Genomic DNA, 257,625 nt, shown 5'->3' on the forward strand with positions numbered 1-257,625 from the left:
CAGAGTATAATAAGGGAGGATAGACCCCCTCACTATGCCATTATAATCATCTCCAGTGCGCACTGCATACCTGAACTAGCAAGGTCCCAAGCTTTGTCAGCACAAGCCTCTGCCCATGCACCACGTCCACCCCCACCTGTGCAAAAACTGCACAAGCATGGGGGCGGGCCTCACGTTATGCTGTTGTGCAAAAACTGTATACATTGGAGCGGGACTCCCTCAAGCATTCTTATTGCACAAAAAGCCAGCATTGTGCAGGGAGGGGAGGGAGATGGTACTGCACAGCATGCGAGAAAGACTTCTGCCAGCCAGACTTGGGGGAACCTGTCAGCCAAGTGCCTCAGTTTTGGGGAGACCTGGGGGACCCATCCCCCTCTTCCAACACAGGCACCCAGGGTGCTCCCCCTTCCTTTACTATACCACTAATTGAGAGATTTGCATACACCACATTAATTGTACACATCTTCACATATGAAACCCATTTTGCTGATGGAAGGCCAGACAGACTTGCTTAAGCATTGGTAACTAGGTGGTCACCCAGGGCAGCAGCAAAGAGCAACTGACAGCAACACTATAGATCCTATCAGCAACACAAACTCAAGAGCCATTAATGTGCTTTTTACCAGCAAGGAAAAGAGTAATTTTCAATCAGCCTGTTACTTGAGTAAAAGGTTTTTGAAACTACTCATATATGTACACACAGTTTAATATTTAAAAAGTGTGATGTGCATCTATGTATTTTTAAGTGATTGTTCTGGGATGGGTGATGTTGAGAAAATCACAACCTTTTGAATCTAAGTTACAAGGAGGCTTAGGGCATGAAAAATAATGGGGGGGGGGGGGGGAGACAAGATTTAAAGTTTGCTTTAGGCACTTAAAGAACTCAGCCTGTGCAAGGGTCTTGTTTCTGCAGGAACCACTGGGTTCCTATAGAAAGTTCCATCTTCAATGTGGGTTTTTTTTTATCATCAGCTCTATAACCTAGCAGTGTTAAATATCCCTAACATGAATCGGTCACCATTCAACAGTTGCAGATTTGAGAAACTTTGTAAAGAGAGGGGAGGATAACAGTATAATAATGATGAACACGTTTGAGCCATACAAAGCGGAGGATGGTCAGCTGACTTCAGTTCATCAGGACGATCCAGTCCTGCTTTTGCCCTACTGCAGTCCTAGCCTAAGTCTATAAAGCAGGATAGCATGGGCATGCCAAGGGACAAAACCAGGAATGGAACAACTTCTACCTAAAACAATGAAACCAGCTAGCAGTGAGCCAGAATTCTATTTTAATACCAGAGCATAATTGTCTCTGAAAGTTCATGCGACAGTTGATAATTCTGGTGGAAGTCTTACATAAAACTTTTTTCATACCTCTGAACCCCTGAAATTTCTGAAAGAAATCACGGGGGGTTGCTTCAGTGTGCAAACTGGCCACTCATCGTATACATTGCAGCAAACATCTTTCTAAATAAGCTCCTTTCAAGTTGCTATATTATAAAAAACAGTCTCTTACCTACAGTACTACTACGATATTACAGTGCCAAAAGTAATTCAAAGCTGAGCTTCGTGCTGGTTCTTGAGCAAAATACCAGCAAACCAAGCCCTTCACGTTCAGAAATTTATTAGAAGGCTTAACACAAAGAGGAAACTAATACAAGAATGTTATCCTGTTAATTAACAGACACCTTTACTCCCTGTCCATAAGAGGCAAATAGCTTAAAATAAATTCTTACCTAGGGCTCTCCAGTATAACAGATACAAAGCCTAAAACAACCTTCAAATATTAGAACATCAACTTATCCCTTACTGCGGGGGGGGGGGGGGGGGGGGGAAGGGGAGGGGAAAGGACTCTACTACTATTACTATTATCATTTCTATAGCGCTACAAGACGTTCGCAGCTCTACCAAAAAGAACATATTCCAGTTTTCAAATATCAACCAAAGAACCCCCCCCATCAAGAAAAAAAAAAAAAAAAAGCACTTACCAGACATGCTGGCATGCGGTGCCTCGGACCTTCTTACTTAAATGAAAGGCGCTGGAGGAAGGGTAGACCGAGGTCCCAGCAGGCCCGGGAGGGAGGCAACGACCGAACGACTCTCTCCCTCCGCCACCTCCTGAAATGCAGGTTAATAATTACGACAGCGGCGCTTACACTGACTGACTCTCCCCCTCCCCCCTTACGTACGGTGATACTAGCGGCACGAGCCAGCGTCTCGTCGATTCTAGGGGCCAGGGCTCATTTGAACTGACCTTCACCACCTGCTGCTGCCCCTGCACTGTTATGACCCACCCCCCCCCCCCCCCCCCCGAGCAATGGAGCGCGCGTGCTGCGGCTTTCTCCACACTCCACAGCTGTGGACTGGCAAGGAGGGGGGGGGCACACACCGAGACTCCTCCCCTCGAACACACAGCCCCCGAACCCCCTGCTCCCTCCCTCCCTCCCAGACAGCCGCCTAGGATCCTGCTGCTTGGCACAGGTAGTAGCCCTCCTCCCTCTCCTTTTCCCACCTTCTCTTCCTCCTTCTTGGCGCGTGCGGCTATTTTACGCGTACGCACAGTTAAGCTGCCGAGCCCTACCTAACAAATGATGTCTGCTCTCTCTCCCTCCGGAAAAATCCGGAGGATACATTAAGAAGCGGGCCACCTTCTTCTTTTTATTTTTTTAACATTCAGCGCTGCTAATAGATAAGTTCAATTAGCAGAAGCCTGAAAGGTGTTAGCAGTTGCTGCATGAGTAAGGCCTCGGCTCTTGTCTGTGGTCTCCCTCTCTAGCTGGCCCCTGGACTGATAGTGTAGCCCTGTGGTTTGGACCATTGGAGATATCCTCGTGTGTACTGAACACCCCCAACGTTGTGCCTAGGAAAGGATAATGTATCGTGTGTTTGATTTCCCTTATTATGAAATGGTGTTGCCTGTGGCTTGTACTGGCATAATTCCACTAGGCACTAATGTGTTGCTGTATCATTTTACATACCTAAACAAAGGTCAACAAATGGGTTGTTTGTAGTTAGTATTAGTTTTTTTTGTGACCAGCGATTGTATGGCACTGACCAAGCCAGTCACAAATGTTTCGGGGGCAGAAGAGCAGCATTTTTTCAGAAAACTTGGGTGCTCTCTTCCTCCTTTAGGAGTCATGAGGGAAATAGTCGTCCTAAATTTTGAAGCCTGCTTTCTGAAAGAAGGGAGGCTTGTGCAATCATTCTTCCCCTCTGGGGCAATGTCTCTAAATTGGTTAGTTACATAGTAACATACATAGTAGATGACGGCAGATAAAGACCTGTATAGTCCATCCAGTCTGCCCAACAAAATAAACTCATTACATATGGTATGTGATACTATATATAATATATACATACACATACACACACACAAGCATAGACAGTACAAGTCTGCCCAGCACTGTCCTTGTTCTCCAACTTCTGAAACGGAAGCTGAATCACCACAATCAGAGCAGAAATGGTAAAGGTTTGCCCAGTACTAGCTTTGCTTCCCAATTACCAGTGTTGCTTCCTAATCTCCGCTAAGCATCTTTGGATCCATTCCTTATAAACAGGATTCCTTTGTGTTTATCCCACGCATTTTTTAATTCCGTTTTGCACATAGCATGATAGTAATGAACCTCACTCCTAAACTTGGGTATGTGTTGTGTAATCTCAGTCTTGCACGTTTACTGCTAACCCTTGCCATAGTATGTGCAGGTGTGAAAGAGAGATTCCTTCTGGAATTCATAAGATGTAACTTGTATAGGCAGCCTATCCAGGTGAAAAAGATTCTTTTAACCAATCATGTGGCAGACGATAGATGGGAAATATTTCTGTTTCTTTCCGACACATTTTCTTAGTCTCTGAAGAGTCCTTTTACTAACTTGTGCTGAAAATGGCTTGCGGTAGTGTAGACGTGTTTGGGCGTGCGCAGAATTATTTTTTAGCACACCTACAAAAAATGCCTTTTTTTGCCAAAAATGGACGTTCGGCAAAATGAAAATTGCCATGCATCCATTGGGTCTGAGACCTTATTGGAAGCCATTGACCAAGCAGTAAGGTCTCATGCACTAACCAGGAAGTAATGGTCTACGCGTGTCAAATTCCACTTGATACGCATAGCTGCTGCATGTCAGAAAATAAAAAATATTTTTCATACACGCGTAGCAGATGTGCGCCAAAATCAAAATTACAGCAACAGCTACATGGTAACTGGGCAGTAACTCCAATTTGGCTCACATTGGGCACGCGTAGGTGCCTGTGCTGCTTAGTAAAAGGGCCCCTGACTGCGTTGCTTCATAGTTTGAATGTTCTTTCTCTCCACCTGGGACTCGATTCTGTAAATAGTGTCCAAATTTGGGCACTGAAAAAAATGCAAGCCGAGCGCTATTCTATAACCAACATTCTGAATTGGGCACCATTCATAGAATAGCACTGGAATCCATGCCCAACTTGTTTGCATGAGGATTTACGTCAACTGAAACCTGGTTTAAATTAGGCACAGATCCTCCAAATTCTGTAATATTGCTTGCTTTTTTCACACCTTTTTGCCTACACCAGCTAGGAGTTTAGTGGTTTCTTTTGTCGCGGTGGAGTGACATTGTGGTTTCTCATGGCCTGCATTTATAGCAGACCTTTCTTCCATAGCACCACATACAGGAGCTTTGTCAATTAAAGACCCCTGACCTATGATGTGTTTTGTCGGGTCAAGTTTGGTGCTTTGAATAAAGATTATCTGTTCTTCTTACCCATGTGAAGCAATGTTCCCACTAAGGAGCGACCTGCTGTGTGCAAAATGTTTTTTCAAGTGAGCGCTGAAAATAACCTGACAGCCAAAAAAGAGTGGGGGGTTGGCCCCCCATCCCCAAGCTATGCATGGTCCATCTGTAAAAACTCAAAAGCTGTTCCAGTTGGATAGACAGTACCTTAAAAGTGGAGGACATTTTTTTTTTTACTTATTCGACAGCTTTTTAATTTATTTGAAAGCTTCCCGTATATAGATATAAATATCATGAAATAAAAACTGAATATCACTAAAACAGCTTCAAACAGTAATACATGGCCACATTTCAGTGAGGATATCTTGTTTACTGATGGGTTCATCTTAACTGTTGTTGTAATCTACCTTGGGAAGACTGGTGTTATAAAGGTTGGAAGTAAAATTAAACTCTCCTTTCATTGGGGCACATGAAATCACTTCTTCACCTCATCTCTTTTGTATTAATGGACTATGCTATTTTGAGTATATTTCAGGGACAAGTGGTTTTCATAAGTCAAAATAATAAAAAATAAATATTTTCTTTCATGCAGATCTCTCATTTGTTTAAACATAACTAAATGGACTATAAACCCCTAATACAGTCCACTGATTTTCTTATATTTTGTCCCTGTGAAGATGTATACTGTTAAAGCAGTGGAGGTGGAATCTAAATAACTCAAAAACTATTCTCCCAAATATCAAATGATCCACAACAAAAAAACAACAACAAATGAGTGGTCTATCGTTTGAAAGAAGGAAAAGCCTCAAGGCGCTCCAGACCCGAAGATCTAATGAGCTGCTGACGATCAAAATGACCTAGATGTTGGTCAATATGATCTGTTTCTCATCAATGGCAAAAAACCTTCTAAATTTTAGACAAATTTCAACCAAGTGTCAAAAAATGTGTTCAAGTCAAACAGATACACGTTTGTATGCCCCTCTTATGTTTACTAATGCACTCGCTTAAAGTCAAACACTTTTGTACTTAGCTCTGCATAGTCATCACATGGAAATAGGCGTTCGCGTTCGATTATGCCCCTCCACGGAACTTTGCAAGTCTAAGTGCTTTGAAAATATGCCTTCATCTCTTTAGGTTGCTGTCACTTAAATCTGAGGCTTTTTTTCTCTACCTTTGACATTGGAGGGTGGAATCACATCGAGGCTCTATTGGACAATACCATAGAACATAAGCTTTGTGAGTTGCTATTATTGTTCCCCTGAAATTAATACATAAAAATAGCCCATTTGGAGACATTGCCCCCAGAGAGAAGTGTGGAGCTGAATTACTGTCGACCCCTGTGAGGACCCTGAAGCAGCTATGCTGAAGTCATCGTGAGCGAAACGCTGGCCACCATTGGCCTGGTTCGGGGTGGTTCAGAGGCAACTCTGACATCCGCAGCAACGCGGTTCCAGCTTAAAGATTCAGCAACATGGTAAAAACGCCTTTTTTTTCGATTATCAGCTAAAGATGCCCATCTCTCCTCGGCCGATAACCACGCCCCAGTTCCGCCTTCACCACGCCTCTGACACGCCCCCGTCAACTTTACCCGTTTCCACGACAGATTGCAGTTGGAAACGCCCAAAATCGGCTTTTGATTATACCGATTTGGGCGCCCACGGGAGAAAGACACCCATCTCCCGATTTGGGTCGCAATATAGGCGTTTTTCTCTTTCGATTATAAGCAGGATAGTAACCTATGGAACTTTAAGTGCTTTGAAAATGAGCCCCTTAAAGTCCCCAGCACATCATAGGCATAAAATAACTCCAACCTTGTACTTATATTCCTAGTGTGAATAAAGATACAGTCAACCACCTTGATTCTGCACATTAAGGGGCCCTTTTATCAAAAGGCTACTGCCGGCTTGGCACGCAGCAAATCGGCTCTACCGCCGTGTTTGCCCAGGAGCCTAGTGGTAGTTCTGGTTTTCCTGCGTCATTTCTGTCGCTAGAACATACCTTTGTATTTTCTAGCACTGGGGAGTGTGCCTGACAATAATCGAGCAGCGCTGCACACTGCCTCAATTGCCGCTTGGTTACTTTTTTTTTTTTAAGTCCTTTTTACCAGTGGCGGTAAAAGGTGACCTTGGCGTGTGGCAGTCCCATGCACCAATGCCACCACAGGTCACCTTTTACTGCTGTTTGGTAAAGGGGCCCCTAAAGGTTGAAATGATCACAACGCTTATCTGCAACAGCTCAGCTACAGCAACTTCCTTCTCCAATATTCTGTATTTTTGCACATACAGTGATAATAATGAACCTCACTCCTAAACCTGGGTATGTGATCTCGGTCTCTGATTTACTACTACCACTCGCCTTAATATTTGTATTGTCTTGAGACAATAGGGCTCATTTTAGACTTACAAAGTTCCATAGGTTACTATCAGGCTCATTTTCAAAAGAGAAAAACATCCAAAAAGTGAACTAAGTCTGCATTTGGATGTTTTTCTCACAAAAACGTCCAAATCAGTGTTTTCTACACCTCTTTTAAGACGGTTTTCTCTGAAGTACATCAGAAGTACATCCAAATCTCAAGGGGGCGTGTCAGGGGCGTGTTCCAGGCGGGACTTGGGTGTTCCTAAAACTTAAGATGTTTTTCAGCCATAATGGAACAAAACAAAAACGTCCAGACATAAAACTTAGACGTTCTGAGCTAGACCTGTTTTTATAACAAACAGCTGCAGTGGGAATTGAAATAGCCCCAGGATCAAAGTCTGCTGCACTAACCACTAGGCTACTCTACTCAACACAAGAGGTACCTCAAATGACCAGGAGGCATATTTTCAAAGCACTTTGGGAGGCTAAGTTCCATAGGTTTCTATGGAACTTTGGGAGGCTAAGTGCTTTGAAAATATGCCTCCAGATGATCACTGGAGGGAATCGGGGATCACCTCCTCTTACTCCCCCAGTGATCACTATCCCTCTCCCACCACAAAAAAATGTGATTAAAAATATTACTTGCCAGCCTCAGAAGTTATACTCAGGTCCAGTAGAATAGCATGCAGGTCCCTGGAGTAGTCTAGTAGTGGTGCAGTGCACTGCAGACAGGTGGACCCAGGCTGCTACCTCCCCCTACTTGTTACACTTGTGGAGGAAACTGAGCCCTACAAAACCCACTGCACCCACATATTGGTGCTCCCTTCACCTGTAAGGGCTATGGTAGTGGTGTACAGTTCGGGGTAGTGGGTTTTGGGGGGCTCATCAGACAAGGTAATGGAGCAATGGTGAGATGTGTACCTGGGAGCATTTTATAAAGTCCACTGAAGTGCCCCAAGGATGCCCTATTGCTTTCCTGGGATGTCACTTTTCCACTATTCTACCTGATGCCAAGCTTTCTATTTTTTTTAATTTATATTTATTAAGTTTCCATTTTACAAAGAAACAATCTTTGATAGGATACACCAATATCTGAATACAATACAAAAGGAAAGGAACCATTTAAATAAGAGAGAAATTTTCCCACTTATATTACTACATAATCGGATATAATAGTCCACAAATAGAGGTGGATGAATACCAAGCAATTAACTATAATACCATTGGAAGTTGGCATAACTGTGGAACTAGTCCAAAGAAAATAAGCAGGAGGTAACCCCTATTAAATAACATCTGAGCCTTGTGACTATTGTTTATCATTAGATTTGGGCTTTGAATTCAGATCTATAGATGAAAAGGAGGTCTCACTACAAATATCTAAATACCAGAGTGCTATTTTTCCATACTTCATAGCAAGAGTGCACATTCCTTAATTACCTGTCCCAATGCAACTGGGAATCGGTGTGGATTCTCTGATGCAATGTGAGGTTTCTTTCCAACCAAAGCTTTTATCACAATCAGGACATGTAAATGGTTTCACGCATGTGTGTATTCTCTGGTGCATTGTGAGGTTTACCTTCTGCCCAAAGCTTTACCACACTATACATGCAAATGGTTTCTCTCCCACGTGGCCTTTCTGATGCACTTTGAGATTTACATTACAACCAAAGCTTTTACCACACTTAGAACATGTGAATGGTTTCACTCTATCGTGGATTTTCTTGTGTATTTTGTACATTTTGCATTTGGATATTTTTGTTTGAAAACGGGCCAAAAAAAATAAAAGATCCAAATCCAAAACGTTTTTCCAAACAGCATTTTCAAAAGGAAAATATAGACTTTTTTTTGTAGAAAATGACCTTTCCTGTTCTGATTTTGAACGTTTTACAAAAAACATCCAAATTCAGACTTAGATGTCATATTCAAAAATGGCCTTTGTGCATTTGACTTGCACAAAGTTACAAGGAGCAGCAATGGGAATTGAACCCATGTTGCCAGGTTCAAAGCCTGCTGCACTAACCATTAAGCCATGCCTCCTCTGTTTTGGATATTTTTGTTCGAAAATGGACCACAAAAAACGTCCAAATCACAAGATGTCCATAGCATTTTCGGACACAAAAGATAGATGTCTATCTTTTTTGAAAATGACCTTCTTTTCTGTTCAGAATTTGGGTTTTACAAAAACGTCCAAATTCTGATTTAGACGTCCTATCGAAAATGCCCCTCCAGGTAACCTACAGAGATGTGTTTCTTCCAAGAGTGTGAAACAGCATCAAAACTCTGCAACAGAATCATAGGTCTCTCTTCTGTGTCTGAATAAAGTGTTTTTATTAAAACTGTACAAATACATTTTTAACCACTGTTGTCTGTTCAATGCAAATTGTTTCTTGCATTCTTTATTATAGGGGAGGCTAACGTATTTCACAGGCTTCATTTTTTTTAAGAGGAGGAGTTTCGTTGGTTTTCACAGGGGTGGTGAATTTCAGAGAGACCTCCATGTGCTTTTCTTTAAGAAGTTCAAGCAGATGCCTGTTGCTCGCATTGCTGACTACTGTTGAGGGTACATTGAGTTTGGCCAAGGATGTATAAACTCCTCCCAACCTCTGGGTATCCTTAGTTGGGAAAGAGCGTGTGTGTTTGCATAGCCCCATGAACCAGGTCAAGCAGAACAGACCTGCTGATGGGGTACCCTTTGTACACAAAAGTCCCATCAGCACTCTAGGTTGTCACATCCTTGTGACTGGATAGCTTATTGAACAAACGTAGGCATTTTTTCCTATAATTCGCACCAATTCCTTTTAACACTTCCTGAAGAACAGGGTCAAGCGGGCCTTTTTATCTAGCCATGCCTTCATCTGCTTATGACTTTGTTCGGGAGATACCGGTTTATTTTTCTGTTTCCTTTTCACCCTGTCTGGCAAAAGTCAGGTAGTGCTTTAACATGACTGAATAACGTTTTGCCTTTTCATAGTTGGGTAGTCCAGAATTTTGAAGAATACCGCTAATTTCTTCATCGAGTCTTTGAATGGCATCCATTGTAATATTTTCATGGAGTTCTGGAGGACCTTTTAAACGACTGATCTGTCAGCTTGGGACCAAGTACATCTTTTCAGCGTACTGCATTGTCAATAAGCTTGTGATTAGCAGCAAGGCAAAGCTTAGCAAGGGTCCAATAAAACCACCAGACTGCATCACCAGCTGCTTCTTTGTTTTCAGAGATATCCTTTTGTCCATGACACACTTAATTGCATGCCTTTGTCTTTTCAGGATGCTAATTTGATGTTGTGACAATGGTATGTTACATTTCAGAGTGTTTAGGGCTATCTCTGCTATAGCCGCTATTAAGTCATCCATAGTGATGCTGAGGATGGCCTTTCTCTGCCAGGTGAAGCATGAATTAAAAGTTTTAATGTTCCTCTTCAGACGGCTAGACGTGTTGTTGCCTGTGAGAGTGCAATTATCGCTTGTGGAAAAAGCAGCAGTTCTTCTTTTATAGGCAACCACTGTTTTCTCACCGCCTATGACTATTAAAGCTGGGGGAAAGATGCTTATCCTCCGTCTATAAGCATCAGGCATCAACATGTTGAAATCCATGATGAGATAGCCATACATTCTTTTGGTAGCATCTTCAAAAGCCTTGAGAATGAAATGTGTCTTGCCTGGAAACATTTGGTTGGAGAGAACTGCTATCTGCTGCTTATCTTAAACACATATTTGTATTCAAGGTGATAGGGTGGCTTGTTCTGCCTTGAGAAAAAATGTTCTGGGCAATATACACTTACATTTCTGTAGTGTGTGTATTTGGTAAAGGGTTTTTTTAATCTCATCATTTTTACAAGCAGACTCCATAAAATCATCGACGATGACCAGATTTACTTTATGAGGCGGAATCAACAGGTCATTTAAACATCAATGGCAGAGAATTCATAAAACGTATAAACAGGTACTGGTTTCACAATTCTTCATACATAGGTTGCCAGCAGGTGTAACACCATACGATTTGATAGGGTTTCACGCTGAAAGTAAGATTTGCGTATTCTAACAATTTTTTAACAAAGAAACTTTTACCGCTGTTGGAGGGCCCTGCTATGATGCACGAGAAGGGATGGCGCAAGCATGTGTCAAACTCATCAGTAGTCACCGTGAAAATTTAAACTCCCAACTGTCTCCAGATCGAAGTAAATTCTGCTTAGGATTTTTTTGTACGTGACTTCATAGGCGCTGTAAAAAAGTGTTTTAATTTTAAAAGTCCTCAGCACTGTAGTGTAGGGAGGAACAATATAAGGGGAGTGGGGGAAGAGATGTATGGTTAGCTGCACATTTCATCTCTATGTACAGTGGCCTAACGCTCCGGGGAGGAAAAAGTTACCTGTGTATAATATGTAAATTACTTGTAACCATAGCAAGATAGCCTATCAAATCCCATCCCCTTTCCCAGTCCCTTGTTCATTTTGCACAGGACAGAGGCAATCAAACCAAGCAGCCAGCCTAGCAAATAGAAGTACATGGATAAAGCAGTTAAGAATTGTGTTGAGGAGCAGCTCTTGAGAGCAAGTTCAGTGCAGTGAGCTGGCTCAGTACTTGACTTTAAAGGTAAGAGAGAGAAATAGATGTTATTTATTTTTGAAAGCTGGACCCTTCCAGCTCTGCTCTGAGCCCTTCACTTCAGTATCTTTACAGGTGCTGCCTACTTCTATCTGACTGTAGTCAGGCTGATGGAGGGGGCAGCAAGTTATTACATTTGTTCCTTTAAGTTTCCATTCATGTGACCTTGCCTACTAGGCAGTGGTGAGGGAGGGGCTGTGAGCTTCTCTCTGTTTCTTCTGAAAAGGAGGTTTAGAGAGGGGTAGATGTGCACAGTGGGAGGCTCTGCTCTCTACAAACAGCTGTTTGTAGGAAAAAAGGGAGATGTGTGGGAGAGGGGTTGCGGATTCTTTCACACAAGACAGCACATTGCTCTGCCTTAAGAAGTGAGTTTATCAAGCCTTTTTTTTTTTGCAGCACTATTCAGAAAACTCCCCTCTGGTTCTATGAAAGTTATCTTAAAACAGGCTTGTGTTTGCTGATTTTTCTGAAAAAGAAAGGTGAACAGACTTCTGCCTGTTGCCACATGATGTTATACAAAGGGTGTTTGGGCAGGGCTATGACATATCTGGTGATGTCAGCAAAGAAAGTGGGGTGGGTTCGGGCATGTCCTCACTTCTAATTGGCTGACAGGACCAGAAGTGGGCATAGCCATGTCAAAATCAATTAAAGATAATTAACAGTTGATGAAAGCAGGTGAGATACATTGCTCGTAACTGTTCACACAGGAACAATCTTACGTGCAGGAGGTATATATGCATATGGAGAGAAGTGCTGCCATTGCCTTGATGTTTTCTTGATGCAGGAGCCAGTACTGCCATTGTACTTTTTTTATAATGTATTTTCATTTGGCAGAGACATCTCTCTCTCAGAATGTCTATGGTGTTTGCAGTAAGTCCTCTTTCTAAACTTTTTTTGTGTGTTTTTGATTATCAGAACTTTATTTCTTCCATTATAGACATTTCTTATCATTTTATGGTACACATTTTGCCGTTTGAACATCATATCAAAAATGCCCCTCCATGTCTTTTAGATTTTAAAAGTTTTGCTGAAGGATAGTGAAGAATCAAAAAGTGTTTGAGTGCAAAGATTTTTAAGTGAAGGAAATTTTAAAATGAAATGAAATATTCTGGTGCTTGACCCTATAAAATCTTAAAAACAAAAATATATTGTGTCTGTATAGGAAGCCAGTGCAGACTAGTAAAAAAAAAAAGAATGACTCTTTCAAATTTATCTACAAAGATATGTGGCAGGTTGGGTAGATATTTGGATTAAGTTCATACTTTTTCAGTATAGTTCAAGGTAAGACAATATTAAAGCACAGTTGGTATTCCCTGTCCCTGAGAAATTATAGTATAAATTTTCATCTGAGTCAGTGGAGAGAGAAAGAATAGATTGAAGGTCATAAAGAACATTGGTAGCATTTTTATCCTGCCTTTCCGATTGTCAGCCCATTGTCCAACCAGTAGCTCCACTCTTAGGTACAATGCTATCAGATAGAGATAGCTTCTTAGTATAACATAGAAGGTTGGCCATTACTAGTAACCAGCCTTTTCTGTGTGCACTTCCAGCTTTTTGGAATAAGATGTCACGTGGAAGCTTGATAACGTTCCTATGCTCTTTGGAATCATGGCTCTTTGGTCTATCATAATAAGTGGAGACATTCATACTCTTGTACATGTAGGTAATGGGGTAATTGTTTGGGTTGCAGGAATTTTATTTAAAATAATTTTGAGCCTTGTTTACTGTCAAACCTTTAGGTTAAATACTAGATTTAGGATTTAAATCTTTGTAATCTATTCATTTGTGGAGTTCAGAGCTGGATTAGCTCATTAACTTTGTGTCAGTTCTGATGTAGTCAAATTATTGTTTATCGTTTATTCATTTTACTATACCGTTTCAAATTGTGTTTACAAAACAGAACTGTTTACATATTAATATAAAAAAATCATAATAAAAGCAAACATAAAAGAACTCCATCAATTTGATAGGAAAGCAACCTAAGACAACCATTCTAAAAGATTGCAAACACCAATGCTTATTGGACCACCATTCATAACAAGTACATGACTAACATATAATTTTATTTATTGTAGTTACATTTGTACCCCGCACTTTCCCACTCATGGCAGGCTCAATGCAGCTTACTTATTGTATACAGGTACTTATTTGTACCTGGGGCAATGGAGGGTTAAGTGACTTGCCCAGAGTCACAAGGAGCTGCCTGTGCCTGAAGTGGGAATTGAACTCAGTTCCTCAGGACCAAAGTCCACCACCCTAACCACTAGGCCACTCCAACTGATTTACACCAACTGAAACCTGGTGTAAATCCTGGTGCATAAGTTAAGGCACAGATTCCCCAAATTCTACAATTCTGTGCAGATCTTTAGTGTATATCCCTGACCCGCCCATGTCTCTCTCATGGCCACACCCTTTTCAGTTGAAAGCTATTTATATGCAGATCTTTAGAGAAACGCTTAGCAAGATGTATATGCGAATCCTAATTGGTGCCAATTAACTACAATTGGTTGTTAGCGCCCAATTATTGCTATTAACGGCTCATTGCTCAATTAAAATGCATGCACAACTTGGGTGTACACCCAAGAAAAGGGGTTAGTGCTCACCCATTTTCCCCTTAGGCCTACCCAAAATCCGCTCTCTTAATACACTACTAGTCAGAGCTAAAATGGTGCACCCTTCTGAGCATATCTATGGAAGGATGGGAAAGGAAAAGAGTTTACGAGACTAAAAGTAAACTTGATCAGTTCTGCATAAGATTTTTTGTTGTGTTTTATTTTTCTTTCAGTTTTGTCTTTCTTCTGCTTCCAAACTCTCCCCCACCTCTACCGCCTCCCTCTGTGCCTCATTTTTCTCCAGCTTCATTGCAGCTTTCAGTTGCCCTAGATGAGCGGAACCTGTAGCAACAGCCTCTTTCCTTCCAGAATTCAGCTACTGATGGAAATTCCTTTCGGGGTAACAGCAGCATCAGGCCCCAACTTTCAAGCACCCAAACTGATGCTGAGAGTACTGCAGCTTTGACAAATGTATTATGCTATTTTAATAAGATATGACTTGCAGCTTGGCTGGCTGACCTTTCTTTACAGGTGAAACAAGGAATATTTCATTATTTTTCTACTCATTCCTTCCTCTTTTTGCTTGGTCATCAAAAGCCAGAACAGTATGTGTTACTTATACATATTCTAAAGTTTCACAAAACAGCACAAAGCCCTATGAGCTTTGCATCCCTGTTTTATCTGATAGTTTGAAAGACGTCTTCTAATGTAATCTTTTATATTTTTCAAGTCTAATTGTCTGCCAAGTCTTCTTCTGTCTCCTGCTATTTTTGGTTTTGTCTTGATTTGTCCTTGCAGTTAGCTTAGTGGGGTTTAAAAATGGTTTGGAAGTCCAAAAGCCATTATTAAGATGGACTTGGGAAAATCCACTGCTTTTTCTAGGATAAGCACCATAAAATGTATTGTACTGTTTTGGGATCTTGCCAGGTACTTGTGACCTGCATTGTCCACTGCTGGAAACAGGATACTGGGCTTAATGGACCTTCAGTCTGTCTCAGTATGGCAGTTCTTATGTTCTTGGACTGTAGAAGTCTGCCCAGCACTGTCCTTGTTCTAAAATTTCTGAAGTTGTTAAGCCAGATGCTTAAGACAAGATTCAATTTACATAGAATCACATGAACAATACAGCCAGTAGGGCCCCACCACGGTGGGACAGCACTTCACAGAACCAGGACACTGTACCAGTGATTTCACAGTGAGAATACTGAAAGGTAACTTTAAAACCATACAAGAACGTAAGACCTTTGAAGTCAGAATGATTGAATATTTTAACACCCAACAGAAAGGATTAACAAGGACCTGGGGTTCCTAGCCCATTATAAACCATAAAGCTGTATGTCTCTGTGATCACCCATCCCTCACCTATCCACACCCATCCTGTTAGAATATCAATGATATGGTTTGATGTCCCCATGCATACCTCCAACCCACCCCCATCCTCCACCCTGTCAGACTGTCATAGTAATGCTTGAATGTTTTCACTTATATACACTGTCAGCTAGCACATTTGCTTATTTCCGATCTGACGAAGAAGGGCAACCTTCGAAAGCTATCAAGAAATGTATTTAGTTATGTCCAACAAAAAAGGTATCATCTTATTTTCTTTTCCATTTTATTTGTTTGATTTCTATTAATAACCTGAAGTTGTTATCGAAGCCCTTGAAAAGCTCCACTCCAGCCCATCCAAATCTATTCAGCCACAATCAGGGCACAGGCTGTAGAAGTCCCAGTACTGGCCTTGTTCTCCAACTTCTGAAGCTGAATTTGTTCAGCCACGATCAGAGCACAGACTGTACTTGACATGGCTGGTCAAGTTTTCCAAATAGAAAAAAGATCAACAGTGGACTGCCCCAAGTATCTTTACTATGACCTGTGGTGTTTAACGTATTCATACAAGTTCTGAAAAAGGAGTACTAAATGAAGTAATGAGATCGGCTGATGACAAATTATTTGAACTTGTTAAAATTGCTGGATGTGAAAAATCTTAAAACAGAGGAAAATGAAGGCATATCAAGTATAACAGAAAAATAGAACTAGCAGCTGCCAGATCCAAGAATCACAAGCATAAGATACATTTTAAAGCTCACATCTGGTTTATTGGGTGCAAGATATAAAATACATATAACAGGAAAATGGCCTGAAGAACATTTTGCCTGATGAAAAGAAAATGGTGGGAATTGCTGAATAAAATGTAAAACATTTTCTGTTCTATGCTTACACATCCTATAGAGAACCAGACTTGTACAAATAATGTTTGTTTGCAAAAATATGTTTACTTACAATTGTCATAATTTTATTTTAAACACTGCATGAAAATAAAGCTGCTTTATTAAAATTAATAACCAATTAAACCAGAATTAAACAGCTAAAGGGCAAAAGAAAGAGCTTCAGCCCAGCTACAGATGTGGTGGCATAATCCAACTGTTTCTCTTGCCCCATGCATTTTAGATTTTGTGTCAGATCTGTAACATTTCATGGTGGTTAAAAAAAGTTATAGTTGATCATGAAATCCTAAAATGAAATGTCCATCCACTGAAATATTTCAGATTTCTGGCTGTCATTCTTCATGTAAACATTTTTTCTTGTGCATGTCTTTCTTTGGCTAAGCCCAAATTGTAGGCTGGTCTAGGGCCTGGTTAGGCATGAACCATCTTTTCTGAAGTACTATGGATTCTGCAGCTTAGGCCTAGTTATAACTTGAACCATCTTTTCACCAAGAAAAACCAATATGGATACTTAATTTCTTCCTGACAGCATTGTGCTTGGCTGGCATCTTTCAAGGACATGATGTTTACTGGTTCAGCCTGCCAGTTACCTGCTGGGAAGCTGTGGGAATGGAGAAAGATTCACAGAGACAGAGTCTCCCGTAACACCCGTAACCGTGGAGAGGAGTTTGGCAATGCAAGACTACTACGTGATAAGATGTTCTTACTGGAAGCCACCAGGCACCTCACTGTGATGATCATATGTTAACCTACTGGAAAGAGGTACATGTTTCGTGATTGGTCCCTGATTGTCACCTGGGACCCAAGGGCACAGCCAATTCTGGACTTGAGAGACAGAAAGGAGAATAGAATAACAGCTGATGTGTGTATGCATCTTTCTCTCTCTGAGGAGGGAAGCTGATTTTCTCAAACACATCTAAGTCTTTGTGCCAAGTGCAACTCAAGGTCAAGTTCAGAAGTGGCTTTGTGGCCTTTCACTGGACTGAGCAGCCAGCTGTGCAGAACAAGGACATCGGATTAAAACCTGATCAGGAGGGGCTCGCAGGGAATTCTGCTAGAGCCTTGAAGAGGAGCCAATTCATTACCCCATCTGGACCTCCAAGGCTATGGACTGTGAAGGTTAGTAGAAGGGATTTCCTCTTATGTTCAGGGTTTTGCTAGTTTGTTGGCTTTACCCTGTGAAGGACAGGTTTTGCTCAGACACCGGTGGTCTAACCTAATTTAGCTGCTAAGTTGGTATTTTCTTCTCGGGATATATTGTAGTGGTATATTACATATATGTATATATATTTATTCTTTCACATATCTCTTGGTGTAATCATCCGTATTTTGTCTGAGAATAGTTTTTTTAGATTGCTATGCCATTTGCTTATTATTTTCATATAGAATCAATTATATACATATTTCCACTTTTGGTATTATTCCTTATTGTGGACAGCCTAACGTGGACCCCAGGGGACTTTAGGCACTGTCATATCCTTAGCCAATGAGTCTAGAGTAATTGCTATGAGTGATTACCTGTCTCTAGTAGTGTCTACAAAATGCAGGGTCGACTTGACCTAGTTGCTGAGGATGGGTTGGGCGCTGGCTGAAATTGAGGCCCTGGAAAATATGGTGGGTAATTGCCCTGCTATCCAACCCCATTCGGAGAGCACATTAATATGACCGCTGATAAGCAGGAGGGTTAAGTCTTTAAAATCCACACTGGTTAGATGCCTATCAATGTGTTTCTTTCTTTTATTGCATCCTCTTATATTCTTTTTATCCTCATAAATTTTTCAAGTGCTATTATACATTTTTGGAAGGAGGCAAAACTTTTTTTTTTCACAAGGTCATGTTGCTGTTATTTTTATTTAAAAAACAAAACCCCAAACTTTGCCCTGGGATTGTGCAGCAGCTGCTGCTGTATCTACACTTTACATGTAACAGTATGAAGTACATAAGTACATAAGTAGTGCCATACTGGGAAAGACCAAAGGTCCATCTAGCCCAGCATCCTGTCACGACAGTGGCCAATCCAGGTCAAGGGCACCTGGCCGCCCCAAACGTAAAAACATTCCAGACAAGTTATACCTAAAAATGCGGAATTTTTCCAAGTCCATTTAATAGCGGTCTATGGACTTGTCCTGTAGGAATCTATCTAACCCCTTTTTAAACTCCGTCAAGCTAACCGCCCGTACCACGTTCTCCGGCAACGAATTCCAGAGTCTAATTACACGTTGGGTGAAGAAAAATTTTCTCCGATTCGTTTTAAATTTACCACACTGTAGCTTCAACATGCATCTAGTCCTAGTTTTGGATAGCGTGAACAGTCGCTTCACATCCACCCGATCCATTCCACTCATTATTTTATACACTTCTATCATATCTCCCCTCAGCCGTCTCTTCTCCAAGCTAAAAAGCCCTAGCCTTCTCAGCTCTTTCATAGGAAAGTCGTCCCATCCCCACTATCATTTTCGTCGCCTTCGCTGTACCTTTTCCAATTCTACTATATCTTTTTGAGATACGGAGATCAGTACTGAACACAATACTCCAGGTGCGGTCGCACCATGGAGCGATACAACGGCATTATAACATCCGCACACCTGGACTCCATGAAACCTCAATGATACTCAGAAGAGCGTCAGTACAGTCTCTCTTTCCCTTCTAATTTAGAGTCCATCATGTTGAAAATACTCAAGTAAATGCTTGGAAAAACTTAAAAAACAAAACTATACAGAATGGGTCAGCCTTTTGGCTCAACCCCAATGAGTCTGTACATGAGCTGCTGGGAATACAGAGGTCCCTTTTTTCAAAATGTGTCATGTTTCCTCCAGGACCAAGATGGTCAACTAGGACTCTCTGCCTCTGAAATGAAATCTAAACTGAATGGACTTGAAATAGGACAACTTTAATGGCATGCCATATTCTATACAAAGGACACAATTCATATTTATTGGTGGCTTCACTGTACAAACTTATTTCTAGGATTTTAAGGTTCACATTGGGTGGCCCCAGTAGCTCCAGTGGGTAATGTTTTGCACTGCCATGCAGAAGGCCCCTGGTCAGAGATTATCTGGAGGCAGCACTCAAGCCCTTGGGGGAGGGAGGCAGGTGAGTTGTGTTTTTTTTGTTAAGCATGATACTTACTGGCTAAACTGATTATAGGGCTCCACAAGGAAACTGGCATGTGGTCCCCTAGCTGAGGATGCCACAATGAACAGATTTGATATGTTGAGGAGACAGGAAAGGACAAAGCAGGGGTGGGGGGGGGGGGGGACCTTCAGGAAGTTACATATCAAGGCTCATGGTACCAGATCCCAGCCCTGGCTCCAACTGTGCATGAAGTACAAAGGTGGAAGAGGAAACTGCTGGGTCCCCAGCAAAAAAAAAAAAAAAAAATCCAAAAAACCCCAACAGCTCCTGCTTCAAACATTATACAACTATGCTTTAGCATAAGCAAGTTGAGAGTTACCTAAGATCCCACAAGTCATGGAGAGTAGGAAGAAGAAATGGGGATCTCCATGTTGAGAGCTCTGTGCTCCATGTGTGACAGTACTGGGCCAAGCTATGTGAAGGCCACCTAACCATAGCAAAATATACATCAACAAGACTGCACTTGGGGCATGCTTGCTAGGGGTGATTCATTCAGTATACATGTTTGTTTGTTTGTTTGTTTTTTAAACCACCACCAATGTTTTGAGTTTGTAACAGTACGGTATTTTTATTTATTTATTTGTAACATTTGTATCCCACATTTTCCCACATATTAGCAGGCTCAATGTGGCTTACCCAAAATACCATAATGGTGGACGCCAAGTACGGTAGGTTTTAAACAAATACAATTAGAAAAAGGGTCAGGTAAGGTAGGGGTAAATGGGTACAATAAGGGACAAGGAAATAAGAAATAAAATATTCATTTCAATGTATATATAGATGCATTGTAGAGTTGAGGCAAAAAATTTGTAAAATGTAAAGCTTTCCTTCCTACCCCTTCCTCCTATTGATCCAAAATGGGGAAAATGCTTTAGAATGTCTAGATTTTGAAAATTTTAAAAAGTGGAGAGTATTTGAATGTTGTACCCCATCCAAATGTCTGCTCGTGTGATTACTTTTCAGCTATTGTGGAATATTTTTTGTTGTTTGCTCCTTCTAAAGTTAAGAGAAAAGATGGAAATTTTATTTACTTATTCTCTGTACTTGCTATACTGGAATTTTTCTATGAAAGCGACTATGTGGTTTACAACTCTAAATACAAATGTGGTGGGGTCTGAGAGACAAAAGGGGAGGGGAAACACAATCAGGATGTAGTACTAAAAGTAAGAGAAGATTACCAGATAAACAGTGAAGAGAACAAGAGGGTGTGTAATGGGTGAGGAGAGATATTGGGGAGCAGAAGGAAGAGGGGACTTGAAAACAAGACAGAGCCCACTTAAAGCTGATCCGAGAGGATGGAAATGTTGCAACAAGCGTAGACTGTGTCCATTTCACTTCATCATGCTTAAAAGCTGCAGTGGTTATTCATATTTAGAGCAATTAATGGAATATGAAGAGGAGATTTAATTAAAATTTCACGTCTAGTGTGCTTTGAGATTTGAAAGCCCCATTAGTGTGCAAAATTGATGCTATACAGAGAAAAAAAAAAACCCTTAAGAACATTTAAATCACACTGTCTTAAAACCATCCGGATTCTTCCCCTCCCACCCCCCCTGAACGTTTGAAAAAACTCTCTTGCTCTGATATGGTTGGTTCAGGCAGATTTGCAAGTCCTCTTCATTGAGCTTCTTCACCTTCCTTGGCTTAGATTAGTAGTCTGCACCGCTCGTGACTGCAACGGAAAGGAAATAAAATTAACAAAACATAGAGGGGCCCGTTTACATACGTCTAGTAGTGCTACAGAAATGATTAGTAATAGTAGTTTACAAAGGTCAGGTAGAGCTACCGCGGCAATGGCGCGTGGCAAATTGGCCCTACCGCTGCGCCACCACAGGAGCCCGGCGGTAGTTCCGGTGTGTGTTGTATGCCATCCCCAATTTTTTTTAAGCTGGAGGCTTACCCAGCAGTAATCAGGCACTGCCGCATGTTGCCTGGTAACCGCTAGCTGAGCATGGAACCCCCCCCCCCCCCCCAGGAAATGGTCACATGGCGATTTCCTTCTTTAACAAATATCCCCTTTAACCCACTGCAACAGAAGGTGGCCTCGGCGTGCAGCAAAGCCAGGCCCCACCGCTGCAGGGGTCCTTTTACCGCTGCTTGGTAAAAGGACTCCAAAGACACCAAATAAAAGATTTTCTTTAAATTGGGAAAATTTTCTACTGCGCAGGTAGTGTGCACCAAAACAGCACTGCTGTGGGGTGCCCAGATACCCTGCGGTGGTTTCCCACACCAGAAAATATTTTTCTATTTTGTAGCGCGGGGGGGGGGGGGGGGGGGCGCAGTGTAGGCGTGCCCGGTAGTAAGCATTGCTGTGCAATGTCCGATTACCGCCAGGTTAGTGCGTGAGCCCTTAACTTTCTTCTAAAAAGGTGGTGGTAAAGGCTCAGTCAGTAAATTGCCGACAGACAAAATTTTCATTAGTGTGCAGAAATGTATGACTTCCATTTAAAATAATGAAAAATTCCGGTTGCGGTAAGAAGTGGCCGCTTTGTAACGCAGCTTTGTAAAAGGACCCCTTAATTTGCCAATGACATAAAGGGGCCCTTTTACTAAGCTGCGGTAAGCACTAACCCCTGCTTATTGCAGGTTTAAAAGGACCACTGTGGAGCACGCTCAGGTGTCCTGTGGTAGTTTTTGGGATTGGTGTGCGCTAAAAAACAGAATGCATATTTTAGCAGTGGGGGGGGGGGGGACAGAGAGTAGGCGAGTCCTGCGCTAATCGGTTAGCACAGCTATATCGCTGCTCGCCACCAATTAGCGCGTGGTTAGCACGTGAGCCCTTACTGCGGTAGGGCCTAGAAAATAAGTATCAGTAAATGCTCACTTGGTAATGGGGAAATTAGCGTGTGGCCATTAATAGGGAAAATAGGGCCATTTTACTGCCATGTTAAAAGTGGCCTCAGTGGATGAGAAAGACCTGCACTGGCAATAGCACTGCCACTTTTTAGCGCAGCTTAATAAAAGGGCCCCAAAGTGATATGACATCATGACTAATTCCTTGGCATGCCCCTAACCTGCTCATGTTCCTCCCAGGTCCATGCTACCACCCCCCCCCCCCCCCCCCCCCCTTTGGAATTGAATGCTATTAAAATTAGTCACCCAAGGGCCATTTTAGTAAGCCGCAGTAAAAAAAAAAAAAAGGGCTTGCATTAGCGTCAGCGTGTGTTTTTGATGCGCGGTGAGGTCCCCTTTTACCACACAACCATTTTGGGGGGGTGGGGGGGCAGCCCTTATGGCCACCCATTGAGATGGTGGTAGGTGCTCCAGAGCTAACCCAGTGATAACAGGGAAGTGCGTGGCACTGCCCGAGTTGGTACGCGGTGGAGGTGGAACTACCGCTGGGCTCCTGCAGTACCCCAGCGGTAGTTCTGGGTTGCCACACGCCAACCCCTTAGTAAAGGGCTCCTCAGTTTACAGAACAGGGGTGTAAGTTAGTCAGGTATGTAACTACAAATTATTGTCAATTAGTTCTTGTTATGGGTACTTATCGCCAACTAAGTGCCTATTTAGCTCTAATTATCAAATGAAGTTACACATGTAACTGAATCAATTCTGTAACTGCATGCCCAATTGCACACCTAACTTTGGGTGCCATTTACAGAGTTCGGGGGACGGTGTTTCACATCCTATATAATAATTCTCACCTGGAACATTCTGAAGCTCACTCTGTGGGAGGGAAACACTGAAGGCTAGGCTGTCAGCAACACTCACCCTCACTCATGCACCATTCACTCTCACTCACAGACCCGCCCTCAGCCACGCCCCTTCCGGACATAATTCGCAACCCCAACTTTCTAAATGAAGCCTCAACCGGAAGTGTGAGGTGCCAGAGATATCCATTTTGGCCCATTACTGTGTGCCCCGCCCTCGCGTCACAACATGATGACGAACGAGGGCAGAGATCTCCCCGAGGTGCATCAAATGCGGCCACACCATCACCAACGAGGCGGACATCAAGGTGGAGCTAAGCGGTGGGGCCGGGGAACACGACTCCGATATCGTCCAACGCACAAAAAATGCCCAATGACTCGCTGCGAGTGGCCATCAAGGTCGAGCTAGGCGCTGGGGCCGGCCAGCATGGCTCCGATACCGTTGAACGCGCAAAAATCGCTCCGACTCCCCATCAAGATGCAGGTAGGTGCTGGGGGCGGGGACCAGGCCTCCCATACCGGCGACCACGCGAAAATGGCCAAGGACTCACTGCGAATGCCCATCAACGTGTAGGTAGGCGCTGGGGCCAGAAAATGGCCGACGACTCGCTGCGAGTGCCCATCAACGTGCAGGTAGGCGCTGGGGGCGGGGACCAGGCCTCCCATACCGGCGAACGACACTTCAAACAAACACTACAGGAAACCCTTGCTAGCGCCCGTTTCATTGCTTTCTTAAACGGGCATTTTTTTACTAGTTATTTATATAATAAATTGTGCGACTGTTTCTGTTGGGAGAATATGTACCTTTAGCTTCAAGAACTAAGGATAGCAGTTTTCAACCTGGTCCTCGGGATAGCTGTTAAGTAATGTGCAGTAGATAGTTTCATATAGTGGAGGCAGCACATGCAAATTCTTTCATGTGTATTTAGTGTGAATATCCTGAAAATCAAACCTGAGAATCACCTGGCCTAGTGATTAAGCCAGTGGCGTAGCCACAGGTGGGCCTGGGTGGGCTGGGGCCCACCCACTTAGGGTTCAGGCCCACCCAACAGTAGCACATGTTTAGTGGTAGCTGGTAGGGATCCCAAGCTCTGCCAGCTGAAGACTTCTCCCTAATGGGAACGAAGACGCTACTCTCCAAGATACCGGCACCTGCGCATGCTCAGTTTTCAGTGCATGCCTGCTGCAGACTTCCAGGGTGGAGAGAAGCATTTTCCCACCAGCTGAGATATTTTTTTGGCGTTGGGGGGGGGGGGGGGGGAGGGAGAACATTTGGTGCCCACCCACTTCTCGCCTAGGCCCACCCAAAATCTGCTGTCTGGCTACGCCCTTGGATTAAGCGTTCTGATTCTCAGAAAAGTCCTGGACATGAGTTCACCAAACCCCCCTGTCCCCCTGTGTAAAAAAAAAAAAAAAATCTCTTTGTGAATAAAAATTAGCCCAACACCAAGGAAAAGGGACAGAAAAAAACAAAACACAAATGAGCCAAAAACATTGCAAATAGACCAAAAGAATGTATGTCCAAAGACCCCCCCCCCCCCCCCCCCCCGAATAAAGAAACTAGAGATCTGGTCAAAATAGCAAAGAGAAAAAAAGCAACAAACAGCCCAAAAAACTTAGGGCCCTGTTTACTAAGCTGCACTGTAGGTGCGCTAGCATTTTTAGCACACACTAGAAACGCTAGCACATCTTAGTAAACAGTCTTTTTCTGCCGTCATCTACTATGTTACTATGCTATGTTACTAGTTAAAAAGGCCCGTTTCTGACACAAATGAAACGGGCGCTAACAAGGTTTTCCTCGGAGTGTGTATGTTTGAGAGGGAGTGTGTATGTTTGAGAGTATGTGTGAGAGATGAGTGTGTGTGTCAGAGAGAGAATGAGAGAGAGACAGTGTTTGTGTTTGTGTGAGAGGGAGTGTGTGAGAGACAGAGTGTCTGTGTGTGTGAGACTGTGTGTGTGACAGAGAGATAGAGTGTGATAGACAAGGAGTGTGTCAGAGAGAGTGTATTTGAGAGACAGTGAGTGTGTGCCCCTCCCCACCTCTCTGGTCTCAGGACCCCCTCCCCACCTCCCTCTCCCCTGCCCCCCCCTCCAGCCACCCATGTCCAGCGACCCTCCCTCTCCCCCCCCCTCCGGCGCATCAAACCCCCTCGCCACCCGCAGCTGCTGCTGCTTCTCCTGTTGAGCAGCAGCGGCCACTACAAAAAGAAAAAAAGCCATGAATGTTTTAAAACCTGAAACGCAGCACCGTACACAGCCATCAGGCATTGGCTGTCGGCTCTGCAGCTGCTCCTCCTCTCGTCTCTCAAGTCGCTGCGTTCCTCTGGGGTCTTACTCCAGGGGCAGTGACGTGGAAGCGAGAGGAGAAGCGGCTGCAGAGCCGAAAGCCAATGCCTGATGGCTGTGTACGGTGCTGCGTTTCAGGTTTTAAAACATTCATGGCTTTTTTTCTTTTTGTTGCGGCTGCTGCTGCTCAACAGGAGAAGCAGCAGCAGCCGGACAGCGTTACCAGTGGCAGCTTCGGGCGGCGAGGGGGTTGATGTGCTTCGGGAGGGGGGGAGGGGGTGTTTGATGTGCCGGGGGGGGGCTTGGGTGATGTGCGGAGGGGGTGTTTGAGCGGCGCACTCACAGCTGATTCCCAGGCAGGGGGAGGAGTAGGGAAACATGCAGCGCAAGTTGCTCCGCGTGTTTCCCTACTCCTCCCCCTGCCTGGGAATCAGCTGTGAGTGACGTCAGCCTGGCTACGGAGCCTAGCTCAGCAACTCCAGGAGCCACGGACACAGGCAGCTACTTTAGAACATTGGAGGTGAGAATTATTATATAGGATGAATCAGTGCTTTTTTTGTAGAAAAAAAGGTGCCGGTACTCATTATGGGCGGGGTCACCACATATGGCTCCACCCCTATGATAGCCACACCCACATTAACCACACCCCCTATACCAGCCATGGCGCATATAAACAGACATCATTGAAAATATTATAGTACTATAGGAGAAAAAAATAACGTGATTTTTTTTCATTATAAATAATCTCTGTAAGCTCTTACAGCTCCAGTATACCCAGTGCAAAATAAGACAGCCAATGTAAATTCTCAAATTGGACATAATTACAAACACTAAAATGAAAATAAAATGATTTTTTTCTACCTTTGTTGTCTGGTGACTGTTTTTCTTTCCATATTGGTCCCAGTCTGTGATTCTGCTTTCTTTTCTTTTCGCTTAACTCTTCTGTGCCATTTGTCATTTTTGTCTCCTTTTTCTTTGCTTTCTTCAATATTTTTCAGGCTCTCTCTCTGTCCAGATTTAATTCATTCTTACTATCCATTCTTTAATGTCCTTCATCTACCTGTGGCTTTTCATCTTTTCCTCACCCTTGTTCTCCCCATGCCCCTTCCTCTTATTCTCCAGTCTTTCTCTATTCCCCTTTTCCATCCAGCAGCTCTGCTTTCTCTCCCCATCCTTCCAGTGTCTCCCCTATTTCTTTCTGCATTCTTCCATCCAGCATCTTCCCTCTCTCTCTCCCCATCCTTCCATCTGTTTTCCCCCTCTCTCTCCCCATCCTTCCATCTGTTTTCCCTCTCTCTTTCCCCAATCCTTCCATCTGTTTTTCCCTCTCTCCCCAATCCTTCCATCTGTTTTTCCCTCTCTCTCCCCAATCCTTCCCTGTTGTTTTCCCTTTCTCTCTCTCCCCAATCCTTCCCTCTGTTGTTTTCCCTCTCTCTCCCCAATCCTTCCCTCTGTTGTTTTCCCTCTTTCTCTCTCTCCCCAATCCTTCCCTCTATTGTTTTCCCTCTCTCTCCCCAATCCTTCCCTCTATTGTTTTCCCTCTCTCTCCCCAATCCTTCCCTCTGTTGTTTTCCCTCTTTCTCTCTCTCCCCAATCCTTCCCTCTGTTGTTTTCCCTCTTTCTCTCTCTCCCCAATCCTTCCCTCTGTTGGTTTCCCTCTTTCTCTCTCTCCCCCCAATCCTTCCCTCTGTTGGTTTCCCTCTTTCACCAATCCTTCCCTCTGTTGTTTTCCCTCTTTCTCTCTCTCCCCAATCCTTCCCTCTGTTGTTTTCCCTCTCTCTCCCAAATCCTTCCCTCTGTTGTTTTCCCTCTTTCTCTCTCTCCCCAATCCTTCCCTCTGTTGTTTTCCCTCTCTCTCCCCAATCCTTCCCTCTGTTGTTTTCCCTCTCTCCCCAATCCTTCCCTCTGTTGGTTTCCTTCTTTCTCTCTCTCCCCCAATCCTTCCCTCTGTTGGTTTCCCTCTTTCTCTCTCTCCCCCAATCCTTCCCTCTGTTGTTTTCCCTCTCTCTCCCAAATCCTTCCCTCTGTTGGTTTCCCTCTTTCTCTCTCTCCCCAATCCTTCCCTCTGTTGTTTTCCCTCTTTCTCTCTCTCCCCAATCCTTCCCTCTGTTGTTTTCCCTCTCTCTCCCAAATCCTTCCCTCTGTTGTTTTCCCTCTTTCTCTCTCTCCCCAATCCTTCCCTCTGTTGTTTTCCCTCTCTCTCCCCAATCCTTCCCTCTGTTGTTTTCCCTCTCTCCCCAATCCTTCCCTCTGTTGGTTTCCTTCTTTCTCTCTCTCCCCCAATCCTTCCCTCTGTTGGTTTCCCTCTTTCTCTCTCTCCCCCAATCCTTCCCTCTGTTGTTTTCCCTCTCTCTCCCAAATCCTTCCCTCTGTTGGTTTCCCTCTTTCTCTCTCTCCCCAATCCTTCCCTCTGTTGTTTTCCCTCTTTCTCTCTCTCCCCAATCCTTCCCTCTGTTGGTTTCCCTCTTTCTCTCTCTCCCCCCAATCCTTCCCTCTGTTGTTTTCCCTCTTTCTCTCTCTCCCCAATCCTTCCCTCTGTTGTTTTCCCTCTCTCTCCCAAATCCTTCCCTCTGTTGGTTTCCCTCTTTCTCTCTCTCCCCAATCCTTCCCTCTGTTGTTTTCCCTCTCTCTCCCCAATCCTTCCCTCTGTTGTTTTCCCTCTCTCTCCCAAATCCTTCCCTCTGTTGGATTCCCTCTCCCTGCCAAGTTTGACGCGAACGGCGCGAAGACGCGACACACGCGGCACCAGCCCCTATTTCCGGCCGCTGCTGCTTCTCCTGTTGTTGAGCAGCAGCGGCCGCTACACAAAGAAAAAGAAGATTGAAAAAAAATTGAAACCTGGCTGAAACGCGGCACCCCGGCACTGTAGACAGCCATTAGGCATTGGCTGTTGCCCCGCAACCGCTCCTCCTCTTGCCTCTACGTCACTGCCCCTGGAGGAAGACCCCGGAGGAGCGCAGTGACGTAGAGGCAAGAGGAGGAGCGGTTGCGGGGCAACAGCCAATGCCTAATGGCTGTCTACAGTGCCGGGGTGCCGCGTTTCAGCCAGGTTTCAATTTTTAAAAAAATCTTTTTCTTTGTGTAGCGGCCGCTGCTGCTCAACAGGAGAAGCAGCAGCGGCCGGAAATGGGGGCCGGCACTGCGTGCGGGACATGGACTCACGGGGCGGGGGGGAGCAAAAAAAAAAAGGTGCCGGTACGCCGTACCGTTGCGTACCGGCACAAAAAAAGCACTGGGATGAATATTAATGAAAGCTACAAGAGAAAAAAAAAAATCAACGTATGTCTGCCCTGGCTCTTACAAAATGTCTACCACCTTATTCTTTTAAATGTTTTCCACCCTTGTCCTTGCTGCCCATGGAATCTTAAACAATCTCCTTCAAGAGCACTTTAGACTATTTTTCAGTTAGGGCACTGAAGGTTTTAAAGGGAAGGCACTAGAAGAACAACCACATTTCTACTTCAAAAATTCTATAGCATACCTATGCTCCAAAAACATAGGGCAAAAGCCCACCCAAGCAGTTTTGTATTTCTGAAGTCTGAGAAGTATAAAGTGTTTATGGAATCTATTTAATGTGTGGAGATGTGTTTTCCTACTCAAATAAATTTTCATGTGGTAAAGAAAACATTCATTTAACAGATTATTCTTGAAATAGGTCATTATATCTTTGCATTTTAGCCTTAGATGCTTGGAAGGTTGTTGTTTTTTTTTACATCACTGAGAAATTGTTAATATGGTTTCATAAATATAAGAAATTTGTAAAAGCACCATTCAGTCAATTAGGATTCCAATTCCCACCCACTTAATGGGAGAATTTCAGTAATGCATACAGCCACTTCAGTACTTAAAAATCAGCTCAGCCTTTGTGGTGGGAGGTGGAAAATCACAATAACAAAATGCCAGCATAACTGCAAAGGCACTATCGTTTTAGTTTTATAAATACAACTTGACTTCTCTACTTCCAATTAATTCCATAGACCGAATATTCCAATCAACATCTGCCGTAATTAAAATCTTGTACCAGCAACACAAGCTTCGTTAAATAAAATTCCTATCAATGGGAGGTTGTTGCCACTAAGAATCTGAATTGCTTACGACCAGTGACCTTCATCTGATAGAGAATTAATTAGTCCATTTTCCTTGTCTGTCTACAGGTTACCTGTCAACACCAGTAGTTTTTGCACTGTGCATCTGGAAGGCACTAAAGTAGGTCTAATGAAGTCACCCCAGTTTGAGCAAGAAAGTAAAAAGGATCCAGAAAACCATAGGCTAGATTTAGTAATTGGCATCCAAAGATAGGCGCCATTCTGATCTGCTCTAAGCTAGTATTCTGTAAAGGCCGCATTGTGCTGAGTGACATCTACATAATATTTGCTTAGCATGCATTTTCCCCCAAATTCTATATGGTGCAAGCTAAGTTGCGCACACAAAACTGTTCGTATTCCATTTTGTGTGTGCAACTTAATTGGCTTAACAAGCCAATCAGCGCCGAAAACTGGCATTTAACAAGCAATTATTGCCACTAAAGGCTTTAATTAGAATTTACGCGCACAATTTTCTAAGTGTGTTCTATAAAATGATGCACGTACATTCTAAGATGCAGATCTGGTAAAGGGGCGTAGTCATGGGAGGGGCATGGGCAAGTCATGGGAATTCCTAGAATTTACGCGCATTGTTACAGAATATTCCCGCTCTATGCGTAACTCATGTGTCAGCATTTATACCAGGTTTTAGCTGGCGTAAATAGCCATAACTAAATATAGTCGCAGGTATGGGCATTGGACAAATTCTATATACACCTAAGTTTAGACGTATTCTATAAACTGCGCCTAACTTTAGGCGTAGTTTATAAAATATGCCTAGGCTTATTATTTCGGCGTCATAAATATAATCTATCCCTTTGCATCTAACTTTGGACGCAACCACTTATGTCTGTCTAAAGCTGGTGTAAACGCTTGCGCCCAACTGATGGCAGTTAGGCACGCAAATGTAGGTATTCTATACATGGTGTCCAATTTCTGAGAATGTCCTGACTCGCTCATGCCCCTCCCATGGCCACATCCCCTTTTGAGTTGTACGCTATGAAATTAAGGTGCACGCTATAGAATAAGGAGTAGGACAGTTTCATGCCTAGGTCCTAATTACTGCCAATTAAGTGCTTAACACCAATTATTGATTATTAATGCTTAGTAGGCTAGTTTATGTATGGACCTGGGTTCTGTGTCCAACTATGGGCGACCTATACAGAATCTGGGGCATATGTTTAGCATTAAACTCATGAAGTATTTTGATTTGCATTTTGAAGGTTATTCTGTTTGGGCTGTATACTATGATTTTACTGTAGTGCCAAGAGTTGTTCAAAATGTTCTTTACCTCCACCTGCTGATTGATGGGCACAACTACCCACAAGTTCTGGAATAGGGTAAAGCAGCACTATTGCAGGGGTACACTGGCCATTCGGGCCCAGTACTTCCTCCTATGTGCCCGACATCCCTTTCACCCCAGGACCAGGATGCCCTCCCCCCCCCCCCCCCAAACCTGGAGCGAGAAAAGAGCTTCCAATCCAAATGGTAAGAAGGGGAAGGAGAAGGCTAGTCCACACTTACTATCCTGAGGCCTGGTTCGCTGATGTCAGAACTTCTCTCTGCCACGGCCCATCCCTCTCTCTTCTGACGTAACTTCCTTCTTCTGCAAGGACATGCCATGGCAGAAGGAATTTCTGGTACCAGCGGACCAGGCCACAGGATAGTAAGTGCGAATTCGGCTTCTGCTTCCCCTTCTTATTACCGCTTGGATTGGAAGCTCTTTTCTCGCTCCAGGTGGGGATCACCTGCGTTAAATAATGATTTGTAAGTGGATGGCAGTAAATATGTTTGCTCTTTTCTTCTGTGTTGCGGGGTTGCAGTTTTCTCAGTGAAATAATTGACCTTCTCATCATTTCACACAACTTTTCCCAATGGAACTGAGATGGGGGTGGGGACGAATCACTAAGAGCACCAAAAATCTATACAGTGCAATTGTGATGACCTCCTAAAGGGAGGGGGAAAGGGGGTGCTGGAATCAGATGTGGGGCACTGATTATTAACCAGTGCTTGGATCTGAAATTGCAGAAAGGGGCTGAAAGAGTACTGCAAGCAGTAAAAGCTTGGCAGCAAGTACAGCAGAGGCAACAAAGCCTTATATTGTCCAGTAATTGGGGAAAAAATGCCCTGGGTTCCTCTCTGCCCCTTAGCTCCTCTCTCATCCTTGGCACATATGCTTTGTCTCTGGATCACCAGCAAAGCAGCATCTGGCTGCAGGGGCTGTGAGTGCCAGGAGCAGCCCTGGCTCAGAAAGGGATGGGAGCAAGAGGGCCCCAACGATCCTTATTGACCGGGGGGCCCAGATCACTGTCAGTCTGCATCTGCTATTTGGCCTTTGATTTCATATAGACACCCTGTAATAAAATTACCCACCTCAGCCAAAAATGATTTAAGAGGGACTAGGGGAGTTGTGATGGAGCATTCAGATAGCTTTATCAATTCAGATGGACCACACAAATAACAGTTCTAAATTCAAAAGGACAGCATATTCATTTAAGTTCAGGGCTGCAGGTATAGCCAGGTAAACTGGCTGAAGTGGAATATTAACTCCCGTGGTTTCTAACCTTGGCAGGGGTGTAAGTCAGACCTCTCGGTGGGAAGGGGGGGGGCAGATTTTGGTCTACTGCCCCCCCCCCCCCCGCTGCAGCAAATACCTTGGCTGGCGGGGGTCCCCCGCCAGCAAACCTAGGGGCCCAGAGGAAATTTGGAGGGGCCCAGGCCCCCGTGGCCCCATGTACCTATGCCACTCTACCTTGGTCCTCAGAATCTACAGTCCTGCCAGTGTGTGTGTGTTTTAGGGGGTGGGGTGCTGTTTTATCACATTTTCAGTAGTGAAGAACCTGCCTATCCCTAGCAATTGATAACACAGCATTGAGCACTACCCCCCACTGGCAACAATGACTCCTGCTCAGCTTAGAGGGACCAGTGCTTAGGATCTTCCATCAGGTCTGGTTTCAAGGACGTCTATAATAAATACTCGAGTTATATGCATACACCTGGTATAATTACCAGGTTCTTCATCTTATTTTGTTTTCCCTGACAACTAATTTTGGTTGAGAATGTGGAAGACAGAGTTTGGGAACCAAGACAAATAACCAACGAAAGTGCACTTATAGTACATCACTACTGGGATAAGGGGTGGGGTGGAAATCATGTTAGAGCCTCTGTTAACCTCGTCTCCATCGTTCATCGAGAACTTCCCTCTTTGGGTCTACTTGCTGACCTAAAAAAACAAAAACAGAATTAAATAAAAAAATGATTAAATATCAGTTTGTGTTTTTCACCAGACAGTTAAATCACTTTGCTCAAATTAAAATAAGTATTTCTCAGATAGCCTACAGGTTTCTACAGCACATTTAGCAAACTTCATCCTTTATTTTAAGAGCTTTGGTTCACAAACTTTTGAAATCTATTAATTTTTTTTTTGAGATTTCAAAATACAAGTCTGTAATTAAAATGAAGAACATATTTATTTGGATTTATTTACCGCCTTTTTGAAAGAATTCACTCAATGCGGTGCACAGTAAGAATAAATCAAACATAAACAACAGATAATAGCAGTAAAAATATTCAAATAATACAAAGTGTGGCATAGTATACTACTTACAATGTCAACACGATATGCAATAGACCATTTTAATAGATAGTGTAGGGTGTAAGCAAAGATGGAACATATCAATACGTAAGAGAGTAAGAGGAGTTAGAAAATAAGGTGACTAGTTTAAGAAAGTTGCACATGAGGTCAGAGAGATGATTAAATGTTATCTCTGCTAGGGTAGGAGCGGATAAACATGTCCTGCTGCAGTTATGTGCAGCCTGTGTCACTCTTTGTGTGTGCGAGAGAGACCGAGAAGTTAGTTACTTCTTCCATTAAAGGCCTGGTTGAAGAGCCAAGCTTTCACCTGCTTTTAACAAGGACACCTGCCTTTTCTATAGCAGGCTCAATAGTCTGCCAATTAAGATAACAGCAGGCACTGATTATATGAAATTTTGTAAACTAGCAAAAAAAAAAGTCTTATATGCCTTAGACATCCCCATAAGTTTGGGTAAAGTTCAAGACTTGCGTTTGTCTTACTTTTTATTGTAACCCGCTTAGAAAATCTAATTCTTACTGTACACCGCCTTGAGTGAACTTCTTCAAAAAGGCGGTAAATAAATCCTAATAAATAAATAAATTGATGTTTGAGTTACCTATATTTACAACGGTGTTTACAATTTTTTAAAAGATTTTTTACTCTCAGATTTTCTGGAAAAATGATTTTCAGATTTAAGTTTGGCAGGGACAGCTGAGCAACCGTGACTTTGCACAATTAAAAAGGTTGGAACAATTTTACAGCTACTGACACAAAACAAGGGACTGTCCACCCCAGAAGACAACAAAAAGCTTTTACTACCATCTGTTCAACCAAATAATACCATAATTCAAATACACATTAAAAAAAAAAACCTTCAGATTTCCACATTACTGTACTCCTTGGTGAGAGATATTTAGAGCTACCTTTCCTCTCTCCCTTATTGAAAGGAGATGTTTCTACAGAGGAAAGGATAAGTTGTGTTCACATAATACAAACCAAAGATAGTTGAGTTTCTCAGTCGTAGGTTCTTCTAAGGTCATGGTATCTTATACCAACAGAAAATCGATCCCAAAATAACACTACACAAGAACTTTCCAAAGAACAAATTTCCTTCCCCCTCTCATCTTTGCTGTTCTCACAAAAACAGGGTAATTGTTCAAAAGATCACCTAGGCTGGAAGTCCAAGTGGGCACCTATTTTGATGCTATTTTATATAAAAACACATTGCCTCTCCAAACCTACACAATAATGGTTAAAATGTACCTCTGTGCATTTATCTGCTCAACACCAGGTATAAATGCATGCGGGTGAAGCACTTTGTGACGCCACCATATCCACCCAGACTATGGTCCCATCCATGCACATGCACATTTATTTTTATTTATTTATTTCTGCATTTATACCCCAAATTTTCCAACCTAATGGTAGGTTAAATGTTGCTTACAGTGAACTTAAAGTATGCTGGTTACAGGGTATGAAACCGTTTGATGCGACGTATGCTTAGTTCTGTAATGATCATGATCTTGATTGAAGAGTTTTGGTCGGTGGTCTGCTTGACTAAATGGAGTTCTCGGGAAGGAATATTCTAAGAAAGTGGGCTTTCAGGTGTTTACGAAATGTTAGGTAATTGTTGAAGAATTTTAGATCTTTTGGTAGTGAGTTCCAGAGTTTGGTGCAGATGTATGCGAAACTAGACGAGTATGTAGATTTCTATTTCAGGCCTTGATATCTAGGAAAGTGGAGGGTGAGATAGGATCTCGTACTTTTGGTGGCGTTGCATATTGGTAGATCTATTAATCCTGTCATATATTCCAGCGTGAGGCCGAAGATTACTCTGTGGCCAATGAACAGATCTTGAAGGATATGCGTGCTTTAATGGGTAGCCAATGAAGGCTTTACACGTCAGTTGGGCAAAAGTACGTGTCAGCTGTGAGGTAATTTTATAAGAGGCCTTTTATGTGTGAAAAATATAAAAATTATCTCCTGGCTGTACTGGGATGGGCACTGGAGAAGAAGAAGAAAAAAACGCCCCAAAACAAGCTAATAACAGTGCCCATCTTCCTGACACCTGCTGGTAGCTAGAAACATCTTCCTATTGCTGTTAACCCATAATGGCCTGTCATTACTGGTATGTTCTGTTCTAACCACAAAACTGTCAGTCATCTGGTCTGTCATAGGCGTCCACATTAAGCCTGAAACCATTCCATTACTTCACACTGGCCTGGCCAATTCAGCTATTTATGGACATACATCCCTTATGAGAAAGGCAGGTTCTAACTACAACTGTTTCAAACAGGTCCTTTTCAATTGCTTTTTCCATTTCTCACAAAGCTATAAAAAGTTCACATATTTCTCCAGTAATTTTCTGTCCTATGGTTTTCCCCATTAGTTCCATTTTGACAGAACGTGTGTGAGCTAAATGCAAATAAATAATAAACCTAAGACAAAGAAAATCTCTTAGCAAAACCTTTGATCCCATCAGTGCATAATAATGGCTCCATAAAATCTGCTATCCACCACCATTGAATATCCTAGTTCATTCCTTAATTATTAGCCAATTAGATTACTGTAATGCATTACAATGGACTAAGAGTAAATTATCTCTGAAGACTACAATCAGTGGTGTGCTGGTAAATTTTTAACAACAGGCTCTCTCTCCGGTCCACCTCTGCGCCCCCCCCCCCCCCCACGTCCACCCTTGCGCCCTCCCCCTGTCCACCTCTGCGCCCCCCCCCCCCTGTCCACCTCTGCGCCGCCCCAAAATTGCAGAGCTGGCTATAGCCGGGGGGGGGGGGGGGGGCAGCAATGCATTACTCTCTCCAGGAAAAAAAAATTAAATGATCCCAGGTTCCAATCTAATTCATGTTTAATGTGGGATAAAATGCCATAAATAAGTAAATAAATATAAACTTTTAATGTTGAGCACCCGATTCTCAAAGTGAACATATTCCAAACACTATAATGAAAATAAAATGATTTTTTTTCTATCTTTGTTGTCTGGTGACTGTTTTTCTGATCATGCTGGCCCAGTATCCGATTCTGCTGCTATCTGTCCTCTGAACTCCGTTTCCAGGACTTCCTTTCCATTTATTTCTTTCCTTTCTTCTTCATTTCTGGTCCTCAACTTCTGCCTATTTTCTTCATCCATATGCAGTTTTTCTCCTCTCTTCCTTTTCCCTCATCTCATCTCCTTCCTCACTCTTCCCTCCCCTCCATCCATGTCCAGCATTTCTTCTCTCTCCCCTCCTCTCCCCTGCCCTCCATCCACCCATGTCCAGCGACCCTCCTCTCCCCTGCCCTCCATCCACCCATGTCCGGTGACCCTCCTCTCCCTTGCCCTGCATGCACCTCTATATACCTAGCGACCCTTCTCTCTCCTGCCCTGCATGCACCCATACCCAGTAACCCTCCTTTCCCCTGTCCTCCATCCACCCAATCCAGCAGTGACCCTCCTCTCCCCTGCCCTCCATCCACCTATACACAGCGACGACCCTTCTCTCCCCTCCATGATCCACCCATGCCCAGCAACGACCCTTCTCTCCCCTCCATGATCCACCCATGCCCAGCGACTCCCTAGTTCTCTCCCCTGCCACCCCCTCCCGAGTTGTTAATAGAATTCTCCTCCCTCCCTCCCTCCCTCCCGTCACCGATCTGACTCCTTTAATTCTTCGGGGCAGGCAGTCTTGCCTGCCCACTGTAAGCACTGACTCAGTCCCCCGCTGGCGCTGCCGGTTCGTGCTTTAAAATGGCTGCCGAGACTTACAAGGGCGAAGTCTCGCAAGGCCGCCTCTGGAAGTCTCGGCGGCCAGTTTTAAAGCGCGAACCTGCAGCGCCAGCGGGGGAAAGTCAGCACTTGCAGCGGGCAGGCAAGACTGCCTGCCCCGAAGAATTCGTCAGGTCGGTGATGTGAGGGAAGAGGGAGGGAGGAGAGCCGGCTCGTGGGTCTCAACAACCAGCTCGCAAGAGCCGAGCAAAGTTAACAAGCGGCTTTTGCGAGCCGGCTCCAGCACACCACTGACTACAACTGATACAGAACACTCCTATCAAATTAATCATAGGAGCCAGAAAATATGATCACATAATCCCTCTCCTAAAAGCAGTACATTGGCTACTATTATCTCATCGTTTCACTTACAAAACTCTACTCCTGGTATGCAAAATTTTACAATCTGGCAATCCTTTACATTGTTCACATTTTAACCCCCTACTGCCCACCTAGAGTGCTTAGATCATCACAGCAAAAGTGCTTGCTTGTACCTTCTTTCAGAGAAATTGTTCACAATTGTACTCAACGCTCAATTTTCTTGGTCCAAGGTTCATGGTCCAGAGCACTGGAATATGCTACAGCAGTACCTTAGATTACAATCCTCTCTCCAAAGCTGACCTCAAATCATTTTTATTCATTAATGCATACACTTGATAAAGACTCCTTCATTTCTTCAGACTGCTTGACGAGGGCCTGGACGGCACAACTTTCCCCTTGTGTGCTGCCTCCTCGCTATCCTATCAAATTTTATAGTTCGAACCCCCTTACCCTCTCCATTCTGTTTTCTACCCCCAGTTAGATCATAAGCTGCTCAGATAACCCTGTTTGATGGGTGGGATAGTAAATCATAATGAACTTAGAAACTTCGATACATTTTTTCCACATGTAAAGCCTGTTTTGCAGAAGAAAAGGGATTTTAATAAAATTGCACAACTGACCATTTAACCCTACTCTCTGTTTTCTATCCTTTAACCAGTTTTTAATCCACAATAGGACACTACCTCCTATCCCATGACTCTCCAGTTTCTTCTGGAGCCTTTCATAAGGTACTTTGTCAAACGCCTTTTGCAAATCCAGATACAAAATATCAACCGGCTTCCCTTTATCCATGTTTGTTCACCCCTTCAAAGAAATGTAATAGATTGATGAGGCAAGATTTCCCCTCACTAAATTCATGTTGGCTTTGTCTAATTAATCCATGCTTTTGAATATGCTCTGTAATTTTGTTCTTTATAATAGTCTACCATTTTGCCCGGCACCGACGTCAGGCTCACTGGTCTATAATTTCCCGGATCCCCTCTGGAACCTTTTTAAAATATCGGCGTTACATGAGTTACCCTCCAATCTTCTGGTACCACGCTCAATTTTAGATAAATTACATATCACTAACAATAGTTCTGCCATTTCATATTTCAATTCTATCAGTACTCTGGGATGAATACCATTCGGCCCAGGAGATTTGCTACTCTTCAATTTGTCAAATTTCCCCACTACATCCTCTAGGTTTACAGAGATTTCAGTCAGTTTCTCCAACTCCTCAGCTTCGAATACCATTTCTGGCACTGGTATCTCTCCCAAATCTTCCTCGGTGAAGACTCATTTAATCCCTCCACTATGGCTTTGTCTTCCCTGATCACCCCTTTTACCCCTCGGTTATCTAACGGTCCAACTGATTCTTTTGCCGGCTTCTTGCTTTTAATATACCTAAAAAAAATTTCTACTTTGTCTTTTTGATTCCAACTCAATCTTTTTTCAAAGTCCCTCTTTGCCTTCCTTATCAGCACTTTGCACTTGACTTGAAATTCCTTATGCTGTTTCTTATTATTTTCAGTCGGTTCCTTCTTCCATTTTCTGAAGGTAAGTGACAGGAGGACGTGACATACTAGCATTGTGAAGCTCAAAGCTGACGGGGAGGAATATGTAGAAGCCGATAAGAATAAAACTGAACTGCTCAACAATTATTTCTGTTCTGTGTTCATGGATAAAAGGCCAGGGGTAGGAACTCAGAAAACAAATGCTAATGGGGATTGATGTGTGGCAGGCCAGAACCGATTCACAAAAGACTGTGTTCATGAGGAGCTAGCTAAAGTAGACAAAGCGATGGGGCCTGATACATCTGAGGGTATGTAAGGAACTCAGAGATGTTCTTGTGGCTCCACTGTCTGGCCTCTTCAATGCTTTCTTAGAGTCTGAAGTGGTCCCAGAGGACTAGAGAAGGGTGGATTTGGCCTCTCTGCACAAGAGAGGAAGTAGGAGGTTGGGAATTACAGACCTGTCAGTCTGACCTCGATGGAGACTAAACTAAACACTTCTAAAGCGGAAGACTGTGAGGTTTCTCAAATCGAATGGACTGCAGGACCCGAGGCTGCATGGCTTCACTAGAGCCAGGTCACATCAGACAAATCTGATTGATTTCTTTGAGTAAGCAAACAGTTGGATATGGCAGGGGTGCAAGATGTGTTGTACTTGGATTTTAGCAAACCTTTGACATGGTTCCGCACAGATGACTGATAAATAAACTGAGTGCCCTTGGTATGGGACCTAAATTGCCTGACTGGGTTAAAAACTGGTTAAATGGAAGGAGACAGAGGGTAGTGGTAAATAGAGCTTGCTCTGAGGAAAGGGATGTTATCAGTGGTGTACCGCTAGGATCGGTTCTCAGGCCCGCTCTTTTTAACATCTTTATGACTGATATTGTGGAAGGTCTGTCTGGTAAGGTTTATCTCTGTGAATGATACCAAACTCTGTAATAGGGTGGGCACCCCAGAGGGTGTGGTTAGCATGAGGAAGGATCTAGCAAAGCTTGAACAATGGTCCAATAATTGGCATCTAAGATTTAATGCTAAGAAATGCAGTATAATATAGGGGGTGAAATGCTTCTGTGTACAGAAGAGCGGGGCTTGGGGATAATTGTGTCTGATGACCTTATGGTGGCCAAACAGGTAGAGAAGGTGACAGTCAAAGCCAGAAGGATACTTGGGTACATAAGGAGAGGGATTACAAGCAGGAAAAAAAGAGGTGGTAGTGCATTTGTACAAGTCTCTGGTGAGGCACCTTTTAGAGTACTGCGTGTAACTTTGGAGACCACACCTACAGAAAGATATAACCAGGATGGAGTCGGTCCAGAGGGCAGCTACAAAATTGGTAAGTGGTCTCCGTCATAAAGCATATAGGGACAGGCTTATGAACCTCAACACATATACACTGGAAGAGAGGGAATATGATAGAGATATTTAATTACCTCAGTAGCATTAATGTACAGGAGGTGAGCGATTTTCCAATGAAGGAAAACTCTGGGAATGAGGGGGCATAGGGTGAAGTTAAGAGGAAATAGGCTTAGGAGGAATCTAAGAAAATACTCCTTCACGGAATGGGTGGTGGATATGTGGAATGGCCTCCCAATGGAGGTCATGGAGACAAGGACTGTGTTAGAATTTAAGAAAGTGTGGGGCAGGAATGAGGTATTACTTAGGAAAAGGAGGAGTTAGTGGCTACTGAGGATAGGCCATTTGGCCTTTATCTGCTGTCATGTGTCTGTTTCTAACAGAAGAAAGACAGACTCTGAAAAGGAGACACTTTCAAAAATAGATGGGGGAGGGGGGTGAAAGCAATAAAAGAGGATGGAATTTTATTTTTTTTTTACTTCAAAATAGTAATAAAACCTGAACGAATTTATTAAATTAATTATTACACTAACCCAAAACTAAAAAGTAGCTCTGAAATGGGCAAGTTGAGGTTTGCGATTATTGAGCTGCTTTGCTGCTGTAATAGTTCAGAGCTGTCCAGGCAGCAAAATAAACAATGCACCATATAATTACCAGAAAGCCTGACACCTCTTGGAGATTACTTACATGTAAGTAAAAGAGGTTTTCTTGTTCTTTCAGTTAATCGACTGATCGTGCTTAAAACTGGCATGCAAACTGAAACACTATATTGAGCTTTCAAAAGCCGTGTTTGTTTCTGGCAAATTGCAAAGCCTACTGATGTGACCACTCATTCATGAGACTACAGAACTTTTTCTCCTCAGATTACTTGCTTCAGTAACTATAGCACATTACATAAGAAAACATATCCCCATCCCTACTTATATTAAGTGAAAATTTTATTTAATAGTTCTGCTGCAAATCTGCTTTTTCTTCTTAGGATCCCAAAATTCGCACAGCCTACCTACAGGATTATTTGCCTTGGAATTTGTGGGGGGGGGGAGGGGGGAAGAGCAGGAGGCAGCGGTCCAACCTCCTACAATCAGGGTAAGACAAAAATGGTAAAATAGAATGGGGGGAGGGAGGAAAACAGGTGACTTGCCCATACCTTATGAAGAAAGAACAGGCATTCCGAGAACAGAAATGATTTATTAGGATTTATTTACCGCCTTTTTGAAGGAATTCACTCAAGGCAGTGTACAGTAAGAATAGATCAAGCATGAGCAATAGGCAATTACAGCAGTAAAAATATTCAAATAACAATACAAAGTATGGCATGGTATAGTACTTGCAATGTCAACACAATACGTAATAGAACATTATAATTGATAGTGAAGGGTAAGGCAAAGTTGTAACATATAGATGGGTAAGAAAGTAGGAAGAGTTAGAAAGTAAGGTGACCGATTTGAAGAAAGTTGCACGTGAGGTCAAAGAGATGGTTAAATATTATCTCAGCTAGGGTAGGAGTGGATAAACATGTCCCGCTGCAGTATGTGAAGCCCGAGTCACTCTTTGTGTGTGTAAGTGAGACTAACAAGTTAGTTACTTCTTCCATTAAAGGCCTGGTTGAAGAGCCAAGCTTTCACCTGCTTTGTGAAGTACAGATAGTCTTGTGTTAAGCGGAGCCTTTCAGGCAGTGCATTCCAGAGTGTGGGGGCTACTCCAGAGAAAAACATAAGGGCCCTGTTTACCAAGGTGCACTAGCGCTTTTAGCGTCTGCTAAACATTAGCATGCGCAAAATGCTAGAAACACCCATATATTCCTATGAGTGTCTCTAGCGTTAGAACGTGTTAATTTTTAGTGTGCGCTAAAAATGCTAGTGTGCCTATAGCACAGCTTAGTAAACAGGGTCCTAAGAGACAAGGGGAGTAAATAACGATAAATGACAACAGACAAATAAAAGGGTTAGAAAATATTTTATTTTGATCTGAAATACAATTGCACATTACTTATGTCTTTGGTCTATGTCACTTTCTAATATAGGGGTCCTTTTACTAAGGTGCGCTGAAAAATGGCTTGCGGTAGTGTAGGTGCGGGTTTTGGGGCTGCGCCGATCCATTTTTTCAGCGTGTCTGTAAAAAAAGCCCTTTAATATTTTTGCCAGTAGAGGAGTGTGGTAGCCGTGTTAGTCCACTCTTAAGGTTATCAATAGAAATCAAACAAAATAAAACATGGAAAAGAAAATAAGATGATACCTTTTTTATTGGACATAACTTAATACATTTCTTGATTAGCTTTCGAAGGTTGCCCTTCTTCCTCAGATCGGAAATAAGCAAATGTGCTAGCTGACAGTGTATATAAGTGAAAACATTCAAGCATTACTATGACAGTCTGACGGGGTGGGAGGAGGGGGGTGGGTAACACCCAACAGAAAGGACTTAACAAGGATCTGGGGTTCCTAGCCCATTATAAACCATAAAGCTGTATGTCTCTGTTGATCACCCTCCCCTCACCTATCCACACCCATCCTGTTAGAATATCAATGATATGTTTTGATGTCCCCATGCATACTTCCTACCCACCCCCCTCCTCCCACCCTGTCAGACTGTCATAGTAATGCTTGAATGTTTTCACTTATATACACTGTCAGCTAGCACATTTGCTTATTTCCGATCTGAGGAAGAAGGGCAACCTTCGAAAGCTAATCAAGAAATGTATTAAGTTATGTCCAATAAAAAAGGTATCATCTTATTTTCTTTTCCATGTTTTATTTTGTTTGATTTCTATTGATATTTTTGCCAAAAATGGACATGCAGCAAAATCAAAATTGCCACGCGTCCATTTTGGGTCTGCGACCTTACCTCCAGCCACTGACCTAGCAATAAAGTCTCACATGGTAACCAGGCAGTAATGACCTATGCGTACCAAAAATGAAGTTACCGCAAGAGCCACGTGGTAGCCGAGCGGTAACTCCATTTTGGCGTGCGTTGGGTGCACGTAGAGCCTTACGCCGCTTAGTAAAAGGGTCCCATAGATCCTAGCTTTTTCCAATTAATCTCCACCTTTATCTCACTGTACTAGTCCATTTTTGTTAGCAGGGTTTCTAGCTGGTTCAGTTGCAAGCACTGCACACTGCCATGTCAAGAACCCCGGATTCAAATCCTGGACCTGGAAGGCGAGAGACCCACCACAGAGGTAGTTGTAAATGAACATTGATGATGCCAAAGCCCAGTGGAGCCGGTAACAATTAACCTGGGAGCTCAAAAGATGCAGTAGATGCTAGCCTAAAAACTGCTTTACAAAAAAAAAATTGCCAAGTCCATTTTAGAAATAGATGCATCGATTGATGCCATTAATACTGGTGCATATGCTCTATTTCTTTAGACACAACTCAAATGTACACTTTGTTTGCATAATACTGCGGTGTATAAAAAAATGAGCATGTCTTGAAAGCAACAGCTATACAAATGCAATTCCTGGGTTTTTTTTAAAAATCTTATATCTGCATACACAGAACACAGTGCAAGAAAGCTGCTCAGAGCGTACGAGTTGTCAGATACGATGAGATCAGCAGCAGTCAGAAAGGATTCCCGCTGAGATTCACATACGAAGCTGAACAGAGTTCAGGGTGTTGGCTGTGTTATGCAGTTCCTGGATGACTGGTCAGGTCGGCATTTTTCAGTACGTCAAACCCTACCCTGTGTCCCTCCAGGGCTTGCATGTTGTTGGCCTCTAAAGTTTATGAGCTGCGAAAGGAGGTTGCTTGCTGAACCTAGATGTGAGAAAGGAGGCTGAGGGAGTTTGTTCCACACAATGTATTTCTCTCTCTCTGCTATAATAGGTATTGACATGCAGCAGTGTTGCAGCCCAGCAGCTATTATCCGGAAACGCAAAGGAATGAAAGTGAAGATGGATCCATGCCAGGCTCTTTGTGTTCACAGCACTTTGTTTTACCCACACAGAGCAGTTATGGGCAGAATGGAAGATCATAGCATCTTAGTAGCATCCATTTGTTAAAAAAAACTAAATGGATTATCGAGCAAAGCAGGATGCCAGGCAACATTCACCAGCCATGGAGATTATAAATATTGCCTACAGAGACTTTGATAACGTTAAAAGCAGAAAACACCACATTCAAGAAGTCTTAAATAAGACCACATCGTTAAAGGAAAAGTCAATCATATTAGTTGCCTTTTTATCAAAGTGTTGCAAACGGCCTTAATTTTTGGTGCGTCCTATAAACTGTGAAGCCTGAGACATAGTTGAAGTAGTCTTGCACTGTGTGCTCTTGGCTAAGTGGGGGAAGAAGCCCGTTTTCTAGCCATGCATGTCACAGGCATCACTCCTTAAGAGCCAAAATCTGATTCAGCGGGTTGATTTGCACACTGCTGTTAACGTCCAACTGAGAAAAGCAACTCATTCCAACCATTCTGATAGCCTTGAACTTCCAGAAATGGTGCACTGTCTACGTGCAAGACTAACATTCATAACTGTTCAAATCTACCCTTCATTTTGGCAAATGGATTCCTCTTGACATGAGAAAGGACAGAAAAAAAAATCACCCTTGAAGTTAGAGGGCCGTAAAGAGCAACTGTATAAACCAGCGTCTACACATAGGAGTCAACTGTATGCGTAATTATAGAACCATAGCCCTTCAGCATGTAATTGGCGCCACTAATTGGCAATTACATGCGCATGCCTAAGACACTATTCTACAACATACGTGCCAAGATCACTTAGCTTGTAAATGCGAGGGGGCACAAGCATGGCGATATGTGAGTAACTTATTGAATACTATCCAGCCAATATTTAGCCCGGCTAAGTACTGCGATCGGCACTGAGCCCGGATATTCAATGCCGCGCCATTTTGGGTGACTGCCATTGAATATACGTTTGTTTTTTTTTGGGGGGGGGGGGGGGTAGCAGCTTAAACCTAACAGGTCAAGTTAATATTCAGCCCTGGCCAGTTAAGTTTATAGTGGACAATGATAGGACTGCTATTTAGGCGGTCTGCTTTGGCCACTTAGCCGGTGAAACATTGAATATTCACGGCTAGCCAGTTAAATCACGTGATATAGCTGGTTAGCCACTAAGCGCTACTATTCAATGGAGTTAGTGCTCAGCTGGTTAAGTGGTATTTAACTGGTCAGGAGCCACTCCTGGCCGGTTAAGTCGAGCTGGATATCGGCTGGTGTAAGATCAATGCATTTTAGGGTACAATTAGGTGCAACATTTACAAATGCCATTGACTTGACGTTAACTGATGGTTGCTAACTTTAGGTGTGCGAATGCCCACTTATGCTAGTATTCTATAACGCAATCTTGGTGCCGAGATTCATTCTAGTATAGGCGCAAAGGGCTCCTTTTTACTAAGCGGCAGTAAGTCCAATGTTGGCTTACCGCTCACTATACAGGAAGTACCACCGGGCTACCACAGCAGCCCAGCGGTACTTCCCATCCCTAGCGCACCATCATTTCCGGCGCTACAAAAATATATTTATTTGGTAAAGGGGGTCTTAAGTGCAGGGCATTGGGAGAACTGTCACCACATGTTCTATGTGAGTGTAAAGAAATCATACAATACTGATATAAAAAAATTCAGGGGTCCTTTTACTAAGCTGCGGTAAAAGGGGGCCTGCACTAGCATCAGAGCGTGTTTTTTTTTTATGAACACAGAGGTCCCCTTACTGCACAGCAGATAAAAGGCTGCCTTTTTTCCTGAAAGGAAACGGTTGTGAGGTAAATGAACTACTTGCCGTGCAGCCATTTCGGGGGGGGGGGGGGGGGGGGAGCACTTACAATTACCCATTGAGGTGGCGGTAAGGGCTCCTGCGCTAACCTGGCAGTAACTGGGCAGCATACGGCACTGTCCAATTACCGCTCGGTAAGCATCGATGCTACAAAAATAGAAAATATTTTTGTAGTGCCGGAAATGGCGCTTGTTGGGGGAGGGAACTACTCCAGCTTCCTGCGGTAGCTGTGGCTTGGTGTGTGGCAAGTCTGTTGCCATGCGCCAACCCTTTAGTAAAAGAGCCCCTTAGGGAATCCTGGGACTCATCTGTCTGTCCTTTGAAAAGTACCTAATGGGAACTCCACTCACAGATGAGAAATGATTTACAAATGGCCACTTCAAATAGCAAATTAACATGTTATAACTGCAATCTGAGCTGACATGTTAAAATGCTTCCCACACAGTACCAGTGACCTTTTAAAGGAAAAGAGCACGCAATTTTTAAAAGTCTTTTTCCTTCTCTTATCTCTGAACTTGGCCTCTGCCAGATATGCTACATTCCCACCCCAGTAAATGTTTAACTCTAGAGGTCAGCTCCAGGTTGGTTTGTTGGAAAGGAAACAAATTGTAGCAGGGCCTGGAAATTACAGAATAGATGTTTTTTTGTTAATCCTTTTCATGCCTATAAGGCACTAAGGGACCCTTTCACTAAGCTGCGCTAGTAAATCAGTTTAGCTCGCTTTTACGTGGCTCTCTCCTGTGTGCTAAGCCCATTTCTATCATGGCTGTAAAATATCCTTTTTTGTTCTATTTGTTTTATGTCTAGCTGTGTGCTAATGTTCCATTAGCACGTGGCAATTAAAAAAAAAAAAGTTATGGGAGCCCTTACCGCCTCCTATTTAGGTAAGGGCTCCCGCATGAAGTTCATGTTAGCCACTTAGTAAGTGGTAAAATCTCAGGATATTAACTGCTTAATGCTTCCACTCTCTGCCCTATCACACCCCTCCCCCCCCCCCCAATAAAAAGTAAATAAATACCGCACACTTAGCACATGCAGATAGCAAAACTAATATGGTCTAATACTTCTCAGAAAGTCTGTATTGGTTGGAGACTCGACACAATACTGTGTTTTGGACACATGCCTGCTTCAGGAATCTTCTGAACCTTACTGGATATACAAAATTTCTACAGTAGACTGTGCTGGAGTGACAATAGAAATGCCTGGTCTTTAAAAAAGACCTGGATGCATGTATGAGCGATACCACTGGAAGTCGTACTGGTACCTTCTCCAAGGCCTGTGGCCGAAACATAGTACGGTGTCGAGTCTCCAACCAATAAAGACTTTCTGAGAAGTATTAGACCGTAGTCCTTGTTTCTTGAGTCCATGATCTACTTCCCACTGTTCTTTCTTCGCTGTAACAAAAACACGCATAAATGCTAGTAATCTATATCTTATGCAACCGGTGCCTAACTTTATGTGGCCTGTAATAGAATGAAGGGCATAGCGTATTTAAAAGTATGCAGGAAATTAACAGTACCCACCCCATGTAAAATGGAAGATGAAGCAGCCAATAACCACTAGCACACCTACTAAATTGCATAAGATTATTAGTAAAAGAAAAAAAAAAAGCGCAGAGGATGCCTAGCAGGGCAGAAGTTAGTGGAAATCCAGAAATAAATGGGATCTGTTGCACCACCCCCAAGAATAAAATCAAACAGCCTGGACAAGCCTTATGGAACTGACAATTATATATAACTGCAGATTTTCCCTATTTAGGAGGCAGGTCACCTTTTATTTGTCTAAGCAATGAACATTTTAAAAAATTCTTCTTCCTCAAAGTTCCCTTAGCTGCAATGAGTTCTCAGACGGGACAGGGACTGACAATATTTTTTTTTCCTCATCTCTTCCCCTTTAACAACTTCCAAGTGTGCTGTGGCCACCGATGATAACATCATCATCATCCCGTAGGAGCCAATCAGAAAGCAGTGTGCCTGCTCCTGGGATAGGCAGCACTTGCTGAGAATCTTTACATTTTTCTGCCCACCCTCAGTACGTTTTCTTAGCTTTAATAACTGGGAATGAAGGTACCAAATCTGACCAGTTTGCAACATTTGGATGAAAAGTTAAAATTGTAGTTGAGATCCTCTTTTGCTCCCCGATCTACCACAAGAAGCAAAAAATGCAAAGGCAAGTTTTCTGAAAAAAAAGAAAAGAAAACTTACTGTCTCCTTCCTTGAAACAAAATTTCTTTTTCTGATAAGCAATGAAACTTCCAATTGCAGCAACCAGTATTGCACCAATACCTCCGACAATTCCTCCTATTTGGTTAGGCTTCATATCTGTAACAGGTAAAATTAGTGCCTTTAGACATCCACTAGTATGTCACACGGTTACTACGGTTTAATCATTTATATTCTGCCTACAATCAATAGGATTACAATGAACATATATAATTTAAATTAACACACAAAACAAAGAATACAACAATCATCATAATAAAATACAAAACAGTTAAAAACATAATCCAGTTTTAACATGTATTCCTATAATCTCCCAGGTACATCAGCATAAGATTCTATTACAAAACAACTCCCAATTAGAGATGGATATAAGGATTCCATAGTAACCTCTCGACCTTATTACAGATAGGCATCAAAGAATAAAAACTGCTCCAGTGCCTCTGACTCATGTTTTTGCTGAACCTTCAATTTGCTACAACATGAGGCCCATTTTAGAAAAGTTTATCCATGTATCTAGCTTCTTTTACACATGGAACAGCCCTTTTATAAAATTGTATGGCATGTAAGTGCACCAACAACAATGCACATAGGTGTTCCTTGAGGTGTAGGATCGAGGAAAGAAACAAACCAAAAAATAACTTTTAGGAGGCAGGACTAGGGTTACCATATTTTGTCCTCTTAAAAAGAGGACACGTCCCGCCCACGCCCTGCCCCTTTCGCATCCTCGGCCCACCCCTGTCACATATTCCCCTGCCCGGAGCGCTGCCTTGCCCTGCCATCCTTCTCGGTCTCGGCTCGAGATTCAAAATGGCCACCAAGAGTTGAAGTCTCACGAGGCCGCTTCCGCTCTCTGCGGCCATTTTAAATCCCGAGCCGAGTCTGAGAAGGATGCAGGGCAAGGGCAGGCAGCGCTCCGTGCAGGAAAGAGGGGGCTCTTTCCTGCCCCAAAGAGGTCACTAGACCACCAGGGCAGATACTAAGTAAGGGGAGGGGAGGCCCACGGCGCTGCTCACCTGCCCGCCCACTCGTTTGTCCTGAAATCCGGACAAATGGGCGGGCGGGCAAAACCCGCCCGGATGCCCCGGCATGGCCTCAAAAAGAGGACATGTCAGGGGAAATCTGGACATATGGTAACCCTAGGCAGGACCAGCCCAACCATTACGCAAGACTGGGTAAAAGTTTAAATAGGATTTCTAGTTATGTGTTTTTATAGAAATCTGTGGAATGTTCAAGATTATAGAGTTTATCATTCTTGGAGGGAGAGCAGACTGGGTAGAGATGTAAAAATTAACTGGGGGGAGGGGGGAAAGGACATAAGGCTGAAGGCTTGCCTTGGATGCTCAATACTTGTAATGGCTCCGTTACAAGCAAATGGGAATAGAAAGTTCATTCTATATCTGCAGTGGTACTATTATGTGGGTGAAGATGGGAGTGAGGAACGAGAAAGAAAAAAAATTAGTTTCCCTCCTATTTTTCTTTGCACCCGGCTTCTCCCGTTCCACCTAGCACCATTTGGAGACCAGCTTAGACTGGGTAGGAGCGACTTCAGGGATTGAGTAAGCTGAAAGGTTGAACCAAGTGGGTGAGACAGATGGAGAGGAAGCCCAGGCAGGGGCAGGGGGGAATTTTTGATTTTGTTTTTTCAATTGGCAGGATGGGGGCAGCTGCCAGTTTCCAATATGTGCTATTAAAAAATAGCACAAAAACGTACGTGAGAGGTATTGTTTTTTTTTTGCCTGTGTGTATCAACATAACAATTTTTGCTGACACACATTTATTTTCTAGTACCTCCGCAGCTGATTCATGCAGTTCTTGGTCATTAAATATTTGGTGCCTTTGTAAACCACTTTGGGTGATCATTTTGTGGACAAGAAAGATTGGATATAAAAAAAACCCCACAGATTAGTTTAGCTATCCAAACACCGAGGGTAGCAGTAAAACAATGAATAGCGATGACCAGAGCCAGGGCAGCTGAGGGGTGGGGGAGGGGGGGGAATTCCCTGGGCCTGGTCTCCAAGTGGGGGTCTGGGCTTGGGCTCAGCACCAGCAAGCTTCTTCCTGCCTGCATCCGAGTCTGTCCTCTCCTGGTCCTGCGTGCTGACCAAGACCCGAATTATTACAATTAACGTGATAACAGTATGTGATTACAATTAAGGCGATAACAGTATATAGTTTCTTGAAATAAGTATGCTTTACCTTCACTGGATTTACCGGGGTCATCTGCAGAGAAACAAAAAAAAAGACAAAACATTAGAAAACTATTATAATATGGAGGAACCTTAAGTCATCAAGTGCCCTTTAAATTCAAACTTGTTTTCCCCTAGCATGCAGAAAGCCAAGTTTCCAGCTAGCTCATGCAGCCTTAAATCTCAAGAGTTCCTTTTTGTAAAAATATATATTGAATAAACACAGCTGATATTTTTTTATATACTAAAGTGGAAGGGTTAACATTACCAGGTGCCTAACTAAATTGTAATCATCTTTTTTTTTGTCTGGGGAGGCCTGAACATTTCCTCCTGTTTTAACGTCTAGCTAAATCAAAACTGACCTCCACTATACTGTGGTCTGTGTGTGAGGAGGTTAATTTAGAATTACCCATGTTTTTACCTGATATTACAGCTCTTTTCCAGTCCAGCAATCATAACAGTCTTTGGCTATAAGACCACAAACCACAGCGCCCTCCAGAACCCGGCTAACAGACCCTAAAGTCTTCCCATTTAGAATATAGTAAGGCTTTATCATGAATGTTAAAACTTGTCTAAATTATGAGCAGGCTTAGATTATTATTTATTACATTTATATCCCACATTTTCCTACCTATTTACAGGCTCAATGTGGCTTACATAGTACAATAGAGGCGTTCACTAATTCCGGTATGAACAAATACAGTAATGTTGTGGTAGAATAAGGTTCATGTGTAACAGACACATTAGGGAATCGTAGAGAGGAAGAGAGTCATAGAGAAGAACAGTTATTATATGTCCATTACGAGCTTTGGTTTCGTTGTGTTGCAGGGTACAGGCATTTAAGTTGGGTCGGTGGGGTATGCCTTTCTGAACAGGTTAGTTCTTAATGACTTCCAGAAGTTTAGGTGATCAAAGGTTGTTTTCATGGCTTTTGGTCCATAGATTAGCGTTTCTATGAATGCAAATTAAAAAATAGTATATCCAAACGAGGCTTTATCACGTATACCAAAAACAGTATAGAGGAAAGGAGGGCTAGGGAGATATGATACAGACATTTAAACATTTAAATGGTATTAAAATACAAACAAATCTTTTCCAGAGATGGGGAAGCAGTAAAGCTAGAGGATATGAATTGATGTCGCAGAGTGGTAGACTTAGGAGTAACACCTGGATATACTTTTTTACGGAGACTATGTTGGATGCCCAGAATGCCCTCCCAGTGGTGGGACGGACACAAAAACAGTGATGAAATTCAAAAATGTGTGGGATAAGGTGAAATTAGGCCTTACCTGCTAATTTTTTTTCCTCTAGACCCTCCAGACCGGTCAAGACGCTTGGGTTATGCACGCCTACCAGCAGAGGGAGACTGAGAACACTAACTTTAAACTGTGTACATCTGTGGAGTGGAGGAGTGGCCTAGTGGTTAGGGTGGTGGACGCTGGTCCTGAGGAGCTGAGTTCAATTCCCACTTCAGGCACAGGCAGCTCCCTGTGACTCTGGGCAAGTCACTTAACCCTCCATTGCCCCATGTAAGCCACATTGAGCCTGCCATGAGTGGGGAAAGCGCAGGGTACAAATGTAACAAAAAAAAAATACCAAAGCTTTGATAAACTTTAAATCATTAACGGTTATTCTCCCTGCAACAAACAAGGAAAAAACAAGTTCTCTCTGAAATTCTTTATTCTTCTGTGACATTTTTTTTTTAGAGCGAGATCCAGCTTTCAAGCCTCTTACCAGGCTTCCTGTCTTACCAGGCTTATAATGGCTCCCAACGAATCAATTCACTAATAAATATAGGGGTGTGCACTAACAGATTTAGGGCCTCTTACCAAACTGCACTAGGAGTTCCCCATGGCAATGCCGATGAAGCCCATTCAAATGGGCTTTGTTGGCATTGCCGCGTGGGAATCGCTAGCATGGTTTGGTAAAAGAGGCCCTTAGTGCATGCGAAATGCCGCACAGCCCACTGTATACCTATGGGCTGTATGACACTTAATACACCAATTCGTTAGCGCACCTTAGTAAAAGAACCCCATAGACATCTGAGCAGAAATATTCAAAGACTGAATTTATCTTGTTCAGGTTTTATTTTGGAAACATGAGTCAATCTTAACTGACTGACTGCTTTTCAATTGTAAGAACTGAGGTGACGATAAGGGCTCTGGCACTAACCCGGCGGTAACCGAGCAATGCGAGACGATGCCCGATTACCACCACGCTAGCCATTTCTGGGGGGGTTTTCTTTTTCTCCCCCGGAAATGGTGTGCACTCGTGCGGGACAACCGCCGGCAGCCGTGTTGGGCCGGCAGTAGTCCCAAAAGAGCATGCGGAAAGCCTGCGTTGGGAGGAGAGTTTTGTGAAACCTGTTAGGAGTGCAGGTCACAGGTAACCGAGTGGAAAAGCCTCAAAAATCACAGAAATGCTTAGAAGTTTCCTGGGGAAAAGGGAGGGAAACCTTACTTACCAAAATCCTTTTACTTTAGATGGAGGCTCCAGACAACATATATATAAGGGACTGACAGAGGTGGTCTAGGGGCTCCTGACAGATCAGGCCCTGAACCCACGGTTTCTTCTGAGGGCTCATTACATACACACCGGGTCCCTATGTTTAACGTCACGGGCCCTACATAATGGAACAAGCATCCTCAATCCCTGCGGCTTGAAGCCTCACATCGGAAATGTAAAACCTCCCTTAAAACTATCTTTCGAAAATCTCTGAAAACATTCTTCTTCAACAAGGCCTACAACGAGAACCTATAACCTCTCTAAGTCACCTCACCAGCCCACTCAACTATGAACGCCCACCTTCTATAACTACCCTAACAACTCTCTCCCTTCTTCCCTTCCTTAATCGCTTCACATTACTAACTATATCCGATATCCTGTATTGACAATGTTAACAAATCTATGTAAGCCACATTGAGCCTGCAAATAGGTGGGGGAATGTGGGATACAAATGCAATAAATAAATAAATAAATAAAATAAAACACATCTTTCTCAAAAGGTGTTTTAAAGCTGACTTTTTCTCTTATCCCTACGGCTGAAGCTGAGGGATGCAGAATCAGAGTTTCTAAGTTCTGCGAGTGCAGCAACAGAGCAATTTTCCTCTCTCTTCTCTTTCCTGCTTATAAGCAGCATAAAATGAATTGAACTTTTTCGGGATCTTGCCAGGTATTTGTCACCTGGATTGGCCACTGTTGGAAACAGGATGCTGGGCTTGATGGACCTTTGGTCTGTCCCAGTGTGGCAATACTTATGTACTTATGAATTGTATTTCTCTCTTCTCTGTTTCCTAAATATGGTTCTTAAAATTTATTTACATTGTAAACCACCTGGATAGCTCACCTATAGGACAGTACACTAAATAAAGAGAAATGTGAAACTTGCCCTTGCTCGACCCGTGACAACTCATTTCCATTAAAATGTTGGGTTTTATTTTTTTAGTACAGCTCTACCATTTTGCCCAGCACAAATACTGGACTCACTAATCTGTAGTTCCTTGGATCACCCTTGGAGCCCTTCTTAAAAACTGCCATAATATTGACCTCCCTACAGTCCTTATTAGTTGCACTCCCTCCTTGGTATGCACAAATTTCCCAGCATAATTTACACATGTATACATATATTTTATAAATTATGCACGTGCACTCCTCTGGGAGGAATACTACACACTATGTAGTGTTGAAGGACACCCCCAAGGTACTCCAGCTGCTGAGAGGGAAACAGTTGACTCGGGATAATTCACAACCCAGTCCAGACTTTTGAGGAGACAAATTGCCTTCGCTGTCGATGCCCAAAGAACAGGCATATCTTTTCTTTGCATAGATGGGCCATAAACACCACCATTGCCATTCCCCATAAGGGGTAACCCCGTCTCCATGGAAATTCCTCTGAAAAGGGAAAATTAGGTTCTTACCTTGGTAATTTTCTTTCCTTTAGTCATAGCAGATGAAGCCATTACGTATGGGTTATGTCCATCAACCAGCAGGGGAGATAGAGAGCACTCAAACTTTCACAGTGCCCTCTTGGCCAGCTAGCTCCACTGCCTCTTCAGTATTCTCTATCTCCCTTAGCAGGGTGGCTGCAGCTTGTTCAAGCTCCAGAAAAATCTGCCGGGAGGTGGTTCCTGGCTTGCCAGTTGTTAACCGGGGTGTTGGAGGCTATAGCAGCTTCACTTTAAAGGCACATAGGTTAGCCCTTTCCCTGCCTTACCCATACCTCTGTGGATGTGGACATATTGCCTTGCTTTCCCTGTCCTTACCCACCAACAGTGGATGCAGGCATATAGGTTCGCCCTTTCCCTGCCTTTCCCACTCATCTGAGCCTCCGGAGTCTTCAATACCTCTGCTTTCCTCACAGCTTAAAAAAAAAAAAAAAAAAAGTCGCGTCGCGTTTTTAAACGCAGAGACGCTGGAACAGAGGTTTTTTTGACCTGATTTTCAGCAGGATCGTAGTTGTACACTAGATCCTTTGAGGTAAGAGTGTTTTCCAACTCCTCCGGGGTGGGCCCGCGATCGGGGCGATTTTGGCGCGAACTGCCATTTTGGATTTTACCGCCGTTTTTTCGGCGATGGCTGCGGACAATGTAAAGCGCTGTTCCACTTGTGGCAAGCGCAAATCAGCAGCAGGGCTCTGTAAATCGTGCTGTATTGGCGTAGGAGCCGGCCCGAGCATGGCGAGCGATGTTTCTTCCCGCTCTGAGCTGGCAGCGGGCGCCATTTTGCTTACACCGCATGGCGCGGCCTCCGTGGACATGGAGAGACCTGAGCCGGGTGGGGCACCTCGAGATGAGGTTATTTCAGGAGTGGCTAGCACCGGACAGGATTTGGGTGCCCAGGGTGAGATTTTCTCCCCGGATTTTGTGCTTTTGCTGCATAAAGCATACATGATGAAAAGAGCCCTTCCTCAAGGGTCGCCTGAGGCTCCTCTGCTTGCCCCCCCGATGGATTACCCTTTTAGCTGGCACCAGATCCCTATAATCCCTAACCAGGAAAAAAAAAAGGGATGGCCAATTAACATGTTCAGTGCAGGCCCACTGTTTACAATAGGGTACTATCACAGGCTGCAGAAATATAGTAGTAGAAAAGCGTATCAGATAGAAAAGCCTTGGGATTCTTTAGCTTCTAATGTGATGCTTTGAATAATGAAGGTTGAAATTGTATATTAGGGGAGGCCAAAGCTAAAAAAATGTAATTGCATGATCGGACCATTTTAATCGCGCGATTAATTGCGACATGCATTTTGGGCGCATGCCTTTACAATTTTTTTTTTTTAATGTTGACCCAAACATCCTTTTGAACAGATGCTCAGCATGACTGATTATCCTTCACAACATGCTATTCAATTAGGGGTTGGCAATGGTTAAAAATATTAATCAATATTAACTGTGGTATTCAAAATTTTAATCATATGATTAGTTGTACCTCTGGGCTGGATGGCTTTGGTACTAGTAAATTCCCACTGCATGGAACTTTTTTAAACCTGCTGAATATAATGAAAAGTTGCACACACATACTTCCTTCCCACAACACATTGCCCCCCCCTCCCCTCTATACAGATACTGTGCCTACCTTTCTCCTCTCCTGCTGCATCCTTCCCCTGTACGTACACCCAAGTGTCTCCCCCTTCTGCTATTAAACCTGTTACCCCTGACACACAGACACCCATTTCTCTCCTCTCCTACTGCTGACCCCCCAGCACATAGGTCCAGCATCCCCCCCACCCCCCATTTATCTGGCTCTTTATAGGGTCTCTAGCAGCGATTCCCACATGCTACTTGCAACTGACGCCAATGTCTTCCCTTTGCTATGTTATGGCAAGGTGAAATAGGATAGGCAGGGGAGAGAAAGCAATGCTAGAGAATAGACAGGAGTAAAACATTTTGATCGCAATTAAAAATGTAATCATAGTTAAATTATACAAAAAATGAATTGCATTAATAGTGTACTACATGCCCACCCCTAATATGTATATATTTTAGGGATGGGCATTTAGTGTACTAAATTACTGTCTTTTAAAATAAAATAATAATAATAATTATATATATATATATATATATATATATATATATTATATATATATATATATATATATATATATATAAAGACAGTAATACATTTATACAGTATAGCAAAGGAAAAAAAAAACATACCAGAAGCAACACCTCCACGCCCTTTAAAGAGAAGAGAATTTATTTATAGCAGTTTGTGCAAAGCTAAAATGTACATTATATTTATAGCATTTTGTGCAAAGATAAATGTACATTATGCATTTCCGCCATCAGCTACGGTAGGCTAGAAAGAATTTTGAACAGGCTCACTTGGGATTCTTCATTACCCTCCAAAAATCCCAAGTGATCAGAAATTTCACTGCAATGCCAAAGTAAAAGGTAGTGCAATGCAGATCCAATCATTTCCTTTTAAGGATAAGAATTGTCAAAAGCTACCAGCCACCCATCAGAAAGCAATCAATGCAAGCTGCCTTCAAAAGTAATTAATCTATAGAATAATTACTTCGTATATATATGCCTTAAGCCTTAGATAGCAGGAAATTGATATTACATAAAATATGGATTTTAATACAATTAAACAAAATTTAGTGAATGCACAGTGCCTTCATAATGGTCATGAAAAGGACCTGTTCAAGAGCTACTAGACCATCTAATAGGATGTATGTCATCAAACATTCATATACTTTGATATTTATATTTTATAGACACACGTACACATATTCCATCAATATAATTCAAACTGGTTTCTAATGGATAACACACTTTAAGCATTAGCGTTTCAATTTTTTTTTCATTCAGACTATAGCACTGTTAAATTGCATTTTACTGACAAAATGTTGAACTTTTTTTTTTTTTTTTTTTTTTTACTGGATCCTTTGCACCTGAGAAATGTGTTTTATTGGCTCGATACACGAACCAGTCAAAGACCATGCCAGAGGTTTTCAACCCAGTCCTCACAGCTCACCCAACCAGTCGGGGTTTTCAGGCTATCCCCATGGACTTTAATGGGGATATCCTGAAACCCCAACTAGCTGGGTGTGCCCTGAGGACTGGGTTGAAAATCCCTGGACTCTGCACATGAACTTTATTGAGCACAGAATTTCTTCCTTCAGATTTGGTCTGTGTGGTCTTAAAAGCTTAGGCATAGCTATGAATAAATTCTGAAGTGGAGTCTCAATAAAATTTATCACAGCTTGCAAAGAGTCTAGTGTGTTTTCCTCCAGGGACAAAAACAAATACAGGTGCTAGAATTCTGCACAATAGCTTTTAGTGTTAACACAAACCACATGATTAGATATGCTGACAAGTGGAAAAAAAACGGTAAAATATTTGTTTCAATCAGACTGCTATGCAGCATCTCAAAGATTTTAATCATCGATGGAACTGGTACTGGAAGTGTTTCTGGAATATCTTTTGCATACTTTAGAAAAAGTTAAATTAGAAATATGGAAAGACTGATACAGTCTAATTAGCAGGAGTATGCATAGGGCTCTCAGTTTTCAGAATTTGTTTTATTTCACAAATTCAGTTGAATGCATAAACGGTTCCTATTATTAAGGTGGCCAGCAATTAGTGCATGCTAAATGCTAGGACACCCATTTTATTCCTATTGGCTTCCTAGCATTTAGCACACGCTAATTGTTAGCGCACTTTAGTAAAAGGAGACCCAACTGACTTAACGCGTATGTTAACATGTGTTAAACCAATTGAGTGCATATTAAATTTCCAAGGCACATTAGCAAACCAAATGCACACACTAATCAGCCTTGATTTTTAGCTGGCACTAGAAACCCACTATAGAGCTGAAAACAGCCTTCCAGGACTAGATATCTTCTGCTTAGCTTGTAGGCCCTATGGAATTTCCCTTTCATAATTCGCTGGCTTTTCCATGAATACACACTGCAGGCGCAAAGTATGTGGGGAAAAAACAAAAAGCTGCAAATAAGGGGAATTTCAACAAAAGTCCCCACGTACTTGCACTGGCCTGCTCCAGGGCCACACCAGTTCCCCATAGAGAGCATATGGCAATTTTCAAAGGAAAATGTACCATGGGTAAACACTTGTTTACACAGGAAAACTAATTGGAAAATTGTCCCTTGCAAGGAATGAAAAATGCTGGTCTTTTTTCTTCAAGGAATCACATCTTCAAACAGGGCTCATTTTCAAAGCACTTAGCCTTCCAAAGTTCCATTGAAACCTATGGAACTTTGGAAGGCTACGTTCTTTGAAAATATGCCTCATGTTTAAAAAAGTGTGATAAAAATAAGGCTGGTTCAGTCAGTTCCTTTCAACATGGAACTATGGGACTACATGGTTAAATGGTAGTGGCCAAGAAGATGATGATCCCGGTAGAAGGGGATGCCACCTTCAAGGATGTCCACAAGAGAAAGGTGAAGTAGTTGCTAAAACAGGCCTTCAACCTCCTTGGTACTGGGGAGTTCATGTAGCAGTATGTGGGGGCTATGTAGCTTGAGCCTTGCTGCAATGGGTGCAGAAGCTCCTGGACTCCTCCAAAGTGGCATATCTGGAATCCAGGGGGCCATCCTTGTGGGCATTCTCTACGACTTGGTCCAAATCTACCTACTGTCAGTGGTCTCTGTGATGGTACCCTGGAAGTGCTGTGGCTGCACCACTACACGGTGGATGCAACTAAAATCTAGATAAACTCCTCTTTAGGGGGTTGCTTAGTCTGGGAAAGACCAGAGACCTCACTGAAGGACCTCAGCAAAGACAGGTCTCGGTGTCTCCCAGAAGACCATTTTTACTCAGCATTATGCCTCCCCAGACAAATCTAGGGCTAAGGAGAGGGGCCAATTTTAGTGGTGGAGTCATTCTGGGGGAGGACCTTATGGGGGTTCAATCTCAGAAGCTGGGGCCATTTTGGGGTGTGATGTGGTTGCAGGACCCAGGTCCTTCTGCCTCTTCTGTCCCCTCTAAGGGACACCCAATGAGACTCAGCTGGACCCCTCATTGGTATAGGTTAGGGGCAGGCTTTCTGTTTCACTACTAGTGGGCCCACATCATCTCCAACAAGTGGTTTCTGAAAATGGTATGTCCTGGCATTCAAAGAACCCGTTTCTGACATCTTTATTGTCCATCTCCAAGGAAGTGTTTCTTCTGTTATCAAGTCCACCTTCAATCAAGTGTTGTCTTTGAGATTTCAGTACTTTCAATAAAAGGATCTGCTTTTTTTAGCCTGGTTCATCTATTCTTGTCATTCCCACTGGCTCATCTTCTCTTTGTAGTTCCATGGGTCACCTCACTATCGTTTTCCTAAGCCCACTCATCCTATGTTCCATGCTATTGGTAATTACACATTAAGTTTATCAGAATTCCTCGGTGAACGCCATCTGGTTCTTGTGAGCTGCTATTACTTTCATCAATTTGTTCTTAAACAACTTCTGTCACTTCAGTTTTACCTGGTGTTTTAGATTTATCTCCTAAATAAATAAAAATCCTCTCCATTCTTCTTTATAGTAAAGATAATAGTAAATAGCAGTATGAGATAGTGCGAGTGGAGAAGTTTAAAGACATCTTTTAGATGGGTATCAGAAACCACAAGAGAAGACGCTAACTTCTTTGGAGTCAATTACATCACAGTAGCGCCTTCTGTATAATCTAAGAAATTAGTGTTTAAAATGGTAAAAAGATCAAGAGACGTATTTTTGGATAGAAACATATGAAGGCACTTTTGAAGTGGATAAAATATGGAGAGTTAATATTGTAGGGATGTGGAAGAAGAGTAGATGTAATAGGAATAGAATAGCAGAATCTTCCTGTAAAGCTTTGGATAAAGAAAACAAAATAGGGGAAGCTGGACTGACCTAGGGATATCCAATGCCCTAGGACATAATGATCAGTTTCCCCGTGCTGTTCCGACCAACGCTGTAAAATTAGTGCCAGATCAGCACAGGCAAACAATGCCCCAATGATCAAACCCAATAGCATACAAATTTATAAATGCTATTAGTTTTGATCACTGGGGTACTTCTGCAGGATCATCCTACAGAAGTTGTTTGACAGGTCTGAGCCGATCCATTTTTTTTTTTAGTGTACTCGTAAAAAAGGTCTTTTTTTTTTTTTGCCAAAAATAGACGTGCAGCAAAATGAAAATTGCCGAGCATCCATTTTGGGTCTGAGACCTTACCGCCAGCCATTGACTTGGCGGTAAAGACTCACGCGGTAACCGGGCGGTAATGACCTAAGCGTGCCAAATGAAACTTGGCACACGTCCATTACGCGCCCCCCCCCCCCCCAAAAATATATTTTTCAGATGTGCGTATCGGATACATGCCAAAAATGAAATTACCGCAAGAGCCACAGGGTAGTCTGGCAGTAACTCCATTTTGGCGTGCATTGGGCGAGCGTAGACACTTAAGTGGCTTAGCAAAAGGGCCCCCTCAGAGAGCGAGGAATGTTTGCTCACTGTGGTAATCTCTTTAGCATGTGCTACGTTAACACGTGCCATTAGTCTACAGACCCCATTGCATACTATGGGACCTGCAGTAAATAATATGCGCTAATGCAGTGAATTATCTGCCCCACCAATTTTTGAAGAAGAGGGAGGGCTGTGCAACAAAGGACTTGTGGTGTGTTTTAAATTCTCATCCTACCTGAGCCACCAGGGTTATTTGGTTTATGCCCTCCTGCAATATTATACAGATCATCGTCTCCAATGTTACCACCTGGAAAAAGACAAAAAAAAAAAAAGATATTTACACATAGGGTGCTAGGTTTTCTTGCTACTTAGCGGTTTACAATTTCACTTTGACACATTTGAACCTACAGACTTGTAAATGCCAATGCAACCTAAAAGGATTAAAAAAACATTTTTTTTGCACTCTTTGCTGGTTTATACAGTCTTAACATGTCAACTTGTTAATTTTGTGTCATAATTGATTGTCATTTTGATAAAAATCAATAAAAATTATTGAACAAAAGAAAAAAGGATTTTAAAAAAGGATCCACATTTGAAATGAATTCTCAATAAGATTTCAGACAAGAGTGATCAGAAGGCTCAGAATCAACACGATATTAAGTTTTGCAGTGGAGTGCTTTCAAAGTATAAGCACATTGTAAACGTTTATAAAAAAAACTAAAATTCTGCTTAACGTGACATCAGAAAAGAGCACAAATACAAAAAAAAAAAAAAAGCCCTAAAAGTAAAAACAAAAATACTATTTTGAGAAAAGCACTGCATTGGGATCTAATAAATATCTCCAGGCCAGCATCAGCTTATCTAGCCTCTTTCAATTTATTGCGACAGATCTGAGGAAGCTCATTCAGGGGCCCTTTTAGAGAGCGGCGGTAAAGCCATTCCAATATTGAACTTTGAACCCCTTCTCTGATATATAACGCATTGTCCTCACTTAGAGGTTTTTCCCAGCGATATCACAGTGCATGAGGGCACGCGGCCATTTTATCTGGAGAACTGTAAATGACCTTCTCATCTTATATTATCCAGTACTTTGTACTGCTCGCTTTGTTCACGCCTACTCAGTAGATTGACTGCAGCGTTTGTTTATTGTTGATCATTTTTAGGTCTGGCTCATGTTCAGTCATTTTGAGGCATATTTTCAAAGCACTTTGGGAGGCTAAGTTCCATAGGTTTCTATGGAACTTTGGGAGGCTAAGTGCTTTGAAAATATGCCTCTATGTCTTTTTAGCTTTATTTGTGATGTCCACGTTGAGACATGTGGGTAAGAGGAACCCGAATTACAGCTATGTCATGCAAGGTTCTGCGTTAGGAGTCACAGACCTAGAAAGGGATCTGGGAGTCATCGTTGACAAGACGTTGAAAACCTCTGCTCAGTGTGCTGCGGCGGCTAAGAAAGCGCACAGAATGTTAAGTATAATTAGGAAAGGGATGGAAAACAAACACGAGGATGTTATAATGCCGTTGTATCACTCCATGGTGCGACCACACCTCGAATATTGTGTCCAAGTCTGGTCAAAGCTTCTCAAAAAAGATATAAAGGAATTGGAGAAGGTGCAGAGAAGGGTGACGAAAATGATAAAAGGGATGGAACGACTTCCCTATGAGGAAAGGCTGAGAAGGTAAGGGCTCTTCAGCTTGGAGAAAAGGCGGCTGAGGGGTGATATGATAGAAGTCTACAAAATTATGAGCGGAGTAGAGCAGACAGATGTGAAGCGTTTGTTTACACTTTCAAACAATAATAGAACCAGGGGACACAAGATGAAGCTAGAATATGGTAGATTTAAAACAAATAGGAGAAAGTTTTTCTTTACTCAGCATGTAGTCAAACTCTGGAACTCGTTGCCGGAAAATGTGGTGCCAGCGGCTGGCCTTACGGAGTTTAAGGGGGGTTTGGACAGATTCCTGAAGGAAAAGTCCATTGAACATTATGGTGACCGCGGGGGGAGGAAAACCTCTATACCAGCCCGTTTTTACGGGCTCAACGGCTAGTATTACATATAATTATGTCATCGGTCACCCACTGTGTATTTTGATTTTTTAGTCTAACCCTTCATTTATACTCTGTTTTTCCCATCTACTGTTTTACTTTGGCGTCAGTTTCAAAGGTGCACTTTGAACTCCTACACTAATATTCAACACACTGGCTCCGTTCAGTTGCTTCCAGCGTTATTATTGGATGCGAACATGTTACAAGCCTATCTCTCCGTATCTTCACGCTAGTCACTCACATATTAGCAGTGCTTTGCATTTAAAAGTAATGGCTCATTTATCTGATCCTAGTCACAGTTTTTATTTGGCATGTATAATGTTAAACTTGGTTCCATTATCAGACACGCCTAGTAGAGCTTTTTTTGCCGCTGCGGTTCTAGTACTGTTTCTTCTTACAGCCCCTCACTATTATCCCATAAGAGACATTATTTATTATTTTTATTTACAACCATATCGTTGTTATTATTTTTTTATTCACAACTAATTTGCATGGTCTTTTGTCATTGGGTGCCGTTTAGTTTTTACAAATATTATAACTAATTTGCACTGTTTTATTATCCACAGCCTCCATTTGGAAGTAGAGATTGTGCTGGTTTTTTATGTTCTTGATACCATTGTCTTTTGACTACCAATTGAGTGTCTTTTTATTATTGGTTTGACTAGTCTTTATTATTCATTATTCAACTTTTATTATTTTCTTCACATTTTTTGTACATATGACTACAGTTTTATTTTTATTTTTTCCTTTTTAGCCATATATGATTATCATTATTACACACCATAATCTTCAGCAAATGACTGCATCTCTAGGCAACCAAGGGCAGAAAAGAGTGATCAGGAAGAATAAGCTAACAGCAAGGATGTTGGGGGTCAGACCCATACCAGAAGCTTTCTTTAAAGGTGGTGATTTGGAATAAATGAAGCAAATCACTGTTGATCTAGAAGATGCAATAGATCAAACTGACAAACTAAAAAGTAACATGTCACCGGGACCAACTGGTATTCACCTCAGAGTTGTATTTTTGACTTCCCCATTGCATTGAATGGAGTAAACGCAGGACTGAATCAACCCTGTTTGGAAAATCTGGATCCAGTTGGCAACCTTAGATCTGACAGGGACATTTAAATATCTTTATAGCATAAATTCACAGGAGAAAAGTCTCTTTCAACTGAAAGGAAACTCTGGAACGAGGGGCATAGGATGAAGTTGAAAGAAGAAAGGAGTAATATAGGAAAAGACTTCTTTATGAAAAGGCTGGTGGATATGTAGAACACTCTCCTGGTGGAGGTGGTAGAGATGGCCTATATCTGAATTCAAGAAAGCAAGGAACAAGTGACGAAAGGATAACAGATGGCATAGATGGGCAGACTGGAAGGTCATGGTCACTATCTCATTATTTTCTAGGAGTCTTTTTTTTTTTGCTTTTTTTGCAGTGTTCTCTAAAAAAAAAAAAAGACAGATGGTGCCATGACAGAGCTGGGACTTCACTGAATCCCTTGAAGGCCCTGACCACACACCACTGCTAGCCACTAACAGAGACAGGATGCTGGGCTCAATGCAACTTGGTCTGACCTAACATGGCTTTTTTCTTATGTTCTTACATTAATATGTAAAAAAGCGGTTGACTGGTTATAAGGCCACACACAAACCCTGAAGTCAGCCAGCGAGTTGCTGTCATATATTTCCTTCTTCTGAATATTTTAGATTAACAACAGTAGGCCTTGTGCACCTTTTCACATGTAGCCGTAACAATATGAAATGCAGTCACTAGAAAAGTAAGCTTAAAAGAAAAAAAAAATGATCTTAAATTCTGCCATTTGGTAGGATGTGTTTTTTTCTGAAACTTCTGAAATAGTTTATCAGGCTGTTTCTGGTTCAGAATTGATTGCTTTAGCTTTACTTATGTTTTTGTACAATGTTTTGTTTCTTTTGTGCTGTTTTATTTTGTTAGCAATTATATTTGTGGTATTTGTTGTCAAAGATGTTTGGAAATATTATTATACAGTTCTGTGCTATAATGGAAATACATTTTCAAATTTAATAAAATAAACAACTTTCACAAAGTGTTATGGAGTAAAATTCACCTTTTTATGCCCCAACTTTGGGACCATGGCACTCACCACTAAGTACTTGAAGATGATATGTGTTGGTCTTTATCTGCGGTCATTTACTGTGTTACCGTGTACCAATAGAAATAAAAACACAATCCCGAAAGAATTAAAGTAAATGACATACCACTGGGCTGATTGGGGTGACCACCCGCTGCTACAGCAAGATCATCATCTCCAAAACTACCACCTGTGGGACAAAAAATTTAAAAATGATCTTAGACCCTAACTTGCTCAGGTATGTTCTTCCTGTACCTTTTAGGAGTAGCCTAGTGGTTAGAGCACCAGTCTTGACATGTAGAGGTGGCTGGTTCAAATCCCACTGCTGCTCCTTGTGATCTTGGGCAAGTCACTTAACCCTCCATTGCCTCAGGTACAAAATCAGATTGTGAGCTTGACAGGGAAATACCTTGAGCTACTACTGAAAAAAGTGTGAGCAAAATCCAAATAAATAAATCTTAGAAATCATCATTCTGAGGTACATTTTAAAAAGTATGTCTAGCCCCCCAAAATACACGTGGAAGTGACCAGATTAATAATTTGGTCATCATTTTGGAAATGCTGGGGTGCATGTGTAGGTCCCATCTAAAACTGACATATCCTCACCCAGGTTCACTTGTCTATTAGATTGTAAGCTCTTTGAGCAGGGACTGTCTCTCTTTGTTAAATTGTACAGCGCTGCGTAACCCTAGTAGCGCTTTAGAAATGTTAAGTAGTAGTAGTAGTAGGGACTACATGTGTAGATGCTGGCAAGGGGTACTACATGTGTAGGTTAGGTGCTAGCTACATGTGGGCAGAAAATCAATATTACATGTACAAAAGTACATGAGGAAGGCACAGGGTTTACATGTGTGTGTCGCCATATACACGTATGAATTGCAAAAGAGCAACCTACACCTGTACATGGCAGCACATACACATGTAAAGCAGGCATCTTGCAAAATTACACATGTAGCAGCCTGAATGATAGAGCTGTTAAATCTCTTTTTTTTTTTTTTATTATTTGTATTGATTTTTCAACAATAGTGCAAAATAATATAACGTAACAATATGTAGAAGGCTGTAACTTAGAATGCATACTAGAATGATTCATAAGATTGAGGGAATTTGGGCTAAATAATCATCCAGTAATTGCCATTTACAGATTCTAGATGGCACACCTGAGGAATGAAAAGATATAGATATTATCAGTTTTTTTTAAGAAATATGAACAATCTTGTTGGAAAGATATTGTTAAAGTGTCACTGTGATGAAGAAGTCTAACAATGATTTAAGCATCATCAGAAAGAGTGGAAGAAAAGGCCAGGGATTTCCAGAGTATGTGTTTAGGGAGTAATGGAGTGGTAAATTGGACAATATCCTGACTCTTAGACCATACATCAGATCATACAATGTGTAGGTTAGGGCATTTATAAATGAGATGCATTAGTGTACCCACAGTATTGTTACAGGACCAGCATAAATCTGATGTGCTAGATCCCGATAAGTTGCATATCCTAGGAGTCCACAGAACTGTATGATATAGAAAAAACAGACTGTGTCAGTGAGGCCGATAAAGAGGTTCTGGGACCATGTGTCCAGAAAATGGACCATTGGGAATCTGATATGTTATCGCTTACAGCTTTTTTCCCCACACCTGCTGGGTGCTATGGCAAGTATGAGTAAGAAAGGTCTGGAAACATTTGTAAAAATAAATTGAGGCGCGGTGAGAAATAGAATAGGGACCAGTAAATGAATGCATTTAACCCTTTAGTGTCCAATGTTCCCGTAATAAGCCATATGGGAACAGATTGATGGGAACATTGGACACTAAAGGGTTTTTAAACTGTTTGTGAAAACAATATCATTAAAGTTGAGCCTCATAGATTTGACAGCGTGTTATAATTGTAGCCAATGTAAGAACTGTGAACCAGGGAGATTGTAATCCGTTTGTAATTGGGCAAATGTTTTCAAGCTTTTCATTATGGAATAATTGACTAATAAACCATATATTACATTTCTGCCAAATGGCCCAGTGTACAATTTTTTTGTAAAACAGTAATATGTTTATTATTCCAGATGACTGCATCTTCTACAGCGTCAGTTTTCCTGGGTAAAGAGTTGAGTAAGCAATGAAAAGCTCTCCTAGTCGCCAACGTGACAGGTTGAGAGGAATTCTTTACAGCAAAGGTAGTAGGAGCAGAGGTGGCTAAAACCGATAGTGGAAAAGGTATATTCAAAGAAGTTTCAACAGTGAGAGGATTAAGATTATTATTATTAGCCTTTGGAGAGAATGTAGGAGTTATGATACAAGGTAAAATCAGGGAAATTGTTTTTGGGCAATTTAAGTGTTTTACGTGATCCTAGGTGGCTTAGAGTTCCATAAAAACTGTGACAGCAATCTATCAATGGTTTTAAAGAAGGAATGAGGAAGTGGAATAGGGAGCATATTGAGCATATAATTTATTCAGGGAGCCAATGTCATTTTTACAGACTCTAGTCTGCCCCATCAGTTGAGATGGAGGGGCGACCATTTCGCTATGGCCGTTTTACAATTTTGTATGAGAAGGTCAATATTTTTTGTAATGGTGTCAGATAGAGTTTTGCATTGATAAATGCCTATATGCGATAGTTAAGTCTTAAATTGAAAGTGTGACAAATCCTGGATGTTACACATATCGTGAAGTGGTAGACATTCGGTCTTGTCTCAATTTACTTTACAGCCAGAGAGTGTGGAGAAATGTTCTATTAAAGAAAAAAACACGGGGGATAGAGGAGACTGTAGTGTATATAAGCATACCAACGCAAACAGGAAAAAAAATTCTTCCACAAACAGTAACAGCCCTGCCTTGTGCCCCTGGAATTGAGAAATAGCGAGATGATTTATTATTTACTAGCTTTAGGGCATTGGTTTAATAAACGAATCATTTGAATAATTTTTTGACCAAAATTGAAATGATGTAAAGCAACGAATATATATCTTAATCGAATGTTTTTTCTGCCCCCAGAAATAGTGCAACTAGTTTGTCAGGAGAGGTATTGGCTAAGGGAAAGCGATTGCAAAATAGGCGTGCGTTATCACTGGTGGCTCTATTTGACATGAAGTCGCATTGGTCTGGATGTATGATAGTGGACATAATAGGAGCGAGTCTACTAGCAATTATTTTAGCATTTAGTTTAACGTCGAGATTAATTAAGGATCTTTTCCAGATCTTGGGTAAAACTACAATCTGTGCTTATGTGAAAGTATCAACTACATTGGTATCAACAATGTGAGTGAAAAATTGCAACAGTAAAGGAGACAGGGGTTCTGAAAATGTTTTACAAAAAATTCTGCAGAGAAGACAACAGGTCCTGGAGCTTTGTTCAATGGGAGATTTTTAATAGCAGATAGAATTTTATCTAATTTAATAGGAGCTTCCAACTTCTTAAGCTGTGATTGGTTGAGCTTTGGAAGGGGAAGATTGCCCAGAAAACCCAATATGGTGTCATCATTAGATTGTAATTCAGATCTGTACAGGGATCAGTAATTCCTAAAACTTCTGTAAAATTTCTTCTGTTTTTGCTAGCTATAATTTGGGTTTGGGGATTTTTGATCAAAGTTATCTTTGATTTCTGAGTTTTGCCTTTCAAATATGCAGCCAATAGTTTTCCAATTTTATAATTCTCTGAGTAATACTGGGCACCTACAGATATGGCCTGATATGAAGCTAATTTGTTAAATATATTAATGTACTCTGATCTGAGTGTACAGAGGACCTGAAATACCCTATAATTATGGTTAGCAGCATATTGTAGTTCCAAATTCCTGATCTCTGTTTCTAAACGGATTAGGTGAGATCTATTATCTTCGTACCAATGGGAGGTGAATCCCATGGTGACACCATGGATATAGGATTTTAAAGCAGCCCACCAGTTCAGAATGAACGTGTTCGATAGCTTATTAAAAAGGCAATCAACAGACAGTCCATTCTTGATCGCATCCTGAATCCCAATTCACCTATCAGTTTTGAGTTAAATTCCCAACTGGGTTTTTGAGTTTCCAATCCAGATGGAGAAAAAAGGGGGGGGGGGGGAATGATCCAAAATAGTTGTAGAGAACATATCTGATGTATCTGTAAAGGAGACAGTAGAGGAGACCAGGAAGTACTCTATTCTCAAATGAGAGTGACTGGCTGAGCAAGGACTTGCTTTTCCTGTAAGTTAATATGTGTCCCCGCTTGGGATCCATCCACTGGAATAGTGGTGGGTCAATTTACATACCTTAAACAGCCTAAACTGCTAAAAAGTACTGAAGTGATTTAATATTTGAGAATCTGCAAAAAGCAGGTCTGAACAATGAGTCCTGATACAAAATTGGTACAATTTTTAATTCAAATATAGCACCTGTAATGAAAGATCAGATGAATAAAATGGAGCTTATTAGTTTTGGTATACAATGATACAGAGGTAATACAGAGTTCATGAGAAAGGTATGAAAAGTATTGCAGCCGGAAGATGTGAAACTGTTATCTCAACGCTTCCCAAAACATGTTGATAATTAGCAGTAGCTGAGAACGGAAGGAGTTGGGTACATCAGATAGCAGATCGCATGGGAAAGTATGATCTCAGAAAGTGAGAAAGATTAGGAGCAAGGTTTCTCACCATTCACTTCTATGGAGAGGTTTGTGTATAAAAGAGGGGAGATTTTGCCTTAGTTTGGAACTCCTCCACAACGCTTCTCTCAGACGGCGAAGCCCTGTGCGGCTGAAACCAGAATCTGATGTCTGTATTTGTATCAACTTGAAGACTTGTGTTTGGGTAAGAAATAAAATGTACTTATCTATCTAAACCTATCTCTGCCTCTATTTTTATTGAGTCTATCTTCTCTTCTCTTCACCTAACATTTAGCCTACAAGGTAGATCACATACAAGTGACACTCAGTTTTGGACAGAAAGCAGTAGTTATGGGAATTAGTTTTCAATTACGGCTCCTAAGGCCACCCCCTTGTGATTGGGTGACAATGGAGGTTAGAGAAACTATACAGAACCTGATATATGAACTAAGTACCTTTAGTCCCCCGTGTGACGGAGTCAGAAAGAGGTCTATAAGAAGAGGTAAATAAAAACAGGAGTTAAACGTGTAATGTTTTGTGCTTGGGTGTAGTAATCTCCAAATATCAAACACCTAGGGAATGTATTAAGTCTTGCAATACTGTCCTGCTTTTGGAAGATGGAGCGGTGCAAGTAGAAGGTCTATCAACAATAGGATTTAGAACCGATATTGAAATCTCCACCAATTATAAGGGAAGATGCTGTAAAAGGAGTTAGGGTTTTGGCCAAGTTGTTGAAAAATGCTGGATTGTCACAATTAGGGGCATACATGCAACACAGAAGTAGGGGAGTGGGGCCAAGCTTGGTCTCTACATAGGACCATCTACCCTCTGCATTGGAGGCAGATGACATTATAGGTAACGAAAGGGTGAATCTAAAAAAAAAAAAAAATAGCTGTCCCACTTTTTCCCAGAGCAGGGGAAGAGATAGCAAGAGAGTATAAAGGATGTTTTAATAACTGTGAATATTTAGAATTGAGATGAATTTCTTGTAAAAATATGATGATCAGGGGATAACTTAGAAATGTATGCCCAAAATGTATGTCTTTTAATAGGATCGATAAGACCTTTGATGTTTAAAGAAATAATTTTCAGTGAGTTAGCCATGAGAAAATGAAAACGACAAAAGTCTGTTAAAACCCATTAACTGGAGGAAAACAAAAGTTACACTGAATATGCGTATCATTGAATTATTACCAGTTACATCAAAGATACATAAGGCATCTTTACCACGACCTAACTGTAGAACATCATGAACATATAACCATGAATGTGCCAATATGATGCTAAGCTAGGAATAGAGAAAGCAAAATCCCTGTCACGTTTTCAAATCTGGAACTGGGTTGTGAGCCCTTGGGCCACTGCCAAGGAGCGGCAGTGGCAGGCAAAACCACCACACACCAGGGGCAAGGCAGAACTCTGACAACAGTTAGGCTTCACCTGGACCTGGCCACTTTCCACCAGGAGTTAAGCTCCCAGCTTCAGGTGGCTGACAGGACTTTGCAGGGTAGGGCAGGAGCTGGATAACAGCTAGGCAGCACAGGGATTGAGTGTCAGAGGGGAAAGGAAGGAACATGGGCAGCAAGGCAGAAAACTGGGCTAGACAATACAACACAAGGCAGGGACAGGACAAGCTAGGGGACAGAAACTGGAAGCTGCAAGCAGTCACTGAAACAGGGAACAAAACACTGACTAACAAGACACAGAACTAAAAGCTGCAGAGCAGCCAGCAGGATACAAACAGACAAGGACTAAACACCAAACTACCACTCAGAGACAAGCAAACAAACAACAATCTAATCTAGCAAGAACAGACAAGAATCAAGGCAGGCAAAAACTAGAACTGGAAACAGCAGAAGTGCACCAGCACCCCAACATACCAGGGCCTTAGACGCAATGCAAAGGCCAAGCAGAAATGTTCCAAGATGGCTGATAAGCCCAGAAGCAGTTGGAACTCAGGTGCTGCAATCACCAGGCAGCTACAGGTGCTGTGCAGGCTCAAACAGCACAAGCAACCCTGGCAGCCTGGAAGACCCGGACCGGACTGAGCTGAAATCTGGAATGGGTGACGGTCCACAGCAGCCACCAGTTCTGGCCACCAAAGGGCGAGGTGAGCACAGACATAACAATCCCACAGGTTAGTGTTGTCCCAAATGAGTGTGGAAGTTTATCAAAAGCAAAGCATCAGCTAAATTTAATATTTATCATATTAGCAATGCTAAGTTAGTAAACTTAGCACTAGAGTATAAGAATATGAATATGGTCAGAAAATAGCTTCATGTAGGGGCATTATACCAGAAATTCTTACAAAAGAAATCAAAGTCTATGTGCAGAGGATGAAGCGATAAGAGTCGGAAATTAAATCCTCATATCAAGCTCTATAGAGCAGTAGTACATATAAAGATAATAGTAACATCTCTTAAAGAGGGTCAGTAGAGAAACCAAATGCCTACAAGGCTGTATACTTTAAATACTGGCACAACAGAAGCAGAGTCTATTTCAAGTAGTGTCAAAGTGAGTAATGCAACTCACGTCACGGTACTGAATTACAGTCCTCCATGAAAGAGAAGCCACGTTACTCTACAAAATCTTTCAGCAGATCTGGGTATTCATTTACTGGGTTTGGTTATGGATTGTGACTTTCATAGTCACGGGGAAGAAAAGGCCATAGAGTGCTCCAATGCTCTGAAGAATCTGAATTGCGTGTTAGCAATGTAGAAGTCTTGCTGTGATAGGTCGAGGCCTTGCTGCTCCCTGGATCAGTAAAGATTTCGATCGATGAGCTCACTCAAATTCCAATGGTGGTGAAAAGGAAAGATGCAATGTCTTGGTAAGCCAGTCTGATAGGAAGTGGATTAAGTCAGATCCCTCACATTTTTCAGGGAAGCCAAGTATTTTAATATTATTACGCCTTGGACGGTTGTTAAGATCCTTGAGGTCTCTTTCTTGGTTCTGCATTTATTTTGTCATTTTCAGAAGATCCTGTAATTGAGAGTCATGTGAACTGAGTCGGTTTTCAACTGTATCAAGGCATGAAGAGTAAGTGGCCAGCTGGTGTTTAATGTTGAGCACCTCCATTTTCGGTTCTGAGAGGATATCGGTGTGGTCTTTTATAAGATACTTGATTATTAGCAGTTCTTGCATAAGAGAATTTAATGAGTGGTAGTTTCCGGAGTTAGGCCTAGAGTCACATAGAAATGGCAACTCATTTTTTGAGCGCTCCACACCCTGAGAAGAAGACTGTGAATCCTGCTTACTGTGACTGGAAGAAGACATAAAGCCTTGAGGATGCCAGCAAGGATAAGAAAAAGTTGAACTATGGGGGTTCTGTGTGTATGATAAAGGTAAAATTAGCGCAGGATACAGAGCTCAATCCCTACATGTCCATCACGCTCAGAGCTCACATTCACATTAACAGCCCCCTGAGCTGTTAAATCCCTTCCCATCAGCCCCCCCCCCCCCCCACCGGCATCATATCTTCCCCAACCAGGACCTCCCTAGAATGACACCCCACTACCACTTACAGAGCCCCTCTCATTTGTCCCAGCCCTGGAACCCCTCCCCCAAACTTCCAGGGTCTACCCAGAGAGGATCCTGGTGGTCTAGAGGTTGAGGTGGGAGTGGACCCTCTTTGTTCCTACCCTGTCTGGTTCCAGAAACAAAATGGCACCCATAAACCCTTGTGGTAGTAACGCGAAATTATAGAAAGCTGCTGTTTACATATGTAGAGAATTGGGATGCAGACATTTCAAGGGGACATGGTTTAGGTAAACTTCTCATTTGTTCACACAGTTTAAAAATAGTCCTCAGTATTCAGAGATGCAAACTAATTCTTAATTTGTTTAAAGGGAACATTCTAATCTGCAAAAGAATGAATCTGACAATGCACAAACAGTAACTGGGCACTGGAAGGGTTTACGTAGGTCCTCTGGTAAAGGAACAGAACATAATATAAAGCTATTGGGAGTAATATTCAGCTCTGGTGGTCAGTGTTTTTTAAGCAACTTACAGCCATGGACTCAACTAAAGATATTCAGTGCTAGGCCATGGCCTGGCACCAGCACTGTATATCCTGGATACTGCAGGAAAGGTTAGTACAACTCTTTTGCTGTCCTAGCTTTATCCACTTACCTAACGAGTTAACGGACTGAATATCATGAAAGGAATTGTAATTTTTTGTGACTGGGATTCAGTGACCACTGGGAGAGTAAGGGAGGGGTCATTCCTTTATTGTTCCAGTGGTCATCAGGTCACTAAAGGTCACTTTTTTGTGGCTTATTTATTTTAATTCTGGACGTTTTCATTGTGTTCCATTATGGCTGAAAAACATCCAAGTCTTAGGAATGCCCAAATCCCGCTCTTAATACGCCCCCAACATGTCCCCTTCAGATCTGGATGCACTGCAGATGAATAGCATAGAAAAACGTTTATAAAATGGGTTTTGAAAAGACCGATTTGGAAGTTTTGGCGAGAAAAACGTCCATCTGCTGGTTTATGCCACTTCTTAAATGTTTTTCTCTTTTGAAAACGACCTCCTTAATTTTATCCTGCTCTTCCACAGTATATAATGGCTGTTTTCTCTTTACCAAATCTAGATAATGGTATATGGCAGTATAGGCAACAACTATTGTGGGGAATAAAAAGCAGGGGTGCATCCACGGAAATATATCATTTATTTGGATTACCATTCAAACCTTTCATATCCTATATATATATATTCCTACTCGCTCTTTACGTTCTGAAACTGCAAGAAGGAAACAGCTTTCTAATATTAAACAATGGTTTTGTTCAGACATGTAGATGATCATGCTCAATGGCAAGTATTTATGAGCTGAATAAATTACCTGCCAATCTTAGACAAGACAGGCAGATGTTCAGAATGATTTGGCTGCTTAAACGGCACTTAGCTGGCTATCCAGTGATACGTGTGTGCATGGGGGGGGGGGGGGGGGGGGGGGAACGACACATCCGGCTTTCCCACGCTGAATATCGCTGGTTAGTGGCTAAAAGATAGGCGTTTGTATCCGCCAATGTAACCAGCTATCCACCGATTTTTTAAGTCAGACCCGCCATATTTGGCCACCTCAAACCCTGGAATATCTTTGGCTGGTCTCACTTTAACCGTTCACCGGTTAAAGTCAGACCGGCCAAAATTAAACCGGACATTCAATGCTGGTCATCGGAAATGGCCCAGCACTGAGTATCAGCCTTCAGCAGATTGAGAACTACTACACTTTTATTAAACAATGGAAAGCAGCTTTGTTTCCACAGAAGCATTTACTGTCCAGAGTTAATTTGTTGTTAAGATTGACCTATGGATTTGAGGCAGACAGTATACAGAACGTTAATGGATGACTAATGAAGTTGGCAGTGTACCTTTTTAATGTTTATCAATTAGTTTGTCTGTACTTGTTATTGATTTTGTGTTGCTATTATATATGTGATATTGCACTCCATCTAGAGACTGGTGACAGAGTAGACTATAAATCTTTTAAACAAATGAACATATATATACATTTAATGAAATATTTTTTATACATCATTGTTATTATGAAATGTTTAGATTATTTAGGCACAGTGAAGAGAGGAATCTTCTAGAACTATATGACTAAATGCACATAGTTGCCTTGTGTGCCAAAAAACTCTCTGTGGACTAGGATATACCCAATATCCACATTACCAGGGCTTATTTTCAGTGGCGTAAAGAGGGAGAGGCGGTCCTATCACTATCCTTTTCCCCTTTACATATGGAATTTCAATCCATAGGGATTCCAAGATGTGTTTTGTTTCCTGCAGAATTTTCAATCTATTTGATTCAAGGCCCTCTTTAACATACAGTGCTACCCCTCCACCAATTCGATCCACCCTATCACTACGATATAATTTGTACCCTGGTATGACAGTGTCCCACTGGTTATGATCCTTCCACCAGGTCTCAGAGATGTCTATTATATCTACATTTTCATTTAATGCAATATATTCTAACTCTCTCATCTTATTTCTTAGGCTTCTGAAATTTGCATATAGACATTTCAAACTATGTTTGCTGTTCCTATTTACATCTTGCTCAGCAGTTGGAAGTTTTAATTTGCAATCTTTTGTCTGCTTTTTCTTTAAAGATACCTGGTCTACTATGGTCTCTATTGCAACCTCGCAACCTTGCTATCTGGATAAGCTACCTTCCCTGTTTTATGATATCTTTGAAATATACCTTGTTCTGAACCATGTGTTTTTGAACACTGTTGGCCTTCCCCCAGGTTCTAGTTTGAAAGCTGCTCTATCTCCTTTTTAAATGTCAATGCCATGAGCCTGGTCCTACCTTGGTTAAGATGGAGCCCATCATTCCAGAATAGGCTCCCCCTTCCCTAGAATGTTGCCCAGTTCCTTACAAATCTAAAACCCGACCCTGCACCATCGCCTCATCAATGCATTGAGACTCCGGAGCTCTGCCTGTCTCTTGGGCCCTGCGCATGGAATAGGGAGCATTTCAGAAAATGCTACTCTAGAGGTTCTGGATTTGAGCTTTCTACCTAAGAGCCTAACTTTGGCTTCCAGAACCTCTCTCCCACATTTTCCTATGTCATTGGTACCCACATGTACCAAGGCAGCTGGCTCCTCCCCAGCCTGTTCCTATCTAGGTGACACGTGAGGTCCGCCACCTTCGCACCAGGCAAGCAAGTGACCAGGCGATCCTCACGTCCACCAGCCACCCAGCTATCTACATGCCTAATAATCGAATCACCAACTACAACAGCCATCACAACCCTTCCCTCCCAGGCAGAAGCTCCTGGAGACATGTCATCGGTGCAACAGGATATTGCATCTCCCGGTGGGCTGGTCCTAGCTACAGGATTACTTCCAGCTGCAATAGGGTAATGCTTTCTTTTTAGAAGACCTCCCTCCTCCAAGGCAGCACAACCAGTAGAGAACCATACATTTAAATGAAGGCTGACACTGACTTACCAACATGGTTTGATAACACGTCATCCCTTCTTTAATGGTGACAAACCCCCAATCCACTCCTGCCACCACCACAGTGATTTTCTAGGTAATGCACATCAACTTCATTTGGTAATATGCATTAAGTGAAAAACTGTAACATGGTTTATTAAATAAGGGCAATAGTAATGATGGCCACAACAGTGCAAGGTAGACAGATTTAGTACTAACAACAAAGACGTGTCAGAATAGCTTTACAAATAAAGACACAACAAATAATATTTACATTTCTTTACTGCTCCTTAAAGGATATAGACAGTGCTCCTGGTCTGTGGGGAGAACTAGAGCCCTTTTACTTTTCTTCCTTTGTTTTTGTGGAAGCTGCTTTGTTTGCTCAACCAGGAAGTCTGTGAGAGCATGGAGTCTGTGCTGGAGACACAGGGGGCAGGCAGCCATGAGGTGGTCTGTGCCAAAGCAACGGACACATACCTGGTGTGCATCTGCTGTGCTCATTTTCTTATTGCAGCCCGTGCATTTTTTAAAAGCTGGTTTCTTTTGTGCAGGGTGTAGAGAGAGAGCAAGAAAATCCGACCGTTTGCAGGGCGGATAAGATAAACTGAGGCAACACGCCCAAGCAGGGACATATATAGTGCACACTGCACATGCTCAGAGGGACCTCCTCAAAAGGTTCCTTTGAGCTCTGGGAGAGCAAATCCGTTTCCGGCTCGTCGGATGACATCACCAGTGTGTGGCTGACTCATCCTGCTTGTCCATGGAGAACAGTGGTTCCCAGACCTGTCCTGGAAGACCCTCAGCCAGCCAACTGTTTTACATACTACACCCTATAGCACATGGCTACTCAATTCCGGTTCTCGAGGTCCACAAGGAGGCCAGGTTTTCAGGATATCCGCAATGAATATGTATGAGAGATTTGCATGCACTGCCTCCTTGGTATGCAAATCTCTTTTATGCATATTCATTGTGAATATCCTGAAAACCTGACCTGCCTGTGGACCTCAAGGACTGGAACTGAGTAGCTCTGCTATAGCAAATACCATCAGCTTGGCTGCTCTAATCAGATTATCTCACAGTGACTTGTAAATTATTAACTATTCATATCATTAAGTCACCTCTTCCTACTACAATTAAAATAAAAGGATTTACCAGCTCCAGCTCCTCCTCCTCCTCCTGGTTTAGGCTTTGGTGCAGGTGTTTTCATCTCTGTTTAGAAGAAAAACGCAAAAAGATAGTGAGTACTTAAACCAGAGGTGGGCAAACTTTTTATACAGGGTCATTGTAGACACTCTAGCAACAAAGACTGGGGGATACCCCTTGGAGTTCTGGTTTGTGAGTGGAGGATCTTAATAGAGCTCAAGCCACTGATAAACACTATACTTTCTATGAATGTGTGCATGTATCTTATTTGCACATTGCAAAGCCTCAGTTTCAAGAGGATTTTTTTTAATTATTCTTCCAGGCTACATTTAAAAATTTTTTATATTCCATTAATCCAAGATCATCTTCAGCAGAAAACAAAACATCAAACAAGACAATTTTCAGGTGAAATTCTACTCAAAATCTCTGATATATGGACTGATGGCTACATAATAAGTAAAACGTACATATTTTCCCCAACAAAGGCAAATCAAATTAAAGGGGCAAGGAAAGAGAAGAAAATACAAATCCTATATAATAATTTGCACCTCCAACATTCTACATCTGGATGCCTGGGTTCGTTACATCCATAACCACTCACTGCCCCGCCCTCGTGTCAAAACGTACTGACGTCAGAGGGCGGAACACTGAGAGGGAAGGGAAGCCAGCGCCAGCCAGCCAGAGAACGTTCAGGTACAAATCGAGGGGAGGAGAGAATCAAGGGAGAATCGCCCCTCTCCCTCCCCCCTCTCCTCCGAGTTCCAGGCCCCCTTCCCTCCCTCCCTGTCCTCCGAGTTCCAGGCCTCCCTCCCTCCCTCTCCGCCGAGTGCTAGCCCGGCCTGCGCTGCCAACCCTCTTCTCCCAGTCCTTTGCTTGCTCCTCGCCTTCCTGCATGCCGCCCAGAATTTAAAAGTTCTTACCTCGGGGTCCAGCAGCAGCAGTGAAAGGCGAGCAGGCACGGCACTTCAGCCTGCCTTCCCTTCTCTCTCAGCTCTACCTCTGGTCCCGCTCTCATTTCCTGATTCTGCAAGGGCAGGACCAGAGGCAGAGCTGAGAGAGAAGGAAAGGCAAGCTGAAGCACTGAGCCTGCTCTCCCCTTTCACTGCTGCCGCTGGACCCTGAGATAAGAACTTTTAAATTCTGGGCGGCACACAGGAAGGCGACAGGCAGACAGAGGACTGGGAGAAGGGGACGGCCAGCGCAGGTTGGGCTAGCACTCGGAGGAGAGGGAGGGAGGGGGCCTGGAACTCGGAAGAGAGGGGGCCTGGAACGCGGAGGGAGGGGGCCTGAAACACTGGAACGCGCAGGGAGGGGGAGAGGGGGACCAAGAACTCGGAGGGAGGAGGAGGGAGGGAGGCCTGGAACTTGGAGGAGAGAGAGGGGAGCCTGGAACTCGGAGGAGCGAGAGGGAGGGAGGGGGCTTGGAACTCGGAGGAGAGAGAGGGAGGGAGGGGGGCCAGGCTGGAACTCAGATGAGGGAGGGACGGGGCCAGGAACTCGGGGGAGGGGGGCCTGGGAGGAGAGAGAGAGAGGGAGAGAGAGAGGGAGGGAGGGGGCCTGGAACTTGGAGGAGAGGGAGGGAGGGCGGGGGGCCTGGAACTCACAGGGGAGGAGGGCGGGGGCCTGGAACTCGGAGGAAAGGGAGGGAGGGAGGGGGGCATGGAACTCGGCGGAAAGGGAGGGAGGGAGGGGGCCTGGAACTCACTATACTATAAACCATGCTAAGAGTTGGGCACCATTTATAGAATAGCGTTTGGCAACGGGATCCATGGCCAATTTTGGGCATGAGGATTTATAACCAGGTAAAACCTGGTGCAAATTCTCTCACCTAAATTACATGGTCTTCCTTATTTCTATAAAACTGCGGATAAATTCCAGGAATGTCCCCAATGCACCCATCCACCTTCCATGGCTGCACCCTCTTTTTTTGATCCGCACATAAAATTTAAGCATGGGTCCTGGCGCCTAACCAAGCGTGTGCAAATTTCAATTAATACCAATAATTATTAGCGCCCAGCTATCAGCAGTAATTGCCTCATTAATTTGCGCATGCAAATTGGATACAATTTTGAGCACCATATATAGAATTATAGCTTAATGCTAATTTTTTTTATCAGCGCTCAAATTTACTACTACTACTACTATTTAGCATTTCTATAGCGCTACAAGGCGTACGCAGCGCTGCACAAACATAGAAAAAAGACAGTCCTTGCTCAAAGAGCTTACAATATAATAGACAAAAAATAAAGTAAGCAAATCAAATCAATTAATGTGTACAGGAAGGAGGAGAGCAGAGTAGGTGGAGGCGAGTGGTTACGAGTCAAAAGCAATGTTAAAGAGGTGGGCTTTCAGTCTAGATTTAAAGGTGGTCAAGGATGGGGCAAGACGTAGGGGCTCAGGAAGTTTATTCCAGGTGTAGGGTGTCATTTATAGAATTGAGCCCTAAATGACAGAGTAATACAGCACATGCACCCTCCTAGACCCCATCCCCAACTCAAACAACAGAAGAAGTAGAAATTATGTCTTACATGACAATTTTCTTTCCTTTAGTCAGCAACAGTGTTCTGAACCCATGGGTATTATCCCTCCTATCAGCAAGTGGAAGTAGAGAAAACTGAATTTTGCCAGTGACATCACCAGCATAAGCAGAGGTGCTCCCTGGAACAATCCAGTATGCATCTGCCCAAGTAGCAGAAGGTCCCTATTGTAATGCACCCATGCCCCGTTAACAACTGCAGCTGCAATACTAATCAAGCAAGCAAAACACCATACAGTGGCACTTGCTACCTTGAATATACCAGGATATAGCCATACCATGGGAACTTGTATAGCGGCCAATCAAACAATGAATTTTGCTTTCTTTTTTGGTTGAAGCACTGAAAAAGAAGCACAGATCACACCCAGAATCCTGGGCCAAGGTCTTCCAAGGGTGGAACTTCAGAACAGTGTCGCTGACTAAAGAAATGAAAATCATCAAGACAGATATAATTTCTCCTTTCTTAGCATCATTGCCACTGTTCTGAACCAATGGGATGTTGTTCTAAACCAATGGGATGTACCAAAGCAGATCTATTGGGCAGGGGAAGACAAGACCCCCCTGAATGATGGCTCTGCCAAAGTCCGAGAGGGTCTAGCCAGCATGTCTAATCTGTAGTGCTTAGCAAATGAATGATGCAACAACCATGTCACCGCCCTGCAGATCTCCTCAGGGGTACCATCTGGGTCTCCGCCCAGGAAGTGGCCTGAGCCCTAGCAGAGTGGGCTTTGAACCCCTGAGGCACTGGATGTTTCTTGCCAATGTAAGTAGATTCAATAGTCACCTTAATCCATCTCACAGTGGAGGCCTTTGAGGCCGTCTGGCCCTTTTGACGACCATGGAAAAGTACAAAGAGGTGGTCCGAGAGATGAAACTCATTCATCTCCTGAAGTACTTGAGCAGCATCCTCTGGGCATCCAGTTTATGAAACTCAGACCCTCCGGCGATGATCCCTACGCCACTATGGAGGGCAAACAAACCACCTGATTCACATGGAAAGGAGACACTACCTTCAGAAGAAAAGATGGTACTGTGCACAAGAACACGGAGAAGGAGAGACAGGGAACCCAACACGACAGGGCTTGCAATTCAGAAACCCTCCTAGCTGAGGTGATGGCCTCCAAAAGCACCATCTTGAGAGTCAGATCCTTGCTGGAAGCCAAGCGTAGGAGCTAATATGGAGTCTCGGACAGTGCCCAGAGGACCAGATTTAGGTCCCAAGAAGGAAAGGAAAGACAAAGAGGGGGCACAGATGCACCACCGCCTGCAGAAACCAAGCTACTTCTTTAAGCAAAGCCAGAGAGATGCCCTTCCCCTTCTCCCAAAAGCTGAGCAATGCAGCCATCTGGACTGTGAGGGATCTCAAGGCCAGCCCCTGTTTTAGGCTCTGCTGCAGAAAACCCAAAATATGGGGAACCTGAGCCCTCCAGGGAGACAGGGACTCGCACCAGGGTTCAAACATACACCAGACCTTGGCATAAGCCAGGGATATAGAGGACTTCCTGGGGCAAAGCAGGGTAGAAAGCACTGTTGGGGGGGGGGGGGGGACCAGCACTTCTCTAATCATTGCTTCTCAATGGCCATACCATAAGTCAAAAGGGGTCTGGATGCTCCATCTCTACCAGCCCTTGCTGGAGCAGACCTTGACCCCTAGATAGTGGAAGTGGATCCTCCACTAGCAGAAACTGGAGATCCTTATACCAAGGTCTGCGAGGCCAGTATGACACCACCACCAAGACCAAATGAGGATAATGCACAACCCTCACAACAAGCAACCAATGACAGGCCATGGAGGAAGACTTGGGGGGATCCACTACAGGCCAAGGCTGTACCATGGCATCTGTCCTGTGAGAGGCTGGGTCCCTCTGGCAAATATAAAGCACTCTGCCTTTGCACTGGCTCTGGACACCATAAGTTGAACTGAGGAAGTCCCTAGCAGTCCACAAGGAGCTGGAAGGCTTGAAGCCCCGTTTTCCATTCTCCCAGTTCCATGAGAGAACGACTGAGAAAGTCTGCCTGCACATTGTCTTTGCCTGAAAACCACTGAGAAAACCTGCAGATGCCTCTCTGGCAACAGACAGACTCTCCGCCTCCAGGGCCACTGTCATGTCCCACCCTGCTTGCTGATGTATGCTACCGCCATGGCATTGTTCAACAGCACTCTAACGCTTTCCCTTCCAAAAGCGGAATGAAGCTCCTGCAGAGCCAGAAGGACAGCCTGGATAGCCAGGCGATTTATGAACCAGGACACCTCTTGACATGACCAGGTGCCCTGTGTGACACGCCCAAGACAGTGGGCTCCCCAACCAAGAAATCTTGCATCATGGTGACCAGCTGAAGAGGATCCAGAGGGACCCCTCTTGAAGGTTCACTGTACTGTCCCACCAGGCCAGATTGATCCTCACCCAGAGCGTGAGCAGGAAAGAATGATGGAAGTCCTGAGAGACCAGTGCCAACTGGGACAACAGGGCTTGCTGTAGTGGACGCATGTGAGCCCTCTCCAATGGCACCACCTCCAGAGTCACAGCCATGTATCTCAAGAGCTGCAACTAATCCCAAACCCGTGGGCTCTGGGAGATCACACAACTGGTGCAACTATGCCCAGAGCATCTCTGCCTGCTTCTCCGGAAGAAAACACCATCCCTCTGGATGTGCTGAAATGGACCCCCAAGATACTCCAGTGACCGAGACAGGGCCACATGGCTCTTGGGTCGGTTCTCTACACAACCCAGGGATTGCAGGAGGGAAATGATCTGAGAGGAAGCCAATCTGGCCTCTAAAGCTGGGTTGGTCCGAAACAGCCAGTCGTCCAGACGGAGATGAAGCAGAATATACCAATGCCAGAGGTGCGCAGCCACACCCCCATTACCTTACAAAACATGCAGGGTGCATTAGCCTGGCCAAAGGGCAAGGCCCAAAACTGAAAGTGCTGCTCCAACACAAAAGAGCTCAGATATCTCTTAGGATGATCTGCAATGGGAAATGTAGGTAGGACTCTGGGATGTCCAGGGAAATCAAGAACTCCTCCAGCCACACTGAGGCAATAACAGAGAAGTGTTTCCATCCAGAATCACTGTAGTCGCAGACAAGCATCCACCCCCTTGAGGTCCAGGAGAGTAGGAAAGAAACCACCCTTCTTCGGGACCATGAAATAGATGGAATACCTATCCAGGCCACACTCCACTGGTGGGACTGGTTCCAACACTCCCATATCGCAGAACTGCTAAAGGATAACAAGAGCCTGGCACTTCAGAGCTGAGTCGCAGGGAAAGGTCATGAAGAATTCCAGAACCGGACATGTGAACTTCATGGAGTTATATTAGTCTATGCGGAACCATGTTAAAGGCTTTGCTAAAATCTATATCGCAGAACTGCTAAAGGATAACAAGAGCCTGGCACTTCAGAGCTGAGTCGCAGGGAAAGGTCATGAAGAATTCCAGAACCGGACATGTGAACTTCATGGAGTTATATTAGTCTATGCGGAACCATGTTAAAGGCTTTGCTAAAATCTAATACACCACATCGAGCACTCTTCCTCAATCCAACTCTCTGGTCACCCAGTCACAGAAGTTAATCAGATTTGTCTGACAAGATCTGCCTCTAGTGAAGTCATTTTGCCTCGAGTCCTGTAATCCACTGAATTCCAAAAACTTCACTATTCTCTGTTTGAAAAGCATTTCCATTAATTTACTTACCGACCTATAGTTCCCAACCTCTTCCTTACTTTAGCTTTTGTGGGGAAGGACCATATCCCTCCCTTCTCCAGTCCTCTGGAGATATGCCCTGCGAAAGGCTGCACAGAACCAGCCACCATGACATGCTCCTCCTCACTGTACATGTCCAAGGCACGGGAATCAAAAGATCCTGATGGAGCAGAGACTAACAGAACAGCAGGGAGGTCTGAAGGGGCATCAAATGTGCCCACATCCAGCATCGCCGCCATAGAGCTCAGGACCTGCAAGTAGTCCCATGCCCAAGGGGAAGGAGGGCATAAAAGATGATGAACCTGGGACTGGAGTTTCAGAATCTTTGAAGAGGGTAGGAGCACCTTCCTCGCCAGGTGTTGAAATGGGCTCCCAAGTACTCAAGAGACTGTGAGGGAACCAGGTGACTCTTGGACAGGTTGATCACCCAGCCCAAGGACTAAAGAAGTTGCCGCCAAGCTGTCCTGATACAAAGAAGCTCTAATCAGCCAGCTGTCTAGGCATGGATGCATGCTGATGCCCTGGTGGCAGAGGAAGGCCACCACCACCAAAATCACCTTGGAAAAGGTCCTGGGGGCCATTGAAAGGCCAAAAGGTAGGGCCCAGAACTGAAAATGCCTGACCAAAACCACAAAGTGAAAAAAACGCTGGTGAGGAGACCAAATTAGGATGTGAAAATATGCCTTCTTGAGATCCAGGGAGATAAGAAACTCACCCTGTTGGACCGAAGTAATCACGGACTGAAGGGTCTCCATTCTGAAATGCCCGACTGAGTACCTTGTTGACCCCCTTGAGATTGAGAAGCGGCCGAGAAGCGGCACCCTTCTTGGGAACCACAAAATAAATGGGAGTACCTCCCCAGGCCCACTTTGTCCTGTGGCACCAGAATCACGGCACCCAAACGAAGGAGCTCCTCTAAGGAGATCCTAACCATTGCCCTTTTGGGAGTTCTGATTCCAATATCTATCAGACACATTGTCAAAAATTCCTGTTATTTGATAATGATGCTTAGTTCATTCTGCCTGGATGAATTTGTTTTGCTTGTACTCCCCTTCCTTTCTCTCCTGCTTGATCTACCTTCAGTTGTTATGTATATGTGGTTCTCTATTTTTCTTCTCCTTTATTGATCTGCATAGGTTTATGTATTCTATTTTATACTGTACCGATTTTTCTTGCTTGTGAGCCACATTGAACTCAAATTTGTATGGTAAAGTGTGGGCTATAAAAGTCATAAACAAATAAATATAAATCTTTAATGGAGCATATTATATTGTAAAATGTTAAACAGCTGTTTCTTTAGCAGATTTCTGGGCGCAGTTCCTGATCTTCCAGTCTAGACATCTGTGCTCTTTCTTTGCTCTACTGGCTCTTTGCTCAATTCTTGCATGGCTGTCCTTTTATTTCTTTTGTAGTGGGCATGTATTATCCTTGCTGTGTACTTTTAGCCATGATTCATTGTATTGTTAGCCACATTGAACTCAGGTTTTCGAGAAAATGTGTGATATAAATGTCATAAATAAACAAAACACTTACCTTCACCGAAAGCATCTTCTAAGTGCAAGTCACCATCTGAAAGATTTTAAAATAAAAGCTGTAAATATCACTCTGAACTTGTACAATAAAATCAGATTTCTTTGTTTAGTGAAGCTACTAGAATTATACGATTGTTTTTATCTTTTCAAAGACATCTAAAAAATTAAGCTGCTACCAATATAGATTACAGTGCTTATTTGCAAGCTTCCCTCCAATTAGTTCCTTACTAAACATCCCTTCAGTTAAGAGGTTGCATTACGAATGACTACATTTGGAATAATCTACCTTTGCATTTTTCCTTCCATAAAACAATTAAAAACTTAAGAGAGAAACATTTCTAACTGTGGAGAAGTGATGATGTCTGACACCGTAGCTCTAAATTGTAACTTTCCGATGCTACTTTGGATCCTTTTCAGGATCAAGTAGGTAACAAATGTTCCAGATTAGATTCGATAAATGCACTGCCATCTCTGGGGCCCTTTTACAAAGGTGTGTAGGTGCCTACGTTCATCCAAAACACGTCAAAATAGCACTACCAATCGGTCAGTGCATGCCCCGGACGGTAATTCCATTTTTGACGCGGGTCCAAACATGTGGTAGAAAATATTTTCTATTTTCTACCGTGTGGCACTTATCCAGCGGTAATCAGCAGTTTACACGAACTGGCCGCTTACTGCCCAGTTAGCGCGTGAGACCTTACCGCTAAGTCAATGGGTGGCAGTAAGGTCTCAGCCCGAAAACGGACACACGCTGGTTTTAATTTTGCTGCACGTCTATTTTCCAGCACAAAACAAAATGCCTTTTTTTTTACCAGGTGTGCTGAGCAAATTGACCTGCACCTACACCAGCGCAGGCCATTTTTAGAAGCACCTTAGCTAAAGGGCTCCTCTATTTCCAAGAAGTGTTTGAGAAGAACCATGCAAGAAAAACACTTTTTGGTTTCTTGTATGGCTCTTAATTATATTTTGAATATTTCTATCGTTGTTTCTTTTATACAGAAAGTGAGGTGTACGTTGGGTAGATCAGTGAAACAAGCTCTGACTTTAATGCATTTTGAACTGTATTTTAGACAGCAAAGTATGAAAAAAAGTTGCACTCTCCTGTATTTTAGAAGCCTTCAGGTTTTTAAGAGAGTACATTTTGCAGCTAAGTCCACAGGCATTTTTACCTGCAGGATTTGCACCAGTTCTCAAAAGGGAAACTCAGTATAGCTTAGGAGCCGATTTAGATGCTGGGCTTTCTTTCGATACCAACCAAAAGCCTCAAGAGACTCCAATGGTTGCAAAATGCTGCTGCCCGACTTTTATCTAATTCCACTAATTCTGTCACATTACTCCTGTTCCTTAGACCTTGCATTGGCTTCCTGTTGAGAAGCGCTGTTCCTTCAAGTTGCTGGTTTTGGCATTTAAGGTTTTCCATGGGACTTCACCTAAATAGTTTCTAGTTTATTGAGAACTTACTATACCGCTCAAGTGGCAAGCAGAGTAGAGCGGTGTACAGGCTAAACACAGAGTAAGAAGGGAATGCCAATGTTTAATAGGACAGTAAAAAGACACAAATCAGCAAAGAAAGGAGAAAGAAGAAGTCATCAAAACTTAAAAGAAAAAGGGTGAAAAAAAAAAGAGATTCCAGTGGACCGGTGTTAAACATCTCAAAAGAACATCAGGAAGGGACATGATAAGCTTGATTAAATAATTAAATATCTTTTGAAGAAATTGAAAGTTTGCATAACTATTCATCCCTTACATTTGCAAAATGAGAGATGTTTTTCCCTACCTTCTACCAATTCTTTCCGGCTTGAATGTGCCCGAAAATGGGCATCTTCTTGGTTCTTCTTTTTTTCCCCCTATGGAATAGCATTCCTTCATCTTTTAGATATATTTATTTATTGCATTTGTATCCCACATTTTCCCACCTATTTGCAGGCTCAACGTGGCTTACAAAGACCTGTTATGGCAGCGCCATTTCAGGGTACAAAATACAATTGTTGTTGCTAAGATGTCAAGGATGTCAGAACTTTCTAATCAATCAGTTATAGTGGAGGAGTGGCCTAGTGGTTAGGGTGGTGGACTTTGGTCCTGGGGAACTGAGTTCGATGCCCACTTCAGGCACAGGCAGCTCCTTGTGACTCTGGACAAGTCACTTAACTCTCCATTGCCCCATGTAAGCCGCATTGAGCCTGCCATGAGTGGGAAAGCGCAGGGTACAAATGTAACAAAACTAATATAGATACTATTGGAGATTCTACATGGAATGTTGCTACTATTGGAGATTCTAAATGGAATGTTGCTATTCCACTAGCAACATTCCATGTAGAAGCCTGCGCAGCTGCAAGGGCAGGCTTCTACATGGAATGGAGCTAGTGGAGGAGTGGCCTACTGGTTAAGGTGGTGGACTTTGGTCCTGGGGAACTGGGTTCAATTCCCACTGCAGGCACAGGCAGCTCCTTGTGACTCTGGGCAAGTCACTTAACCCACCATTGCCCCAGGTACAAATAAGTACCTGTATATAATATGTAAGCCACATTGAGCCTGCCATGAGTGGGAAAGTGAGGGGTACAAATGTAACAAAAATTAAAAAAAATAGTAGAAGAGAGCAGAATAAGGTAGGAGTAGTGGTGTGTAGTGTATGGTTAAGGGGTCTTATGGTAGGCTTTGTTGAAGAGATTATTAAAAATATTATATGAGTATCAAAACTTTTCTGTTTACTTCTTAGATTATTAGAATTGTGTAAGGGTACTGTAACTTTTCTGTTTATTGGGTGTGCTTTCATGGGTTAGGATTGACGAGATAACTATGTTTTATATTTTTTCGGTTTATTTTGTGTACATTGCTTATTTTATTGCATATTTATATTATTTATGTAACTTTTGTAACCCTTTCTGAGCATAATTGGTAGATTTGGTTAAATGTTAAATAGTAGTAAATACACATACATACAGTGGGGGAAATAAGTATTTGATCCCTTGCTGATTTTGTAAGTTTGCCCACTGACAAAGACATGAGCAGCCCATAATTGAAGGGTAGGTTATTGGTAACAGTGAGAGATAGCACATCACAAATTAAATCCGGAAAATCACATTGTGGAAAGTATATGAATTTATTTGCATTCTGCAGAGGGAAATAAGTATTTGATCCCTCTGGCAAACAAGACCTAATACTTGGTGGCAAAACCCTTGTTGGCAAGCACAGCGGTCATACGTCTTCTGTAGTTGATGATGAGGTTTGCACACATGTCAGGAGGAATTTTGGTCCACTCCTCTTTGCAGATCATCTCTAAATCATTAAGAGTTCTGGGCTGTCGCTTGGCAACTCGCAGCTTCAGCTCCCTCCATAAGTTTTCAATGGGATTAAGGTCTGGTGACTGGCTAGGCCACTCCATGACCCTAATGTGCTTCTTCCTGAGCCACTCCTTTGTTGCCTTGGCTGTATGTTTTGGGTCATTGTCGTGCTGGAAGACCCAGCCACGACCCATTTTTAAGGCCCTGGCGGAGGGAAGGAGGTTGTCACTCAGAATTGTACGGTACATGGCCCCATCCATTCTCCCATTGATGCGGTGAAGTAGTCCTGTGCCCTTAGCAGAGAAACACCCCCAAAACATAACATTTCCGCCTCCATGCTTGACAGTGGGGACGGTGTTCTTTGGGTCATAGGCAGCATTTCTCTTCCTCCAAACACGGCGAGTTGAGTTCATGCCAAAGAGCTCAATTTTTGTCTCATCTGACCACAGCACCTTCTCCCAATCACTCTCGGCATCATCCAGGTGTTCACTGGCAAACTTCAGACGGGCCGTCACATGTGCCTTCCGGAGCAGGGGGACCTTGCGGGCACTGCAGGATTGCAATCCGTTATGTCGTAATGTGTTACCAATGGTTTTCGTGGTGACAGTGGTCCCAGCTGCCTTGAGATCATTGACAAGTTCCCCCCTTGTAGTTGTAGGCTGATTTCTAACCTTCCTCATGATCAAGGATACCCCACGAGGTGAGATTTTGCATGGAGCCCCAGATCTTTGTCGATTGACAGTCATTTTGTACTTCTTCCATTTTCTTACTATGGCACCAACAGTTGTCTCCTTCTTGCCCAGCGTCTTACTGATGGTTTTGTAGCCCATTCCAGCCTTGTGCAGGTGTATGATCTTGTCCCTGACATCCTTAGACAGCTCCTTGCTCTTGGCCATTTTGTAGAGGTTAGAGTCTGACTGATTCACTGAGTCTGTGGACAGGTGTCTTTCATACAGGTGACCATTGCCGACAGCTGTCTGTCATGCAGGTAACGAGTTGATTTGGAGCATCTACCTGGTCTGTAGGGGCCAGATCTCTTACTGGTTGGTGGGGGATCAAATACTTATTTCCCTCTGCAGAATGCAAATAAATTCATATACTTTCCACAATGTGATTTTCCGGATTTAATTTGTGATGTGCTATCTCTCACTGTTACCAATAACCTACCCTTCAATTATGGGCTGCTCATGTCTTTGTCAGTGGGCAAACTTACAAAATCAGCAAGGGATCAAATACTTATTTCCCCCACTGTACATAAATAAATATGAATATACTCTGTTTGAACGATACCTGCTTCTAGAATAGATAATTTCAACAAAATCTTTTACCCAGTTACAATATTTACCACAGTACCTTATTGAGGGCTATTTTGCAACGAAGCCCACAGGAATTGTAAAATGAGCCCTAAATGTTTTGGGCAGGATTGTTCTGCTGGGAGGGGGAATCGTGAGGTCTCCATGATCATGATCAGTTTGATTATTAAAAGCTGGGAGAAGGAGGACTTATGGGTCTGAAAGTTCATTGCGGGGGGGGGGGGGGGGGGGAAGAGTAGTACAGAAGGAGGGGGGAGGAATCATTCAGGCCCACTTCAGAACTCTGGTTGCTCTAACGATTAGACTAGGTATTTTGGAGAAAAGGAAGGAATAATCCACAGACAGTTGTAATTGAAGGATCACAGTACAAGGATCCCAGTCATGGTTCCAACTGACCCAGTGGCATATAGGAGCAGGCAGACTAGTTGTTGGCTTCAGAAACAAAGGGCACCATATTTTAAATGATTTAAGCAGGCAGGAGAGACTGCTGATAGTACTGTAGGAAATGCAGGGAGACTGCCATGGCACTATCCAGTTTGTGCTGGGGCAGAGTCTGGTCGGAAGCAGAATTACGCTATAATAACGCCAATTTTTAAAAAGGGTTCCAGGGGTGATCCAGGAAACTGATATAAAGAATAACATTGCGCAACACATAGACAAACATCAAACATATAAACAGCGAGTGACCGACTCACTCGCAAATGCGCAGTAGAGACTTCCCTCTCTGTCCCGCCCCCGCGTCAATACGTGATGACGAGGGCGGGACAGAGAGGGAAACTGCGCCGCCGAGGTTGATACCGCTCCCCCCCCGCCCGAGGTCGCCGCTACCGTTCCCCCCCCCCCCCCACACACACACACCCGGCCCGGGCCCTCTCTCCGCTACTAAACTTACACATCCATTCGCCGGAACGCAGCACGCACATCAGCTGAGCTGCCGTCGGCCTTCCTTCCCTGCCTGTGTCCCGCCCTCGCTGACGTTACGTCACAGGAGGGCGGGACACAGGCAGAGAAGGAAGGGCCGACGGCAGCTCAGCTGATGTGCGTGCTGCGTTCCGGCAAATGGATGTGTGTAAGTTTAGTAGCAGAGAGAAGGCCCGGGCCGGGTGGAGGGATGGCAGCGACTCCGGGGGTGGGGAACGGTAGCGGTGGCGACCTCGCGGGGAGGGGGAAGGAAAACCCCAAAACCAGCCCGTTTTTACGGGCTCAACAGCTAGTAATTTAATAGGACGAGTCCATATGGGTTCAGCCAAGAAAAGTCTTGGTTCGCCAATTTGCTTCATTTCTTTGAAGGCGTGAATAAACATGTGGCTAAAGGTGAGGCGGTTGATGTAGTGTATCTAGATTTTCAGAAAGCTTTTGACAAAAACTCTTCATGAAAGACTCCTGAGAAAATTAAAAAGTCATGGGATAGGAGAAAATGTTCTTTTGTGGATTAGGAATTAGTTATTGGACAGAAAACAGGGTTAGATGGCCATTTTTCTCAGTGGAGGAAGGTGAAAAGTGGAGTGCCCCAGGGATCTGTACTCAGACTGGGGCTATTTAATATATTTAAAAATTATCTGGAAATTGGAACAAGTCAGATGATTAAATTTGCAGATAACAGAAAACTATTCAAGGTTGTTAAAACATACGCAGACTGTGAAAAATTGCAGGAAGACCTTAGGAATTCAGAAGACTGGGCATCCAAATGCCAAATGAAATTAAGTGATGCACATTGGAAGAATAATCCGAATCATAGGTACCTGATGCTAGGGACCACCTTGGGCATCAGCACTCAAGAAAAAGATCTAGGTGTCATTGTAGACAATACGCTGAAATCTTCTGCCCAGTGTGCGGCGGCAGCCAAAAAAAAGCAAACAGGATGCTAGGAACTATTAGGAGAGGAATGCAAAATAACAACAAAAATATTATAATGCCTCTGTATTGCTCAATGGTGTAACCCTCACCTTGAGTATTGTGTTCAATTTTGGTAGCCATATTAAAAAAATATATATAGCAGAATTAGAAAATGCTCAAAATAGAATGTCCAAACTGATAGAAGGGATGGAACTGCTCCCATATGAGGAAAGTCTAGAGGCTAGGCCTCTTCAGCTTAGAAAAGAGACGGCTGAGGGGGGATATGACTGAAGTCTACAAAATCCTGAGTGGTGTAGATCGGGTAGAAGTGAATTGATTTTTTACACTTTCAAAAAGTACAAAGACCAAGGGGGACAAGATGAAATTACATGGAAAATACTTTGAAAACAAATAGGAGAAAATATTGTTTTCACTCAATGAATAGTTAAGCTCTGGAACTTGATGCCAGAGGATGTTGCAACAGCAGTTAGCATATCTGGGTTTAAAAAAAGGTTTGGACAAGCTCCTGGAAGAAAAGTAAATCGTCTGCTATTGAGACAGACCTGGAGAAGTCACTGCTTGCCCTGGGATTGGTACCAAGGAATGTTGCTACTCTTTGGTTTCTGCCAGGTACTTGTGACCTGGATTGGCCACTGTTGGAAACAGGATACTGCGCTAGATGGAACATTGGTCTGACCCAGTATGGCTATTCTTATGTTCTTATTCAGTCCACTAATTGGGCACATGCCCGAAGAAAGCTAGGGTAGCAAAAAAGATTCTCCTGACTTCTGGACAATTATCCGAGTGGCAGGTCGAATATCGTCCGGCACCTGGATAACATGTGGCAGCCACACATGGTCCAAATATTCAATGCCGGTTCCTACATTAAGGCCCAGCATTGAATATCCGGGTCTGATTGTCTGCTGTAGTCAGCACTGTAAAAACTGCAGAACGTCACAAACTGAATATTGAGCCCAAAATCTGTTTTTATTGTTTAACCAAAGCCTGTATATATTTTAAATGTGTCCCACCATACACTGTAAAGGATATGGGAAGAACAGCCTTCTTTACCCCCCAAATCTTTTTTTTTTCTTTTGCACAGTAAGAAAAGAACAGGTGGGCATAGGAGTAGATTATTCATATCACCAGGTTTTGTGTTTTGGATGTTTATGAATTCAAGTTAAATGCTTCCAGAAGCCCTTTTAAGCTGTGTAGGCACGTACGCACGTCCTACGTGCGTCAATTTTGAATTACGTCCGGCTACCGCAAGGCCCAGGCGGTAATTTCATTTTCTACGTGCGCCCACTACGTGTCCCGGAAAATTTCTGGTGCGTGGCGCTAAGCAGGCGATAATCATCATTGCACGCGCACTGATCATTACTGCCCGGTTAACACGCGAAACTTTACAGCTAGGTCAATGGGAGGTGATAAGGTCTCAGGCCCAAAATGGACGCGCGCCAATTTTTATTTTGCTGTATGCTTATTTTCGGCTTAAAAAAATAAGGCCTGCGCCCAATACATACGTCTACACCAGCGCAGGCCATTTTTCAGCACACCATAGTAAAAGGACCCCCCCTCCCAGTATTCATCTAGCAAGTTGTGTATTTCTGAGCTAATGACACATCCACAGTGGATCGCAGGCTCCGAGCTTAGTCCCATACAGTGCAAAACTGGTTTGGGCTGGAACGTTGGCTTTCCCAAGGAATCATCTTATTCATGATACAACAGTCATGCTTTTATTACAAAGCAATAAGAATATATTCTTAATGTTTTATTTTATTTACAGATTTTAAAATAAACATTGTACATTGTAAAGTAACTGTATCTAACTTTCAATATTGACAACTGAATACAAAAGAACCAATCTCACGTAGAATCATAAAACTTACAAACTTGATGTGAAGTCATTCTTAGTTTTGTAAACATACTCAGGGCCCTGTTTACTAAGACGTGCTAGCGTTTTTAACATGCGCTAAACGCTAGAGACACCCATATATTCCTATGGGTGTCTTTAGCGTTTAGAGTGCACTAAAAATGCTAGCGTGCCCTTAGCGCTGCTTAGTAAATGCAGCCTAAGTGTTAATACTTTAAAACTCTAGGAAACTGATTAAGATGTTTACAATTCTTACAGAAAGAAAGTATTGATGCAAAATGTTGACCTTTAAAATTGTCTTGATATTGGGGGTAGGAAGTTAACTTTTACTGACTAATCCAACCCCTACACTATAATTTCTATCCTATTCAAAGGAATGAATGCTACAAGTCATGTGGCCTCGCCATAAAAAAAATCTTTTCAGAATAAATGAATTCTCACAGTGCTTTTGAGATAATTAGGGACCATTTTATTAAAGTGTGGTAAGTTTTTGCAAGTACCACGCTTTAAACAGCAAAACGTAAGTGAAAAGGCTATACAGTAATTATTAGGGGGTGCGCCCAGCCTGACCTCTGCAGTTATTGCATTGAAATGTTTGGGGAGGGCGGACGGAGGGAGGGGCTCACTATAAAGAGGTTTCAGTCCACTTGTACGTACAAAAAAACTGAACATTTATCCTTAGCACATCAGTAAAATCCACAGGAAGTTGCTTGATTCCATGATCTGTTTGAACTATGGGGGTTTCTGGTGCAACTGAGGAATTGTCTGTTGGAAGCAGGGAGCTGAGAGAGAACCAAAGAACAGACTGGAGATGGTGGAGCTGCAGCAATCCACAGATTTAGCCCCTGATTTCCAGGGACGCCAGCCAGCAGGAGAATTCCCAAGCCAGAAAACAGAGCTGAATTACCACAGAGCTTAAACCAAAATAGTGCAAAAAGGCTCCACTGGATACAGAGACAAGTCACTTTCCCTGTCTAAAGCCGGTGCAGACACACAGGGACTTCCACAGAAAAATCTCTACCATTAACCAGAGGTACACAGCATAAATTTCACTCAGAACAGGGAATAGGAAAGAACTGAACTTGGAGCCATTTGGCCCAGAAGGACTACGGCTCTAAAAGGTTTTATTTCATCAAATGTTACACCGCTACCACCTGGTCCAGAAGTTTCTCAAGTAAAGAAGTATCCACCATGGCCACCGAGAGGAGGGGCCGGGGGGGGGGGGGGGGGGGAATTCTCCGGGCCTGGGCCTCCTGGGAGGGCCCGGCGCAGGGGTCTCTCTCTCTCTCTCCTGCTCCTGACAGGACTCGGGTGATCGTGTCCCGACAGGAGCAGGAGAGAGAAAACTCCAGCGCAGGGCTCCCCCTTGCATTGTCTGCCTAGCAGCTGCTGGGCCCTCAGGCCACACATGCTCAGTTTTGAGACTGAGAATGTGTAACCTTGAGGAAAGCAGCTGCAGGGGCAGGCAATGCTGGGCAGAGGAAGGAGTCACGCTGCCTGCAGCTGGCGGAGCCAGCCAAGGTACTTCGGGCAGGTGGGAGGGGTGGGGGCGGCGGTGGTGATGACGATTGGGGGGGGGGGGCGGCAGCGATGACGATTCTGCCCCGGGCCCGGCTCAGTCTCTCGACGGCCCTGGTATCCACTATTACAGCTCTCGAGGAACTGCCTAGGAAATTAACATCTCACAGTGGATCCCGTCTGAACTGTGTGAACACCCAGCAGAGTGTTTTGCTTGTTTTCTACCTTTTTAAAAAAAATTTCAGCTCCTTTTAATTGCCAGCTCCAGGGCCGCAAAGAGAGGAGGGGGGGGGGGGGGGGAAGTGGGGCAAATTTCCCGGGCCCGGGGTCTCTCTCTCTCTCTCTCCTGCCGGAACCTGAGTGATCGCGTCCAGACAGGAGCAGGAGAGAGAAAACTCTGGTGCCGCAGCCGGGCCCCCCCCCTCCCCCCCTTAGAGGCTGGGAAGGACCCGGAGGAGCAACTCTAGTGCAGCTCTTCTGCTCTTCCTCTCAGGCGCGCATGCTCGGTTTTGAGAGGAAAAGCAGCCTAAGGGCCAGGCAATCGGCAGAAGAGCAGGGTCACATGTTCTTTATTGTGTATTTTGACTGTTTGCAATTAGTGCAGATGCGCACTGGCTCCTCTTGAGTAGGCGTTAACTACATCCATGCTAACTACACAAGTGACACATGGTGCAGTCCATACTATTTTCCACTTACAGTCCCTCACCTAACACAGTGAATTAGCACAAACTGTCATGCCAGATTAGTAAAAGGGCCCCTTTCTATTTACTACTACTACTATTTAACATTTCTAAAGCGCTACTAGGGTTACGCAGCGCTGTACAATTTAACATAGAAGGACAGTCCCTGCTCAAAGAGCTTACAATCTAAAGGACAAATGTACAGTCAGTCAAGTAGGGGCAGTCTAGATTTCCTGAAAGGTATAAAGGTTAGGTGCCGAAAGCAACATTGAAGAGGTGGGCTTTGAGCAAGGATTTGAAGATGGGTAGGGAGGGGCTTGGCGTAAGGGCTCAGGAAGTTGATTCCAAGCATAGGGTGAGGCAAGGCAGAATGGGCGGAGCCTGGAGTTGGCGGTGGTGGAGAAGGGTACTGAGAGGAGGGATTTGTCCTGTGAGCGGAGGTTTAGGACGGGAACGAAAGGGGAGATGAGGGGTAGTGAGGGGCAGCAGACTGAGTGCATTTGTAGGTAATAAGGAGAAGCTTGAACTGTATGCGGTATTTGATCGGAAGAATAAAATTTAATCCAAGGATACAGACATTCCCCTGTGCTCAGTATTATTTAAAATTTTACCACTTGTTCAAGATCAGTTCAGATTTCATTTTAAAAACATTTTCCCCCCAGATTCTGTAAAGGTCACCAAAATTTGCACATGCAATTCATGATCTGCACGACTAATTGAACAAGCCAATGCCAATAATTGGCTTTTTTTAACAAGCAATTATTGGTACTAATTAGTTTAATTGGGACCAATGCACCAAAAAAGGGGAATAGAAATGGGTCATGGGTGTTTTGGGGCAGCGCAGGGGCGTGGCTTCAAGTTACACGCATAATTACAGAATACTGGTGCTCCGCATGAGAATTTAGCTGCGGGCATTTGCACGTTTTCGTTGGTGCACATGGCCGTGCCTAAATTTACACACGACTTTCCGATAAGCGTATATTCTATAAGCTGGTCTGAGCTTTAATCGTGGCTTATAGAATATCGCTTAAGCATTTTTTTTCGGCACCAAGTTTTTTAGGCATCATTTACAGAATTTACCACTATATACAAGGAAGACTCAGCACATTTATAGCAAGAAAATCTTACCAGCATTTGGCTTCCTAGTCGGAACTGGCTTCTTAGTAGGTACTGTTATGGGAAAGAGAAACAAGAATTACAGATGCACAAGACTATTTTAAAAAGTATCCATCAGCTTCCAAAGAACTGGCACCTTATAGACTCAGATTTTAATAGAATATTCTCGGTGTCCGTTTAATCCTTTTCCATTTGCTGCATACTCATTTATTATTTGGATTGGTAACCCCTGTGAAACTGCCAGCTGCTGGAATACAGATTCTGTCAAGTTGTATGTGAGAATTGTAAAATGTTTTATTTTTGTGATCTGATATGGAGAACTGTTAAATGTAATTTCATACATGTATTTCTAGAATTTGAATAAATAGTTTGTATATTTTAGAATTTGTAATTTTGAGTGTGAAACTTGTTTATACGTTTTCTATTTCTGCTTAATTCCCCAGTGATAACTTAAGTATTGGCCTGATTTACCAAGTCTTTTTCCCATTCAGAGGGTACTGTTATAAGGGGGCACCCAGTTTAAGAGGGCAAGTAAGCACTGACTTAAGTGCTATTTTATGAAGACACATAGAGGGGCATAATCGAACGCGAACGCCTATCTCCATGGGCGTCTATGTCCGAAAACGGATACGTGAAGAGGCGGGACAGACTGTATTTTCGAAAAAATGGACGTTTTTTGAGCTGGGCGTTTGTTTTTTTTAGCGATAATGGAAACTAAAAACGCCCAGCTCAAAAACGTCCTAATCCAAGCCATTTGGTCATGGGAGGGGCCACGATTCTTAGTACACTCGTCCCCCTGACATGCCAGGACACCAACTGGGCACCCTAGAGGTCAGTGCGGTGGACTTCAGACAACGCTCCCACATGCATAGCTCCGTTACCACGGGTGTTGAGCACCCAACCTCCCTCCCCCCAAACCCACTACCCACAAATGTACAACACTACCATAGCTCTTAGGGGTGAAGGGGCACCTACATGTGGGTACAGTGGGTTTTGGAGGCCTCCCATTTACCAGCACAAGTGTTACAGGTAGGGGGATGGGTCTGGGTCCACCTGGCTGAAGTGCACTGCGGTACCCACTAAAAGTGCTCCAGGGACCTGCAGACAGGCAGGCCTCTAGGACTTGTTGCTGCTATATAACATTGGCACACCAGTTGACACCTGAAGACTAATGTCTCCGAAAATGTCCTTTATTGGAATAAGCACGCTTACTCACAGTTAACTGCAGATCAGAGGTTGTGCCCCTCTGGCAACGAGTCTCCCTGGTACTGAGATTAGCAGTAGGTCAGAGCTGACAGAATGCTGTACAATGCCCTCTTTCAGCCACATTCAAGGTAAGAACTAAGTTCTCTAACGTGGCTAACACGTGAAAGGGATCTAAAACTGGCTTACAAAAATGGCCACTACCTCATGGACTACCGGAAACAAAACAGGGCACACTCTGACCCAGCAGAGGGAAAAGCACATGGGAGTTGAGCCTACCAACTACCAACATCGTGAGCATGTAGCACAAGCTAGTGGAATCACGGAGCCCAATACCCTACACCCACCACAATACATTGCTGATGTGACTCTGCAGTGCCCTTAACAGAAAAGGTGTCACACTCACCCGAGAGCCACATCAGAACCAAGGAAAGGCTGTCAGAGGATAGAACACATTCTGCTGTCATGGAGGTGGGTACGGCATTTGAGGCTGGCATACAGGCTGGAAAAAAGTTTGTAAAGTGGGGTTTTTGTGGTGGGAGGGGGTTAGTGACCACTGGGGGAGTCCGGGGAGGTCATCCCCGATTCCCTCCAGTGGTCATCTGGTCAGTTGGGGCACTTTTTTGGGACTTGTTCCTGAAAAAAAAGGGTCCAAAAAAAGTGACCCAAAATCGCGGTAAAAACGCCTTTTTTTTCAATTATCAGCTAAAGACACCCATCTCTCCTCGGCCGATAACCACGCCCCAGTTCCGCCTCCGACACGCCCCTGTCAACTTTACCCGTTTCTGCGATAGATTGCAGTTGGAAACGCCCAAAATCGGCTTTCGATTATACCGATTTGGGCCCCCACGGGAGAAAGACGCCCATCTCCCAATTTGGGTCGCAATATAGGCGTTTTTCTCTTTCGATTATAAGCAGGATAGATGCCCAAGTATGTTTATAAAATGCTAACATAAATGGCAGAAATTGCGCCTACTTGCAACAGTCGACATTTACACCTGCTTTTAAGTGGATCTAAATGTCTGTGCCTGAATTATTCATGTACACATATAGATTAGCATATGTTATAATCTATATGTGTACTTCTGAACTCCGCCTGCACCCTGGTCCTGTTCATACCTCCTGGAGAGCTACATGTCATCATGTCATGGTGCATATTTTCACACTGGTCAGTACTTTATGTTTAAATCTGTTTATTGACGTATTATGTAAAATATACATTCATAATATTTCAACAAATAACATTACTAATACAACAGACAACTGTCGATCCCTCTTTCAACGTCAAATCGTTTTCTTCTTTTATCCCCGAACAACCCACCCCTCCCCCCTACCCACCCTTCCTTTTAATTAAAGTCAGTTTTATTGAAAATAGTGCTTTACAACCGATACCCAAACCATACAACACGGTATAAGGAAACAAAACTAATGTACAATAACTACCCACACAGCCCACACCTTATTTAGACCAAAACCCCCACCCCACCCTCCCCCTTACCAAAGATAGCCGGATTGTCTCTTAGCTGCATCTCGAAACAGCCCTCCTTACCCCAAACTCCTGAAAAACCCAGAACACTATGCAACACATATAACCCCCCCCCCCCCCCTTTAAATCATCTTTGCCCGACTCTGGTCAGTATTTTATAACAGGACATTTGTGGGTGTACAAAGCCACATACAAGCTAAAGAGACTTTATACAATTATCTCCCTGTGTTTATGTTATGTCTGTGCTTTCCTTGCCCTCTGGTGGCCAGAACAGGTGGCTGCTATGGACCATCACCCGTTCCAGATTTCTGCTGAGTCCGGTCCGGATCTTCCAGGCTGCCAGGTTTGCTTGTGTTGTTTGAGCCTGCACAGCACCCGTAGCTGCCTGGTGATTGCAGCAGCTGAGCCTCAACTGCTTCTGGGTTTATTAGCCATCTTGAAACATTTCTGCTTTGCCTTTGCATCGTGTAAGGCCCTGGTATGTTGGGGTGCTGATGCACTTCTGCTGTTTCCAGTTTCTAGTTTATTCTTGCCTTGATTCTTGTCTGTTCTTGCTAGTCTGTGGATAGTTAGATTAGATTGTTGTTTGTTTGTTTGTTTGTTTGTTTGCTTGTCTTGTCTCTGAGTTGTAGTTCTGTGTTTAGGCCTTGTCTGTTTGTATTTTTACTGGCTGCTCTGCAGCTTTTAGTTTTGTGTCTTGTTAGTCAGTATTTTGCTCCCTGTTTTAGTGGCTGTTTTCAGCTTTCAGTCCTGTCCTTTTTTGTACCCATTCCTTGCCCTGCTGTCCCTGTATGTTCCTTTCCCCTCTGACCCTCTGTCCCTGTGCTGCCTAGCTGTTGTCCAGTCCTGCCTTGTCCAGTAAGTCCTGCCGGCCACCTGAAGCCAGAGGCTCATTCTGGTGAAAAATGGCCAGGTGCAGGTGAAGCCGAACTGGTCATTAAAGCTCTGCCTTGTCATTGGTGTGGGGTGGTTTTGCCTGCCGCTGCCGCTTCTCGGCAGTGGCCCAAGGGCTCACAAACGTGGTTCCAGTTTTGAAAACGCGACAGTTTATGAATACATCCCAGCTCTTACATAATCAAAAACAGAGAACTGAATTTTTAGTTGCTAAACCACCATGGGTGTGTGGTTCTTTCAAACGTCACAAGTGCCCAAGTCTCACTTTAGTCATGACAGTGCTAAGAGGGAGTGTGTGTTGGATAGTGCTGGGCAGACTTATATGGTCTGTGCCGGGGCTGGTGGTTGGGAGGCGGGGATAATGCTGGGCAGACTTATATGGTCTGTGCCAGAGCCGATGGTTGGAGGCGGGGCTGGTGGTTGGGAGGCGGGGATAGTGGTGGGCAGACTTATACGGTCTGTGCCCTGAAGAGGACAGGTACAAATCAAGGTAGGGTATACACAACAAGTAGCACATATGAGTTTATCTTGTTGGGCAGACTGGATGGGCCGTGCAGGTCTTTTTCTGCCGTCATCTACTATGTTACTATGTTATATTACACTTTTCATTTATAAGCTCTTTATTATGAAGAAATTTGGAGGGAATATTTTTGTTATGTGATGCGCTACATCTCTTCCTCGGTGAGAGTGAGGGACTGGCAGAGCTCCGTTAGGAATTGTTTACATTTTGTATGGTTCTACTGTGATCTACTGATATATTTTATAACTAGTAAAAAAGGCCCGTTTCCGAAACAAATGAAACGGGCGCTAGCAAGGTGATGACTTTCTGCCATTAATGTTTCAAATGGAAGTATTATCATAAATGTTTTTTCATGTTTAATAATAGCTTTTTTTGTTGTACTATGTGTAATATAATGTATGAAAATGAGCTGTGTGAGCTGTGATAGGTCCGTGATGCGTCTGACGTCACGTTTCATCGCGTAGCAATGGGTGAGCGATGCGATTCGGTGAGTGTCAGTGCTCCGCCCTCGACGTCATCACGTTCTGACGCGAGGGTGGGGCAGACACTCATGGGCAAACAGCGATCTACACAACTACAAACTTAGAACTTTTGGAGACTTCCGGCTTCATTAGAACGTTGGAGGTGCGTTTTATATAGAGAGATTAAGGTTTCTATTCTTAGGTGTTATAAATTGTAATTTTTGTACCCTCAAAGAACCTTTAATTAGCTGGGAAACGCAGTCAGCTCACTGATCAAAAGCACTTCTCTGGATAACAGCACTGCAGTCCGGATAATCTTGCTGACGAGGACACTCGCCACTACCCAAGAAGTGCCCGGCAGTATCCTTACAGACCACCTTCACACTATGCTAACAGTGCCAGGGTGGGCCTGAACATATTTGCATAGCATAGAACAGAAAGAAAGCAGTCCCAAGTTATCAGGACAGCAGCCTAAATATTGACACTATCCGGATAAATACTAGCACTAACCACTTATTTGGATATTTTTTGCTCAATCTTTCAGGTTTACAGAGATTTGTTTCAGTTTCTCTCTTACTGGAGGAAAGGAGGAACAGGGGTGATATGATGCAGACGTTCAAATATTTGAAAGGTATTAATCCGCAAACAAATCTTTTCCGGAGATGGGAAGGCGGTAGAACGAGAGGACAGGAAATGAGGTTGAAGGGGGGCAGCCTCAGGAAAGATGTCAGGAAGTATTTTTTCACGGAGAGGGTGGTGCGGAATGCCCTCCCGCGGGAGGTGGTGGAGATGAAAACGGTAACGGAATTCAAACATGCGTGGGATATGCATAAAGGAATCCTGTGCAGAAGGAATGGATCCTCAGAAGCTTAGCCAAAATTGGGTGGCGGAGCATGTGGGGGGAAGAGGGGTTGGTGGTTGGGAGCCGAGGATAGTGGAGGGCAGACTTATACGGTCTGTGCCAAAGCTGGTGATGTGAGGCGGGACTGGTGGTTGGGAGGCGGGAAGTACTGCTGCGCAGACTTGTGTACGGTCTGTGCCCTGAATAAGGCAGGTACAAATCAAGGTAAGGTTTACACATATGTTTGTCTTGTTGGGCAGACTGGATGGACCGTGCAGGTCTTTTTCTGCCGTCATCTACTATGTTACTATGTTACTCATCAGCACTGAATACCATTTCTGGCACTGGTATCTCCCCACATGTTCCTCTGTGAAGACTGAAGCAAAGGGCTCATTTAGTCTGTCTGCTATGACCTAGTTCTTCATGATTTCCCCTTTTACCCATCAATCATCTAACAGTCCAAACAATTCTCTTACTGGTGTCTTGCTTCTAATGTACCTTATAAAGTTTTATAGTATATTTTTGACTTTAAGACAAGCTTCTTTTCAAATTCTCATTTTGTCCTCCTTACCAGTGCTTTGCATTTAGGGGTCCTTTTACAAAGGCACGCTGAAAAATGGCTTGAGGTAGTATAGACGCGGGTTTTGGGCACGCGCCGATCCATTTTTTAGCACGCCTGTAAAAAGGCCTTTTTTTTTATTCTTGCCGAAAATGGACGTGCGGCTAAATGAAAATTGCCATGTGTCCATTTTGGGTCTGAGACCTTACCGCCAGCCATTGACCTAGCGGTAAAGAATCCGAGCAGTAACGACCGACGTGCATCAAATGCCACTTGGCGCGCGTCCAAAAATAAAAAATATTTTTCAGACGAACGTATTGGACATGCTCCAAAAATGAAATTACCGCAAGGGCCATGCGGTAGTCAGGCGGTAGGCGGCTTAGTGAAAGAGCCCCTTAATTTGCCATTCCTTATGCTGATTCCTATTATCTTCATTTGGATCCTTCCTCCATTTTCTAACAGATGTTCTTTTGCGTTTAATAGCCTCCTTCACCTCACTTTTTAACCTTCCTGGCTATTTGGTCTTCCTTACATCTTCTTTACTATGTGGAATATATCTGATCTGGGCTTCCTGAATGGTACTTTTGAACAAAGTCCACGCTTGATGTAAACTTTAATCTTTGCAGCTGTTCCTCATTTTCCTCATTCTATCATAGTCATTTGTATCCCACATTTTCCCACCTTTTGGTAGGTTCAGTGTGGCTTATATGGAAGAATACATGGTCTGTTTTTGATTTGCTGGCTGTTAAAGAGGTTGAAGGATTAATAAGGTCGATTACACCTACATGGTCTTTACGTGACCCCTGTTCTTCTGGGCTGTTACGGAAAAGAGCCCAACAGATAGCTCCCTCCATAACACTGATTGTAAATACATCCCTAAGAGAGGGTGTTTTTCCGGATTTTTGTAAACAGGTTAACGTGAAACCACTGTTGAAAAAAACTACATTAGATTCTGCAGTTTTTTGAGTAATTATCGACCAATATCAACAGTGCCTTTTTTAGGTAAAAGTTTAGAGTTAAGGCAGCTTGATGGTTTTGTGGAGTGAGTGGGTGGCCTGTGCTTGTATAAATGCATGGTCTATTAGACAAAAAAACAGTTTTAAATTTATGATTCACTGAATGTGGATAAGTTTGATGTGTTATGTGGATTTAGACCAGCGTACAATGTTGAAACTTTGATTATTTCTAATATAGATTACCTTAAGAGAAATATAGAGGATAATACCTGCTTCTGTTTGGTATCTCTCGATGTATCGGGAGCGTTTGATTCAGTAGATTTGAATTTATTACTTGATATATTGCAAAAATTAGGAGTGGACGGACAGGTTATTTGTTGTTTCGCTTCGTATTTGAGGGGGAGGTCAATGATTGTTCAAAGCACAGATCTCAAGAGTACCACAGGGGTCAGCACTGTCAGCCTTATTGTTTAACGTACTCTTTGCACCACTAGGTAATGTACTTCATACCGATTTTATGCGGATGATGTTCAATTTTGTTTTTTCACAATAGCATCTAGAGGTGTAGGATTTGGTAGTCAACTAAGTGATTGTATGGAGGCAGTGAAGAAATGGATCTCTATACATGTATTGGTTCCGAATGCGGCAAAAACAAAAGTTATGATTGTGGATAAGGAGGAATTGTTTGATTGGCCATCTACTGTATGTTTGGGAAATATATGTGTACCAGCATGGAAATGAAATTACTGGGGATAATCTTGGATAGTAAATTGACAATGACATTAGGTGGCATTTAAACATTTGCATATGTTGTATCGATTGAAACCTATGCTTTCTAGTTATGATTTCCGATGTGTTGTTCAAAGTTGGGTTCTGCTGCGTTTAGACTACTGCAATGCCATATATATCGGTATACTTAGTACGCACCAGAGTATTTATTTATGTTGAAGGGAGCTCACATTCTATAAGTAAACACTGCTCAACTTCAATCTTATTTTTCGATATATATATACTACTAGCTTACTGAGTTCAAAATCACAAAAGTATATATATGTCTATATATAAGGATCTCTCAGACCGGCGTACCTTCCCTTAATAAGGCTAAAATGAGCCTAGCATATATTTCAAAAGGGGGTAACGCATTCGTCATTGATCCTCAGACATTTTTCATATCTTTTTTTATATAAATATACATAAAGTATTTTTAAATTTTTCTATTATTTCCCCATTTTTTAATCTCAATATATTCTTTAGTACATAGCTTATCTCATTTCTTTAGTACTTAGCTTATCTCGTTTCTTAATCGATATTCAGTAACTTTTCAATATTCATCGATATTCAATATCTTTTCAATATTCATAGGCTGGAGACCAGATGTCACACCGACATAGATCCATGTTTCGCGTATTACAACGCTGTTTCAAGGTAGTCTCCTATATAGAAAAACAAGTTTTAATCACTATTTTCCATATTGTGTTTTAACCTACAAGTAAGCTTAACTCACCCCGCTCTCGTCAAATAGTCTCCATCAAAGATGGCCGACCAGCGTCTATTTCGGATTATATATCCGGTAACGTAACTTAACGTAAACTAACGTATAGCGTCATTCTCCACTCTCGGGTTACCAGTTGAAAAAATCTCAAATCAAATAAGCGTCTGCCAATCTATTTCCCGGTTTAATCCCATAGGTTCAATTGCATGTAGAGTAAATATCCAATATTGTTCTTTATAATTTAATATACCTTCAAGATCTCCTCCCTCCCATCCTTCTGTAATTTGATCAATAATACGCCACTTTAGATCGAAAATAGAGTGGCCATAATCAATCCAATGTTGCACTAATGGTGCTTCCACTTTTTTATTTAAAATTCTGGATTTATGCTCTGTCAGTCTAACTTTTATTGATCGCATACTTCGTCCTACATAGATCTTCTTACAAGGACATTCTATAACATATACTACCATTTTTGTATTACAATTTGAATTGAATCTTAATGGCAATTGTCTGCCCATAGTAGGATCATTCCATACAGGTCCTATTATAGCTGTAGTGCACTACAATGGTGCACTACAATGGTGCACTACAGCTATAATAGGACCTGTATGGAATGATCCTACTATGGGCAGACAATTGCCATTAAGATTCAATTCAAATTGTAATACAAAAATGGTAGTATATGTTATAGAATGTCCTTGAAAGAAGATCTATGTAGGACGAAGTATGCGATCAATAAAAGTTAGACTGACAGAGCATAAATCCAGAATTTTAAATAAAAAAGTGGAAGCACCATTAGTGCAACATTGGATTGATTATGGCCACTCTATTTTCGATCTAAAGTGGCGTATTATTGATCAAATTACAGAAGGATGGGAGGGAGGAGATCTTGAAGGTATATTAAATTATAAAGAACAATATTGGATATTTACTCTACATGCAATTGAACCTATGGGATTAAACCGGGAAATAGATTGGCAGACGCTTATTTGATTTGAGATTTTTTCAACTGGTAACCCGAGAGTGGAGAATGACGCTATACGTTAGTTTACGTTAAGTTACGTTACCGGATATATAATCCGAAATAGACGCTGGTCGGCCATCTTTGATGGAGACTATTTGACGAGAGCGGGGTGAGTTAAGCTTACTTGTAGGTTAAAACACAATATGGAAAATAGTGATTAAAACTTGTTTTTCTATATAGGAGACTACCTTGAAACAGCGTTGTAATACGCGAAACATGGATCTATGTCGGTGTGACATCTGGTCTCCAGCCTATGAATATTGAAAAGATATTGAATATCGATGAATATTGAAAAGTTACTGAATATCGATTAAGAAACGAGATAAGCTAAGTACTAAAGAAATGAGATAAGCTATGTACTAAAGAATATATTGAGATTAAAAAATGGGGAAATAATAGAAAAATTTAAAAATACTTTATGTATATTTATATAAAAAAAGATATGAAAAATGTCTGAGGATCAATGACGAATGCGTTACCCCCTTTTGAAATATATGCTAGGCTCATTTTAGCCTTATTAAGGGAAGGTACGCCGGTCTGAGAGATCCTTATATATAGACATATATATACTTTTGTGATTTTGAACTCAGTAAGCTAGTAGTATATATATATCGAAAAATAAGATTGAAGTTGAGCAGTGTTTACTTATATATATCGGTATGTCATCTTTGAGTGTCAGGGCATTGCAAGTGGTCCAAAATGCAGCAGTGAGAATAATGGGGGTGGCAAAGTTTTCTCATGTGACATCAATGCTTAAAAAACTACACTGGCTGCCTGTAACTCAGAGGATCCAATTCAAGGTACTGTCAATTATACACCAGACTCTGTTTGCTGTTGCCCCATTCTATTTGAAACTGTTCACCATCCAAGACGTGAATTGCAGTCAGAGGCTACTATGAGACTTTCAACTGATATAGTCACTAAACTTTGGTATGCAGAAACACAAGCTACAGCCTTTGTTCGTGCAGGGATAACATTGCGGAATGCATTGCCAGGTCATCTTCGGAACTGTGATAGTGCGACACAGTTTAGGAAATTGTTGAAAACAAAATTGTTTTTCTCAGTATTTTTTTAACCCTGAAGATTGTATTTTTATTATGGTTTGTTTTGTTCTATGTGTTGTATTATGAATACTGTGTACGGTTATTGTAAACCACCTAGTTATAGGTGGTATAGAAATTTTTTATATAAATACATACATAAGTAAATAAATAAATAAATAACTCTTCCTTCTTGGACACATGCCTTAGGAGACTCATCCTTAGTACAAGAGTATATTACATCACTCCAAGGGCAGGTCCTGGCTAATGGATCCCTTCTTGCCACACCAAGGTGAAGATCTCCTTTCAGGTGGAATTTCTCCTCCATGGCAGCACAGAGACTGCCAGACTGGAGGTGAGACTGCTGTAATATGCACCTGAAGGTCTCATCTATGTACTTTTCTGTCTGCCTCGGTTCCTCCAAGTCTACTACTCTATCAGGAATAAGATTTGTTCCCCGAGTACTAGGAGCTCTCTGCAATGAGTGCACATATATTACCTCAGACAATCGAACATGTGACAGCCAATGCAAAAGACTGGATGGCCCCCAACTCACTGCTGGAATGCTGCCTGTATATTATGAGTTGTCACTAATGGAGTAGGGGGTATATAAACTAAATTAAAGTCCCTTAAGATTACTAGTTAAATGTTATGCTATTTTATTTCTTTAAGTTTTCCTCAAGGACCACTGTTTTGCTAATAGTTAATTACTGGCTGATGAAGTTGTACTAATTAAACTTTCTATCCTCTTAACTGGCTTAAAAGCCTGTAAATCAAAGATGGGATGGGGGAATCAAACTCAGTACAGACTTATTTAAACTGCTGGGCATGCTCTAAACTGCTTTTATATGTAACTCTAAACAGAGACTTTAAATGTTAAACTACATTCTAAACTGCCTTTATTACATAAGCAGACAACCATATTTCTCATGCATATGCAAATAACACACTCAACCCTACTGTAAGCCACATTGAGACAATATTTATTGGAAAACTAGTAACGAAGGCCCGTTTCAAATCGCAATGAAACGGGCGCTAGCAAGGCTCCCCTCCGTCCCTTTGTCGCCAGCCCCCCTGCAGCCTCCGTGCGAGAGCTACAGTGCAGTACAACGTTGGAGCTGAGAATGTGCTCCGCCCTCAACGTCATAACGTTTGACGCGAGGGCGGGGCCCACAGACTGTGATTTTGTGTGGCTTCAGAGCTTCGAACTTACTAACCTAGCTTCAGTGACGTCAGTGCAAATAGAACGTTGAGGGTGAGTTTTATATATAGAGATGTGGGGATATAAATGCCAAAAAATAAAATTTAAAAAAAAAAAAAAGACACTGAAATTACCTATTTAACCCTAAGTTTAGCTTTTCCCAAATTTGAATACATTCTCCCTGCAGGTAAATACTTATCAGTGCAGCTTTCCTCCCCATGGCAGCAAGTCCTGACATTGTACACTTTTGCCTCTGTGTTTTGGTGTGATATGCACGTTTGTGTCACTCAGGAATCCAACAGTGCAGAAAAGGTACAAAAAACTAAGCAGAGGATACACAACAGGCTGGGGGAGAGGTACCAGAAGTGTTTTTATGGCATTCATCCAATGAACACCTTTTTTTTTTTTTTTTTGAACCGGTGCTGAATTATCAGTGTTTACCATTAATGCATAAATTCAGACGCCTTAGATATAAACTACTTGCCCTCTTAAACCAGGTGCCCCTTTATAAATCTGGCTGTGAAATCAGCCGTTTCACGTGCCTTGCTATTCTGAATCTCCTATTTAACGCATGTTGAATTTCTACAAGCAGAAGGCACTGTTTTGTTATGTACCAATGTATTGTGACAGAGTTCTGGTGGTATCACACTCAACTATTAAGAGTATTACTCTAGGACAGGTGTTCTCAACCCAGTCCTCAGGACACACCTAGGCAGTCAGGTTTTCAGGATACCCACGATGAATATGCACGAGATAGTTGAATAGAAGTAGTGCATGCAACTCTCTCATACATAGTCACCATGGGTATCTTGAAAACCTGACTGGCTGGATATGTCCCAAGGACTGGGTTAAGAACTGCTGCTCTAGGAAATTACCTTAAAAGTCTTACAGAATGTAAAACAAATTGCTTACCTGGATCATCCAGCGCATCACCTAAATCAAAATAGTCCTGACCTAATGGAAAAAAAAGAACAAAAGTTTGAGGGTCAGAATTGTCAACAATACCCATACATAAAAGAGATTAAACAATTTCTAACATAAGACTACGATGGAAATCAAACTACTTACAATATTGTTCAATTTTTCCATTTCAGTCTCAAACACTTTTGTAAAACAAGGGAAAAAAATGACTTCAAACTCACTGGCGTAAAATCTGAATGGATCTGTGTTACATTAGGGCACATGTAAATGCAGAGCTGGCCGAGACCCCTAATTATACAGGCTGTATAAGTCTGCCCAGCCAGCCCTTCCACCAGTAGTTGGGAAGTAGGACAGGTGTCTGGCAGACATCCACAGTCTGTACTCCAAACTGGCAGGAAGAAATAGAGATTTTTCTATGATGGCATTTAATCAGGACTAAGAGGAACTCTGGCCACCTTGCTGAGCAGGCTGGATGGACCATGCAGGTCTTTATCTGTTGACCTTTACTACGTTACAATGTTGGATTTACCTGCAGAACATTAACTAACAAGACAGACCAGGTAGGGTGGCTTTTTTTTTCCCTGTATAATAATTACCTTCTAACCTAGTTTTAACGTTGGAACTTTTGAAATAACTATTTTGGAAATATCGATTTCATTAAACAAGTCAATTTTTTGGACATCACGGTCTCAATCAGTGATGGCTGTATACAAGCATCTATATACAAGAAACCCACAGACAGATGCAGCTACCTCCACAACTCCAGCTTCCATCCTTCACATACAAAAAGATCCATTATTTACAGCCAAGCCACAAGATACCACCGTATCTGCTCTGACCCAGGGGACAGAGACAGACACCTTAAAAGCCTGACTGCATCCTTCAAACAGAAAGGCTACAACCCCAAAATAATCTCCAAGAATATTGCCTCCTCCCTCAAAACACCTAGGGAGAATTTGCTACAGTACAAGGAGAAAAAATCCACAGACAGAATCCCCCTTGTAGTGACATACAATCCAGAGCTGGAAAAACTGAGGAAAATCATAAGAGATCTACAACCTATACTCCAGGAGGATGAATTACTGAAAGAGATATTTCCATCCCCACCAGTACTGGCCTTCCGACAGCCACCCAACTTAAAACACAAGCTAATCAGAAGTAAACTTCCATCACAGACTAAAAAGGAACAGAAGGGCACACTTCCCTGTAATTTATCCAGTTGCAAACTATGCCAAAATATTTCACAGGACCCCAAAGTCATCCACAAAGGAAAGATATTCAACATAAAGGGATCTTTCACTTGCTCATCTTCCAATGTGGTATATATCATTCAGTGTAAAAGTAACGAAGGATGCTATATTGGAGAAACAGGCCAGATGCTTAAGACAAGATTCAATTTACATAGACATCACATGAACAATACTGGTGCCAGTAGGGTTCCCACACCTGTTGGTCAGCATTTTACAGGACCAGGACACTGTACCAGTGACTTCACAGTGAGAATCCTGAAAGGTAACTTTAAAACCATACAAGAACGTAAGACCTTTGAAGTCAGAATGATTGAATATTTTAACACCCAACAGAAAGGACTTAACAAGGATCTGGGGTTCCTAGCCCATTATAAACCATAAAGCTGTATGTCTCTGTTGATCACCCCACCCCTCACCTATCCACACCCATCCTGTTAGAATATCAATGATATGCTTTGATGTCCCCATGCATACCTCCTACCCACCCCCATCCTCCCATCCTGTCAGACTGTCATAGTAATGCTTGAATGTTTTCACTTATATACACTGGCAGCTAGCACATTTGCTTATTTCCGATCTGACGAAGAAGGGCAACCTTCGAAAGCTAATCAAGAAATGTATTAAGTTATGTCCAACAAAAAAGGTATCATCTTATTTTCTTTTCCATGTTTTATTTTGTTTGATTTCTATTGATAACCTTAAGAGTGGACTAACACGGCTACCACACTCCTCTAATTAAACAAGACAGTATTCAGTGTATTTTGATAGCAGTATACTGTAAAAGAAAATAAAAGACACCAGTTTCCTTGGCTAGTGCCATTGCTACAGATGGGCAGGATGAGGCAGGGTGCTAAGTCAAGAGGGTGCCAGAAAGTGGAGAAAAGCAGAATGAGCCAGACCATCAATGGCTGCCTTCCAAATACTCCTTCTATCCCAGCATGTGGGCACATATACTTTTCACCCGCCCCTTCCTGGGGGTGGGAACTAGCAGGGGTGAGGGGGAGCATTATGCACTCTGAGGATAGCCCTGAGGCTGAGTACTGTATGTAGCGTACTTGCATTTCAGAAGGGATTTGGACACTGGTCCACTGAACTGCCTAGGGGTGTGTCCTAATAAGCTGAACTGGGTTATACACACACCTTAATGCTAGGCAACAGAGTAGTGTGACAGATGGAGTTTATTCCAAGAGCCCATCAGTGATAATCAGGGATATTAGTCCTGGGTCCCATTTTGTTCACTATTTGAAACAGTATTTAAGGAAGTGGTGGAAAAAGTTTCTGTTTTTATATTCACACAAAGGTTTGCAGCAGGCTAGACACCAGACAAGAGTATGAAAATAGATGTGTAGGGCCTGCTTGACTATTATGTGAGGCTAGGCAGCAGCTTCGAGTGGCAGGGGGTGGGTGCACAGAGGAGCTGAAATCAAACCTACTCTGGCTAGCGCAGCTCCTGCGTTTCTGTCCCCGACAGCCCTGGAACTTCTCGAAACCCAAAATGGGTCCCACAGTGGCCCACCAATGAACCAGAGGACACACCCACAGTCCTGACCCAGGTAATTTTTCAAATAATTTAAGCATGGAATTCATTGGGAAGTAATTCAATAAATGGCGCCAGAACTCAGGTGCTGAAAAACATTCAGCGCTAAGCACTGTTCTATAAAGGCCTGCACACCTAACTTTTGGCCACTGGACTTACGCTGCTAAAACCTGGTATAAATGCCAGTGCCCAAATTAAGCGTGGTTAGGCAGTATTCTGTTATTCTGGAACACCCCCGACACGCCTCCTTTTGAGTTAGGGAAGCTGAAGTCTTGTAAGGCTGCCACTGGAAGTCTCAGCAGTCACTTTAAGGAAGATGCGGCAGCTAAGGAAACACTGGGAATCTTTTCTGCCCTGCAGACGCCACTAGACCACCAGGGTGGCCTCGGGTATGTGCCGGGAAGGCACCCTGTGGCTCGGGGGAGCAAGGAGGAGGTCTGGAATAGGTAGGGGGTGGGGTGAGATGGGGAGTGGAGGGAAGCATACTGTAAAAAAAAAAATCAAGGTAATATCTGTGTCATTTGGAGGGGCTGGTTATAGGGACACCCTAGTACTAATATTTGTGTAGAGATTTTTTTTTTCTTCTGGTAAAGGGCCACTAAACAGACATCATATTATGAGAATTAGGTGCTCAACATTCACAGTTTCTATTTATTTATGGCATTTTACCCCACATTAAACATGAATCAGATTGAAACCTGAGAACATTTAAAATCTTTTTTTTCCTGTGCCTACATCAAAAGAAAAAAAAAAGAAAGCATGTGGGAACTTGTTCCTTTTGCTTTGTGGAATGCAGTGGTATATTATAAAAATGCACTTGCCTTTTTTATATTATTATTATTACTACTTCACAGAGAAGGTATTGATTAATGAGGGAAGGGTTTCCCTCATGCAGAACTGTCCAGAGCCATTCTAAATGTGCCAACATTGTCCAGTTCAGCACACTATTAGCAGCCAAGTTCATACAAAGTTAATTATGTTCAGTGGAAAATAAATCTGTTGGCTCAGGCTGCTTACTATGTGAATATTCCATCACTTTTTCATTATTGCTACCAAGTATTACATATTAAGGGGATTTGTTTTAATTAATTTATCCAGTCCTTACATGCACATGGTTTTGCTTTTTAAACTCAAAGGTTTCCTACGATAGCATTGTGCATATTTGAATTAGTTTTTCTGTATAAGTTTTGCTTGATTTGTCTATTTGAAGTAAAAATAAATGTTCAAAACACGTCTTATCAACAAGAGGCGGGGCTAGGTGGGATGGGGAGGGGCCCACCAAACTGGTCTACATAGGACTCCGCAATTGCTAAGACCGGCCCTACTCTGTGCATCAACGCATTTTTATTCTTTGTGGAAAATATAGATGAATCCCGGACCTGGGATGACCCAGAGTCTACAGAGTATGATCTAACAAGCTGAAATGCTCAGCTACTGTGCCATTATCTGTCCTAGGACTGCAGACGTGGCAAGTCACATGGATTTGGCACGTGACACATGCAATTACCACAATAAAACACCTTTTTCTCCAGCATTGGCTCCTCTCACCACCCCCCCCCCCCCCCCCCCCGATCGGCATCTCTTTCATTTCCCACTGCCAGTCCCACCTCCTCTGATTCCACTGCATGTTTCTGGAGAAGGCAGATCTGGCAGACGGAAGGCAGAGGGAAGGCCCAGGTGAACCATCCACAGGCAGCCTGCTTTCAGTGCTGCGGCTGCCGGTGCAGGCCAGGATGGAAGGCAAGGACCCTGGGTTGGGGGAGGGAGCGAGTGACAGATGCTGACCCAAGATGGGGGATAGGAGGGAAGGGAGTGAGAGATACCATATTGTGAGGGACGGAGGCAGCTAAAAGATGCGGGACCTGCAGGAGAAGAGGGAGATATACAGGTACGGGGGAGGAGGGAGAGGAAGAAAATGGAATGATGCCGGGATCTGTGAGGGAAGCAGGAAGAGGCTGAACCTGCATGGAATAGGGGTGAGGATGAGTGCAGGAGAGAGAGGGACCTTTACTGAATTCCTGGGTAGAAAGCTATGATGAAGGGGGAGACAGGGATAGATGATGAACATGGGGAGGGATAGGGACACAGAAGGATGATGCCGAACTGTTGGGGGAGGTGGGTATAAAGACACAAATGGATGATGACACATGAGGGGGATGAGGACAGAAGGGTGATACTGGATAGGGCAAGAATACAGACATAGAGAAAAGGGATACGTAACATAGTGAAAGGATAGCAGAAGGAACACAGGGGAAATACTAGACAGGGTGATAGCAACATAGGAGGGAAGCGACAGTGTGATAGTGATACAGGAGGGAAGATGCATGGTGGACATGGAGAGAGAAGAAATACCAAATGGAGAAAGAGACCCTGGCAAGAGTTAAGAGAAGATAGAGGAAAGCAGAAACCATAGATTGGGACCAACATGATGAAGAAAATTAAAATGGCCAGATGATGAGGGTAGAAAAAGGAATTTCTATTTATTAATTAGAATATTTAAGTTTTTGGAATATACATCTGCCAGAGCTAGTTTTAGACAGAGCTGTGGCCCCACAAAAAAGACTCACTCATTTGCCTTCAATCTCCAGCACAGCAGTGAAATCTCCAGCTTTGGGCTAAGCCAACCTTGGCACCTCTGGGCCTGGCTTAAAAAGATGTCAGCCTCAAAATGCTACCACAAAGGAAGATGAAGAAAAAGTTATGTACAAAAGGTACTTTTTAAAAAGGACTAGGATTGTATACCATGCTGCTCCCTGATGGGTCACAGATGATGAATGGAAACGAATCCAGATTTTACATATAAATAGAATTTCCTGCTTGTGTGCTTCATATGCAATAAAATGTGAGTTATTTTTAGCTTTTTGCTGTTTTATACTGACTGCGTCATTAAATACTGCTGGTTTTCCAATTTTTAGCAAAACCAGGTGTTCTAGGACAAGCTGTCAGCGGCAGGTCTTGTGACTGCAGCACTTCCCCCAACTTTGTGCAACATCTGATAAGTAAAGTCTGGTGCGAGATGTTGATAAATCTCTAGCCAAAACCCCCCCCAAAACATTCTAATATGCAGTCTATCCAAATCATACAAATGGAGTAGTGGATAACCAGGAAATATCAAAAACAAAGGGGTCCAAACCACAACTTAAAGGTTCTGAAATTCAATCCAGAGGCTGAAGGAGTGGGAGTTAACTGGATAGGAGCAGCTCTGGATAAATGGTCCAAAAACTATCCAATCTTTTAGCTCCGCTGACTCCTCAACTTCCCCATAGAGTATGAGATCTCTCCCTGCTTCCCTTCTGTCACATGTACAATTCCTTGGCCTTCCCTCCTTCCCTCTTCTACTAGCCACCACCACTCCATATCCTCCTCCCTTTCTGCTGCTGTTCCTCCTGTCCTCTTACACCACCTCATTCATCACCTGCAGTTCTTCAGGCTTTCCATCTCTCCCTAGCCCTGCTGCTCCTTGAGTCCTTCTTTGCCTGCTGTAGTTCTCTGACCTCTCATCCAAACCTACTCAGAAGCATAACAACAGGTGGGCCTGGGTCCCTTCATTTTTGCCTCAGGCCCACCCAGCCACACCATTCATATAGCTGGCAGGATACACTGAGTGAGCATATGAGCAGACCTGCCAAGTCTCCTGCATTCAGCGGGAGACTCCCTGCTTTCTCAGGTCATCTCCCACACTCCCGCTGGACAGCTTCTTCCTCCATCAGCAGCAGGAGATGTATTAATAAGCTGTCATCTTCCTACTGCTGCAGGACTGGTCTCACGATAAGAGCTACAAAATCTCAGATCTTATCGTGAGACTGGTCCCACGGCAGCAGGAGATGATGTTTTATTAAGCCAACTTCTGCTGTCCAATGGGGAAGCGGCTTCTTGGTGCTGTCTGAGGTCTGTTGGGGGTGGAGCCAAGATGTAGAGTGAGAGGGAACTGGGGCATGTTTAAAATCTCCCTCTCAGCGATCCAGCCCCCTTAGCAGCTCTGTATGAGTAGCAGCCCAACAGCAAAAGTGTGGGTGAATGTGTCTTTTTATGTGCGAGTGTAGAGACCTTGGGAATCCTGCAGTAGGAGTACCTGTAGAGGATTCCCCAAGGCCTTTCCAAGACCAGTTTGACTTTACAGTGACATTACTAGTTGCTGAGGAATGGCATTATTCCTTGGACCTGTCCAGTACTGAATAGATCTAGAAGGCAGCAGTGTTACTGGTGTCCAGTATTCTAATCATGGGAAAAGATTAGCATTGGAAGGAGCTGCTCAGATGTATAGTATAACCCTGTGCAGAATTCAAATCTATGTCTTTGGTTTTGCTTCCCGGTCGCTAACCAGACATGTGAAAAGGCCTAGTCGATTAAATCCACACAATTTTGGTGATAAAGACACATGATTACTCAAATCAGGACAGTCTATAAGGAGAAGTCTAGGAAAATATATACCCCCCCTCCCCTCCGGTTTACTAAGCTGTGCTAGAGGCTGCCGTGCACAAATGCCGACACAGACCATTTTATTTATTGGAGGCGAGCTGACGTCAGGAGGGATGTTACGAACGGACAGGAAGCCAGTGCCAGCCAGTCAGAGAACATTCAGGTATAAATCGAGGGGAGGAGAGAATCGCGAGACATCGAGGGGAGGGAGGGAGGAAGGAAAGGGGAGGGCAGAGCAGGGCAGAGGAGAATTGATGGACAAGGATGGGATGGGAGGACAGTACAGGAGAGAATCGCGGGGCACGAATGGGAGGGCAAGGAAGAGGAGAATCGCTGGACATGGAGGGGAGGGGAGGAAAGAATTGCTGGACATGGAGGGGAGGGCAGGGGAGAGAGAAAAAAAGCTTACAGGACAGCCTACCTAGGGCCCGTTTCATTGTTGAGGAAACGGGCATGGTTCCACTAGTGATTTAGTAAGATTTTTTTTAAAAAGGTATGCTAACACGTAGCAAAGTTAAATCAGAGTTGATGTTATAGGAGTATAACCAGGATAACCCATGCCATAAGGAGAGGAGACATAAATCTCTAGCCAAAAACAAACATTCTACAGACTAATATGCAAAGTCTATCCAAATCATAAAAAAAGACTGGGTAACAAATAACAAAAACAAGGGGGTGGAGTTGGCCCCGGTAGGGTTTCTTTTTAGATAGCCAGCTAGCTAAAAAGAGACCCTACCTGGGACATAAGAATCTGAATACATAAAGCCTGAGTAAACAGACAGCCAGGCAGGAAAGACACTGAGTTAGAAAGCAAGAACAGATGGAGATCCTTGAATACAGCTGGGGGGGGGGGGGGGGGGTACCAGATTATGGATCCCTTTGTGGTCTTCTAAAGCCTATAGTTAAGGGGTTCTTCATAAAGTAAAATGGGGGATCAGGACCACTCTGGTACCAATGTGCTGACAAAAGCATTTAACAGAACAGTAATGAAGTGCAGAGAACAGCTTACCCATTTCAAAAACTTCTGTATACAAGTTTATCAGTAGCCCAAAGTCAACAGTAAAGCATGTGTGAAAGAAGATTAAAAAGCTGAAACCAAATAGCTGTATCCAGGACACTTACTTCACAACTAGCAGATGATTTAAAAAAAAAAAAAAAAAAAGTCTACTGTTGGTTAATGTTTATAATTCTGACTAGTCCAACACATGACTATGCAGAAGGCATGGATTCAGTTCCTGAATCTGGCTCCTGCTCCATAGGCATGGCCTGACTATGCCTCAGATGTGGCATATATAGTGCCCCCTGTCTGAGAACGAAGAGATCAGCCACTGCAAGAAAACACTGCATGCTGGACAGCTTAGGGGCTCTTGTAGTAATAATGGGCTGCTTAGCAGTTAGCGTGCATGAAACTTTAGTAAAAAGGGTCCCTTAGAATTTTCACAGAAATCCACTAGTAGACAGCCATATGGCTAATTTTGGGTAGGCTTGTACTCTTACCGCGTGGCCATGTGGCAGGGAACACTTACCACCACCCACTGAGGTGGCGGTAAGGGCTCCCGCGGAAACCAGGCAGCGCACAGCGATGTCCAATTACCGGGTTAGCACCGCGCTATATAAAAACAATTTTCCCACCACATCGGAACTACTGCTAATGGCCGCATTTGGCCAGCTGGTAGTTTCAGGATAGTGTGCAGTAAGCCCACGTTGGGCTTACCGCCACTTTGTAAAAGGGCCCCTCAGGTTTGATGGACTGGGGGGAGGGGGCTGAGGGAAGGTGCTGGATCCACAGCAGGAGGGGAGATATGAAAGGGAAGGGAAGGAAAAAGACATGCTACAAACAAAGAAACAAAATAATGCTGCTGTTTGTGTGTTGACCCCATGACACCTCCCAGGTGCTCACAACACAAGGAGATTAGAATGTGTCAGTTTTTGGTGTTAGACATCACTGAAGCATGTGAGAAAAAAAAACTCACTGACTGGTCTTCAATCTGACTCCCGGTGGTGTTAAATATCACTCTTTGGGATGGGCCACACTTTGCATTTTTGCAAGAACAGAGATTAGATAGCGACTTCAAACTTTTGCAAGGGAGCCAACTAGCCTAAATCTAGACCTTTATAACCAGGGGCGTAGCCAGACTTCGGCGGGAGGGGGGGCCACAGGCCAAGGTGAGGGGGCACATGTTATCCCCCCCCCCCCCGGAGTCGCCAACCCTCCCCCATTGCCATCGCCGTCAAGTACCTGTGCTGGCGGGGGGTCCCCAATCCCCGCCAGCCGAAGTTCTTTGTCTTCAGCCCGTCTCTGGGCTGGTGCGTTGCTGCTGACTGCTGCAGCAGCTGATCTGATTCTGGAAGCGGGAAGCCGATTCTCTTTGCGTGGACGTCAAGACGATTTGCAGGACGTCAAGACGATTCATACCACACAAAGAGAATCGGCTTCCCGCTTCCAGAATCCGATCAGCTGCTGCAGGCTGCAGCAACACGCCGGGCCCAGAAACGGGCTGAAGACACAGAACTTCTGCTGGCGGGGATTGAGGACTCCCGCCAGCACAGGTACTCGACGGCGATGGGGGAGGGTTGGCGACGCTGGGGAGGGGTCAAAGATGGAGCGGGGGGGGGTTGAAGAGGTCAGGAGCCAGGGCCAAATCTGAGGGGGCCCAGGCCCCCCCAGGCCCCACGTAGCTACGCCACTGTTTATAACACGATAATGTTCTTTCCCTAACATAATTCTGGAGACGGAAAAATATAAACAGGATAGAGTTGGTCCAGAGGGTGGCTACAAAATTAGTAAGCGGTCTATGTCATAACACATATAGGGACAGGCTTGGGAACCTCAACATGTATACACTGGAAGAGAAGCGAGAGACAAGGGATATGATACAGACGTTTAAATACCTCAGTGGCGTCAACATACAGGAGGTGAGCCTTTTTCAAATGAAGAAAAACTCTGGAATGAGGGGGCATATGATGAAGTTATGAGGAAATAGACTTAGGAGGAATCTAAGAAATTACTCTTTCACCGAAAGGGTGGTGGATGCGTGGAATGGCCTCCCGATGGAGATTGTGGAGATGAGGACTGTGTCAGAATTTAAGAAAGCATGGGACAGGCGTGTGGGATCCCTTAGGAAAGGAAGAGTTAGTGGTTACTGAGGATGAACAGACTGGATGGGCCATTTGGCCCTTATTATTTGTTACATTTGTACCCCACATTTTCCCACCTATTTGCAGGCTCAATGTGGCTTACATAATACCGTAAGGCGTTCGCCAATCGGCTGATAACAGATACAAGGTTGTGTTGTGGTCGAATGAGGTAGGTGTGTGTCAGACACCGTGAAGGTCGAAGGGAAAGATGGTTGAAACAAAATAATACAGGGTGTGCCAGGCCTCATCAGGTTGACAAGAACTTGTCTGTCCTGAGCTATAAATAATATCTTACTGCTTCTTTCCTCTATCTGGAAATCAAATCTTGGCATTCCTTACCTCTGTTCATATAAGAGTTTTCTTATTTAAGGTTTCAGGAGCTATTAAAGTCTTATTTATTTAGGAAATTCTTAAATGTTTAGATTGACATATTATGGCTCTCTTCTTTTTATGTATATTTAGTTATATCTGAGATGAATGTTCTCTTTGTTGATGCTTACTGTAATTCGCACTAAACCGTTTAATTGCAGAATACAAGCTCAGAATATTGTATGGTCTCATCTCTTAATGAAGCACAGGGGGAGGGGGTAAAACTCACAAGGACAGCCTGTACAAAGTAAGATTATCTACCGTATTGCTCTCTCTTTCTAAAGTCCTTAAGACTAGCGAAACACATCTGAACACTGTAACCAACAATTTCATTACAGATAAGGTATAGAAGCATTTGGGAAAAAATGTTAATACCCTTGCTCAAGTAACACAGAGTGGATCATGGCATTCTCTAAATTCCATGAGTGAATGCACAACTGGCATTTAGGAACTACATTTTAAAAAATTATTTATAAGCTAGGAAATATGAATCCAGAGGCAAAAGAAAAGATATAACCAAAAACGAAATAAAATCATTACCCTGAAACATATAATGAAGTCCACAATGTATAAGGAGGAACCAAACCACACACACACACACACACACACACACACACACACACACACACACACACACAAAAAAGCACAGTTGTCACTTAAAAGTTCAATAATTGTAAAAGTGGTCAGGAAGTCATCTGCAAATGCTGGAATGTTCCTTCCTCAGAGGCTGAATACAACTATCATAACAGAAACAGCCACAATCGGTTGCCAAGAACACAGATCAACAGGAGAATGACGGGTGTGTTTTGTTAGCTTTTTGAGCTGTGCAAAGAGACAAGACTGATAGAACCATGTACAACAATTCACTGGTGAGCCAGTAAGGGGCACTTTTCCCTCTCAACTGAGATGGAATGCTACACTACTGAGATTCTCTCTTGCTGATTTAATCTCCCATGACAATTTTTACAGGTGTGGAGAGGTTTATCTCAGGGTCCTAGCTAAATCTATGATTATCCTAGGTACAGGGGCTGTCAGCATGGCACATGCACTTCTTATAAATTCAGGAACCAGGGCTAAAAGAACGAAAAATACATCAACAGGATGATACCACTAAATCACCCCCTCATCTCATCCTGCAGAGACTGCATAATACCTACACACTGGGCTGCATTTCCAAATCTTCAACCTTACAGCAGCAAAACAAAACAAGCTTAGATACTTCAAAATAGTATTTAAAGAAGTAAAAATAAAATAATTTTTTCTTTTCAGTATAATGTTTCTTTTTAAGAAGTCCTTAATACTTTAAGAATCTAAAAGCTGTCTTTACAGAGCCACTCCCTTCATTATTCATCCAATTTAGAAGTTGATATGTCAATAGGGAGAGTAAGCAAGTGTCTCTGGGCAGCCCCACTGCTGTGGGACTCTTCTCTGACTTCACCAGCTGTGGGGAAGGGAGAAGCCAGCTGTCCACTGCTGTGATCATCCCAGGCAGGCTCACATGTAACAACCAGAACTGAAGTGTGGTCTTGGGAAAAGAAGTTTTTAAAGACAGGGATGAGGGGAGAAAAAAAGAACAATATTTCATATTCCCTGTTTCAGACCAAAGTGGTTGTATTCCCAGGCCTTTTGGGTACAATTATGCAAATAAGGGTGTGAATTTGTTTTGAAGTCATTTTTAACCCAAAACGACAGGAAAACCTGAAATTGTTTCTTGTGTCGTCATTAATGAGCAGTATTGCTCAAATGAAGGGCAGTTGTATAACGAGGATGCTTACTTTTATGGATGCGTCGAGCTCAGTAATGTACAGAATACGGACACTCACATGAATGTAAAGCACTGTTCTGTAATGGCATACCTAAGTGGCACAGCATAGAGTTTAATTTAATTTTCAATATACCGCCTTTCCAAACAATCAAGGCAGTTTACAATAAAATCCATGAAAAGAAAAGAGCGCCATTAAAAATGACGACTGTTTTTTGAACCTGCACAGCTCACCACTTTTCTTGCGACTAAACAGATTGCTGCTTTACCTTTAGCTGCTAGAGAGGGGACATAAGTTGTCTAGTTAGATATTTAGGTCTCTGATAGTCGGGTCTATTCTCCTTCTTAGAAAGTTTCATTGTAAGCCTCTGAAATTTAAATTTTGAATTCCACATTTGTGGACTCGAGTAATTTACTTGCTAAATATAGTTTTGAATCATTTTCTTCGTGTAGAAATGCTTATATTTACTTTGCTGTACAAGTATCATTGCTTGGTTAATGATGTAAAATAATAAAACAAGAGAAATAGAGAAAAGTCCCTAGCAATCAGAGCGCATACTGCTGCTAGACCCCCCCCTTCTAAATTTATCCCTTTAGAAAGCCACAGAAAATAAATGGGCCTTAAAAGGGGCTTTGAATCTGTGAAACAACTGTTCAGAACAGAACGGGACGGATTATCTTCCATACTTTCTGTTCATCTAGGATTTTTACCAGTGTGTCTGAAATAGGTGAAGAGATTAAAGAATAGAGCAGGTTCCAGACTATCGACAGCTGTACAGGTCCTGTGGTAGGCAAAAGTTTCTCCAGTAGCATACTACCAGTGGAATTTACAATGAAAATCTACATGAGTGGAAAAGAAATCATCTTTGTCCAGGAAGAAAACAAATTTTCAGTTCAGTCGCCATGTTAGTCTGGATTACCAAAAATGAACTTTCGAGGGCCAGAGAGACCACTCAAGAGCTCATGCCTCAAACTGGCTAGTCAACAAGGTGACACCTGCTTCTGTCATCCTGTTCATCCACAGGATGTAGGAGGAGGACAGTCACCTTGAGAAATCTGGTACCCAGGAATTTTAAACTGAGTTGACATTAGTGGAAAACCCTTACAATGTGTGTGAACCATTCAAAAGAAAATGCATATTCTGGCAACTCATTGCTATTCAGCAATTTTCTCAGCAAATAATTTTTGGAACACCATAGTCAGTTCTTGAAGGCCAAGAGAGTGATCCAAGTCTTATGGACCTTGAAATAAAACACATTTGGTCTCCTCCCAGAGAAAATCTTGAGAGCCCCCATGGGTGGTATGATGGCCCAACAGCTCGCAGATGTACCTCCCTTGGCTTGTAAGACATTGGAAGAGGGGTTACAAGGCATAAAGGGTGATATTTTCCATAGAAAGCTGAGATTTAAGGCTAAAGAATGATATGGAAGCTGGAAGGAGACAGGGTCAAGAAAAAACATTTATTTACTGAGAAGGGGTAGATACCTGGGATAGCCTACCAGCAGAGCTCCCAGCAGTCAATATTCTAAGCAGAACAATCAGAGGGCCATGGTGGGGACAGACAGAAGTAGCTAAAAGCCCACCTTTTTGATGCTGCTTTTAATTCCTAACCCTTATTCACTTATTCAGAGCCTTTATTTTATCATCCTCACTTTAATATTCCTTTATCTCTTGTTTGTCTGTCCTAATTAGATTGTAAGCTCTGTCGAGCGGGGACTGTCTCTTCATGTTCAAGTGTACAGCGCTGCGTACATCTAGTAGCGCTATAGAAATGATGAGTAGTAGGATAAAAGACTGTGGGGATGGGTTAATTAAAATAGTGATAGAATATTACATGCTCAAATGCAGGAAACAAGAAACGCAAGTTGAACAAAGAGGCAACACCGCATTGAGCATCCATGAAGATTTGGCAAAAGTCAATCAACATGAAACAGCAGCAAGGACTTTGGTATGTTGTCAGATAATCAAAAGAAGTTGACAAGTTTCCTAATCTGGGCCACATTTCCTAGCTAAGGTAGAGGACAAATGTCCTATTGGGCAGTTGGTGAATGCCAGGAAATATCCTTAGGGCTATGGATGTAGAACAGTACACGCTTGTATGGGTCACAGCTGGGAGAGGTTCCTTTCCTCTACTTATCATTTCTATAGCGCTACTAGACGTATGCAGTGCTGTACACTGGAGGTAGTGTAGACAGGGGCAGGCCAAATGATTTTTATCCACTAATATTTGCTATATCACTGTGGAAGGATAGTCGTACTATTAAAAAAAACTATATACTTTTTCTTCTAAAAAGAGGACAAAAGTAAAGAAAATATTAGGACAAAAAAATGTAAATAAGGCAACCTAGTAATAAAAACCAGAAAATACAGTGAAGCAAAGGAGGTGGCAAGATGCACTTCTTAAGACTGGCTGCTACTGCTTCTGTAAGGTACAGGGGCCCCGAGCAGTTTACAGAAGAGAAAAGAGACAACAGGATGTAGGCCGGGACCTGACAGTGGTGCCAACTGAATTTCAAATGTATTTATCAATTACGAGCCACAACCAAATATCACTTTAAACAAGAATCCAAGAAATCTAATGCAGGCATTTTATGCCCCTTAAAAAAAATCTGACACAAATTCTGCCCAGGTAATGTCCACAGTACAGAAGCCCAGAAACCCTCACCCCACAGGGGTGTAGGTAGTGTGCAGAAACACTGTACCTATCTTTGAACGGTGTTGCCATGCTGCCTCCCGATATCCTTCTTTAAATTATTACTTGTTCCCATTTGTTAGCCAGAGAAACAATTAGAGCCTCTTTTACCAAACTGCGCTGGCGATTCCTGTGCAACAATGCCAACTAAACCCATTCACAGTGAATGGGCTTTGTCGGCATTATCGCACCAGGAATCGCTAGTGTAGTTCAGTAAAAGGGACCCTTAACACCACATCTCCCACTGCTGGGTGGCTCTCATCATGAGACTCGGAAATGTGGCATCTAAGTGCTTATAAGAGTGTATAGGAAGTTGCTAATCTCCTTTAATAACACTCCCTCACAGGATCACCTTAAGAAGCTAGACAGACTTTAATGCATTGTTGAAAGGGAGTAGTTCAAGTAGGCCCAGCTAGCATGACAGGAAGGCATTCCTACAGAAGCAACAGAACAGGGAGATCCAGAGCAGGGAGGAAAAGTCCTTCAGGGGATTCCCAGGAAGAGTTGCAGTGTCTGAAGACAGGTCTGGGAGAAGACCTCTCCACATAGGCCTCCACTATATATATGTATCTCTCCAGGCAGAGAATAGAAGATTGCCAAGTTCTGGAATATTCTTCCTTGAGAGTTAAGTTGTGTGACCAGGCTAGGGATAGGCCTGGATTAGAATAATGCTGCATTTAACATGCTGCATCCTGTGTTTGAGAGTGGGCAAGAAACTAACCCTGGGAGGACTTTTCATTGACTTTACAAGCAACTCTGACTTAGGAGCAACATCAGGAAATACCTATTCACAGAAACGGTAGTGGGTGCCTGGAACACCCTTCCAAAATAAAAAAATGGTCAGGGAATTCAAAAAATGTGTGGGATAAGAACAGGAGATGCTTAAATAGCGAGAGGATAGAAACACAACGTGGTTGTTGATGTTTTATGTTGGGCAAGAGTAGTAGGCACTAAGGTCAATGCCAGACAGATTTCTATGATCTGTATCCTGCAAACGGCAAAAGACAGATGAAGATTCAGCAACTCCAGTATTGTACAGCACCCACATTTGCATCATAAACAACTCAAAGGGGAGAAGATATTTTAAATAGCAAGTTAAATATTGTTGGCAATACTTTGGTTATAGCATATATTGTCCCAAAACTCCATCATGTGGTTGGCATGATGGCAAATTGCCAACTAGTGTTTAAGCATGAATGACTGTAACCTGCACAGAGTGGTGGATGCAGCTCTGGCTGCTTTGTTGGGCAGACTGGATGGACCATGCAGGTCTTTATCTGCCATCATTTACTGTGTTACTGTGTAATTATGTGCAAGATAGCCTGCCTGTGCAGTAAACAGGCTTCAGTATATTTTGGTTTAAGAAATAAAGAATTATTGGTTTAAATTCCATACCTGGCCTGGCTGTTCTATGAAGGCTCAGAGATTAACCCTCATTCACACTATCACAGCTCTCCTCCGGCAACCAACTGGGAAGAAGTAATAATTAAGGAAGGATGTTGGAAGGCAGTGTCGCAACAGTGTTAAAAGGTAAGTGCAGCATTTTTGCACTGGGCCAGAGAATGTAGTAAAAGCGGTTAGCTTAGCGGGGTTTAAAAATGGTTTGGATGGCATCCTAAAGGAAAAGTCCATAGACCATCATTAAAATGGACTTGGGGAAAATCCACTGCTTATTTCTAAGATAAGAAGCGTAAAATATATTGTACTTTTTGGGGATCTTGCCAGGTACTTGTTACCTGGATTGGCCACTGTTGGAAACAGGATACTGGGCTTGATGGACCTTCGATCTGTCCCAGTAAGGCAATACTTATGTACTGATGACAAGGGGAAGATCCATCCCCCACCTTCACCAGAGGGGGCCTTCAGTTCTGTAATTGAACGTATGCCACTGACGATTTAGAGTACAGTCAGCATTCATGCAACCATACATATATTTTGCCATTTAGAGTCAGCTGTAGTCATTTATTTTGATTTTCCACGCATCTTAGATCTTTCATCCTTTCTGTCCTGCATTCAGACTTTGGAATAGATTTTCAGTACAGAAGATCCCTTTCAATGTTTGTTCTCTCACCTGTTGCAGTACCTCCCATACTAGCTCTTTACTTTCGGATATACTGCAGAGCATTCAGAAGAAACTAATCAGCTCTAGACAATTTCTCCAGAACGCTGAAGTTTGAGGAATTTAAAATAGCACAATCCAGCACACAGACATTTTCTCCTAGTCATGCAAGCACATGGGGGAAAACAGAAATCAGTCATATGACTTGTTCATAGTTGTAGAACCGCACTTTATGTTTTGGGCAGTGGAACAGAAATGTAATGAGTAACATCAGGAGGAACAGGCTCAGCACGGTCTTACTCATCTCCTGATGGCTGCTTTAATGCTGGAACAGCATACTTTCCGGTCATAGGACTCACACAAACCCTCTCCAACTGTTTGTCACTAGACTCAATGCTGCGGTTTCAGTCACTCATGCGTATCATTTTCAAGGCTCTTTCCAAAATGGATCTGCTTCTCAAGATACTGCCTGAAGACCTGCTCATGATTCTGGTCATCCTAATGTGTTTTATACATGTGCTTCTAACCTTTCACCCAGAGGCTAAGGAGGAAAAGCTTCTCTGGATACGGCTGGGATGCATCCGTGGAACCCATATGTCTAAACATGCATGCTCTGGTCTTAATTTCCTGCCCAGAGCTGCTTATAAAGAAGCAAAACCCATCCAGTACAAAATCATGAGGTCTGATAGTTACTCTTGATTGGCTACTTTCACCTTTAATAATTTTATTTACTCTTCTGTAGCCTGTTTTAAGCTCGTACAATAATAAGCGGACGAGGTATATGCAGTGTGAAACTGATAGATAGCTCTGGCCCCTTTCTCAGCAACTAAATTTAGCCCAGATGTATTGCTTCCTTGGGGAACTGCACTACTGAGATTACCATCTCTTTCAAGACTCTGGGGTTTATATTGTGTATATCAGGGCCAGCTTGTTTCTTTCAAGCCACAAGACACAGCTCTTCCTCTCTTCTCTACTACAAAGCTGGAAGCGGTAGGGTCTAAGGCATGCAGAAGCAAATACAAAGTAGCGGTTAATGTTACTTGCACTTGAAAGGGTCTCACAGATCACTTACCAAGTTCCACACCATAGGATGCATATGGCTACTGAAAGAACAGGAGGAGTAAGTGCTGGAGATACATCCTACTGAATGATGCCATAGGACCAGGGCCAGCTTAACCACTAAACAAGACTAGGCAGTTGCCAAGGGAGCAGCTTCTGGGGTCAGGAAAAAGTAGCTGCCATCACAGCAAAACAGTAAGTCCTGACAGTCACACAAACCAAAAGAATCATCAGTGTGTACATTTGCAGGCAGGGAGAGTGGGCAATTTTCAGATAGACCATTTACTTACTGGGTAAAACAACACACACACCCACAACAAAGTTTAATATTTAAGGGAAGCCTTTTACTAAGCTGAGGTAAAAAGTGGGGGGGTTTCCCCCCACAAACTAAGGGCATTTTTACCGCAGCCATAAAAATAGCCTTTTCCCATTTTTTTTGTATTAATGGACATACTCTGTTGCCATTACTGCGCAGTCATTAAAAACGATCACCATGTCAGCATTTTCTGCCATCCATTTCGTATGTGGTAAGGGCTCACATGGTAATCCTGCGCTAACCAATTAGCAAGCGGCAATGTAGCTGCACTGATTAGCACAGAACACCCTCTCTGCCCCTGACATGCCACTCCAAAAAACTTTATATTTTCTTAGCATGTGGTAACACGCGCTGATTTAGCAGTTACTACAGGATGCCTGAGCATGTCCCGCAGTACACCATATTAAGTTGTTAGGTGCACTTTATTTATTTCGTACATTTGATATACCGCAAAATTGAGGGCCCCTAAAAGTATCGTGTCTATTATACATTTTTATAGGATTGTTGTGGTATCATGATTCTTGAGTTTGATTTAAATATGAAAATCTGGGGGGGGGGAGTGTGGGAGCGCTAGGGGCCAGAAAGTCAAACGAGGTGAGAGTGTTGAGCAGGCGCGTAGCCAGACTTCGGCGGGAAGGGGGTCCACAGCCCAAGGTGAGGGGGCGCATTTTAGCCCCCCCTGGCGCCGACGACCCCCCCCCCGCCATTGCCAATCCCCCACCACCACTGCCACCACCAACAACTTTGACCCACCCCCCAAGCCGATGACCCTCTCGACCCCCCCCCCCGCCGCCAACCCTCCCCCGCCGTCGCCTACCTTTGCTGGCGGGAGACCCCAACCCCCGACAGCCGAGGTCCTCTTCCTCGGCTGTCGGGGGTTGGGGTCCCCCACCAGTAAAGGTAGGTGACGGCGGGTTGGCGGCGGGAGGGGGGTTGTCGAGAGGGTCATCGGCAGGGGGGTCCAGGGCCAAATCTACGGGGGTCCAGGCCCCCACGTAGCTATGCCCCTGGTGTTGAGGCTGAAGCTTTGCCAATTCCACTGCACTGGCCCTGCTTCGGAATGTGAGCTGAAATAAACGTGCAGGTTCAATATTCAAAAAAGCCGAGCTCCTAAATTTGCATCCTATTTTCATCCAAACTTATGAGCACAAGATTTCAGCTGAAAATTCATCTTGATTTAGTATATTAAAAGTTACACTTATAAATTTAAGACTGCCATTCATTTGCCTAGATTTATGAGCCTAGTGTCAAAAATCTCTGCTACGTTATTAACGTCTATTCCCCGACAAATCTGCCCCTTTTGCCACTAACTTTTATGCTCCTAAATTTAAGAGTTTAGTGAAAATTTGAGAATAAAATTATGCAATCAGGCCTAGAGAATTTTAAGAGAGGGTAATTTACGAGCATAACTCTAAAGGGTCCCTTTACAAAGCTGTGGTACAAAGTAACCTTACTGTGCCCTTATACTGGACTTTCCTGCATCTAAGACCATTTTTACCGTGGATGTAAAAATGCCTTTTCTCTATTTTTTGCATTAATGGCCATGTGATAACCAGTTAGCTTTTGTAGGCGGTAAAGTCTCATGCAGTATCCATGTGCTAACCAGTTAGCCTGAATGCGTCCTGCAGTATTCCATTTTTTTGCTGCGTTAGGCATTTATTAGCGCCTAATGCAATTTAATATAAAGACCCCTACTTTAGGAGCATAAATGCTTTGAATTACTGGGCCCAATGGCTCAAAGCTCTTTAAGCTCAATCCAAGGTTCCAAGAGGGAGCCCTGGATTTCTCAAGGAAAAAATACTCAAAGCAGCTGAGGAGGGGTGGCTTCAGGAGGAATCTGGAGAAGATTCCTGGAGAGAGGGCGTAAACTAGGCCCCTTGTTCTGCTTAAGATTTCTTTCACATGTTTGAGACAAATGGGAGGGCATAAGTAAGACTGTTCAATGTGTCTGGAGAATCTGTGGAAGGTCTGTAGCCAAGAGGAAGTGTATCGCAGGAATTTCTTCACTTAGTGTTTGAATCAAAGAGAGAGAGGGAGAGAAAGTAAAAAGAAGAAGTAATTTGCAACATTTCAAGTAAGGAGGATGGTCTTAAAGAAAGGACACGAGAAAGGAGAAATTATGTCTTACATGATAATTTTTTTTCCTTTAGTCATGCCAGGCCAGTCCAGATTAATGGGATATGTCCAACTACCAGCGGAAGGAGACAGGGAAAAAATAGTTCTTGTGATTCACCCTTAAAGGGTATCGTGCAGCCTGGATTGCTCAGTATTTCAATTAGCCAAGTAGTGGTGCTTCAGCCCAGACTGTCAGACTTCATGGAGAACTCGACATCATTCATTCTCACTCAGCCAAAACCCATGCATAAAAAGAGGAATAAACTCCACTAGCATCCAGGTGTGTGTCTGGTGCAAGAGGTATGTGCAATTGATCATGTAGAAAACCCCTGAAACTATAATTACAGAGAGAATGAAACATTGTCCTAGTCTTTGTACTTTTTGAAGGAGTAAAAAAGAAAAAAAAAAGATTCACTTCTACTCGTCTTACAGCTCTCAGGATTTTGTAGACCTCAATCATAACCCCCACCCCCCTCAGTCGTCTCTTTTCCCAAGCTGAAGAGCCCTAACCTCTTTAGCCTTTCCTTATAGGAGAGGAGTTCCATCCCCTTTATCATTTTGGTTGCAGCTCTTTGAACCTTTTCTAATTCTGCTATATCTATCTCTGATGAGATACAGTGACCAGAATTGAACACAATACTCATGGCGAGGTCGCACCACAGAGAAATACAGAGGAATTATAGTATTCTCTGTCTTATTTACCATCCCTTTCCTAATAATTCCTAGCATCTTGTTTGCTTTTTTGGCCGCTGCCGAACACTGGGCAGAAGCACAGTCTATCAAAACTTCCAATATTTTTAATGGATGGAAAAAGTTTATATTCCATCCAATTCATCTAAACGTTAAAAAGCATGGCCGACAGGGGTGACCCCTGGGGCACACCACACGGATTTTGACAAGCATCAGACAGATTGCTGTTCATTTTAACCCTGTAAGATGTAAACTTCAAACAACCCTGAAACCACTTCAACACATTATGTACTATTCCTAAGGATTCCAATTCCTGCAAGTACACTAGAGAGATCTGGATTTTAAACCAAGGTTCCAGAGCAAGGCCATACCCTCCCCCCCCCCCAAACAAGAAGGAGCAATATGCCCCAAGCAAAGGCAGAGCTATAGCTGCCTGTATAGAAGGAGTTATATGTCCTACAGATAGAAAATAAGATGGAGCAGTGCTTTCCTTGCGGAGAGGATCCGCTAACCATGGTCAAAACTGAAGCAATACTCCATAGAAACAGAAAGGTATATGTTCCACATGTAGGAATGGAGCTAGGTTCCATATTCAGAGAAAGCCCAGGGTACTATAACCCCAGGTGGTGCTGTGCAGCAGATTCAGAGATAGGACTTTAGATGACCCTATAGAGCTGGAGGCAATCTCATAAGGAAGTATGAAAACTGTGTGCCATAGGGCAGACGAAGCAGTGATCCACCATCATAGACAGGGCCATGGCACACAAAGATATAGAACTGTGCCCTATAAATATAGATAGAGCTGTATCTCATAACGATACCTGAAAGTGAGTCCTACAATGAGTGATTAAAGCAGTCCCATATCTGCCCTATGCACTCTACGCTGGCTGTAAAGAGCAAATAATCAAGAAACTTCAGACAGCCCAGAACACTGCAGCTAGACTCATATTTGGTAAGACAAAATACGAAAGTGCTAAACCCTTACGAGAGAAACTACACTGGCTCCCACTTAAAGAACGTATCATGTTCAAAATATGTTCTTTAGTCCATAAAATCATTCATGGAGATTCACCAGCCTACATGTCAGACCTGATAGACCTACCACCCAGGAATGCCAAAAGTTCATCCCGCACATTCCTTAACTTGCACTTCCCTAACTGCAAAGGTCTAAAATACAAACTAATGCACGCGTCAAACTTTACCTACTTGAGCACAGTTATGGAACGCATTCCCGCGCAAATTAAAAACGATCTAACGGACTTCCACAAACTACTGAAGACCCATCTCTTTAACATGGCATACCACAAAAATCAACCAATGTGAATCTACACAACTCCCCCACATATATTCAGAACTGTCTTACAATAACTGCTTGTTATACTACTACCATGTTTTATCATTATCATGTTACCCAAAATCCTGGTGTAACACTAAATGTCTATTTTCTGATATATTTCCATTACTCATGATGTATTTGTAAGCCACATTGAGCCTGCAAAGAGGTGGGAAAATGTGGGATACAAATGCAATAAATAAATAATAACAAACTGAGGTCCACAGACAGACATGCACATACGGCTGCTGTATACTCACTGCATATAAGGCAGTATCCTATCTCCCAATATGGAGGAAGTTGGACGCAAAAGAGAACTTCAGCCTCGGCCTAATTGCAGAATCATGCTGAGCCCGCCAAAATGCATATGAAAAACATGCCAAAACGAAGAGGCGAGTGCAACAGAGATGGAGGTATGGGCCAGCTGCAGACCTGAAACTATGTTCTACATATGGAGCAGTGGTCCACCTGCTTAGCATGTGTGAAAAAATGGAACCACGATTCACTTGCTGCACTGAAGTTGCGCTCAACATGCTGATATGGAGCAGCTCTCAACCATCCGAGTTGGAGCTTCGCTCTCCACAAAATGGTGGAGCTACACAGCATGCTGAAATGAAATAGTGCTCCACAAGTTAAATGGAGCTGTGCCAAACATGTGGCAGGAAGCCGAGTTCCGAAAGCTGATATAGAGCAACGCTCTACAGACTGCGATGGAGCTGAACTGTACATACTGTCCACCTGCTTAGCACATCAAAAACAGCACTGTGCTGTATATGCAGAAGAGACACTGCATTTTATATGTTAAACCGGCACTGTGCTGTACACATTCAGAGAGGGCAATGCCCCAAACACAGAGATAGTGAAGCATTCTAAATATCGAGCTGCATCTGCCAAGATGGAAGCCTTCTTGCCACTCAGGAGCTGTGCTCCCTTAATCAGAGATGGAGAAGCACTCTGCAGTCTGAAAGACTATAGCGATCTGCCAGTACAGAAGGTACCGTGCTGAATAGATACAAAGGAATATTCCCAACAGCACAAAGAGCACCGAGTAAGCCAAACACAGTAGAGTCCCAAAAAGTGACACACAGGTCAGCTGGAAAGGATGCAGTTTTGCAAACCTACATGGCCCAATGGCCCTTAGGCAGAAGAAAAGCTGCAGGCCAGCACCGAGGCTCGACCAGTAATTGGGGCCAAAAGCCCGACTAGCAAGTATACATAAAAGAGAATCACAACTACACAAAGGAACCGACAGGGTTCCCATTCCACAAAGCCTACCCTACCAGCACTAGAGAGGACAGAACCAATGCCCTGCACTGCTGGAAGAGGATGTGGGGTATCGGACCACAGGAAGCTCAGGAAACACCCCTCAGTTCACACCTTAAAGCATCTACATACGTATCACACCTGAGCGTGGGAATACCACGGAACTGAGGCAGGCAGTGTCATACCCTAATGAAAGGAGTGATTTCATCCTGAAGGAAAGGTAGGCCTCAAAAACAATCCTTTCTCTCTATTTTTTTTTTTCTTTTAAACCGGGACTGCTAACAATTCCCTAAGCATAAGCAGGATTTGATAGCCGCAACAGAGCAGCAAAACCGTAATCACTCGGTGAAAAGGCAATATACCATCACCAGGATGACACTGTGAAAGAAACTCCACCCACGCAGAAACAAAATGGCGCCATGACTACAGGAATTTGGCAGGAAGCACTACAAGTTATCAGAGACAGTGCTGAACCAAATTTATTTATTTATTTATTACATTTGTATCCCACATTTTCCCACCTATTTGTAGGCTCAATGTGGCTTCTTACATAGTACCGGAGAGGCGTTTGCAGACTCCGGTGTAAACAAATACAAAGAGATATTGTGGTGAGATAAAGTTCATGTGGCACAGCCACATTACGGAATCGTACAACGGAAGAGTTGTGTTATGCCCATTACGTACTTTAGTTTTGTTGTGTTGCAGAGAGCTTATCAAACAATAAGATTAATCTCCAAGCCTTGAATATGACAAACACCAACTATACTGACAGAAAGGAAGTCACAAAGAACTACTGAAATGGACTGGGAAGGAAGGCAAGGGGGGAGGGGGGGGCTGAAACCCAAGTCTACAGTTCCCAAAGAAGAGGCAAGAAGCAGCAGCAGCAGCAAAACTTACCATTGAAGAGGAAATAAAAATTGCTGCAGGGAATAAATTTGATACACACCCCAGAACATGGAAATGAACAATAGTCTCCTGAGACTCCTTAAGCAACTGCTGAAGAGCAGAGGAGTGGGAAGTGGGAGTGGGGAAGGGAGTGTGTGTGGGGGGGGGGGGGGGGACCCAGCACCACCAGGTGTCACCTAGCTCCAGCAAGAGTCTTTAAATAGAAAAAGGAGCTAACATCCTCCTACAGAAACCCCCCCTGCTCAACTGACCCCCCAGCAGGAACTGGGGCTGGGGCAGGACCTGGCTGAAAAGCACCACCGAGGAGCTACACGGTCCATCAACCATCCATTTGGAGACAGAGAAAAATACTAAGTAATCCAGGCTGCACAATACCCATTAAGGGCGAATCACAGGAACTATTTTTCTCTGTCTCCTTCTGCTGGTAGATGGACACAATCCATTAGTCTGGATTGGTCTGATATGACAACAAGGAAAATACAGGTACAATCTGCACAAAGTGGCAGGTATGACTCTGGCTGCTTTGCTGGGCAGACTGGATAGATCATGCAGGTCGTTGCAGTCATTTACCATTCCTATGACTCCAAACGTTTAAAGCATAGCGCCATGCAACAGGCAGAACGGGCAATCTATATATTTTCAAGTTGTTTAAACAACTGTTTAAATTTACAGTATGGATATACGAAGAAACTGTCAGCTCATCACTATTCAGCAAGTTTCACAGTAAACTCTGTTCATTCTGGTACACCAATCTGGCATAAAGCTATTCTTATTTAAGAAGTGTTTCCATACACCAGGAGCCTGAAGCAGAGCTCCCTCTCCCACTGTTAAAGGAAACCCAGGAAAAAAAACAGGAGGATCCAGCCCTCCCAGAAGTACTCCTTTGTCTTTTGAAGTACTAGAAGGGATTGCTACGTATTTGATTCTATTTGACAGTACTACAACACTTTGAGTTTACTAGGCTGAAACTAGCAACCTACAAAAATGTATTTATTTATTTATTTGGATTTTGCTCACACTTTGTTCATATCGTAGCTCAAGGTGCGTTACATTCAGGTACACTGGGTATTTCCCCACCCCTGAAGGGCTCACAATCTAAGTTTGTACCTGAGGCAATGGAGGGTTAAGCAGGGGCGTAGCTACGTGGAGCCACGGGGGCATGGACCCCCACAGATTATGCCCTGGCCCCCTCTACATTTGACCCCCGCCATCACCACCCGCCCCATCAGGTACCTTGTTTGCTGGCAGGGGTCCCCAAACCCCGCCAGCCGAAGAGTTTTCTTTAGCGCCGGTCGATTCCGGCGCCTCCGTTGTGGGATCATCTGTTTCTGACGCCTTACATCCTGCACCGTGCATGCAGCCCCGTGAAGGACGTAAGGCATCAGAAACAGATGATCCCACAACAAAGGCGCCGGAGTTGACCGGCGCTGAAGAAGACTCTTCTCTGGCGGGGATTGGGGACCCCTGCCAGCAAACAAGGTACCTGATGCAGTGGCAGGGGGCAGTTGGGGGGGGGGGTTGCAGTTGCGGCCCAAAGTGGCAGTGGCGGCGGCGGGGGGAGGCAGCTAAACAGTGCCCCCCCCACCTCGAGCTCTGCCCCCCTCGCACCGAGGTCTGGCTAAGCCCCTGGGGTTAAGTGACTTGCCCAAGATCACAAGGAGCAGCAGTGGGATTTGTCTGAACCAGGCACCTCTGGATGTCAAGACTGGTGCTCTAACCACTAGGCCACTCCTCCAGTAACTGAAACAGATTTGTGCTAAATAGAAAATCAAGTAGAACAACTAAGGATGAATATTATATATTTTACTCACACCTCTCTTAAAAAATCTAGAAGGCAAAGAGTCACTCTGCAAAAATTAAGTCTTTCCAGTATACCAACTTCTATATCAGTTCAGGTTTTCACAAGAACATTTACTCACCTGCAAGCTCAATTGAATGCATTGTATTTTAAGAATGCAAGCCCTACCTTGTATTCTACTATACATTTTAAATGTAAACTAGAAATTATAACCATCTGTATTCTGCTCTTTATCTTCAAGGATCTTTGCCAAAGCAAAGAGGTTTTAATTTTGAGTTCATATTTTACTCTCCTCTTTGCACCAAAATTAACCCAATCAAATTCTGGAAGTTTAGTTCAGGGAAGAAATTTCCACTGTGGTTTATTGCTAGACTGCCTTTTCCTTTGAGCATCAGAACCATTTAACAGCCCAGAAATACTAAGAGGAGAAAACTGAAAAAAAAAAATGAACCTGAAACTGGGACCGAAAGTCAAGTAAGCCATAGATCTCCGTACTCGAGACTGAAGCTTTTTTGTGGTCAAGCACACAGTGCAAGCAGGGTCTCCTCTCATACCAGAGACCAAAACCATTACCATGATAATCCATTTCTTTATCTAGAATTCCAAAATGGATCACATGAAAACATGGAGTTTTGTTCAACACCACAAAGATGTTAGAGTGAGGAGGAGAAAGGGGAGAGAATTCCCAACTTCACTATCATACTTCAGTGCTTTTCACAACTATACCATAATCATTCTAAGAATCAATTATTTTGTCTAACCCTGCTTAATATAATCCCTAACTATCTGTAATAAATTGTATTTCCAACTTTCAACTCATATTGTAAGCCACACTGAACCCGCAAAAAGGTGGGAAAATGTGGGATACAAATGCAATAAATAAATAAACACCAAGGCCCACCTCATGCTCCAATTCCTGGGGGAAGCTGTGTCAAGACGAATATGAGGGATCACTAACCAGAAACTGCCTTCTTCTTCTTCTTTACTTGTAGGTGGAACAGTTCATGAAGGAGTTTGGACTTCAAACATGTCATAATGTCTTTAGGGATACCATGAAATACCTACAAGCTGACTTACACTAAAAGGGCAAGCAAAGAATGGTGGAGCAAAAAAAAACCTCTCTCAGATGGTGTTCACAACAAAGTCTTTATTCAAATTGATCAACTGAGGGACCCAACATGAGTTGTGAATCGGCCCTACCGGCCTGCGTCAGGGGTCTGTGACAAATAATATAACATCAACACAAAGTATAAATACAAAAATAAAAGAAATGAAAAGAAAAAAGATTAAAAAAAATCATACATATGAAAAACCATACCTAGGAATTTGTAAGACAGTATATTTTCCTAGAACGATTAGATTTCAGTCAAATCTCTTATAGTGCGTAAGATCAAAACAAGCTGTTGATAAAAAGAAAATTATATATGTATATATAAACATGAAAAAAAAATGTAGAAAACCATTAAAATACTGGAGCAAAATACGCTTTCCTGTTCTTTGCAGAGAGTTGCCCACGCAGCAGCAATTTGGGTCAGTTTACTTTGGCAAATAAACTTTTAGATGCTCTTACTCCTTGTTTGCCTTGGTCATTTGGAACTTTCCTCACTTTCACCCTTGTTGTTTCTGCTTGACTTTTTTTTTATGTAAGTTGTGAGGACCCCCCCCCCCCCCGATTTGTACTCTGCCAAAACTGCAGAAAGAAAGGAAAATTAGAGCAACACTGCTAGGACCACTGCCAAGCAGAAATTTACAGAAGTAGCCGATGATGCACTTATATACACAAGCTCATTACTCAGTACTAAAAACTATTGTGGTGAGGTTACAAACACATCATGGGGCCTAATGGTAAAATATTTGCATGACGAGGCGATAAAACCAAATTATCCCCATATGTGATGTACAATTTCACTGAGATTTAGCGTCCAGAAAGAACGAGGCTCGAGCTTGGAATAATCAAGGCTCATAAAATGCCGTCTACAAGTATTCATGTGCAAACCATTTAGGCCACAAAGTCATAACTGAGATGCAACATTCCAACAGAGGAAAACAAACCCTGAAATTTTCAGCAAAACGTATCCATCACTTATATTTGACAATGACCATAAACTTGTTTGCAGGGAAATAAATCTGTTTTATTCGTCTTAAATCAATGTAAAGTAAGATGGTCTATTCAAAAAAGGACAAGTACGGGATGAATTTTTTGTGCTTGCTACTTGTATGGCTAAATCTATACTCAAGACCAGCCCTGCTACTATGGAAGAGGTACAATAGGAGACCTAGGAACAGTGAAGAATTTGTCTCAGTGGAGTCCAGTAAGAGACCAAGAAGAAATGGAGAGAGGGGTGCATGGCTGAACATTTGTCTAGGATGTAGTACAGGTAACACAAACAGGCACATAAGGTCTCCAGTGGTCACCAATTTCTCTGGTACTATTTAAATGCAAACATTTTTGTTGAAATACAGTATATTCATGTAGTGAACCTTTCAGAATAGCAGGGCTAAGGGACACTCTAGAGGCCAGTACATAACTAGCGGTGTGTCTATAGTCAAAAATTCATTCCAACTTTCCCAACTTCCCTCTCATGCCACATAGACACTGAGGGGTCTCATGATAATGAGCTTAGCTTGTTAGAAGTCCTTAATAATCAGAATATAAATGTTGCCAACAGCGGCCAATTCAGGTTACAAGTACCTGGCAAGATCCCAAAACAGTAAAATAGATTTTTAAGTACATAATGCCACACTGGGAAAAGACCAAGGGTCCATCGAGCCCAGCATCCTGTCCACGACAACGGCCAATCCAGACCAAGGGCACCTGGCAAGCTTCCCATTTAGTAGCGGTTTATGGACTTGTTCTTTAGGAAACCGTCTAACCCCTTTTTAAACTCTACCAAGCTAACCGCCTTCACCACATTCTCCAGCAACAAATTCCAGAGTTTAATTACGTGTTGGGTGAAGAAAAATTTTCTCAGATTTGTTTTAAATTTATTACACTGTAGTTTCATCGCATGCCCCCTAGTCCTAGTATTTTTGGAAAGCGTGAACAGACGCTTCACATCCACCTGTTCCACTCCACTCATTACTTTATATATCTCTATCATGTGTCCCCTCAGCCGTCTCTTCTCCAAGCTGAAAAGCCCTAGCCTCCTTAGTCTTTCTTCATAGGGAAGTCGTCCCATCCCCGCTATCATTTTAGTCTCCCTTCACTGCACCTTTTCCAATTCCACTATATCTTTCTTGAGATGCAGCGACCAGAATTGAACACAATACTCAAGGTGCAGTCGCACCATGGAGCGATATAACGGCATTATAACATCCTCACATCTGTTTTTTTTTTTTGTTACATTTGTACCCCGCGCTTTCCCACTCATGGCTCAATGCGGCTTACATGGTTTTCCATACCTTTCCTAATAATACCCAACATTCTATTCGCTTTCCGAGCCACAGCAGCACACTGAGCAGGTTTCAGTGTATTATCGACGACGACACCCAGATCCCTTTCTTGGTCCATAACTCCTAACGTGGAACCTTGCAAGACGTAGCTATAATTCAGGTTCTTTTTTCCCACATGCATCACCTTGCACTTGCTCACATTAAACGTCATCTGCCATTTAGCCGCCCAGTCTTGTAAGGTCCTTCTGTAATTTTTCACAATCCTGTCGCGAGTTAACGACTTTGAATAACTTTGGGTCATCAGCAAATTTAATTACCTCAATAGTTACTCCCATCTCTAAATCATTTATATATTAAAAAGCAGCGGTCCTAGCACAGACCCCTGAGGAACCCCACTAACTACCCGTCTCCATTGTGAATACTGACCATTTAACCCCTCTCTCTGTTTCCTATCCTTCAACCAGTTCTTAATCCACAACAGGACTTTTCCTCCTATCCCATGACCCTCCAATTTCCTCTGTAGCCTTTCATGAGGTACCTTGTCAAACGCCTTTTGAATATCCTGATACACAATATCAACCGGCTCCCCTTTGTCCACATGTTTGTTTACTCCTTCAAAGAATTGACGTAAATTGGTCAGGCAAGATTTCCCCACACAAAAGCCGTGCTGACTCGGTCTCAGTAATCCATGTCCTCGGATGTGCTCTGTAATTTTGTTTTTAATAATAGCCTCCACCATTTTCCCCGGCACCGACGTCAGACTCACCCGTCTATAATTTCCCAGATCTCCCCTGCTAGATCTCCCCTGCTAGAAATAAGCACATTTTTTCCCAAATCCATCTTAATAATGGCTTATGGACTTTTCTTTCAGGAAGTTATCCAAACCTTTTTTAAACCTTGCTAAGCTAGCTGCTTTTTACCACATTCTCTGACAACAAATTCCAGAGTTTAATTACACGTTGAGTGCAGAAATATTTTCTCTGCTTTAAATTTACTACTCAGTAGCATCATTGCATGTTCCCCAGTCCTAGTATTTTTGGAAAGAGTAAGCAAGCAATTCACGCCCACCCATTCCATTCCACTCATTATTTTATAGACCTCTATCATATCTCTCCTCAGCCTTCTCTTCTCCAAGCTGAAGAGCCCTAGCTGCTTTAGTCTTTCCTCATAGGGAAGTCGTCCCATCCCCTTTATCAATTTTTGTCATCCTTCTCTATACCTTTTCAAATTCCACTACATTTTTGGTTTTTGAGATGCGTGACCAGAATTGCACACAGTATTTGAGGTGCGGTTGCACTATGGAACTATACAAAGGCATTATAACATTCTCATTTTTGTTTTCCATTCCTTTCCTAATAATACCTAACATTGCATTTGCTTTCTTAGCCGCCTCTGCACATTGAGCGGAGGGTTTCAAAGTAGCATCAACGATGACACCTACGTCCTTTTCCTGGTCAGTGACTCCGAATGTGGAAATGAAAAATGAAACTGGAGACTATTCTTTTATAATAAAAAGTCCCTTATTTAATGGGATCGCCAGTAATGTACAAGGTTATACAATAGACGAACTACAAAATCCCTATAAAATAAAAACAATAAGACAAACAATCCGAAGAAATAAAATGAAGTAGTTGCAAAAGAATCAAGTACATTCATTAATCATCCCTGGTCTCCTCTGAATATTATTCTCCACCTGAAACACATGAATCCTTCACCCTTGTTCAATGGCTGGATTGTTATCGAAATTCTCCATCTCTTCAGGGTGTTGGTCTGCAGACATTTATCTCAGAAGTGGACAATCTTTATGAACAGAGGGCTGCATGAATGTCAGAACTATCCCTAGTGGGCCACACACAAAAAATAAACAAAAACGCCATATAATTCACTGCAACAAAAATCAGTACGATGACTGACTGAATAAACATACATACATTATTACCAGAATGGTCTGTTATTGTATACTTCTGTCTTTACAAACAGCTGTTAACACAGTCAAACAAGTCTTGTCCCATTGTTGTATCCTTCAATGGTTTCACTGACAACAAAACTCTGGTTAATAAAGTTAGTGCGGGCTATTTTCTGTGCATACTTCCCATGGTCTCATGGATGACATAAAATTCAATGACAGGCCACAGACTGCCCACCCTTGCTGGAGGAATAGCCTAGTGGTTACTGCAGCAAACTTTGATCCTGGGGATCTGGGTTCGATTCCCAGTGCAGCTCCCTGTGACTCTGGGCAAGTCACTTAACCCTCCATTGCCCCAGGTACAAATAAATACCCGTATATACTATGTAAACCGCTTTGAATGTAGTTGCAAAAAAAAAAAAAAAAAAAAAAACAACAACAACACAGAAAGGCGGTATATCAAGACCCATTTCCCTTTCCCTTTATCAGATTGATTAATCTCTCTGGGCAAGGGTTAAGCCTGCTATTTCTCCACTCTCTTATGGATGAACATTAATTCCTCTGTACTCTACTTCTCCTTGTGTTCCCGATTAGTTCAGGATTTCTTTTTTTTTGGGGGGGGGGGGGGGAGGCAGCACACCTCTCTCCTTCTACATGCCCAAGGGGACAGTTGGCAACCCCCGTACTTATTTCTCCTTCTCCTTTGCCCCTTGAACAGGAAGCCAAAATTCCTGTGGGCCTCAAAGTACTCGATACAGATTTACATCTTCTCCTTGTTGTACTCCTTTTAAGGGAAGAAAGGCCTGGCTCCGAACTTAACTCAGAGTTTTATACTTCCTTCCAAAAGCTTAAGCTTCAGTGCTTCCCTACCTGCATTCTGAAGCTGCCCCTCCCCTCCCCCCTGGTTCCTGTGTGCACCATCCAATCACCATCCGTCTTTATCATCCTTAACGCCCCAACGAAAACTATTCAGAACTTGGCTGTGTGCCAATGGAGAAATCCTTTTCAAATATGCCCCCCATAACTCAAGAAACCTCTGTTGCCTCTTAGGAGATTGATGTGTCCCACGGGATTCCCATAACATGAGATCGTAACCTATTCCTCCAGCTCTGCACTATGTACAATCCGGGAGCTTCCCCGAAGTGTTGCCACAATGATACGCTCGGGAATCGGTCTCCCTTCTAAGAACTCCACAAGTTGGGTTATGTTATCACAGGGGGCGGGCGGGGATGAGGACATTCCAGTGGAGACAAGCAGGGATGGGTCAGATTCCAGCAGGGATGGGCGGGGCCAGTTGAAATTTCTGTCCCTGTGCAACTCTCTATTGTGAAGTCCTAGCACAGAGAAGGTGGACCAAGAAGAAAGAATTGTGGCAGGAGCAAAAGGTATTATACAGTGGAGGCAACAGAGTTGTAAACTTTTGGGGAAAAAAATTGCAGGCATTTTTATTGTTACTGTACCTTTGAAGTTTTCATTTCTGGTGAATATAAGTTTGGCTGCTGTTCATGGAGGGTTTGGCTCAACATCCCTGAGCATAGAATATGTACATCAAATAAAATGATGTCAGAGACACATGAGAAATGCCGCCCCATCACAGAACCACAGAGCATACGCATATGTGAGGGGAGACTTCAAAACAACCCGAGTGTGAAGGATAGGCCCAAGCCTAGAGGCCTATCAGCTAGTGAGAGTTGTGGTGCTAGTGAATCGACCTCAACAGAAACCAAGCCAGGTACCGAACAAGTGATACAAGAGACAATAAAGTGGGATGCATATGGGAGGACAGCTATACCAGCAGCCATCACACCACTTGCAGCCCAAAAACGTTTGCTCTCCAGAGGGAGGAACACCGAAGGACAGGCTCAATGTCAATGGTATCACTGGGAGCAAGACTCTCTGCCAAAAACACTCCACTGCCAGTTCTGCAGAGCATCGTTTTCTGAGTCAGATAAATCACCTGACTCCCAGCTGGGACCAGAGTATTTGCCCATAGTGAAGTGGTGGGGTAAATCATGAAGCGGGTGACCACTAGCCACAAAGAGTGCCTCCAGACACGAAAGCAGCCAAGTCCACCTTGCACTGACCAATGGTGTGAGTACTGGGGAGGGGGACTCAACTTTCCCCTGAAAGCTCTATCAGACATCAGGAGGGAGCCAACACCACCACTCCACTTTCCTGGACATCTGAACCTATACGGCCTACAATAGAGCCATTTTTATACCCAAGATCAAGGATCAAGGTGAGCTGAAGAAGATGACTACTGCACCCCCTCTGCCTACCAGCACTGCCTCTCTTACTGGCTCATAGGCTAACAGCTTTGCTAGAGGCCTACCAGTAGGTCTAGTGGGGTGAAAACTAAAATCCCCAAGACATGCAGCTGGGGAAGATTTGCACTGCAACAAAAATTAAGAGGAGGCACTAAGACGGGTCAAACCAATGGGTCAAATTCAGAAGTGCCCCACCCGAAATGCTGTCAATCCTGGTATAACCAGGTTGAAAACTAGGAATCCAACAACGCAGCCCTCTCAGAGTCAATATCTTCCAGAAGCGATTGCCTCAGGAGGGCAACCCCCCCCCCCCCCACACACACAAATTCTGACATAGGGTTACCTGCACTGACTAATGTGTTGGACTTTGTCTGAGATGTCCCTTGGCTGGTCTATTTTCAGCCTCAACATGTTATCATTAAGCAGCATTAGAGTTTCTGTGAAAAAGGAGAAGTGTAAAAGGAAGAAGTGCCAAGATGGGCCTCCCCTATTCCAGGAAACCTGGATCCGTTCACTGTACCAGTGCTACTTGAACTACGAGATCCATGGATTGAGCCAATAAATTGTGGAAGCAAGCAGATCAGATGGAGCAGGGCTAAGAGGTTCAGTCAACATTTTGTCTGGGAGGATTGATAGATGTTGATATTCCTATGTCAACCTGGCTGTAACAAATGTGGTGGTACTTTAAAAATAATTGGACCCGTGAAGAGATTTACAAGAGGGTATAGCCTGATTCTACCTACCCATGTCTTTGATCCCCAACAACCTCACTGGGAAAGCCACTGTGGAAGCTCATTTAAAGATTGTCAGAAAGATCAATCAGGAAACACGAGGCAATGATCGTGGACAAGAGCCTGCAAGCAAAAAGATATTCCATAACCAAGATCCTCACTGTAGGAAGCCTGATGAAGAGACATTGCCGAAGTGGCACAGCTCCTGAACTTTAACCAATTTTCTTTCTGCATACAATGGAGACTACAGAAAGCAAAAAAAAATCTGATCCAGTTCCATAACTAATTCATAAGAACAATGAAAGGGCTTTTGTTTCTTTACATGTTTCTATGTGTTGTGCATTTGTTTGTCTATGCTCTGTTGCAGTTCCATTTCCAAGCACACATAGCAAGTGGCAGCAGTGAAACAACTGACTACAGTTATAAGATGAATTGGAATTAAAACATTGGATACAGGGCCTAGGTATGCTCTGACCCTTAGTACTTTAGTTAAGCAGCTGTGCTGGCTATAAAGTTTTGCTTCATGTGCAGACTACCAAGGTAAAATTATGTTTCTTACCTGATAATTTTCTTTCCATTAGTACCGACAGATCCAGAGACTGGTGGGTTATGTCCCTCTGCCAGCAGGTGGAGATACAGAGAACTTCTGAGGCTCCCTATATGTCGTCATGTGTAGCCACTCAAACCTCAGTATTGTCGATAACAAAGCCATGTGGACTTTCAACGCCCAACTATAGAGTTATTCTCCTGTCTTCAGACAGTTTAGACACCCCTGCCACCGCAAAAGTGGGAGGAACTCATGCAGCTCACAGTAAGAAAAGAGATTCGTTGCAACATCAAACAAACCATAATGAACATCTAAAACATCAAACAAACAAGATATGCAGAAATTTCAGGGCGGGCCTCTGGATTGATCTGTCAGGACTAATGGAAAGAAAATTATCAGGTAAGAAATATAATTTTACGTTCCATAGCGTCCCACACATCAATCCAGAGACTGGTGGGATGTTCCCATGCAGTTCTTCATTATGGCAGGACCCAGAGATCCCAGTTTGCAGAACCGAAGCACCGAATACAGCGTCAGCCCTTGCTGCTACGTCCAAACGATAGTGCTTTGAAAAGGTATGTACCGACGCCCAAGTCGCTGATTTACAAATGTCCTCCAAGGACACCAATCTCAACTCCGCCACAGAAGTCACCTGCGCTCTAGTGGAGTGAGCCTGATGCCCCTTTTTACGACCCGCAAAAAGTATAAACAGATGATCAGAGCAACGGAAGTCATTCGTAACCTCCAAATATCTGACGACAGCTCACCTGACATCTAAACATCTGAGAGCGCAAAACTCCAAAGGATGATCCTCCCTCCAAAAAGAGGGAAGATAGAGTTGCTGATTCATATGAAAACGCAACACAGTTCTGGGCAAAAACAAAGGAACTGTTCTCAGTGTCACCCCTGTTTCCGTAAAGGTAAGAAAAGGATCCCTACAAGGCAATGCCTGTAGTTCGGAAACTCTCCTCGCCAAAGAAATAGCGACCAAAAACACCAATTTCATTGTCAAATCCTTCACTGACAAAAGAGACAGAGGCTCAAACAGAGACCGTTGTAAAGCCCTTAGCACCAAATAAAGATTCCAAGCAAGAATTATCGAGCTCTGCGGAGGACGCAGATTATTCGCCCCTCGCAGAAAATGAACAATGTCCGGGTTAGAGGCCAGAGAACTGCCCACTGAAACATGCTAAAGCAGCCACTTGCATCTTACGAGAGCTCAACGACAGCCCTTTCTCAAGGCCATCCTGCAAAAAAAACCAGGATTGAAGTCACCGAAGCTGAAAAAGGTGATATCCGCGCTACCGTACACCAAGACTCAAAGGTTTGCCACACCCGTGTGTACGCCGTAGAGGTGGAACGCTTTCTAGCTCGTAGCATAATGGCAATCACTTTGTCTGGATAATCCTTTTTCCTCAAACTTGCCCTTTCAATAGCCATGCCGTAAGACCAAACAGGAATGGATCCTCCATCACGATGGGACCCTGACACAACAACCCCCGATGTGCCAGAAGCTGTAACGGGTTGTCAACGACAAGGCGAAAAAGATCCGCGTACCACGGACGCCTGGGCCAATCCGGACCCACTTGAACCACGCGGTCCAGGTAACGAGCCACTCGACCTAGAATCCTACCTAACATGGGCCACGGTGGAAACACATACAGGAGCTCTGCCAGAGGCCATGGCTGAAGAAGCGCATCGATCCCCAGAGACTGGGGATCCCTGCCTTTGCTGAAAAATTGCGGAACCTTGGAGTTGACTGGCAGTTTTCACACAGACAGCATCTGTTAGGATTGAACAAACGCTCAGTGGTGGCTGGCAATTTACTCAGACTGTCTGAACATTCCTATTCATATATTGTGAAGACACACTTTGACCCCTGAGGCAGGCGCTTGTGTGACGAAACACGGCCCGTGTCGGGTCTTTTTCACAATAAAGGACTGCCATTGTCTCTTTCTTGAAGGCCCAGTGTTGCTTTTTCTTGTCTATGTTGTATGATTGTATGCTGTATTACCCTCTCTTTTGTGATTACGTATCCTTGCCCACAGCACCACCTCCAGAGTGGCCACCATGGAGCCCAACACCTGCACATAGTCCCAAGTCTGGGAGCCTGAATGCGTAAAAAGCTCCAAACCTGCTTCTGGAGCTCTAGCTTCCGATTCTCCGGCAAGAATACTCTGCCCGACCAGGTGTCAAACAGCACTCCAAGATACTCCAGGGACTGAGAAGTAATCAAATGACTCTTTTACAGGTTGATGACCCAACCCAATGACTGCAGCAGACTGATAACTTTGTCTATTGCCTGAATGTTGTCCTGGAAAGATGGCACCCGAATCAGCCAATCGTCGAGATACGGATGCACTTGCACCCCTTTTTTGCGGAGAAACTCTGCAACCACCACCATGATCTTGGAGAAGGTCCTGGGAGCAGTCGCCAACCCGAAGGGAAGCGCCCGAAACTGAAAATGTTGGCCCAGAACCGCAAACCCATAGAAACCGATGATGCTGCGGCCAAATGGGCACATGAAAATAAGCTTCCTTGAGATCAAGGCTGTACTGCAGCAATGACGGAGCGAAGAGTCTCCATTCGAAAATATTGCATTCGTAGAGCCCTTTTTACCCCTTTGAGGTCGAGCACTGGACGAAAGGAACCTCCTTTCTTTGGTACCACAAAATAGATGGAATAGCGACCGAGAAACCGCTACGCCATCGGAACGGGCACCACCGCTCCTAAGCGCCTTAAGGTCTCTAAGGTCTCTCTGACCGCCACAATCTTTTGAGGTGATTTGCAAGGAGACTCCACAAAAAAAGTCCAACAGGGGCGGATAAAATTCCAGTTTGTACCCCTCTCGGATTACCTCCAACACCCACTCATCTGAGGTGACCCTGGCTCATTCTCCCAGAAAAAGGGACAGCCATCCCCCTATCAAAGCTGGGAGATGGACCAAGGCCCCATCATTGGGCATGAGGTCCCGAGGCTGGTCTCGCGAAGCTCCGCCAGAGCGGCATTCTCCACAAAAGGACTGTTGCTTTTGAGGAAAACTCGGCTTTGAAAACGAAACGGCTCTGCCTGGATGATAACGCCATGCATCTCTAAACCTGGCTCGTGAGGAACTCGCTCAAGGAGCTGACCTAGGTTTATCCTCAGGTAAACGCCCAGGTCTTTAACAATCTTGTCCAAGTCCTCACCAAACAGAAGCTTGCCTCTGAACGGTAAACGAGCCAGACGAGACTTAGAGGCCGTATCCGCGGACCACTGACGAAGCCACAACCAGCGGTGAGCCGTCACTGCCAAAGAAATCTCCTTTGTGGATGCCCGAAGAATGTCATACAGCAAATCTGCCAAATAAGTGAGACCTGACTCTATAGAAGACAAGGCTGCCCCCAGTTCTTCCGAAGAGGTTGCTTTCTGGACCCATGAAAGACACGCCCTGGCCACATAGGACCCACAGACCGATGCATGCAAACATAACACCGCTACTTCAAATGACATCTTCAAAGAAGATTCTAACTTCCTGTCTTGTGGATCCTTCAGTGCAGTCCACTTTCTACAGGCAAATTGGTCTTCTTAGTGACCACCGTGATCAATGAATCCGCCATGGGGAGGCGCAAGGATTCCCGCTCTCCTTCCGGAAACGGATAGAGGCGTGCCATGGCTCTCACCACTCATAGCCCTGTCTAAGGCGTATCCCACTGAGCTGCAATGAGTACTTTCATTGCCTCGTGAATATGAAAGGTTCTAGGAGAACGCTTAGTCCCCAACATAATTGAGGGGGCAGCTGTAGAAGGTAGACTGCTGTCCACAACCAAGTTATTCAAAATCTCCATAGCCTTAATACTCAGGTTAGGCAACTCCTCCTGGCAGAACAACCGTGCGGCCGAGGGATCATCTCCCCCTTCAGCTGGCAACTCACCCTCCTCCAGAGGTTCGGTCCAGGTTTGTTGGGAAACTTCTGATCGGCCATCATCTACCTCTGAGCACACAGAAAGTGAATCGATACCCCATGAAATGACGCACAGGTGCTTAGGTAGCAAGGGAGGGGTAGTATCCAAGTCCTCTGGAGAGTCCCCTGAAGGAGCCCCCCAGTCTTTTTAAGTAAAAACGCTTTGTGCAATAAAAGCACAAATTCAGGGGAAAACGGTTCTCCAACCCCTTCCCAGTCACTGACACCCGCCAGAGAATTGTCAGAATGACCCTGAATCTGGTGCTGCGCTATTATAGTTGAATGGTCTGCACCTGCAAAAGTGTCCCGCTCACTCAAAATGAGGCACGGAGAACTAGCGCGGGAAATGAGGCGCAATGCCTTAGAACTCCCCGATGCTCCCCCCAGTGTTTGCCGTTGACAGCACTCCAGCGCCCGTGGAACACGGCTCCACTGACCGCCGCTCACGCAGTCCGGCACCTGAGCCTGATACCGCTCGTGCCGCAGGGGAAGAAACGGCACCAAAGTCCGCCGCTGCCGGGCATGATATATTGAGGCACATTTTCAAAGCACTTAGCCTTCCAAAGTTCCATAGGTTTCTATGGAACTTTGGAAGGCTAAGTGCTTTGAAAATGAGCCCCATTGCGTCCGGAAGAACCCAGTTGGATTCATTGCCTTATAAACATTCCCTCTCTGAGGCTATAGTTCAGCCTTACAGCAGGTGGCCCTAAACCTGCCATGTCAGAAGGGTAGGGCTCAGGCAAGGAGGAGGTTAAATTCCCTGAGCCAGAACAGTTCAGAAAGGCCTTGAGTGCAGAGGATCCAAAGGTGGCAAGCAAGGCTGCAGTACCTGGGAAAAAAGAGTGGCCTTAGGAAGGAGTGCAGCCCGTAAGTGACAGACAGAAGAGGATTGAGATAGGACAAGTTTGTCTACTTGACCTACAACCTGGTAGACAGTGTAATTTGACGGTGGAGATTCCAGGAAGAAACAAGGTAGTTCGGTTGACTGATAGAGGGGTGGCCAAGCATGTGTCGTGGGCCTACAGGTGCAGGCCACGAGAATCCTGTTAGCTGTAGTACCTGGGGAAGTGGAGAGGCCTTCAATGGGCGTTGTTACCCTAAGTTTGAGTGAAGAAGGAGATTCCAATAAGGCAGAAGAAATTACTTGGAACCTAAATAAGAGAGGCTCTGAGAAGTGACTGTTTAATCTGTGAGAGCTGTGTCTGGGACAAGCTACTGGGGTCTGATTCATGAGGGAAAACAGTATACAGTGAAGTGTGGAACAGAATATAAGGATTGTATTTGAGAGACTTTATTGAGGGTGCAGAATCTGTGAAGAAACAAGCCTGTTTATTTTGTCTTTGTACAGAAATAAAGTTTTCCTTTTGGCCTTTCCACTACCCACTGTCTGTATTTTATGAGGAGTCCAAGCCTTCCGGTTGCTCACATTACCACACCCTATTTCTATTTTAAGTATTCTCCCTTAAAATATGATTTGGATCTTTGTAATTCTCTATATTTCCTAAATTTATTCTGAAAGGACAGATTGGTGTCCTACATCATATGAAAGGAAAGGATGTGTTTAAGGCCACTCAATGTGAGAGCCCGAGCTTGGTGATTTTAAAAGGATGCAGTATTAAATCCCACTAGGAGACATGCTGAAAAGAGACCGGAGTGTAATTTTCGCAACTCAAGATTTATTACAAAGAATTTTGGTATGTGTCCCCACCCAAGAGACTCACCAAAAGAGAAAGGTGCATTCTATGTTTTTGTCTCTGGAAACCTTGAACAGCTAGGAGTACTGGCTCTGGGTTCAAGTCAGTGACTCTGCAGCCAAGAAACTATTAAAAGGGTGCTTTGTCTTTCTCCATTCCAAAGAAAGGCAAAATTGTGTCTCGCACATTTTTGGAGACAGCTATGTTCCCATCTCAGCAACATGGAATTGTTGGTGAATCTCCCTTGTGAAATCATTAGAAAGTGACTTCTGTAAAATTTTGTCCTCACCAATGAGTGAGCTATAGCACCCTAGGCCTGTAATCTGCAAAATGTCGTTACAACCATGTTGCATCTTCTAAGTCAGAGGCCACCTCTAAGGTTATAGAAGGCAGGAGTACAGCATGTGTCCTTTAGAATTAATTTACTATACTGGGCCCTTAGAGGACAATTCTACAAAGCAGGAGCTCATATGTATGTGGCAATGGCATCTCTAAATGATTAGAATACTTCATGTAACTAAGGGGTCCTTTTACTAAGGTGTGCTGAAAAATGGCCTGCGCTGGTGTAGACGAGTGTATTGGATGCACACAGTTTCATTTTTCAGTGTACCTGCAAAAAGGCCTTTTTTTTGACCGAAAATGGACATGCGGTAAAATTAAAATTGGTGCGCATCCATTTTGGGCCTGAGACCTTACTGCCACTCATTGACTTAGCTGCAAGGTCTCACACGTTAACCAGGTGGTAATCGTCAGTGTGCATACATTGCCAATTACCGCCCGGTTAGCGCCATGTGGTAGAAAATAAAAAATATTTTCCGCCGCACATAAAAAATGGAATTACTGCCCGGGACTCGCAGTAGCCGGCCGTTAGTTCCAAATTGGCGTGCGTTGGATGCACATAGGCATCTACGCACCTTAGTAAAAGGGCTCCTAAGTTACTTTTAGAGGATTGAAGAGATCATTCAATTCTAAATATCAAAAACTCTTCAATGTCTTAAATCAACTGTAAGTACTTAATTTTCAACAGACTCCAAAGAGTATAAACAGAAAAAAGTTGAAAGCTATTTGTCATATAGGAAGAAAAAGACCTCAGAGACCACAGAAGACACCACAAACAAAGGACTTCTTCTCACATGGGCCAAGCTTTTCTTTCATTGGTCTAAAAAACTCCCATGACTAATAACTTTATTTATATGTTCACAATGCTTAATCACTATAAGTTCAATTTTTAAATTTTTTTTGAAAAAAAATTTTCAATTATGTTGCGACCACAAGCATATCAAGACGTCTAAAGCAAAAGCACTTATCTCTCACTCCCTACAGAGCATCCGCTTCGCTTTAAAAAGATTCTTCAGGGGACTGTGCTGATGCCCCTAAGTTTGATACCCACAAAGCTAGTTGAAGGCCCATGTCCAAAGGTTCTGGTTTAAACCCTACATCTAATCACATAGCAAAGGTGTGTACAGTGAACTGATAAATGATTATACTGGTGCAGTGTACTGTGGAAGCACTATTAATTCAGCCTATGATAAATTAAAGATAAGTTAGTGTACCTGTACTGAACTGTTTCTGGTGGGTGTGCAATAATGTGTGGAATCTCTAGATATAATTTTTTCTAAAGTAAATTTACAAACATCCTCTCACTATCCAAAAAGAAATCTTCAAGCTGAAACTTACCAGAATTCTCAGAAAAAGAAGAAAAGAAAATGCAAATTCGAGATGTATGGGAAACACTTTACGATGCGGATAATATTTTTCTAATTGATTATGTTGATCCTTTACATATTGATGATCTCTTTAAGATTCAATCCTACCTGGCTGACCTTGATGGCTGTTTGATAATTGTTTGGTTTTGAATCCATCTAAGACAAAATTTTGCCATTTTGTTTTCAGACAGAATGCTCTCCCCTTTCAGTGGTTCCAACCTTGGATAACAGACCTCTTACCCTACTTAATTCAAATACCTAGGGGTTCTGCAAACAAACCTTTTCCGGAGACGGGAAGGAGACAGAACTTGCGGACATGAAATGAGGTTGAAGGGGGGCAGACTCAGGAAAAATGTCAGGAAGTATTTTTTCACAGAGAGATACTTGGAATGCCCTTCCGCAGGAGATGGTGGAGATCAAAACGGTAACCAAATTCCAAAATAAGTGGGATGAATACAAAGGAATCCTGTTAAGAAGGAATGGATCCACAGAAGCTTAGTGGAGATTGGGTGGCAACTCCGGGTAATTGGGAAGCAAAGCTAGTACTGGGCAGACTTCTATGGTCTGTGCCCTAAAAATGGCAAGGACAAATCAAGGTCAGGTATACATATCAGTGGTGTAGCCACCCACTTTGGGCTTAGGCCCACCCAGTAGCAGCACACCTATGATGTGGCTGGCAGGGATCCCCGAGCCCCACCAGCTGAAAACTCCCAACAACTGTCCCTCCTGCATACCTTGTAAATAACAGATCTTCGCTTGCAGAGAGCAGAGACTGATACTGCTCGCACTGGCCCCAAAGCCTTCTCTGTGATGTATTCCCGCCTATGCAGAAACAGGAAGTTGCATCAGAGGGAAGGCTGTGGGGCCAACATGTGGTGTGTATTAGTTGCTGTTCGCTGAAGGTGAAAATCTGCTATTTAAAAGGTATGCGGGGGAGGGAGATATTTGAGAGACCATATGGCACGCAGGCGAGAGAGGGAGAGACCAAATCACTTGTGCAACAGGGCGGAGTTCTTCTGCCCACCCATCTTGGGCCCAGGCCCATCCACAATTGGGTGTCTGGCTACACCCCTGATACATATAAAGCAGCACATACGAGTTTATCATGTTGGGTAGACTAGATAGACCGTACAGGTCTTTATCTGCCCTCATCTACTATGTTACTCGTGAACCAAAGTCTGTACCTTTGAAAGTCAGATCACGGCCTTGGTGGGCACTAAGACAATTTTGTTGTGTTCAGTACTACTTTGATGAGTCCTCCCAAAAATCTTACTAAACACACTTACAGCTTCATGGCTTGATTACTATAATAGCATTTACACTGGCCTTCCTCAATATATTATTAAATGTCTACAAACTGTACTAAGTATAGCTGTAAGAATTCTCTCATGAAAGATGATAACGATGGTGTTACTCCTCTTTTGGTGCACTACCATTGGTTGCCGATAAAAATGGCAATTAAATATAAAAGATTTTTACAATGACACATATACCAATATTCTAAGCTGCAAACTGTGCCAGCACATGTCAAAGGACCCTAGACATGGGGAAAAGCATTCAACATAAGGTGATCCTATACATGCTCATCTTCAAATGTAGTGTATATAATTCAATGCATAAAGTGTGAAGAAGGTTGCTACAGTGCAGAGACAAGCAAGATGCTAAAGACAAGAGTCAACTTACACAGACATCAAATGAAACACCACCATACCAATCATGATGTCACTTCTGTGGGACAGCCCTTTATAAAACTAGAGCACTGCATCATTGGCTTTATGTAGGAACTAGTAAAAAAGCCCCGTTTCTGATGCAAATGAAACGGGGGCTAGCAAGGTTTTCTTCTGTGTGCATGTGGGAGTGTGTGTGTCCCTGCCCTCTGCCCTCTCTCCCTTCCCCTGTGCTGTCTGTCCCCTCCCCCCTCGGAGTCGAGTCCTTCAGTGTTAAGTTTCCTGCTGTGCTGTGTTTATGTTACAGAGATAGTGAGGGCTTCTGCCCTCTCTCCCCTCCCCCCCTCTGAGTCCTTCACTGTTACAGGGAGAGCGATTTGATTTCGTGCTTTGCTGTGTTTTCCTTCACTGTTTGTGTTACAGAGAGAGCGAGGGCGGGGCAGACACTCATGGGGAAACTGGATATCTCTCCCCCTTCACACTTCCGGCTGGAGGCTTCATTTAGAACGTTGGTGGTGCCTTTTCTATATAGAGATATCAAAAGGAAAATTTCAGATAATCCAGGATTGCCAAGACCTTTGCAATCAAAATGATGCCACCCACCAGGATAGACTTAAAGAACTGGATTTCCTATTACAATAATAATAATTAAAAAATGCTGCTTTGTCAACCTCTGATCACTCACCCATCTCTCCCTGTTTCTCACCCAATCCCAACCCCAACTCTTCCTGTGAGACTGTCATTGGAATGCTTTTATGTTTCACCTATAAATTCTGATATTTGTCAACATTCGCTCATTTCTGATCTGAAGAAAATATTGCTTCAAAAGCTAAAAATGCATTATTAGTTCAATAAAAAAAGGTATCATCTTATTTTCTTTGTTTTGTTTCTGTTTATTACCTGAAGTACAAAATAAGTACCTGTATATAATATGTAAACCGCTTTGATCGTAACCACAGAAAGGCGGTATATCGAGTCCCATCCCCTTTCTCTTTTAAAAAGTGGACTAACACGGCTACCACACCACTTTACTTACAATGACTCACAAGTACTCCACAACAGTATCCCATCCTAGTTGTCATTTTATTACTCTACATAACCTGACAAGGACATTGCGGTCATTTCATGACGGTCAACTACATACACCACCTGTCTGACCTGCTGATTTAGACTGAACCTGTCAATATGCATTCTTGTGTGCCACACCTCTGCTTTGGAATTCTATGCCCCTGGTGTTTTCAGCTGGTGGTAAATTCTGAGACGCCCATTATATTCCTATGGGTGTCTCAGCCTTAAACGCCAGCTGATTCTTAGCACAAGCTGAACATGCTAGCTCACCTTAGTAAAAGACCCCCCCTCCTCCGAGTCAAAGTCTTTCTTCCCCAAGTTTAAGACAGTTTTATAAAAACTTATCTATTTCAACAGGCCTGTGATTCTCAATGACGGCCAATTGTGGACAGTCTATGAGCACACTGTCTACTTCTTTTCATTCCTCTACTATGTAATCTGAAGTTCCTTTCTTATTCTTCTGTATTGGAATTTGTAAACCATTTTGCTGTGTTCTCATGAATGGTGGTATATTAAGCCAAACTGTAACCATAAACCATAACCATTCTTAGATTTCACAGAAGAAAATTGAGCATCTTTCAAATTGGGAGAATTTACTTTATTTTGCCTTCTGGAATTTATTGTACATATACCGTATATGCTAAGTAGTACTTCCTTTTCTTTTTTTTTTTAAACCTGTTTCTTGCCCATTTTGTTCTAAAAGTTTTGAAACAGGGTATTTGATAGGCAGGATTCTTAAATCAAATAGTTTGATTAAGCCCAGCCTAGATGCAACCATACAATGGCTGTAGCCCATAGGTGTGTCTCATCCAAGACCTTAAAGCATGCATACCTAACAACATTTCACTAGGATTATCTGATACCTGAAAGTTAATGAAGGATTCAGCCTTACAAAAAGCTTTTGTTTAAACAGACTCCAGTAACCCATTGTTTCCCAGGTGCAACAAAGCTGCAGAGGAAGAGGCGGGGCCACTGATTAATGTGGCACATACTGTTCAGATGAGTAAGCATACCCAAGCTTCTTACACAAGTAGCATACAACAGTTCAATGTATATGCTTACGTCATCCTAGGTGGAGGTACTTGCAAGTTTCTATTAGATTAAATAGGACCTGTTAGAGGTTTAAAAAAAGACAATCTGCCTGATGGTTAAATAACCTCAACTGGCTATCTCTCCCACTGAATATCCCGGTTAGTGGCTATGTTGCGTGACATAGCTGGTTACCGCCAGGGCCGTGCCAAGGGTCTGTGGCGCCCCCCTGCAGATGATCAGTTGGCGCCCCCCCCCCCCCCCCCGCAGACGAACAGTTGCGCGCTCCCCCCCCCCCCCGTGAAGGTGATCGCTGCCCTCCCACTCCCTGGGCCATGTCCCAACTGCCCGCCCTCTTCTCCCCCCCCCCCAAGATCCCTTTTAAATTTACCTCCGGCAGCGAACAAAGGCTCAGCGTCAGTGGAGGCGGCGCTCCCGACGTCTGTAGTCTTCCCTTCACTCAATGTCCCGCCTTCTTCTGACATCATTTCCTTGTTGGGGGGGGAGAAGAGGGGCGGGCAGTTGGGACATGGGAGAGGGTGAGGTAAGCATGGCACGGCGGGGCACCCCCCAGAGGACGGCGCCCTCCTGCCGTGCTTACCTCGCTTACCATGTTGGCACGGCCCTGGTTACCGCTGATTTTTAGCTGACTGGTTAAGTGTAGCAGCCAAAGATAGACCTGCTATTTACGCAGGTCTTATCTTTGGCCACTAGAACCTAGCCAGTCAGCAGATATCGGCTTAAACAGCTATGTTTGCGGTGCCAAAAACCCCCCCACAGAAATTCAATGCTGGTGGCCAGATATGGTCCTGGCATTGAATTTTGGGTTTGCTGATCTAACTCTTGCTGTCTCAATATCAGGGTCTAACTCTTGCTGTCTCAATATCAAGGTCAATGTACACAGAAGAACAAGAACCCTCACAGTCACAAAGTCAAGCCAAACACAGCGAAGGTGACCAAAAAGTAGAAGCTAGACAACTGCATATCTTGACCATCGTCTAGCTTCTACTTTTTTCATCACCTTCGCTGTGTTTGACGTGATGTTTAAAAAAAAAAAAAAAAAAAAAAAAAAAAAGAAGAGTCATGTACAGAAAATCCCTTATATGTTCCTAGGAAGTTTCAGTCACAAGGGAGACCAAAGGGACACATTGGTAAACTTTCATGGGACTGGAACAAATTAGTGTGTGAAGAGTTATATTTAATTGGCTGTCGTACTGATCCTTAAGGAGCTCAAAGTAAAAGTGTATCCTGAAGAATCACTAAGGCTATACTGAGTTTTGCTGGGTCTCAGAAGCATCCGAGTGTGACCCAATCTGCCACTATTCTCCAAATTCTATACATGGTGTTAAAAATTGCATGTGCAATCTAATTGAACAACAAGCCTGTTAGCACTGATAATTGGGCCCTATCAATTATTGGTGTAAATTTGCATTAAATTAAATTTATGTGCACATATTTACACACTTGGATCCACATGTAAATGAAAAAGGGGGAACGGCTATGGGAGAGTGAGGGGCATTCCCACGATTTATGTGTGCTGTTATAGAATAAGGGGGATTCGTGCCTAATTTAAGTGCAAGGTTTTACACCAGGGTTCAGTTGGTGTAAATGCCCGTGTTAAAGGAAGTCACGGATCCTGGCGTTAAGCACTATTCTATGGCGCCTATCCTTGAATTCTGTTTATAGAATAGCCCTAAGCGCTATTTTTTTTGGCACCGATCTTTCGGCGCCATTTCTAGAATTTGGTCATACACGCCCAAGTGTTTTCTATTGCAAGCCCTATGCTGTGGAATAGCTTGCCAGTCTAGCACTGCATCAAAGATTTTCTTGCTTGTTTGAAAAACAGTATATTTGTTTTCTCAAGCCTTTGGGAACATTTGGTATTGTTTTGACCCTTAAGCTGCCATTTTTTAAATACAAAGTTGTATTCGTATATGAGGCACCCCTGGTCAAACTGTAGGCTTCACATAATCCTCAAGTGAACAGAAGCTTACACAACTCTTTACATGCTACAAAGTCAAACATGAGGTCATTGGTGATCCCCACTTACAGTATGGTGTTCAGTTTTATAGGCCACTAGTAAAAAAGCCCCGTTTCTGATGCAAATGAAACGGGGGCTAGCAAGGTTTTCTTCAGAGTGTGCATGTGGGAGTGAGTGTGTCCCTGCCCTCTGCCCTCTCTCCCTCCCCCTCCCCCCTCCGAGTCCAGTCCTTCAGTGTTGCTTCCTGCTGTTCTGTGTTTGTGTTACAGAGAGAGTGAGGACATCTCTCTCCCCTCCCCCCTCTGAGTCCTTCACTGTTACAGAGAGAGGGATTTCCTGCTATGCTGTTTTCCTTCACTCATGGGGAAACCGGATATCTCTGGCGCTTCACACTTCCGGCTGGAGGCTTCAGTGGTGCCTTTTATATATATAGGTATCTTGCCAAAGGACTTAAAAGACCTGCAGCAGTTCAGAGAAAACCGACAAAAATGGCTGGAAGTTTGCACCAAAAGATGCATGAGGAGATACTTGAAGACCTGAATATGTATACCCCAGGCTACAGGAAAGATGGGAACAAGTTTAAATACTTGAAAGGTATTACAAATCTTTTACAGAGATAGGGAAGCAGCAGAACTAGAGAACATGAATTGAGGCTGCAGGGTGGTAGACTTAGGAGTAGCATCAGGAATACTTTTTCACAGAGAGGATGACGGATGCCTGGAATGCCCTCCGGTGGAGGTGGTGGGGACAAAAGCAGTGACAGAATTCAAAATCGCACTGGATAAATACAGCGGATCCTTGTATATAAAAGAGAATTAAATCAAAGCAACATTTAAATGAGCATCACACTTTAAACAGGACGTGTCACCCTTTGTGCAACTGAGGTCTGTGTCCACATACAGGCCTCAACCTGAACCATCTGTGTGAACAAGAGTATAATGGCTGTTTAGACATTTACTGATTTTCTGTCGGCCCATGGACAGTGCTTGCTGACCAAGGATATTGTTAGCACAGAGAACATCTAAACTTCATCTCAGGGGGAGAAGCTGGTTACCAAACAGATTTATAACCCCCATGTAATGCCTGTGTGCCCCTCTTGGATGTGCCAAAAGGCTCAGGGAGTGTCTGGATCTTTGTCTTAGAAGGCCCGGATTCCATCTATGGACAGCAGGAAAGTGTGTCCTCATTGGGCCAATACAAGTCACCTGAGGACAGTGGATGGAGGTCTGCTCAGAACTTCTGGAAGACACAGAAGCTTTCTGCTTGGCACTGACCAGACTGAATGCTCTGCGGATAACTCTGAAAAGACACTGTCTCATACTGCCTTGTTACAGAAAAGAAGACTCATGGCTGCCTATCTGTGCTACGGACTAATTGCCTAGGCTAGCTGAAGATAAAAGTGTTACCTTCAGTTTACTGGAGATCAGCCATAAAGCAAGTGTCTCAGGGTGAGAAACTGGGGTTTATTTCTGCAGTGTGAGGAAGTCAGATTATCATTTCTTTTACCAAAGGCTGGTCTAGATTCATAGGCACGGTTATATAGCTGGATATATTTGGCTTGTTGTTCTCAGGTATAATTCTCAGCAGACAGAGATTTATATATAGATTTCTATTTGATGTAATCCTCAGAAAGACATATCTGTATCTTTGGTATTATCCTAGTATTTATTACGTATTTATTTGCTTTTTCAACTAAGTATTATGTTTTACTGTCACCTATATAATAAACAATATATGCATATTACAATTTGCATTGCTTCTTTGGAAATTACAAGTCAGAAAAAGAACTTGGGTTATGGGCTGTTTCCTTCTACTGTTGTGAATCCCCCTAGACACCGAGGTTCAGATAATTGCTGTATTAGGTGAACACCGTCTGTGGGCTATTTTCTACCGAATACGGGGGCTTCTTTTACAAAGCCGCAGCACCAGTTCTCAGTGCGGCAAATGAGAGGAAGCCCATTCAATTCCTATGGGCTTCCTCTCATTTGCCACACGGGAATCGCTAGCACGGCTTTGTAAAAGAAGCCCACGGCGATTATCTGATCAGCAATTACTACTACAGTGTAACCTGCATGGAGCGGCAGGTATAACTCTTGCTAATTTGTTGGGCTGGCTAGATGGACTACACAGATCGTTATTTACTATGTTACTACGAAATCTTTCGCAGTTTGAAATGATAAATTACCTATCCATGAACAGGAGTATTAAAATCTCCACTCTGCCACTACACTCCTGACCATACGAGCCAACGCTATGGATGCCAATGGGTGCCCAGCACCCCCAATATTAAGCAAGCACCTTCAAGGAGTCCAGGGAGGGGGTCACTTGTATTGTGTTCGGCACCCCCCAATCATTTTGAAATGTTGGTGCCTATGCTGCTGGCACTTCTAAAATCTTCTTGTAATGTGTGCTGGTTGTTCCTCCTCTCAATAAGGTATCTGAAGCATATGATTCTCCGTAGCAGTGATGAACATGTATAGTTCAAACATAGGAGGAGGGACAGGGCCAGTCCAACCATTAGGCAAGACCAGGCAGTCACCTGGGACAGAAGCTTCTGGGAGGGATGGGGATTAGAGACCTGCAAGGGAACGGGGTCCATGGGAATCCCGCGGAACCCGCGGGATCACGCAGGGACGGAAGCAGTTCCTGTGGAAGTGTACACTGCACTTGTGCCTGCCTCTCACCTACCGAGTACCAAGTTCTTTGAGTGCTGTCTCCTCCTCCTCGCTTTAACAGCACAGATATGGAAAGTCTCCATTAAGGAGGTGGTAGAGACACAAATGGTGATGAAATTCGAAAAGGCATGGGATGAACACAGAGGATCCTCTAATTAGAAAATGGAAGTTATAAAAAGCCTAAACTTAAATGGCTGCATGTGTGTGGATGTGTCGAGTGACACTTAGATAGCGACTCTGGCTGTGATGAACTAGGGTCGATACCGGGAGACCTGTACGGTCTGTGTCTCATATATGGCAATCTGGTTTAGGATGGGCTGGAAAGGGTTTAGGCTGACAAATGCGCAAACCAATAAAGAGATAATATCAAAAACCAGTTTATTCAGAATATTCATATCAATATCAAGGACCCGACACGGTCCGTGTTTCAGCGCAAAAGCGCCTGCCTCAGGGGTCACAATCAACTTTCTCTGAGAAGAAGCTGATAGGCTTGAATAATTCCTTTATGTATGCAAGTTAATCCACAGAGAGAACAAAAGAACAGCCAGTTTCTTGTCACATGGTGTTTGCTGATCGGTTGGCTGTTCTTTTGTTCTCTCTGTGGATTAACTTGCATACATAAAGGAATTATTCAAGCCTATCAGCTTCTTCTCAGAGAAAGTTGATTGTGACCCCTGAGGCAGGCGCTTTGGCGCCGAAACACGGACCGTGTCGGGTCCTTGATATTGATATGAATATTCTGAATAAACTGTTTTTTGAGATTATCTCCCTATTGGTTTGCGCATTTGTCAGCCTCTATTTTTGCTGTTTTGCTTTGACTTTCCGTGGAGGCTCCTCCTGTCTTCTTGGATTTGCTGGAAAGGGTTTAGACAGCAACTTTAGTGGCTGGAACATGAGGACAGTACTGGATAGACTTTTACGGTCTGTGTACTACTACTACTACTACTATTTAGCATTTCTATAGCGCTACAAGGCATACGCAGCGCTGCACAAACATAGAAGAAAGACAGTCCCTGCTCAAAGAGCTTACAATCTAATAGACAAAAAATAAATAAAGTAAGCAAATCAAATCAATTAATGTGAACGGGAAGGAAGAGAGGAGGGTAGGTGGAGGCGAGTGGTTACAAGTGGTTACGAGTCAAAAGCAATGTTAAAGAGGTGGGCTTTCAGTCTAGATTTAAAGGTGGCCAAGGATGGGGCAAGACGTAGGGGCTCAGGAAGTTTATTCCAGGCGTAGGGTGCAGCGAGACAGAAGGCGCGAAGTCTGGAGTTGGAGTAGTGGAGAAGGGAACAGATAAGAAGGATTTATCCATGGAGCGGAGTGCACGGGAAGGGGTGTAGGGAAGGACGAGTGTGGAGAGATACTGGGGAGCAGCAGAGTGAGTACATTTATAGGTTAGTAGAAGAAGTTTGAACAGGATGCGAAAACGGATAGGGAGCCAGTGAAGGGTCTTGAGGAGAGGGGTAGTATGAGTAAAGCGACCCTGGCAGAAGATGAGACGGGCAGCAGAGTTTTGAACCGACTGGAGAGGGGAGAGGTGACTAAGTGGGAGGCCAGCAAAAAGCAGATTGCAGTAGTCTAAACGAGAGGTGACAAGGGTGTGGATGAGGGTTTTGGTAGAGTGCTCGGAAAGAAAGGGGCAGATTTTACGGATGTTGTAAAGAAAGAAACGACAGGTCTTGGCAATCTGCTGGATATGAGCAGAGAAGGAGAGAGAAGAGTCAAAGATGACCCCAAGGTTTCGAGCTGAGGAGACAGGGAGAATGAGAGAGCCATCAACAGAAATAGAAAACGGGGGGAGCGGGGTTTGGGGGGGAAAATGAGAAGCTCGGTTTTGGTCATATTTAATTTCAGGTGGCGTTGAGACATCCAGACAGCAATGTCAGACAAGCACGCTGAAACTTTGGTTTGGATGCAAGGTGAATATCAGGAGTAGAAAGGTAGATTTGGGAGTCATCGGCATAGAGATGGTAGGAAAAGCCATGGGATGAGATTAATGAACCAAGGGAAGAAGTGTAGATAGAAAAGAGGAGGGGACCAAGAACAGAACCCTGAGGTACGCCGACAGGCAGAGGAATAGAAGTAGAAGAGGATCCACCAGAGTGAACACTAAAGGTGCGGAGGGAGAGGTAGGAAGAGAACCAGAAAAGGACAGAGCCCTGGAATCCAAATGAAAAGATGAATAGGTTGGAGTGGGTTTCGAGGGCAACTCCAGTAGTTGGAACATAAGGATAGGGCTGGGTGGACTTCTATGGTCTATGTCCTAGAAATGCCACAGAAATACCATAATCAAGTATATAAAATCACATTCCGTCCGCCCTTAATACGCAGAATATATTTGGCCTGGGCATCCAGGATGGTGTTTTTGAACAGCATCCATGCCTGATGTAAATTTTTGACCCTCGCAGTCGCTCCTCTAAGGTTTTTTTCACAATTCTACTCATTTTATCATAGTCTCCTTTTTTAAAGTTAAACGCTAACGTATTTGATTTCCTATGTATACTTACTTCAGAGCTAATATCAAATCCGATCATATTATGATCATTGTTATCAAGTGGCACCAGCACCATTACCTCCCGCACCAGATCATGCGCCCCACTAAGGACTAGGTCTAGAATTTTTCCTTCTCTCGTCGGCTCCAGTACCAGCTGCTCCATAAAGCTGTCCTTGATTTCATCAAGGAATTTTACCTCCCTAGCATGCCCCGATGTTACATTTACCCAGTCAATATCGGGGTAATTGAAATCACCCATTATTATTGTGTTGCCCAGTTTGTTTGCGTCCCTAATTTCCGTTAACATTTCTGCATCCGTCTGTTCATCCTGGCCAGGCGGATGGTAGTACACTCCTATCATTATCCTTTTCCCCTTTACACATGGAATTTCAGTCCACAGTGATTGCAAGAAATGTTTTGTTTCCTGCAGAATTTTCACTCTGCATTCCGTTTGCGTTAGCTGCTACCGTCATCGGAAAAAAAGTATTTAGTGTATGCCAGGGTTTACTACTGGCTCGTAAAGTTTAGTGCATCTGGCCCTTGGAGAAATATCCTCGGTACGAGAGGATAGTAAATCCCCTGGTGGGCATCTGCAGCAACATTTACAACCCCCAGAACCTTCTTGCACTGTCCTTCCTCTCTCCTCCTAATTTTTCTACCCTTGACAAAGGCCAAGTAGGTCTGTGAAAATTCATAGTAGCACGTAAGTACATAAGTATTTCCATACTGGGACAGACCAAAGGTCCATCAAGCCCAGCATCCTGTTTCCAACAGTGGCCAATCCAGATCACAAATACCTGGCAAGATCCCAAAAATGTACAAAACATTTTATACTGCTTATCCCAGAAATAGTGGATTTTCCCCAAGTCCATTTAATAACGGTCATCGCCACAATAACTCCTGGATCCTATGGGGGTCTTTCACTAAGGCGCGCTCACGTTTTTGGTGCATGCTAAAACTGTAGGCGCACTAAACATTAGAGACGCCAATGCATTCCTATGGGCGTCTCTAATGTTTAGCGCGCCCACAATTATAGCACACACTAAAAACGTGAGTGCGCCTTAGTAAAAGATGCCCTTTATGAGGTGCGGCAAGTAGCGTGCATTAAATTGTGCACACAGCCAATTTACATGTGCAACTCAATTGAGTAACAAGCCAATCAGTAACCATAATTGGCCGATAACAACCAATGATCACTCAATGGCAATAAGTGGAATTTATACGTGCTTTTTGTTTTTTAGGCGTATTCTAAAAGGAGACATGCGTAAATTCAACTACGTGTAGCTGAAAAGCGGGTGCAGCTTTGAGAGGAGTGTGGGCGTGTCGGGGGCATTACTCGAACTTACGTGCGCTGTTATAGAATTCTGGGGAACACGCCTACATTTAGGTGAGGGTATTTACACCAGGTTTTCAGTGGTGTAAATAGCTGTGTTTAGATATGGGGGGGGGGGTTTCCCCCGGTCTTCTGCACTATTCTATACACTGTGCCTAACTTTAGGCGTGTTATATAGAATACTGCTAGGAGCATTAATCGGACACACCTAGATATTAGACGCCTTTTAAAGAACCGGGCCTTAAAGGATGACAGCTAAACCCTAAATGACACCCCTACCTTGGCCCCCAATTATATGGATACTAGGAAAAAATGCCCGTTTCTGAGCGGAATGAAACGGGCGCTAGCAAGGGGCCCCCTCCCTCCGTCCCTCAAAACTACTTGCCTTGTTCGCTGTGGGCCGTTTCGGCCCTCAAGTGTCAATAGCTCCGCCCTCGACGTCATGACGTTTTGACGCGTCATGACATTTTGACGCGAGGGCGGTGCAAACACTCCAGGGCACACCGGATATCTCGGGCGCCTCAACTTCCGTGGAGGCTTCAGAACGTTGGGGTTGCCTTTTATATATATAGATTATCTACCATTTAGCAATCTAAACAGTCCACTACTATACATGTAACTTGTTTAATGGTCTGTGGATAAGCAAGTTATATATTCGCCAGTGGACAGCGAAAATTGCTTTGAATAATTGATTTTAAGCATTTTAAAAAATAATTATTGAAATATGTGACGTACTGACTGCACCTGAAGTAGTTTTCATTATAGCACATAGGGGCCCATTGACTAAATTACAGTAGACGTTTAACATATGCCAACAGATCATGTGGCACCATGCTAACAATTAGTGCTGCACATCAGCAAAGGCACGCTAGCAGTTTTAGTGTGCGTTAATGATTAGCATGCGCTAAGTGCTAGAGATGCCCATAGAAATATATGGGCATCTCTAATGTTTAGTGGGTGCTTATTTTTAGCACACACTAAAAATGCTAGCACGCCTTTGTAAAAAGACACCCCCCCACTAAGTGTTTTAGCATGGCAATTTTAAAATGTTATGCAATTAGGGCCATGGAATGGATGTTGAATCGGTGGAATCTGCACCTTAAACACAGCAATCATTGCTACATGTAAAGCAGAAGATAAGTGCTAGGAATGCCCCCAACCCAGTGGTTCTGCACGTAAGGAGCCTCAATGTCTTCAGGTAATGGGTGCTAGGTGCAAAGCCTTAGTGCAACTTAGTAACAAAGGGGGCCACATCGCTGCTGCTGCTGTAGGAGGATTTTCATTGGTTCTCAACAAGTACTTAGCAACCGTTTACCCTGGGCAGAGATAGTAGCGTGAAGGGCTGCAGGACGTAGAACATGAAGGCAGATCTAGATTGAAATGTCTTTTAATCTGCTCAGGAAGATGATTTTCCCCTTATAAACCACATCCCAGTTCTGCAGTGAACACAGGAAGTTTCTAATGCACAGTGGTAGATGTGGAGGTGTATTTTCAAAGCATTCAAAGTTACATTAAATAGCAAGCTATGGAACTTTATAAGTCTAAGTGCTGTGGAAATCAGCCCCTATGTATCAGAGAACAAGCACACCTTATTAAACAAAGACTTCCTACACCTGTGTGTGTATGGGGGGGGGGGGGGGGGGACCTCACTACATCAGTCCCAGCTTTCCCTTACACAAAATCTTTACTTTTCATAGCACACCAACTACTCAACAGAAAAGGAACTGTGCCACTTGAAATATGTTCCCTTCAAATCAGTGCCTCTTATTTGTGAGAGGATTAAAATCTGCCACAAGCCTAAAGCAAAGATAAATTGTCAAAATAGTTTCCCACCTCCCAAAGCAGGTACACCTTAATAAAAATTAGTATTTTAAAAGTGTGCAGACAGCATGCTCTAAAACCTGCACATGAAAATTGGCTGACTAAAAATCACCCTCCTTTACTAGGTATAAAAAAATACCTGTGAGAGATGGATTTTCAAGTTTACTTGCATTATATTATGAAGAAATTCTACCTTCATTAAAAAAAAAAAAGGGGGGGGGGTACTTGTGCATGTACCTTTACTCTGAAACTCAATGTGGGAGCAAAATACACATGGCCTGTCTTTGAAACCTGGTGCAAAGGGGGTAACTAGTGTCCCACTACAGACAGTTGGGCTTTTAACAACAAAACTATTATTGCTGTCCATGAACTTTTATCAGATCTTTCCAGTACATTTTAAGTCTGGGTAGGTTAGCACAGACCTCTATACCTAAACTAAAGGTGGACAAAGCAATGAGGAAAATGGCATACATCCAAGGATACGCCGGAATGAAAGAACGTGCAGCAGATCAACGCAAGTAGAATGATAATACATGCTAATGTTGCTGGTGCGCTCTTTCGTTCCGGCGCCCCATGATCAAAGGTAGAGCGTGCTGAACAACAGCGCTCTACCGCTTAAAACTCTAAGACAGCTTGGAGCTGGCATTATGGCAGGAAGGGAAGATGGACAGCAGCCGGGCAGGAGGATACAGCTCTCCGCCCGGGCTGTCACTGTCCAGTGGACCCAACGAGTTTGGCCCTGGGGGGCTGGTAGACTCCCGGACCCCCCCCCCCACACACACACATATAAATATCATGGTGGTCCAGTGGGACCCCTGTCCTCCTGCCCTAACCCCACCCCAATGGGGAAGGCCCAGGGGTCCACTGGACCCCCCACAAATGCAAACACCCTGGTGATCCAGTGGAACCCCTGTTAAGGCCCCTCCCAGACATCACTAGTGGCCTAGCAGCACCCCCCCCCCCCCCAAACACCCTGAATCCCTAGTTCCTTCAATGGAGGATGGATGTGATCCTAGTCCCTCCCCCTACAAGCACTGTCTCAAAATAGCAGTGCCTAGCCATGCCCAGTGCATCCTGGGATGCACTGGGTGGGGCTTTAGTACCATATTAAGGGAGACTTCTCCCTTACAGTGCATCCCAGGATTTGATCATAGGGGCGTTATTGCCCCACGCTGTTCTGGCGCTAATTTTACAATACTTTTCGGAACAGCATGGGATTTTTGATTAACAGCCCATAAGTTTTTCAAGTTTGGATTGCTATCTAATAAATTTACATATCCGTTGCACTAGGTTTGTTTACCTGTTACATCATTGATTGCCCCCGCATTTACCAGTTATCTGTGGGACTTTTAATTATTAGATCACCCAGCTATGTACACACACCCCACCGAAACAATCTCTTAGTACAATGTGCCTTTGTACAGTATTTAGAGCATGCACTTTTTCTAATGCTCTCCCCCCCCCCCCCCCCCCCTCCAACTGGGTGATTTCTCCATCATGATTTCTTAGAACACTGAATGCCATTAAAGGTAATATTTTTGATGTAAAACCCAGTAGCAAGTCATCAAAAAAGCCCTACAGGCACGTTATCATGTGTTTTTTTGTAAACAAAACTTATGAATTCGTTTTCCAGCATATAAAGCAGGCAATCGCATCCAGAGTACAGACAAAAGAGTTGACAAGCAAGCACACAATTATCACAGTTTTCCACTTAACAAGTGGAGAACAAAGAAGGGAAAAGACAGAAGATAACATCATATGACCCAGCATCAAGCTCAAAAACAGCCCCAAATGCCATCACCCTTCAAGTAAAAACGCAGCTTTTCAATATCAACTCTCACAACCAACTGTGTTTAAAAATGTGAAGTTGCAAAACTAAAAATTAAAGGGGTCCATATGCAAAGCAATTTAACCATCCAGGAACAGCTCCTGGCTGGTTAAATAACTTGCTGGGGACTAACTGGTTAGTTCCCCTGAAAAAGCCCGATTAACGTCTCTCTCAAAACTGGCTACTTTAGAGGCATTCTGGGGGCGGAGTCAGCACTTGACCGGTTAATTGCATTTATTCTGCACTTAACCAGCCAAGGTAACCGCACTCCGGGGACGGAGTCAGCACTTGACTGGTTAAGTGCACTTAACTGGCCAAAGTAACCGCATTCCGGGGGCGGAGTCAACACTTGACAGGTTAAGTGCACTTATTCTGCACTTAACCAGCCGAGAAGTGGCCTAGTGGTTAGAGCACCAGTCTTGCAATCCACAGGTGGCCGGTTCAAATCCCGCTGCTGCTCCTTGTGATCTTGGGCAAGTCACTTAACCCTCTATTGCCTCAGGTACAAACTTAGATTGTGAGCCCTTCTGGGACAGAGAAATATCCAGTGTACTTGAATGTAACTCACCTTGAGCTACTACTGAAAAAGACATGAGCAAAATCTAAATAAATAAGGTAAACACATAAAAGTCAGTCCTATCTTTATATCACGCGCCATAGCCTGTTAAGTGAATATCACACTTAACCAACTATGGTTTAGCTGGCTCCGTAAAGCCAGAGTCCAGACATAACCCAAAATTGAATTTACACGCTGGAAGCGATCAGCAAATGCTCAGCGCTGCCAGCTATTAACCACAAAATATTTTGGAAAGGGCCTCGTCACTGCTGCTTACAAAACAGCAGAGCTTTTCATGCAGTTTTTCACTGAAACTGAGAAAGATCATTTTTGTTTTCTGTTCAAATTATATTTGAATAGTTCCCCTTACTATAACTAGTCAGAAATGTAACTGCGAGTGATCCATTTGGAAATTACTGGTTTAACAGAGCAGCTCTGTGCATACAGTAGACATGAGACAGTGATTAAGGGTGAGACAGCAGACTCGTAAGTGGTCCAAAAAAATAAAATAGCTGCCTTGTTTTGAAAGCGAAGGCTGGCAACACCATAAAGAAAAATAATGCGGGTGGTTTTGGACATGGGCTTTGTTACATTATTATTATTAGTTACATTTCTACCCCACATTTTCCCACCTATTTGCAGGCTCAATGGGGCTTACAAAGTACCGTAAGGCGTTCGCCAATCGGTTGATAACAGATACAAGGTTGGGTTGTGGTTGAATGAGGTAGGTGTGTGTCAGACACCGTGAAGGTCGAAGGGAAAGATGGTTGAGACAAAATAATACAGGGTGTGCCAGGCCTCATCAGGTTGACAAGAACTTGTCTGTCCTGAGCTATAAATAATATCTTACTGCTTCTTTCCTCTATCTGGAAATCAAATCTTGGAATTCCCTACCTCATCTGACCACAATATAACTTTGTATTTGTTATCAACCGAATTGGCAAAACGCCACTACGGTATTATGTAAGCCACATTGAGCCTGCAAATAGGTGGGGAAATGTGGGGTACAAATGTAACAAATAAATAAATAAGAGTTTTCTTATTTAAGGTTTCGGGAGCTATTAAAGTCTTACTTAATTAGGAAATTCTTAAATGTTTAGATTGACATATTATGACTCTCCTCTTTTTATGTATTTTTAGTTATTATTAGATGAATGTTCTCTTTGTTGATGCTTATTGTAATTCGCACTAAACCGTTTAATTGCAGAATACAAGCTCAGAATATTGTATAGTCTCATCTCTTTAATGAAGCACAGGGGGAGGGGCTAAAATTCACAAGGACAGTCTATACAATGTAAGATTACAGAAGGGCTTTCACAGTTGTAAACAGCTACAGAGATAAACCATGGTGACCCCTTTTATTTGCCAAAACAAGTCTGCATCAATTCAGTTAACTGGAATAAAACCGTCAGTCTGAAAAATTCCACCATTGCCCCTCTACTCCCGGCAGTCCTAATACATCTTTGCTCTGTACCCTTCTTTTCACTTAATCACCGAGGCCAAAATACTGAAGTGTGCTGTTGTCAAAAGAACAAAGGTGCGTTAAAAACACTTACCAGTGTGAATCCGATTTGCGCATGCAATTTAACTGACCAATGATCCAACTAGCACCAATAATTGAGCGCTAATTACCAACAATCTGAATTTACACGTGCATCTTTCTAATCGGTATTCTATAAAGAGGCTGTGGATCTGAAAATGGGCGTGGTTATGGGATATGCACATGCGGGTCAGGGGCATTTCTAGAATGTCTGCGGACTGTTACAGAATACGGCAGATCCGTGTCTAATTAAAGCGCAGTTGGTGTATATCCTCACGCCCAGAATTGGGTGCAGATCCCGGCGCCAACAGAGGTGACAACTTACCTAGTTCCAAGCTGAAGCCTTCGGCCAGTCCTGGTTCTGAACTTACATCCCTCAGCAGTGGGGGATTTGTAGGGCCTGATCCTGCCACGGCAATTGATGTTGCAAGTCCCACAATGCACCAAGATGGGGTGGTCAGAAATCCAGGACCGTCTCAAAATCTCCAGCCTGGAACCGAGTAACTTGGCATCTCTGCACTAAGCGCGCAGGTACAGTTCCCAGGTTCTAGTGCATACTGTCAGTGTTCAAGTTACCTTTTATCCTTACATAAGTATAAGTACATAAGTATTACCACGCTGGAACAGACCAAAGGTCCATCAAGCCCAGCATCCTGTTTCCAACAGTGGCCAATCCAGGTCACAAACACCTGGAAAGATCCCAGAAAAGCTCAAGACATTTTACGCTGCTTATCTCAGAAGTGCATTTTCCCAAGGGAAAAGGAAAGGGAAGACATATGTTTGTCTGGTTGGGCAGACTGGATGGACCGTGCAGGTCTTTTTCTGCCATCATCTACTATGTTACAAAAGGCAGTGAGCGGCTGTAATCACTTTAAACCCTATCCCCTCCAACTTGCGCTGCCAGAGCAGTCACAACAAGAAGTGCACGTTGGAGATTATCCTCCAGACTTCTAAATCTCCATTTACCTCATCGAGCTGCTGCTGCTTCGGGAGAGGCAAGCACATACATCGCCTACACAGGAAAAACAATTTTTCTTGATGTGGCTTGCAATGCACAGTTAGTTATACTTCTAGGTAAGGCTAAGGTTTGGGGGAGGGGGGGGGGGCGCCTTTAACTGCCTCCATTGCCGTTCCCAAAATAACTTGCAACAGATCATTAGCAACTGTAAACAGGAGCCTGACCAGCTACAGCATACTCTGAGCTAGGCGAAAAAATGCATTTTGGGAATCGACCCCATACAGAGACAAGCCAAAGCTGGGCCTCCCCCAGCACCACCACCAATCGGCACATGAAATTACGTTTTTAACTTCATCATCCTTACCTGTGATCTCAGATACAGCGAAGGCCAGGCAAACAAAGCAAGCCAGTCTCAAAGACAGCATTGTGCTCTGCGAAGGGTAAAGTCGAGCCGCACCAGATAAATAAACTTTTCCCTCTGACCTTAAAAAGTAGAAAGCAGGCTGGCAGCCGGTAAAACCCCAAAACAAGGACCCCCGGAACGACAAGTCTGACGATAAAGGTAACGTTAAAAAAAAAACAACAAACCACAGACAATCCTCAGCAACTTTTCCAGCCAGAAAGTCCCAAAACGTGTGTGCAACCACTGCCCTCTTTTTTTGTCCCCCTTTACTGTCTCTCAATGAGTCAATAGGACCAATAAACTGTGCGAGACTGGTGGCAAAAGTTGCACCGTAATGCTAACCAGCCAGTAAGAAGTCACTGCTGGGAGCCCGGATCTCTCCCCGCCTCCCTGTGCATGCAGAGCGTTGCCACAGGCCTCGCCTTGGCAAGAAGACAGCAGCTACAGCAGGGTGTGGCAGCTCTAAATAGGGCTCCACAGTGAATTGATGCTGCCTGTCAGGCTGCTGCTAATACGTAAGAAATCGGGGCTGTCCTGTTGTTGCACTTTCTGGATCTCTCTCTGTCCAGCCACGCCTTATGTGCTTTAACCCTCCTTTGAGGTCGAAATACGAGCTCGTCCTGTTCTGATCTGAACTCCTCCTGGGTATGCTTTTAGAAAGCAGTAGAATACAACTCTGTAGGTGTACAATCGGGGGTGGGGGAGCAATTTGGGGATTTTTGTTTGTTTGTTTGTTCATGGGACAGCTGGTCCACAATGTGATAGATGCACTGTAAAGTACTTAGCTTTGATTCACTATTGTGACATTTCAGAATGAATGCTCCCAATGATTATTTTTTAACCGTTCATAAAAGCAGAGAAAATTTAAGGCAGATAAAGACCACATATGTCCTTTCCATTCTGCCCATCTGGTCTTTATCTGCCTTCGTTTTTCTATGCCAATCTTATACATTTTTCATTAGGTATGAATTTACAGTAAAGGATGAACAAGCAGAACAGCTGTATCAAAGTTCCTAGTCGCAGTCTCTCAGGTCTGGATGCTCTGAAGCAAATGCGGGCGCTGGAGGCCATTAGTGCTGGACTAGCGCCCACATTTGCTAACTCAGGCCCAGATGATCAGAAGCCCCGCACTGTTCCAAACAGCACTCTAAAATTAGTGTCAGAACAGCAAGGAGCATAAACACCACTATGATCAAAGCTAATAGCATGCAAACTTAAGCACACTATTAGCTCTGATCATTGGAGAGCCCATGAGCGTGTGAACCAACGAGCTCACCAGCTCCCAGCAGGGGCATATCTGCGTGGGGCCTCAGGGGCCTAGGCCCCCGCAGATTGTGCCCTGGACCCCCCCTACCGCCGTCAACCGTCCCCCGCTGCCGTTGCATACTTTTGCTGGCGGGGGACCCCAACCCCCGCCAGCTGAGGTCCGCTTCCAACTGCCGCTGCCTTAAAAACTATTTCTTCAGCTGGCGGGAGACCAGACGTCAGACTCCGAACTGGATTCAACAGCTCCTATCAACAACAGCACAGCCACGGAGGCCGAACATGAACTTTAAACACCTCGGGGCGGGGGTCTGGGGTCTCCCGCCAGCTGAAGAAATAGTTTTTAAGGCAGCGGCAGTTGGAAGCGGACCTCGGCTGGCGGGGGTTGGGCCCCCCCCCCCCGCCAGCAAAGGTAAGCAACGGCAGCGGGGGAGGGTTGGCGGCGGGAGGGGGGGAGGAGAGAGTCGTTGGTGGCGGGGGGGTCTGACAATGGCGGGGGGGTCGGTGGCGGCAGGGGGGGGGCTAAAATGTGCCCCTCCCTCTGGCTCTGGCCCCCCCCCCTACCGCCGGAGTCCAGATACGCCCCTGGCTCCCAGCACAATAAGCATGCAAATGCATGCTAAAGAGCTAATTCCCTATTCCTCCCCAATGATCAGAGGACAGCACGCCAAAGAAGGGCGTTCTCGCTGCTGAAAACCCTACGCCAGCTCGGAGCTGGTGTTAGGGTTTCGAGCTGTGGTCTGAGGAATAGGGAAGGCAGCGAAGGAACTGGACTTCTGTGATTTTTCTCTTCTCAAACTGCAGAGCAGTGTTTACAAGCTGAAGGCTTTTAATATGTCAATCCACAAGGTACTGAAGCTCAAACCCCCCTCCCCCAAAGAAAAAGCTGGCCGAATCCCCAGAATACAGGTAGGAGCAGCCTCCCTGTTCAAAACTAATCATAATAGAATATGAACTAAAGAAATTTCACCTGTTTTAGTTTATGAGAAACACTGCTTTCAAGCTGTGCGTTCTGAGCCATGGAAAATGTGAATGCAGTTGGCACCTCTTCCTCCTCCTTCCCTCATCCCCTCTGGTGTTCTGCGCATGCACTGAAGAGCGGTTCTTAACATACATCTCTTCAGGACATACACCAGACACTGTCCTCCTGCCAAACTAACTCCCTAATGCTCAACGCTACGAGCATGCCTCTATTTGCATCTCATTAGCGAGCATTAGGGAATTCTGCGCTGATCTGTTCAGGACAGCACCGAAGTTTTGAGCATCTGGGCCTCAGTCCTGTCTCACACAGTATTGCTGCATATTTGTGGGTTGACTGCTTCCAGCCCTTGAGGCCCTGGGTTCAGTGGTGACGTGTAACAGGATACAGGCAGAAAGGGTCCAAAAAAAAGTGTATTCGGCAGTTACCCAGGCAGGGCGGGCCTGACCATTAGGCCACCTGAGGCGGGGGCCTCTGGCGGCACTCCTCAGCGGCATCTCGGGGGTGGCAGCTTCGTGGTGTTTTACCTCATCACGGTGACGTTCCAAACCTGGCAGTGACAGCGATTCCCATATGTTGCCCTTACACTGCTGGCACCTGCCTCTTCCCTTTAGTCCGGCTTCCGGGGAAGAGGCGAGTGCCAGCGGCAGCAGGGCAGCGTATGGGAATCACTGCTGCTGCTAGGTTTGGAATGTCACCGTGACGAGGTAAAATGCCCGGGGGGGTGGGGGGGCATTCAGCATGTAAATTCCGCCTCAGGCAGCCTTTTTCCTTGGGCCGGCCCTGTACCCAGGCAATCAGGTATAGCTGAGCCTGCTACTTAGGATTATAGCTCTCAAAGGTTCCACAAATTTCTAGGCACATTGGTGTCTCTGTACTGCACCCAGTGGCGTTCCTAGCCTGTTCACCACCCAGCCATGTCGCTGCTTCACCCCCCCCCCCCCAGTGCATCACCCCTCGAAGTGCATCACCAGACCTTTCCTCCTAGCAAGGGGGAGTGCAGAGCTGGCGAGCAGCTGTCGGCTCTGCCGGTCCCCTGTCCCAGAACAGGAAGTGATGTCAGAGGGGGCAGGGATGCTACTGACTGCACCTACCTGCCTCATTGCCCTGGTGCTGACTCACTTTGGCTGATGGTGGCTACTGTATGGGGAAGACTGGTCTACTGCAGAGTAGAGCACAGGCAGATATCGCAGGCTCCTCCTGGGCATAGGAGCCAGCTCTGTGGGTGCTTAAACACCCCCAATGTTGAATAAATGCCTTATGGCCAGGGAGGGGTAATTTCTGTTGGGTTTAGCACCCCCAATAATTTTGAAATATTGACTCCTATGCTCCTGGGTATGGTGTCCACTAAAACGCAACAAAATGAAAAACAAAACAAAGGATTTTGAAAACCATACAAATTCATTATGGACTAAGCTGGGGGACCAGCACAAGCTTTGTGTGAACCAGGCACTGTGTTGTGGGCCCAATTACCAGTGCCCAATTCCACCCCAGGTTATGCAGGGTGCAGCCATTTTCGCTTCAGCCACAACCATGCGGTTCTCTCTTCCTTTCCTTTCCTTCCCCTCCTCACTCCCGCGGGTTCCATCATCTTTGGCTCTTCCTCACTCCTCTAATCTTACTTAATCTGTGTGTGCTCTGGGGCCTTCTAGAGTTGCAATATGGCTAAAAAAATTTTCCAGTCCAATTTGTGTGCCAAAAGTAGACCAATATTAATAAGGTTGATATGAATATTGATATTGTAATCATCGTAATCAGCAGCATAATCATCACCAGCATAATATTATTATTAACTAGTAAAAAGGCCCGTTTCCGAAACAAATGAAACGGGCGCTAGCATGTGGTTTTTTTTTTTTGTTTGTTTTTCTGTTTGATATTAAGGGATATAAATGTTTTTTAAAAGCCAACGTTTTTTTTAAAGTTGTATTTGTATTGTATTTGTTGGTGTGTGTGTTTTTTTTGGGGGGGGGGGTTGGGGGATGTGCTGTGCTGGCAAAGTGGGATGGATTGGTGTGTGGCTTTGAGGGTGGTTATTGCTGCAGGGATGATATAGAGTGAGACAGAGAGAGATTGAGTGTGCATGTATCCTTGTGCATCTTCTGTGGTTTTGTGGGGGAGGGGTGCTTCTGAAAGATCATGTGTGTCATTGAGCTGCATTGTGTGTGTATGTGTCACAGAGTTAGTTTGTGTGTGTGTGAGTGAGGATGGGGTGTTTGTGCAGGTTGTTGGTGTGTGTCTGTTTTTTTTTGGGGGGGGGGGAGGTTGGGGGATGTGCTGTGCTGGCAAAGTGGGATGGATTTGTGTGTGGCTTTGAGGGTGGTTATTGCTGCAGGGTTGATATAGAGTGAGACAGAGAGAGATTGAGTGTGCATGTATCCTTGTGCATCTTCTGTGGTTTTGTGGGGGAGGGGTGCTTCTGAAAGATCATGTGTGTCATTGAGCTGCATTGTGTGTGTATGTGTCACAGATTTAGTTTGTGTGTGTGTGAGTGAGTGAGGATGGGGTGTTTGTGCAGGTTGTTGGTGTGTGTGTGTTTTTTATGGGGGGGGGGGGGGTTGGGGGATGTGCTGTGCTGGCAAAGTGGGATGGATTGGTGTGTGGCTTTGAGGGTGGTTATTGCTGCAGGGTTGATATAGAGTGAGACAGAGAGAGATTGAGTGTGCATGTATCCTTGTGCATCTTCTGTGGTTTTGTGAGGGAGGGGTGCTTCTGAAAGATCATGTGTGTCATTGAGCTGCATTGTGTGTGTATGTGTCACAGAGTTAGTTTGTGTGTGTGTGAGTGAGTGAGGATGGGGTGTTTGTGCAGGTTGTTGGTGTGTGTGTGTGTTTTTTGGGGGGGGGGTTGGGGGATGTGCTGTGCTGGCAAAGTGGGATGGATTTGTGTGTTTGAGGGTGGTTATTGCTGCAGGGTTGATATAGAGTGAGACAGAGAGAGATTGAGTGTGCATGTATCCTTGTGCATCTTCTGTGGTTTTGTGGGGGAGGGGTGCTTCTGAAAGATCATGTGTGTCATTGAGCTGCATTGTGTGTGTATGTGTCACAGAGTTAGTTTGTGTGTGTGTGAGTGAGTGAGGATGGGGTGTTTGTGCAGGTTGTTGGTGTGTGTCTGTTTTTTTTTTGGGGGGGGGGTTGGGGGATGTGCTGTGCTGGCAAAGTGGGATGGATTTGTGTGTGGTTTTGAGGGTGGTTATTGCTGCAGGGTTGATATAGAGTGAGACAGAGAGAGATTGAGTGTGCATGTATCCTTGTGCATCTTCTGTGGTTTTGTGAGGGAGGGGTGCTTCTGAAAGATCATGTGTGTCATTGAGCTGCATTGTGTGTGTATGTGTCACAGAGTTAGTTTGTGTGTGTGTGAGTGAGTGAGGATGGGGTGTTTGTGCAGGTTGTTGGTGTGTGTGTGTGTTTTTTTGGGGGGGGGGGGTTGGGGGATGTGCTGTGCTGGCAAAGTGGGATGGATTTGTGTGTTTGAGGGTGGTTATTGCTGCAGGGTTGATATAGAGTGAGACAGAGAGAGATTGAGTGTGCATGTATCCTTGTGCATCTTCTGTGGTTTTGTGGGGGAGGGGTGCTTCTGAAAGATCATGTGTGTCATTGAGCTGCATTGTGTGTGTATGTGTCACAGAGTTAGTTTGTGTGTGTGTGAGTGAGTGAGGATGGGGTGTTTGTGCAGGTTGTTGGTGTGTGTCTGTTTTTTTTTTGGGGGGGTGTTGGGGGATGTGCTGTGCTGGCAAAGTGGGATGGATTTGTGTGTGGTTTTGAGGGTGGTTATTGCTGCAGGGTTGATATAGAGTGAGACAGAGAGAGATTGAGTGTGCATGTATCCTTGTGCATCTTCTGTGGTTTTGTGGGGGAGGGGTGCTTCTGAAAGATCATGTGTGTCATTGAGCTGCATTGTGTGTGTATGTGTCACAGAGTTAGTTTGTGTGTGTGTGAGTGAGGATGGGGTGTTTGTGCAGGTTGTTGGTGTGTGTCTGTTTTTTTTTTGGGGGGGGGGTTGGGGGATGTGCTGTGCTGGCAAAGTGGGATGGATTTGTGTGTGGCTTTGAGGGTGGTTATTGCTGCAGGGTTGATATAGAGTGAGACAGAGAGAGATTGAGTGTGCATGTATCCTTGTGCATCTTCTGTGGTTTTGTGGGGGAGGGGTGCTTCTGAAAGATCATGTGTGTCATTGAGCTGCATTGTGTGTGTATGTGTCACAGAGTTAGTTTGTGTGTGTGTGTGTGTGTGTGTGAGTGAGTGAGGATGGGGTGTTTGTGCAGGTTGTTGGTGTGTGTGTGTGTTTTTTTTTTTGGGGGGGGGGGGTTGGGGGATGTGCTGTGCTGGCAAAGTGGGATGGATTTGTGTGTTTGAGGGTGGTTATTGCTGCAGGGTTGATATAGAGTGAGACAGAGAGAGATTGAGTGTGCATGTATCCTTGTGCATCTTCTGTGGTTTTGTGGGGGAGGGGTGCTTCTGAAAGATCATGTGTGTCATTGAGCTGCATTGTGTGTGTATGTGTCACAGAGTTAGTTTGTGTGTGTGTGAGTGAGTGAGGATGGGGTGTTTGTGCAGGTTGTTGGTGTGTGTCTGGTTTTTTTTTGGGGGGGGGGTTGGGGGATGTGCTGTGCTGGCAAAGTGGGATGGATTTGTGTGTGGCTTTGAGGGTGGTTATTGTTGCAGGGTGTTAGCAGTGGAATGTGTGTGTTTCTGTTGTATTGTGTGTGTGTGGTTTTGTGTGTCAGGGGGGTTTGTGGGGGGGGGGGGGTCTTTGTGTTGGTGAAATGTAAGGGTGGTTGTAGGGGGGTCAGCCTTGCTGAGGGGTGGATTGATTTTTCTGGGTTTGTTTTTTTTTTGTGTTATGCTGAGGCAGCAGTGTTGTTTTAGGTGGGCAGAAGGGAGAGGAGCACGTTCTTGGGCCGTCGGTATTTTTTGGCCGTTTCAGGCCGGCGGTAGGTGAACGCTGGAACTGAAATGCGCTTCGGGAAGCAGCGCCGTCTTTTTCCGGGGGGCTGGGGCTGGGGGCATCCTCGAGGTGGAAGACGGCTTGCCTGAGGCCAGGGATGGTTGTTTTAGGTGGGCGGAAGGGAGAGGAGCAAGTTCTGGGGCCGTTGGGGGTGAACCGCTATGTTAGCTCCGTTTCATGCCGGCTGGATTGGAACACTGGAAGAGCAATGCGCTGCGGGAAACAGCGCCGTCTTTTTCCTTGGGCTCGGGGCATCCCCGAGGAGGGAGACAGCTTGCCTGAGGCCGGGGATGTTTGGTCATGTGCTCGTCGGCTTCGGCAAAAGAGGAAGGGGGGGGAGTTACCTGCAGACGCATGAGAAACAGGGTATTCTTTCTGAATGATCTTTGCTTACTCCTTGGTTGCAATCCCTTCGTTCAGCGATCCCTTCACTGTCATTGTTCCGCCCTCGTCGTCATCATCACGTTTTGATGCGAGGGCAAGGCAGAGAGACATGGTGAGTGGGATGACTTCACCACCATGAACTGTCGAACCTTTCACGGAGTGGAGTGACTTCAGAATGTTGTCTCAGAACATTGAGGGTGCATTTTATTATACTAGATAGCAGACTTTAACATTAATTTGTGTAAGCACTTAGCAGTCCACAACAAGTAAAGACAGAAACAATACAGTTTATACCTAATTGTATAACCACCCTTAGGATTCACCTTTGGGTTTAAAAAGCAAAACCATGTGCATATAAGGACTAGATAAATAAATGAAAACAAAGTTCAAAGCAAATGCCCTTAATATATAATACTTGGTAGCAACGATGGAATATTCATATAGCAAGCAACCTGAACCAACAGATTTTTTTTCCACTGAACATAAGGAAGCTCTTTGCTCATTATTCAATCACTCTCTGTAAAATAGTAATAAAAAAGGCAAGTACAGTTTTGTAATATACCACAGTGATGATGATAATGGGCCACCAAAACAGACATCATGTTATAAGAATCAGATGCTTAACAATCAGATATACTACTATTTATAAGTACAATTTAAAAAACAAAACATTAATTAGGTTGAAACATGGGAGCATCTAATCTAACATCTTTTTTTCCCTGTGCCTACATCAAAAGAAAAAAGGTGGCATGTGGGAACTTGTTCCTGTAGGCACAGGAAAAAAATATGTTAAATGCTCTCAGGTTTCAACTTAATTAATGCTTTTTTTTTTTAAATTGTACTTACAAATAGTAAGTCTGATTGTTAAGTACCTGATTCTCATAACATGATGTCTGTTTTGGTGACCCTTTACTAGGTGAAAACATCTCTGCATGAATACAGGGAGTCCCTGATTTAGATTGTAAGCTCTTTTGAGCAGGGACTGTCTTTCTTCATGTTCAATTGTAAAGCGCTGCGTACGACTAGTAGCGCTATAGAAGTGATTTATAGTAGTAGTAGTAGAGTCCCTATAACTAGGCAATCCAAATGGCACAATGATTTATAAATTAGAACTAATTACTACTCTGATAAAACCAGTACTTCCTCAGTATACGTCCATATGCTTCTGTTCTCTCCAAAATTGCTTTGTTGGGAAATTGACCTGATAAAGTGTTCCAGCACACAAATACAGTCCAACAAAGTCTCAAAATTAAATTGATTGTGATTCACCAAAATAATAAAGAGATTCTTTTGCCGTTACAGTCCTTCCACGGTTGAAATTAGTCACTTCTCCAGCCTTGACTCCACACCCGTCCAGCATTCAACTCAGCAGCCCCTTCACCCACATCAATTTGCAAATCCTGCTCACCCCCACTTGCTCCATGCAGTTCCACCAGTGCTTCTGTCACAGTTCCCGAGGTTTCCACTAGTTGCATTGGCTCTGATGTTATCAGACAGCACCTACTGTCTCCCATCTCTGGATCCAATGGCTTGTGGTACTGCAAGGGGATATCACTGCTCAAGGCTTATATTGACTTCCATGTGCAAAGATAGCATATAGCTCCCATCTGCTCACTGCCCCTCTGAGCACACACTAGTGTAGAAGACATGACACTGGTCTGGAAGACAAAAGAGTCCATTGGTCCCTGATCCACTTGAGATGGAGTGGCTGAAATCACTTGCTGACAACGCTTCCATTTCTGACCCATGGAAAGTAAAAAAATGTGTGACCCTTATATCAAAATGTAGATTCCATAGATCATTAAGTTCTATGCCGATTCCAAAATAACATTCACAGTATTTACATATTATACTGTCAAGCCTCTTAAGACTTATTAACTGTAAAGTCTCAATATCTTGAAGTATAACCTTGGCACACCAGCACACACCTGAAGTCTCTTCTATTTTCTGAAGTTTCCTTTATTGAATAAACAAAGATAATTTACTCACAGTCAGATGTTCAGAAGTGTGGCCCCAGGGCACAGAGAGACTCCGTAATTCTGAGAGCTGTATCAGTGGTTGGAGGTAGAAATCTGAAGGGAGGCAGCTTTATTGCAGAGGTGAGAAAATAGTTGAACAGGTAGAAGTGGCTCAGAGCTGGGTGACTGGAGAGTGCTATATCTCATTAGGAAGATATATTAAAGGAAGATATGTTCAAGGAGTGGAGGAGTGGCCTAGTGGTTAGAACACCAGTCTTGCAATCCAGAGGTGGCCTGTTTAAATCCCACTGCTGCTCCTTGTGATCTTGGGCAAGTCACTTAACCCTCCATTGCCTCAGGTACAAACCAAGATTGTGAGCCCTCCTGGGACAGAGAAATATCCAGTGTACCTGAATGTAACTCACCTTGAGCTACTACTGAAAAAGGTGTGAGCAAAATAGAAATTAAAGAAAAGAAAAATATAAGACACACTACAAGGCATCCACAGCTTACACCACAGAAATATCACGGTCAAATTTAGTTCTGTAACTTTGCTGTAATGCTACACGTTGAAGGGGGTATTTCTACAACTTGGCACCAATGTTTCCTTTAAGCTATGTAGGAGTCCTTAAACCATATTGCTGTTACTGGGGGGGGGGGGGGGGGGGGGGCTTCAATATTGTGATTTCAATCACAAGGGATAGGCAGGTCCTCTGGAGTCCTGCAGAACTTGCCTGTCCCTCACTATTGAAAATGTGATATTGAAACAACACCCCCACTGACAGGAATATAGGGGAGGACTTCCGCACAACTTAGAGGAACATTGCTTGGCGCCTCCAGTTAAGCACACCAATGCCACACACCAGTTCTATAACGACATCTGTGTGCCAAGATGCCGATATAGAATACTAGTGTAAACTATTTAAAATGCCTAGATTTAGGTATGACCATTTATGCCAACTCTGTGGCAGGTGTAAATGGGCGCCACTTTCATAGCCCATCCTTGCTCCACCCACATATATGCCCCCTTGCAGTTGCACACTATCCAGCTTATTTTCGAAGGAGAAGGCCGGCCATCTTCCGACACAAATCGGGAGATGGCCGGCCATCTCCTAAACCCGGCCAAATCGGTATAATCGAAAGCCGATTTTGGCCGGCTTCAACTGCTTTCCGTCGCAGGCCCAGCCAAAGTTAAAGGGGGCATTTCGGCGGGGTACAGAAGGCGGGATGGGGGCGTGGTTATGAGATGGCCGGCTCCGGCTGATAATGGAAAAAAAGGAAGGCCGGCTCTGACGAGCACTTGGCCGGCTTCACTTGGTCCATTTATTTTTAGGACCAAGCCTCAAAAAAGTGCCCCAACTGACCAGATGACCACCGGAGGGAATCGGGGATCACCTCCTTTTACTCCTCCAGTGGTCACAAACCCCCTCCCACCCAAAAAAAGAATTTTTAAACATTTTTGTGCCAGCTTCTATGCCAGCCTCAAATGTCATACCCAGCTCCATTACAGCAGTATGCAGGTCCCTGGAGCAGTTTTGGTGGGTGCTGCAGTGGACTTCAGGCAGGCGGACCCAGGCCCATCTCCCACCTACCTGTTACACTTGTGGTGATAAATGTGAGCCCTCCAAAACCCACCCGAAACCCACTGTACCCACATGAAGGTGCCCCCCTTCACCCATAAGGGCTATGGTAGTGTTGTACAGTTGTGGGGAGTGGGTTTGGGGGTTTTGGGGGGGCTCAGCACACAAAGTAAGGGAGCTATGGATCTGGGAGCAATTTATGAAGTCCACTGCAGTGCCCCCTAGGGTGCCCGGTTGGTGTCCTGGCATGTGAGGGGAACCAGTGCACTACAAATGCTGGCTCCTCCCGCGACCAAATGCCTTGGATTTGGCCGGGTTTGAGATGGCTGCCATTAGTTTCCATTATCGGCGGGAAACCAACGGTGATGATCTCTAACGCCGGCCAAAATGTTGAGATTTGGCCGGCCCCGACCGTATTATCGAAACGAAAGATGGCCGGCCATCTTGTTTTGATAATACGGTCGGGTATGCCGCTTTCCGGGGCCGGCCTTGGAGATGGCTGCCCATATAGGTGGCCGGCTCTGTTCGATTATGCCCCTCACTCTCTCCTCGATCTCTGGCTGACTACTTCCGCGACAAGGTGCAGAAGATCAACCTCAAATTCACCACCAAGCCTCCTCCTCCCCTTCACCCTTTAACTCACTCCCTCAACCAACCAACCCAGGCCTCCGTCTCCTCTTTCCCTGATATCACAGAGGAGGAAACTGCCCACCTTCTCTCCTCCTCAAAATGCACCACCTGTTCTTCTGACCCCATCCCCACCAGCCTTCTTAACACCATCTCCTCTACTGTCACCCCCCCCATCTGTCATATCCTCAACCTCTCTCCACTGCAACTGTCCCTGACACCTTCAAGCATGCTACATAAGTACATAAGTACATAAGTAGTGCCATACTGGGAAAGACCAAAGGTCCATCTAGCCCAGCATCCTGTCACAGACAGTGGCCAATCCAGGTCAAGGGCACCTGGCACGCTCCCCAAACGTAAAAACATTCCAGACAAGTTATACCTAAAAATGCGGAATTTTTCCAAGTCCATTTAATAGCGGTCTATGGACTTGTCCTTTAGGAATCTATCTAACCCCTTTTTAAACTCCGTCAAGCTAACCGCCCGTACCACGTTCTCCGGTAATGAATTCCAGAGTCTAATTACACGTTGGGTGAAGAAAAATTTTCTCCGATTCGTTTTAAATTTACCACACTGTAGCTTCAACTCATGCCCTCTAGTCCTAGTATTTTTGGATAGCGTGAACAGTCGCTTCACATCCACCCGATCCATTCCACTCATTATTTTATACACTTCTATCATATCTCCCCTCAGCCGTCTCTTCTCCAAGCTGAAAAGCCCTAGCCTTCTCAGCCTCTCTTCATAGGAAAGTCGTCCCATCCCCACTATCATTTTCGTCGCCCTTCGCTGTACCTTTTCCAATTCTACTATATCTTTTTTGAGATACGGAGACCAGTACTGAACACAATACTCCAGGTGCGGTCGCACCATGGAGCGATACAACGGCATTATAACATCCGCACACCTGGACTCCATACCCTTCCTAATAACACCCAACATTCTATTCGCTTTTCTAGCCGCAGCAGCACACTGAGCAGAAGGTTTCAGCGTATCATCGACGACGACACCCAGATCCCTTTCTTGATCCGTAACTCCTAACGCGGAACCTTGCAAGACGTAGCTATAATTCGGGTTCCTCTTACCCACATGCATCACTTTGCACTTGTCAACATTGAACTTCATCTGCCACTTGCACGCCCATTCTCCCAGTCTCGCAAGGTCCTCCTGTAATCGTTCACATTCCTCCTGCGACTTGACGACCCTGAATAATTTTGTGTCATCGGCGAATTTAATTACCTCACTAGTTATTCCCATCTCTAGGTCATTTATAAATACATTAAAAAGCAACGGACCCAGCACAGACCCCTGCGGGACCCCACTAACTACCCTCCTCCACTGAGAATACTGGCCACGCAATCCTACTCTCTGCTTCCTATCTTTCAACCAGTTCTTAATCCATAATAATACCCTACCTCCGATTCCATGACTCTGCAATTTCTTCAGGAGTCTTTCGTGCGGCACTTTGTCAAACGCCTTCTGAAAATCCAGATATACAATATCAACCGGCTCCCCATTGTCCACATGTTTGCTTACCCCCTCAAAAAAATGCATTAGATTGGTGAGGCAAGACTTCCCTTCACTAAATCCGTGCTGACTTTGTCTCATCAGTCCATGTTTTTGTATATGCTCTGCAATTTTATTCTTAATAATAGCCTCCACCATCTTGCCCGGCACCGACGTCAGACTCACCGGTCTATAATTTCCCGGATCTCCTCTGGAACCTTTCTTAAAAATCGGAGTAACATTGGCTACCCTCCAGTCTTCCGGTATTACACTCGATTTTAGGGACAGATTGCATATTTCTAACAGTAGCTCCGCAAGTTCATTTTTTAGTTCTATTAATACTCTGGGATGAATACCATCAGGTCCCGGTGATTTACTACTCTTCAGCTTGCTGAACTGACCCATTACATCCTCCAAGGTTACAGAGAATTTGTTTAGTTTCTCCGACTCCCCCGCTTCAAATATTCTTTCCGGCACCGGTGTCCCCCCCAAATCCTCCTCGGTGAAGACCGAAGCAAAGAATTCATTTAATTTCTCCGCTACGGCTTTGTCCTCCTTGATCGCCCCTTTAACACCATTTTCATCCAGCGGCCCAACCGACTCTTTGGCCGGTTTCCTGCTTTTAATGTATCTAAAAAAGTTTTTACTATGTATTTTTGCTTCCAACGCTAATTTCTTCTCAAAGTCCTTTTTTGCCCTCCTTATCTCCGCTTTGCATTTGGCTTGGCATTCCTTATGATCTATCCCGTTACTTTCAGTTGGTTCTCTTCTCCACTTTCTGAAGGATTGTTTTTTGGCTCTAATGATTTCCTTTATCTTACTGTTTAGCCACGCCGGCTGACGTTTAGTCTTTTTTCCCTTTTTTCTAATACTTTTTTCTAATGCTGTAGTCACACCACTCCTCAAAAAAACTTCACGACCCTACCTGTCCCTCCAATTACAACCCCATTTCCCTCCTGCCCTTCCTCTCCAAGATACTTGAACGCGCCGTTCACAGCCATTGCCTTGATTTTCTCTCCTCTCATGCTATCCTCGATCCGCTTCAATCTGGCTTTTGCCCTCTACACTCGACAGAAACGGCACTATCTAAAGTCTCTAATGACCTGTTTCTTGCCAAATCCAAAGGTCATTACTCCATCCTCATCCTCCTTGACCTATCCGCCACATTTGACACTGTCAACCACAACTTACTTCTTGCCACATTGTCCTCATTTGGGTTCCAGGGCTCTGTCCTTTCCTGGTTCTCCTCTTATCTCTCCCACCGTACCTTCAGAGTACATTCTCATGGATCTTCCTCCACTCCCATCCCGCTCTCTGTTGGAGTTCCTCAGGGATCTGTCCTTGGACCCCTTCTCTTCTCAATCTACACCTCCTTCCTGGGCTCGCTGATCTCATCTCATGGTTTCCAATATCATCTTTATGCTGACGACACCCAGCTTTATCTCTCCACACCAGACATCACTGCGGAAACCCAGGCCAAAGTATCGGCCTGCTTATCTGACATTGCTGCCTGGATGTCCAACCGCTACCTGAAACTGAACATGGCCAAGACCGAGCTCCTTGTCTGTCCACCCAAACCCACTTCTCCTCTCCCTCCACTCTCTATCTCAGTTGATAACACCCTCATCCTCCCCGTCTCATCTGCCCGCAACCTCTGAGTCATATTCGACTCCTCCCTCTCCTTTTCTGCACATATCCAGCAGATAGCCAAAACCTGTCGCTTCTTTCTCTATATCAGCAGCAAAATTCGCCCTTTCCTCTCGGAGCACACCACCCGAACACTTGTCCACTCTCTCATTACCTCTCGCCTTGACTACTGCAACCTACTCCTCACTGGCCTCCCACTTAGCCATCTATCCCCCCTTCAATCCGTTCAGAACTCTGCTGCACGTCTTATCTTCCGTCAGGACCGATATGCCCATATCACCCCTCTCCTCAAGTCACTTCACTGGCTTCCAATCAGGTACTGCATACAGTTCAAGCTTCTCCTACTTACCTACAAATGCACTCGATCTGCAGCCCCTCACAACCTCTCTACCCTTATCTCCCCTTACGTTCCTACCTGCAACCTCCACTCACAGGTCAAATCCCTTCTCTCAGTACCCTTCTCCACCACCGCCAACTCCAGGCTCCGCCCTTTCTGCCTCGTCTCACCCTATGCTTGGAATAAACTCCCTGAGCCCATACGCCAAGCCCCCTCCCTGCCCATCTTCAAATCCTTACTCAAAGCCCACCTCTTCGATGTCGCCTTTGGCACATAACCATCACACCTCCATTGAGGAAATCTAGACTACCCCAACTTGACATTTCGTCCTTTAGATTGTAAGCTCCTTTGAGCAGGGACTGTCCTTCTTTGTTAAACTGTACAGCGCTGCGTAACCCTAGTAGCACTATAGAAATGTTAAGTAGTAGTAGTAGTAGTCTATAGCACTTGATGAACCAAAGTCAGGGAGGGTCTCAGGATGGTGCAGCAAAACTAAAGAAAAGAAAATCAACAGGTATGACTAAATTTCACCTTTCTTAGTGTTCAACTGCACCATCCTGACTACTAGGATGAGCCCAAGCAGAAATACACTGGGCGGGTGAAGACAAGGTCTCCTGAATGACAGCTCTTGTCAAAGTCTGACCGGGCTATGGGTAGCACATCCATCCCATAATGCTTCACAAAGGAATGTATCAGCAACCTCATCACTGCCCTGCAGATATCCTAGCATCCAACCAAGATGTTGCCTGAGCATGAGTCACACTGGATGGCACTTGCTTGTTCATGCAAATATAGGTGGCCTGAATGGCCGCCTTTAACCATCATGTAGTAGAAGCCTTGGACGCCACCTGGCCCTTTCTCTCTAGCGGTGTTTAAAAAATGTTTGGAATGTGTGAACCAAGTTTCTGGTTATGGAACTAAGTATAGCTTCAGTGGTTGATGGAGCATGGGTGTGGTCTATGGGTCCTTCTGCTGCTTTGGCAGAGGCATACTGCAATTTTCCACAGAGCATCAGCCTTATACCCATGATGTTACTGTGGTAAGTCAGTTTCTCGCCATATGCTCATAGTCAAGATGATCAGGAACAAAGGAAAGGAAATTAACAGGTATGACCATATTTCACCTTATACTTGATCGAACTAACTACGGTCCACTTTTACTAAGCGACAGTAAGCCTAATGCAGGCTTACCACTTGTTAAACAGGAAGTACTGTTGAGCTACTGCAGCAGCCTGGTGGTACTTCCCACCCCTAGTGAGCTGTCATATTCGGCACTACAAAAATATATTTCTTTTTGTAGCATCAGACTGTACCCGGCAGTAATCAGGCAGTGCCGCTTGCTGCCCGGTTACCACAGGGTTAGCACAGGAGCCCTTACCACCACCTCAGTGGGTGGCAGTAAGGGCTCCCCCCAAAATGGTCATGTGGCAACTTCTCTACTTGCCACATGACCATTTCCTGCAGGAAAGACAGACTTCCCTTTTATCCGCCGTGGTAAAAGGGGGCCTCGGCACACGGGAAAAACACATGTTGACACCAGCACAGGCCCCCTTTTGCTGCAGCATGGTAAAGGGGGCCCTATATTATTAGTGCTAGACACTGAAAAACCTTTTGATGATAGTGATACTTGTTCTGTATGGTTAGGGAGAGGATTTTGGAAAGATTTTTATTTTAAAGCCACAGACTCTATAAATAACATAAGTATCCACCCCTGAGGTCACCCTCAGCCCCAACGCAATGCATCAAGTGACCGGATAAATTTGCATTTTGTAGAACTGTAAAATTCAACTGGAGTGTGGCAATCTTCTATGCCAGCAAATATTATTTGTGTGTTACAGTATTTTTACAGAGAAATGAACATCTGGAAAACACACTTCCTTTTTTCAGCTGAATTCTTTTAGTTCCCCCAGCCCCAACCTCTCAGGAAATCATCTAGTTTTATTCATATCACTCTATGAAGGAAATACGAGTCAGAAAAAAGAAGTGAGAAATGATTTCACAGAATTATACCATCTCCCATCTGTTTTGCTAAACGATCATTTTGTAGGCATGGTTTTTATATATTTACTAGTTTACCCTGGGTAAAAACTCATAAACATAAAATTAGTTCCTGCCACCAGAGTGTCCTGAAGCAGCAAGAAGCACAAACTTCTTGATTGATGTATATCAATCATATCTTTACAGTCAGGTGTTCTGCACTGAGACATAACACAGTATGGCTTAGAGTAGCGGACTATACATGCCAAATTCAAAATGCAGCACAGCTGTATGGCCTACATTCTTCACCAGTCAAGAGGGAACAAGCTGGCAACTGTCAGGCAAGAAAGGGACCAAACTCCAATCATCTCAGGTTATCTGAGGTTGCTAAATAGATTGAAAAAAAAAATCATATAAAGTGTGGGTTTTTTTTTCAAGCAGCACATAATTGAGCCATTGAATATGTTGTTGAGGATATGATCAAAGCAACTAACATGGTGAGATTCATAGAAGGTTTGGAAAAGTTGTTGGACAAAAATCCATTAAAAAATTAGCCAGGTAGATTTGGAGAAGCCATTTATCTACCGGAAAACAGAGGCATTGGTAAAGGGGGTGCAAGGAGTGGTGAGTGCCAGCCTCCCCAAAAATTTGTCACCCCAGACAAAATCATGCTTTTCAATGTAACCTGTGGGTTAAATTATTTAAAAAAGTGTACCTGGGGTCCAGAGGTTTTTTTTGTTCCCTGGATCCGGGGGCTTCCTGGATCATCTGGTGGCCTGGGATAGGCATTGCTGGCCATCTGGGTGTCCCATTTTGGGTCTGGAGACAGGTCCTGGCTTCTGGAGGGGAGCCACATGTTCCCCAACCTTCCCTAACACTGCCCTGCCAGCAAGTGAGCTTTCCCGGCCGGGCGCAAACAGGAAAATGGCCAGATTTGGCCAGTGAAAGGGTGCTCCAAGCATGCACAATTTTTCACGCATGTGTGGTAGCACTCCTGGGCTGGCACTAGGCCCAAATTGAAGCTGGGGCCTAAATTTGAGAAGTACCCCGGTGAGGCACCACTGTAAATCATGGTGTTTTCTCACTACCATGGAGGATCCTCCGGGACCCAGACTGAAGATGAAGGTCATGTCCTGACCAGGGGCGTATCTGGAATCCGGCGGTAGGGGGGGCCAGAGCCAGAGAGGGGGGGCACTGGATTCAACCAATCAGCACTGCAGCGTTACTTCCTTGAAGCACATGGCCACGGAGGAAGACGAAATATGGAGATTGCGGGTCGGACCTCGGCTGGCGGGGGTTGGGGCCCCCCGCCAGTAAAAGTAAGCAGCGGGGGAGGGGGGCCAGGGCGAAATCTGCGGGGGCCCAGGCCCCTGTGGCCCCACGCAGATACGCCCCTGGTCCTGACCCTTTGGGAGACCTGGTAAGGGGTCTGGTGGCCCAAGAAATTGGTTTGTTTAATTTAAAAATGTGGTTTTTTTTGTCCAGTTGGGCCAGGGCTTAAAGGGTTAATTTTTGGTGAAATCTAATGGAAGTTATGAGTTCCTGAGAACCTCTTTAGGTGGATTAGTGCTATAAGATTACAGGACATTTTGAATACATTTTATAGAAATTTTTGTGATAAATTTGGAAAAAATGTGCTTTTCTCATTATGTTCCTTGGGCTCAAAATAGAGTCCCTGGATTTTTCTGTTAGGTTCCATGCCTTTCAAAGTTTTTTATGCTGAGGTTTGATTGGCTACTGAAGGTCAGCTGGTGACTCGGGGTCACCGTTACACTTACCCTTAGCAACAGCTAATTTGGCTGTGGTCAGAACAGCTGAAGATTTCGGAGGGGACAGAAGTGTGAATGGGGTGCACCTTGTGTGAAAATATAATACCGCATGTTGGTTTTAATATGATCCTGAATGAATGAGCAGTGTCTGCTCAAGGGTCAGAGACAGATGTGAGTGGCAGTTCTAATGAAAAAGTATGAGAACCTGTGTGTACCAGTTTTGGGTATGCTGAGAGGATGCCATGAAATTGTTTGTTATTTAAGCACATATGTCAGTAACTCTTGTGGTCACTGGGAGTGAGTGAGATCTGAGTTCCACTTATTTTATTCAGATCCTGGTAAGAACAGGGTGAAATCTGAATAGGCATCCTTAACTTGACTACAGTGAATCTGGAGGTTGGATGTGGTTCTGTTTGAGTGAACAAATTCATCTAAGCAGTGTTCTTCCAGAGAACAGGGAAAAGTGAGAATAGGCCTGGAAGACAGGGCCACCTAATTTATTTTTATTTTATTTATAGTTAGTGAAGCCCCTGTACAGTTTATGATGTCACAGTAAGTGAGCATGCTAATGTAGATCCCCTATGGGTGAGGTTTACAGCAGATAGTTAAGGGTTGTGATCACGGTGAAAAGGCCCCGCACTCAACACTCACCAATTGGGGAAATACAGAGAAAAGTAGGGAAATCCTGTATTCTGTATTTTGTATAGGGTGCAATTCAGTATTTTTATAAATGTATTTCCCTTAATGTTAATTCAAATTTTTCAAAGTGATGACAATGTTGCACCTTAATAGTGAAATTAAAATAATTTATTATGCAAGACGTTTTTTTAAGATTCAATAAACAGCTGTATCAATGTACATTAATGACATGTGACAATTCTTTTCTTTATACCCTTAGAAATTATAAATGTCAGCAAACAATCAATACATTTTACATATCAGTTTTCCTCAACTAAACCAATCAGATAAATATCAGTTTTTAAACTTAACTAGTGTATACTGCAATAGAATGTACTGTTTAATATATGTCCTTTATTAAGAGTTGATTCTTTATTTTAGTGATGCCCAAAAGGATACTTTAATTGCAGTTTTCCTCTTCTTCCTTCTTTCTCTCTTTTAAACGTTGGGTACCATTTAATTCTCAGTTGTGATGATCCCTGGCCAGGGAGCAGGAACCAGGAGCTGAAGAATACCTACTACACTAAGCTAATAAAAAAATCAACAACAAAAACCCTAAACCCTAACTAAAGTACCTAACATCTGCCACATTCACCTAAATATTTTCCCTAGCTAGCTAACCCAATTAAATAAACAAATAATTATTTTTCCCTATTCTATACCCTCCCACAAAATGTTGGAATTTTTTAATCCCCTAATGTACAAAGATTCTTTAATTCTGTGTTTGGTGTCACAACTTCCACAACCACCAGTATTCTTCAAGAACCTCCTTGTTACACAGAAGGAAAAGAAACCTTCAGACGGTTTCACAGACCCATTCAATAATGAAACTCAGATTTAAAGTTTTACATCTGAGCTGCCATAGACAATCTCTCCAAAGAATGTACTTTTAAAGTTCAGAGTAGCTCTTTACAGAAATGGCCTCAGAGCCGCACTGCTTTGCTTACATTTAAAACTTTCTATCAGGGACAGCTTATTTTCCAGCACTTCCAAACTTTACTCCCTTAGGAAACAGATGATGCTGAAATGATTTACCATCCCAAAACTAGTCAAACAGACATCAAACATCTCCTACCAGCCCTTAAATACGCGTCGGGCTTTCAAAATTAAATGCCAGACATCCAAACCACTCTTTCTAAGCACAACCAAAGTATTTTAAACTTACAATTCAATTTATATTTCAATTTCCAGTGACAACCAGTTGCTGCTCACTGTCACACGTCTGCTTAGCACTACAATCACCACCCAACTGCCAGCCTGAGCTGTTTTTTTTTTTCTCCTGAGAGTTCCACCAGCACAAGCCCAACATTCCAAATTCCCCCCAGGGCACAATTACAGCATTTTAAAACAAAATAAACATTTTTCAAACATATACAAACAGGCAACATGTCTAATTGATGTAAACTTTGGTACCTTTCACCCCTGAAGCCTGAAAACCCTCTTTATTTCCTGTGCACGCGACTCCAGCCGCTCCGTCACGAGCCAGCTTCAGCTCCAGCCACCTCCCCTGTACCCGACGCTCCTCAGCGCATGCAGCGCTTACGCCAACGCGGGCCGTCTTAAAAAAATAATAAAACGTCGGGAGAGTGCACCGGTAAGCCCCCTTTTAAAAGGGACACAAATCATTTTATTTTTTTAATACCCCATTTACACTAATTAAGAGAATAGGAAGTTAAGGTTTCCTTCATTGGGTTGTTGAAGAAAGGTTTCCTTCATTGGGATGTTAAGGGATAGAAGCTACAGGCCAGCAGAGACCTGTGTTGGATGCCGGAGAAGGGCCCCACTGGGCAAGAAAGACCAAAGCCTCTCTCAAGACAGATCTCAGCTAAATGAAACTTCTTCAGGGGGACACAATGAGACTACATCTTTATTGAGTAATATAGGGGGTGGCAGTTCTGGATGGAAAATCCATTAAAGCCATATTTAACTGATAGAGAATATTCAAGTCCCTAGGAGGTCTGAAAGACAAAAATGGGACACACCGTCAGTTTCTAAGTATTTCCTTTAGAGAATGTTTACAGTGTATTACAAATTATGTAGTAACACTTATCTGATATCCTAGTTCCCTGTTTAATTGCTATCAGGAGCATTTAGTTGTTCTTGTAAAAGAAAAAGTGTTTATTATGAAGAACTGAAAGTGAAGTTGTTCACTTTCAGTTCTTCATAATAAACACTTTTTCTTTTACAATTTTCTTCATCAATTTTTTAATTTTATAATTTATTTGAAGTTGTTTTTTTCAATTGATAATTTATTTGAAGTTGTTCAAATAAATTATCAATTTATTTTAAAAATAATCCCAAACTTCTTATTAATAAACTCACATCTACCATCGTAACATCTGTCTAGTTCTTGGCTCACAATCCTTTAGTTTCCTTCCTTCTCTGCGTTTTGAAGGTCCATCAAGCCCAGTATCCTGTTTCCAACAGTGACCAACCCAGGACACAAGTACCTGGTAAGATCTCAGAACAGCAGAACATATTTTATGCTGATTATCCTAGAATATTTATGTATTTATTTATTAGGATTATTTACCACCTTTTTGAAGGAATTCACTCAAGGTGGTGTACAGTAAGAATAAATCAAACGAGCAATAGACAATTACAGCAGAAACAATATTCAAATAACAATACAAAGTATGGCATAGAGGGGCATAATTGAACTGTAACGCCTATCTCCATGGGCGTTTATCTCCGAGAACGGGTCCGTGAATGGGCGGGCTGAACCGTATTTTCGAAAAAATGGACGTTTTTGAGCTGGGCGTTTGTTTTTTATAGCGATAATGGAAACTAAAAATGCCCAGCTCAAAAACGTCCTAATCCGAGCCATTTGGTCGTGGGAGGGGCCAGGATTGGTAGTAAACTGGCCCCCCTGATATGCCAGGATACCAACTGGGCACCCTAGGTCAGTACGGTGGACTTCAGAAAAAGCTCCCACATGCATAGCTCCCTTACCAAGGGTGCTGAACACCCAACCCCCCTCCCCCAAAACCCACTACCCACAAATGTACAACACTACCATAGCTCTTAGGGGTGAAGGGGGCACCTACATGTGGGTACAGTGGGTTTTGGAGGCCTCCCATTTACCAGCACAAGTGTTACAGGTGGGGGGGGGGGGGGGGATGGTCCTGGGGCCACCTGGCTGAAGTGCACTGCGGTACCCACTAAAAGTGCTCCAGGGACCTGCATACACGCAGGCCTCTAGGACTGGTTGCTGCTATATAACATTGGCACACCAGTTGACACCTGAAGACTAATCTCTCCAAAAACGTCCTTTATTGGAATGACATGTGACATGCCCCTTTGGTCACGTGCCTGTGGGCCACATACTGTGGCAGCTCTCAGAGTTTGAAGAGGAAAAAGGGGTGTGCTTCTGACATCAGCACAGTGTCAGGCAGCTGGTAGTGTGTTCCCGCTGGCAGTAGCTTCGGTGACCTTCCAGACCCCTTCCTCAGTGGCTCCAATAGGGGCTCAGGTTATCTCTCCTTCTTCCCCTTATTTCTTGAAGTTCTCTTTTTTTTTTTTTAATGAATCTATTCCAGCAAAGTTAAGCATGCCTTCGTTGGTAGATAGATTCTGTTTTTGAAAAAGGCATTTGCCAGGGACACCATGGTGATCCTCCTGCATGGAAACTCGGATGCTAAATAGGGCTGTCTCTGAAAGTTAAGCAACTCAGGCAGGTTTGAAAAGGAGTTGTTTCAGTAAACGTGCTTCAAACTGGTTCAAATTTGAGCTTCCTCAGTTCAGATTCTCTCTCTGCTGAAGCTGTTCCAAATCCACCTGGGATTTGAAATCCATTCTGGATAACAGAAACGGGGCATTCTCTATCATCTGCATAACGTATACAGTTAGTGTGGTGAGAAAATGATTTGTAACAATGACTATATAGTTTTCAAAAATGGGTCAGCATAACAAACATGTAGTGTCACAGTTATTTCACTCCTGGTAATCTTCAGAAAAGTCCACAGATCCATGAAAGAGTTGTTACATAACATCCAAGCTAGTTCCTGCCCATAGTCTATTTCTCTCTTTCCCCCCCACCTTTGTTCTCACGATCAAACTTTATTAAAAATCCTTTCCTTATTATGTGACAAAGAAACGTACAGCAGGAATTCTGGTTCATAAATTGCAGGTCCTAAGCTTTGGAATACCTACATGATAACTGATTTCAAAGAATTTAAGGTTATCAATAGAAATCAAACAAAATAAAACATGGAAAAGAAAATAAGATGATACCTTTTTTATTGGACATAACTTAATACATTTCTTGATTAGCTTTCGAAGGTTGCCCTTCTTCCTCAGATCGGAAATAAGCAAATGTGCTAGCTGACAGTGTATATAAGTGAAAACATTCAAGCATTACTATGACAGTAAAACAGATACCATTGGAGATTCTACATGGAATGTTGCTACTATTGGAGATTCTACATGGAGTGTTGCTATTCCACTAGCAACATTCCATGTAGAAGGCTGCGCAGGCTTCTGTTTCTGTGAGTCTGACGTCCTGCACGTACGTGCAGGACGTCAGACTCACAGAAGCAGAAGCCTGCGCGGCCACATTGGTGATCCGCAAGGGCCGACTTCTACGTGGAATGTTGCTAGTGGAATAGCAACATTCCATGTAGAATCTATAGAAATCAAACAAAATAAAACATGGAAAAGAAAATAAGATGATACCTTTTTTATTGGACATAACTTAATACATTTCTTGATTAGCTTTCGAAGGTTGCCCTTCTTTGTCAGATCGGAAATAAGCAAATGTGCTAGCTGACAGTGTATATTGATAACCTTAAGAGTGGACTAACATGGCTACCACACTCCTCTACTTAAAGAATTTAAGAAAATTCGATTTCCATATCATTTATAAACATGTTAAATAGCACAATATTTGATCCTAGCCCATATAGATTACTGTAATGCTGTCTTGTTCAGGTTGTTGGAGGTCCTACTGCAAAAACTTCAGGCACTGTAAAATACAGCCGTTCGCCTAATTTATGGCTGTTTTGGTTCAGGTTTGGGCCAGCCAGTCCCCTATTGGAAAAACTACACTGGCTCCCAATCAGAGCCCGAATCATCTTTAAACTTTGTGCTACGGTTTTTCTTATCATACATGGAGTGTCTTCAGAATATTTATCTAAATTAGTCACTCTTACGCCGAGATGCAGTGGTTGTTCCGGGAGACTTCCATTACTATTGCTTTATCCTATCCTAAAAATATCCACTACAAAATCATTTTTAATGGTCTCTTTCTTATCAAACAACAAAATGCTGGAATATGTAGTCTAGATAATTATAAAGCTTTTAAGAAAGCCCTGAAATGTTATCTTTTTGGAATATTCTATGAGTTCTGAGCCCTGACTTATGTTCTTGTTTGTAACTTCCTAGAAATTGTCCAGCTCTATTGTTTTCTGTAAACAGCATGAAACTTCTGTGGGCTATTACGGTATATAAGCCCTCTAGTATAGTATACATACCTTCTTGTCACCATGCATATATAACACCCTGGGTAATTTTATAAAAGCCCTCATGGGGGAGATTCTATATATGGTGCCTAAAAAACGGCGCAGAAATCAATGCCGACTAAACGTATTCTATAAGCAGTGCCTAGATTTAGGTGCGGCATTCAGAATACGATTAGTTGATATTCCAGTGCCTAAAACTACACATGTCCATTTACAGCAACAAAATTGTGAAGTAGATTTAGGTGGACTAGGCCATATTCTATAAGTACATGTGTAAATTTTGAAATGCCCATTACCATGCCCCTTTTTGCCTGGCCACATTAGAAGTTAGTGTCCGCGGGCCTCCTTCTTGTGCCTCAGGGGCATCTTCAATCCTGGGAAATATCCCCCACCGCTCTCCACAGATCCCCAGGAAGCCCTCTCAAAGCTCAAGGCCAAAATATAGTGCACAAATGCTGTTTATTCATTCATATAAGTCACAGCGAGTTACTGAGCATAGACTGTCCCTTCCCCCCCCCCCCCCCTCCTCCCGCTGGCTAGGAAACCACCCTTCCTCCACCGCTTCCCCCAGCCAAATACAGTCCATGCCCTAGTTTAAATCCTCAAGCACTTCCTTGCAGTGCACAGGTTCATGTCACAGTTCCAAACCCCAAACACTTCTCAGCAAGGCACAAGTCCATGTCATAGTTCAGAACCCCAAGCACTTCTCCAGCCCCTCACCTTCTCCTTGATGGTAAAAGCTGCTTGATTCTTTTTCCATGTGCCAACAGCCTCCCAGCCAAGTTTGCTAAGAAGCCCTTTAATTTCTTCCCTTGTACCAGGGCCACAGCAGTCACATCCATGGGCTCATTACCCCAGGTCTCTCCTGCTTGAATCTCCTCTCCTTCTCCTCCCTCCTCCCAGTCCATTAGTTCCTCTCCCTTTATGCTCCTCAGCTGTTCCTCCCCACCCTGATTATCTCTCATTACCCAATCTCTCCCTTCCCCCTCGGTCTCCTGGGACTTGTAGTTCTCTTTCTGCTCCCTTTCTTCTTGCTCGGTAACTTGCATAGGTTCCTGGGATTTGTAGTCCTCTTTCCCCTTTAGGTCTTTAAGATACTTATACTTCCTCGGAGGAGTGGCCTCCCAGCCCCTGTGAACCTGGGATTTGTGGTTGGACTCAGGGTGAGAACATGTTCCTGTCCTGCTCCTTTCTCTGGTCCCTTCTCCCTGTATCCTCATGGGTTCCTCACATTAGCCACAATGCATTACAAAATGTGCTTAGCCACTTGTACATGTAAATTCTAATTATTGCCAATTAGTGCTCATTATTGCTTGTTAAGAGCTGTTATCAATGCTGATTAGCTTGTTAAGCTGATTACATTCTTTCTGCGTGGATCTCTAGGTGCACTATCAGGCTTATTTTCAAAGAGAAGGGTGCCCATCTTTTGACACAAATCGGGAGATGGGTGTCCTTCTCCCAGGGTCGCCCAAATCAGCATAATCGAAAGCCGATTTTGGGCTTTCTCAACTGCTTTCTGTCGCGGAGACGACCAAAGTTTCCGGGGGCGTGTCGGAAGCATAGCAAAGGCGGGACTGGGGCATGCTTAACACATGGGCATCCTCGGCCGATAATGGAAAAAAGAAGGGCGTCCCTGACGAGCACTTGGCCGACTTTACTTGGTCCATTTTTTCTTACGACCAAGCCTCAAAAGGTGCCTGACATGACCAGATGACCACCGGAGGGAATCGGGGAGGACCTCCTCTTACTCCCCCAGTGGTCACTAACCCCCTCCCACCCTAAAGAAAAACTTTAAAAATATTTTTTGCCAGCCTCTATGCCAGCCTCAAATGTCATACCCAGCTTCCTGACAGCAGTATGCAGGGCCCTGGAGCAGTTATAGTGGGTACTGCAGTGCACTTCAGGCAGGCGGACCCAGGCCTATCCCCTCCCTACCTGTTACACTTGTGGTGGTAAATGTGAGCCCTTCAAAACCCACCAGAAACCCACTGTACCCACATGTAGGTGCCCCTTCACCCCTTAGGGCTATGGTAGTGGTGTACAGTTGTGGGGAGTGGGTTTTGGGGGGCTCAGCACCCAAGGTAAGGGAACCATGCACCTGGGAGCAATTTCTGAAGTCCACTGCAGTGCCCCCTAGGGTGCCTGGTTGGTGTTCAGGCATGTCAGGGGGACCAGTGCACTACGAATTCTGGCTCCTCCCGTGATCAAATGGCTTGGATTTGGTCGTTTCTGAGATGGGCGTCCTCGGTTTCCATTATCGCTGAAAACCGGGGACGACCATCTCTAAGGACGACCATCTCTAAGGTCGACCTAAATGTTAAGATTTGGGTGTCCTTGACCGTATTATCGAAATGAAAGATGGACGCCCATCTTGTTTCGATAATGCGGGTTTCCCCGCCCCTTCCCGAGGACATCCTGCGAGAACGCCCTCAGGAAAAGTTGGGCGCCCCATTCGATTATGCCCCTCCACATAGAATCTGGGGGTAAATGTGCATTAAAAAGCCTTTGCGTGCCAAAACTCCTTTCTAAAACAACCCCCAATATAAGAAACCTTTAGTCAAAAACTTTACCGGTTTACTACTGTCTTCCATGTTGCATTGTAGAACAAGACAGCTCCCTCTCTGTTCCACCAAAGCTTCTGGAACGCTTTCAGTTGTTTCCAAGAATGAGGAAGGAGGTTATCAGTTTTGCAACATATTTGAGATGTTTCAATTCTCAAAATCTGATTTAAACAGCAGAAACCTGCATGGAATGTTACCTAATCTTAATTTATGGGACGCTGGTATTTTGATATTACATTTCCTTCTATTTTGGTCTCTCTAGTCTCCAATTAATTGCTCTTTAGCTGTCTGATTCCTAATCATCTCTGTCTAAAGTATACCTCTTGATTATTATTCATGACTTGCTCTACCTACTGTTGAATGGCATTGTTGTGCCATTAAATGCAACTGTGAATATTATAAATTAAACAAATAGTACTCTTTTTTCTTCCAGTGTTGAAAATGGGATTAAAGTATGTACCAGACTCATGTTTATACTAGAGGCCTGATTCACTAAAGTTTTTTCTCCCGTTCAGAGGGTAATTGTATAACAGGGCATCTACTTAATAGGGCAGGAAAGCACCTATTTTTATAAAAAAACACGTGGAAGGGCATTTCAGAAAGGATGTCCAACTCAGAATATGGATGTCCTGTTTGACAATGAGAAATGGATATCCTTGTGCTGGTTACAGGGCGCTGAGAGACAGAGCTGGGCCCAGGGCAGGGCTGTTGCAGCCATCGCCGCCCCGCCACTCGGGCTGCAGCCACTGCTGCCCCCCTACTCGGGCCACCCCCCCCCACTCGGGCTGCCCCCCACTCCTCCACTCAGACTGCAACCACTGCCCCCCACCCCCTTACTTTCTTGTGTCTACTCCTTCCTTTGTCTGCCACTCTCCTGCTCCTGTGTGCTAGGACCTAGGTTAACGCAATTACCTGGACTCCAACACACAGAAGCAGGAGACAGACAGACCAACAGAACAGAACCTTCTTCCTGCCTCCAGGAACCTTCTCCAGGGCCCCCTCCCCCCTCGGCGACTGTGGCTGGTTATATCCAGCATGAACATCCATTTTACAAACTGAAACATCCAAACAATTAACAGGGCAGAACAAGGAATATGGACATTTTGTGTCAGCAGAGGAACATCAAACATATAAACGGCGAGTGACCGACTCACTCGCAAATGCGTAGTAGAGACTTCCCTCTCTGTCCCGCCCCCGCGTCAATACGTGATGACGAGGGCGGGACAGAGAGGGATATTGCGCCGCCGAGGTTGATACCGCTCCCCCTCGCCCGAGGTCGCCGCTACCGTTACCCCCCCTCCCCGGCCCGGGCCCTCTCTCCGCTACTAAACTTACACATCCATTCGCCGGAACGCAGCAAGCACATCAGCTGAGCTGCCGTCGGCCTTTCTTCCCTGCCTGTGTCCCGCCCTCGCTGACGTTACGTCACAGGAGGGAGGGACACAGGCAGAGAAGGAAGGGCCGACGACGGCAGCTCAGCTGATGTGCTTGCTGCGTTCCGGCGAATGGATGTGTAAGTTTAGTAGCGGAGAGAGGGCTCGGGCCGGGTGGAGGGATGGTGGCGACTCCGGGGGTGGGGGTGGGGGGGAAGGTAGAGGTGGCGAACTCGCGGGGAGGGGGAAGGAAAACCCCAATACCAGCCCGTTTTTACGGGCTCAACGGCTAGTCTATATTATAAAATGAACAAATTGATGCTCGTGTGGAGAAATAGCCTAATGGTTAGAGCAGCTGGGAGAAAACCAGGGTAGGCTGAAATCCTACTGCAGCTGTTTGTAATTTTATTTCTATTTTTTTTTTTTTTATTTGTGAGCTCCCCAGGAACAGAAAAATACCTAATGTGACCTTCTGTACTCCATCCACTGGAGAATTGCTCAACTGGAGCACCTTCTGTAACATGGGCAAGCCAAGTTCCAAGTCTAATTAACATGGACATCTCTTCCCCTTCTGCAATCGGAGTTGGACTCCATATTTTGGTCCCTCCCTAGTCTGGCCCAAAACACACCCAGACCGCTCCCACTTTACCATATAATGTACTGCAGACATCCATATCTTGTCTTTAGAAATTCGGAATTTGGAAGTCCATGCATTATGGATGCCTAAATGCTGATTTGTAGACATCCAAAACATGAATAGAGCTTCTAAAATTGCCACCATAGGTACTTATAAAATCCCAGTACAGATGTGTCTAGATTGAAGGTGTGGGCATAAGACCAGGCATAAATGTGCAGATGTTATAAAATGTGTGTGTGAGTTGTGCCTCCCATGCTCTGCCCAAACTCCTCCCCTTAGCATGCCTACTATCAAGGTATGCCCAGGTTTATTCTTTATTACATTTACTATACCACCTAAACTGACGCACAGAACTAGGCAGTTTACAATTTAAAACATTTTACATATAAGAATATGAGAAAAGAACTCCAATAAAAAATAGAAAAGAGGGAAGAAATAGACAACAAACAGACACATAAAAAAAATGAACAGTAAAGGGAAAAAACATAAGGATAATCAAGAGTAAAGAAGAAGACAGGTAAAAAGGGAAGGGAAATGGGGCAACAGGACTCCATCATTGCTCTACCATCACAGTCCCAAAGCCTGCTTAAACAACCAAATTTAAAACTGCACTTAAGTCTTAAGTGCAGTTTTAAATTTGGGAAGGGAGAGCTCATCCTATATAATAATTCTCACCTCCAACGTTTTGACTTGTTTGGGACCGTGGCTCATTCCGAGTTGGTCTGCTAGGCTCCGTAGATCAGGCTGACATCACCATAGCCATTATGATGTCAACTTCAGAACCCTGGGGGAAAAAAAACATGCCTCACAACTGATCCATGTCCAGAGGAGGGTCGCTGGACATGGGTGGCTGGAGGGGAGGCAGGGGAGAGAGGAGGGTCGCTGGACATGGGTGGCTGTGGGTCGCTGGACATGGGTGGCTGGAAGGGGGGGCAGGGGAGAGAGGAGGGTCACTGGACATGGGTGGCTGCAGGTCATTGGACATGGGTGGCAAGAGGGGGGCAGGGGAGAGAGGAGGTTCGCTGGACATGGGTGGCTGCAGGGGAGCCGAGGAAAACCTTGCTAGCACCCATTTCATTTGTGTCAGAAACGGGCCTTTTTTACTAGTTACCAATATTTAATGAAAGATTATTCCAAGAAGCAGGGGCCAAAAAATAGAAAGCACTGTGACATGTGCGCTCATACTTGGCAGATTTGGGGCCTGGGATACGATGGTCATTTATTGAGCATAACAAATGCATAGGGGAATAAGGGACGGTAAGGGAAGAGAGGTAAGGCAGGGAACCAATTCTGAAGGTTTTAAAAGCTAGAAGAAGTATTTTGTATTGAATTTGGTAAGAAATAGGTAACCAATGAATTTTCTGAAAAAGAAACTGAGTCATATTTACTGTCATAAAAAAAATAAGACAAGCAGCAGTTTTCTATAGAGTATTGGGTTTTTTCAAAGTGAACCTTGGTAAACCTGCAAAAACAATATTACAGTAATCTATTTTTGTAACCGGTAAAGAGTGCATCAGAGAATGAAATGAATCATGATCTAAACATTTCCTAATACAATGCAGTTGTCGCAATACAAAGAACCCTAACCCCGAAGCATGTATGTTTAGAACATGTGAACAAAAGAATAGCCTTACTGATTGAGACCAATGGTCCATCTAACCCAGTATCCTGCTTCCAAAAGTGGTCATTTCAGATCACAAGTACCTGACAAAATTCACATCAGCAGTGGCTTTCCACATGTCTATCTCAATAGCAGACTATGAACTTTTCCTCCAGATATGCTAAGCCAGAGGTGATTGGGCTCAGGAACATCCGTTAAGATTGAAGGTGGATAAGACCAATATTTTATGGTTTAGTAATTTTCCATCTAATATTCCAGAATCAGTTTCCTTACTAAATGGACTTGGAGAAAATCCACTGCTTATTTCTAGTTTAATTACACATTGCGTGAAGAAAAATTTTCTCAGATTTGTTTTAAATTTACTACTTTGTAGCTTCATCGCATGCCCCCTAGTATTTTTGGAAAGCGTAAATAGATGCGTCACGTCTACCCGTTCCACTCCACTCATTATTTTATAGACCTGTATCATATCTCCCCTCAGCCGTCTTTTCTCCAAGCTGAAGAGGCCTAGATGCTTCAGCCTTTCCTCATAGGGAAGTCGTCCCATCCCGTTTATCATTTTCATCGCCCTTAGAGTGGCTGAATACTGCTGGCAGTGTTGACTGTTTTCAGTGCCTCTGTGTATCCATATAGTGGTGATCAAAATATATATTTTTTAAAAAGCTTTACAGCTGGAGTGTAAAATAAATGCGATTGTCAGTACCACTGACTATTAACCCATTAGGAATTAATGTGTTTGCTTTATAATCTTTTCTTTCTACCAAGTGTTTAACAAGTGATGCATGTTTAAGCTGCCCTTACTACTTGTGCTGTGGATACAGCATTAATCTCTGTTTTGATAGATGCCAGTAACCACAAATGGAGTTATCATATAATTACATCAGTTGTGCGGCAGCTCTCCCATCTTTACAAAGCATCAGATTACACTGTAAATTAGGTAAGTGGAGTATGTTTGTTTCTGTTTTTCGTGCTTGGAGCAGATTGAAACTTGGCATTAAAATCCAGATACTAAGCCTCAGCCCATGGGTATGTTGGTCTCTTTATTTTATTTTTTTTGTTTGTTTGTTTTTCCTAACAAATTTCTATTGCTCCTTTAGGCTTTCAGCTCATTCAGAATCAGGGACCCAGTGCCTGGGGGCCTTTTATTCTCAACCAGCCTGGGTTTCCCCCCCACTTATATAATTCCTTCTAATTCTGTTTACTCATCCATGGCACCAACAGTCCTTGGACTTGAGTCACACTTCAGTGCTCTTCCCACGACATTGCATAAGGGCATCTTAAAAGTCTCTCATTCCTTACCAAATAGATACTGCAAGTGTCCCCATAGACGCTGGAAAGATGAGGTCATAGAAAAAGAGGTGTCTTATAAGGAGACTGAAGTGGAACGCAGAGGGTTCCTTGTTCTTTCCTTCTTGTTCTCCTTCAGGGAAGGTTTCTGGGGCTCAGCGGAAGATCATTCAGGGCAGGCCTCCAGAAATGAGAGATAGAAATAAGTTGAAGATTGTTTGTTTGTTTATTTATTTATGTAACACATTTATACCCTGCCAAAATCCTAGGTGGCTTACAAAATAATCATAAGCAATCAAAAAAACAACAAAATTACATCACAGCTCAAATTTTTACCCTAACCACACATAACATATAACAAACTTCCCCACCCTCAAATAAACTAAAACATAGTAATCAAACAAAAACAAGAACAATTTCAGTAGGATTCTAATTAGGGGCTTATTTTCAAAGTACTTAGGGGCCCTTTTACGAAGCCGCGTAAGGCTCTATGCACGCTCAATGTGCGCCAAAACGGAGTTACCGCCCGGCTACCGTGTGGCTTTTGTGCTAATTTCATTTTTGCTGCACGTCCGATACACGTGGCCGAAAATAATTTTATTTTCAGACGGGCGTATCGGACCTGCGCGAAGTGGCATTTGATGCACGTAGGTCATTATCGCCCGGTTACCGTGTGAGACTTTACTGCTAGGTCAATGGCTGGCGGTAAGGTCGCAGGCCCACAATGGACGCGAGGCAATTTTGATTTTGCCGCACGTCCATTTTCAGCAAAAATCTAAAAAAAAAAAGGCATTTTTTACAGGTGTGCTGAAAAATGATTCCGCGCGAGCCTAAAACCGCGTAAGGCTCTACACTACCACAAGCCATTTTTCAGCGCACCTTAGTAAAAGGACCCCTTAGACTTACAAAGTTCCATAGGTTACAATGGAACTTTGAAAAGTCTAAATTCTTTGAAAATATGCCTCCAAGTGAAAGAATCAGGAGGTGATCCCTAATGAAAGGAAGTGCTCTGCTCTGCTCTACTCGTTTCCATAGAGATTATTACCTAGTCTGTGTTGAAGAACCGGGCTCCCAGTCTTGAGCAGAGGTTGCCAGGTGTGTGAATTTGCAACATTTCTGCACCAGTGAGTGGCTGCAGAAAGTACCAGAAACCCTCAAGAGTCTAGAGGGGTTTTCACCTTCAACCAGTAAAAGTGCCAAGTTCCTGTATGGAGAATAAGCAAATGTCCCCAAGATTAATTGAGTCCCAGTGGATATCTAAAGATTATCCTTATAGAAATATGGGTAAAGAAGAATCCTCTAATGTTGCAGATTCTAGGACTACAAAGCGTAGACTGTGCCTTCAATGTTTATTGTTTTGATGAATCTCACTAAAAAGAAATGAATATGTTGTTAACTCTTTTACCCTTTGCAAATATACTTCCGTGAACTATCTTTAGAGCAACCTGAAGAGGTATGACTTTCTGGTTTCGTCTACTAAGGTTTTGGAAGGAATTAAAACTTAAAGGCCTTTGAAACTAGCCCTCTCCCCCAACTACAGAGTTAGATTGCGCTGTAAATTTTTTTGTTGTTTTGCCCTCTATTAAGAATCAAAGTTTATTTTTTATTTATCATTTTAAACAATTTACAAGCTTTCACTTGAGTAGGAAAAATAGATTTAACAATATTGTGAGAATATATACAACAAAGAATTCTAATCTTTTCATCTTGTCTTAGACCACTTTTCAGGGGAGTAAGCCAAAACACTCAGGAGAAGAGAATTAAAGAAACTATAAAGAAAGGCATTAACGGATTTCCACTGTATGTCTACATTCTTATCCCAAGGATTAATGTGGTTGTTTCCCAACAGTTTTCATGATATTTTTTTGTGATCTATAAATTGTTTTAAGTAATCTGGTAAAAGAAAAACATATGAATCAAAGTTTTTAACACTCTTTTAGCTGTGGAAGCACCAAACTTATGGAAGAATTTTTTCACTTGTGTTAATTTGTCTTTGGATTTTATTCTTTGGAAGAAAAAATGTAAAACTACTATTTTCAGCAGATTTGTCTCTCACTTGACTTCCCAAGAACATATCTTGGTTTTCTTTGATGTAAACTGCTCAGAACTTGGAGGTAGATGCAATATAAAAGTGAAGGGTGAAACGTAATATAATGTAATCAGAACAGGCCCAGGATCCCAAGGAAGTATTTGATGGCCTTACTGCTCCCAGCATTGAGCAGTGCCCTTACCTGTCTGAGGCCCTGATGGTCAAAAGTCGCCATTAAAGACCATCTATATCTACGGTTGAAATGACCAATTATGAAACAGCGATCAATGCTCAAAGAAAATCGCAGGCAAATGAGATGCATGGAAATTCTGCAATCAGCTTGGTAAGGAAAACACCTAACACATGCGCAGGACAGTTTCGTGGAATGCGTCGATGTTCTATGTATGACCAAGAAAAAAAAGGCAACAACCAAGTTGTAAGCGTGCATCCAGTGACGTCACATGGAGTTTCCTTTTTTTCCACAACAACTTGAACAATAATGTTACGTGTGGGACATTATCCCACATGTAACCAGTGTCCCTCTGGTTATCCTCCTTCCACCAGGTCTCAGAGATACCTATTATATCTAATTTTTCATTTAGTTCAATATATTCTAACTCTACCATCTTATTTCTTAGGCTCCTGGCATTCGCATATAGACATTTCAAACTATGTTTGTTGTTCCTATTTACATCATGCTTAGTACTTCACAGTATTAATTTGCAATCTTTTGTCTGATTTTTAATTTTATTTAAGGACACCTGATCTACTACAGTCTCTTTTGCAACCTCACTATCAGGATACCCTATCTTCCCTGTTTTGGTGATATCTTTGGAAGATACCTTATCCCAAACCATGCGCTTTTGAGCGACTGTCGGCCTTCCCCCCATTTCTAGTTTAAAAGCTGCTCTATCTCCTTTTTAAACTATTGAATGTCTGTGAAAGATTAGTCTCCGTTTGGTTTTCCAGTAGGCATATTGATGTTCTAATGCTAGATGCAATGTTTATGGTGCTGCCCTTTCTTAGGTAGGCACATGTGTGGCTCCTAGAAAGGTTTTGTATAAACCCATATAAATATAAATCAGATTAATATTTTCCCCCTCTTTTTAGGGGAAAAATGTTCACTTGAATATAAACTGAGGGTTTATATTCCAGCATTCTTCTCCGTTTTTTGAATTATCTCAGGATTTGATTACTCTGAGATCAACTTTGATCGCATTATTGCAGGCTGAAGAGTTGAAATTGGCTGTATTAAAATCTTATTTTCTTAAGAAGCAGGCTCCTTTCTCTGGACAGGTGGTTATAATGTTCCCAGATGTAGCCCAGAACAACTCAGTTGAAAACCTAATGCATTGACTTCTCGTAGCATTTTCAGATATTGTCACTCGTCTTCCTCTTTCTACAATCTCTTGTAGTTTATGAAGGTTTATACTCTTTTTCCTTGCCTTTTCAGCAGGGCTGTGCCAAGGGTCTCTGGCGCCCCCCTGCAGACTACCAGTTGGCACCGACCCCCCCCCCCCACACCTGCCTGGCTCCAAGGCAGCGATTCCCCTCTCTCCCTGAGCCCTACCCTCCCACCCATCCATGCCCATCTGTCCCCTGCCCCCGCCATTCATCCTGATCAAGCAATTCCCCTCTCTCCCTTCTATGAACTCTGCCCTCCCATCTATGCTCCTCTCTCCCCTGCCCTCCCGCTCCGGCAGCGCAGCGTCAGTGAAGGAGGCGGCGCTCCCAGTCCCGACGTCTCTAGCCTTCCATTGGTTCACTCAGTGTTCCGCCTTCTTCTGACGTCAAGGATGACGTCAGAAGAAGGCGGGACACTGAGCGAACGAATGGAAGGCTAGAGACGTCGGGACTGGGAGCGCCGCCTCCTTCACTGACGCTGCGCTGCCGGAGGAAGGTAAATTTAAAAGAAAAAAAAAGGAAAGGGATCTTGGGGGGGAGAAGAGGGTGGGCAGTTCCTACATGGGAGTGGGAGGGGCAAGGTAAGCACGTAGCGGCGGCGCCCCCCAGCGGATGGCGCCCCCCTGCGGCGCTTACCCCGCTTACCGCATCGGCACGGCCCTGCTTTTCAGCTACTGCTTTTGAGACCACAGCAGCCTTCTTTTTCTCTTACTTTTATTTAGTTTACTTACAAAACATTTTGTTGCCTTTACAATAGCTCTCTTCAATTTCTCCCACTGCTTTTCTACTTCTCCCAGATATTCCCATCCAACTAACAACTCCTTGAGGTATACTCCACTCTCAAAAGTTGTTTATTTTTATTTTTATGTTTAAATCTGGAACCTGGAGGAGTGGCCTAATGGTTAGTGCAGTGGGCTTTAATCCTGGTAACCTGGATTCAATTCCCACTGCAGCTCCTTGTGACCCTGGGTAAGTCACTTAACCCTCCACTGCCCCAGGTACAAAAACTTAGATTGTGAGTCCTCTAGGGACAGAGAAAGTACCTGCATATAATGTGTACAGTGCTTTGTAAGTCTGTGTAAGTCTAGTAGTGGATGTGAATCGTCTGCTCACGCTTTCCAAAAATACTAGGACTAGGGGGCATGCGATGAAATTACAGTGTAGTAAATTTAAAACAAATCGGAGAAAGTTTTTCTTCACCCAACGCGTAAACAAACTCTGGAATTCATTTCTGGAGAACGTGGTGAAGGCGGTTAGCTTGGTAGAGTTTAAAAAGGGGTTAGACGGTTTCCTAAAGGAAATGATAAGTAGTAGTAGTAGTAGTAAGTCCATAAACCGCTACTAAATGGACTTGGGAAAAATCCACAATTCCAGGAATAACATGTATAGAATGTTTGTATGTTTGGGAAGCTTGCCAGGTGCCCTTGGCCTGGATTGGCCGCTGTCGTGGATAGGATGCTGGGCTCATTGGACCCTTGGTCTTTTCCCAGTGTGGCATTACTTATGTACTTATAGAAATGACTAGTAGTAACCTTCACGTTCAAATGAACTCTCTCAAATCAGTGATTACTGGATGCCAGATGATCACAGAAACACTCCCCATTCGTAAGCATCAAGTCCAGTATGACCTTTGCTGTGTTTACTTTCCTACTGAGCTGCTTATGACATCAGTCATGAAGGACTTCTTTTACAAAGCCGCGCGGCAAATGAGAGGAAGCCCATAGGAACTGAATGAGCTTCCTCTCATTTGCTGCACTGAGAATCGGTAGCGTGGTTTTGTGAAAGAGGCCCGGAATTTGGGAGAAAGTAGATACAGAGAGGCATATTTGACAGCGTGTCAGCAAGTTTCAATTTGATTGGTAAAATGTATCATGTTTCTGCTTTCTCCGCTTCCCAAAGCAGCATTGCTGCATGTGGTCCCCATGGCCTAACTGGGGATTCAGTTCATTTAAAGGAATGCAAATCAATAATACCCTCATTCATCCAAAAATGAATGCACATCCCTAATTTCAAAGTACTTGGTGCTCCTTAAACAATGGCTATCAAGCCTGAAATACTAGTAATCCATAGCATAAGCCTGGTGCTAAGCATCCCACCTCCTACCCATTGATACACTGACTATTCTAATATAGTATAAGACAACCTATGGCAGTGTGCGATATTTCATAGATATAAGTAACATTTTCAACCAAGTACAGGAGTTGGAGCTCCTGAAAGGTCACCTGCAGATGAAGGCAGAAAAGCACTGATGTAGGCTATTATCAGCATGTTATTGTTGGTCCTTTAGACTGCTGCCTCAAGCAGGGCCGCCGAGAGACTAGGCCGCCCCACTACTGCCGCCCCCCATCGCTCCCCCCACCGCTGCAGTCCCCGGTCTCACCTGCCTGCCTCCACGGCTCCGGGCCCCCTGCATTCAAAGCGGTAGTCGCAGATCTCCTCTCTTCGGGCCTTCCCTCCCTGCATAGGCGTAGACTGGGGGGGGCGAGGGGGGGGGCAATGCCCCCCCAAACGACGAGGACGTGGACTGGCGCTAGAATGAAAAAAAAAAAAAAACAAGCAGGCACGCGCTCGTCTCCGTCCGCTTCGCTGCTTCCCTGCCCTCTCTGTCTGCATCCCGCCCGAAAGGAAATGACATCAGAGGAAGGCGGGACGCAGACAGAGAGGGCACTGCAGGGAAGCAGCGAAGCGGACGGAGACGAGCGTGTCTATCTATCCCCTCTCTTCCTACCCTCCGGCGCAGGCAGCACCAATCTTCTCTAAGTCTTTCTTGTTCCTGGCAGCGGTAGCGACGTACACGCTGCCTTCAGCTCTGCCCCGAAGCCTTCTCTTCAAGTTCCTGTTCCCGCATAGGTGGGAACAGGAACTTGAAGAGAAGGCTTCCGGGGCAGACCGAAGGCAGCGTGTATACGTCGCTACCGCTGCCAGGAGCACAGAAAGGTTGAAGAAGACTGCTGCCTGCACCGGAGGGAGGGAGGAAGAGAGGGGGTAAACGGAGTCACGATCCTGGACCTCGCGGGGGGGGGGGGGGGGCAGCAGAGGGAAGATGAATGGGACTGGGAGGGTGGGAAGCAGAGTGAAGGAGCAGGAGATGGATGGGACTGGGAGGGTGGGAAGCAGAGGGAAGGAGCAAGAGATGGATGGGACTGGGAGGGGTGGGTGGGGAGCAGAGGGAAGGACCAGGAATTGGATTGGACTGGGAAAGGAGGTGAGCAGAGGGAAGGAGCAGGAGATGGATGGGACTGGGAGGGGTGGGAAGCAGAGGGAAGGAGCAAGAGATGGATGGGACTGGGAGGGGTGGGTGGGGAGCAGAGGGAAGGACCAGGAATTGGATTGGACTGGGAAAGGAGGTGAGCAGAGGGAAGGAGCAGGAGATGGATGGGACTGGGAGGGGTGGGAAGCAGAGGGAAGGAGCAAGAGATGGATGGGACTGGGAGGGGTGGGTGGGGAGCAGAGGGAAGGACCAGGAATTGGATTGGACTGGGAAAGGAGGTGAGCAGAGGGAAGGAACAGAAGATGGATGGGACTGCGAGGGGTGGGGAGCAGAGGGATGAACCAGGAGATGGATGGGATTTGGAGAGGTCAGGCACAGCAGAGGGAAGGAGCAAGAGATGGATGGGACGGAGGGATGGTGAGCAGAGGGAAGGAACAGAAGATGGATGGGACTGGGAGGGGTGGGGAGCAGAGGGAAGGAGCAAGAGATGGATGGGACTGGGAGGGGTGGGTGGGGAGCAGAGGGAAGGACCAGGAATTGGATTGGACTGGGAAAGGAGGTGAGCAGAGGGAAGGAGCAGGAGATGGATGGGACTGGGAGGGGTGGGGAGCAGCAGGAAGGAGCAAGAGATGGTTGGGACTGGGAGCGGTGGGGAGCAGAGGGAAGGAGCAAGAGATGGATGGGACTGCGAGGGGTGGGGAGCAGAGGGATGGACCAGGAGATGGATGGGATTGGGAGAGGTCAGGCACAGCAGAGGGAAGGAGCAGAAGATGGATGGGACGGAGGGATGGTGAGCAGAGGGAAGGAACAGAAGATGGATGGGACTGGGAGGGGTGGGGAGCAGCGGGAAGGAGCAAGAGATGGTTGGGACTGGGAGCGGTGGGGAGCAGAGGGAAGGAGCAAGAGATGGATGGGACTGCGAGGGGTGGGGAGCAGAGGGATGGACCAGGAGATGGATGGGATTGGGAGAGGTCAGGCACAGCAGAGGGAAGGAGCAGAAGATGGATGGGACGGAGGGATGGTGAGCAGAGGGAAGGAACAGAAGATGGATGGGACTGGGAGGGTGGGGAGCAGAGGGAAGCCTACTGGAAAGAAGACACTGCATAAAACAGAAGACACTGGGATCAAAGCGAATAGAAAAACTACATGATCAGACAACAAAGGTAAATAAAAGTTTATTTTATTCATAATTTATTAATTGAAATGTGTCAGCTTTTTGAAATGTGCATCTGTGATATTTTGCCTGTAAATTTCATTTCCTTTCTCCATATTAGCATATTCATTTGCATATGTATATATGCAAATGATATGCTAATATGCTCCGCCCATTTTTTGCCCCCCCAAATGAAACAGTCAAACTACGCCTATGCCCTCCCTGTGTCCCGCCCTCACCTGATGTAACTTCCGGTTTCCGCGAGGGCGGGACAGAGGGAGGGAGGGCCCAAAGGGAGGTGATCTGTGACTGCCGCTTCGAATGCAGGGGGCCCGGAGCCGAGGAGGCAGACAGGTGAGACCGGGGACTGCAGCACCAGTGGCCTGACCCCGGGGCCGAGGCCCCCCTTGGAGGCCCGGGCCCGGGGAATTTTGTCCCCCCTGCCCCCCCTCTCGGTGGCCTGGCCCCAAGTCACTATCTGCTTCTATATGGAGACACTTTGATGTGACTACTGCAGCCTGGTTCTGCTAATGACTGACCAAAGATGTGATGGAACACATCAACTCTTATCCAAGAGCAGATGATTTCTCAGACAATGCAGTGTGAAGTTTCCCAATGTAGCACCTTTGCTGTTTGGGAGAGAAGCATACAATGGGAAGACAGTTTTAAAAATATATGATAGTGCCCTTTCAAAATGGAGTGATCTATTTTGCGGGACATAGAGAGTCACACTTTCAAAACAAAGGAATTCAGGTCTACATGATATATTGGGGCCCTTTTACAAAGGTGCGCTGAAAAATGGCCTGCGGTAGTGTAGATGTGTGTTTTGGGTGCACGTAGAAACATTTTTCAGTGCACCTGTAAAAATGCCTTTTAAAATGTTTTTGCCGAAAATGGACGTGTGGAAAAATGAAAATTGCCACGCGTCCATTTTGGGTCTGAAATGTTCTTCAATAAAGGTTTTTGAAATCAACACGTCTCCCTTGGTTTTGTACAGAGCCAACCTGTCCTACCCCCCTCTCCTTGATCTGAAACCTTACCGCCAGCCATTGACCTAGCGGTAAAGTCTCATGCGATAACCGGGCGGTAATGACCTACACACGTCAAATGTCATTTGGCACGTGTCCAATATGCTTATCCGAAAATACAAATTATTTTTCGAATGCGCGTATTAAACATGCACCAAAAATGAAATTACAGCAAGAGCCACGTGGTAGCCAGTTGGTAAATCCACTTTGGTGCATGTTGGGCACGTACAGATGCTTACGTGGCTTAGTAAAAGGGCCCCATAGTATATAAAGAAATACACAAAACCAATAGCACAGCTAAAGATAAATAGTAACAGTAATGATTTTTATTAATACTGCATATGTTGGTGGTACGCCTTGATAATAACTCTTATAAATCCTGACCAACTCTACCTGATTATACATGACCATGTTTCCTATGACATTTCCTTTATCTACTATAGTATTTTTGGGATTGGTAATGCACAAATAAAAGGAGGTGTTAAATATAGAAGCAGTACCCTAAATGTTGACAGATACAAGGGGTGCTAAAGCCAAGAGATTGATGGGTCATCATTCTGCAGACGGCCTTGTTGATGGTTAGCCAACAGAACAGCGGCGGCGGTTTATCAGTTCCACCATACGAGTGTTTTTATTCATCAGCTGGTGGAGTAGGGTCATCTCGGAGCGTATCGCTGAGATGTCTTCCCGCATCTCTGCTCTGTATCCACGTAGCTCCCCCAAAATGGCATCCAGCTTCTCTAGAGGCCCTGCTAGATGCTGGTCTCTTGAAGGAGCTGTGGGAAAGGCATGGGACGAAGTTGCTGTGGGGATTAGAAAATAAGATATTAGAGTTTCTCAAAAATGCCAGGCTTGGCATGACTATGTTCCTAATTCCTATACTGCCAAGTTTAGTGCGAATGCAGATATGGTATTCAAATAGTACCACTACTACTACTACTATTTAGCATTTCTATAGCGCTACAAGGCGTACGCAGCGCTGCACAAACATAGAAGAAAGACAGTCCCTGCTCAAAGAGCTTACAATCTAATAGACAAAAAATAAAGTAAGCAAATCAAATCAATTAATGTGTGCGGGAAGGAAGAGAGGAGGGTAGGTGGAGGCGAGTGGTTACAAGTGGTTACGAGTCAAAAGCAATGTTAAAGAGGTGGGCTTTCAGTCTAGATTTAAAGGTGGCCAAGGATGGGGCAAGACGTAGGGGCTCAGGAAGTTTATTCCAGGCGTAGGGTGCAGCGAGACAGAAGGTGTGAAGTCTGGAGTTGGCAGTAGTGGAGAAGGGAACAGATAAGAAGGATTTATCCATGGAGCGGAGTGCACGGGAAGGGGTGTAGGGAAGGACGAGTGTGGAGAAATACTGGGGAGCAGCAGAGTGAGTACATAGGTGAGTAAATAGGTGGGAAAATGTGGGGTACAAATGTAACAAATAAGTAAATATGGAACATACCTGTGTATTCATTACTTGTAGACTATTTTAATCCTGCTCAAAGATGTGTCTATTTCATAGTATATATTAGCTGTTTTTACTACATCAAACCTAGATGACAGTATATGGCTGTATAAGAGAGTTTGTATTCCATTTTTGCAGCACCTATTGTTAGGGACTTCATGGGGGAGATTCTATATATGGTGCCTAAAGAATCGGCATGGAAATCAGTGCCGACTAAGCATATTCTGTAAGTGGCACCTAGATTTAGTTGCGGTATATAGAATATGTTTAGTTGATATCTCAGAGCCTAAAACTACATGCCTCCATTTACACCATCAAAAACGTAGCAAAAATCCTGGCGCACAGATTTAAGCATACTGGGCCATAGTCTATAATTACATGTGTAAATTTTGTAATGCCCACAAAACGCCCGTTTCCCCACCCATAACCACGCCCCTTTTTGACTGCATGCATTAGAAGTTAGGCGCACTGCATTACAGAATGCGCTTAGGGCCCCTTTTACCAAGCTGCGGCAAAAGGGGGCCTGTGCTGGCATCTGCGTGTGTTTTTGACATGCGCCGAGGCCTCCTTTTATCGCAGCAGGTAAAAGGTAGGTCTTTCTTTTCTTAAAGAAATGGCCGTGCGGTTGGTGGAGCTGAATTAGGAAGTAAAGTGACTTCTCTGCTCTGTACAAGCCTCACCAAGGAGGTCTGATTGAGAACAGGAGACGGCATGATGTCAAAAAGTTGAAGCCACTTAGGTTAGTCTGTGTTTCCCCTTCCCCATGCAGCCGTCGTTCTGCTTACAATCAAAACAAAGCAAACCTATGAGCAGCTGCATCCACGTTGTTGTTGTTTATGGTTGGTAGCATTTTTATTTAATCTCACTTATATGTTCAAACATGCCAGCTTGTGCAGCATACGAATGTACAAAGAGAAAGTATAATAATGGAATAACTTTTCATAAACTTGACAGATGGAACAGAAAAAGCACAAGCTCACAGCAACCAATCTGGACCCAAACGCTTATCTCAACTCTACGATCTTACATCCCTATCCACCTTACGTACTTCGTACCCACCGTCCACCGAAGAACCACCTGCCCGACCAATAAGTCAACCCTATTCAACTTGTGATCCTGTTCGACTGTCTTTGTAATTCTCTAACAATGAATCATGTAAACCAAACTGAATCTTCTAAGGCTATTGCCTAACCCAAATACTTCCACGAAAGTCCTCTACAAACTCTCGCTGTATCTATCAAATTGTTAACCCCATTCGATAATTGTTAACCCCACTTGATACCTTGTAATCGTCACCATTGTTCCATGTAAGCCACATTGAACCTACCAATAGGTGGGGAAATGTGGGATACAAATGCAATAAATAAATAAATAAATAAATAAATAAATAAGTAGAGTAGTAATTTGTTATAAATTGTAATCAGTGTATCACTTGGAGGGGCTGGTTACAGGGGCACCCTAGCAAGTGATATATTCGTGCAGAGATTTTTTTGCTCCTGGTAAAGAGCCACTAAAACAAACATTGTGTTATGAGAATGAGGTACTCAACATTCAGAGTTTCTATCTATCTATTTATGTATTACTTATTTATAGCATTTTTATCCCACATTAAAATGAATTAGGTTGAAACCTGAGAGCATTTAAAATCTTTTTTTCCCCTTTGCCTAGATCAAAATAGAAAGATGGTTTGTGGGAACTTGCTCCTTTTGTTTTGTGGAATGCAGTGGTATATTATAAAAATGCACTTAATATGGTTTATTACTACTATTTAATAGCGAGAGATTCAATAATGAGGGTAGAGCTACCTTCATGCAGAAGTCCAGAGACAGTCTAAATGTGCCAACATTTTCCAGTTCTGCGGTATATATTTATTTCTTCAAGTCAGTTTTCAACAGCATTTTCTCAGTTATTATCCAAATGTGAACACAGTATAAGTCATCATAAGGACAAAATATAAGAAAACCAATGGACTGCATTAGGGGCTTATAGCCCATTTAGTTATGTTTAAACAAATGAGAGATCTGCATGAAAGAAAGTATTTATTTTTATTATTTTGACTTATGAAAACCAGTTGTCCCTGAAATATGCTCAAAACAAAATATTCCATTTGTACAAAAGAGATGAGGTAAAGATGTGATTCCATGTACCCCAATGAAATGAGAGTTTAATTTTATTTCCAATCTTTATAACACCAGGCTTCCCAAGGCAGATTACAACAATGGTTAAAATGAAACCATCAGTAAACAGGATATCCTCACTGAAATTTGGCCATGTATTACTGTATTGTATATTATGGTGTAGAAAAATGAGCACAAAATACTGCCTTTATTAGTGTTGTTTCCGCCAGCTACAATAATTTTTGAAGCTGTTTTATTGACATTCAGTTTTTTATTTTATGATATTTATATCTACATATGGAAAGCCTTCTTTCTTTTTTTAAAAAATATCTTTATTGGAGAATGGCACACAAAACAACTGAACAATACTAAAGTGCCCATCCATGCTCAAGCAGTATATAAACAATACTACAAAGATAGCATTGGTGCAATAGCGCAATAATACAATAACATGAACATACTCGCTTTTACGTGAGCCATTCATTTTTGCTTTTATTGTAACCCTCCCCCCCCCCAGTCCTCCCTATTCAGCCCCCCTCATCCCTCTGTGCTTACTGGGATGGGCGATGACTGCCCTTGCAGCTGGATCTGTGCCAGCCACCAAAGTTCCATATAGCATGAAGAAGAACGTCCCAGGGGATGATGAGTGCGGTGAAGTTAAGGCCATCTGGATCATATTAGCCTTCCACTCAGATGAAGATGGGGGGGGGGGGGGTCTTTCCCCACCCAATGATGAAGGATTGCCTTTCGCGCCAACATCAGTGCTACTAGCACAAATTGCTTTTGATGCTCCATCAGTCCCTGAGTATCCAGCGCTTTGTCGAGACCCAATAATAGGGTTGCATATGACCATTCACATTTAGTGCCCACTATCACTTCAATTTCATTCAAAACACCATTCCAGAAAGGGTGCAATTTATTACACTCTAAAAAGTGGTGTATCATTGTGCCCTTTCCCAAAACACATTTATTGTTAAACTATTCGTGAGCCCTTGTGCCTAGGCCGAGGCTAGAAAGGATCTTGGTCAATGCCTAGGGTAGACCAACCAGGTGCAAAGCAGTGCCACGGTTACAAAGCCCTGCACACTCAGCACAATCCACTAGCACCACCAGAAAAGGGAGATAGACCACTCAGGCAGGCCTCACAGCCGAACGGGAACCCACTCGTACAGAGTCCACTCAAGCGGGCCTCATGGCCGATCTGGAACCGAATCATACACGAGGGAAGGGAGAAAGAGCAACGAGGGGTCCCAAAAGGGACTGAAGCGCATGCAATGCACACAGCACTAGCTAGTGACACAAGGGAAGGATGACAGACAAAAGCTGGCAGTTTCAGGCTATGACCAGAGAAAGAGAATGCAAACAAAGGCTAGGCAAAAACACAAGTAGCAGAGGCAAATCCCACAGGGAAAAAGGGAAGCCACTCACAGGAACACTTTAGGCTGTACCACACAGCACTCAAGGGTAAAGGGAAGCCACCTAAAGTAATATACAAGGCTGAGCCACAGAGTCAGATAACAGACACTAGAGACAAAGGGGAGAGCAAGCAAACAGGAAAGGCTGCCTTTACATGCACTAAACAGTTAAGGGCAATGTTCACAAAAATCAGGAGACAAGCACAGCAGACAAAGCGTAAAAGCAGGTTAAAGGGAAGGGCTGCTAAACACAAGTCAGGAAGAAGCAGGGCTTACACTGCAGACAAAGGATTAAAGCTAACAATGGAGAAAAACAAACAATGTTCTTATCAGAACTCAGTCAGCACACAGAGACAGAGCAACAGAGCACCCACAGGTGCAGGGAAGCAAGGTAATCAAGAAAAGCAGCTTAGCTAGGGAAACAAACAAGCATACACTGGGAACAGCCAGCACACAGACACAGAGCCACAGTGCACCCACAGGTGCAGGGAAGCAAGGCAATCAGGGAAAGCAGCTTAGCTAAGGAAACAAACAAGCATACGCTGGGAACAATCAACACACAGAGAAGCTATGAGCAATGAGAGGAGTAAGCAAACTCCCACAAAAGCACGGTGTGCTACTAGCACAGACAGAGAGAGAGGGTAACAGGCTTTAGCTGACAGGGATCAACGCTAAAGCATGGACTGTAGGGAAAGGTAGGTTTAAATAGATCTGATGTCTGCTGCCTCAGAAGTCAGCTCAATCCCTAACAGGCCAATCAGAAATGAGTCCCAGTCATTCCCCTGCCTGTCTAGCAGAATCATAACATTTATCACACACATCATTATCCCAAAGTGCCACAGCCTTCCCCTTGCTCCTCGAAATGTAAGTATCATGTAGGATCCTGAATTGCATCTCCTGCTGCCTCACATTTGATGTGATCTGGAATGCTGAGCTAAAGCAAGCTGTCACTTCTTTCCCAGTTAATATTTCTCCCAGACTATCACTCCTTTTTCTCGCTAATTGCTCAGTAGGGCTAAGTCCCCGGCAATTTTCCCCAACCTATACTACACTGGTAGTTTATTCGCTATGGCTGGCAGCTGCATAAACATAGCATCCAGCTGAGTAAAGTTTGGATAATTACCCCTGTGCTTCCGCAGAGATGTCGAGACATAATGTCAGATTTGGAGGTATGAGAAGAAAAAGTGGGCAGGCAACCCCCACTTCCTCCGACACTCAAAGGATGGTATCGCCCCTTCGCCCAGTTCCAAGACGCCATAACTCCCATGTGCTAAAACCCTGGCCTGTGGGAAAATCAGCCAGGCTTCATTCTGTTTCTGAGTCTGACGTCCTGCATTCTGTTTCTGAGTCTGACGTCCTGCATGTTGTACGTGCAGGATGTCAGACTCACAGAAACAGAATGAAGCCTTGCGCCAAAAGAAGAGGACCTCGGCTGGCGGGGGTTGGGGTCCCCCGCCAGCAAAGGTAGGCGACTGCGGCGATGGGGGAGGGTTGGCGGCGGGAGGGGGGTCGAGAGGGTTGTTGTCGGGGGGGGGGGGGGCAAAGTTGGTGGTGGCGATGCCGGGGGGGGGGGCTAAAATGTGCCCCCTCACCTTGGGCTCTGGACCCCCCTCCCGCCGAAGTCTGGCTACGCCCCTGGATACAAATGGCCATAATGCAATGCTAGGTAGACAGTCTTAGTACCAGAAACATAGATGTGTCAGAAGGTCTTCACAAAGAGAAGCAACAGAAAATGATATTTAGCTTTCTTTACTGTTTCAGAAAGGATGGTTCCTTGACTGCTCTGGGAGACCCCCAGCCAGACAGCTGTTTTATATTCTACACCCTATCGCAAATACCACTGTGACATATAAATTATTAATTTTCCACATCATTAGGTAACCTCTGTCCACTACAACTGGAATAAAAGAATTTACCATTTCCTTCTCCTGTCGTAGGCTTTGGTTCAGATGTTGCCATGTCTGTTTAGAAACAAAAATGCAAAAAAATAGTTAGTACTTAAAGCAGGGATGGGTACACTTTTTTTATACAGAGTTATGCTAGACACTCTAGCAAAAAAGGCTGGGGTATCCCCCTTAGTCTACAGTGGTGTATCAAGGGGGGGCGGTGGGGGCGGTCCGCCCCGGGTGCACGCTGCTGGGGAGTGCTGCGGCGCGCGCCTGTTGGCTGCGAGTTCTAATCGCTACGCTAAATTCTCTCGTTCGCTGCAGCTCCCTCCCTCTGCCCCGGAACAGGAAGTAACCTGTTCCGGGGCAGAGGGAGGGAGCTGCAGAGAACAAGAAAATTTGGCGTAGCGATTCGAACTCGCAGCCGACAGGCGCACGCCGCGACACCCCCCCCCTAGCGGTATGCACCCCGGGGGGTGTCATTTCGCTGGGTGGGGGGCACGCTTCGCCGGGGGGGGGCGCATCGGCGATCCGCCCCGGGTGTCGTCGAGGCTAGGAACGCCACTGCCCTTAGAGTTCTTGTTAGTGAGTGGAGGATCCCATTAGAGCCCCAGTCATTGAGAAACACTATACTTTCTATGAATGCGTGCGTGTATCTTATTTGTGATGTTTTCAAGCACTTTATAAAGCTTCATTGTTTGTGTTTCAAATATGCTTATTGACAGAACATTACAATTCAACCAGTAACAGAGATACAGTATAAGTAAATAGTGCAATAGAAGCATCAAAATAAAACATCCCCTCCCACCCCATCCCTGAAAAAAAAAAAAAAAAAAAAAAAAAAAGACTTCGCGTAGCACCCCCAGCTGCATAAAAAAAGGAATATGGAACAAAAGTCAGGCACTGAACAGTCTACCTCATGCAGTGGGAGATACTGAGTTCCAAAATGTTTCCCAAACAGCACAAAATTTCTTTTCAGACACTGTATCAAAGTCCGAAAATTCATAACGTTCCATGGAAGCTTGTGAGATGGAGGCTGTGGTTGAAATCAACAATTAAGAATACATTTAGTCCTCAACAGAACCGAACGCTTCAAAAATTCCAGATATCCTTTAGGATATCTGCCCCAATCTGACAACCCCTACTTGACTGTTTGTACATTTGTCCATTAGATTGTAAGCTCTTTGAGCAGGGACTGTCCTTCTATGTTAAATTGTACAGCGCTGCGCAACCCTAGTAGTAGTAGTAGTAGTAGGTCTAGGACTGACTATGCCATGCACCCCAAATAGGGACAGAGGTCATGGTGTCCAGTACACCTTGCAGTGCACCTTCAAAAGTGTAGAAACATGGATGCCCAAAATCCGCCAATAGTTTTGAATGAAAGAGCGATTCCAGAACGTGTCCAAGGGTGGCTGCTGGCTGATGGCACGTAAAGCAAACAATGAGTTGGCACCAAAATATGCTTTATGCACTCGATGAAAGGAAATGTAAAGATGCATCACAAGTTTGTATTGCATCTCCCATAGCAGCACATTCTTTGTTAAGGTACGGCAAGTCTTTAAACTTTAAGAAGATGATCTTGCAGCATTTGCGCTCCTAGGTCAGTCGAACACCTCTGAGCCACAGGAACTAGATTATAAGTGGGGATAAAATTCAGCATCTTGTGATGACGTCTCAAAGGGACTTGTATTTGTGCCTCCATGTTATAGGTTTCAGTTAACAGCTCGTGAGTCTCAGCCGTTAAAGCCAATGAGGGCAAGGAAGTCACATAATGTTTGAATTGTAAATAAGAAAACTGTACACCGCCTTGAGTGAATTCCTTCAAAAAGGCGGTAAATAAATCCTAATAAATAAATAAAATAAATAAATAACCCTGCACTGATCAGTCAGCACGCGGCAATATGTCTGCACTACCCAGTTAGTGCAGGCACGCCCAGTGCCGTAGCGAGGGCGGCTGACACCCAGGGTGGTTCGCCGCTGCGCACCCCCCTCGGTGCGTGCACCCACCCGGAGCGCATTCTTACCAAAAGGGGTGGGCAGGAGAGCCGCTCCGCCCCGAGTGCACGTCGCTGGGAGCTGCGTCGGCTCTGCTGGTTCCCTGCTCTCTCTGCCCCGAAACAGGAAGTAACCTGTTCCGGGGCAGAGAGAGCAGTGAACCAGCGGAGCCGACACCCCCCCCAGCAGCGTGCACCCGGGGCGGACTGCCCCATTGCCCCCCCTTCCTACGCCACTGGGCATGCCTACTCTCTGCCTGCAAACACGACCCCAAGCTAAAAAAAATAAAACCTATTTTTTAGCTCATGGGTAGCATCCAAAACTACAGTGGGATGCCTGAGCATGTCCCACGGTGGTGCCATTTAACGTGAAGTAAGCATGCATTAGTGCTTGCTGCTGCTTACTAAAAGTACTACTACTACTATTTAGCATTTCTATAGCGCTACAAAGCATACGCAGCGCTGCACAAACATAGAAGAAAGACAGTCCCTGCTCAAAGAGCTTACACTCTAATAGACAAAAAATAAATAAAGTAAGCAAATCAAATCAATTAATGTGAACGGGAAGGAAGAGAGGAGGGTAGGTGGAGGCGAGTGGTTACAAGTGGTTACGAGTCAAAAGCAATGTTAAAGAGGTGGGCTTTCAGTCTAGATTTAAAGGTGGCCAAGGATGGGGCAAGACGTAGGGGCTCAGGAAGTTTATTCCAGGCGTAGGGTGCAGCGAGACAAAAGGCGCGAAGTCTGGAGTTGGCAGTAGTGGAGAAGGGAACAGATAAGAAGGATTATCCATGGAGCGGAGTGCACGGGAAGGGGTGTAGGGATGGACGAGTGTGGAGAGATACTGGGGAGCAGCAGAGTGAGTACATTTATAGGTTAGTAGAAGAAGTTTGAACAGGATGCGAAAACGGATAGGGAGCCAGTGAAGGGTCTTGAGGAGAGGGGTAGTATGAGTAAAGCGACCCTGGCGGAAGATGAGACGGGCAGCAGAGTTTTGAACCGACTGGAGAGGGGAGAGGTGACTAAGTGGGAGGCCAGCAAGAAGCAGATTGCAGTAGTCTAAACGAGAGGTGACAAGGGTGTGGATGAGGGTTTTGGTAGAGTGCTCGGAAAGAAAGGGGCGGATTTTACGGATGTTGTAAAGAAAGAAACGACAGGTCTTGGCAATCTGCTGGATATGAGCAGAGAAGGAGAGAGAAGAATCAAAGATGACCCCAAGGTTTCGAGCTGAGGATACAGGGAGAATGAGAGAGCCATCAACAGAAATAGAAAACGGGGGGAGCGGGGAGGTGGGTTTGGGGGGGAAAATGAGAAGCTCGGTTTTGGTCATATTTAATTTCAGGTGGCGTTGAGACATCCAAACAGCAATGTCAGACAAGCACGCTGAAACTTTGGTTTGGATGCAAGGTGAGATATCAGGGGTAGAAAGGTAGATTTGGGAGTCATCAGCATAGAGATGGTAGGAAAAGCCATGGGATGAGATTAATGAACCAAGGGAAGAAGTGTAGATAGAAAAGAGGAGGGGACCAAGAACAGAACCCTGAGGTACGCCGACAGGCAGAGGGATAGAAGTAGAAGAGGATCTACCAGAGTGAACACTAAAGGTGCGGAGGGAGAGGTAGGAAGAGAACCAGGAAGGACAGAGCCCTGGAATCCAAGTGAGGTCAGGGTATCGAGAAGTATGCTGTGATCGACAGTGTCAAAAGCAGCGGAAAGATCAAGAAGAATGAGGATGGAATATTGACCTCTGGATTTAGCCAGTAATAGGTCATTGGAGACTTTAGTAAGCGCAGTTTCGGTTGAGTGGAGAGGGCGAAAACCAGATTGTAGTGGGTCAAGAATAGCATGTGAGGAAAGAAAATCAAGGCAGCGGCGGTGAACAGCACGCTCAAGTAATTTGGAGAGAAAAGGAATGAGGGAGATGGGTCGGTAATTAGAGGGACAAGTAGGGTCGAGTGAAGGCTTCTTAAGGAGAGGTGTGACCACAGCATGTTTAAAGGCAGCAGGGACAGTCGCAGTGGAAAGTGAGAGGTTGAGAATGTGACAGATAAAAGGAATAAGAGCAGGAGAGATGACATTAAGAAGGTGGGTGGGAATGGGATCAGAGGAACAGGTGGTACATTTTGAGGAAGAAAGGAGAAGTGTAGTTTCCTCAATAGTAACTTCAGGAAAGGAGGAAAGGGAATGAGGGGAAGGAGAGAGAGGGGAACGGACTAGTGGAGGGAGAGGTGGTGAGGTAGAGAAAGCAAGGTTTATCTTTTGAACCTTGTTGTGAAAGAATTCAGCAAGAGTCTGAGGAGATAATGAAGGGGGAGTTGGGGGAGGGGGCACCTTGAGGAGAGAGTTCAATGTGGTGAAGAGAAGTCGAGGATTAGAGCCAAGAGAGTTGGTCAGTTGGATATAATAATCCTGTTTGGCGCGTAAAAGAGCAGATTGGAAGGAGGTCAGCATGAACTTAAAGTGTAAGAAATCAGCAAGGGCCCGAGATTTCCGCCAGAGGCGTTCGGCGGAGCGGGTACAGGAACGTAGGTAGCGGATATTAGAAGTCAGCCAAGGTTGGGGTTTTGTACGCCTTACAGGGCGGGTCATCAAAGGTGCAAGAGTGTCTAAGGCAGAGGATAGAGTATTGTTGTAAGAAGAAACAGCCTCATTGACAGACGTGGATGGTGCCACAGTAGAGAGGAGGTTTGAAACATGGGAGGATAGAGATGAAGGGTCAATATCTTGAAGATTCCTAGATAAATTAGATAAGATAGGACGGGACTGGGAGGGAAGAGATTTAAGTGTGAAAGTTATAAGATGGTGATCAGAGGAGGGAAGATCAGAGGCAAGGAAACTAGAAGGCGAACAGTTGGAGGAGAAGATGAGATCAAGACAGTACTTTTGGATGTTTGTGAAATGGCTGCCAAGACGTCCAGGGGTGGCCTCGCGAGACTTCTGCTGAAGTCTTGCGAGGCCGCCCTTGTAAGTCTTGGCATCCATTTTAAAGAAGATGCGGCAGGAGGAGGGTCAGCGCTGGCAGCGGGCAGGAAGACTGGGGATCTATCCTGCCCTGAAGAATCCACTAGACCACCAGGGTGGCTGCCTTCAGGTATGTGCTGGGACCCTGCGGCTCGGGGGAGCAGGGGAATGGGGAGGAAGTCTGTAATAGGTGGGTGGGGTGGGGAGGATACTGTAAAAAAAAAAGTTAATTTTTTAAGCATGCCGCCGGCTTGTGCATAGGGATGTACACAGAGGAAGTATAATAAGGGAATAACTTTTCATGGGTAGAGTAGTAATTTGTTATAAATCGTAATCAGCGTGTCATTTGGAGGGGCTAGTTAAAGGGACATCCTAACCCTGTTATTGGTGCAGCAGAGATGTTTTTTTTATTCAAAGGGCTTCTAAAACATCATGTTATGAGAATCAGGTGCTCAACATTTAGAGTTTCTATCTATTTATTTACTTATTTATGGCATTTTATTCCACATTAAGCATGAATTAGATTGGAACCTGAAAGCATTTAATATTTGTTTTTCCCGGAGAGAGTAATGCATTGCCCCCCCTCCCCCCCCGCGGCTCTCTCCCCTCCCACCAGGTATAGCCAGCTCTGCAATTTTAGGGAGTACACAGGTGGACAGAGGGGCACAGAGGTGGACCGGGGAGAGAGCCTGTTGTTAAAACTTTACCAGCACACCACTACGTACAGTACAAAACTGGTTTGGGCTGGGAAATTGGCTTTCCCAAGGAATCATCTTATTCGTGACAGCACTAGTCATATCTTTGTCCCAAAGTGTTAAAATACATTCTTAATTTCTTATTTGAAATAATAAAGCAAACTTATACTTTCTAGGACAGTATTTCCCAAACCTGGTCCTAGAAGCACCCCAGCTAGTCAGGTTTTCAGGATATCCACAATGAATATTCATGAGATGGAAGCAGTGCATGCAAATCTCTTTCATGAATATTCATTGTGGATATCCTGAAAACCTGACTAGCTGGGGTGCCTCCAGGACCAGGTTTGAGAACCACTGTTCTACAAAAGACGGACAGTAAGAAAACATTCCCCACCCCTACCTTCTAGTACTTGCAACCATTAACCAGAATAGTGCCATCTGGTGGCCTTACCATAGATTGCACATTAATGGCTTTTGAGGATGTGATACTTATTGAGATACACATCTAAGCTTTTACAAGAACTTTAAAATTGTCATAATGCTGTGGGTAGAAAGTTAACTTTTACTGAGTAATTCAACCACTAAAATGTCTTTCCTAGCCAAAGGAATGAATATTACAAGTCATGTGGCATCAGCATGTAAAAAAAAACATTTTAATAAGAAATGTGAATGTTGACACTGCTTTTCAGATAATTAGGGCCCTTTTACTAAAGAGTGGTAAGTTTCTGCATGTATCATGTTTTTAACAGCAAAACTTAATGGTTGTACAGTAATTATTGGGGGGGGGGGGGGTATCCAGCATGTCCTCTGCAGTTACCACACTGGAATGTTTGTGAGCGGGACTCACTATAAAAAAAAATGTTTCAGTCCATTGAATCTTCCAAAGAACTGAATATGAATCCTGTGAAACTCACAGGAAATTGCTGGACTCACTAAACCCTAGCAGTTCTGACAGGGTTAACTTCCATGGGCTATTTTGAGCTGTGGGTGTTTCTGGTGCAACTGAAGTGTTGTCAGTTGAAAGGAGGGACTTGAGAGAGAACCAAGGAAGACACTGGAGGTGGGGCATGCCCCCTGGTGGTAATTTCTGATTTGCCACGTGCCCAAATTCCAGAGCTCTCCTTCATTTGGAAAAGGCTCTCTTCCTGTACATAAATGCCCTTGAGATATTTAAACGTTTCTATCATGTCTCCTCTCTCCCTCCTCTCTTCCAGCGTATACATGTTGAGGTTCATAAGCCTGTCCCTATCATTTTTGCATTCAAGACTGCTTACTAATTTCGTAGACGCCCTCTGGACCGACTCCATCCTGTTTATATCTTTCCGTAGGTGCAGTCTCCAGAACTGCACGCAGTACTCCAAATGAGGCCTCACTAGAGACTTATACAACGGCACTATCACCTCCTTTTTCCTGCTGGTCATGCCTCTCTTTATGCACCTAAGCATCCTTCTGGCTTTGACCATCGCTTTTTCTACCTGTTTGGAAGCTTTAAGGTCATCAGACACAATCACCCCCAAGTCCCGCTCTTCCTTCGTACACTGAAGCACTTCACCCCCTATAATGTACCGTTCCCTCGGATTTTTGTGACCCAAGTGCATGACCTTGCATTTTTTGGGATTAAACCTTAGTTACCAAATATCGGTCCATTCCTCTAGCTTCGCTAGGTCCTTCCACATGTCATTTACCATGCATTATGACCGTTTGCAATTAGTGCAGATGCACAATGGCTCCTCTTAAGTAGACGTTAAGCCCCGGATTCTATATAACGTGCTGCGGGTAGCAGATGTTAAATTGGGTGCACACTCAATTTACTGCACAGCTTAATTGAATGAAGAGCCAATTAGTCTTGATAATTGGCCAATAACAACCAATTATCATCACTAATTGGCAATAATTGGAATTTACGCACACCTTTTAGGCATATTCTAAAAAGAGGTGCGTGTGAATTCCAATGCGTGTCGCTGAAAAGGGGGTATGGCCATGGGAGGAGTGTGGGCGTGTTGGGGGTGTTATAGAATTTGGGAGAATACAAGTACATTTAGGCACAGGTATTTACACCAGGTTTTCAGTGACATCAATGGCTGCGCCTAAATGTAGGCATGTTTCCCTGGCCCTTTGTGCTATTCTATACACTGTGCCGTAATGTAGATGCCCTTTATAGAATAGCGTTATGCACGTTATTCCGACGCGCCTACATTTTGCATGCCATTTACTGAATCTATTCAGTACATCTGTGCTAACTGATCTAAGTACATCTGTGCTAACTGATCAAGTCACATCATGTGGTCAGCACTGTGCACTTAGGGGTCCTTTTACTATGCTGCGGTAAAGCGGGCCTGCGCTAGCATTAGCGCATGTTTCTGATGCATGCTGAAGCCTCTTTTTACTGCAGCGGGTAAAAGGCTGCTTCTTTTTTTTTTACACAAAATGGCCGTGCGGTAAATGAACCACTTACCGCACAGCCATTTCAGGGGGAGCACTTACTGCCACCCATTCAGGTGGTGGTAAGGGCTCCTGCGCTAACCTGGCAGTAAACGAGCAGCACGTGGTGCTGATGATTACTGCCGGGTGTAATAAAAGTGAATTTTAAAGATTGTTTTTCAGCTCTGTCTTGACCGACCAGTGCACTCGGGGTCTGTATTGTTGATTAGAAGTAATTCTGTTTAAAAATGATTGCTTAACTTTGATTGTGTGAAAATAAGTTGGCATGCAGAAGATAAGACACAGCTCTAATTAATTTGGTAGGTGAAGAGAAGGATGGTGCTTGTTTTCGAAGTTCAGCCTGGCCACCTGGACTCGGAAAACATGTGACCACGTTCCCACAGTAAGGCTTGTTTACCTAAACAGAGAAGCATTCTGTAATTTTCCTTAGCTCTGAATATGAGTTCTAAGCCTTATAAAAAGGGGGGCTTGTTGCAGCAGAGTTTTGAGGCTCATCTGTGGGTAGACGTATCGCGCAGAGGACTTGTTCCTGGTCATAAGGAGACTTTGGGCTTTCGCTGCAACGGGCCTCCCAGCTGACGAGATAAGGGCCTGAAATTCCTGACCAGTGATGTTGTATGTATAATATGTATATATCTCTCTTATAGCTTTCTTTTAGTTAGATGATTTAACCATTGTATATATATATATATATATATATATATATATATATATATATATATATATATATATATATCTTAATCACTGTAGATTTTAGCACCTCTAATAAAGGTCTCATTTACCTAATACGAATCCAAAAGAATCCACGGTAATTATTGAGTAGTCTGTGTTAGTGAGACAGGCTGTAAATCCATAGCAGTACACCGGGCAAGCACCAGCACTACAAAAATAGAAAATATTTTTGTAGCTCTGGAAATGGTGCACACTGGGGGTGCTCCTGCAGTAGCCTGGCGTAATTCCAGACCCTTTAGTAAAAGGGACCCTAACTGCGGTGTGCAGTCCATACCATTCTACACCTATAGTCCTCTGCCTAACATCTGAACTAGCACATGCTGTCATGCTAGATTAGTAGAAGGGCCCCTTAAAGAATAAAATCTAATGCAAATATATAGACATTCCTCTGTGCTGAGCATTATTTAAAATGTTACCACTTGTTTGAGATGATCAGCTCAGATCTCATTTAGAAACATTTTATACATTAAAGGTTCTCTGCAGATTAATAGCAAGAAAGACTTACCAAAAACTGATTTCTCAGGTGGAACAGGCATCTTAGTAGGTTCTGGCATGGGGAAGAAAAGCAAGAATTATAAATGCACAAAACTATTTTGAAAAGAATCCATCAGCTTCTGAAGAACTTGGCACCTTATACTCCCAGGCTTTAATACAGATTTAAAATCCCATATTCTCTGAGGGGCATTTTTTGATAATAGCGTCCAAATGTAAAATTTCCAAAAACCCAGTGCCAAACATGGTGATTTTCAAACCAGGAAAACATCACATCATAACCCCCTTATATTGTATGGTGAGACCTCCAGGAATAGGAATAAATGTACTGTACCCAACTGTACACCACTACAACAGCCCTCAAGCCTTCAGGTGTCACCTAGATGGCGGTTTAGTAGGTATTTTGTGGTTTTGGGGGCACTCACACTTTCCACCACAAGTGTACCAGTTAGAGTGGGATATGGGCCTGGGTCCATTGCACCGACCACTAGGTTACTCCAGGGATCTGCTTTCTGCTCTACGAGGAATGGCCATTATATCTTCAGCAGTCATAGAGCCTGGTATGTACTGCCACTTTCACCTCTTAGGGGGGGGGGGGGGGGGTCGTGCCTTTATCTGTCCAGTGGTATTCTGGTCAGTTTGGGCACCTTTTTGGCACTTAGAGGGTGTTTTACAAAGGCAAGCTAGCGTTTTTAGTGTACACTAAATGTTAAGACACCCATCCTATATAATAAAACGCACCTCCAACGTTCTGAAGCTGAGAAAGTGAAGCCTTCAAGCCTTGAAGCATTCCTGCAATGTTCCGGAACTATGGCTTCAGAACGTTGGAGGTGCGTTTTATTATATAGGATGTGCTCGGTGCTTTTCTGTAGCACATGGGGGGAATTTAATATATGCTGATTAAAGTGGAGGAGTGGCTGGGGGGTGCAGGGGAGATAGGACAATCGCTGGGTGGCTGGAGGGGGGGCAGGGGAGATAGGACAATTAGCACACACTAATTTTATCGAACGCTAAAAACGCTAGCACGCTTTTGTAAAAGGGACCCTTAGTCATTACCAAAACTTGAACGTTTTTCTGCCATAATGGAGCAAAACAAAATGTCCAGGGCTATAATTTAGACATTTTAGTATAGACCTGCTTTTATCATGACTAAGTCAGAAAAAGGTGCCCTAAATGACCAGATGACCACTGGAGGAATTAAGACATAACCCCTCCCTTACTCCCCCAGTAGTCACTGACCCCCTCCTACCCCACCCTCAAAGATCTGAAGTAAACAGTATATACCAGGCTCTATGACAGCTTCAGATGTTATGGCCAGTCCTATTAGAGCAGAAAGCAGGTCCCTGGAGTATCCTAGTGGTTGGAACAGTGAACTGTAGAAAAGGGGACCCAGGCCCGTATCCCACTCTAACCGTTACATTTACGGTGGAAACTGTAAGCTCTCCTATACCCACCAAAATCCACTGTACTCACATATAGGCAGTGCATTTTTTCTAGCAAAAAGGTTGCCGGTACTCAAATGCCTTCAGGGATGGGGTGACCGCTGAGGGACCCACCCCACAATAGCCAGGCCCCCTGCTACCAGTCACAGAACCTATGACAAGGCAGAATTGGTGTGTGGAGCCTGAGCTCTTTCATTAAAACTTGGGGACCATGGGTCAATTTTAGCAGACAATGGAAAAGGTCCCGGTACTCATTACCTCCAAGTACCCCCTCAAAAAAAGGGCTATTGTAGTGGTGTAAATTTGGGTACAGTAGGGGTTTTTTTTGGGGGGGGGGGGTGGAGGGCTCCCCCATACAATATAAGGGGTAATGGTGAGATGTGTACCTGGGACCTTTAATGTGAAGTCCATTGCAGTGCCCCCTAAGATGTCCTACTGCTCTGTTGGGATGTCTGTGTGGCCAGTCTACTAGGAGTGCTGGCTCCTCCTACATCCCAATGGCTTGATTTTGGGCATTTTTCACTTGTTTTTTTTTTTTTTTTTCAAAAATGGCCCAAAAAGATAGATGCACTGAAAGCAAAAACATCTAGCAAATGGTCATTTTCCAAACTAAAAAAAACCAGACATTTTTCTGTTTTTAAAATAGCCATGCTTAACATTTTTCGTAAAACATTCAAATTCAGATGCCATCTTGAAAATGCCCTGGGTGTCAGCCTCCCTAGGAATGCCACTGCTTCTTTGGGTTACATTGTGGGGAATAAGGCACTATGTAAACCTAACAGAATTAAACAGAAGACAATAACAGGAGATGCCTGGCTACCTGGTGCTTAATATTGCAACTGACGCTCCATTTTTAACTTTTGTAGGTCCACCTTTACAAAATTGTGTAACTTACTGTTCCCTTGTAGGCAGGACGCAACAGAGACAGCCTGTATTAATCACTGCCCGCCATAGCACCCGAGCAACAACACAGACACTGCTGTCTAGCTGACACCAACCGGCGCCTACTTTATAAAAGTCTGCTCCCCCTGAGATCAGAACCTGGCTACGCCTCTGCATGGCATGCTATTCTCAACCTCTTATTTAATGCACGTTGAATTTCGGAGGTGTTTGTTATATACTGACACATTGCGACAGAGTTCTGGTTGTATCGCACCTGACAAAGTTTTACAGAATGTAAGAAATTACTTACCTGCATCATTGAATGCATCATCTAAATGAAAATAGAACTGACCTAATGAAAAAAAAAAATTGAGTGTCAGCAGTACACATACATAAAGAGACTAAAACAATTTCTAACATAAGTCTAACATTCTCAAATAAGAGATTGCAGACCCAGTGATATGTATAATCAGACCAGTGGTGTTCCGAGGGGCGCTGACACCCGGGGCGGATCGCCGAGGGGCCCGGCCCCCCCGGGTGCAGTGCCCCCCCCCCCCCGTGCAGCGAGACCCCCCCGGCGAAGGGACACCCTCTCCACCCCGGCGAAAGACCCCCCCCGGGTGCACGCCGCTGGGGGAGTGCCGCGCGCCGGTCAGCGTCGTTGGTTTCCATGCTCCCTCTGCCCCGGAACAGGTTACTTCCTGTTCCAGGGCAGAGGGAGCATGGAAAACAACGACGCTGACCGGCGCACGGCACCCCCCCCCCAGCGGCGTGCACCCGGGGCGGACCGCCCCCACCGCCCCCCCCTTGGTACACCACTGAATCAGACTAGTTAAAGTACTGCTTAGTGTTTTTTTTTCATTCGAGTCTCAGACACTCACCCTCTCATTCTGTAACAGGGCACCTAAATTTAAGTGCCTGTTGTGTGTTTAAATTTACAGAATACTAGCGCTTACGGGGCTGAATGCATATTTCCTCACCTAAAGGCTAGCACAGCACAAAGCAGTATTGTCATTCAGTCATTCATTTAAGTATTTATATATTGCTTAGTAGGGCCGGTCTTAGCAAGTGCGGGGCCCTGTGCAGACCAATTTGGTGGGGCCCTGCCCATATCCTGCCCTAGCAACGCCTACACCCCTCCCCCTTTCACACCTCACCCTGCCCATGTCACATATTTCCCCTGTCACCCCCCTTCCCATCAACCCCCCGTCAATCCCCCTCCCCTTACTCTACTGCGTCTGCAGGGGTCCCCGCGGCGCTAGCCTCCCCTCCCCTTACCTGCATCTGCCCTGGTGGTCTAGTGACCTCTTCGGGGCAGGAAACAGCCCCCTCTTTCCTGCCCGGAGCGCTGCCCTTGCCCTGCATCCTCCTGTTGCTGTGACGCGCGATTTCAAAATGGCCGCCGAGAGTTGAAGTCTCGTGAGGCTGCTTCAAATCTCAGTGGCCATTTTGAAATCGTGCGTCACAGCAACAGGAGGATGCAGGGCAAGGGCAGCGCTCCAGGCAGGAAAGAGGGGGCTATTTCCTGCCTCAAAGAGGTCACTAGACCACCAGGGCAGACGCAGGTAAGGGGAGGGGAGACTAGCGCCGCGGGGCCCCCTTGAAAGCGGGGCCCTATGTGGTCGCCTCTGTCGCCTCTGCCTAAGACCGGCCCTGTTGCTTAGACCTAAGCAGTTTACAGTTTCATCTTACAGGTACTGGGTCTGTCCCTAGTGGGCTCACAGTCTACGTAAGCAGTACATTGTATTACTGTTGTACCTGGGGCAACATAAGGTTAAGTGACTTGCCCAGGGTCACAGGAAACTGCAGAGGGAATTGAAACTGTTTCCCCAGAATCTAAACCCACTACTGACCATCAGGCAGTGTGTGAACTACATACATAACTACCTTAGCATGTAACTGCCGGGGGGGTGGGGGAAGTACATGTCAATCAAGCATGGGTGGGGCTCCCAGCTATGCAAGCAGTTTACAAAATACTGTAAGTTATGTATTAGTGCATTGTATTTAGGTGTTAATATTTGTGCCAGACATAGACCTGGCATAGTTGATTGAGTCTAAATGTAGGCATATTTTGGGGTAAATTCTAAAAATTGTGCCTAAAAACCAGCACTGAAAAAAAACCTGCTTAAGCGCTATTCTATAAGCTACATTTAAATTTCGATGTGATTTATGGAATAGTGCCTAAGCGCAGGCATCGTACGTAAATTTAGATGCATCCATTTGCACCAACGAAAGTGTGGCGCAAATGCCCTTGCCTAAATTTATGCGTGGAATCCCCTTATTATATAATTGCGCACATAACTCGAATCCACGCCCACGCTCTGCCCTGAAACGCCCATGACCCTCCCATTTCCATGCCCCCTTTTCCGGGATGCACATAAAATTTAGGCTTGGAACACACGCCTAAATTTACACGCATTCATGTTAATTGATTTCAATTAGTACCAACAATTGGGTGCACACTCAATTTACATGCGCAGCTTAATTGAATGACGAGCCAATTAGTCTTGATAATTGGCCAATAACGACCAATTATCATCACTAATTGGCAATAATTGGAATTTACGCACACTTTTTAGGCATATTCTAAAAAGAGGTGAGCGTGAATTCCAATGCGTGTAGCTGAAAAGGGGGTGTGGCCTTGGGAGGAGTGTGGGCTTGTTGGGGGTGTGCACGTACATTTAGGCACAGGTATTTACACCAGGTTTTCAGTGACACCAATGGCTGTGCCTAAATGTAGACATGTTTCCCTGGCCCTCTGTGCAATTCTATACACTGTGCCTTAATGTAGATGCCCTTTATAGAATAGCGCTATGCACGTTATTCCGACATGCCTACATTTTGCATGCCGTTTACTGAATCTAGCCCTAAGTACATCTGTGCTAACTGATCAAGTCACATCATGTGGTCAGCACTGTGCACTAAGGGGTCCTTTTACTGCAGTGGGTAAAAGGCTGCTTCTTTTTTTTTTTTTTTTATACAAAATGGCCGTGCGGTAAATGAACCACTTACCACACAGCCATTTCAGGGGGATCACTTACCACCACCCATTCAGGTGGCGGTAAGGGCTCCCGCGCTAACCTGGCAATAAACGAGCAGCACATGGCGCTCAATTTACTGCACAGCTTAATTGAATGAAGAGCCAATTAGTCTTGATAATTGGCCAATAACAACCAATTATCATCACTAATTGGCAATAATTGGAATTTACGCACACCTTTTAGGCATATTCTAAAAAGAGGTGCGTGTGAATTCCAATGCGTGTCGCTGAAAAGGGGGTGTGGCCATGGGAGGAGTGTGGGCGTGTTGGGGGTGTTATAGAATTTGGGAGAATACAAGTACATTTAGGCACAGGTATTTACACCAGGTTTTCAGTGACATCAATGGCTGCGCCTAAATGTAGGCATGTTTCCCTGGCCCTTTGTGCTATTCTATACACTGTGCCGTAATGTAGATGCCCTTTATAGAATAGCGTTATGCACGTTATTCCGACGCGCCTACATTTTGCATGCCATTTACTGAATCTATTCAGTACATCTGTGCTAACTGATCTAAGTACATCTGTGCTAACTGATCAAGTCACATCATGTGGTCAGCACTGTGCACTTAGGGGTCCTTTTACTATGCTGCGGTAAAGCGGGCCTGCGCTAGCATTAGCGCATGTTTCTGATGCGTGCTGAAGCCTCTTTTTACTGCAGCGGGTAAAAGGCTGCTTCTTTTTTTTTACACAAAATGGCCGTGCGGTAAATGAACCACTTACCGCACAGCCATTTCAGGGGGAGCACTTACTGCCACCCATTCAGGTGGTGGTAAGGGCTCCTGCGCTAACCTGGCAGTAAACGAGCAGCACGTGGTGCTGATGATTACTGCCGGGTGTAATAAAAGTGAATTTTAAAGATTGTTTTTCAGCTCTGTCTTGACCGACCAGTGCACTCGGGGTCTGTATTGTTGATTAGAAGTAATTCTGTTTAAAAATGATTGTTTAACTTTGTGTGAAAATAAGTTGGAATGCAGAAGATAAGATACAGCTCTAATTAATTTGGTATGTGAAGAGGAGGATGTTTTTGGAGTTCAGCCTGGCCACCTGGACTCGGAAAACATGTGACCACGTTCCCACAGTATGGCTTGTTTACCTAGACGGAGAAGCATTCTGTAATTTTCCTTAGCTCTGAATATGAGTTCTAAGCCTTATAAAAAGGGGGGTTTGTTGCAGCAGAGTTTTGAGGCTCATCTGTGGGTAGACGTATCGCGCAGAGGACTTGTTCCTGGTCATAAGGAGACTTTGGGCTTTCGCTGCATCGGGCCTCCCAGCTGATGAGATAAGAGCCTGAAATTCCTGACCAGTGATGTCGTATGTATAATATGTATATATCTGTCTTATAGCTTTCTTTTAGTTAGATGATTTAATCATTGTATATATATATATATCTTAATCATTGTAGATTTTAGTACCTCTAATAAAAGGTCTCATTTACCTAATACGAATCCAAAAGAATCCACAGTAATTATTGAGTAGTGTGTGTTAGTGAGACAGGCTGTAAATGCATAGCAGAACACTGGGTAAGCACCAGCACTACAAAAATAGAAAATATTTTTGTAGCTTTGGAAATAGCGCACACCGAGGGTGCTCCTGTAGTAGCCTGGCGTAGTTCCAGACCCTTTAGTAAAAGGGACCCTAACTGCGTTGTGCAGTCCATACCATTCTACACCTATAATCCTCTGCCTAACACAGAACATCTGAACTAGCACATGCTGTCTTGCTAGATTAGTAGAAGGGCCCCTTAAAGAATAAAATCTATTGCAAAGACATTGACATTCCCCTGTGCTGAGCATTATTTAAAATTTTACCACTTGTTTGAGAAGATCAGCTCAGCTCTCATTTAAAAACATTTTATACATTAAAGGTTCTCTGCAGATTAATAGCAAGAAAGACTTACCAAAAACTGATTTCTCAGGTGGAACAGGCATCTTAGTAGGTTCTGGCATGGGGAAGAAAAGCAAGAATTATAAATGCAGAAAACTATTTAGTAAAGAATCCATCAGCTTCTGAAGAACTTGGCACCTTATACTCCCAGACTTTAATACAGATTTAAAATCCTATATTCTCTGAGGGGCATTTTTTTTGATAATAGCGTCCAAGTGTAAAACGTCCAAAAACCCAGAGCCAAACATGGTGATTTTCAAACCAGAAAAACATCACATCATAACCCCTTTATATTGTATGGTGAGACCTCCAGGAATAGGAATAAATGTACTGTACCCAACTGTACACCACTACAACAGCCCTCAAGCCTTCAGGTGTCACCTAGATGGCAGTTTAGTAGGTATTTTGTGGTTTTGGGGGCACTCACACTTTTCACCACAAGTGTACCAGTTAGAGTGGGATATGGGCCTGGGTCCACTGCACCGACCACTAGGTTACTCCAGGGATCTGCTTTCTGCTCTACGAGGAATGGCCATTATATCTTCAGCAGTCATAGAGCCTGGTATGTACTGCCACTTTCACCTCTTGGGGGGGGGGGGGGGGTCGTGCCTTTATCTGTCCAGTGGTATTCTGGTCAGTTTAGGCACCTTTTTGGCACTTAGAGGGTGTTTTACAAAGGCACGCTAGCGTTTTTAGTGTACACTAAATGTTAAGACACCCATCTCTCTATATAAAACGCACCTCCAACATTCTAATGAAGCCTCACTTTCCCAACGTTCTAAAGTGAGGCGGCTGAGACCACTTTTTTGCTCCATGAGTGTCTGCCCCGCCCACGCATCAAATGTAATGACGTCGAGGGCGGAGCAATGACACTCAGCAAATAACAGCGCTCAACGTGAAATGACATCCCATTAGAAGGTTGGAAACACACTATCCGCCCTTCCCAACTTCCCCCACCCCCCCAAAGTCGCCGACCGTCACCAAAACCCCCCCCCCCTAAGGTTGCCACCGCTAACACACGGAACAAAACCCCCCAGCACGTCCCCCACACACCAAAGTCGCCGCCCGTCACCAAAACACCCCCCCCCCAGGTTGACACCGCAAACACACTGAACGCCACACCCAAGCACAGGGGAGGAGTAGAATCGCTCAAGACTGCTGCCAGGGGCGTAGCCACGGCCGGCCCTAGACGGGCCCTGCCAGCCCCAGCTCCCATTGCCGGCAACTGCTGCTTTTCATGTTCAGCAGCAGGGCCAGTGCTACAAAAAAACCCAAAAACAATCAGCTGACTAACCTGAGCGCAAACAACAAAAAATGTAAAAAAAACCAAAAAAACACAGCACCGCAGGCAGCCTTGAGCCATTGGCTGCTGGCTGTGCAGGCTCCGCCCGTCTCTTACGTCCCTGCTCCTACGTCGCTCCGGGGGCAGTGACGTAAGAGACGGGAGGAGCCTGCACAGCCAGCAGCCAGTGCCTCAAGGCTGCCTGCGGTGCCGCGTTTTTACATTTTCTTAAACATTTTTTGTAGTTAGCGCTCAGGACAGCTGAGCGCTTCTTTTTATAGCGCCAGCCCTAGGAGTACCAAAGATACAACATCAAGTGGCAGGGCGGCCTGGAGGAGGAGAAGGTAGGTGTGTACCAGGCAGGGGGAGGAGTCACAAAGATCGCCGATCAAGAGGCAGGGAGGGACAGAAGAGGAGGAGGTAAACATCAGTGCTAGCAGGCAGGGGGAGGAGTACCGAAGAACGGGATCAAGTGGCAGGGAGGGCTGGAGGAGGTGGGGAGAGAGGGAGGTGGGCCCCTGGCAGGGAAGCAGACAATGAGGGAGGGGGGTCACCCTGGCACACACTCACCTTCACCTGGCACACACTCTCTCTCTCTCACAAACACACTCACACACACTCACTCTCTCTCTGTCACTAACACACACTTAAATCTGGGAGGGGGAGGGGAGGGAGGGGGCCACCCTGGTGGACGGGGGCCACCCTGGCACACACTCTCATTCTTACACACACTCACATTCCCATACACACACTCTCTCACAGAGACACTCGCACACAGTCTCACTCTCTCACACTCACAAACATACACTTGCACCTGGCAGGAGGAGAGGGAGGGGGGCCACATCTGAGGGAGGGGGGCCCATCCTGCTACACACTCTCATTTTCACACTCACTCTCATTCCCACACACACACTCTCTCACAAACACACTCACACACACTCACTCTCTCACAAATACACACTTACACATGGCAGGGAGACAGGGAGGGGGCACCTTGCAGGAGGGGGGACCATCCTGGCACACACTCATTCTCACACACACTCTCATTCCCACACACACACTCTCTCTCTCAGAGACACTCGCGCACAGTCTCACTCTCTCTCACACAGACACTCGAACACAGTCTCACTCTCTCTCTCCCAATCACTGTATCTGTGTGAAACACACTCTCTCACACTCACTGTGTCACACATACGCACTTCGACACACATCACACACACACTCATTCTCACAGACACACTCACACCCACACTCACTCACTCTCTGTCACACACACACACTCGCACATTCACTCTCTCTCTCTCTCTCACACACACTCTCTCAAAAATACACACTCCAAGGAAAACCTTGCTAGCGCCCGTTTCATTTGTTTCGGAAACGGGCCTTTTTTTACTAGTCCTATATAATAAAACGCACCTCCAATGTTCTGAAGCTGAGAAAGTGAAGCCTTCAAGCCTTGAAGCATTCCTGCAATGTTCCGGAACTATGGCTTCAGAACGTTGGAGGTGCGTTTTATTATATAGGATGTGCTCGGTGCTTTTCTGTAGCACATGGGGGGAATTTAATATATGCTGATTAAAGTGGAGGAGTGGCTGGGGGGTGCAGGGGAGACAGGACAATCGCTGGGTGGCTGGAGGGGGGGCAGGGGAGATAGGACAATTAGCACACACTAATTTTATCAAACGCTAAAAACGCTAGCACGCCTTTGTAAAAGGGACCCTTAGTCATTACCAAAACTTGAACGTTTTTCTGCCATAATGGAACAAAACAAAATGTCCAGGGTTATAATTTAGACATTTTAGTATAGACCTGCTTTTATCATGACTAAGTCAGAAAAAGGTGCCCTAAATGACCAGATGACCACTGGAGGAATTAAGACATAACCCCTCCCTTACTCCCCCAGTAGTCACTGACCCCCTCCTACCCCACCCTCAAAGATCTGAAGTAAACAGTATATACCAGGCTCTATGACAGCTTCAGATGTTATGGCCAGTCCTATTAGAGCAGAAAGCAGGTCCCTGGAGTATCCTAGTGGTTGGAACAGTGAACTGTAGAAAAGGGGACCCAGGCCCGTATCCCACTCTAACTGTTACATTTACGGTGGAAACTGTAAGCTCTCCTATACCCACCAAAATCCACTGTACTCACATATAGGCAGTGCATTTTTTCTAGCAAAAAGGTTGCCGGTACTCAAATGCCTTCAGGGATGGGGTGACCGCTGAGCGACCCACCCCACAATAGCCAGGCCCCCTGCTACCAGTCACAGAACCTATGACAAGGCAGAATTGGTGTGTGGAGCCTGAGCTCTTTCATTAAAACTTGGGGACCATGGGTCAATTTTAGCAGACAATGGAAAAGGTCCCGGTACTCATTACCTCCAAGTACCCCCTCAAAAAAAGGGCTATTGTAGTGGTGTAAATTTGGGTACAGTAGAGGTTTTTGGGGGGGGGGGGGGTGGAGGGCTCCCCCATACAATATAAGGGGTAATGGTGAGATGTGTACCTGGGATCTTTAATGTGAAGTCCATTGCAGTGCCCCCTAAGATGTCCTACTGCTCTGTTGGGATGTCTGTGTGGCCAGTCTACTAGGAGTGCTGGCTCCTCCTACATCCCAATGGCTTGATTTTGGGCATTTTTCACTTGTTTTTTTTTTTTTTTTTTTTCAAAAATGGCCCAAAAAGATAAATGCACTGAGAGCAAAAATATCTAGCAAATGGTCATTTTCCAAACTAAAAAAACCAGATATTTTTCTGTTTTTAAAATAGCCATGCTTAACATTTTTCGTAAAACATCCAAATTCAGATGCCATCTTGAAAATGCCCCTCCATGTCTAGAATGGGTTAGAGATTTGATCCCCTGAGTGAATCCTAGAGCTGTCGTCATATCAAGGAAACACCAATCACAATCCAGGGAACAGAGAATCAAACAAAATCAATCAGATCTATGTATTAAGATCAAAATGGAGAACACAGCGTGTGAAATAAGTCAAGGGACCCTCAGAAATATAACTCAACCATAGTACTGGAACTGCTAAAAAAGGTGGACAAGTGTTTTCATTCACTGGGTCTCAGTCCCACAGACCTTATAGTCACACTTGTGACTCCATCAAAACACATTCACATTAGCTTGCAAATGAGCAATAAATCTTTACTGAAAACTGTTACATAAAACTCATGCCTCCTATGACATACAGTACCCTCATACTTCTAACACACTGTGAAGCTGTAACACAACGCTCTTCATCACCAAATGAACTGACATGCAGCTCAGGGCCGTGCCAATGCGGTAAGCGGGGTAAGCACCGCAGGGGGGCGCCCACCTCTGGAGGGCGCCGCCGCGGTGCTTACCATCGCCCCGCGCCGCCGAGGCCTTTAAATCTTTTCAGTGGCATAGCAAGGGCGGGGCGGTGGGGGTGGTCCGCCCCGGGTGTCACCAGAAAGGGGGGTGCCGCTGCTCCCGCTGCTCTTCTTCCTGGCACCCCCCCGCACCAGCCCTTTAAAAATAAATTGCCGATGCGATAGCGAGCGCAGCACCTCGTGTGCAAGTAAAAGAAGCAGATCTGATCATCTCATTGGGCCTTCCCTCACTGTCCCGCCCTCCTCTGACGCAACTTCCTATTTCCTCTAGGGCGTGACAGTGAAGGAAGGCCCAATGAGATGATCGGATCCGCTTCTTTTACTTGCACACGAGGTGCTGCGCTCGCTATAGCGTCGGCAATTTATTTTTAAAGACCAGGTGGCAGGGAGAAGACGAGGCAGGGTGAGGGTGGGGGACAGATGGGGTAAGGGGGACTCGGATGGGCAGAAGGGACTGGGTGGGAGACAGATGGGGTGAGGGTGGGGGGCACTTGGATAGCAGAAGGGACTGGGTGGGAGACAGATGGGGTGAGGGGGACTCGGATGGGCAGAAGGGACTGGGTGGGAGACAGATGGGGTGAGGGGGACTCGGATGGGCAGAAGGGACTGGGTGGGAGACAGATGGGGTGAGGGTGGGGGGCACTTGGATAGCAGAAGGGACTGGGTGGGAGACAGATGGAGTGAGGGGGACTCGGATGGGCAGAAGGGACTGGGTGGGAGACAGATGGGGTGAGGGGGACTCGGATGGGCAGAAGGGACTGGGTGGGAGACAGATGGGGTGAGGGTGGGGGGCACTTGGATAGCAGAAGGGACTGGGTGGGAGACAGATGGGGTGAGGGGGACTCGGATGGGCAGAAGGGACTGGGTGGGAGACAGATGGGGTGAGGGTGGGGGGCACTTGGATAGCAGAAGGGACTGGGTGGGAGACAGATGGAGTGAGGGGGACTCGGATGGGCAGAAGGGACTGGGTGGGAGACAGATGGGGTGAGGGGGACTCGGATGGGCAGAAGGGACTGGGTGAGAGACAGATGGGGTGAGGGTGGGGGGCACTTGGATAGCATAAGGGACTGGGTGGGAGACAGATGGGGTGAGGGGGACTCGGATGGGCAGAAGGGACTGGATGGGAGACAGATGGGGTGAGGGTGGGGGGCACTTGGATAGGAGAAGGGACTGGGTGGGAGACAGATGGAGTGAAGGGGACTCGGATGGGCAGAAGGGACTAGGTGGGAGACAGATGGGGTGAGGGTGGGGGGCACGGATAGCAGAAGGGACTGGGTGGGAGACAGATGGGGTGAGGGGGACTTGGATGGGCAGAAGAGACTGGGTGGGAGACAGATGGGAGAAGGGGCATGGAGCTGGAACTGGGGTCTGAAAAGTGAGCAGGAGGGAGAATGGGGTCATGCCTGGGGCAGGGGTGGATGAGAGAATCAATGGATCTGGAACTAGGGGCAGCCGCAGGTGGGAACTGGGAGCCAAAAAGAGGGGGCAGTGAGAGGGGGATAGATCCTGGATGGAATGGGGAGTGAGAGGGAGGGCAGACCCTGAATGGATGGGAGGGGGAAGGAGAGAGGGCAAATGGTGAATCGAAGGAGCAGAGAGAAAGGGCAGACAGTGGATAGAAGGGAGTGAAAGAGCAGACAGTGGATGGAAGGGGGCAGAGAGAGAGGGCAAATGCTAGAGGGAAAGGGGAGAGAGAGGGCAGATGGTGAATGGAAGGGGGAGAGAGAGAGATGGCAGACTGGGGCAGATGGTGGATGGAAGGAGCAGAAATAAAGGGCAGATGTGGATGGAAGGGACATTAGAGAGGGCAGACACCGGATGGCAGAGAGAGAGAGAGCGAAGACAGATGCTGGATGGAAGGAAGACGGTGAAAAGAAGATGAGGAAAGCAGAAACCAAAGACAACAAACTGTAAATATATATTTTTATTATTTTGCTTTAGGATATAGTATTTTAGCTGTGTTAATAAATGTTTATAAATAGACCATGTAAATAAGGTAATCTTTTTATTGGACTAATTTTAATACATTTTTACTTAACTTTCAGAGAACAAAACCCCCTTCCTCAGATCAGGATAGGATACCGTAACAGCACTATACTGTATTGACCTGAGGAAGGAGATTTTGGCCTCTGGAAGCTAAATGTATTAGTCCAATAAAATGGTATTATTTTATTTTCTGTATTTGTTTTATTTCTATTTGTTGATTTGTAAAGTGGTGATTGGTATTTGTTAGTTTTTTCAAATTTACATCTGCTGTCTTTATATTTTGCACAGTACTAGGAGACATTTTCTGTTTCTGTGGTGTTGCATTGTATGCAGAGTCTGGCATCGGGGGTTCAGTTTAATTTTTGTCTAAATAGAAAGTTTATGATTACTTATTCTATAGTGGATTAGGGTGTATCTGTGTTTGTGAAAAAGACATGGCTTTCAGTTGGCATTGACTGTGCAGGATCGACGATCTGTACTATTCTGTCTGGTTTCGTTTTACAATAGGTGAATTGATGTTCTAGTGCTCACTGTAGTGCTTAAGATGCTTTCCTTTTCCTTGTGTGACTCGTAGAAACGACTGCTTATGGTATGGTAGAATTGCTCTATAGGTCGTGAGTGTTTTGTATTCTCGGTATGCCTAGTACTGGATTTGGGGGGAGGGGGTGTTAAAAAATGACCAGCCCCGGGTGTCAACTACCCTAGCTACGCCACTGCTGCCGACGTCTCCCTTCTCTTGCACTCGTTGGTTCCCTCAGTGTCCCGCCTTCTTCTGACGTCAGAAGAAGGCGGACACTGAGGGAACCAAGAGCGCAAAGGGAAGGGAGACGTCGGCAGCGCTCCGCTTTCACTGACGCTGCTGCGACCGGAAGTAAAAGATTTAAAGGCCCCAGGGCGCGGAGGGAAGGGCAGAGAGGCATGGATGGGAGGGCAGAGAGGCACCGATGGGAGGGCAGAGAGGCACCGATGGGAGGGCAGGGCCCAGGGAGAGGACAAATTGCTGGAAGGGGAGGGGAGAGAGGATTGCTGGCTATGGATGGAGGAGGGAAGGGCAGAGAGGGACAAGGATGGACATGGGGGCCCAGGGAGAGGAAAAATTGCTGGAAATGGAGGGGAGGGGAGAGAGGAGGATTGCTGGCTATGGATGGAGGAGGGAAGGGCAGAGAGGGACATGGATGGGAGGGCAGGGCCCAGGGACAGGACAAATTGCTGGAAATGGAGGGGAGGGGAGAGAGGAGGCAAGGATTGCTGGCTATGGATGGAGGAGGGAAGGGCAGAGAGGGACAAGGATGGACATGGGAGCCCAGGGAGAGGACAAATTGCTGGAAATGGAGGGGAGGGGAGAGAGGAGGATTGCTGGCTATGGATGGAGGAGGGAAGGGCAGAGAGGAACAAGAATGGACATGGATGGGAGGGCAGGACCCAGGGAGAGAGGAGAAATTGCTGGAAATGGATATAGAGCAAGAAATGAAGACGAAAGGAGAAAAGTAAAGAAATAAATGGAAAGGAAGCCCTGGAAATGGAGTTAAGAGGACAGATAGCAGCAGAATCAGATACTGGACCAGCATGATCGAAAAAAGAAAGTCACCAGACAACAAAGGTAGAAACAAATCATTTTATTTTCATTTTAGCATTTGGAATATGTCCACTTTGAGAATTTACATCTGCTATCTTATTTTGCAATGTATAGCAATTTGTTTCTAAGAATATTGCTGACAATTCCTTTCAGTGTGGCAAGTGGTGAGCGATCATTTTCATGGGGGGGGGGGGGGGGGCGTGATCATTTTCACGGGGGGGGGGGGGGGGGTGCCAACTGATAGTCTGCAGGGGGGCGCCAGAGACCCTAGGAACGGCCCTGATGCAGCTCCCTTAGTCAGCACCCGACCCCGTGGGTTTCGACAATGTCTGTTTCAGGGACTCGGGCTTCATTGCTGTGGTGTGGAAATCAGAAGACAATTGTGTTGTGTTACAGCACCACCGGGCAGGAAGATCTATGCTCGGCAGCATTGAGATAAGTGCTTGATAATTGAAATTGGATTATTATTGTTTTGACATTTGAATGAGCATTATAGTTCCATAAGAATTATTTTCTATTATGTATACTGAACGCTTCACAGTGTGCTAGGAATATGGGAGGCATGAGTTTTATGTGACAGTTTTCAGTAAAGATTTATTGCTCATGAAGTATATTTTTAAGTTGCTTATATTGAACTAGCCATTGAGCCCGTTAAAACAGGCTAGTGGGTCGCCACTGCCCCCTCCCCCCCGAGTTAGCCGCTGCCAGTACCCCCCCCCCCCCCCGAGTCGCCGTCGTCGCCGCTACCCCTCCACCCGGCCCATCTCTTCGCTATTCAACTTACATCTCCGCAGCAGGCAGATCAGCTGAGCTCCCGTCGGCCTTCCTTCTCTGCCTGTCTCCCACCCTCGCCGACGTTACATCACACGAGGGCGGGACACAGGCAGAAAAGGAAGGCCAACGGCAGCTCAGCTGATCTGCCTGCTGCGGAGATGTAAGTTGAATAGCAAAGAGACGGGCCGGATGGAGGGGTGGCGGCAGCGGCGACTCCGGGGGGGGGGCACCAGTGGTGGCAACCTCGGGGGGGGGGGGAGCGGTGGTGACCTCGGTGGTTCCCTCCCCTTCGCGCAGTTTCCCTCTCTGTCCCACCCCCCGTCATCACGTATTGACGCGGGGGCGGGACAGAGAGGGAAGTCTCTACTGCGCATTTGCGAGTGAGTACGGTCACTCGCCGTTTATATGTTTGATGCTAATGTGAATGTGTTTGATCTGACCTTTAGGTGGAGTCACAAGTGTGACTATGAGGCCTGTGGGACCCAGTGAATGAAAACACTTGTCTACCCTTTTTAGCAGTTCCAGTGACTGTAGACTGTGCTATGGGTGAATTATAGTTCTGAGGGTCCCTTGACTTATTATTTTTTTTTTTTGTTACATTTGCACCCCGTGCTTTCCCACTCATGGCAGGCTCAATGCGGCTTACATGGGACAATGGAGGGTTAAGGGACTTGCCCAGAGTCACAAGGAGCTGCCTGTGCCTGAAGTGGGAATCGAACTTAGTTCCTCAGTTCCCCAGGACCAAAGTCCACCACCCTAACCACTAGGCCACTCCTCCACTCCACACACTGTGTTCTCCATTTTGATCTTAATACATAGATCTGATTGATTTTATTTGATTCTCTGTTCTCCGGTTTATGATTGTGTTTAGTTTGTATACCGGAGGCTTCTGTGGGGGGGGGGGGGGGGGGGGGGGGTTATAATGTCGTATCAAGGAAGGCAGCAGTGGTGGTGTCTGGAGTTTTGATACATAGGTTAAAGTTTCCCATGATTAGTAACTTAGGGTAGCTCTGGGTTACCGCAGTCACCAGATTCAGCATTTCTTGCATTGATGATATGTTGTGAACAGAGCTGGTCAAACCCGGTAAGCGGGGTAAGCTCCGCAGGGGGGCGCCTGCCTTCAAGGGCGGCACTGCGCCGCCTTACCGCGCCACCCTTGGGGTTTAAATCTTTAATTTACCTCCGTCCCAGCAGCCGCGTCATTTGAAAGCCCTGCCCTTCTCTAGCCTTCCCTCCCTTTGTGAGTTCGTTCCGCAGAGTCCCGCCTTCTGCTGGAGGGCGGGACTCTGAGGGAACGAATTCACGAAGGGAGGGAAGGCTAGAGACGGGCAGGGCTTTGAAATGACACAGCCGCTGGGACAGAGGTAAAATAAAAAAAGACTTAAACCACACAGGGTGGTAAGAAGAAAAAGGGGGATGTTGGGGGGGAGAAGAGGGCGGGCAGGTGGCCATAAATGGGATGGGGATGGGGGTGAAGGAGAATCGCTGGACAGGGGCAGCGTGGGAGAAGAGAGAAAGGAGACGCTGGGGGGGGGGGGGGGGGGCGCCAACTCATAGTCTGCAGGGGGGCACCAGAGACCCTAGGATCGGCCCTGGTTGTTAAGAGGTGCTCTGCAGACCAGAAGCATCCATATTGATTTCTTATCTCCCAGCTGGGTTAGGAGGCATTCTCACTCATACAGGTGGGGGGATGGAGACTCTGAGCAGTTTGATTGTCTCTTGATCAGAACTGCACCCCACTTCCCTAGTCTTGGTTGCTGCAGGATAATAAGTCATATGGGGCACATTTCAACCAGTGGGACTCAGTGGCGTTCCTAGGGGGGCTGACATCCGGGGTGGATCGCCGATGCGCCCCACCCCCGGGTGCAGCACCCCACGGATGCAGTGCGATCCCCCCCTGGCGAAAGGACACCCCCCCCCCGCGAAGGAACCCCCCGCCCGGGTGCACGCCACTGGAAGGGGTGCCGCGCGCGCCTGTACGTTGTTCGTTCCATGCTCCCTCTGCCCCAGAACAGGAAGTAACCTGTTCCGGCGCAGAGGGCGCATGGAACGAACGATGGACAGGCGCGCGCGGCACCCCCCAGCGGTGTGCACCCGGGGCGGACCGCCCCCCCCCCTAGGAACGCCACTGGTGGAACTCCTCCTTTTTTCATCTAGCTGGGTCTCAGTTAATCCTAGGATGACTAGGTGACTAGGTGACATCATAAATCATACAAAATTTTTTTATCAGCTGTTCTGGCATTTACTAGGCCCTAGTTTCCAAGCAGTGGTCTGTTAGTTGTAGGGGTTACTTCAGGGGTTTTCAATCCAGTCCTCAGTTTTCAGGATATCCCCATTGAATAAAAGAGGAAGGTATCATTCTGACATGGCACTATGCTGCTACCTCAGGGAAGATATTTCATTTTCTTCATCCAGAATAGGCAAACTTTTACATTTTAGTGGCTTTCAAGTCAATGACTTCTTTCACCATCATGGTTTTATTGCCATATCTACATTTGTGTTGTTTAGGGGTCGTCAGTGCAGAAAAGGCACAAGGTCTAAGCGAAGGATACACGACAGGCTGGGGGAGGGGTGAGAGCAGACTAGGGAGTTCTTTTACCAAACTGTGGGAAAAAGGGTCCTGCGCACCAGGGTCCTTTTTACTGCAGCAGGTAAAAAGACCCCCAGGCACACATGGCCGTGCGGTACGAGAACTGGCCATGTGACAGGCAGCCCTTACCGCCACCACCCGTTGAGGTGGTGATAAAGGCTCCCATGCTACCCCGGCGGTAACTGGTCAGTACGCAGCAATGCCCGATTACTGCTGGGTTATCGCCGCACAAGCCATTTCTGGGGGGTTTTCTTTTTACCACAGAAATGGCGCACACTTGGGATCGGACCTACTACTGCTGGAGTGGAGTGGAGGAGTGGCCTAGTGGTTAGGGTGGTGGACTTTGGTCCTGAGGAACTGAGTTCAATTCCCGGCACAGGCAGCTCCTTTTGACTCTGGGCAAGTCACTTAACCCTCCATTGCCTGCCGCATTGAGCCTGCCATGAGTGGGAAAACGTGCAGGGTACAAATGTAACAAAAATAAATAAAATAAACAGCATTGGGCATACCGCCATTCTGTAAAAGGGCCCCTAGGAGAAATGTTTTTCTGGCGTACATCCAATAAACAAGGAACGACCACAGGAGGTGGAGGAACCCACAATTCCTACGTTCGGATAATACAGCAAAAAAAAAAAGGAGTAGGATGGTCTGGCCTTTGCAATAACCCAGGAAGACGTATAAATGAGTCATTTGATGTTTCCTAATAAAGACTTAATTCTTATACGTCTCCCTGGGTTATTGCAAAGGCCAGACCATCCTACTCCTTTTCTTTTTTGCTGTACATCCAATAAAACCTTACAAAAAAAGTTTTTTTGCGCCAAAGTGTTTTATCAGGGTTTATCCATTAAAACCTAAAATCAGAAGCCCTATTTATAACAGTGGCGTAGCTACAGGTGGGCCTGGGGTGGGCCAGAGCCCATCCATCTTGGACTCAGGCCCACCCAAAATTGTGGCACTGTTACTGTGGCTGACCAGGATCCCTAAATCTTGCCAGCTGAAGATTTCCTCCTCCTTGGGCAGTCAGCACTCTTCCAAAGAGCTGCCAGCAGCACTTGCCTCGAGCTGACTCTGACATTGGCCCTGCTGCCCTCAGTGTTCATGCATGCATAGCCTGGTAGAGTTTGGGGATCCTTATCATCTCAGTTATTTAATATTTTGGGTTGGCAAGCGAGTAGGAGGGAAGGGGTGGAGAGTGGAGCCGGGGGGGGGGGGGGGGGGGGAGACAAATTCCATGCCCATTCACCTTGGGATCAGGCCCACCCAAAATTGGCCATCTGGCTATGCTCCTGATTTATAATAGAAACTTCTTTGCCGTGGCGTACCAAGGGGGGGGGGGCGGTGGGTGCGGTCCGCCCCGGGTGCACACTGCTGGGGGGTGGGGGGTGCCGCGCACCTGTCCGCTACATTTGTTCTGTGCTCCCTCTGCCCTGGAACAGGTTACTTCCTGTTCCGGGGCAGAGGGAGCATGGAAACGAACGAAGCGGACAGGCACGCGGCACCCTCCCCCAAAACGGCGTGCACCCGGGGGGTCCTTTCGCCAGGGGGGGCGTCACGCTGCACCCGGGGGGGGGCGCTGCACTCGGGGGTGGGGCGCATCGGCGATCCGCCCCGGGTGTCAGCCTCCCTAGGAACGCCACTGCTTCTTTGGGTTACATTGTGGGGAATAAGGCACTATGTAAACCTAACAGAATTAAACAGAAGACAATAACAGGAGATGCCTGGCTACCTGGTGCTTAATATTGCAACTGACGCTCCATTTTTAACTTTTGTAGGTCCACCTTTACAAAATTGTGTAACTTACTGTTCCCTTGTAGGCAGGACGCAACAGAGACAGCCTGTATTAATCACTGCCCGCCATAGCACCCGAGCAACAACACAGACACTGCTGTCTAGCTGACACCAATTGGCGCCTACTTTATAAAAGTCTGCTCCCCCTGAGATCAGAACCTGGCTACGTCTCTGCATGGCATGCTATTCTCAACCTCTTATTTAATGCACGTTGAATTTCGGAGGTGCTGTTGCTTTGTTATATACTGACACATTGCGACAGAGTTCTGGTTGTATCGCACCTGACAAAGTTTTACAGAATGTAAGAAATTACTTACCTGGATCATTGAATGCATCATCTAAATGAAAATAGAACTGACCTAATGAAAAAAAAAATTTGAGTGTCAGCAGTACACATACATAAAGAGACTAAAACAATTTCTAACATAAGTCTAACATTCTCAAATAAGAGATTGCAGACCCAGTGATATGTATAATCAGACCAGTGGCGTTCCGAGGGGCGCTGACACCCGGGGCGGATCGCCAATGCACCCCCCCCATGCAGCGCGCCCCCCCCCCCAGCGAAGGGACACCCTCCCCACCACGGCGCAAGAACCCCCCCCGGGTGCACGCCGCTGGGGGAGTGCCGCGCGCCGGTCAGCATCGTTGGTTTCCATGCTCCCTCTGCCCCGGAACAGGTTACTTCCTGTTTCGGGGCAGAGGGAGCATGGAAACCAATGACGCTGACCGGCACACGGCACCCCCCCAGCGGCGTGCACCCGGGGCGGACCGCCCCCACCGCCCCCCCTTGGTACACCACTGAATCAGACTAGTTAAAGTACTGCTTAGTGTTTTTTTTTTCATTCGCGTCTCAGACACTCACCCTCTCATTCTGTAACAGGGCACCTAAATTTAAGTGCCTGTTGTGTGTTTACATTTACAGAATACTAGCGCTTACGGGGCTGAATGCATATTTCCTCACCTAAAGGCTAGCACAGCACAAAGCAGTATTGTCATTCAGTCATTCATTTAAGTATTTATATATTGCATAGCAGGGCTGGTCTTAGCAAGTGCAGGGCCCTGTGCAGACCAATTTGGTGGGGCCCCGCCCCGCCCATACCCTGCCCTAGCCATGCCCACACCCCGCCCCTTTCACACCTCACCCCGCCCATGTCACATATTTCCCCATCACCCCCCTCCCCATCAACCCCCCGTCAATCCCCCTCCCCTTACCTTACTCTACTGCGTCTGCAGGGGTCCCCGCGTCGCTAGCCTCCCCTCCCCTTACCTGCTCTGCTCTGGTGGTCTAGTGACCTCTTCGGGGCAGGAAACAGCCCCCTCTTTCCTGCCCGGAGTGCTGCCCTTGCCCTGCATCCTCCTGTTGCTGTGACGCGCGATTTCAAAATGGCTGCCGAGAGTTGAAGTCTCATGAGGCTGCTTCAAATCTCAGTGGCCATTTTGAAATCGTGCGTCACAGCAACAGGAGGATGCAGGGCAAGGGCAGCGCTCCGGGCAGGAAAGAGGGGGCTATTTCCTGCCCCAAAGAGGTCACTAGACCACCAAGGCAGACGCAGGTAAGGGGAGGGGAGACTAGCGCCGCGGGGCCCCCTTGAGCGCGGGGCCCTATGTGGTCGCCTCTGTCGCCTCTGCCTAAGACTAGCCCTGTTGCTTAGACCTAAGCAGTTTACAGTTTCATCTTACAGGTACTGGGTCTGTCCCTAGTGGGCTCACAGTCTAAGCAGTACATTGTATTACTGTTGTACCTGGGGCAACGTAGGGTTAAATGACTTGCCCAGGGTCACAGGAAACTGCAGAGGGAATTGAAACTGTTTCCCCAGAATCTAAACCCACTACTGACCATCAGGCAGTGTATGAACTACATATATAACTACCTTAGCATGTAACTGCCGGGGGGGGGGGGGGAGTACACGTGAATCAGGCATGGGTGGGGCTCCCAGCTATGCATGCAGTTTACAAAATACTGTAAGTTATGCATTAGTGTGTTGTATTTAGGTGTTAGTTAATATTTATGCCAGACATAGACCTGGCATAGTTGATTGAGTCTAAATGTAGGCATATTTTGGGGTGAATTCTATAAATTGTGCCTAAAAATCAGCACTGAAAAAAAACCTGCTTAAGCGCTATTCTATAAGCTACATTTAAATTTAGATGCGATTTATGGAATAGTGCCTAAGCGCAGGAGTTGTATGTAAATTTAGATGCATCCGTTTGCACCAACGAAAGCGTGGCGCAAATGCCCTTGCCTAAATTTATGCGTGGAATCCCCTTATTATATAACTGCGCACATAACTCGAATCCACGCCCACACTCTGCCCTGAAACGCCCATGACCCTCCCATTTCCATGCCCCCTTTTCCGGGATGCACATAAAATTTAGGCGTGGAACACACGCCTAAATTTACACGCATTCACGTTAATTGATTTCAATTAGTACCAACAATTGCTTGTTAAAAAGCCAATTACTGGTACTAATTGACTCATTATTGAATTAAATTGCACGCATGCTGATATCTGCGCATGCAATTTTTGGTGACTTTTATAGAATCGGGGTTTATGGTGATTTTCGCACATACTTTCTGATATAGAACATTAACATATCTGCCATTACAGAAAGACACACTACCCTATTAGTTTTGGTACCTCACTTTGGTACCCAATTATAGATTTTGCCCCCTTAACTCAATTGTGGGAAACAAAAATAAAGATGATTTCAAACTCACTGGAGCAAAAGCTGAATGACAGAAAATGGTAAATTTAGATGCAGGTACAAGCAGAGCTGGGTAACACCCCTGATTTTATATTGGATGTACCAGGAGACCGTTACCTATGGAAGACTCTCTGTTAGAGAATGACACAGGAATGGGGGACCCATGGTAACCACGGGGACGGGGGACAGAGCCTGACGGTGTGGGGTGGGGACAGGGACAGATCCCACTGGGATGGGGTGGGGATAGGGAGAGAGCCCCGTGGGGATGGGGATGAACCTTTTCTCCATGTCATTCTCTGCTTTGAAGCCTGTTAATGAACTGGACCATTATTTGTGTTTGGGTGTTACAGACAACATTTTGATTTTTTTTTTTTTGGAAAAATAAGCAAACATGCTGGCCACAACTATCAAAATTTGCATGGGGGATCCGGTATATTCCTGCTACCAGCACATCTTCTATTGCAGGAAGGACTGTGGAAGACAGGAGAGCTAGACTGAATCCTAAGATTATTGATGACTTTTTCATCCACAGATTAAAAAATCATAACAGTGCTTTATAGGGCATATTTCTCCCCCGCTAGAGAATACAGAATGGTCCTTATCACCCCTCATGTTTAGCATCTGCCCTCTCGCTATCCTTATCTTCTCACCATGTTCAGCATCTCTCCTCTGTGTTCCTATCTTACTCTGTCCGGCATCTCCTCTCTGTGTCCCTGTCCCTTCTCATATCCAACTTTTTCCTCTCTTTTCCTTTCCTCCTGCATACCCCACCCTGGAGCCAGCATCTTTCCCTTTCTCTCTCTTGCTGCCCATGCCCTACCCACCCCAGGGCCAGCATCTCTCACTCTGACCCCCTCCCCCATGCCCTTCCAGCATCTCTCTCTTCCTCCATTGGTCTGGCATCTCTTCCCCTCTCCTCCTTAGTCCAGTCTCTCCATCTTTCTTCCCTCTGCTCCACCCCATCCAGCATCTCTCCTCTTCTCTTTCTCTCTCTCTCCCCTCAGATTTTTTTTGCAGCTTCAGCAATCTCCCCCCTCTCTTCCCTGCCCCTTTTGTGTCTAGTCTTTCTTCTCTAGCCCCCCCCCCCCCAAGCACACAAACACAAGCCCAGCATCTCTCCATCTCCCTTCCCCTCCCACCATCCACAAATCTGGTATCTCTCACTTCCTTCTCCACCCCACATGGGTGTGGCATCTTTTTCTGCCCCTCCCCCTGTGGTTCTCCAAACTCACAGTGGGAGCAGCAGCACATTTTATCAGTAGCCCGCGGTCAAGTTGTAAAGCATGTTTGAAAAAAAGATTAAAAACTGAAACCAAATACTTGTGTCCAGGCAACTTAATTCACAAGTCACATGATTAACCAACAGTAGAATATTTTCTTGCTTCATGAGTTTGGCAAACTATGCTTCAGAGGGAAAAAAACACAAGGGTGCAGGTGAAAAAGTCCAGGAGGATCAAAGATCACAGTAAAAATAGTTCGTCTTTTTTTTCATGGCTGTACAGATAAACTGACTTCAACAGAGCTGAATAACAATCCAAAGTCCCAGATAATACTGGACTCAAAACCAGACTCAACACGGGCTGTGTTTTGACTTCCCCGACTTCCTCGGGAGTCCAGTCAAATGCTGCTCTGTGGATGGTGTAATAGGACAAATATAGTGGCAGATCACAGTAAAAGAATCCTGGCATCTCAACTAGAGTGGAAAAGAGGAACTGCCACAGAACATCTGTCACAGTTTTTCTTTTACTACTAGTAAAAAAGGCCCGTTTCTGTTTGAAAGGAAACAGGCGCTAGCAAGGTTTTCCTCGGAGTGTGTATGTCTGAGAGAGCGTGTGTGAGAGTGACTGTGAGAGAGAGTGAATGTGCGAGTGTGTGTGTGTGACAGAGAGAGAGTGAGAGTGGGTGCGAGTGTGTGTGTGAGAATGAGAGTATGTGCCAGAGTAGACTGTGAGAGAGAGTGAATGTGCGAGTGTGTGTGTGTGACAGAGAGAGAGTGAGAGTGGGTGCGAGTGTGTGTGTGTGACAGAGAGAGAGTGAGAGTGGGTGCGAGTGTGTGTGTATGACAGAGAGAGAGTGAGAGTGGGTGCGAGTGTGTGTGTGAGAATGAGAGTATGTGCCAGGGTTTCCCCTCCCTGTATCCACCCCAGCGATGCTGTTCTCTCCCCTGCCCCCCTCCTGCGACCCAGCGAGTCTCCTCTGTCTCCTGCTCCCCTTCCAGCTACCCAGGGAATCGCTCGGTGCCTGGAGGGGGGGGGGGGGCGGGGAGAGAGCATCCCTGGGGGGGGGGGGGGAGGGGGTAGGACCAGCGCAGGACAACATCCCCCGGGGGGGGACTCACGGGACAGAACACGCGCTGCAGCTCATTCTCTTCTACCCAACAACCCCCCTGATCCCGTCCCGTCAGCCACCCCTGCAGTGCAGACGGTACCCGGTACCCCACCTCCTGCTCCAGCGCCTCTGGACCGCTCCCTCCCAGCACCGCAACCCTTACCGGCCAGTGCGCTGCTCTTCACCTCCAGGATGATGACTTAGTTCTCCCGTCCTCCTCCTCCCCATCCCGGCCGCAGAGGCCGAAGCGCCACCGGGCCGCCTCCTCCTCCTCCTCCCGCCCTCTCTCCTGCGCTACAGTACCTACCGCCACGGCCCCCAGCCACTGCGCATGCTCCCCGTGCACGCGCGCAACCGCCTCAGTACTCCATGCGCCACCTGTCAGGGAGGAACGTGCAGGTTGCTTCTGGCTAGGGATTTGCAGTTGGCTCCTTGAATGTGCTCTGCCCTCAACGTCATAACGTTTGACGCGAGGTTGGGGCCCAGAGACTGTGTTTTTCGAGGCTTCAGAGCTTCGAACATACGAACCTTGGCTTCAGTGATGTCAGAAGCCAATAGAACGTTGAGGGTGAGTTTTATATATATAGATGATATGTTCTGAAACTGGACCAGCTGCACAGTTGGCTGTGCACTGGGCTGGATTTCCAAATCTTCGGTCTTTCTATAGCAAAACAAAAGTTTAGATACCTCAAGGTAGCAGCCAGGCTGGAAGTGGTCTTTGTGTCGCGTGGCCGACGAGGCATGCTTGAGATGTATGGCAACAAGTGGTAAATGAAGGAAACAAAATGGCCGACCTCTCCGGAAGACGGCCAAAAGTGGCTGGCTTGCAGCGAGGGAGCGAGACCCGCGAGGGTATAGCAGCACGTGGTGAATGAAGAAAACAAAATGGCCGGCCTGTCCGAAAGACGGCCAAAACATGGCTACCGTGTAGCACGAAGTAGCCGGCTACGCGGGAAAAACCGAGGTGAGCGGCAAAAGAAGGAAATGTTAAATGGAGAAGGGCATACAGGAGCGTGCAAGAAAACGTTAGTACATAACTGCTCACCATGGTATTGGGCGTCCTGGTACTGCTGCGCCGGTCGTTAATGCCAAGAGCGCGGCACCGCGGCACAGGAAAGGGAAATGGGAGAAGCGGCAAAATAAAAGGCGGCCGGGAAATCAGCTGATTAGATAGCCGGCTAGTAACACGATAGGGAAAACAAAAAGAATCAGCTGATCTGAAAGCCGGCTAGAAACGTGATAGGGAAACAAAGAAAAGCAGGTTTTACCATGTGGGGAACCACGTTGGAAACTCCCGTGCTGCTCTCTGCCCGTGATGATTGTGAGATGGCCGGCACTGTGGAAAAAGCAAAATTTTTTAAAAGGCGCAACACCGCTACACCGCGATCGCGAACAAGGAAAGGGAAATGGCCGGCTTTTGTGAGAAACTGAGAAAATTTTAAAAAGGGAGGGAAATCAGCTGATCTGATAGCCGACTAATACCGCGATTGACACTCCCGCGCCGCTCGCTGCCAACAAGAGGCTCCCTAGCCCTCGTTGGCAGCTTTTATGCTTTCCCCTGTAGTGCTGCCCCTTCCGGCTTCCCAACCAACAGCAAGGGGGTCTCCTGCCACGTCATCTCAATCGCCCGATGGGGAAGCCGGAACGGAAGGGTCGCTCTGACACAGGAGCTGCCGGGCAGCAGCCACCATGTTATGTGCGGCTGCTCGGCATGCCCCTCGCCGGCCTACCTAAACAGAAGTTTAGATACCTCAAGGTAGTATTTAAAGAAGTAAAAATAATTTTCCCTTTTCAGTTTAAAATGTAATTCTTAAGAAGTCCATAATACTTTAAGAATATATGGGGGTTGTTTACTAAAGCTTAGCTCGAGCTATGTGCATTAGGGCCCATAGGAATAAAACTGTTCCTGCTGCAGATATCTTGAGCTAAACTTTAGTAAACAACCCCCTAAAATCTGTCCTTATGGAGCCACTCCTTTCTGTGTGAACTTAATTTAGGAGTGGATTTGTCAATAGGCAGAGTAAACAAGTGCCTCTGGACAGCCCTGCTGTGTGACTCTTCTGACTTCATCAGCTGAGGCACAACACCCCCTGTGAAGAAGACAGCAGCAGCCTGCTGGCCAGTGCTGTGATCATCCCAGGCAGACTCACAGGCTAAAGCAGAAATAGTGAAAGCGCTGAAGTGTGATCTTGGGAAAAGGGAAAGGGAAATGGGACTTGATATACTGCCTGAGCATTCAAAGCAATTTACATATATTTAGATACTTATGTTGTACCAGGGGCAATGGAGGGTTGAGTGACTTGCCTAGAGTCACAAGGAGCTGCAGTGGGAATTGAACTCAGTTCCCCAGGATCAAAGTCCACTGCACTAACCACTAGGCTACTCCTCCACTAGCAAAATTCCATGTAGAAGCCTGCACGGCCGCAAGGGCTGACTTCTACATGGAATAGATTCTGTGACTGGTTGCAGGGGGCTGGCTATTATGAGGTGGGTCCATCAGTGATCACGCCACTCCTGAAGGGTGGTCTAGCATTTGAGTACCAGCACCTTTTTTGCTAGAGAGAACTCATTGTGGAATAGCAACATTCCATGTAGAATCTCCAATAGTAGCAACATTCCATGTAGAATCTCCAATAGTATCTATTTTATTTTTGTTACATTTGTACCCCGCACTTTCCCACTCATGGCAGGCTCAATGCGGCTTACATGGGGCAATGGAGGGT

At 44.5% G+C, this 257,625-nt stretch overlaps 2 protein-coding genes across 6 annotated transcripts in view; both read right to left on the reverse strand.

Annotated features, from left to right (window-relative positions):
* The window catches only part of GYG2 (glycogenin 2), a 99,904-nt gene extending 97,835 nt beyond the window's left edge, over nucleotides 1-2,069 (reverse strand). The window contains exon 1 of the mRNA XM_030202081.1: nucleotides 1,986-2,069. Within this exon, the coding sequence (XP_030057941.1) occupies nucleotides 1,986-1,992 (7 nt within the window). The 5' untranslated portion in view covers nucleotides 1,993-2,069. The remainder of the gene's footprint in view (nucleotides 1-1,985) is intronic.
* Nucleotides 2,070-18,956: 16,887 nt separating this feature from the next.
* Nucleotides 18,957-172,179, reverse strand: LOC115469438 (CD99 antigen-like). Of its 5 annotated transcripts, XM_030202085.1 has the most exons (13): nucleotides 171,644-172,175; nucleotides 109,427-109,468; nucleotides 96,847-96,888; nucleotides 85,219-85,254; nucleotides 77,455-77,511; nucleotides 64,908-64,970; nucleotides 60,858-60,929; nucleotides 56,386-56,406; nucleotides 50,244-50,267; nucleotides 48,030-48,146; nucleotides 43,773-43,847; nucleotides 32,763-32,813; nucleotides 18,957-21,244 (listed from the first exon to the last, which is right to left on the reverse strand). In XM_030202085.1, the coding sequence occupies exons 1-13, from the start codon at nucleotides 171,702-171,704 to the stop codon at nucleotides 21,222-21,224; spliced, it is 684 nt and encodes a 227-aa protein (XP_030057945.1). In that variant the 5' UTR covers nucleotides 171,705-172,175; the 3' UTR covers nucleotides 18,957-21,221. The 5 variants fall into 5 exon arrangements, with proteins under 5 accessions (XP_030057945.1, XP_030057947.1, XP_030057946.1 ...); XM_030202087.1 differs by lacking the exon at nucleotides 64,908-64,970 and having other exon boundaries at nucleotides 171,644-172,177; XM_030202086.1 differs by lacking the exon at nucleotides 56,386-56,406 and having other exon boundaries at nucleotides 171,644-172,177.
* Between the last annotated feature and the right edge of the window lie 85,446 nt (nucleotides 172,180-257,625).

The sequence above is a fragment of the Microcaecilia unicolor genome, chromosome 4 (genome assembly GCF_901765095.1).
Source record: "Microcaecilia unicolor chromosome 4, aMicUni1.1, whole genome shotgun sequence".
Classification (NCBI taxonomy): Eukaryota; Metazoa; Chordata; class Amphibia; order Gymnophiona; family Siphonopidae; genus Microcaecilia; species Microcaecilia unicolor.

Coding starts and splice junctions, on each gene's coding strand:
- LOC115469438 (XM_030202085.1), bottom strand. CDS start 171,704: ATGCTGTCTTTGAGACTGGCTTGCTTTGTTTGCCTGGCCTTCGCTGTA. Junction 77,512..85,218: donor AGAAGATGCTTTCGGTGAAG/GTAAGTGTTTTG, acceptor TCTTCTAAACAG/AGATGAAAACACCTGCACCA. Junction 56,407..60,857: donor AAATAACCCTGGTGGCTCAG/GTAGGATGAGAA, acceptor TTCTCTTTAAAG/GGCGTGGAGGTGTTGCTTCT.